The following is a 269,089-nucleotide window of genomic DNA, read 5'->3' as shown; positions in this document are numbered from 1 at the left end:
GACTAGCGCAGCTACCTCCACACACAGCGGTTAAGCTGCCCCCTTTCACGGGGTCAGGCCAAAGCACTACCACGAACACCACACTAGCTCCACGCTTCCCTTTGCAAGCAAGGGGCGAACAGCGTCTCCTGCTCTGTGCCCCCGGGAGCACAGCCGGGCCTGAGGGGTAGGGAACAGCCCTCAGCCTGGCCTTGTTCCATGCTCCCTGTCCCTGGCAGAGCAAACATCTCAGCAACTCCCACTTGTGGCACCCTCTCCGCTGCATGGCCGCAAGCTCCTTCCCGCCGCATCCCTGGGAGAAGGGCTGGGCCTGGCCCAATGGCCGCTGGGCGAGCAGAGCTCTCCAGTCATGTCATGGCTTCCCGCAGGCCTGGCTCTTCTGCCACTGGAAACAGCCAGTTCTAGCCTCTTGTCCACAGGATGCATCCAGGCTCCTGGAAGTGGGGCACCCTAATTTCCCAGCCTTCTACCTCCCAACTTGCAGTAGCAGGGGGCAGGAGCAGCTACAAAGGAAGGAAATTGCAGCACTGGTGCTAGGCTGTCGCTTAGCTGCTGGAGCTCTGGCGCACTTGGCTGAACGTGCTCAGGGCTGGCTTCCCCGGGGAGCAGCATCCTGCCATCTGCCAAGGAGCTTCAGGTTGGGGCAGGTGTCCTGGAGGGAGCTGTTGTACCTGTGTGAATGTCTGGGCCTCCTTTGACAGGGAGCTCATCCAAATAAAGGGAGGCAGGGGAGATCCCCTCCCTGAGCTCTCTGACCCTGGCTGCTCTTAATCCTCTGGGGTGTCGGGGAGGGGAGGGGGGGCGAGAGGTACTGAGGGGTAATGGGCGTTGCTTAAGGTTGCTTCGCTACGCTGCTGAAAGGCAGCCGGAGGAGGAAGAGACGCCACGGGGGCTGGCAGGGAAGGGCTCTGTGCAGAGCCTCAGTGCTGTTCTGCTTTGCAAACCACCTGCTACTGGGGAAAAATGCCCCTGGTAGCCAGCCCAGCCTTGCACCAAGAGGGCCAGCCTAGGGCCATGTGGAGATGGGGCTGGGTTCTTAAGAGGAGAGTAGAAGTAACCACTGAGGGAGCTGGGCCTGGAGCATGCACAGGGGCAGCTGCAGCTGGGCTTTCCCCTGCTAGTGCCACTCCCTGGAGCAGCAAGGCTGGGCTGTGCACTGGCTGCTGCTGCCTTGCTGCTGTCAGCCACGCACAGCTGGATACCCCAGCATCAGGCTGCTCAGCCAGGGTGCAGACCAGAGCTTAGCAGGTAGCCCCGGGGGGGGGGGGGGGGGGGCGAGGTTCTTTCACAGTGCAATTACATCCTGTTTTCCCACAGCCTTTACACTGGAGGCCAGAGCGCAGGGCAGGGAGAGCCTGAGCAGGGCTGAGCCGCCGTTCCAGCCAGCCAGAGCCCTGCTGGGCTGGAGGGGCCCGCCTGCATGGGGACTGCAGCAGTAGAGCCCCCTGGGGAGTAGAGCCACAATGCGCTTGGGCTCCCTTTCCTCTTGTGGCCTGTGCCACTGGCCTGCCCCTGGGAAGGGAGCAACCCCTGAACTGACTTGCCCAAGTCAGGGAGCTGGTTCCCAAACTAGCTGCTGGAACTCTAGGGTGGGGATCCCCTTTGAGCCTGCTGTTCCCACCCCCCTTGGCACAGAGGTCGTGGTGGGGCTGCTTCGGGCTGCCTGCTGCTCTGGCCTCTGGGGCCACTTCTCTCGGAAATGAAATGAGGCAACTGAGCTGGAGGCAAAATAAAGACCCTACTTTATTCCAAGGGGACCGTCTCTACCATTATTTACAGTCATTGGACAGGCGGACGGGCAGCGCAGCCAAGAGCCCAAAGCCTGGCCAAGCTGCCCACAGGCGTCAGGCCACCTCACTGCTCAGTCACGCCCCCCCCCCCCCCGCGTGCCAGGGCAGATGGCAACCTGGCCTCCTGCTGGGGACACAGCCCCTTGCACAGGAGGCTTCCCCATCGCCACACCCATCAGCCCCTGCCCCACAGGCCCCTCGCAGCACCAGAGACGAGTCCCGGCCCTGGGTGCCACTTTGCTCGGCCCTGCAGGTGAGTGAGTGTGTTAGGGCCCGAGCCCACCATGGTTCTGCCCCTGTGCTGCCTGGGGAACCAGAGCGAGGCCCCGCTGGGCTGGGACTTGAGTTAAGCCACTGCTGGGTGGCCCTGCCTTGCGCCTGCCAAGGTTACTGCCCATGGGCGTCAGGCTGAGGAGAGCTGCGTTCCAGCTACACGCCAGGCCAAGCAGGCTCAGGAACAAGTCTCTGGCCCAACTCTCCCTGGACACCCGTGGGCTCCTAGCCAGACCCCACCAGGGTCCCAGCAGGGTGGGCTGGCTGGAGTCTCACACAGCGCCCAGGCTTGGCAGGCTCGTGGTCTGGTTGCAGGCCACCAGGACCGGACCTGCTTTGCCCAGGAGACCAGCCAGCAGCTCGTGCTGGAAGTCGCAAGAGGTAAGGGAGAGACCTGGGAGAACCCCAACACTCCTGCTGCCTGGCCAGGGAGAAAGGCCCAGTCTGTGATACGCTGCCCTCCCCAGCACTGGTAAAAGCCCCAATGCCTGCAGGGGCCAGGTCTGGAGCACAGCTTGGCTGGCAAGCAGAGGGGACAGACCCCCCCATTCACTGGCCTTGCATCAAGGCCTGGTCTCTTAGTTCCCAAGGTGAGCTCTCCCCGAGCCCCAGGGGATTCCAGCAGCCTCTGCCTCGGCATTGCAAGGCTCTCGTCAGCAGGGGTGGGGGGGGCACAGAGGGGCGATTACCAGGGAGGGGATCTAAGGGTTAGTTTAGTTTCAGTGGCACATTCTTGCAGTGGCTGGGGCACCTTCCTCTCGCCCGGCCGGAAGCCCGGCTTAGCTCCACACGTCCAAGGAGTAGCGGCCCTTGGTCATCAGTTTCTTTACATAGTCCACAGCCTGGGGCTGGGTCATGCTCCCGAACTCAGCCACGATCTCGTAGAAGGCGTTCTGCACGTCCCGCGCCATGTTGCGCGCGTCGCTGCAACGACAGGAGCGGAGTGCGGAGGTGAGCGAGGGCAGGGGTCTTGACAAAGGCTATTGGGCAAGCCTGTGGCAGAGCTCCGGGAATGGGGGCCAACAATGAGAACCCCAATTACCCGCAATGGCCACCTCTCCCTCCCCAGGGCACTCAGATTGCTTCAGTAAGAGCTAAGCTCTCCCCAGTAGAGTTCAGTGCTCCCCTCAGGCAAGTGTCTCCAGAACACTAGGCCTGATGGGGCACTGCCTGAGCCAGCAGCCCATTGCCTGGGGAGCTGCTGAAAGACCCCCCACCCTCCCCATTCCCAGCCCCCCTTAAGGCCCTTCCCCAGGGATGCTGCCATGCTCTCTCACCTGCCCAAGTCGTGGCTGTGTTGGGGGCTGTACATAGAGGTTTATAATCTACAGGCGGAGAGCAGGAAGGGAAGAGACTGGCCACAGTCACAGGCAGAGCCAGGGCCAGAACCCAGGGCTCCCATGTCCCAGCCCAGCACCCCAGCCTCTGGGCTGTGCCACCTGCCGGCCGGCCTCACGCCCGGACACCGTGCAGTGACGGTACTGGGGCTCCCAGCGTAGGCCAGGATAGGCACTGCTGGCTCCGCCCCCTCTGGAGCACCGGCCCCATGCATGGGCGAGTCAAGAGCTTGGCTCCTCCCGTTTCACACATGGAGCACCAATGAGTCCCCGGGGCTGTTTAAAAGCACGAGTCCAGATCGAGGTTCAAGGTTCCTGGAAAGGGGCCAACAAGAGCCCCAAGTGACCCCCCAGCCCAGCCTGCCCGGTGCCCTGCAGCCCGTGAAGCCGGGGCAGCTGGGCTGGCCTTACCCGCACACGTAGATGTGAGCGTTCCCCTCGTGGATCAGCCTCCAGACCCCCTCCTTGTTTCTCTTCAGCAGGTGCTGAACGTAGACCTGGCAGGACAGAGCCAGCTGGGTTCAGCACAGGGGGAAGGGAGCCGCATGGCCACCCTGCGCCCAGCTCTGCGAGCAGTGAGCCGGCTGCTTCCTCCAGAGCTCCCCGGGGCCCTCTGGCGGGGATGGGGGGGGGACTAACCCTGCAGAGGGGACAACAGGGGGGGGCCTTGGCCGCTCTGGCACCTGCCCGGTGCGGGGGGGGGGGGGGGGGGTAGGACAAGCTCTCAAGCCAAGCAGGAGAGCAGGCTGGTGCTCCCCATGGCTGACACCTCCCCCATCATGCCCAGCCAGGAGCATGATGATGGTGGGAGGCCGCCTGGCTCTGAAGCGAGGGCAGAGGCTGAAGCCGCTGGCAGGACCCGGCAGGAGCCGTAGCTGGGCTGGCACCTCCAGGGTCCTCTCCTCCTGCCGCTTCCCCCACCCAAGCACAGGAGTCCCGCCGCCTGCGAGCTCTTAGCAGGGCCTCACCTTCTGGGCTTGGTCCCTGGAGAAAGCAACGTTGAGCTGGGTCAGGGCTCCCTCCTTGTGGAACTGGGCCAGCTCCTCGCGGTACAGGTAGTCCTCATTTTCATGGCGACAGCCGTAGTACAGCACCGTCTCGCCCACCTCCTTGCCTGCGAGCCAACGGGGGAGCTGTCAGCCCGGCCCGGCCCCGGCGCTCGCGAACCAGCTACTGACGGGACGTCCCGGCTGCTCCCCCGTCTGGGTGCCCTGAGCCACGGCCGTAAGGCCGGGCAGACTGCTCCTCCCCAGGTGCCGCGCACACGCTCCTGGGAGAGCTACTTTCAAACCCCAACAGGCCACACCACAGGGGTTGGGGGGGGGGGGGATCCTCGCCTCTGGCAGCCAACATGGGCCTGTCCTAGCAGGCGCTGCAGCGATGAGGTGGACCAGCCACGTGCTGCTGCTCCAGGCACTGGCGAGGGCCCTGCTGCCCCGGCAACTCACCTTGCTGCTTCAGCCAAGCGCGCTCCTGAACGAAGCCCACGAAAGGGGCGATGCCGGTGCCGGGCCCAATCATGATGACCGGGGTGCTGGCTTTGAATGGCAGCCGGAACTGGGACTTCCGGACGTACATGGGCACCGTCAGCTTGTGCCCGTTCTCACTGGGCACCTTGTTCTTCAGCCAGGTGGTGGCCACCCCTCTGTTCAGGCGGCCCGTCTTGGTCTCGTATTCCACCACCACGGCGCAGATGTGGATGGAGTGGGGGTGAACCTGCAGCAAAAGCCAAGTGGCGCCAGCTGTAGAGAAAGGCAGCGATGGCTTCCAGGCAGCCCCTGGGGGTGAAGGAGTCCCACTGGGAGTCCGTGGGCAAGAACCAGCACCCGATGGGCAGGGTGTCTATGAGATCTGCTCTGCAATCTGCTCCGACCCGTGCCTCTCGGGACCGCCAACAACCTCCTGCTACAGGCACAGTTCATACCCCCTCCCCTTGCGCACTGTCCCACGCGACTGCTGCAGGAGCTTGGATCTAGCTCCAGGAACAGCAGCAGGCTATAAAGCCGGCTTGGGACCTTGGCGTCGAGCGGCTGCTGCCAACGCTGTGGCACCTTTGCTGCTGCTGCGCCTCGGTCAGGCTCCCGAGATCCATGCCACAGGTGCTGCTGCTACACCATGGAGAGCAGCCGTGGCGTCACACCCGGGACAAGAGGCCTTCCTTGTCGAGGGCCACGTTTCTGTGTCAAGGGACAGCCAAGGTCCCGACTCCAGAGAACACGGAGAAAAACCAAACAAGTAAATAAAAAGATTTTGGGGTCCGTGCCAAAGCTCCTGGCGGGCTGGATTTGGCAAGGTCTACCTATCGCCCAGCCCTGTGCTAGAGTTGCCTGGTAGTGCCCCCTGCTGGAGTAACGCCGGAGTCCTGGCAAGCTGATCACGGTCTCTCCCTTCCCCAGGGCAGGGTAGGGCAGGGAGCAGCGTGCTGGTGCACCAGGCTCTCTGACTGAATCCTGCGCCAGATCCCGCTTCCCCCCGCACTGCAGGAAGAGCGAGGAACTCGCTGAGCTGCGGAGTGATGCAGGCTTTGCTGCGCCCCACATTCTCTCTGTTGCAGCTGGCGACGTGACTAGACCTTTTTGCGGCTGGAGGCCGGGGGGGGAGCGGGGGGATGGGATCGCTGCGTGAGCCCGCAGGGCGTGCACCAGGAGTGGAAGCAGGCTGAGATTGGCACCGGGAGTTACAGATGTGCACCATTCACGTGATACCCTGCATCAGGGAGGGAGGCCAAATCCCACTAAAGCAGTTCACTGCTTAAACAGGGTCCCTCGGGCAAGCCCGGCTGGCTGGAGAGCCTCCTGCCCACGGCTTGGTGGGGCGGGCCCAGCTCCTAGCACTCTCCCCCGGCACGGATCCGGAATCCACCTCGCTGCAAAGCCACGGGCCCTACCACAGCGAGAGCAGAGCGAGGCAGCCCGGGGCACCGTGGCGATAGCTGTGATGGAGACTCCCTTTGCCACGGATTCCGCATTCCACGTGTGACAGACCAAATCCGGTTTAGCTGCTCGCAACAGCCAGCAGGGAGCCACCTGCGCACTGGACGGTTTCCTTCTAGGAAAATCCCCCCATTCCCTTCCCAGCCCTTCAGGCCAGGCCTAGAGGAGTCTCCAGACCCGTCCAGGGGTGTCTCAGGATGGCTGGGGGCTGGAATGCGGAGACAAATCTTCCTGGATTGCCCAGCGGCCTAGCTCACGCCGAGGAAGTAAGTGCCTCACCGGGGCCTGGCGCCCAGGGAAAGGACTCACCTTGGAAGAGGAGGCGATGGAGTAGTAACGGGCCTGCAGGCGGGGCAGCAGCTCGCAGAGGTGGTCGATGGGCGGTCGCAGAGATGGTACGTCCTGCAGGATGGCCAGTATGTTCCTCCGGGCCTCCACAACCCAGCTGAGGTACAGCGTCTAGGTGCAGAGGGTGTGGACAGAAGGACAAGGCGAAGGTGAGACACAGGTGGCTTCATAGTGCTGACTCTACCGCAGGGCGGTAACCAGGGTCCCTTGCCCCGGCCCTTCCTTTGGCACAAAGAGGGTGCGCAGGGGAGCCACAGAGCCAGCGGCCCACAGCAGGAGGCTAAGCAATGGCGGATACCTGGGGATTGCACCAAGAGGGACGGGGGGGGGAGGTAACTTCTGCAGGGCAGATGGGAGCAAAGCCGCTCCCTGGGGTACCTGCGCTCACAGCCTTTAACTCCTCCCCCGGAGCATGGCTCCGCCCACCCCATGCCGGCAGGTGCCGACCCCCTGCCCCGTCACTGCCACAGGGTGAGAGCTGCTGGCCCAGACCAAGCACAACGGGGCCCTGAGGTTCATCAGCCTCTCCCCTACTGACCAAGGAGAGCCACCGGTAAAGCCTCTGTTGGGCCTGTGCACCGTCAGCTGGCGCCACATGGCACCCACAAAGATTAGGGGCCAAGTTTTCAAAACCACCCATGACACGTAGGCTCCGAAGTCCCGAGTTCAGAAGTGACTTAGGCACTCGGGTGCCTGAACCTCATGGGAGGTCAATGAGATTCAGGCTCCTAATGCCAGTTTGGGAAAGAAAAATAAAACTGCCCATCCCCAAACCTTCCCTTTGTCCCTCCCGTCTACCCACTGCTGCCCGAGGCTCTGCCAGGGGTTTGAAGACACTTGGCTGCCGCTGGGGGACATTCAGGGATTTAACGACTCACCTAGTGGCAAAGCTAAGGACAAGGTTTGCGGGACACTTCCTACTGTACGGTTTTCTACCTCGCCCCCTTGCTTTGCCTTGACCCATCATTGGCCTTGGGCATGCAGACAGACAATTAGCACCGCCCCAGTTACGTTACGAAGAGCGTAAAATATTTTATATTCCCTCCTCCCCCCCCCCAAAAAAAGGATAAAACCCTCACAGCTCAAGACAGAAGCCAGCCTCTGGCAGGCTTCGGGAAGGAGCGTCCACAAAGAGGTTTCTCCCTACTTATCTACCCAGGGCCACCTCCTGAGACAGGTCTGGGAGCAGTCAGTGTCAGGAACAGGGTCCTGAGGGAGGCAGAGCTCTCCCAGACAGCTCGTTGGCGGCCCACGCAGAGAGAGAATCCCTGCTCAGCGGCCTCCTCGCCCGCCGGCGCAGCGCCGGGCTCACCTTCCCCTCGGCAGCGGAGGACGCCATCTTGCGCAGGTGCTCCTGCTCGCCGAGGTCTGTGGCGTACTGGGCTAGCTCGTACAGGACGTTGGTGCGCGGCGGGTTGGTGATGTCCAGGTAATAGGTCAGGGCTGTCCGGTACGTGGTGGGGCAGGGGAACGGATGCTTCTTGTTGGACTCCTCTGGGGAAGGGAGAAGAGGAGGGTGACGTTCAGAGGGCGTCAGAAGGGAAGGGCATGAGGACACTCACATTCGTGGGGGCACAGAGCTAACTTCCTGGGAGGCAGGGTCACCTAGTGGATAGAGCGCCCGCAGACTGACTCGGTGTCACGAGGCGTAGTTAACTCTACTCACCAGCACGAAAGCTCCCTGAAGAGCAGCCACCTAAGCTGGAGTTAAGTCAGTTTAGCGCCCCAGGCGTGCGGCCTGGAACTGTAACAGACAGAGGACGCGGCCGGCTGGGATCTTACAGTCACCGCCAGCATAGAAAGATGTGGGCGAGCGGCTTCGCTTTCGGGAAGTGGCTCTTGGACCAGCAGGAAGTGGCCTTCTAAGGCCTGGGTGTCCCTGCCCTGTGACGACCTGTTCGCGAGGAGTCCCGGCAGGCCTATGGCACAACACAGACCTGCCGGGGGGAAGGCCGCACGTGCCACGTGTCCTTTCACAGCCGTCACGTGCCACGCTGCCACAGAGCCATGCAGGAGGGCCAGCCGCCCTGTCTGACTCTGAACACACGGGGCCGGGGGAGTTCGCACTGCAGTGCCATGCACTGATCCTTTGACTAACAACGCCAGGGATCCCATCCAACCTACAGAGAGGGCACCGCCGACGTGCTCTGGTGTCCTGTAACCAGAACCACGGCAGTTGCGGCACTTGTGCACACAGCCACGTTAGGGATGGATGAGTGTAACCAAGCAACACTGATCAGTTACGAGCACCCGTTACACTCGTCAGAGCCGCGGCGGCCCTGAACCGTGGAACCCACAGAAATTCCATCAGGTGCAGGGCATCCCTGCTATAAGTCACCCCGTAAACATCCGTTCCGCTCTAAAGCCGTGGACGCTTGTAGGAACCGAGGCGTTTTAAATCCTCCCGTTCCCCACCCTTAAGCCTCACAAAAATTAAAAACCACTTTGCGCAAATAGAAGTCAGCCACTGGGAAAAAATTCCCCGCTTTAAGTCCTTTCGCTGTAAGGCCCCGTTTTTTGGAACATATCTCGGACTCATAGCAAGGACGGCCTGTACACGGTTAATCACGTTTTCAAATTTTTACACTTCAAATTTTTCATCTCACATGTTGCAGTCGATATCAACACACAGAGCTCAGCCAGGCCTGGGCTCTTGTAAAACTTCAAGCCGCCTAAGAGATTCACCTAACCAGCAGGGCTCGACAATCGCTGTATCTATTCGCCTGTGGTGAGTAGATTTCAGCCGGTCTGGCGCATGCGCGGTGTGGGGCTGGCGAGTAGATCTCGCCGCGGTTCGTCGAGCACTGCTAACCAGAATATCAAGAAAAACTGTTTGGCTAAAGGCACGTTGGCCAGAAATGCCAGACACCCTTACTCCTGCCCCGCATAGGGGTGGAACTGAGGGCCTCTTGAAGCCGCTTTGAGCCCGACAACGATGAATGACTTGTATTTTGGTGGAACGAAGAGCCACAGTCACAGACGAACATTCGGTGGTGCTGGATGCTGTACCAACAGCACAAAAAGCTGGTGTCTGTCCCAGTGAGGCAGCAGGATCCTAAGTTTACCCCAATCTGGATCCTGCTGGAAAGGCAGAAGGTGCAAACCCCCTGCCCTGATTCTGGGGGCCTCAGGCCAAGCCAAAAGAGCCTTCTCTGCAACGAGACTGTGATCAAAAGCAGTCGGGTAGGCGCTGCCCTGCTCTGGGCAAGTAACGTGCAGACACCCCATTCACCAAGGGAAAGGAGAGACTGTTTTGCCAGGTGGATAGGAACGGCTGCTCCTTTGGATTACTCACCATCCAGGTTGTTTAAGGACATGATGGTATCCAGGTCTGCCCCCAGAATCTCGCCGATCTGGTTCACCAGGGTCGTGTCGTTGGCTGGGTACACAGCAACATGGTCCCCAGACTCGTATCTAGGGAGAAGCCAGCATATCAACACGCAACCCGCCACCAGTGGAACGCGGCTGCGAACGGGCAGGCCCAGCGGGAAGCGGAGCATGCGAAAAGCATCACCTTTACGAGCTGCACTGATCGATTACCTGTATTGACTGGGAGGGGCCAGGGCTCGTTTAATGGAAAGGCCAAATACCAGGCATGATCCGGGTCCTGTCCAGCATGCAGGAAAGCAAAGAGCCAGCTGGGAAGATCAGAGCTAGTGCAGCTAGAAACAGATGCACGGGAGGCAACGTTCTGGTGTTCCCGATTCCATCAGTCTCCAGAATACGACACTGCAGGTTGGACCTCCCTGGTCCGGCACCCTCGGGACCTGACTGGTCCCGGATGAGGGATTTTGCCGGACCAGGGGAGGTCATTTTTGGACCCCTGCCACCGGCCTCCCAGACAGCTCCTCACCTCCAGCTGGCCCCACTGCCCTGCCGACCCGATGGGCAGCCATGGCTCCACCAGGCAGCCGCATGCACCATGTGCTGGGGCTCCGGGCAGCCACACACGTACTGCACACCGGGGCTCCCAGCCGCATGCCGGGTCTCCCAACCACGTTGAGTGGGCCCCGCCATCAGCTCCCTGTGGGCAGCCCTCAGCCTTTGCCCTGCTGGCCCCACAGGCATTCTTGCTGCTGGCCCTCCACCGGGACTCTGGTCCTGCAACATCCATGCTGGACGTTGGACGTTGCCAGAGAATCCCGGTTCAGAGCGTTTCAATCTGTCTTCCCTCAGAAGCATGAGCTTCCCATACACTTGGCTCAGCGCTCCATCCGCATTAAGAGACTGGAGGGGGAAACCTCTTTTAGCCCAGGTTAATTTCATCCAGACTCAGCTTCTCCCCTCCCCCAGCAATCACAAAAGCCTGGGGCCAAATTCTCTCCTTGGAGAGCCGCTGAGCAACAGTGGAGCCAAGGAGAGCAGAGTCTGGTCCTTCGTTAACGAGCCATCAGCGCTGGCAACAGGCCTAGAAACCAGGCTCCATGGTGCCAGGGTGATTGTCCTGCACTCCGGGATCCTTCCTAAACTTCAGTGCCGGGGTGAAGTCCTGGCCCTTTTGAAGTCAATGGAAGTTCTGTCATTGACTTTAATAGGGACAGGACTTCACCCCAGAACAGATGCCTTTTGCCGCTGAATTCAGAGGGCCTTAAGGCCTCTGTGAGATCTTCCTCTGCTTTCAGAGAACACCAGCTAAGTTTTGCACTCTCAGACCTAACCAAGCAATTTCCTACCATTACAGGGGTTTCAATATGAAGTTGCCTGTTCCAACCTCAGATGCTGTACAGCACCGTCCGAAGCGAGGCCAAAAGGCTGGCGTAAGGCTCCCATGAGGACGCTCTCTTCCTCTAGCCCCGTTACTGCCGAAGGAGCCCAAAGAATACTAGAGCGCGGTTACAGCCGTTACCGACACATGCGGCCACCTCTGGGGTGGAACACGGCAGCCGCTCTGGGGCGAAGCCACGCAATAATTAAGACAGGAGGAAATAACTCCAAAGAGAAAAATAAAAATTCACCTATCAAAGTTACCCTGCTCCAAACCCACACGGCACCTGCCTATGTCTGTGGGGCCAGTAAGCGCATCAGCGTGACTCCGTTCCAAGCTCCCCAGTCCCTCCCCAACAGAAGGGAGAGTTCCCGCGTGGGGTGGTACCTGATTTTGGAGCCAGAGATGTCCAACTCCAGGTGCATGAGGTGCCTCTCTCCGGCCTGGTTCAGCTTGCGGTTCAGGGTGACCGGGGCCAGGAACGGGTTCTTTGCATCAAACGGGCTGGAGGGAATAGCAAGGACTCTGTTGACAACCAGGCTTCACAGTATCTCAATAGTGCCGCTCAAAGGCCCTCTTCCTTCCACCCCACGGCGCTGGCCTTGCTTTTGGTTCAGATCTTTCCTTTTTTCTAATAGGGCTTTTCTCTTTTTGAGAGATGACGCCCCACACAGAGTAACAGCCAGCTGGCAGGGTGGCATGAAAACAGCAATGGCGAAAGACCTTCCCCGTCTAGGTCGGCCTGCGTGTGGCTTCCCCCTCCTCTGAAATCGGAATAGCCCTTCTTTCGTACAGGGCTCCGAGGGGCAATGCCTCCTCTAAGAGCTTGTTATTTCACTGGGCAGCACTTGGCTCTGGAAGACTGCCAGGTCACCCCACCCGTGCTGACCCATTGGGATGAATGCAGCACCGCCGGCATTAGGTCGACAAGCCTGGGAGATGAGCTTTAGAAAATGAGCCTCTTTCGCCTTGTGATGATCTATGTGGCAGCACGGCAGCTTCTGACAAACCTTAAAACCGTTCACACAAAACTAGTAAAACCAGGAGTGAATCCTCCCCCACCACGCTAAGCCAGCCCCGCCAAGGAGAGAGAGCCCGCCCTGACCACCCCTCGCTCATCTCCTACCTCTCCCAAAGTCCCAGGAACTCGTGGATTTTGCAGAAGGCCCACCCAACCCAGGTGGCTACAGATGCTGCTTTAAGCCAGGTTACAAAGAAAAGGCTTCCAATCCGGCCTCTAAACTTGTTCCTGCCCTGGGGTAGATGCCAGCACGTAAACTGCCCGGTGTGCAGATGCAGCAGGTACATGGGCACCAAACTGCTATCCTGGGAAGAGGATTATCACATGGGATTCTACCCCCTCTCCGACCGTGGGGGGAGCCTCCAAGGCCACCCGGCAAGTCAGGGCCCTGCAACGTGCAGGTCAGACTAGAGGACCATGAAGGTCTCTTCTGACCTTAAGAGTCTGCCAGTAGCAAAGCCAAGAACAGAAGCCTCCTCGCCTGGTTCCGAATCCAGCGTCTCCAAGACAAATCCATTCAGCCTCTCCAATCCGCGCCCCCATAAAGCCCTGGTTAAAACTGTGCCCCTCGAGTTTGGAGCAAGCAGGCGAGACTCCTGTTCCCTCCTGCCGGGGGGTTTTTTAGTCACGGCCTCTGCAAAGAGTTCTTGTTGCTCCCAGCAGAGAACACGTCTGTGGCAACCGGCCCCCCGCGCGCAGTTCTCCCACACGAGCTGGGCGCAGCCTTTCACACAGGCCAGTCACACTGCGCTGCCCACAAGTCCACCCAAAGGATCAGCGCCTCAGGGCAGGACCAGTGACCGTGCCCCAGAGGGTGACTGTGCACTGGGGATCAGTTGACTCTGCTGGACTGCAGCCCCACAGGCCAGCCCGATGAAAGATAACCGAGACCGCAGGGAAATCGCCCACGGGTTTCTTCCTCCCGGGCACTGTGCCAAGCCCGGGTTTCCATCCCCCGCCTGCAACTTACTGACGCTGTCTCCACCCTCGCCGGAGCGTATTTCCACACACATTGCAACACGGGCCTGGGCCTGCTGCTGAGAAGGTCACGTGGTTTTCCCTCACGGCCTTCGACACTTAAGGCAGCACCAGCCCTGCCACAAGCACAGCTATGAGAGAGCTTTGCCTTGGCAACTTCTCCCACCCCCACAATCCATGGGGGGACACATGTGCCCATCATGGGGACCATATCACCAGCATTCATGTAGTTACCCTCGCCAGGGCAGCACCTCCCCAATTTTACAGGGGGGAAACTGAGGCAGAGAAACTAGGCAACGTGTCCCGGGTCACACCGTGCACAGCCGAACCCACTGTACCACCCTTTTCCGCCACCCTCCCGAAAGGAGCTGAAAGTTGGCAGGATGCAATCGTGTAGGGTGGCCAAGGGTTAGAAGAGACACACGTCCTCTCTCTGGCCCCACGTGGCTCCTCTTGGCAGCAAGCGTCACAGACTCACTTGGGTCTGAAGCAGCCCTCCAACGAGACCTCTACCCCATGCATCACGCTGCAATGCCACAGGACTGATTTCAGTCACTAAGGAACGGGCGTCTAGCCTTGCCTCTCCGGGCAGAGCCTCCCAGGCCTGCATGAGCCTTGCGGTTAAGTCCTGATACTCAGCCTGCGTTTACCCTGCTGCAAGCGATCCCCGTTTCTCTCTCCTCCTGAAACTGTTCCCTCCCCCCTGCAGAACACAGCTGGCTCCCCCAGGACACCCTTCCTGCTCTCAGGCTTTCCTCACCATCACATCTGTTACTGTGCTCTGACCGGTGCCTCTTGGGAAAGTGGGAAATAAAGGTGAATAAAGCTGAAATACCTAAGCCCATGTCACGAGTACATTTAAACTAGGAGCTCCGGTCACTGCCTTGGGTCGTCTCTCGTCCCAGCACAGCAGGTACCAGGAGAGTGTAACCCACCCCGGCTCTATCTAGCACAACGGGAATCAAATGCAATGGTCGCCTCTTTGCCTACAGTGCACTTCTTCTTGGAAACGGGGTCCGGGCTCAGGAATGATGCAGGACAGAGCCGTGACCCAGAGGTGCCAGGGCAAGTTAGCGGTGGCCCTCACGTCAAGGCAGTGTGGGACCCCGCTTTTGTTTTCCAATCTGCGCTCCGGGGTTTTACAGCCAACACATTCAAATCTCGGGGTTTGATCTGCAAAATACACCCCGGTACGGCCCTAAGTAGCACGGGCTAAAATCCAAAGCAGACGCCTGCAGCAGCAAGTCTAATATAGGTGACTTGCCATTGCTATTGTATGATTAGTCCTGGTTATCGGGGTGGCACTCAGAGGTCCCGATCCGAGTCCCACTGTGCCCGGCACCGTACGCACACAATGCGAGACTGCCCCAGAGAGTGTGGGTCTAAACACCGTAACCATCTCTCCCCGCTGGCGGGCAGCTTCGGAAGCCATGTTCGGGAGATGACAACTTCCAGCAGAGTATTGACTAGCAGGTTTTGACACAGATGCTCCCTGACATTTCTGCACTGAGCTCTCTGTAGAAGCTACCCAGGGTAATCCAGTACTTACGGTTTCTGGCTTTCGTAGCTCTTCAGCCGGCCCATCTCGCCAGTGTAGACCTTGTTCATATTGATGTCCGTGTGGACCACCAGCTCATACTGACGGATGCTGGCGAAAGAGGGAAAGGAGGCAGCTGTGAACCACTGAACACGGCTCAGGCCACGGGTAACATCAACAGCCCTGGTTTCCCAATCCAAACGAGGTGTCCCCGGGCAGCCAATGCCCTTCGGGGAGCAGTGGGAAGTAGCGGCACGATGAGTCATTTCAGCATTTTCAATGCCGATCAGAGCTGCTTCGGTTACTGGTGACTCGAGTTTGGAGGTCTCAGGTGAACAGCCTCAAGCACAGGCCTCATCACAGTGCACACGCAGTCATTTGGCACGACCCGAGCGGACTCCCCAGAAGGGGTCAGGGCCAGCGCTCCCCGGGGAAGCGTCCAAAGAGGCACACAAGGTTCACCCAGGGCTGAACTTTGCTGAACCCTGGGTGACTGGCAAACGGTTTGCATGGGACCGTGCTCCTGGGCGGTTAATAGACACAAAGTTCACCCGCTTCGGGCCGCCAGACAAAGGCTCCCGGTTTCTGAGCGACTGGGAGCGTGGGGAGAAGGGAGAGCACAGGGAGCCACTGCCCTGTGTCCAAAGCAGGCGTGTCAGGAATTCCAACCCACGGCAAAGTCCCTCGGTGCTAAACCCTCAACTGCAAAGTGCCGGGGCAGCCCTGGGGCAGTGCGGGACGCGCGCACCGTACTGCAGTCAGGTCTACGCGCCCCAGGGCCTCAGCGCGATGGGGGCTGGGCAACGTAACAGAGAACGAGCTCAAAGTCGGCCTAGAAACACTGCTGCTCTGACCCCCGGCACGGCCCGGTCAGCCAGCGAGCACTTTGTCCGCCCCAGACACATCCGTTCTGGGCTGACAGGAAAGAGCCAGGCCGACCTCTCTGGAGACTGAGGGCCGCCATTTACACCACCGCAGAAGCGGCCTCCAGGGGACGGGATCACCACCACAAAGGGGAGGAGAGGTTGGCCCTGGCTTCTCGCTGGGCCTGCCAACAAGAGACAGGCACGAGTGCGAACGTGCAGAACAGGCTTCCCGCTAGGCCTGGCTGAGTCCGGGCCCTTGGCCTGCATGAGGGTTGGGCGAGGCGGGCTCCGACGCCCGGCAGGTCTGATGCGCTGTCTCTGCCAGGCTCCCTATAGATACAGGGCCAAGGACACTTGCTAGGCCAAGGATACCAGCGCCTGTACATCACTCGCTCTGAGTGGCCCGTGCAGCGTCACAGCTCGCACTGCTCTTCCAAACCAGCCACGTTATGCCACGGGGGCTAATGGCACACCATGGGGAGAGTGACATTTCCCAGGGCCTGCCCTGCTTGTAGTGGGAAGCAGCTACAGAGAAGGGAGGTTTTTAGCCGGCTTCCGTCCCCCCTCGCAAGCTGGCCTGACCATCACACCACATCGGCCAGGGCCAGTTGCATTCAATGCTTCTCCATCAGGCACAGCCAGTGTGAAGTACAGGGACGCCACGCAGGGAATCCGGGTCGCTCCGGCCATCCGGCGTGCGCACAGCCGCTGCCTCCTGGCTGCTGCGCTCTAGACGCCTGGGGTGGATGATTTGGGCTTTTAAAGCCCTTCATAGACACACCTCCTCTCTGTACAACCTCGCTGTCAGCAGGACACAGGGGTTTGAGACAGGCCAACTACCGCCCACGTTACTACCGCCAGCGGCTGGAGCGTGCCCCCTGCAGCTCTCCGGGTGTTTGTTTCACTAGGCCGGGGGTGGGCAATAATTTTTGAGCGGGGGCCACTTCCGAAATTTTTGAAGTGGCCCCGGGCCACCCTGGAAGGGGCGGTGCCAGGACACTTCCTGCTTCCCCCCACAAAGACCCTGATTGGTCTGGGGATTGGGGAGCACACAAAGTCTTTCCCCCCAGAGAGACCCACCGGCTGTTCTGAACATTGGTAGTTCCCTCTAGGTACCGGTACCCCTGGCGTGGGAGGAGACTTCGCGTTCTCCCCCTGCTGCCCCCAGATCAATCAGGGCCTGGGGAGGGAGAGCATGGGAAGTCTCTCGCCCCCTGGCCCCCTCCCCTGCAAGGGGGCACCACCCTTAGAGTCAGCCACCAGCTGAGCAGCAGCTGGAGGTTGACTTAGTGATGAGCCACTTTCTGGGAGGGAGGAGACTTCACATTCTCACCCCGCCCCCTAACCCTGACTGGCTGGGGGGGGGCCAAGTCTCCTCCCACCCTGCCCCTGTCCTGCAAGGAGCTTAGAAGCGCTACACCCCTCAGAGGTGGGAGGAGACTTTGCATGCTCCCCCATCCCCAGGCCAATCAGGGCTTGGGGGGGGGCATGTAAAGTCTCCTCCCACTCTGCCAGGAGTGCGCGGCACTTCTCAGCACCGCGCTCTCCTTGCAGGGTGGGGGCAGGGCACGAGGACACTTCGCACGCTCCCCCCGCCCCCAGTCTCTGATTGGCCCGGGAGTGGCAGGGCCTCCGCAGGCTGGATCAACTCACTTGGCAGGCCGGATCCAGCCCCGGGAGCCCTTTTGCCCACCCCTGCACTAGGCCTTCAAGCACGGGGCACTGGGGCTTCCGATTTCATTGAGCGGCTGTAGGCCTAGGCGGCCGTCGGTCCGTATTCAGCGGGACGTGATCTACGGGCCTTATCAGACCACGATAAATTGTTCGGGGTAGGGTAGCACCGGGGAAATGACCCAGAGAGTGAGGCAGGAGGGAGACCAGAGAGACAGCGCATCGCTGGCCTCAACGCCAGGTTATTTACAAGACAGGGATTTATAAAGGGGATTGGGCCATGGAGTAGTGAACTCAACAAATGGAGCCAAAAAGGCCTGGAGTCACATTTTCCCCCGGACACAGGGACACGTGGACCGGTCCCACCTCTTGTTTACAAGGGGGAATCTACGTCACACGTTTCTGGTTTTAAGTCTTAACGGGGAGGGTCTTTGCTCTTTGAAAAGCGAACGCCAGCTCCGGCCTGGCTGGGGATCGGGCGGCAAAACGCCGCTGTTCACTTGGGATTCCTGCACAAAGCCGGGCTGGCATCTGCTCTGTCCCCGTCCGTACCTGGACTCGTCGCCGGTGGCTTCCACGCCGAAGTGCTCGCACACAGCCGGCCAGAACTGCTCACGCCATGTGATGAAGTCCTCTTCCAGGCTGCTCAGGGCAGGAGAAGAGAAGCAAGAGCAGCGTCAATGCCATGGCCTAGACTGGGGGCCAGGTACTCTGGAAACAAACTGCAGTAAGGCCCCCGGGCAAAGTCTCCTCCCTGCACTCACCCCCCACCCACCTCGCTGCCCTCCTCTAGACCCCAAGCCAGAGGACTGTGTGCTGAATGCCAGGGAGCCTGGATGGCCAATTCACAGTCAGACCCAGGCCTGCAATATCCTCAATGCTGCTGCCACGTTCCCTGGTGAACCCCAGTTCACACCCCCTGACTCAGAAGAACAGGCAGCAAGCGTTCTGCGCTCCTGGGCTATCCTAGCCACTCCTGACACCACTAAGAGCAGAGCCTTCTGGGGGTGAACCTGCCAGCAGCATTACCTAGAAAGATCCACTGACCGGGTGTAACTTCCAACACGAATACAAAAGGCAGAATCTGAGCTAACGCACCTTTCCCCGAGCTGCGATAATGATCTGGAGTGTCGCCTCCAGTTCTGGGCCCCCCATCACAGAAAGGATGTGGACGCATTGGAGAGGGTCCAGCAGAGGCAACCAAAATGATTGGGGGGCTGGAGCACAGGAGCTTTGAGGAACGGCTGAGGGATTTGGGCTTGTTTAGTCTGCAGAGTGAGGGGGGATTTGAGAGCAGCCTTCAGCTGCCTGAATGGAGGTTCCAAAGAGGCTGCAGAGAGGCTGTTCTCAGTGGTGGCAGAGGGCAGAACAAGGAGCAATGGTCTCAAGTTACTGTGGGGGACATCTGGGTTGGATAGTAGGAAGAACTATTTCCTTGGGAGGCTGGGGCAACACTGGAATGGGGTCCCTAGGGAGGGGGTGGAATCTCCATCCCTAGAGATGTTTAAGTCCCGGCTTGACACAGCCCTGGCTGGGATGATTGAGTTGGGGTTGGTCCTGCTCTGGGCCAGCTCCATGACTCCTGAGGTCTCTTCCCACCGTAGGGTTCTAATCACAGCAGTGGCTGCCTCTCTGCCCGTAAAAGCAAATCCAAAGTGTGCAGGGCCAACTGTGTGTCAGAGACAGACGGAGGCGTCCAGCTGGTTCACGCCCTTGCAAGTTAACACGTTTTAGCAACACCCCGCTGGCTCTGTGAAGCAAACTCCAGATGCACAAGGGATCAGGCGATCTCAGTGTCTCCTCACAGACTAGCACCCCCCGGGGGGACGTAAAGCCCGCTCTCCGGTTCCGCAGACATCCTGCCCCAGAAAGCGAGTCCCACTGCACACGGCTGTATACACACACACACACGTGGGACGGTTCACTCTGCTGGGCTTGTGCCGAGCCAGCGACTGCCCCAGCCATATGGCCAAGCCTACTCACTTCCCATCGTCGTCTCCCATCCCGACCTCGAAGATCCGCTGGGCTCCGAGCTGCTCCAGCCTCTTGTCCACGTACTTCCCCATCGCATTGAAGTGCTCATAAGTCTTGTTGCCCAGCCCAAACACCTGGGAGAGGACGACAGTCAATGGAGCAGCAACACCAATGGGCTAATTCAACCCCTCCTCCCCCCGCAGAGGACCGGCTCTCAACACAGCAAGTCTCTAGCCACAGGTCCGGGGAGCCCATCGGAGGGAGGGGGAGGGGTGGCAGGTTTCCGGCTGGCTAAGAGGGTAGGTTTTCTGTGGCTATAACCATACACCGCTTTGTGGTCACCGGCTCCAATTCAGCCCAGCTCCACAGTGGCCAGACGTTGCCTCTGTCGGCCCGTGACCTGGTGTTCTATCAAGCGAGCTGGGGGTTCAGTCTCTGGTGGACAGAACCACGCTGAAAAGGACCATCACCACCGGCTGCTTTTTAGAAGCCTCAAGGAAGAGGCCCAGCCCTGAAAGAGCAGTATCCTCCTTCCCTGTTGTCAATAACATTCATACAACCCGCCTTGCTCGTTCACAGCACTTCTCACCAGCAGCTTTCACAGGTGTTTTGCAATGGTGGCACTTTGAAGGGTGGGGAGGCTGAGGCATGTTGCCGGGAAGTGACTCACCACAGGGCTGGTGGTCGAGACTGAGACGGAACCAGTTCTCCTGAGTCACAGCCCTGTGCACTACCCACTAGGCCAACTAGTTCAGGTGCATTAGCGGGACAGAATGAGGGAAGCAGCGCCTATTCTGGGGCTGAACAGAGCCCTTGGACTCTGCATCTCTCTCCCTCCCCATCAACACTCAGCTCTCTAATCTACCATCCCTTCCGCTCCATTGCCAGCCTCAGACACGTTTGCACCATGGAGACCCCCACTTGGGGGGAAACTGCCCAATTTGGAAGTAGGCAAAGAACTCTCTCATGCTTAGCAATTCTGGGTACCACCCAGCCCAGGAAACCTGCAGAGGAGTTAGGCAAAGCAGTTCCGTCTCTGGTATTACGCAGAGAAGAAATGAGGCATTTCTTGGAATGATCTAATATGCAACAGACTATCTAGCCTAGGACTGTCTGCTACACAACAACAGTCCAGTTAGCCAGTCTGTCCAGTCAGTCTGCTACACAACAGTGGCCTGTAACTCACTTACCACCTTCTCAGTCAAGTGCATGCTAGCGCCGGCTGCAGCAGCAAGTACCTGATGATCCACGTGATGCAGAGGGAAGGAAGGAGCCATGGCAGCCATTTTGAAAGCACACAGACCCATGTTTGCACACATGTGCAGTACGCAGGTGTGTGCTCCTGACACAAGTGTGCAAGGCACGGGAACTGAGACTGCACATTCACTTGCGGGGTCGGGTCTGATCTGCGCCTACACTGTGGGGACTTTCCTGCCTACGTGGGGCATAAGCAGTAATGCAGGTTGGCTTACCGCAAATTTGAGACCAGTCAGGTCAACATCCGTCTCCTGCAGCCAGTCATAGAAATCCTGGGCATTGTCCGTGGGATCGCCCTCTCCGTACGTGGCCATGCAGAACACAGCCAAGGAATTGTCGATCTCAGAGAGGCGGCTCAGGTCAGACTAGAAACAAGGCCAGAGAGACTAAGTTCCTTTCTGGATGTAGCACTTTTCATCCTCAAGGATCCCAAAGCAATCACGGTAGGGGAGGGTCACATCGTCACCACTGAAATGCAGCTGCCTCTGGTGTGTACCAAGGCCGTAGTTTGGTGTCACTTTGCAGTGTTAACCAACGGCTTGGAACACAAGTGGGGAATACCATATCGTGAGGGGGAGGGTAGAAGGTGCCAAAGTCCATCACCAACCCTGGATTGTGGCCAGGCCACTGTGATTAACGCTCTTACTCTTGAGAAAAGCACCACGGGACAGTCAGACTAAGTGCTTACTGTAAGACAGGGCACCTCAGAACCCCTCGGGTTGCCTAGTGACAGACTCCCACGGTAAACGTGAGCTATCGAACTGCCAGAACCGAGGGGTTCTCTGTGCGGTAGAGGGGGTGGAGGATCTGCAAGGACATCTGAGCACCAGGTCTGGTCCCAACTGAGAACTTCTCCCACCCACAGGATCTCGGCATAGGGAGGCCATGTCGGACTCCTACCCCAGAGCAAGGGGGCCTCCCTACCAGCCAGGCCTCAGACACGGGCCTTCTGCCTCACCTCGCCGTATGCAGCAACTGGTTTCTCTGCGCTTCAGTAGCACGTCAAACTTCCCTGCCGAGGCCTCAGGGGCTCCGTTCAGGGGCTGAGGTTGCTAACAGAGGAACTCGGGGCAGAGCACGGCTGGCTCGTTCTTTCTGGGCTGCCCGCTAGCCTCCCGCTTGTTCCCACCTTTCTTCCTGCCCTGTTCCACACCTGCCTTCGGCACAGCCAAGCCAAGCAGCTGCTTAAGACCCAAAGCCCACCCATGCTCTGCGGCTCCCAGCCATCGATCCAGAGTCCCCTCAGGGCAGTGAAGGGCTGATACTGTGGGGGACCCTAAAATGGCCGGCTCATTTCCCAATTACTCCTCTTTCTGGAACAACCCTGGAAGACAGGCAGCAACCACTCCTCCCTGCCACAAGCAGCAGCCCGTGGCAGGGCCAAAGGCCTTCGGTTTTGCAAGCACTAAATGGTTTAAGGACTCATTCCTCATCTCTCTGTGCTGTATCTTACCGGGCCCACGGTGAGTTAGCAATTGCTGCCAGCAGCAATGCTAACAGTTCCATCACTTCCCTTTTAATTCACAACAATTCCCTTTAATTAACTACAAATCCCTTCAGCATGCCCCACCTCAGAGCTGGCCAAGGCCCCGCTCCTGCGTGCGTAGGAGGCATGGGATTCGAGACAGGAGTAAAGATGCCGTGCGGGGCGAAGTTTAACTTACCAAGTCGTACTCCTCTGGGTCGGCTGCCATGCCCCGCATCCCGTAACGATGGGCATCTTTAGAGAGGCGGTTGGCAAACTCCTCTGCTGTCCCAGTCTGGGAGCCATAAAACACCACGATGTTTCGGCTCTGGAAAGACAGGCACCATTACGCACAAATTGCTAATTTGGGTGGGACGAGGGGGGTTGTCGTGGTTCTATCAAGGGCCAGGAACCAGGATTGCAGAGTTCTGTCCTCGTCTCTGACACCAACTTGAGCAAAGTGCCTCTTTGGGCTTGAATGCAATGCCAGGGCCTGGGCAGCTCGCACGGTGCTTTCAGATCCCTCCAGGACACCTGCTTCTGCACGTGATTATTATGCGGAGGGGGGCAATGGGTTTGGTGGTTGGAGCGGCACAGATGGGTCATTCTGACGCATTTAGCACGTAGCGGGTGCTACCAACTAACGATCAGCCACGGCTGTCCCCCCCCAACTCCCACCTCACATTACACAGCCGCTTCTTGCCAAGCCCTCACTAGAGATGTTAAATATCAGTTAATTGAATAGTCAAGTAACCTCATGAATTCTTATTGGCTAGTCGACTAATCTATAGTCCCTGGGGGCGGGGCCAGCAGCAGCATACAGTGCCAGGTCCACGAGGGGAGCCAGTATAAAACCAGCTCCTCTTGAGGACCAGCTGCTTGTTGCCCTGTGCTGCTACCTCTGATAAAGAGGCAGCAGCGCGGGGTGGTGGCAGCCCCTGACTCGGGGTGAGGGTCTGAGCTCCCGGATCCAGCACGAACCAAAACTGAGCCGGGCTGCCTGGCTCCTAATACACTTTAAATGCAGAGCCTCAGCAGGGGCAGGTCCCAGACCCAGCGTGAGCCAGAAGTGAGCCGGCTCCTGCTAAGTGGCGGCTGCTCCTTTTGCGCTGGAGTGGTCCATGAGCTCACACAAGAAGCTGCCGTGCTCTCCGGAGCGCCAGGAACAGTGTGGCAGGAATTGGAGAGGCAGTTCTGGACGCCCTCCCCCCACCCGCTAAACAGGAAGACCCGGCTCCTTCCACAGCCTCAGAAAGCAGAAAGACTCTCACCGTTTTCTTCATCTTCTCGACAAAGCTGCTCTCCCTCGCCGAGGTTGTTCTGAAAGGGAGCAAAGGGGACGTCCTTAGGGTTTACGGAGCCCAGGGCAGTGCGAATGCCCCATCCCCGGAGGCAGCCTGGGGGTGAGTGACTCTGAGAGATGTGACTTCATAACCTTCAGCACCACACTGATATCTGCTTTAAAGCTATTTCATTGATCTAAAGTCCCGTCGCCTCCCCCAAGACATTCAGCTGCTGACGGCAGAGACCTGGGGTGGGCAAATGCCGGTTAAATGGCTTCTTTACCCCTCACATGGCTTTCCCGGGTTGTGCTCTGCTCACCGCCTGGCTGGTTTTGTCACGGGTGACTAGATTCTCTCCGGAGGAAGCAGAGCCACAGAACAAGGACAGGTGGGGGGGGGGGACATTCAGACCAAGGGGTCCCCACATTTTCAGGTGCCCCACGCAGCTGTGTATTCCACAGGTCCTGATAGCAAAGGCCTCCCTTTCGCTGGCCCGGCAAGAGAGGCAGGATGGGGCAGTCAGAGGGGCAGAGAGCCCAGAGGGGATCGCTCCTCATGGCTGGGGAAGGGAGCCGCTTCACAGAGGCGGGATAAGGCTACAGAGGAGAGCATCCTGCTGCCATATCAAGGGCCCCAGTGTGTTAACTGCGAGACCCTACCAGGACGAGAGCGACGGGGCAGCGAGGCCTTCCCCTCGCCATGCCGGGAGGAGATCAGCCCTGTCCACGGGCACTTGGAGTTGGATAATCCAAGGAGCGACATGTGCAGGGGAGACCAATGGGAGGGGAAAGTCAGGCCCAGAAGGATATGGGCACTCACTTCCACAAGCCACTTTCACTAGAAACAGGGCCGGCCCAAGCCATATTGGCGCCCCGGGCCCCAGGTGTGCGGCGCTGCCCCCAGGGCGCACGGCCCCACCTACCGGCGCACGACGCATGCACGGGCCCGGCCCCGGAGCGCACAGGCAGACACAGGGTGCATGCGCTGCCCAGGCGACCCAGCCACCGCCGATGGCGTGCAGCCTGGGGCGGGCTGTTCCTGGCCATGCAGGACTCTGCAGCCGTGGGGGGAAGGGCGCTGCTGGCCGGTGCTGCGGGGGTTAACACGGCCCCTGGCCCGGGAGGCTGCTGTAGCCCGCCAGGAGCTGGTGCCCCCCATAGGTTGGTGCCCTGGGCAGCTGCCCGGCTAGCCCACCCCTTAGTCCAGCCCTGACTGGAAACCAAGCACTCACGGTGACCAGCGACACTCCCTCTCCCACGCCCTGTTCCCTAGCTCGGCTGTTTCCTTGAGATAACTGCTCCAGCCACTGAGATTATATTACAGTCCTGCTTTATGAATCCATGGGCACCGCTCACCTAGACCGGCCCAGAATGTGAGCTCTTCCCTCCCCACGGGCAATCCGCTTTGGCCAGGAGGGACAGCCCGACGTGCACAATCGGAGTCACTGGGATTGCGACGTCCATGGGAGTCAGGCCCCTAACTCACTCAGGTGCTTTTTAAAACCCCTCTGGGCACCCATCTCAACCTCAAGTGCCAAACTCCCTTTGTAAATCTAGCCCGGGGACTGTTTAGTCTAGAAAGCAGACCTCTGCTCATCGCCTGTGCACATGGCAAGCGGCATGGAGCTGTGCAGTCGAATGCTTTTATTAAACCTGTCCCAGAAGGCGCCCAGTGAAGTCACACAAAGGAAACGATCGAAATGCTTTTATGCAGCATGAAACACTGAACTCTCTGCCGCAGGAACAGCCAGCTCAAGTGGAGGAAGAATTAAAATAAACAAAACAAGCTGTCGTCTAAAAGAACAAAAACAGCATCTGCATTCAAGCCAGCGAGGATACGATCTAGGAACGTAACATCCTAGTTAAGCCGTGAACTGGTTAAACGTCAGGTCGGTCTAATATTTAACCGGATAACCAACTAAGCAGGATCTGGGCCGGGGACTGCTCCAGACCAGATGGAGCGGAACCAAGCCCCAAGTTGGGGCTGGTTCCTGGCTTTCACCCCACCCCCTACCAGCTCCCAGCTCCCAGCTCCCAGCCCCCCACATGGGAGCTGGAGCTACTGCCAGCTCTCTGCCCCCACCAGAGCAGCCCGTGTCTGCTGGGTGCCCAGGGCCCACCACAGACAGGTGGGGAGCTACTCCAGCCTGCACTGATTACCAGTTAACCGGCACCGGTAAGCATCGCGCGGTTAGGATGATGCTTACTGGTAAACCAGTTAACCTTTCGCGTCCCTAATGCAAAATGCAAGGGGGTCTGCCCCTCGTGCGTCTACGCTCACACCCACACTGCCAAGATTGGACGTCCTAGCTGGAGCAGTCAGAGAGGTGCCAGGGAGCTATCCCTGACTGCAGGACACATGCAGCTTGCTCTATCTCGGCTCAGCGAGAATGGGGGCCTGAGGGGAGCGCCGATTGGCAGGGGACGCTGCATCCACACGAGGAGCGGCGTGCCGGTGTCGCTGAAGTGGCAAAGCACTCCTGGTACAGATCCCCATCTGGGATCCGGAATAAATCCTTCCCCCGCAGCACTGCCGTGGCGGGAGGCAGGCTGGGGACGTGCTGCCTGCCTGGAGGCGCGATCGTTCTCTTCTGGTCTGGCAGCCTCCCAAGTTCAGGAAGCCTCAAGGACCCCAGCTGGACAGCCCACGAGCTGCTCGCTCTTGCGAACAGATGGTTCAGTTTGTCCAGCTCCCCCTGGCAAACCTCAAGGTGATGAACGCTCCGGACCCTGCTGCTTGACACGAGCACGTCTTGACCCCCTTGGTTGTTACGGAGACCCCCAATTCAGGTGGATTGCAACACAAAGTCCCCTCAAATGTCCTTTCCCATCCTCCTTCCCCGCCGCTGGGCTGACGTGATCCACTCAGAGATTCCTTAGCCGCCTGGCTCTCAGGCCTGCCCCGTCCCAGTGTCCCCTTCCAGGCACGTTGGGGCAGGAGGGGGCCATGCGCTTTCCAAGAGCGGCACTGGTCGTAGTGCAGGGCTGAGGGAAACGCAGGCTAAGAGGAGGGAAGGAGGAACTTGCTACCTCCCTCCGGGAGAGGAGAGTACTTTTGAATCACATCATCTGCTGCAGAAGCCAGGCACAGGGGCCCCCGGGAGCAGTTGCCTCCTTCCACAGCTCCTAGGATGAGCCTGTGTCCTTCCACAGCTGCCGCATGAGCCAGGGCACAGGGTGGGCAGAACACAGCAGCTCTGCTCCCAGAACGGACCAGCGAGCGCCACCAGCCACTGGGGTGTGGCCACGCTGTGATAGCCCCCTCCCCCCCCGCACTGGGTGTCAAAGCCTGGGGCAGCTGATTTCAGCCCAGAATGAGAGATCTTCCCTCCTCGTGGGGCTTCGGCCCCAACAGCTCCTGTCCCACGGCAGAGCACTGGTCAGCTGGCCCGAGCCAGCCGTGGCTCTTTCCGTGGCACCCTAAGAGCCTGGGGACCTGCCTAGAACGGAGCTGTGCTTCTGGGGAGACCGATTCCTGATCAAAGCTCCCACAAGCCCCTGGCAAGGAGGCAGCAGCCATCTGCAGACTGCCTCGTCTACAAGGGGATTTCAGCCACTGATCCAGATGCCTGACACAGACCAATTTACACTGGCATAGCGCAATCTGGCTCAGTGCCGCCTGCTTGACTTCGAGACGGGACAAGCCGCTCCAGTTCAAATAGTGTCCACATTCAGGGTTGTGCACTGGTGCAGCCACATTAGTGGCTAGAAAGGCAGCCACTCAACTGCACAAGTGCAACTACCACAGCCTCACGAGGGGGTCAGTGGCGCGAGTGACCCAGATGACTCTGGAAGTGAATAGAAATCAAGGTCCCAGGAATCCCAGGAGAGGTGGTAGCTTCCTAGCAACGCTGCCATTAGACAGCGGGGTCTTTTTCTAGGCAGCAGGACGAGTGCCAGTCCTTGGCTCGCTCTCATTCACCGCATGGGGCTTTCGCAGCGGGCCGGGGGCGAGGCACATGGGCCGCGTTCCCATTTCCCTTTCACAGAGGAAGAATGAGAGGCTGGGTCTCCCGTGGGAAGAGCGGAGCCTCTGGGCAAACACAAACAGCTCTGGCTTCTGACCGTGTGAGAACGGTGCAGCATTTCCTAACCCACGCGGCACTGAGGCAGGGATCCCCGGGGGCTTCAAATCAATCTCTCCAGGCCACCTCTGAGCCATGACAGAGCCCGGTGCTAGGCTTGGACTGCTCTAGGTGGACCCTGACAGACGACAGGAAACAGAAAGCCAGGCAAGGAGCTCTCAGATAGCAGACGAAACCCATTTGGACCCTGCCCTGGCCGCTGAGCAACCACTGTGAATTTTCAGCCACTACTGTCACAGGAAATTGAGGGAACATTTTACAGGCTTCAACCCAATCCTGCAAACACTCCTGGGAGTAGAGCTGGCTGGAGAGAACAAGCCACTCCGTTTCAAAGGAGCTACTTACAACATGTTAGTTGGGAGCTGAATCCCTTCATTCTTTTGTCACCGTAAAGTAAAAAGCTCTGGCCAGCATCAGCCAACGATTAGACCCGCTCAGACAGTGTAACGTATACCGCCGCTGTACTAAACCCACGTGAAGGGAAAGCCATTGTGTGATTAGGTTGTCAGGAGCCATTACACAACTTAAGACCAAAACAAAATGTATTTCCCATACACAGCGGCTGCATCTAGACTGGCATGATTTTGCGGAAATACTTTTAAGGGAAAAAGTTTTTCCGTTAAAAGTATTTCCGCAAAAGCGCATCTAGATTTTGCGCAAAAGCTTCCGTGGCCAGTCTAGACACAATTTTGCGCAAGAAAGCCCCAATCGCCATTTTAGCCATCGGGGCTTTTTTGTGCAAAACAGTTCTTCCCTATCTACACTAGTATTCTTGTGCAAGAGGGCTTTTTCCTCAAGCGGGAACGTGAAAGTATTTGCGCAAGAAGCACTGATTTTGTACATTAAAAGTCAATGCTCTTGCGCAAATTCAAGCAGCCAGTGAAGACAGCTGGCAAGTTTTTGCGCAAACGCAGATGCTTTTGCGCAAAATCTTGCCAGTCTAGACACACCCAGTGTGTAGACTGTGCATCTTATGCATACACACACACTCATTAGCGATGGTGGGGACGGGCGCTCCGTAAACACCAACCAAGCTACAGACAACGGGTTTGGGGTTTTACAATCGGCACAGCCCTGCGGGACCATGAGAACCTGAAGGTGAAAGGGAACGGCAATCGACGGTCACAGCCACACCTGGCGTCTATTTTCACTGCCCCAAAAGGAGAGACTCCAACCAGGGAACCCAGGGGGTGAAAAGCGCTGTCCATATGCACAGCTCTCTCGGCACACTAGCAGTCTAAGGCAGGGTTTGTACCGCAAGCAAGGAGCAAGCCAGGGGGAGGGGTTCACCTACATCTTTAAAACACAACAGTGTCCTCTTGGCTTCTCTGGCTCGGCCTGCCAAGCCCCGAACACGCAGAGATGCACCCTGGGCTCTGCCTCCGGCAGGGGTTTAAAGCTCACGGTTCAGAAGAGAGAAACGTCAAGGCAGCCGGAGGCGGGTCTGGAAGTCTCCAGCGTAACTATCCACATCCCGTCAGAAAGCCCCTCAGGCAGCAGCCTCCCAGCACAACAGGTCACCAACATGCGGAGCCGGGCGCTGGGCATTGCAGATTGAGCAAGCGCTTAGGGCCTGAAGCACCAAGGCATGTGCGGATGTGCACCACCAGTAGAAACAAATGCCATGCTTGTGGGTGTTCTCCTAATCAGCGGGGCAGCACCTTTGAATCTCTTCTGGGTGGCCGTCCAAGCACTCAGCTTACAGGGAACACTGTGGCCCTGCAGACCTGCCCCGCTGGACAAAGCAGTCTCCTCTACTTCGCTGCCCAAGTAACACACCTAAGACAGAACCTCTTTTCCTCTCCTCTTCCTGCCCTCAGAGCCAGCAGGGAGAGCACTGAACAATTACGTGTAGCTCTAAAGAGAGACGGAGGCCTGGGAGTAAGATCTACAGTCTGCTGATTGGGAAGATTGACTCACCTCCCCAGAGTCTGGTCCTCCGGCGGTACCGAGTACAGACACCCCATGGTGGGTGGAGAAAACACAAACAAAATGAATCCCCCGGCTTTTGTATCCGACAGAGAGAGGAGGGAGAGTGTAACTTAGCTGCTGAAAAACGTGCACCCAGGCCAGCCCATGCTGCCCCTTTCGGAGCTTAGAGCCAAATCTCCGGGTTCCTTTTGTGATGGAGAGCGGTGCCTGGACTCCACGTCCCTGCGCGGGTCATAGCCGGAGCAGTTCAGCCTGCTAGGGACGCTTGGAAAGTTCCCAGGCCGATCCACACAGCCCTGAGAAACGGCAACATCTGGCAGCAGTGGCAGAAAGGAATTAGGAGTCAAGAATGAAATCTCCCATGATTCTCTACAGCACACTCCTCCCCCCCCCCCCCAGCTTCCCTTCTTCTGTATGGAAGGGAGGGGGGGGGAGAATAAAATACCCACCCCATATCCTTGTTACCTCAGCAACAGTTTATATCATAGCCACTTTTTTCTTTTCTTTTCTTTTTTTTTTTTTTTTTTAAAGGAAGCCATGTAGGTCGAGGGAAGCGATTCCAGACACCAGAGAGGCAGCGCTGAATGTTACTATGGTAGTGCCATCCATTAGGAAGAAAGGCTGTATTGATCCTAGCAAGTTTGTTCTCTTTGGGGTCCTATTAAATCAAATTAGAGATGGTCTCATTCTCTCGTTCTCCTCCCCGCCAGCCCCCAATAAGTTAACTAACCAAGCTAAGAAACTGGAACTGTTCCTAAAACTAGGAAGCCCTTTAAACACCAGGAATGAATCTCTAATGTTTGAGGATTCAGATAAACCAGCTTCCGTGCCAAGTAATACTGCAGAACCGCTGGAAAATAACTGCATACCCTCTAATGCGTCTCAACGTATTCTCCTAGGGGAAGTGGCTAACTAATACCACTCTAGAGAAACAGGAATGAAACAGGGCATGGTAAGTAATCTGTAAGAGCATGAAAAATGCACATGCAGCCTTGCCCACAGCTAACCCCCCCCAATTAATCTGCCCAAGTGCAAGCGGCATACTCACTAGTCCATGAACCCATGTTGATCAAAGGGACATTCCTCTCTAATGACATCTGCAGAGCAGACGCTCTGTGAATCTTACCCTAATGGTTTCAATTAAGTCTTCGAATGGTGAAAATTCAAGCACGTTTCTGTAGGTTTCAATGTTCTAGCCAGCTAGCAATGGCCAGCGATACTATGCATTCGCACGGCCTTTATACCCAGGCACTTCACAAGCATGAAGCTTTACAACCCACCCTGCGAGGAAGTTCCCTCCATCCTGCAGAGAGAAAGCTGAGGTCTGCAGGAGTCAAGTGACGTGCCCACGTCAAAAGAGAAAGTCAGTGACTAAGCTATGGACTAAGCCCAAGGATTCTGGATTTCCACGTCTGGGCCCCTAGGCACCACAGAACGCTGCCGTTCCTGCTGCATGGATTGCGGGAATCGCTCCCGAAGGGTTCCACGTCAGACTGCCAAGACCAGGCTCTTTGGCCAGAGCACAGTGTCCCTAGAGACCATAATAAACCCAACAGCAGCATCTGACATCCAACACAGCAGCACAGGAAACTCCCGCCACGCATGGTCCAAGGCACTGTCACATCCTCTCCTGCATTCCCCAATCAAGATACCGTTTTCTGCTAGGCCCTGTCTACACCACCAGGTTATTTCGAAATTATTAACTCCCGAATCACTCTTTCGGAATAAGCTTATTCCTCTTCACAAGCAGGAGTTGTTAGTTTGAAATAACGGGCTTCGTAGTAGCGGCGAGGAGTCCTGTGGCACCTTATAGACTAACTGAAATGCAGGAGCATAAGCTTTCGTGGGCAAAGACCCACTTCGTCAAATGCATGTGATACTTGGCTTGGTAGTGCGGACGCTCGCCTTGGTGTTTCAAAATAACTCCCCAGTGCAGACAGGCCCTTCATGAAGAGCAGTCTAAACATCCCCAGGAGAAGTCTGCAGCAGCAGCTCACCCTGCATGAATCCTTCTGGGCAGTAACAGCACAGTCTCCCTCACAGCCCTGGGTCCGCAGCTCAGTTTGTTTTGCAAGGAGATCTCGGCAGGCTGGAACGTCTAATCCAAATTAGGAAAGAGTCTTGATTTGCAGCACTTTGTCCAGCAGGGCGTTGTGATGGGGTGTCTGCCCTGCACTGGCTACCAGGGTTAAAACCAGGCTAGGGAGGCGCAGGTGGGGCTGTATAAACAAGGGCTCCTGGAGGGGCAGAGACAGACTCATTCTTGCCCCAGCTGAAAAAACTTGCAAAACAGCGAATGGTCCCGCAGCACCTTAGAGATCAACAAGACATGCAGACTGGATCATAAGCTTTTGTGGGCACGACCCACTTCTTCGGGTGAATGGCAGTAAGGGTCCTGGGTACCAATAAATAGTGGGGGGAGAGGAAACTCTTGCTCCAGCTGGGGAGCAGGCAGGACCTGGTTGCCAGGGAAGCTACGGAAGCTTCCTGACACAGAGCAGAGCTGGGAAGCTCTGGCCAGGCAAACTCCCTGGCCGAGGCCTCTCTCGCAAGGCCTGAGGGTACTAGGGCTGCAGGGAGGCAGCAGGGGCAGGAGAAGGCAGCAGGTCCACCCCCCTCCCCAGTAACAAGTGGCCATGTCAGACGGTGGTTTGCCTGAGATAAGGAGCAAGATGACAACCGGCAGTGGGTCACTGAGGCAAAGTGGGTGTAGGGGGCTGGGAGGGGAGAACCCCGCGGCAGGGGGCACCGTGGGCTGGAAGGGACACGGGATCGGAACCAGTGCAAGAGACAGGTGACGGAGGCCGAGACACCGGCCAGAAGGCCCACCAAGGCGGACGAGTTGACTTCCCAAGTGACCAGCAGGAGGCGCCAGGCTGGCGAGGCTCTCAACCTGTCTCGGACCTCTTGGTTATCCCCTTTGGCATCCAGACAAGACAAGAGCCTTCAATACTGGGACAGTGCCTATGAAAAGGGGGACATCTGGTCCCCCTACACACACATCATTCACAAACAAGCCCGCTGGGGGAGGGGGGCGAGGGGGAGGCGGTGTTGAACGATCCAAGGAAACTCGCAGGTTAGGAGCGAAGTCGGAACGGACGATTCACAGCAACGCATGGGAGCAGCTTCTCCCACACACGCAGCAATGCCCCAGGCGCCGGTTTCATTGCAAGATGCTTCCGGCCAGGTGGGCTCCTCCCTTTCAACTCCCAGCCAGCGAGTGAACTTCCCCCCTTCTCCGCACGATCTATTTCTCAGTGGTTTACGTGAGGGCGTTTCGGTGCTCCCTCTGCGAGCACGTGGCATTCCCCCACCCCAGGGATTTCACAACACTGAGGACTCTCTCCTGAGCAAACTCAGGGCTTGGCTACCCTGCTGCAAGAAACTGCTGTGCTGTCACTCCCCGGTCCCATGCTGCCAACACCAACTAACAGACTGAGGGGGGATATGATAGAGGTATATAAAATCATGACTGGTGTGGAGAGGGTGAATAAAGAAAAGTTATTTATTAGTTCCCATAATAGAAGAACTAGAGGACACCAAATGAAATTAATGGGTAGCAGGTTTAAAACTAATAAAAGAAAGTTCTTCTTCACACAGTGTGTAGTCAACCTGTGGAACTCCTTGCCAGAGGAGGCTGTGAAGGCTAGGACTATAATAGAGTTTAAAGAGAAGCTAGATAATTTCATGGAGGTTAGGTCCATAAAAGGCTATTAGCCAGGGGATAAAATGGTGTCCTTGGCCTCTGTTTGTCACAGACTGGAGAGAGATGGCAGGAGACAAATCGCTTGATCATTGTCTTCGGTCCACCCCTCTGGGGCACCTGGTGCTGCCCAGTGTCGGCAGACAGGATACTGGGCTATATGGACCTTTGGTCTGGCCCAGTACGGCCATTCTTATGTTCTTATGTTTCTATATGGATGTAAAATCCTGTTTCATTGGTTAACCGGTTAAACATAACGTTTAATTGGTTAACCAGTTAATAGGGTGGGGTGCTGGGGCCAGGCTGGAGCAGTCCCCTCGCCATGAACAGGGGCTGCCCCCCGGTAAGCATCACTCGTGAAGGCCGATGCTTACCTGTTAACCTTTCCCACCCCTACTTTCTAATGTACACGAAGGAGAACGAGGAACCTGCCCTGGGACTGCTGCTTTGGGCTAGCAAGGTTGGCTAACCCAGAGATTGCAGCGCTGGAGAAAGCGCCAGCCAGCTGGAGGCATTATTGTCTCATAGAGCCAACTCGCTAGCCCGAGGCACATCCGTAGCTGGGGCCCGAGGATGCATCATCCCTGAGGGACCTGCCGCCTGTACCACCGGGGAGTCAGGCACCCAAAGGTGGACTAAGCCTCATGCCGCCACCCGTGGCTCTGGCGCCTGCTGCCACACGTGGCTCTGGCGCCATGGCTACAGAGATACCTTCCTGCTGCTGCTGCTGCTGCCCAGAAGTATTCGGTACCTGGGAGGGGACAGGAGGCGGGAATCAGCCTAGGACCGTGCATAGGCCGGTATGGGGAGTGTCTCTCACTAGAGGGCCCCTTCCCCATCCTCCTGAGCACTTACTGGTGGACAGTACAGGGGACCCTTATCTTTAAGCTGCGCAAGTCCCAGCTCCCTGGACAAATCAGAGCTCTGCACAGGCCTTGGCACAGGGAAGGGGGCAGCTGCCAGCGTTTGGAGGCAGCGTTGGGGGAGGCATCCCACACCCTGCCGAAGCTCTGTGCAGCGTGCCGCAAGCCGTAAGGGGATGCAGGCAGCCTCCATCTCCATCTTTCTTCAGGTGAGGCTCAACGTCCCTGCAAGTTTGGCAGCTGTCCCCAATGCGACCCTGACTTAGACACGGCAGGCAGGTGGAATTTACCAGCACGGATCTTGTGCAGCCCGCACCAGGCTTACACACTGGAAGCCAAGGCATCCTCCACTATCAGGGGTCCGCACCCTGTAAACAAGGGGAACCGATGTGCCCAGAAAACAACGAACGAAACTGACATTCATCTACACAATGAACAAACGCCAACTATACGCAGTCAAGCTGAGAGAGGTTCCCCGTGAGGGAGACACTCGTAGAAACAAGCCAACACACTCCAACTGCCAATCGGAGTCAGCAAGAACCAGCGGGGTGCGGAGCAGCTCTGCCCTTTATACCCTCATGCAGCAGTGTGAGGCAAAGGTCACACAAGCTCCCACATGAGTCACATTATGGGAAAATCTTCACATGCCGGGGCACTGGGCTCGCACCTGAAGGGGAATGGACATGTGCATTCACTCAAAGAGCTCCAGATTTCTGAGCTACTGTGGGGTTTAAATCTTGATCTGAATGCTGCATTGATGAAGCTGGGCGCTGGCTATAAATGAGAAAATGAAAGGCCAGTGACTCAAAATACCGATGGGGTGAGCTAAGGAACTGGCCGGAGAGGTGTGAATCCTACTGAGGAAAGGCAGTTTAATCCCCAACTCACACTGGGAAATACTTTGCCCAGGACTAGCACTCCTCATATGTTCCCGGGTCTATAAGAATTATAACTTTATAGGCCCAAGCAAGTCTGGCACAGAGAAGTCACAGATAAATCCCTGCAGACTTAGAGTTCTTTTCTGGCTCAGGCACGAACGAAGGAGCTCCCCAGATGCGCTGCTCGCATTGCCAGAGAAGAGTTACCAATTCTCTTTGGTACCTGCTATTAAAAGCCACGTTGGCTTACGAGAGACAGAAGCGACAGCTAAGCAAGGGACAGCCTGATGCTTTCAGACAGGCTGCCCCTGCCTTCCTGGAGGCTGGCACTTGCAAGAGGAGCAGCAGTCCAGAAACAGGCCATCGGCTGGCACCTTAATCTTGCTTTTATGAGGCCCTTCGGACGGACAAGTGCAATGCGAAACGGGCCCATAAATAAACCCAGGAGACAATCATTAACTCTTCACCCGTCCTCTAAGCTCGGTCAAGAGCCAAGAGACATAAGGCTGAATGCAGCCCTCTAAGTGCGCACAACTCAGCCGACTTCAGCCAAGTCACAAGCTCTTGCAAAAGGCACAAATTCGGCTCTGTGGGTTTCAAAAGCTTTCAGTTAACTCAGCACTGCATTCTGGTCACAGGCTGGTGGGTCATCTGACCAGTCTGTTAATGATCCCCCGATGCAAGAAACTCTGAAGAAAGGTCTCCTGGTGTAACCCAACAAGGCCACTTTTGTGAGGTGTTGTTTAAGAGAGCATTGCTTCTCCAACCCTTCCCCTGCTGTCAGGGAGACTCCATCCACCCTTGCAGCCCCACAGGACAGCGCTTCTAGGGGACGATCCAGCCCCACACCTTTGCATGGGGTCTCCAACCTCTCTAAGCACAAGATCACTTTTTGAATTTAAGTGCAATCCAGAATCTACCTCAAACCCAAACACCCTGGCTCCGCCTCCTTCCCGCCCCTTCTCTGAGGCCCCGCCCCTGCTCATCCACCCTCCCTCCCCCAGCCTCACTTTTATCAGGCTGGGGGCAGTGGTTTGGGATGCAGGAGGGGTTCAGGACTGAGGCGGGGTTTGGAATGTGGGCTCCAGCTGGGCACCACTTACCGCAGGTGGATTCTGGATGGTGATGCAGGGAGCTAAGGCAGGCTCACCCCTACCCTGGCTTGCACCACTCCCAAAAGCAGCCAGCAAACTCCTTCCATCCCTGCCTCCCTCCGCTCTGTGGAGATGGGGTACAGCCTGGAGAGAGGGGCACCCTGACATCAGCACCCTCCCCCTCCTCTTCTTCCTGCACCCTGCACAGCAAACAGGAGGCTCCCAGGAGCGAGCGGCACTCCAAGGCAGGAGCAGCACGGCAGTGCTGAGAGGGGTAGATGAAGTGCAGCACTTGATAGCCCCCTGGCCAAACCTCTCAGGATCACCTGCCAAAGGTTCCAAGATCTACCAGCAGACCCCGGTCTACTGGTTGGTGACTTCTGCCTTAGCGAATGGAGCCCTGGGAAGAAGTCTGCTGAATCTACACTGCTGCCAGGAAACTCACATGATTGGCAGAAAGCAAATCAGCGGATGGCAGTGAAGAGAATTACCAACGGGGCGACGTTTTTTCTCCTGCCCCCTGAAAGCAGGTTGAGCACAGAGGCCAGGTACAATGGCTGGCCCAAGGCTGCTGTACAACCCCTGGGTTCTGCACGGGACAGTTATGAGAAGCAAACTCCTCCCACCCTGCAACTCAGTGGGCCAAAGTGAAGACAAGCACTGATGGTGCCACCAAACTGCTGTGAGCAGCAGGGAAAGTCAGCTCCCCCTCTGAGGGGTGGGCAATAATTTCTGATGGGGGGAGCCCACTCCAAGATTTTGGGAAGTGGTCAAAGGCTGCACTTTTGACGGAGGTGAGATGCAGAAGGGAGCTCGGGGTGGGGGACTGGAGTGCAGGAGAGGGTGTGGGGTCTGCGAGGGAGTTTGAGTGAAGGAGGATGCTGTGACCTGGGGCAGGGGAATGGGCTGCAGGGTCCAGGAGGGGTTATGGGTGCAGGAGAGGATTCTGGCCTGGGGGAAGGATGTAGGAGAGGGCGCAGGGTCTGAGAGTGAGTTGTGACCTGGAGGGTTTGGGTAGTGACCTGGGGAAGGGAGTTCAGATGCAAGAGGGGGTGGGGTGCCAGAGGCAGGCTCCGGCTGGGAAGCACTTACCTAGGTGGCTCCCAGCCAGCATCCCAGCAGGACCCTCAGACAGGCTCCCTGCCTGCCGAAGCTCCAGACCACTCAAAGCAGCTGGCTGCTCCACGTAGCTCTCTCAAACTCACATCGGGGAAGGGGTCAGGCTTTGCGTGTTGCCCCCATCCCCCAGCACAATCTCTCAGCTCCCATTGGCTGCTTTCCGGACAACAGGAGCTGAGAGACTGTGCTGTGGGTGGGGCAAGTACACAAAGCCTCCCCCCCACAAGCGGCACATGGAGCAGCTAGCAGCTTGGGGCTGCTCTGTGCCTAAGGGTCCCGGCAGGGCAGGGGGCAGGCTGCAGGCCAGATCTTGCCTTCCTCTGCCTTATGGCATCCCGAAGGAGCAAGGCCAGCCAAGGCGAGCACCTTGCCCGGTCGGAACAGGATTCCCACGCTAGTCTCACTTAGTGGAGAACTTACAGAGGGGTGGGAGGAGGGGCAGGAAGAAAGGAGAAGCCTGTGTAATGCCCCACACTAGAGCAGAAAGGACTAAGGAGCTGATGTGCAAAGCCTGCACCCGCCAGTAAAAAGGGAAGCCGCGTAACTCGACAGCAGAGGAGAGCTGACCTGAGCTCCCGGAAAGGAGCACCTCAGGAGCAATGCTCACTTGACCCAGGCTGCAAAGCAGGGACCAGTGACTTTCTGAAGGTCAGAAACTTTATCCAGGAGGTCAGTCAGGGTGGGTCTACACAGCACCATTATTCCGGAATAGCAAAATGTGCATCTACACCACAAGCTGTTATTTCGAAATAATGCCGAGCTGGAGGACTGCTTCCTCCGACCCTTGTAACCCTCATTTCACCAGGAGTTAGGGAAGGCGGAGGAAGAGCGCTCTTCCTGCTGGGCAGACCACGCCGAAAGCCGAATGAAGCTATTTCGACTTAAGTTACGCAATGGACGTAGCTGAAGGTGTGTAGCTTAATTCGACTTTAGCCCTGCTGTGGAGACGCGCCCTTATTTACCTCTCCCTTGGAAAGAGAGGGAACTGGCAGGAAACGAGGCAGGAAGCCAATGTACAGGACTTAGCTGCCCACCACTGGGCCCCACATCAGAGCCCAGTGAAGAGGCTGAACCCAAGTTCCCTACCAGCCCCTAAAAAGGAGACCCAGACAGACGTCCGTCCCTCACCCAGGAACCAACGTGGGGAAGACCCTGAAGGTTCAAGGTCCATACCCAAGACCTTGATGAAAGGGGAGAAGACCCAGAAGCCCTTGTTGACTTTGAAGACTTCTCCATCACTGGACTCTGCGTACCCAGAACAAAATCAGACGAACATGGACCCTAGCCAGAGTGCCGAGACACAACAAGGACAGATCACCACAGGGCAGCTCCATAACGAGAAAGGGATCACCCGGGACCAAGTCAACCTGCCAGGCCCCTGCCGGCCCACTCGGCACAAGGGGGAGCGAGAATCCCCCTTCGCAACCCAACGATGCACTTTTGAGGAACATTCATCCCACATTCACCCAGACGGGCACTTACATTGGCTGGATTTTGGTAAATTCAGGGATTTCCTCCTTTTTCTTGCGGAAGAGGAACCAGTAAGAAAGCAGGCCAATGATGAGCGAGAAGAGAAACACATCCGTCATGCTGAAGAGTGCGCCCTCTGGACCAGCGCTCTCAGGAGTCGAGTCCATGGCAGAATCCTCCATGGCAACTGGGAACACTAGAAAAGGGCAAGAAAAAAGCCAATTACATGTAATCCAAGAGCAAACGGCGCTTCGCTGGCGTGAGCCGGGCAAGACTAGAAGACGGCCTCTCAGGACACGCTCTGACCGCCCTGAGAGTGAGCCCTCTTTCAGGGGATCATTCCACAGCTCCATGCATCTCACTGCTCAGAAGCTTTTACTCTCGTCAGCCAAAATTCCTGCTTTCCCGGTGGTTCAACCCTCGCCAGCCCGTGCTCCATCCTTGGCGTAAGCACATTTCAGACCGCTGCCACCTTGAGCCCAGAGTAGGGTTGCCAGATGGTTTAACAAAAAATACCAAACACCCCCTCCCCCCCCAAAAAAAAACACTGGGAAAAAATTCTGTTGAACAACAACAACAAAAACGGGGGGGGGGAGGGAGAAGAGTCCAAAGTTATTGAGGGGAAAAAAAAGGGGTGCTGCGCCTTTAAATGGCCCCATGCTCCACACTCCCCAACTCGACGCAGCAGGGGAAACTGTCTCCACCGGGCTTCCGTCCGAGGGAAACAGGAAATACCGGACATTTCACATGTCCAGTATTTTCTAGGGTTTTTGTTTTTTTTTTTTTACTGGATGGGAGTCCCAAATAACAGACAGTCAGGGCAAAAACCAGACACCTGGCAACCCTGGCCCAGAGCAGACCTTGCGGTCAGCGGCAAAGTTTGGGCCGGAGCCAGATCCAACTCGGAGCGGGCCCTTGCCCCAGCAATACTCCAGATTTAACCAGCTGAATGTGAAGTCAATTCCTCCCCACCTCAAATAATTTCTGTTGCTCTTCTCTTGTGTCTTTCTGTCCCAGAATGCACTGCCCCAGGACCCAGCCACACTAGGGCCAGAGAGAACTGCTACCTTCCTGCACAGTGGCGTGATGCCCCATTGGATGCTGTGGTCAATTTTGTTTTGCTTCAAACTCATGGTTCGTTTGCTGTCCACTAGGACCTCGGGGTCCCTGTTGGCATGACAGCATGCAAGTCCCCAGGATGAATCCCTGGTTGGTCATTTATGTTCACAGTTCTATACTAATAAATCCCAGATGCATTTGTATCACTGTCTTTGCACCACCCTTTACAATTAGCATCTGTCAGCTCTGATTAATATACTGCTTTTTCTTCTTCTGGATCATTAACGCGGCGAGATGAAGAGAAAGAGCAATGCAACAGTTCAGGGAACACCCCTATGCTGATTTGCATGCAATTAACCATGTGCTATTGATCTTTAAACAATTATTCTTACTTCCCACCCATCCTTGAACAGCATCAAAAAAGAGCTGATGGCTCTGAGCACAGATGGACCAGCAATTGCCCTGATCTACCTAGTTCAGGTACTTATTTGGCCCTTATTGCTGCATTAGCTCAGTGCCTCACAATCTTTAACGTATCTATCCTCATGAAACCCCTGGGAGACAGGGCAGCATTATTATCCTCTTTGTACAGGTGAGGCACTGAGGCTCCCAAAGGTTAAGTGACTTGCCCAAGATCACACGGAGTCAGTGGCAGAGCAGACATTTGAACCCAGGCCCCGCAAATCCTAGGCTGCTGCCTGAACCACTGCCATCCTGCCTATACAGAATAAACTCCTCCTCCTCCTCCACTTCTTCCCAAGCCTATTAATCACGCTCTACACTGAAAGATAAGCTTCATGATGAACAGAGCGGAGACTGGAGTGGGCAAGCAGATGATTAACTTGAACCATGATCCCTGGGACAGAGTGGCTCTTTCCCTTATGATCAGGCATTCTGCCAATCCAAAACTCGGTGGACACCTGAGCCTACGGTGCACAAAGTAGCAACAAAGTTGATTAGAAGGGGGAGTAGTCAGGTCTTTGCAATGGTGGCGTGTTCAAGAGACACTAAATTAGCCAGACCTGCTGTATGACACGGGCAAAATAAGAATGTCCCCAAAATAATTCCCAGAGCAGATCTTCTGAAAAAGCCTTCCACCGGGATTTAAAAATGGTCAGTAGCAGAGACTCCACCATGGCCCTTAGTAAATGGCACCAATGGTTAATAATTCCCACTGTTACAAAGTTACCCTTTATTTTCAGTCTGAATTTGTCTACTGTCAGCTTCCAGCCTGAAAGCCCATCATTCGGTATTTGTTATCAATGCAGAGACTTAAAGACTGTAATCATGTCACCCCCCTCTTCTTTGTTAAGCTAAATAGTCTAAGCTCTTTGAGTCTATCACGGGAAGCCAGGTTTTCTAACTGTTCAGCGTTCTTGTGGCTCTGCCTTGGTCCCTCTCCTAATTATGAGCATCCTTCTTGAGCTGGGAGCCCGGACCAGGACACAGGCTTCCAACGCCGGTCACACCAGTGCCCAATACAGAAGTCAAATAACCTTGAGATGCCTACGCTTATGTATCTCAGGATCCCACAAACCCACCACAGCCCCCAACCAGTTTCAGAGTTACAGCTTCCCAGGATCGAGTCCCCCATCATGTAAGCAGGGCCGACATGCTTTGCTCTTCCATGTACCAATTAAGTGATTGCGTCCTCCCCTGCCGCCGGCAACGTGCCAGCGAATTGGCCACATCTACCTTGCAATCAAACACTCACGACTGGCCCAGGTCAGCTAACATGGGCTTGGCCTATAGGGCTGTTTAACTGAGGTTTAGATGGCCAAACGCCAGTGGGAGCCTGGGTCCTGGGACCCTCCCGCCTCACGTGTGGGCGCTGAAGCTTAAGCAGAGGTGGGCTTCACCGCAACTTCAAAGCACTGTCTGTACAGGTATTGGCGAGCCACTAACCCAAATCCGTCTGCCCAGGCTGGTGGCTTGCTCCAAAACACTGTGTGGACACACTCCTGGAAGTAGAGCGCTGGGGGATCCCTCTAGTGCGTTCATTATAAAAAACACGGGATAAAACGTTACTGAGAGCAACAGTTTTTGCTCCCGCTGAAAGCTCTGCCCATTATGCCGCTTCCACGTTGCACACACTCATTCAAAAGGGAGATAGAGCCAATCCAGCTAGTCCGGATGCTCACTCCACTCCAGCGCTGGGCAACTCGTGGCCCATCGGAGACATTCTGCTTCCTCTTGCCACGCACAGGATTGCCGGATTCTGCTGGTCTCCAGCCACATAGTTTTTTTCCCCCCTACCAGAATTACTGAAGTGACACCCACATACGAGGTGAGTGTTGATTGCACACAACATTGGCGGAGAGCTGTGCGCTCCCTCTGCATCCAATCACAGCGCTGCACGTTTCAATCCGCACCTCCCGCAAATTTTAGATAGGCAAGTGCAGTTAGCAAAACTACCCCCTCCCGGAAGACCTTGGTTACAACCATCCTGCGACCTGTTGAGATAAAGGAGGGCCACTCACTAACCTACGTTACCCATCACTGCTCTACTCCTTCCCAAGCAATGAAGTTGAGGCAAAGGCACCACCTTGTGTTAAAATGATGGATGCCATGCAACAGCACAACCCAGAGCAATCACACCCCATAGCCCTGCCTAGGATCAAGAAGCCAAGTTCCATTCCAGCTCTTCTAGCTCCAGCTGGCTTCTGTCCAGGCATTTATCAGAAGCATCCATCACAGTCAGATCTGTGCTTCAAGGGCAAACAGGCCTTGCAATTTAGAAGGAAAATGATCTCGTGATTTTCAAAAGCCTCTGTCCCAAAGGGGGAGAAAGCAGTTGCTGGACACAAGCTTCAACAACACTGTTCCTGCCATTTTGCACCATCTCCGCCTTAGAGAGAGGGGAGAGATGTATTCTGCATCTTTGCAGCATATGGTACCATTCATCCTGATGGATTTCAAAACGGTTTAGTCACTGAGACAGGCCCTCTCACCAGCCCATGCGCTCCCTTGCCTCCCACTGGACGTCGTGGCCAGCTGTGCACGGACACACAGCAGGGCAATCAGGAATGTGTGACCTGTAGTTACAGCCACCAGGCAAATTCAGGTAGACAGAGGTTAATCGCCCAAGCTGAAATCCGGCCAGGGCAGAGGTTAACAAATCTGCAAGTGTTATTGGAAGTGTAACAGTCAAAAGAAACCAAAGGCTTGATTTTACATTAGGGATGTAAAATGGTTAACTGGCAAGTCACCCTGAACAATTCCATTTGACCAGTAGGGGATAAAGCAGCTCCCCATTTGCCCCAGGCAGGGGGGTTCTGTACCCCGCAGGCCCCATCAGAACAGCCTGGTCCGTGGCATGGCTGGCCCTCTGCCACAGATTACAGGCTGTCTCCCCAGGAGCAGGGCCGGAGGGCTGTAGGGCCTGCAGTGTGTAACCGCCAAGGTTTTTAGTGGTGTCACAGTTACATTTTCAACAATCTTACACATCCCTATTTTACATCTTGTCTGAAAGATGAAGCCGCCACAAGAACGAGTCTCTGAACAGCTCATGGGGAAGTTGGCCCACACCAAGTCCCAGGGTAGTGCGCCATGTATCCTCAATCAATACCCCTCCTGGCAGCCTCTGGACTGGCCTCCTGCTACAAACACAGGACAGCTCAAGCGGGGGGCAAGCACAGCTCACAAGATCAGAGCCTGATGCACTACTATAGTCTTTGCATGACACCCCCTAGAAAAAATATCAGATTGGACGTGTATGTTAGTGTAAAATTCACACGCTCAGAGCCTCGGTCTAGTGCCACAAACGACAGCCCAACCACCCATTGATCCACGTCCTGACACAGACTGGGTATTCACACGCAGCTCTCGTGTCCTGGGTGCATGAAAGCAATCTCTCACGCACAAGTGGTTCTCGCTCACAGAGGCGGGGCAGCCATAGGCAGACAGCTGAGGGGAAATGCACCTATTGGTACAGGTTGAACCTCTCTAGTGTGTCACCTTGGGGGCCTGATCAGTGCTGAACCAGAGAATTTGCCGAACCAGGCAAGGTCAATATCATCTAGCACAGTGTTTCCCAATTTTATTTGGCCACGGAACCAAGGAACCCATGGGTTCCAAGCAAAAACAAACCACACCCACACCACCACACACTGCAATTTGTTGAGCGAAAAAAAGCTTACAAAAAAGCATTACTCTCTGTTTGGATAAGCCACATTTTCATTCACACGTCTGGTTCTTTAAAACTTCTTCCTGCCTTAAGCCCTGGTTTATTCTCAACTTCTCTTTAAGGTCTCAGCAAAAAATACATGTAGAAGTTGCTGACTAACTCCCACATGGGCAGCTGATTTGTATAGCCCCAATCTGCCCAAGGAAAGAGGCAATGGAAGGCTTACTAAGAAATAGACAGCTGCTGTAGCTGCAAGTTGTATTTTTGCCAGCCCATGCAAGTCCAACCCCCATGTGAGTAGCTTCACGGGTATCAGTCGGGTTACACATGATGAAGGACTACAGGACCAAACACTAGATCTCAGCCACCATTCTTCACATCCCCTTTCCTTTGACACAAGCCAAACCAGCATTTCTACTTCAGAGGTAGTGTACACGGTTGTCTTTCAGACACGGGGCTTTCAAATAAGTGCAACCTGACACAACATAAAAGGGCCTGGTTAACAGAGGGCGGGCACTTAAAACCCTGAGCCCATGTGAGCTCGGGATAGGCAAAGACTGACACTCCCAAAATAACCCCTCACTGCTGAAAACCTGGGCACATCTCTGGGAATCTCAGCTGTGACCTTTAGGCAGTAATGCAATACAAATGAAGTAGTAAGGTGGGAGGAGGGATTTTAGGCAAGGTTATATTTTAGCCCGTTCAGCTTTGAAATGGTCCCTTTTCAGGCTGGTACGGTGTTAGATTTAGAAGGTCCGATCTCCAAACACTACGTCCAGTTCAGGCCACTCTGAAGTCCTGCAGAGATGTTCTACAGCAGGACACATTTTGTTGGTCTTTAAGTCATCTTTCTAACGCCAGCACCAGGCATTTCATGGAGCCAGGAGCACCCAAGGGCGCAATTCTGAAAAGTGCAGCATGCCCTCCACCGATGAGTTCAGAGTAACGGGCAGTATGAGTTCAGAGTAACCAGGCTTTCGTGAATTACTGCCAATTAAGTCATTAGTATAAACCGCCTTTGGCAGGAAGTGTCCTGAAAAGTTGCCAACAGCCTAAAACTCTCCCTGTGACTCCGGCCGTGAAGGTTAACCAATGAGCCCAAGCCCACACGATTACACTTTCACATCCCTACCGGAGACTCTGGGGTAATGACATCTCTCAGGGCAGCTTCACTCTGAGGTTATACAATCATACGACTGCAGGGCCAGGAGGGACCTGGAGAGGTCCTCTAATCTCCATCCATCTGTGCAGAGACAGGACCAAGAAAACCTAGACCATCCCCCATAGGGGTTGGTCCACCTCGTTCTTAAAACTCTCCAGTGCGCGGGGATCCCACAACCTGCCTTGGAAACCCCCACCAGAGCCTCACTATCTCTGTAGTAGGAAAAATTCCCCAATATCTAACCCAAATTTCCCTGACTGCAGATGAAGCCCTGCCTTCAGCAGCCCTGGAGAACATTGGTTAACCTTCAGCAGCCCTGATCCCTGTTGTCTTTGTGACAGACCAGGAATATTGTTCTCTCTCTTCCAGACTGAACATATCCAGGTTTTTAAGCCTTTCCTCGTGGGCCAGGCTTTCTGAACTTTTATCAGTTTTGTTGTTCTCCTCTCAATTCTCTTCAGTTTGTCTACATCCTTCTTGAAAGACGGCATTCAAAACTGGCAGCCGGGCAGCATGGCAGGGGCCAGAGACGTTTTTTGCATCCCTAATATCTGCAACTGTGACCAGCCCATATACAGGCCTTGCAAGGTAGAAAGGGTGAGGAAGGGGGTGTCCTAGCTCCCTCCACCACTGCTCTGCACCCGCTCAACGGAGATTCAGAATTTAGCGCTATTCAATCATTGACTTTGGCACCTCTGATCCAGGACTTTGCAAGGCAGAAAAGAAGAAGCCTCGAGCGACGTTTTCTACACCATAACTCTTCTCTCTTCCTGCACCTTGAGCCTTTATTCGAAGTGTGAAAGCCAAGCTACTCATTGTTTTCAAACACGTAACATCAGCGGCGGCGGCAGGTTCGGCCACACCTACGCGAAGGCCTGCACTGAGGGACTTCGGGAGAACAGTTGGAGTTACTCAAGCTGCACAAACACATGAGAGCTGAGAATATGCTGATACAAGTAACCAGAGAAAGGGGAAGGTGGAGATTGTGTCTTGATGATACAGAGAATCACGGCTACAGATCTATGGCAATCAAGGGGATGACTTGGCAGATCAGCATGTTGTGCCATATTTCTGCAGCCACATGACACCCCTGACTCAGCAGGACTCCACACACAGAGGCCATTAACAAAAAGGATGTTGAAACACAAAACAATGATTTTCCAGTCCAGGAACCTGGGCATGCATGGGATTACCCCAGCAATTAGGAGGAGATAACTGAATTTCTTCCCTAGGTACAGCTGAGGTGCACAAATAACCACAAAGATGAGGGACAGAAGCACCATTAATATATGGGGGGGGGAAGGAAGAGTAAAGTGCTTGGTCAAATGCATCAGCCAAGACACAAACAGCTTCAGGGAGCCAGAGTGACCTGGACTGGGCTCACTGGTCTGGGACTCGAGTGACCTGGGTTCTATTCCAGGCTCTGCCACTGGCTTGTGGGTGGATCCTGTTCTGTGCCTCAGTTTCCCAGGATGATCTCCTTTGTGAAACTTCCTGAGATTTAATGATGACCAGTGCTCTAAAAGCTGATTATTAACAATGCACTGTGCCTTAAACATCGGTGCCTTCTGCTGCAGGTCACTCAGCACAGAAACCCCTCTCAGTTTTTGAGGGACGTGGCATCGATAACATTACAATATGCAGCATTCGACTGAAAGCAGCCTGGGTCTTCCTCCATGTCTGTTCTGCGCCTTTTTCCTTGCCAAACACAATTCACTAGACAAAAGCTCCGATGGGGACCCATCACTATTCCTCACCTCTGGAACTCACTTCAGCAGAATTTCTGTTTTCGGGCATTCTGCTTCGCAGCTTCTCCTAAGGGACTCCTTTGCAGCCCCATGCTCACAGCTTTCCCCGACAATACGCCTACACTTGGCCAGATAAATCAGGGATGTTAAAAAGCATTTAACTAGTTAACCAGTTAAACGTCTTTTAGAAAGGTATCATTTAATTGGTTAACCCTCAGCCGCTCCTACACGGCTGGTGGGCGGGAAGGCTGTTAGTCTGCCTGGCTAAGTCGGACCAGCAGGAGTGGGGGGGCAGGGCCACCTGCCTGACCCCCGTGGCCAGAGTTGCTCTGGGCCACTCCTGCACAGCTGGGACCGGAGTCCCTCCAGGCTGCTCCTGCGCAGTCAGGAGCTCCTCCAGTCCAGCCAGAGCAGCCCCTGCCCATGCCCCCCCCAGTCCACCGCCGCAGGCAGGGTCACCAGCCCGGATGATATCTTAGCTAACTCCTCGGTCGTGCTTGGCCCAGGTCCACCTCTTCATCAGTAACAGAACAAAACCCATCCTGTCCCGCCTGGGTCATTCTCTGAGCATGTTGCTTAGTCTGCTGAGGTAGAGAAATTGAAAGCTTAGAACGTTCAAAAGCAAGAGCTGGCTGTTAGGCAGGGCAGACTAGAGCCATTGCTTCATTTTTATGAGATTGTAAGTGTGTGTGTGTGGGCGCGCACATGCACACGCGGGGCAGGTCTGTAATGAGATGCAGTTGGAACTGTTATTTTTAAATGAGAAATTTAGTATTTTATTGATGATTTTTTAAAAAATCCAATTTAAATAAAAAATTCTGATTTTTTATTCGTTTTTTAAATCACTGATTTTTATCCACCCTGGGTCGAGTACAAGACCTCACCCACCTTCTCTCCCAGATCCAATGGCACTTCTTTGAGCATGGCATTCCCTCAGCCAGCTCGAGTCAAAGGGCCTGGTGTTCTATTCCTTATGCCGACAACTGAGCGGGAATACAGGACAGCGATCCAACATATACCGTCCAGTGGGAAAAATGTGATTTCTCCAATAGGAAGACAGAAACAAGTCCAGAAAGATGCTGTCAAGATCCTGTCAGTAACATGAAACCCTGGTGGGAACCACAGAGGGGATGCTCAAAGACAGCAGTGTAACTTTGCATGCAGCTCTGATTCAATGCTGGAAGACAATACCCAGTTACAGAAGAAAAACTACTAGGCCAAAACCCCTTTGAACCAGCCTTGCACAATTCTCATGAAGCTGCAGCAGCCCTGCCACAGGGTCTATCTGCCTTCCATCGCCCCAAGTGGCTACTGGTTCCTCCTCATTATCACAGACATTTTCCCCATTTGCTCTTAGCCCCTGCCTCTCTACAGACAAAAGCTCTATTCACCATGGGTGAAAGGAATTTTCCCTACCTCCGCATGAGAAAAGGAATCCTCTCTTCTCTCACATACCCCACAGAATACACAAAGTACATTCCTAGGCTGATTCCTACCCTAACTGCAAACCTTTCACTGCACTCAGGCCCGGCCCTGATCTGGCATCTATTCCACAGTTTTAATGGGAGCTGGTTGGGTTTTTTTACTCTTCTGTTCCTCATGTAAAAGTTTAGAGGAAAATCCCAAATACACATCCTGCTGCTTTGCATTCAGGTTTACTATACCACTGCTTGGTACTTCCACGACAGCTTCCAACCAAGAACAAAAGCAGCACCTACAGAGCCTCACGACTAGGATGAGGTACTCTTCTGCTGATAACCCACGGCACGGAGCAATGAGGTACAGCCTCACCGTGCAACAGTAAAAAGGCATTTTTGTTGTTTTCCCACATTGGTTTCTCAACAATTTTCAGCTGCTCGGAACTCCCAATTAGCAGATGGCTTGGCTCGAAGAGCAAGTAAAGCAGGAGTAAAAAATAAGTTATATAACACACTACGCTGAATGGTATTTTTTCATTTACACAGAGTAAACAAAAAATCCACCCAACAATGTAGTTCCCTCTAATCAAAGTTTGTTGCTATAACTCGTCAGATGGAGACGGCCACAGATTCCATTCAAAGTACAATGTAGAAACCAGGCATGTTTCTTCCTCTCAAACTTTTTAAACCCTCTCTCATCTTCAAGCATTGTACATTTGAGTTTTCATTACCAACCACAAAAAAGTGGCAGCAGCCCTCACTTGAGAGCAGAATGGTTGTAAAAGCAAGAAGACAGCATCCGAAAGAAGAAAATGGTTTCAAAGGGACAGGGAGAGAATTCCTGTCCTCTGGGCTGACACAGATGTATGCCAGATGCCCATTCTGGTTAACTTATTTTTGTAGTTTGATGCCTCTTGTATTTAATGTGGTGTTATTCATTACTGTGAGCCTCCAGAACAGCTGTTTTCAACAACCCTGAATTATATCACTTGCAAACTTCCAACCTTGGCAAGCCTGTCTTTGTTTTGGATTGTAAGCACCACCCATTGTGGAGTATTTGCCTCCATGTCAAACAAAGAACTCCCCAGTTGCTCATGCCCTGATTAACATGGGACAGCATGAAAGTTTTTTGATCCACAGATTAACTTCATATCCTCATGGTTTCAGTTTAAGGACACCTTCTTCTGACCAAAATCACTGACCAGTTTGATTTCCCACTGGAAAACAAGCTCAGATTGTAAACAGCAGAGAGGTGAAGAGTAAAACCTGCCCTGTTAAAAAAAATCCACGTCTCACAGGGCAGGAAATGGTTAACTTCAAACTTCCTGCGCACTGGACTGTAGGGTGCTGTGTACACAGGCAACATCTCAGCACGGGTGTAAGCAGCAGAATTTTAAAAGCCCCCTGTGAATCTGAACATTGTAGCTTGGATATGATTAAAAGGAGACACAGCAGACGCCTGTCTGGTAATATTACAAGTAGCACCTACAATCCCTGTATCGTCTTCTTCTATCGGTTTCTTTACTCTGCCCATCGGAGACTTTGTGCCTAGTCATCCTCACCAAGCCCACTTGTACTCCCAGCTAAGCCATCCAAATGGGAAACAGGTCTTTCACCCAGCAAGGGAAGAGGGGGGAAAGATACACTAGTGAGCATGTGTTTGTAAAGCCACCTGAATCAGCCAGGGGATTCATCAGGTGCCTGATAAAGATGATGTCCCCATCAGCCCGCATCCTCCGCTTCTCTCTCAGCATGCTGTTTCCTGGCTGCAGCAAGAATAGCTTCCCACTTCCAAATCCTGCTCGCCATTGAATAACTTCGGTGCCCACCTAAGTTTCCCCGAAGCCGCACAGCCCTGCCCGGGGCTCAGCCCTGTAGCAGGGAGAGGTATCTCTCCCCAAGCCCTGAAGCTGCCAGGGCTGGCGGTGAGGCACCTCTCCTCTATGGCCTCAGCACGAGGCTGCCATGGCCAGGGAAAAGGAGCCCCTCCCTTGCCATCCCCAGCAGGAAGCCACCCATGTAAGCATAAGCCCCAACCCCTTGCCCCACCTTGAGCACCTGCCTGCACCCCAAAAGCACCTCATCCCCAACCCCACCTAAAAGCCTGCACCCCTTGCCCTGAGCCCCTCTCCAAACCAGGAGCCTCCCCCCCTGCATGCCATAGCCCTCATCCCCAGCCTCACCCCAAAGCCTGCACCCCCAACCAGAGCACTTGCACCTCAACCCTCTGCCCCAGCCCTAAGCCCCTCAATCCCAGCCCTAACCTAGAGCCTGCATCCCCAGCCAGAGCCCTTACCTTCCTGCACCATCCCCACTCTCAGAACCCTTTGGCCCTACTCCTGCAAATGTATTTTGTTACGTGCACCAATATGAAGAGGAAGTGTCCCACATCACCCCTGCACTGGTACAGATGAGAAAATTCATTCTGCTCAGGGATGGGAAAAATTAAAGGGAACAATGGTCTCTACCTCTGCTGTTTACTGCTCTCAGCTTTCCCAACCGGCAGAAGGAAACTGACCTTTTTCCCCCCCCCCCCCCCCCGTTTCACTGGTGCCCAGTAATTCTGGCAACAAACCTGAAAGAGTCCAAGACTGAGTTTTCACTCTGCTGTCCCTTGGCAAAGCACTGAGCAGCACCAAAGGCACTAGAACAGTCTGCCTGCAGACTCAGGCAGATAACCTGCAGAGATTTCTCCAGTCTTATTTTGACAGTTGCCTGTGAAGTGATGTGTGCTTAAAAAAAAAAGTGTGGTGGAGAGGGAGCTAAAAGCTTAGAGCCTGCAAAAGTTTAAAAATTCAAAATATCTTAGAATTAACCCAAAGTAGCAAATATGCTTTTTTTTAAACAAACGCAGGATTTCAGCCTTAGTGCAATCATGCACTACTTCTTCAAAGCACTTTGCATGTTTTACACGTTTGTCTCTCAATCCCCCTGTCAGAGTGGGAGATATTATTGCCTCCAAGTTATATATGCCCCTTGCATTCTGAATTTGCCTGCTGACAAGCTGAGGAGAAAAGGCTCACGGGGAAGGAGAGACTGGCTTCTAGTCACTCTCAACAGCCCCCTGCTGTATCTGCAAACATCTGTCCTCACTGTGATAGAACTCGTGGTTCAAGGATTGACCTTATCAGCTGCCCAAGAATCCACAACACCCATGGAAGATGATCAAAGTTGGCACCGAGTGATTGCCCATCATCACCACTACGACATAGGAGAGACCACAGATGCTGTGTCTTGCCTGTGTCACTCATGTCAGTGCACAAAACAGAACCCAGATCTCTGGACTCCCTGTCCTGTGTTTTAAATACAACCAGCCTGTGCAAAACGTGCAAGACCATGACACCTGCTGACGGTTACGTAGTCTGAATTAAAGAACTTTATTTTATTAAGCAGTAATTTTGGGGGGGCGGGGGGGGGGAGTTTAATTCAGTGCTCTCTGCCTCAGTCTTCACATCTGGTTTTTAAATCAGCATGAAATATGTATTCTATGTGTATTTGCTTTTTCTTTAGATACTTAATTACTGGAATATTTTTCCTTGTCTTGTTGTGAAGGCCTTATCATCTGCCTCGCATCTTTATGAATAGCCCATGCCAACATTACATGCTCATGACTTGTGCAATAATTCTACTCTGTACTTTTCCAGACTGATCCCTCAGTGGAATGGCTGACCAGAAACTGGAATAAATCCTAGACGTGGTCCATGGTGACCAATAGTTGCATTTTAGAAGGGACTTGTATGGTATCTGGATAATATACTAAGTGATAGTGCAGATGTGAGTGCAGAAAAGTGAGAACCGGGACTACTGGTTTCTATTTCTAAGTCTGCTACCAACTTACAGTAAGTTAAGCATGGCACATAAGGCAGGTTTGTTAAAAAAGTTCCACACCTCCAATTAAGGCTCGATTTTCAGAACAGAAAAGATGATCCCCGTCCCTACACAATTCCAATGCATCTCCTCTCCTGATCTGTAAAACAGAAACATATTTACCTGCCTCACAAGAGGTGGTGAAGTTGACCTGCTAGCGAAGTGCTTCAAATTTTTCAGATGGAAGGCACTACAAAAATGTAAAAGAACAATTAGGCTCTCATGTTTCTGAGAACATTCCAAAGAAATTACATAAATATCATTTGAAAAATAATTAGTAAAACACCCTTAGTTGCTATCTATGCATGAACACTAAAATAATATATAGCTAAAAGTCAAACCAGCTGTCTCTACATGTCACTTTGGCCTATTTCTACATGTCACTTTGGACTGTCATGGTTATTACAAAGACATCTTGCTCAATGTTGTTTTTTTTTGTAGATTCTATGACACAGAAGCACCACACAAATGGATTTGGGGATTTAACTGAATAAGAGAAAACCACAGGTGATTAAATTTCCATGTTACATATAATAGAGTAGGTAATTAAGCTTATTCAAAACTCTTTAAATATTGATCTTTTGAATAGGTGCACCAATACAGTAGAACATGTGACACACCTTTTACAATACCCTGAGAAGAGTAATCCTAGCACTAGATCAAGTGATACTGGGAAAGCAACTTACGTAAGATTCATTAACTATGTTTTTACAGCAACTAAGCTAAGAAAGCAGAACAAAGTTCACCCAAAGCACATAATATCCTTTTGGTAGTTTTCATCTGACACAGAGAACAATACGGGCCTGACGCTAACAAGGTAACAGATTACTCCGGTCCTTTGTAGTCCCAGGGAGCACAGGGTGGTGGGTTCAAGTCCCATCTCACCTCCGTCCCCTCTCCTGGGAGTGACCAGACAGCCAACACAGCATAAGGGACCATCTGAAGGTTGGGAGGCGGTGTGGGTACTTGAGTGGACTAGGGGATACAGCATTTGCATGGGGAGCACAGGGTTGGGGGCTCACGTTGCATCCATCCTGGGAGCAGCTGGACAGCTAACACAGGATAAGGTGAGCTCAGGGTGGTAGGCTCGAGTCCTGCCCCGCTTGGGAGCAGCATAACCCTTGGTGTGTGGCTACTGGCAGAGGAGTGACCACAAATGATATTCGGGAACACCATCGTTACTCTTTATCTGTACGTTCTGTATGAAATTTGCTTCATTCACACCTGAGGTTTAAAGGGTCCCGTTAATCTGAACTCCAGTGAGTTTTAAAAAACAGATGTTAAAAAGTCAGTTCGGTCTTGCGCCTGCCTCAGAGGCTCCCAATCATTTTGCAGTATTCACAATCAAGTGCGTCTCAATTTTCTCCTCACCCCTGCAGCTGTATACAAGATCCCCACAAACAGGGAAAAGGATCACCACAGAAGAAAAGTGAAAAGCTGACCGCTGATTTAGAGAGCAGTCCATTACTGTAAGTATAGGGTAATTGCTCAAAGAGACTCAAACATACACTGCCCAATTAGTCTCAAACTTTTTCCACTATTGTTCAAATTTTGTACTTCAAGATAGATAAAATTAGCATGACTGGAAGACTCTACTCTCTATTGACTCAGTTTACTTGCTTTTGTTACAGCTCCAGGGTGTTTTCATCTACCAATGAGAAATTACACAAATAATGAGTTTTGGAAGATCCTCTCCTTCAAGATACATAGACTTTTTAATAGTTGCTTAGTTGACAACTTCTGAAAGCACATTTGAGGTTACAAAGGGTACCGCACAAATGTTATGCAATACAAAGAGAGATTGTGTCCGGGCCATCCCGATGCATACGTGGCTGCGGAGGGCACCTGAAAATTTGGGGCACCACTGGGACTACAGGTAAGAGTGGGGCAGCTCACACATGTGCAGGAGCTGACCCACTCCTGCCGTCCTAGTGGCGAGTCTTGTCAACGTGTGCAGGGGCGGTTATCTGACGGCCGCCACAGGCTGGCTGAGCCCAAGGCCGCAGATGGAATTGCTGAGCCCCTGGACAAATGGAGAGAGGGCAGCTCCAGGATGTGGAAGGGCAGGGGGCTAGTCCAACCGCCCCTTCAGCACCACCTGGCTCACACTGTCCAGAGCTCCAGTCACAATTTAAAGGGCCCGGGTCCCTGGGCCCATTTAAATTGCTAGGCCTTGGGGCAGCAGCCTCTTCCCCGCTCCCTGCATTCCCATCAGCAACGCTGCCTGAATCCAGATCTCCTCTCGCTGGAGCTCTCTGGCTTACACTGAACCTGGAAGCCCAGCCGAGTGGTAACCTCTGCAGCACCCAGATGAGGCATTAACCCCTTCCCTGCCGAACTCTCCCAAGTAACATCCCACGGGAAATCAAGATGGGAGAGGGAAAACGCAGGAGGCCCTGAGCTGAGAGTGAGAAAAGTCATGTGGAGGCATGGAGGGGCGGGGGGGGCGGGGATAGGGCCACATAAATTCTGAGGACAATCCTGTGCTATGTTTGTTGCTTTTTAACACTTTCAAGAGGACTTGAATGTTCAAAACACACACTTGAGGGCCTGAAGGAAAAATGACAGACCTTTTCAGACAGCCTTGCTGCTGCTCTCACAGCTAGATAAACACAGCCTCACAGAAGAGAGCTGTCAAAAAATGCAGTCACATTCCACACCCATGCTACCCTCATCTGAAGAAGTGGGCAATGCCCACAAAAGCTCATGATACCAGCTACATGTTTTGTTAGTCTTTACAGTGCTACCAGACTATTTGTTGTTGTTTTAAGTTTATGCTAATGAAAAGAATGAAAAAGTGGCACTGGTAATCCAGTAGGTGGTGCTCTTCCTTCTGAATTAACGCCCCAGCCTGGTGCTAACAGGGCATTCCAACAGGGTCAAGATACAGCCAAATGCCAAGTCTGACCTGTTGCAATGGCAGTCAGTATGCGTTCCTGAAAGCTGAAAGCTGTTACCCTGTTTTGCTCCAGAGGTGCCTACATTTCAGCAGTGGATGAAGTGACCACTACGCAGAGTCTTGAAACATTTTGAAATTAAAGGCTCCATAAGCAAACCCATTCAGAACTGGGGAATATATTAAGTAGCAGCACTGAATGGGGGTCTTGGTTCTTTTTGGCTTCTGGCCTGTGAGTTAGCAATGGAACAAATTCTGATTTACAAAAAATAAAACCCCAGAAAGGTGAAAGTGCAAGAGAACTTCACTGGTACAACTCATCCCGTTTGACAAACTGACAAATGAGTCCTTTTCTCTCGATCAGGTCCACTCTTCCAATGGCTTATTTTAGCTACGGTAGCCCCTTTCAACCAAGGTTGCATAAAATGTCTGGCTACAACCCAGTCAAAATGCCCAAGATGGGTCACTTACTCTTATGAGTGAAAAAAGCTGACAGAATCCACTCCTTTGAGTAATCTTGGCCATTATATCACTGCAGCTTACCCCATCTATATTTAAATCTCTCACCACTTCCTTCAGGGAGACTGTTCTTCAGTCTATTCAGCCTACATTTCTTTAAACTTCATCCCACTACTCCTAGTGATGTTCCTGTGTCTAGGGATAGATGAAAGGTGGAAAGAGATATCCATGACCAAGCTGCCTACATGGTGAGAAAATGCAGAGATAATACAAGAGTTTGCATTTCAAGAGCCAAAATAGAGCTCTGCCACAGCACAGGTGCTAGGTGGGTACAGACATCACTGGACTGCAGAGCTACCAGGATACAGGCTACTCTGAGGGAGGTCTCCCTCCATATCTCCTGTAGAGGCTACTCCATTTTGTATTAAAAACACTTGAACAGTCATTGGGCCAGAAAAAGAGCATGAGGACTTGATAGGAAGCGATGTATATGAAGTGGAACAGCTCCGACAAGTGAGACTGAGAAAGGTGCAGCCTGTAGCTTTGTAATTAGGGCACTCACCTAGGGAAAGAAGAGATCGCAATTCAAACCCCTTCTCCAGAACAGGGATCTGAACCTGGGTCCCCACATGCCAGTTGAGGGCCCTGCCTACGCAAGAAGAGAGGGGCAAGGCACAGGTTTGCCTTTTTACTTCTGAGACACTGCATTTTTGACAGCCTGTCATCTAATTTGCCAACAGTGTCAGGTCAATTAAACCTGCATTTTGCCACAAACCTCTCATTTGAAAAATTTCACCCAGCTCTCCTAAAGAGTCCTAGTTAGCTACAGGGCGCATGACAGCCCCAGAGGCACACAGCTCTAAGAGAATGCTGTCAGCACTCAGACAGGGATAAGGGCAGAATCCAGAGCCCCAAGTCCCCCCGCTCAAATCCACCAGAGCCAGAAACAGAACCTAGGTGGCCTGCCCCTCAACTTACCTCTCTAACCTCTAGACCCTGCTCTCCTCCCAATGCCAGGGAGAGGAGTCAGGCGCCATGCTTCCCCCCAGCTCTAACCACTAGACCCTGCTCTCCTCCCAATGCCGGGGAGAGGAGCCAGGTCTCATGCCTCCCAGCCCCCCTGCTCTAACAACTAGACCTCACTCCCCCCAGTCCCCCTGCTCTAACAACTAGACCTCACTCCCCCCCAGTCCCCCTGCTCTAACAACTAGACCCCGCTCCCCCCAGCCCCATGGGGAGGCCCCAGGCGCCCTGCCTCCCAGCCGCTCTAACCACTGGATTCAGCTCCCCTCCCAGCATTAGGGGGGGACTTAGGCGTCTTGCCTCCCCCTCCAGCTCTAACCACTAGACCCTGCTCCCCTCCCAGCGCCGGGGATAGGAGCCAGACATCACGTCTCCCTGCTCTACCTACTAGACCCCGCTCCCCTCCCAGCGCTGCGGGGGGCGAGGGACCCAGCGCGGCGGACCCACCTTGCGGCTCTTCCGTGGCGGCTGCAGCTGGGCCCAGCGCTACCGGCCCGGCACGTACGGCGGCACCTACCACCCCGGAGCGGGGCGGGGCGAGCCTGGCCCCGCTGCCACCGCCGCCTCCTGCGCCGCCGCCGGAGCAGCCGCGCTCCTGCGCCCCCTTCCGCGCCCGCACTGAGGGGATCCCCGACCCTACCCCCGGGAGCGAACAAAGGCGCTGACCCCCCCCCCCCGCGGGCGCCACTTGGTACGGTCCGCCGGGGGGGGGGGTGTTAAAGGGACCGCGCCTTCCAGAAACCAGCTAGGACCCGGTTGTAAGGAGAGGCAGGAGAGATGGGGCGTGAGACCAGTTGGGGGGGTAGGAGGAAGATGGGGGGTTGGGGTATGAGTCCAGTGGGGGGCAGAGGGAAGATGGGGGGGTTGGGGTGTGAGGCCAGTGGAGGGAAGATGGGGGGGTTGGGGTGTGAGGCCAGTGGGGGGGCAGGAGGAAGATGGGGGGGTCGGGGTGTGAGACCAGTTGGGGGGCAGGGGAGGTTGGGGAGTCAGGCCATTTGCAGGGTTGGGGAAAGATGAAGGGGTGCTGGGGGCTCAGGATGCAAGGCCCAGTAGGATTCAGAGGAAGATGGTTGATTACTGGAAGCCCTGGGACAAAGGCCCAGTTGAGGGGTGGGGAGTGATTGGGGGGTACTTGGGCTTCATTGTACTAGAATCTGTACATATGCATAGCAAGAGACAGTCACTGTCCCATTGCATTTACAGTCTATCTAAACAAGACAGAGAAGGTATTATCCTCATTTTACTACTGGACACCCCAGTCCTCAAATATCTTTCAGTGCCAAGCTCCCACTGAAATCAATAGGAGTTGGCATTGGAAAAAGTTTAGAAAAGGGCAATGAAAATGATGAGGGGTTTGGAAAGGCTGCCATATGCGGAGAGATTAATAAGACTGGGACATTTCATCTTAGAAAAGAGGAGACTAAGGGAGGAGACAATAGAGATCTATAAAATCATGATTGGTGTGGAGAAAGTAGATTAAAAAAAAATGATGTACTTGCTTCCATAACACAAGAACTAGGGGTCACCAAATGAAATGAATAGGTAGCAAATTTAAAACAAACAGAAGGAAGTATTTCTTCACACAATGCACAGTCAACCTGTGGAACTCCTTGCCAGAGGATGTTGTGAAGACCAGGGTTCAAAAAAGAACTAGATAAATTCATGGAGGCTAAGTCCATCAGTGGCTATTAGCCAGGATGTGTAGGAATGGTGTCCCTAGCCTCTGTTTGTCAGAGACTGGGAAAGGGTCACAGGAGAGGGATCACTTGATGACTCCCTGTTCTGTTCATTCCCTCTGGGACACGTGGCATTGGTTATGGTCAGAAGACAGGACACTGAACTAGACAGACCTTTGGTCCTGACCCAGTATGGCTGTTCTTATGTTCACCTGACTATCTTTGAAGACAGGAGCCTAACGTCTGGTCAACACTAGATCCACCTAGCTATGTCACTCAGAGTTATAAAAAATTTGGACCCTCAACAACATAGGTCGACTAATTCCTGATACTAATGCAACATAGGTCAACCTAGCTATCGCGTCTCAGAGAAGTAGACTAGCTACATTGATGGAAAAACCTCTACTGTCGATCTAGGAAGCATCTGTACTACAGCTGCAGCACTGCAGTTGTGCTGTGTAGCCGCTACAGTATATACCTGTCCTAAATGACTTGCCCAACATCTTGCAGGGAAGCTGTGGCATAGTTGGTAACTAAACAAAGATTTTCTGTGAGAGCATCTTTTCGAAGAAAAAGCCATGGGTGAGCCACTTAATATCCATGTTACATTGTCTTAGATTTAGTAACAAAACTATTGTCCCTGCAAAGATAAGTCACTAACTCTAAAGGATAACCTATTTTAATACTGTCAGATGTTGGTCTGGGGGCTTATGTACAAAGTAACTAGAACCAAAATAACTAAATGGGCGTAATTTACACTTTTAGTTACAGGACACCCCCGAGTTATGACCCCCCCCCCCCCACTTACAACTTTTTTTTAAAGTGCAGAAGGGGCCAAAAACCCCTGTCTTACGTCCTCAGCCCGCATTTTACGATGGTGCACAGTGCCTGTTGTCAATGAGGATTCGAGTTACAACACCCCCAACTTCCATGGGAACCAATCGCGTCGCAAGTTGTGGTTCGCCTGTATTTCAGGTGCAAGTGTGGGGGACACATTTCAAAATAAGAAAGTCTGATTTATGTATAATCTACTTTTAATTTCAATTTGCAATTCATTTGCAAAATTTAACATGATTGGTCTAGGACTAAATAAGGATTTAGATTGGTTATCTCACTAAGGAGGCATTTTCCCTATAGTCACACATCTGCATCAACTTCTGGGAGTGAGCCACATTGCTCTTGTTAACACAGGTCCTACACCTACAAAAGCAACTCCCCTCACTCCCCTCGTTTGAGATATATATATATATATATATATATATACTCCCAGCCTCTGTGATTTCCACTCCATGCATCCGAATAAATGGTTTTTATCCACGAAAGTTTATCCCCAATTAAATCTATTAGTCTTTATGGTACCATAGGACTCCTTGTTGTTTTTATATCATTTAAGATTATTTTTAATTATTTAAGTTATATCAAACTAGAACTCTCTTATTTTGAGTACAGTTACAGTTCAGACGCTGTCTTGGATTTCCAGGCTCACTGCATTCCTCCACTTTTTCATTGGTCAGTGAGTTCAACATTTACTTCAGCATAAAAGCCCCTTGCCTCTGTTGCACAATCAATATTCATTCAAGAGCAAACTGGTGACTGAAAAAGCAGAAGCCTGGCCAGTCAAACATGCAATAAAGATTTCCTGAGCTTGTCTATAGGCGAAAGTTGTACTGCTTTACGTGGCATAGTTAAAAGAGTACAAGCCCCCTAGTGTGAACCAAATCAGATTGGAATAAAAATGTTTATACAAGCAGAGCTTATTCAGATATAGGAAGGGGAATGAGCTAAACAGATACTTAGCTGTACACAGAAGTTTTCTTCCATAGATCTCAAAGCACTTTACAAAGAAAATGGTGTCTTTATCGCCATTTTAAAGATGGGGAAACTGAGGCATGAGAATGCTGGGATTTTTCTCAAGGTCACCAAGCAGTGCAAGCCCGGGAATAAAAGCTATCTCTCCCGAGTCCCAATCTAGTGCTCCATCCACCAACACTTTTACACCCACATAATCAGGTCCCTAGTAAAAAACACCCCTTCACTGCGAATTATACAAGCACAAAACCTGTGCATACTGGTCAAAGTGAATGCAGCAAAGAGGAACTCAGACCACCAACCTTCTCGAGGGTGGACCTGCCCAATGTCACCAGCTTTGGCTTTTTTCTTGTCCCTTGATTACTTTGAATTTTGATTGATTTTTACCATTCCCTTGGTATCATAGGATGTTGAGTGAAGCGATGAAGCCGGCTGCATTCACCCGTCCACAGGCAAGGTCCTTCTCCCGGGTCCGTATTCCATATCAGGCTGAGTAACAAGGTCTGTGTCCCTGTAGTGCAGCCGGGGGGTGGAATGTCCAGTATCTGCAAACGGAAGAGCTGCCTGCACAGACTTGCTCTCCGATTTCCCTTTTATCTCCAGGGCCAGGGCTGACCCCGTGTGGTGTAAGCTGAGGGGAAGGTCAGATGTGGAAGGGCGGAGGAAGCCGGGAGGAGGAGTTATGTTAAACCTGCTTGCAGGGCTCTGCCTTTGTGCTGCATCCCAGCCCTTTACATTCAGAAATGTGATCATTCATATTTAGTGGAAAATGTCCGAGGGACGCTCTGTCCTCTCCCCTCCATACGCGCTAGTCAGGTTGGAATCTGCACGTTTCTGTGGAAGAGGCCTGTGTTTCCCTCTAAATGGCAGCTGGCCACACAATTAACCCTTTCCCTGCCAGCCCTTTCCCACATCTGCCGAGTTGCCCTCATGCCTCAGGAATTTGCTGAAATTCACGGGGCATTAGGGTGCACGTGGAGCGATCCAGCTCCCCAACGGAGGCTTCTGTCCCTCTGGAACCCTGCAGGGGTAGCCAGACGGGATGTAACTAGGGCGCTGAGTGACATGACAGGCTCAGTCAGCCTGGACCTAACTAGATATATATGGTTGTGCCAATTTTCTTCCACATATTGATCTGAGGGACTGGGTCTGGCTCACGAAAGCTCATCACCTTGTTAGTTAGTTTTTAACTAACTAGTTTTTAAAGTGCTACATAGTTCTGTCATTTGTTTCAGCTAGGCCAGACTAACACGGCTGCATCTCTATCACTGGACCTAACTAGGATGTAGATTCCCAGTCTGGAAGGGACCACTGTGATCATCTAGTCTGGCCTCCTGAGAACTTCCTGTTAACAGTGAGCCCGTTGCTCCTGGGGGCTGTCATCTCAGGGTGCTGATCTCCCATCAGCCCTTTCTCTTCCTTTTGGTACTGGGACTAGCCAGCCAAAACACCCCACTGAGTTTTAGTGAGGGGCTAGCAGCTCCCTTGCAATTACGCCAAAAGGGGTTGTGTGGTGACGCTGTGATTGCCAGGGGTGTTCTGTGAGAAATAGCAGATAACGTGTGTAAACTGGTAGCCTATGAGATTGTAAAACTATAGAAATAAAACTTGTCACTTGAGGTGAGGGGTAATTTCAGGGCTACCTCAGCCAGTGTTGGTGGCGACAGACCCTTGTTTACTGCCTGGGACCAACGGAGACTTGAGCTTCCATAAAGACAAACCAAAGCCCAGCAGGGTTCTCTGAAGAGGGAAGTCTCCTGGGCTAAGAAACAGTGGCCTGTAACTGCAGGAGAGATGGTGAAATGGCCCAGGTTGTGATCGGTCACAGCAGAGGTGGAGAGTCCTTTTGGGTTGGGGGCCCACTGACCCACAGAACAATCAATCGGGGGCCACACACATGTGAGAAGCAAAAAATAAAATAAAAAACCAACCCACCCCTCGCTCAGACAGCCATCTCAGACAATTTGGGTAATCCAGAAATGAGTCACACATTTGCTATGTGGCAGTGCTGATCTGTCAGCTCAGGTGGGCAGGGTAAGCCAGACCCTTGCTTGGTTTAAAGCAGAAGCTTAAATTCTGCAGAAACTGTGGGGTCCAGCTGGAAAGTGCTGGTTCTGCTGCTATCTGCTCAGTGTGATTGCAAAGAGAGGTCAACTGACTTGACAAAGGCCACAGAGGGAGTCAGTAGCAGGCCCAAAACTAGAAATCAGAATCTCCTGACTTCCAGTCCCTTGTTTAGTGCACTGGACTAGTGTTTCTCAACCCACGGGATGTAATGCTGGGACAGAGGGCCACAAAAGACAATCAGGACAAGAGATTGTGACGCACTGAAAACTGATTTAAAGGAAACTCCATTCCCCACACAGCCTGACCCTTCAGGATCAAGTATTCTGTCAGTCGCTCAGAACACACACACAAATAAGTGAAAGTGGCCTAAGGGTATTACCAGTGATGCTTTTTCTTTTTTTATTATTATTATTACTCTCATAGCAAATGTCGGGGGAGGCAAATAAACAATTTTGATTTCAAATAAGGGCTCACCAACTTGAGAAACACTTCCTGCTCTGCTGGCTCTCTTGCACCATAAGAAAGGCCTGAGGACAAAAGATGTCCTCACTGTTTGAAAATGTTTTCGGTGAACGTGCCCCTCCGCATTCCTCGAGTGGGCCAGCTAGCTCATCAGGGCCCGCCCACAACATTTTGGCACCCGGGGGTGGGGAGCTCAAATGACACTCCCATGCCCCCTCACTTGGGCCAAAACTTTGAAAGGTTTCAATTCTACCGTCTTCCTGTTCTACTCCTCTCATGGTGCTGCTCTGCTACCTACCCCAGTAACAGAGAACTAACAACTTAAAATGCCTTGTTCAAAAAGTGTGAACTAGTGCCTCCCCCTCCCCCCTATCTGGCACCTGAGACGGTCGCCTCAGTGTGCCTCATGGTAAGGCCAGCCCTGTAGCCAATCACAGAGGAGAAATAAAAAGCCGAGCGACACAGTGCTCCCTAGAAGTTGGCATCCAGGGAAGCAGCCCGGCTCACCCACCTGAGAACTAGCCCTACCTGTCAGTTAATGACACTGCATGACAGAGCCTAACTCACTTTGGCTGCTTGGGATTTGGCCTTCCCCTGTATTTGATGGGGCTGGGTCTGGAGGGCTGGGTCGGGCCCATCTCCAGTGTCAATAATTGCATGTTGCCTGGTGCATTGTAAGCCAGCCTGCACCTGCAGGGCTGTCCATGCTAGCACCCGTGATGCCATCTCCAGAGGGTGGAAGGGTTCTCCAGTGACAGGGTTACAGCCATCCCTGGCCATTGTTCTGGGAAGCAGGCTAAACATCCCCACCAGTCAGCCAAGGAAAACAAAGTTGCAGAAGCTGAAATCCCTTCAGTCTGCCTCCAGGAGGACTGCCGGTTGCCAGCCCACCCACAGCACCGTCTGAGAGGTAACAGCAAGGGGGAGGAAAAAAGGAGAGAACTGATGTAGCCAAGGTGGATGGGGGCCATAGAACCAGCAGTTTTTAAACTAAGGAAGAAGGCTGACAGGTGCAGAGAAGCACATGGGTCGGACCGAGACATCCCATAGGAGAAGGTCTGTTAATAGAGATTCTCTGTGTCCTAATAAAGAGGAGAGGATGGAAGATGATGATATGAGTAAGATCACATAAGAAACAGTCAAATGATAAAGACTCCCATTCAATCACATCAGGGGATTGCTATGCTGGAAGATGTTGTTAGGTGCTGTAGCTGTGTTCAATAAATGGAAGAGGATTCATGTCCCATTCCCCCCCACACTCTGTGTGCTCAGTTTCCACCCCTTTAATTTTCCAGTTTCTCCCCAGATCAATAGAGTTCTGTCCATCGATGCCTAGAATATTCCCAGAAAGTTTAGAATTGATCAGAAGTGGCAAAGTTACTGTATTACAGTCAGACCGGGCATGCCATCAGGTCAGGGAGCAAAGCCCTGCAAACGTCGTCCCAAAGCCCACGCTTCCTACAGCGGCCGCTCATGCTGAACACCTCCGTCTCACTGCCAGTTGTAGACACCACGGTCCTGATTTTCCCACATGCTGAGCTCCCCAAACTCCAGGCTTCTGAAACTCACTGTGAATCAGCAGCAGGGTTGAAGATAGAACCCCAGAGTCCTGGCAGCATATGTATGAGACAATGAGCCTATAATAGGACTATATTATTAGTACTTATTTATGCAGCACTGATTTCCGGTATAGTCAGGCCAGGACCTGCTGTGGCCCTTATTCAAGTTCTTGAATAGCAAGGTGAGAGGCACCTTCTAGAAATTCCCTAGTAGACAGACTCCAACAGGAGTTCACCTTCAGGATGCAGGCCGTGGAAACTGTTCTTGGTGTATTATGTGACTATTGTGTATGCGCTATAATTGAAACTGCATATCAGTGGGTGTAAAGATCAAGAGCACATTCTGATCTGAAATGAAGCCTGCACCAGCTTCTCCGTGGCATGACAAGGAGATCCACTGGTGGAACCGTTTGACTTTCAGCAGCCCCTGTTTCACAGAGCTGGTTGCTTGAACCCAAAGCTCCACCAAATGGGACGCGCTAGTGGCAGATGATGATGAGAAATAAATAGCAGATAGGCACAATCAATAGGTCACCTTACACAAACAAATGAGACAATGAACTAGCCAGGGGAGACAGCTGAAGCCACCAATGGCTGGGATAGAAAGAAAGGAGTGAATGATACATCTAAAATTAGACATGACAAATCTACCCTGCTATCCAGCTGTTTGGCTGCATCTACACTGGCAGCTTCTTGCGCAAGAACTCTTTTGTAGAAGAGTTCTTGTGCAAAAACTCATCCACAAGAGAGCGTCTACACTGACATATGCTTTTGAACAAGAGATGTGCTTTTGCACAAGAGCATCCACGGCAGTGCAGACGCTCTCTAGCGCAAGAAAGCTCTGGTGGCCATTTTAACCATAGGGGCTTCTTGCGCAAGAAATTCATGTTGCCTGTCTACACGGGCCTCTTCTGGAAGAGCTCTTGCATAAGAGGGCTTATTCCTCATGGGGAGAGGAATAACGCTTCCGGAAGAAGCCCTGTTTTACAACGCTATACTGTAAATTTACTTCTGGAAGAACACTCGTGCAGTGTAGACAGCCGGCAAGTTTTTGCAGAAAAACGGCTGTTCTTGCGTAAGAAGCTGCCATTGTAGACATAGCCTTTATGTACCCATTGAAGTGAAAGACAGCACTTCCACTGCTTTGAATGATAAAGGGCAGGCTTGTCACAGAGATATCTAGTGTATGTCTATAGTGCAATGTAAGCCTAGGGTAGTAGGTCTCCCGGTAGCAGACCCTGGGTTTGTCTACACTCGGTTATAACCCCAGGTCAGGAATGGTTGAACCCTGGGTTCCAGCCCAGGGTGCCAAAGTGTGCCCTGATTATGTGGACCTGGGTGCAGCTATGCATATCCCAGAATTCCCAGTGGCCTCCCCAAAGATGGCTACTCTTGCCCTTTGCTCAGGGTGCAATGTGGGAAAACTTGACTAACCAGTGGGCAAAAAAAGTCATCCTGTGGGATTGTGATATACTTCTGGAGGACTCCCATAACATGATTCTATTCTGCAAATCAATAGGGCTTAAACCCTATTGGGTCTAGGGTTGACTCAGGTGCAGACCCTCCACGCATCCCCCATAGGGTCCTGGGACCTGGGGTTTAAGCCCCGCGTTAGTGTGGACAGAAAGGGCGGTTAGGCTTGAGCCTGCATTCAAACCCTGGGCTTATGTTGCTGTGTCGCCGAGTGCCTCAGGACAACGGTCTGGAGAAAAAACTCCACAGGTCTCCAAGGGATGGTCTAGAAGATGGAGCCTAACATAGGACACCTCATGTGGTCATGCATCTGTGCAGTGAGCTTGCTTTGCCACCATTGCTAACTCTTTGCAGGCTGTTTGCTGGGGCTAATTCCCAGTTCAGTGCATTGGCTGGGGATACAAAGGTCACACTGGACTCAGGAGAATGTGGCACTGCATAGCAGTCCAGGAGACAAGGGAGCTGATAGAGGGCAGGGTTTCAGGAGCGGGGGGGGGGGGGGGGGGGGGGGAGAGGCAGGTCCATGCTCCCAGAAGGGGCAGGGCCTTGGGCAGAGGACTGCAGCTGCCCCTCCTTCTGCCAGCTCTTACTTAGACCATCCGCCTCTCCCTTGTCACAGCCAGGTGCAAATTGGGCTGCAGCTGAGCAAGTTTTGCCTGTGGCATTTCCTCCTGATATGCATCAGCCACAGAGCCCTTTCAGTGCTTAGCCTAACTTACCCGGCTGGATGGTATTACATGCTCCAGCAAGCATCTGCTCCCTGAGAACAGGCGTAGGGGCCCTGCGCCCCATGCACAGGGGTGCGGAGCCATGGCTAGATGGGAGACCCCCTGGCCATGCTGTGTTGGAGTATTGAACGGAGTTTTCACCGCCTGGCTCCCTGGGCCCGCTTGAGCTGAGCTTCCTTGGTGTTCTGAGCAGTACCCATGCCAAGGCACAAACAAGGAATTCCTCGGGCTCTTATGTAAGGTGCTGGCTGGGAGTCTGGTCAGGAGAGGTCTGGCAAGGCAGGCAGAGGGTAAAGTGCCATGGGAACGGGGAAGAGGCAGAGCAAGCAGCCTAGAAGCACAAAGCTGTAGAGGTGGATGGCAAAGCTTGCGTAACAGAGCTGTGTGGCTCCATGCTTCCCTGCTATGGAGTCCAGAGCTCCCAGTCCTGCTGCCCACCCCCGGGGAGCCCAGGAGATCCTAAGTCCACGGCAAAACTCCAGTTGGCTTCAGTAGGCCCTGGATTTCACCCCCCTGTTCCCCTCCTTCACGCTGAGGCTTGGGCTCAGAGCTGTGTGATCTGCCCGCCCTATGAAGAAGAGCACCATGGCTCCTCTGGTCAAGGGCAGATTTGGGGGCTTGGTAGGGTTGCCAAGTGTCCGGTATCCTACCGGACAGTCCGGTATTTGAGCCCTCTGCCCAGTAAAAAAAATCAGACAATACCAGACAGGTGCAGTGTCCGGTATTCTATGATTTTTCTGGCTGGGCATCGGACGGTTCCGCCTGACATGGGCAGCCCCGCCTCCGCCAGGCTTCTGCGCAATCACATGCTCCCAGTGGTGTTCGTGGCTCTGCCTCCCAGTTGGGAGTCCCGGCTGGGAGGCAGGGTTGTGCTCAACCAAAAAATATCGGGTGGCTGGTATTTTTTGGGAGACCATCTGGCAACCGTATTTCCACGTATTTCCCCACCATTCATCAGGCCTCTGGTTGACATTTTTCAGCTGAAACCTTCTCCACTGAACAATGCAGACTGGACTCAATCTGAATGGTGAATTTGGGTCGAATCTGCCAAATTGTTTTGGTCAGAAAGAAACCCGCCCAAAACCCAAACAAAGGCTGACAAAATGGAGATGCTTTGTTTTGACAGTTCCTAAATGCAACATTTTGAATTTTTTTATTGGCAACAGCTTTCCATTGCATATTTGACTTCAGTTTCATTAAAGCAAACAAAAAAGTGAAAAAAAAATAACCCTCGGAAATGAAATGAAACGTTGTTTTGGTTCATGCAAACCAGATTTTTTTTTTCATTTTGAGTCCAAAACTTTTTTTTAAGTGGCTCTGAAGTCACATGGGAATAAGTAACAGCAGCCAGATGAAGACAGAGATGTCTGAGACATGCCAAATCAAGACACATGAGTCAGGTAGGAGTATATACCCCTCCAGCTGTTGGAATACAAATGTGGGAGACATGCAAAGTTAAGAGCAGGAAGCCAGGGCTGTCTACAATGTCTCTGGTTTCAGCTTTGTGACTCAGAATTCCAAATTCAAATAGCTTATTGTAATAAGAGAGAATGAATGAGTCCTTTGTGTGGGGTGCGGGCCAAGTAAAATCAGCAGTAATGATGGAGCTGGCTATGGTGTATATTCCAAATTAAAAGGGTGATGAAGAGGCCTGCCTGCATTCCTGATATCAAAGGGGAAGTATGATAAGTAGGGGCTATGCCATTCTTCCAAACACCTACCTTATCACCGTGCCAACGTTAGGGAGTTATCTGCTTCCCAGACATGGCAAGAAAGCAACTCCTCTGTTTTAGCAGGGCTGGATTACCCAATAGACAGACTAAGCACGTGCTTAGGGCACCAGCAAAGCAGGGGCACCAAAAAAAAAAAGAAAGAGATTTTACGGTATAGTATTGTTTTTACTTTGAATTACATATGGGGGGCACCATAATATTTTCAGTGCTTAGGGCCTCTAAAGGTCTTAATCTGGCCCTGGTTGTAAGATCCCAGTTTAGCAGCTGGAACCACACAGTGCCAGAATCAATGCATGCAGGTCTGGCAACAGGATTGAATTTGGGTGAATTTGCAGTTTTACCTGTCTGTAGGCCACTCACAGCTTCAGACTGCAGAAGCCCCATGTTCCTGGGGAAACAGCCAATTCTAGAAGGATTGTGTAAGGCCAGGGAAGTTACACTCATAATCTGATTCCCTTAAACCTACTTCCACCTACTTACTGATGAGTAAGAGTGTAATATACCTGCTAAGGAGCCAGAAGGGGTGTAGGTTTCAGTAGGAGGAGAGCTACTTTATCTTACACCTGGTCACACCCTTTTGTGGCTGCTTTCTTACATCTACTTCACTTTCTTTATATTCAGATAGACTGGGGGCCACACTCCCAGCTCTGTCTCCCTGCTCTCAGGGCCGGCCTTACCATGAGGTGAACTGAGGTGGCCTCCTCAGGTGCCAGACTGTGGGGCAGGGGAGGCGCCACTAGGATCCAGAGTGTAGAAAATTGTGTCTGCTGCTGGTGCATCTGTATTCTCTCTGCTCTAGATGCACAGAGATGGTGGAGTGCTGTGCTGGAGAAAGGAGGGCACAAGAGACATATAACAGGCAGGCAGGAGAAAAGGTGGCATGGGGCATCATTTGAGCTCCTTGCCTCAGATGCCAAAATGTTGTGGGCCAGCCCTGCCTCCCCTTTTTGTTTTCTTTTCTCTTGAGGACGTGAGTTGAGGTTAAAAAAGCTTATGCCCTAATGCCCAAATAAATGTGTTAGTCTTCAAAGTGCCACCGGACTGCTGGTTGTTTTTGTTAGAGAGAAAGCAAATCTAAGTCCCTGTAACGTACATGGGACCGGACTGTGCTCCTTGCAATCCATCCCTACCTTTGTGGGATCTTATACCCTTCAGCTAATTTGTCTTTTGGGTAGAGCTTTTGGGACTCCCTGGGCAACTGGGCAAGTCACTAAGGGTTTGTCTGCGCTCTGCACTGCTTTGTAAACGCAGGTCCAGGGGAACCAGGCTTGCAGACATGGTGTTTCCAAGCCTGCACAATCCTTCATTGTGAGCCTGAATTTACCATAGTTGGACCTGGTCTCCCAACCTTGCAGACCTTCTGACAGGGGTCTGCGGCTTGATCTGCATCAACACTGCAAAATGACAGGCCTCAGACCAAAGACCAAATGAGACTTAGGCTCTGACCCACCCCCCAGTGGGTCCTAGGACTCAGTTTCTGAGTGCTTGCTGACCCAAGGCAGACTGATTTTTGTGTGGATAGAAGAGGGGCTTAGGAGTCAGACTTGGGGCTTAGTATAGAGTGTAGGCACATACCCTCAGTCCCTCTGGGCCTCAGTTCCCCAGCTGTAAAATGGGTCCAATACCTCCTTTGCCTGTCTTGTCCATTTAGACTGTAAGCAGTTTGGGACAGTGCCTGTCTCTCGCTGTGGTCTGCACAAATTGGAGGGTATGGCCATGGCTTTCATCCCAATTGCAGACACATGCCCGTTGTACGTTAGTGTTGTGATTCATGATAACAGGAATGATTAATATTTTATTGAACATCCAGTAACTTCAATGATTAATGTAGCCCTTAGGCAAAACACTTTGCCATGTTGCCATTCAAAAAGACCTTCAGCGCTTGAAAGGCAAGGCAGAGGTGGGCAATAATTTTTAACCTCTCATGGTGATGTTCTACCATGAAAATAAAGATGGGGTTCGAATGAGGATATTGTGGTTGTTGTGGAGGTTGGCTGTTCCTGGGGAGGAAGGAGTCAGAAAGGTGTGCGGCATGGCTGCTGCAAACTGCATAGGAACACTTCAAACCTTTCCCTAGCTGAGTCCTGGATGGCTTCCCTGGAGAGTCCAGAAAACACCAGCAGGCAACGGTTCCTCTACAGAAAGGTAAAGTTCCCCAAAAGTGAATGGTGACCTAGAAGTTCCCCAAAATAGGTCCTATGTAACTAACCCCCCAGCTTCCTCTCCTGTGCCGTCCAGGAAAGATCCCGTGTTCCTGCCATCATTCATTATTTCTATTGCAAAAGCACCCAGAGAGCTTAGGCAGGCGGGAGACCCCCATGTGCATGGTGCTGTAAAACACACAGAATGTTGCCGCCCCAAAGAGTTAACACTTTAAAGGAGTGGGCCAATTTGGGACACTGAGGAACAGAGCAAGAGGGAACGAGACTCAGGCTTGATTGCCTGTGTCTCGGTCCTAGCTCACCCGGCCTTGCGCCCAGGGAGTGCATGGAGCTCAGTGCCTTGCTCAGACCCTTAGCTGGAAGAGGGTGGACGTCCAGCCTGGCTGTGGTGTTGCCTCCATCAGGGCCTGGGGCAAAGTTGTTATCTGCAGCGTGAACAAACCAGACCGTTTGGTGGCTGTTTCCATAGCCCAAGAAGAGGTGCCCACGTTGCTGCTCCTGCTGCATTGAGCTGCTCAGTGGATTGATCCTGCTCGCGCTGATAGCATCAGTCTTCACAGTGCTGCAGTATTTTCTAGGTAAGGGCCTCTGGGCCCAGAACAGCCAGGGAATCGGGCATTTTGAAATGGCCAAGATTTCCAAAAGTGACCAGCAATTTGAAGGCCTCCATTTTTGGGGTACCCACTTTCAGGCTACCGATCTGCTTGGGCCTGATTTATAGACCCAAACCAGATCCAAGCCCACCCCACTTGAGTGGGTTGAACTGTTTGGCCACCCAGCCTGAGGCTGCGCCTGGAACCTAAGTGACACTGCCCCTGCCACCTCCCACCTGTGGTGATAGTGCGACCGTAGCTGCGTGCCCCCACCTGCCCCCCATGGCTGCGTGCCCCTCTTCTGCCCATGCTGGCCCACGTGTGCTGCACAGCAAGAGGCACCGTGGCTCCTAAGAGCTCTCCCTCCTCTGCACAAGTGAACCACACTAGGTGCGTGGGTGGGTGCCACACACACAGTGCAGCAAGATGGCTGTGGCCGGCAAGAGTGGGGCACGCGGCCACTGGAGGACAGAGGGCCGACCCGACCCACACCAGACAGGGTTGGGGGTTTCCCGCCCAACGCCTGCCGTGGAGTCCTGTCGGGTTCAGGTCAGGTGGCCAGGGTGTGCCTCAGCAAAGGGGATTTTTCAGAAAATCAGGCCCCTGCGAGACGTCTCATTTTGGCCACCTGAAAACGAGGCCTCCCCAGAGCACAAGTCATGTTTGGAAGCTGGAGTCCTGATTACAGGCTCAGACCTGTGCGTTGAGTAACCATAGCTTCACGAGGGTGGCACCGCAGAGTCCTGCTGGCCATTTAGGGTAACCAGAAGGTTTAAAAAAAATACCAGACACACTTGATCTCAGATAGGGTGTGGGAGACCGGCCGGGAGGGGAGCGGGGCTGATCGCAGGGGAACTGGCTGGCGGGGAGCCGGGCTAGCCGGGAGAGATCGGGAGGGGAGGGGGGACCAGCTGGCAGGAAGCAGGGCTGGCCAGGAGGGGGTCGAGGGGAGTGGGGCTGGCCCGGGGGGGGGGAAGTAGGGAGGGGGACGAACTGACCGGCGGAGTGCAGGGCTGGCCTGGGCGCACGCAGATCCCAGGCTGCTGCCTGTCCTGCACATGGTCCTAGTGGGGCGCACGGTCAAGTCCAGCCCCGGGGATTTCATCCTGCCCCACCACCGCCAGCGTGAGCCTGTCTACCAGCCAGGCAGTATGCAACTATGAACTGATACTCATGATAATAATAAAACTTTCTTAATTAGAAAATATTGGACATTTATATGTCCAGTATTTTCTCAATTTGTTTCCTGGACCGAAAGCTCAAATACTGGACTGTCCAGTTCAAAACCGGACACCTGGCAACCCTATTGCCATTCCCTCCACTCCACAGTCATATCCCGTTTAAACTGGGCCATGCCGCCACTGATTTCAGTGAGGCTCCTCCAGTTTACCTCAGCCCCACATATTTGCCCTCACAGTGCTGCCTGTCTTTGTCCCAGCCTTTCTTTCTCCCACCATGTATCTATTTACGTAGAGGCAGGCACTATCCCTAACTAAGTGTTTATACAGCACCTACCGTAAGGGGCCCTGATCTTGGTTGAGGCATCTAGGTGATCTGTAAAACCAAAGTCATTACCAATAACTACATCACAATGCAGATAATCATCCTGTGGAACTCACTGCTGCAAAAAGGTGGATGCAAGCACTATATAGCGCACGCACTATAGCTGCGTCTAGATTGGCATGATTTTCCAGAAATGCTTTTAACGGAAAAGTTTTCAGTTAAAAGCATTTTCAGAACAGAGCCTCTAGATTGGCACGGACGCTTTCCCGCAAAAGCACTTTTTGCGGAAAAGTGTCCGTGCCAATCTAGACGCGCTTTTCTGCAAAAAAGCCCCGATCACCATTTTCACAATCGGGGCTTTTTTGCAGAAAACAAAACTGAGCTGTCTACACTGGCTCTTTTGCTCAAAAGCTTTGCGCAAAAGGGACTTTTGCCTGAATGGGAGCAGAATAGTATTTCCTCAAGAAGCACTGATTTCTTACAGTAGGAAGTCAGTGCTTTTGTGGAAATTCAAGCGGCCAGTGTAGACAGCTGGCAAGTTTTTCCGGAAAAGTGGCTGATTTTCTGGAAAAACTGGCCAGTCTAGACACAGCCTATGAGGATTAACTGGAGCCCATGAGCTCAATTAAAGCACCTGACTGCATCAGGAGCATGGGCCAGGCCCAAGTGAAGATGAAACCAGCTGGATGGTGAGCATAAAGTGAGGAAGCCCAGATAAGAAAGAGGGTGAAGGGAAAGAATTATGAGAGTCCTGCCTGATTAGTAAAGAGTGATGGAAGGGTCTAGGGAGGGGCAAGGTACAGTAAGCCCAAGAAGGAGCTAAGGGAAAAGGCCTGAGGGAAGGCCAAGGTAGTAGAAGTCTAAGAAAGCAGTGAGGAATCTGAAAGCAACCCTTAGCTCTGTGGTCCCCAACACGGTGCCCGCGGGCGCCATGGCGCCCGCGGGGGCATTTCAATGCGCCCACCAGGTGCTCGGGGCTGGCCTGGCCCCGGGCACATGGCGCACGGGCGCTTGCGGGGGGGAGCGCGCTTGGCAGGGAGAGCGCCGGGCGCTCGGCACTTGGTGGGAGGGGGGGGAGCGCCGGCTCCGGGCGCGCGGCACTCAGTGGGGGGGGGGAGCGCCGGCTCCGGGCGCGCGGCACTTGGTGGGAGGGGGGGGGAGCGCCGGCCCCGGGCGCGCGGCCCTTGGAGGGGACCCTGCCCCCAGGCGTGCAGCTATGGGGGGGGGGCGGGTGGGGGGCCCCGCCCCCGGTTCCCGCCCCCTGGTGCCCGGCGGGCAAACGGCCACGCCCCCTGGCGCCTGACAACCTAAAAAGGTTGGGGACCACTGCCTTAGCTGCTCATTACAGGGTCCCTGGAGTAGGGAGGGACTGAGTTCCCCTCCCAGCCACTGGAAAAGGTAGTACAAAAAACGTCCTGAGGGAAAGGAGAGAGGGACTGTTGAAATTTGGTCGTGGGCCTCCAGGGAGAAAGTGTGAGGACTCCCTGGCGGAGCCAAAGGGCTGGAGTGTCTGGAGGAGTGAGTCCAGGAAAGGGGCGCATCTGAGTTCAATTTATTGGCCTCTCTGTTCTCTTTGGAAGGGACATGGAACTAAACTTGATGGGTGTGTCTAGATTGGCAAAAACTTGCCAGCTGTCTACACTGGCTGCTTGAATTTGCGCAAGAGCACTGACTTTGTAATGTACAAAATCAGTGCTTCTTGCGCAAATACTTTCACGCTCCTGCTCGGGAAAAAGCCCTCTTGCGCAAGAATACTTGCGCAAGAGGGCCAGTGTAGACAGGGAAGAACTGTTTTGTGCAAAAAAGCCCCGATGGCTAAAATGGCGATCGGGGATTCTTGCGCAAAATCACGTCAAGATGGGCCATGGATGCTTTTGCGCAAAAGCATTTTTTGCACAAAAGCATCCGTGCCAATCTAGACGCACTTTTGCGGAAATACTTTTAACTGAAACACTTTTCCGTTAAAAGTATTTCTGCAAAATCATGCCAGTCTAGACGCAGCCGATGTGTCCGGAGAGCTGGACAACAGCTGTGGGGCTGGAAGGGCTGTTGGCAGAGGGCTCCAGGCAAGCAGAGTCTGTCATAGCATCCTCTGCCATGTTAAGGGTGAGTCTTCTCTGTCGCACACTGCAGGGCTTAAGAGAGGCAGGATATAGTGATGACTGGCGGTCGCAGCAATTGTTACTAACCACTATCACAAGAGGGTGCCAACTGCCTGTACGTAGGCCTTTTCCTCCTCCCCACCTCTTCAGCCCCGGCCCCTCCACAGACCTTCCTGGGCCTTGTCTCCTCCCCCCCACTGACCTCCTCACACTACCCGCTAAGCAGATTTTCTTCTTCTCTCCCACCTTGAGAGCTCACCCGGGGTCTTGCAAGATTTCTTTTCAGCACCCTTTTCAGATGGCCCCTGTCCACAGGCCTCCTGGACTCCCCCAAAATCCCTGCACTCCCATTTAGGGTTGCTACCTATTCAGGTTTTCCCAGGATCATCCTTCTTTGAGTCCTGGGGAAATCTGTCAGGAGGGGCTCAGCAAATGCTGCCAGCTGTCCAGCGTATGGGCTCAGAATCATCCCAGATGTCCCATGTTTCTGTCTCTTACAAGGGGCAACCCTCCTGCTGCCCAGTCCTGCCTTCCACCCCTCTGCAGGCCTCTCACTGAGAACCTGGCAGCTCTGCTGTGTTATTGACACAGCGTTTATCTAAATCACTGCTGTTCCTAATCCTCTCTCCCTGTAGACTTCCTGCTCTGATGCCCAGGCTGACACATGGCATGTTGAGAATTGCACCTGCAGTAATGACAGGTTACATCTGTGGGGGTGGGGGGTAACTCTACCACTCAACAGAGTGCCTGGGAGATCGGAGCTCTGCCAGAGGAGGAACCCAACCAACTGGCCTGATGCTGGAATGAAGCCGGGTGCCTCGGCCAGTCCCCGGCCTGTGCAGACAAAGGAAGGATTGAGCATGCAAAGGGGTATCGGGTTTCCTACCCAGCTGTCAGGAGGGCTGGGAAACGGAATACTCTGAGAGAAATCTACCCTCCATGCTGCAGGAGTTATGTCACCATGGCTTTGTCTCCTTGTGCACCTCCGACCAGCCCTGGAAAGCACATGGGGGAAGGTGTGAGGGGCTGAGGACACTGGCGGGACGGGCATAGCTGAGACCCTCCTTCCCGATCGTGAGATCGTGAGCTCCTTGCTGTTCTTCCTTCCCCGAGTTGGGGAGAGAGGATCCCACCGCACCCTCCTCAGTGCCTTGGTGGCTTCCTCTTGCCCCGGCACGCCTCCCCAGTGGCTGAAGGTCCCTTCCACCCCTCAACTGGTCCTTGTTGCGGAACATGAGGCTTCTCCTCCCAGGGCTCAGTGCTGTCCCCAGCCTTGGCGCTCACAGCGCCTGTGTGCTTTGGGTGGGAGAACGGGGTGAGGGTTCACACCTGGGTCTCATACACGCCCTGGCTTTAGCCACATGACTATCCAAGTGGCTCTTTCCTTCCTACTTTTAACTCGCTGTGCAGTTGGCACGTTTCCCGCACATACCTCCCTCGGCGGCTCCCTCCATGGGCCCACAGGGAGTGTCTTGCAGAGGGGTAGCCCCGAGGCGCAGCTGCATCTTGCAGCGCCTTGGCAATGTGTCTGGTCATTACCAGGCAGGGACTGGCTCCCAGTCCCTTCTTCACTGGAGCCTGTCACAGGGCTGAGCTTCGCCCTAGTGCCGTGGAGCTGCGCGCTGCTTGGGAGGGGACCGCCGCAGCTCCTTAAACAGCCCTCTCCCCTAAACACCTCAGGCATGGGGAAGGCCTCAGCCAGAACCCCCCGTATGGCTCCTGGACCAAAGAGGATGTTTCCCACAATGCACTGGGGTAAACAGAGCCCCAGCCCCAAAGCTTAGGGATACATTTCCTGTAGAGTATTGGGGACCAGTCAGGGACCCACTGAGGCTGGGGGAGTGTTTCCCATAATGCACTGGGGGGACAGAGAGCCTCTGAGGAAACATTTTGCATAATGCATGGAGGGAAATACTTTTTATAATGTATGTGAGGGGGCAGAGGCCCTAGGAGACCTGGGGAGTGCTTCCCATGTAGAGAGCAGAGATTCCTGCAGAAACGTGGCCCAGCAAACAGAGGGAAGGGGCAGACCTGGGTTAACTGGCTGAAGAACCATCTTGTTTCCAGCTCACAAGGTGTAGCCCGGGCTGCTCTGGCTGCTGATTCCCTGCCAGTGGGTGGGGGTCAAGGTGAAGGGCACAGGAGCTACCAGGCAGATAAATCTAGCTGGGAGCAGGATCCTTGGGGAGTGAAGGCCTCTGCACATAAACAGCCTTCTCAGCCTGTGCCCCAGGCACGCACGCAATGGCTGTGACATCAGCAAGGACCAGGCACGGTCAGCCACCCCCCTTCTCCATTGTCAGCCCACCGAGCTACTTCCAAGGTTGGGTGGCACCAGATTCCTGCCCTGGGCCGGCTCAGTTCAGCTTGGCTACCTCCAGCACCAGCATGTAGGGTTACCAGGTAGAACCTGCCAAAAAAACGGACACACTTGAGCGGGGAGGGACTGGCCAGGAGGGGGGCGGGGCTGGCCAGGAAGGGGGCAGGGCGGGAAGCAGGAAGGAGGGGGGGCGAGAAGCAGAGTTGGGGGGGTCAGGGACTGCGGGGCTGGCTGGGGGGGGGGGCAGGAAGCAGAGCTTGGGGGAGTTGAGGGCCGCAGCGCTGGCCAGGAGGGAGGAGGACTGGGGGGGGTGGGAAACAGAACTGGCGGGGGGGGGGGGGGTTGCAGCCACTGGCTGCAGCCGGAGTCCAAGGGGCTGCTCCCCCGGCAGGTGCTCCGTTTAGTTGTGAGCTGAAGCCAGGCGGGGGGCAGGGCTGGGAGTCCCAGTCCCTGCCCCACCCGGCTTTTGCACGTGACCACAGGCTCCCAGCACCAATCGCGCCCCCCCTCCCAGTCGCTCCTCCACCCCCGCCCGGCTTCCGTCCGGCGCCCAGCCAGAAATTCAGAAAATACCGGACATTGCACGTGTCCGGTATTTTCTGAATTTTTCTACCAGACAGACAGTGCAAATACCGGACTGTCCGGTAGAAAACCGGACACCTGGCAACCCTACCAGCACGAGGTCTCCCGCTGGACCCAGGCAGGGCTCAGCAGCAGAATCCCGTTCCTCAGAGTCCCTCTAACGCTGCCTCCCTCTTTATGTGCACCACAGGGGGCTGGCCCTGGGATAAGCCCCTGTCTGCTGGGCCCTCTGTGTCAGCTGCCTGCTGCCCCCGCCAACGCGGCACCTCACAGCTGCCGCCTGAGGAGGCCTTTGGAGTAGCTAGTGTCTGTCACTTCACCTCCCCTTCCAGCAGGCCTGACTGGCCCGAGCTGGCAATCTGGGCAAGGGCTGAGGTCACATGTACCATCTGGGCCTGGCAAAGCCTGGCAGCGATCCCCCAGCAACACGCCCAGGCCATCGGCTCGGCAGCCATTTCTTGAACCCAGCACCGGCAGCGGAGTCCAAGCTTCTTGCCCAAAGTCTCCCCTGCCTCCCAGACAGCCCCCACCTCTCCTTCTCCCCTGGCCATATTGGCTTGCTGCTGCCGGCCTGCCCGGCTGGGTTCCACTGTGCCGAGCTGCCTTCACTCCCCAGGATCTGCCATGCAAGCTGGGAGTCCTGCCCCGGCTGCATGTGCACGACTGAACACTCTGGCCCTGGGGCAGGCTCCATGCTCCCCTCTGGGCCGGCCACAGCGCTGGCTGGCTCGGCACGGCCTACCATTCTAGCGCAGGTGTGCGTGGAGGGGGAGCAAACTGGGATCCCAGTTGTTGGCAAAGCGTTCGCTATTTTGGGGCGGGAACAGGGTGCAGGGAGTGGTGGGGGGGAGGAGCTGGGAGCGAGGAAGAGGAATGGGGCCTTTCGTCTGGTGACCTCAAAGCACTTCGCTAGCTAATTGGGATAAGGGATGTTAATGGTTAACCAGCTAGCTGGTAAGCCTCATCCTTAATGGGCGAGGCTTGCCGGTTACGGTTACCCAGTAGCGGCTGGAGCAGCCCACTGTGGGGCCTGCTGTGGATAGGGGCGCTGCAGCCCTCGTTTAACTGGTTAACCAATTAAGTGGGATCTTACATCCCAAACTGTGACACGGGAGCCATCACGTGAGGCGTTGATGGAGTCAGGGCGAGAAGCCCCTACTCCTGTTCTACCACTAGCCAGCTTCCCACCCCCAGGGGCAAGGGGAGACCAAGCAATTGCTCCTCCAAACCCCAGGTTGGCTTATGAGCTGACATCGACATTAGGCAATGCACTCTGGGGCTCTGCCCCCCGCCTCCCGACAGAGTCCTCTGTGTGTTTGCCTGGTGTTCCTCTGCTCCATGAGGCCAGCAACTCACCCTCCCTGTTCCGTGAATGGAGCGTGCTTATCTCACGCGTGGGAGAGGTTTTAATTTCCCCATTCAGCGCTGTCCTCGATACTCGCTGTCCTAGGCACCAGCCCTCTGGGCACCACAGGCAGCCTGTGATGTTCCTGGAAAGGGACAGGAGCTCAGGTGACCATCCGGGGTCAGACTAGAACCCCTGCCATGAGTCCATTAGTGCCAATGAGGCCAGAACGTGGGGCGATTTGATAGCACACGAGCAGGTGTCATTATCAATCCCACCATGTCATTTCATCCTCATGTCACCCCGGCAGTCCTGTGGGCATCAGGCTTGTGCTGGGCTGATTGCTGGTACCTGCTGACACACCCAACGTGGCTTGGTTTTCTTGCTGCTAGCAGAGCTCGGGGGCCTGACTTTCCGCACCTGCTCGTGCACATGCAGGAGGCTTCTCCCTGTGCACTCACCCAGGTGCTCCAGGGACAGCCTTGGAGAGTGGCTCAGAAAACTTTGGGGGGAACACAGGAATTGCCAGACTGGCTCAGAACCCAAAGGCTATCTTCTCCAGTGGCCTGTCTCTCACAGTGGGCACACCAGATGCCTCAGAAGATGGTGTAAAAACCCCTCCTGCCTGCCAGATGGGAGATAGTGTGCTCAGCACATTAGTTCTCATCCTGCTCTCTAACAGCCAAAGATTAATTCAAGGGAAGGCAGTGCAGCCTAGGGCAGTGTTTCTCAATCAGCGGTACAAGTACCCTTAGGGGTACTCGAGAGAAGTCTGGGGGGTACATCAACACCACTGAAAATTGGAGAAAACTGAATTTTTGTTGTAAGTTTTACAGCCCTTTATTATTTTTGTACTTTTTATACCCAAAAATGTCATCGCCTGCCTGGCTACGATTAAGTTGTTTAAACAAATGTGTTGCAATGGCAGAAAAAACTTGTGTGTGTGTCTGAAAACTGTAGGCACTAGGGCCGTGGTCCCCAACACGGTGCCCGCGGGCGCCATGGCGCCCGCGGGGGCATTTCAATGCGCCCGCCAGGTGCTCGGGGCTGGCCTGGCCCCGGGCACATGGCGCACGGGCGCTTGCGGGGAGAGCGTGCTTGGCGGGGGGAGCGCTGGTCCCGGGCGCGCGGCACTCGGCGGGGGGGAGCGCCGGCCCCGGGCGCGTGGCACTCGGCGGGAGGGGGGGAGCGCCGGCTCCGGGCACTCAGCACTCGGCACTTGGCGGGGGGGAGGGGGAGCGCCAGTTCCGGGCGCTCGGCACTCGGCGGGGGGGGGGAGGGAGCGCTGGCTCCGGGCGCGCGGCCTTTGGAGGGGGCCCTGCCCCCGGGCGCGCAGCTATGGGGGGGCCCCGCCCCCGGGCGCGCGGCTAGGTGGGGCCCGGCCCCCGGGCGCATGGATGGGGGGGGCGCCCCCGGGCCCCGCCCCCTGGCGCCCGGCGGGCAAACGGCCACGCCCCCTGGCGCCCGACAACCTAAAAAGGTTGGGGACCACTGCACTAGGGGTACTTCGAATTTTATTTTTTTTAAAGGGGGTACTTTATAAAAAACGGTTGAGAAACACTGGCCTAGGGTACTGGACTGGGGCTCAGCAGAATTGGGTTGCATTCCCAGCTCTGACACTGCTTGGCTGGGTGACCCTGGGCAAGTTGCTTTCAACCTTATATCTAATTAGTTTCAGCACCTGTGAAATGGGGGTAATGATATCAACTTCCTTTGAGATCTAGAGACACCACAGGTGGCACTAAGCTTTGATATCCCTGACAAAGTTTTTGTAATAACTAATTGTGATAACAGAGGACAGTCTTGGTAAGTGTTAAGGACGTGAATGGATCACCAGTTAACCTTAATGGGTTATGCTTACTGGGTAATGGTTAGCCACTACCCATGAGCAGCTACCCATCCGTGGCCTGCCGCAGGCAGAGGGCTGCCACTGCCCCACAGGACTACCAGTTCCCAGCCTGTGTGGGCTAGGAATCGGCATCCCAGCCCATGTGGGCTGGGAGCCAACAGCCCCCACCCTGCTGCTCCTTCTGGCCCCACGCATGGTTGCTCTAGCCCAGTTGTGGGGGGATGGGGGTGGGGGTGGGCACACTCCCCCACCTATCCCCATTTAATCAGTTAGCCAGTTAAACTTAAACATTTAACGGGTTAACTAATTAAACAGGATTTTACATCTCTCGTAAGCATTAGTTTGTGTTTATTGCTTGGTTTTGTATTGTTTGTGAGAGGGGAGATGGTTGAGAGCAGGCTGTGTGGAGGGATGTTGGAAGAACAATGAGGGATGTTGGGAAGATGCATGTCGGGGTGGGGGGCCTGGAGCTGGGATTTGAGGGGTACCACGTGTGAGGCTTAGTGCAACATGCACTCAGACAGCTTCACGCGCAGATAGCAACTTATGTGTCTAAATGGCAAGTGGCAGCAGGATTTGCATACGCAACTGTGGCAAATGCATGTGCAAATCTCATGCACTGTTGCACATGCAAAGGGCAGAAAAGCCCCTTTTACAGTCATTAAATCTGCATCACAGGAGCTCGGGAATTCTCCTCCCGCCTCGTCTGCCACGATACAGTCAAGACAGGCACCAGCAGCACAGAAACGTCAGCTGTCCTCTCCTAAATCAATGGGAGCGCCAGCGATGCAGCCCATGAAGAGAAGGGGGTGCAGACACAGAAGACCCCTTGGGACTGTTCCCCGGTGCGCTGATCATGTCACTGACACCCACTTTCTTGATCTCTGGGCCAGATTCTCTGGTCTCCCCCCCGACAAGGTGCAGAGTTGGGGTTACCTCCCCCGCCACGAAGAGCAATATGGACACTGAACCACTTCAGTTCTGGGAGGATGCGGTCTCTTAATTCCAGCAGCTGAGTGGCAGGGGTTAGATAAAACCCCCGAATATAGCAAGATCAAACTGCTAGAGTTGGCAACACTGGGTTTATCTGTGCACTCCTCTGAGCTCTGAATGCAGAGGGAAGTACGCCGCTCTCTCCATTGACAGAAAAGAGGAACATAACAAATGGGCATTGACATATGAATGTCAAGGCAAATCCACCAGCTACAGTAATCCCCGTGACAGCAATTACGGTACAAGGCCATGTGCTATGGAGGAAGAATCTGCCAAGGGAAGGCAAAACAGTAGTTCTAGGAACCAGTCATTTCGCTGTTCCTGATTCTTCGAATAACTTCTCAGAGATCATCTCTGAGCAAGAACATGCCTCTGAGCAAAGGTGACAGTTAGCTAGCACCATGTAGCCATTGGAAGAAGTAATTATTGTTTACTTGTATGCTTGTACGATAAATAGAGGGTCAAGGAGCCTCTGAGGAGCCCAGGGGGCTGGGGGCTGTCCAAACAGAGAGCCAAAAGACCGCCCTGCCCCAAAGAGCTGACAATCTAAGTAGAAGAGACAACAAATTCATATAGACTGCATAGCTACGTCTACACTGGCATGATTTTCTGGAAATGCTTAAAACGGAACAGTTTTCTGTTATAAGTATTTCCGGAAAAAGCACGTCTACATTGGCAGGATGCTTTTCCGGAAAAGCACTTTTTCTGGAAAAGCGTCCGGGCCAATGTAGATGCGCTTTTCCGCACAAAAGCCCCGATCGTCATTTTCACGATCGGGGCTTTTTTGCGGAAAAGAAATCTGTGCTGTCTACACTGGCCCTTTTCCGGAACAGTTTTCCGGAAAAGGACTTTTGCCCGAACGGGAGCAGCATAGTTTTTCCGGAAAAGCACTGATGATTTTACAGTAGATTGTCAGTGCTTTTCCGGAAATTCAAGGGGCCAGTGTAGACAGATGGCAAGTTATTCTGGAAAAGCGGCTGATTTTCCGGAAAAAGTAGCCAGTGTAGACACAGCCCATGGGTATAAAGGCACTCTCCATGGTCGCCAAGTAAGCGGGGAAATCAGCCCCAGCCTTCCTCCAGCTGGCTACAGCATGCTTACTTGGGGGACCATGGGGGTACTTTCACACACTTCGTGCACGCGCGCTCACACACACACACGTACCGTACATGTACACGTACACATACAGGCCTGGTCCTACAGGAGAAAGAAACGCCAAACCCTCATTGCCTTGGGCATCTCTGGCGTCTGCTTTCTTTCCTGGCCTTTGCACTTCTATCCTGCAGTAAAACTCTCTGCACAGGAAGAAGAACCTCGTGTCACTCTTCAGACCCTTTGTGTCTAAGCAAGCAGCAAGAGAGGCCTAGGGGTGCCCTGGTGCTCTAGGCTGACCTAAGTCTTAGGTGTAGGGCAGGACTTAGGAAAGCTGGGGTGGATGGGTTTGATTGCCGGGGGGGTTAGCAGAGCAGCCCTACGCCACCCTGGCAGTCAAACCAGGGGGGCCCCATTCACTCCAGCTTTACTCCCTGGCGTTCCTCCCCACACTGAACTCTCTACCTTTTTAAAGCCCAGATGTGTACGAGGCTGTCACCTGACCCTCTTAGTCATAAGAACATAAGAACGGCTGTACTAGGTCAGACCAAAGGTCCATCCAGCCCAGTACCCTGTCCGCCAACAGTGGCCGATGCCAGGTGCCCCAGAGGGAGTGAATCTAACAGGTAATGATCAAGCGATCTCTCTCCTGCCATCCATCTCCACCCTCTGACAAAGGCTAGGGACACCATTCCTCACCCATCCTGGCTAATAGCCATTAATGGACTTAACCTCCATGCATATATCTAGTTCTGTTTTAAACCCTGTTATAGTCCTAGCCTTCACAACCTCCTCTGGCAAGGAGTTCCACAGATTAACTATGCGCTGTGTGAAGAAGCACTTCCTTGTATTTGTTTTAAACCTGCCGCCCATTAGTTTAATTTGGTGGCCCCTAGTTCTTATATTATGGGAACAAGTAAATAACTTTTCCTTATTCGCTGTCCTCACTGTGATGGGCGGTGTGTGAGCAGCCCGGGTGGGCACGCCCATGCTAGCTAGGTTCATGCCAGCATGGCTAAAATTAGCAGGGACCACAGCCGTGGGATGCCTGCCCAGGTCCAAGCCTATCTGGAACATGGAGTATGCACTGTGTTTCTGGCCCACGCCTCTGAGTCTTCACAGCTATTTTTAGTTGCACTAGCTGGCTTAAAGCTAGCATGGGTCTGCCTACCCACGCTGCCCTCACACCTCTGGTGGCAACGTAGCCCCTCCCAAAACTCCACTGCCTACTGGAACGTACTGCTAAGGAGGCGAGTGAAGCGGCCCAGGAATAGGACATCCATGAACTGAGAACACAGGCCGGGGGTCCCATGGGTCCATAAACCGGGGCTGAGTGTTGGTGCAAGTCTGGGCTGCCTCTTCCCCACCCAAACGAGGTGGTTTTGCATTGGGACAGCACAGAGAGTTGGATTCAGTTGAGGTCAACACTAAAGTGACCAGGTTTGGGAGAGAGGGGCCTTACAGGGCTGACCTCAGCTACTTTCATGAAAGAGTCCACAGGCTTTTGCACTATTGCGCAGTTTCTAAACTCAGTTGACATTCGTTGGAGAGTCAATAAAGTTCTTGCGGAGAGTCCAAAGTGTGTCAGATTCCAACCAGGAGTCGGGCTAGACCAGAGTGGCATTCTGGGTCAAAGGCTCCTGCTCTCTAAGTTCAGCAGCTGTTCTGGGTTAGTCCAGGGAGGCCAGATATCCAGGTTACACATCATAGGAGCTTGGGACTATGCAGGACATCCTGGGGATGTGCTCAGAGTGGCGCCCAGGGTAATGTCCGAACACAACAGCCATGATAAGGAGCTAGCTAAAGAGCTCAGTTGCTGGGTGGGAGCAGGCAGGCACAGCCCAAGGGCCCTCAGGGGCAGCCCTAGACTAGCTGCCAGCAACTGGTGCCCTAGGCAAACCATGCAATTGGCGCCCCCACCTCCAAACCCCTCAATGATATTGCGCCACCCTTTGGTGCCCTATTTAACTTGGTGCCCTAGGCGACAGTCTCGTTCGCCTATATGGACGGGCCGCCCCCGAGGGCCATAGACAGGGAGAGGAAAAGTCACAAAGGGCTGGGGTCAGACGGAGAGCTGGCTGGAAAGACCAGTTGGTGGAGATCTGCTTTCAGATGTGCTCAGGTGCCCAGTTCCTAAAAGGCCTGCATGTTCACATCATGGAACCCAGCCTCACCGTGGGCTCTCACTGGGATCTCTGCGGGTGGCTCAACAGAGAGGTCACGGATGGATGGGCCGTGGTGCATGACCTCTTACCACATGCCACCGCATAGTCCTGGCCCATCACCAGGGGACAGCATGGAGAAAGGTAGCCTGGCTGCTGCCCAAGCAGGGGAGAAATCCAAGGTTCTGGCTCCAAGGCTGTTGAGGGAGCATCCAAGTACATTTTATTCCAAAGACCAATCCTGACTGTGTTCTGAGCCCAAAGGAAATCCTTCCCCATCCCACCAGAGAGGAGCCCGTCTGGAACTCACTCTCCTCCCTCTGTTGCAGGTGGCTGGGGCGTTTGGCAGGAGTGCACTGAACAAAAGCCACCAGGGCTTGGCTGTGCTGGGCACTGAGGTAGGTGCAGTAGCCTGGCGTACTTCACACAGGCCCGCCAACGAGAGGGGGGAGAGGCAAAGGGGGCAATGACCCTGGAATGGCAGCTGAGAGCCTGGAGCCCTTTAAATCACCATGCGGCGCAGTCTGGGTGACTGCTCTGGCCCCGCCCCTTCTACGCAAGGCCCCGCCCACCTTGCCCAGGGGCCGGGCAAGGCTGTCAGCTCCCCTGATGTCACAATGCTGGTTCATCACACAGCTATAGTTCTGCACTGTGTTGACAATAGTGGTGGGCAGACTTACAAAGCCTCGACACAGCCTCCCCGGCTTAATCCATCTGGCTGCAAATCTCCTGAGAGCCCCTGGACTTTGGGATCTGTGTGGCTCTGAAGTGCTGCAGGTGAGAATCGCAGAGCTTCTGCTTTGTGCGGTGCGGAAGGGCCTGAAAATGACCTGAACCAAACCCAAAGCTCAAATGAGCTTCTTTGATCCAGTGTTGGGTCAGATCCTTCTTTGACCAGAACCAGTGCCTTAATGAAAACAGCCACCTTTCCCGAACCCACAATGCACAGACATTTGTCGCCACAAGAAGTCATCATTGCTCAAGTCTGCAGGCGTGTTCTGCTCACTGCGCACCAGCTCGCTCTCTCTTGTGATCCGTGCTAATAACGTGCAAGGTGCTGTACAATGCACACAGGTCAACTAGCCTGCTCTGGTGGCCTTATATTCTAGCACACTGGCAAACTGAGGATAGGATACACTGGGAAAATTAGAGGTGGGAATAACATGGTGCATGTTTCTTTCTCTCCTTTCCTACTCCCCTTCCTCTTATCCACTGCATGGATCTGAGATGTAGCCAGGCAGCTTAACTGGACTTAAAGTGTAGTATTGCTGTGTCACAAAGATCACATCTGGACTTTCCCAGAGTTTGGCCCAGGGCTCTGGTTTGGCTGATTATACATGAAATAGCTAGTTGGGAAGGCTGAGGCCTGATCTCAACTCTCCCAGGGTCATAGTATGAAACCTGGCTCTAGGGCTTTGGTTTGTGCCCTTCGCTGGAAAATCTCCCCACCCATCAGAAACCTCATGCACGAAGAGTTAAGGAATCACAAGTCTTTTACCACAGAACCCTGCAGAAATGAAAGAGGAAGGAAATCCTAGAGCATCTCTCACCCAGCACAATCCTAGATCTAGAGTGTCTGCCCACTACCCTCTGACACACTTGACACGGCTTGCAAACACTCTGTCACTGCCTTCACCCTCAGCGCACCGGGCAAAGAAGCACCAAACCATGTAGAAAGAAGCAATCAGACTTCCTAGGAATGATTACAATGCATAGCCTTCTTACAATGGATTATGATTAAAACCACTAATGAAAACAAAATGAACACACATTAATTTAACACCTGAGATTTTGCTACCGGGTAAAACTTTCAGAAGTAAATGACAGGAGAATTTTACCCAGACTTAGGGTATATGTCTACACTGCATGGCTATTTTATCCCGAAATAGCTACCCCACATCTGCACAAGCCTCCCATTATTTCAAAATATTTTTCGAAATAACAGGCGTGCTATTTTGCCATCCCAGTAAATCTTGTTGCACGAAGGATAAGGAATGGCTCGAAATAGCACGTGATTTCAAAATTTGGCACTGTGTAGATGCACAGCTATTTCAAAATAGATTGGAAATAATATGCAATTTGCAAAGTGCAAATTGTGCATCTTATTTGAGTTTAAGGTGCTGTGTAGATGCACCCTTAGACTCCTATGTGCAAAGAGCCATAGACATGAGAGACCAGATTTATAAAGGTATTTAAGCACCTACAGATGGAGATTGGCACTAGCAGGATGTTCAAAAGCACTAGGTGCCTAGTTCCCATTGATTTCAAGTGCAGGTGTTCAGGAATTTCTGCAAATTCTACTGGGTGTCTATTTGCGTAGGTAGGTGCCTAAATGCCTTTGTGAATAGCTAAGAATCTGACGTTTCAGTAAAAGTCAATGGGATGTGGGTTCCTAAGTCACTTAGGTACTGTTGAAAATGTCACTCTCATGCAAGGCATATATTGTAAGGAATATATTTGCCAGAGGGACTGGAATGGAAGGCCAGAGCTGTACAGTACATTACAGGAGAAGGCGATGAAAGGAATTATTAGACTGGCTCTTGCAAACTGGCCCAGAGAGACCCCGCGGGTGCCATTCGGAGAACCTGGCTCTCTGTCCGCCATCGGGGCCCGGGTTGGAGAGGTGCCATGTGCAGCCAGCGCTGTGGCCGCTCTGCACCTGCAGCGGCTCGTGGCATGGTTGTTGTTTCATGGCACTGTCTGGGGAACATGCGGATTGTCTCAACCAAGTCCTGAGACCGGAACATCTGGCACCGTACAGGTCGATCCCCCTTGACATTTGGGCTGCAGTGTGCCAGGTGCCTCAGCAGGGAGGAAGTCCGCAGCCCGGTCTAGCAGGTACCACCCACAGCCAGAGTCACACCTCTGACGCAGGCAGAGTGGATTATGCGTAACGGGGGCATCTGTTCCCAAAGGGGAATGGGTCAGAGCTGAGCAGCGGCCATTTTCCTGCCGTTGCCACCTCTGCTTCTGCTGCAGCCCGAGGCCCTTCACGGCGCACTTCCGGCTGTGGTTCAGCAGTGGCATGGAAACGGCAGCGAGGCTCAGCCAGGCCACGGTGGCGCATGAATTGGCCCAAAGCTAACAGGCCACCTGGGACAAAGCAGAAATGTCCCTGGACATCGGCAGCGTGCTGGCGAGAGGTGAGCGTGTTTCCCTAGCCCTGCCCCTCTGCCGTCCTTAGGCTGGCGGTAGGTAGCCGGGCCTGGAATGCAGCCTGCAGTTTCCACCTGGGTTAGACCAGAAACAAGCCCTCAGTACCACAGCAGGCACCATGCTCTCCCCGCTGCCTTGTCCCTTTAGCACACAGAGCGGCAGAGTGAACAGCGAGGCCTGGCCCATGCTGAGGTGCTGTGGAATGTGCCTCTGGCTGAGGAATGCACCAGGACCTGCTCCTGCTCCCATTAAAGTCCATGTGAAAAATGCCCTTTGACGGCTGAAGTACAGAAAAAGAGAGACACCCCCTGCCCAGGAGGCAGAGACTGTCTGGCTATGAAGCTAAGGAGAGCAGACATCACCAGCCCGCCCTGGGAAGACGAGGTAAGGGAGCCCTGGCAGGGTAAAAAAATAGCTGAGGAGCCCACAGATTCTCCCCCAGTGAGAAGAGCACATCTGGCCTTGGATGGCTCCATCACCATCACCTCACTGTCTTTAACGGGCTTTTCCTCACAGCCGGTATCCCATTCTCCAGGAGGGGAACTGAGGCCCCAAGACAGACTGACTTGCTCAAAGTCACACAGGAGTGTGTGGTAAGGCAGGGATTTGAACCTGGCTCCCCCAAGTCCCAGGCTAGGGCTGTACCCACTATCCCACAAGTAGTCCCCCCCAAACCACCCACCCAAGCTTGCACCCCACCCAGGGGCTACGTCTAACCCCATTGTTTTTGCAGAAGCCATGCCCTCCCCCCCATGGCAAACTCTCCGGCTGTGTCTAGACTGGTAAGTTTTTCCGCAAAATCAACTGATTTTGTGGAAAAACTTGCCGGCTGTCTACACTGGCCATTTGAATTTCCGCAAGAACACTGACGATCTCATGTAAGATTGTCAGGGTTCTTGCAGAAATACTGAGCTGCTCCCGTTCGGGCAAAAGCCCTCTTGTGCAAATCATTTGAGCAAAAGGGCCAGTGTAGACAGCACAGTGCTGTTTTCCTCAAAAAAGCCCCGATCAGGAAAATGGCAATCGGGGCTTTTTTGTGGAAAACTGCGTCTAGATTGGCCATGGACGCTTTTCCGCAAAAAGTGCTTTTGTGGAAAAGCATCCTGCCAATCTAGACGTGCTTTTCCGAAAATGCTTTTAACAGAAAACTTTTCTGTTAAAAGCATTTTCGGAAGATCACGCCAGTGTAGACGTAGCCCCCATGTTACTCACCCTGACCCAGGCGCAGTGGGTGAAGGCCCAGCTGGGGAAGGCAAGGCCCAATCGGCCCCTTCCACTTGAGTTCCTAGCACATTCCAATGAGTCCACATTCCAGGATCTAAAACCCCATTTACCATCTTGATGACCAAAGGGGCTCTATTGCCCTACAGCGGCAGCCACTGCACAGAGCGCACCAGGAAGATTTGGCCTCTTCTGAAATTTCCCCAGGCTCCTTTCGGCCAGTCCCAGCGAAGCAGAATCAGACCAACCCTCCGTAGTTCTTTGGGGGTTCAAAAAAGAGATAGTTGAATGAATGAAGGACAGGTCCATCTCTAGCGATTAGCCAGGATGGGCAGGGAGGGCTTTCCCTAGCCTCTGTGAGTCAGAGGCTGGAAATGGGTGACAAAGGAGGGATCACTTGATAATTCCCTGTTCTGTTCATTCCCTCTGGGGGACCGGGCATTGGCCACTTGTCAGAAGACAGACCATTGAGCTAGATGGACCTTTGATCTGACCCAGTGTGGCCATTGTTATGGTGTCTTGTTTGTGTCCATTTTTCTCTCTCTGCTCCTTTGTCTGGAAGATCATTCAGGCAGGGATGGTCTCCAGGCCTGACCTGCACACAAGCTTGCACTAGTTTAAGTGAAGCAGGGCTCTCCCAGCTGTAATGCATGATATGATTTTATACCCTTTCCATTACACTAGGGCTACGTCTACATTGGCATGATCTTGTGCAAATACTTGTTAACGCAAGAGTTCTTGCATTAAAGTATTTGCGCAAGAGAGCGTCTACACTGGCATGTGCCTTTGCACAAGAGATGTGCTTTTGCGCAAGAGCATCCGTGCCAGTGTAGACGCTCTCTTGCGCAATAAAACTCCAATGGCCATTTTAACCATCAGGTTTTCTTGAGCAAGGAATTCATGTTGCCTGCCTACACTGGCCTCTTGCACAAGAACAGTTGCGCAAGAGGGCTTATTTCTGAGCGGGAGCATCATAGTTCTTGTGCAAGAAGCACTGATTTCACACATTAGAACGTCAGTGTTCTTGCGCAAGAACTCCCCGCCAGTGTAGACAGGCAGCATGTTTTTGCACAAAAGCGGCCACTTTGGCACAAGATTGTGCCAATGTAGACACAGGCTAGGGCAAAAAGCTACACAGACATTCATTGTTCAGTTCAAACCAGCCGTAGAAGAGCTTACTTGATCCTGGGATTGGCCCAGTGCTGCAGCGTGGCCGCGAGACCCGCATTAGAAAAATCCCAGACATTTTTAGATATTGAAAAACCTGGCCAGAGTAGGGTTACCAGATGGTTTCAACAAATATACCGGACAGACTTGACATTACATCACAATCAACATTACATCTATTTAGAAAATATCAGACATTTATATTTTCTCAATTTGTTTCCTGAACAGAAAGCTCAAATACTGGACTGTCCGGTTCAAAACCAGACACCTGGCAACCCTACCAGATGGAGATTTAAGAAGTGAAAAGGAGGACATGTCCGAGAAAAGAACGGATTTCTGGTAACCCTAACGGGACACATGCTTTGGGAGAAGAGCTAATGTTGGTTAGGGAGGTGTGTGGCTATGATGAGAGAACTACTTTTGCAGGCGTATCTCCAGGAGGGGGCCTCACGAGCATGTCTATCCCAGCAAAGGCTCTGCCATATAGACAAGTCCCTAAATGGATTGAAGAACTGATTTAAGATGCACTGAAATAGGCCACACTTAAACTGAAATAAGTAGCAGCACAGGGAGTTGCTCTAATTGGATCTAAATTAGTATGTAGAGCAGGCCTACATTTCAGTTTGATAGCGTCTCATTCTGATTTGACTTCATTCAGGAAAAAAAAATATTGCATGAAGTTAAATGAAAATATGTCCACACGGGGCTGTGAGCCAGTTTAACTAAACTACTTTAACAACCTGGCAACCCTGTGCCATCTGAGTGTGTAGACAAGGGCTCATTCTGTCTGTGTGGCTGTGTCTAGACTGGCAAGTTTTTCTGCAAAAGCATGTGCTTTTGGGGAAAAACTTGCCAGCTGTCTACACTGGCTACTTGAATTTCCACAAGAACACTGACGATCTCATGCAAGATTGTCAGTGTTCTTGCGGAAATACTGTGCTGCTTCCGTTCAGGCAAAAGCCCTCTTGCGCAAATCATTTGCGCAAGAGGGCCAGTGTAGACAGCACAGTACTTTTCACGCAAAAAAGCCCCGATGGCTAAAATGGCGATCAGGGCTTTTTTGCGCAAAACTGTGTCTAGATTGGCACGGACGATTTTCCGCAAAAAGTGCTTTTCTGGAAAAAAAAGCATTTCCGGAAAATCATGCCAGTCTAGACGTAGCCTGTGTGTATAGCATCTGGCATCGCCAGGTTGCACCTGATTCCCATTAGATTATGGTAATTGCTCATTGGAACTCACGCATGGGTGACACCAGTGCACAGTAGCCGTGGCAAGCCACAGTGTGGGAGCATGGAAACCCAGCATGTGCAGGAAGCCTCATCTCCGAGCACTGGGTGCAGAGCATGGCGAGTTGTGTCCCCACCAAGTGCATGGCAGGGAAATCCATCAGCCTGTCTCTTCCTTGCTCCTTTTAATTGAGGGGAGGAAGTTCTATACCTGATACCTGGACCCAGCTGTGGAGATCAGTCAGGGAGCATTAAGGTGTTGGATGTGCAAATAAGCCACATGAATTGCTCTGGGCCACATTGGTAATAGATCTCACACCCTGATGCAGCCATTTGTCTTGAAGGATCTCACACCACTACCAGTCCTGCAATGGAAGGCAGCAGCTGTCTATCCGCACGTAGGCCAGGAAGCAAAGCAAGGAATGTCATTCCCTACTGATATTGCAAAGGCATTACAGGGCGGGAAGGGGGTAATTAATTACCCAGAGAGGAATAACTAGGACACTCCATGTACCATCCCAGCCTGTTTCAAGTGAGCACAGGTGATCATTGGCTTTGTTTCATCTGCCAGTCTTAGGTCTTTACTAAGAATGACCTGCTTGGGTAAGTCAGGCCTTGGTTATATGGAGCACAAAGATCCTTGTGGCTTGCTTGGGACCTAGAGGCTTGAGCAGAGATGGAGGGGTCATTGCCCTGGGCACGGTACACCCAGTGACAGCAGTGTCTTCCTTGGGGTATTTAGTGACAAAATAGAGAGGCTGAAACACAAAATTTCATCAACAGAGAGAAACTGAAGCACAGAGGAGCCATCCCTGGAAAAGGTTCTTCCTTTCAATTTCAGTGCCAGTTAGGAGCCAAAATACCATCGAGGCTCTGGGCCAGAGAGTCTAAAGGCCAGATTTTCCAAGGGGTTGTCTAAAGACGCAGATAGACACCTCACGGTCTTTCCAAAGCATCTCCATGAATGAAGTGTCCAGTTCTGATTAACTGATGGGCACGAGGCTCCTCAACCTCTTTGGAAATCTGACCCTAAGTGACTTGCCCAGGGAGAGACAGAGTGTCTGTGGCAGAGCCAGAAATCCAACACAGATCTCCAGCGTCTCAGTCCAGTGTCTTCACAGCAAGTCCATCTCTTCTTGTCTTACCTGCCTTTGGCCCATGGAAGCTGAGAGACGCGGCCAAACCTAGACATCAGCTGTCCTCTGTGATGCATTTGCCCTGTATAACCCTCCCTCTCTTTTCTTTTGTCAGCGCACCCTCAGCATATTCCGTACAGCTGGGAACACACCCCAGGGGTGGGACCAGCGGTTGGTGGCTAGGGTCATCCATCACCTTGGCTACACTTGCTTTCCCAGTACCCTCAACATTGCCTTGATCCAGCTGGCAGAATCAGTGCCATTCACCTTCACCATTCAACCCATCCGTCTTACCAAGCCTCGTCACCATGTGCCATCACAGACCACGTGCTGGTTCCAAACCAATAGTGGTAAGGGAGGAGCGCCTGGTACTAGGCCTTTAAATAAGTGTGGGTACAGATTTCACGCTGGGTGGAAATAAAGGGGAAATCCTTTGGGACGTCACTCCTCCAGCTGAGGAAAGGGGGTGCAGAAGGAGCAGTGAGGATAGGGGCACTGCTGTCACTTCTGATAGTTGGGAAGCACTACATGCCTTTGGGGCTCAGCTTCCAGAGAGACAAGGGTCAGGCATGTACCAGAGGTGGCATGTGGGGGTTAGGGCCCTGGTGATGCAACCGATCACCTGCCTCCAGCAGCAATTGCACAACTGCAGCCCTGATCTGCTTGGCATGCCTGTAAATGTTATCTAGCCTGCTGACCCAGCGTGCAGTGCTGGCAGGTGAGACGTTTGGGCTGGGCTCCAGCTCCACTCGTTTGCCCCGAGAAGTGTTGCACGCGAGGGGAGGAAGTGCGGCTCAAGTGACCTTGGGGGCTCAGCAAGAGACACTGAGGCCAGCTGTCCTCAGCCAGCGAAGGGGATGCTGACAAAGGGGACACGCACACAGGAGTTGGTCCAAGTTACGTTTATTGTCCAGGCACCTGTGCTGGAAGGCTTCCCCTTTGGAAGAGTGGAAAATCCGCCAGGAATGCTTCCAAGGGACAAAACTCCCTTGAGAGAAAGCAAGAGCAGAGGCTATGTATTTACGCACAAGCACTGAGCTACCACAGATTTCAGAGAGATTTTTTTAAAAAGTAATTCCTCTTTTAATTCTCTGGCTCCCCTGTGAGGAAAAATGGTAGAGTGCAGCTTGCAACCAGCAACTCTGCTGTGAGGGGAGAAAATACACTTCAGCACTAGGTATGTAAAATCCCATTTAACTAGCTAACCAGTTAAACATTAAGTTTAACTGGGGAGTGGTTAGGGGGCCAAGCTGAAGTGGCAGCCCCATGTAGGGGCCTGGCAGGGCTGGAGCAGCCCTTCACCTCAGCCAAACACAGCCAGGGCTGCTCCCTGGGTACTAGTTAACCATTGCTTGGTAAGCATCACCCATTAACATCCCTATGCAGCACATGATCCTTTATACCCATTTCCTTGTGCCTGCAGTGCAGTAGATTCCTCGTTCACTCCTCCCTTATACTCTTCCCTTTGTGTGACCCTATTCTCTGTCCCTTACCCCTTTGCTATGAGGAGTTTAGAAAGAGCTGAACTGAATTTCAACATTGTGAATTTCCCTTTATAGTGAGGTAGGAAGAAAGGCCAGAACTGCAAAGGCATTTAGGCACCTCTCTTCCAGACCTGTGAGGATTAGCAAAGGTTTGCAGCAAACCAACATCTCACCAGGAGGTCCCACTGAGATTTGAACAGATTGCAGGGCTCAAAGCCCTGCATGCTGATGCTGACCCTTACCCCAGAGCACCTACAGGAGCTGAATCAAAGTCCTCCATGAAGGCAGTGAATCCAAATGGGGAGACTAATTCCAGTGCTGGTGACATTGCCATTTAGAGAAAAGCTGTTCTGTAGAAACAATGACTTGGCTAATGCAGGTCACCCATTTTATATAGCTGAATATATCGTAGTGACTGGGATGCTGAAGGGGGAGGAAACAGGATCTGTCCAAATCATGGAAAAATAGGAGACAATTTGCCAGGGTAAGAAACACGAGTTTTTGAAAAAAATAGAAGTTAGTGATATTGCAAATTCCTATAAGAGGGATCATCTCCAGGGAGCTTGAGGCAAACACGGATATGCAGCCATCACTAACGAGATTCCCGTGAGAACTCTTCTGCTCGATCGCTGAGCAGGTAGCCCTGTGATGTTTTATTTGGGAGGGAACGGTCTTAGAGTGTTTTTCCAGCAGGTGCAGTAATGCAGCTGGAAAAAGAGAACTGCTTGGATTAGCATAAATGAAAATGCTTAGCTAGAGATCAGACACCACAAGTTTAAGTTTGACAAACTACTGTAGGTCCTAAGAGGGCTGGTTCTGCTCTGGGGCTAGGCGAATGGTCAGCCATAACTTCAAAGCTTGCTTGGTTTTCTTCCCAGCAGCTGCCCCCCATGCACTTGAATGGACTGTAGCATCTGCTGAGAGCTGTCCTCACCTGACCAACGACGGAGCAACATGTACCCAGAATTCTCTGCCCATGCAGCCAGTGCCCCAGGTACTGTCTTCTGCCTCTGGTGTTACCCTCCATCACTGCAAGTCCTGTCAGCCACCATCCTCTGCCCTCCCATGTGATTGTACTACCAGGATGCTCATGATAGGACCAGCCCTTGCTGCCAACAGATTTGGATGGTGATTAGCTCCCTGGACGCCATCACTATGGTTGGCATCGTCATGGCCCACTTGCCTGCTGTTGATCCTGACAGCAACTGGACTGCAGCCCAGGGACCACTACACTGCCTCCCTCTCCTGTCTACCCTGTTTTGAGGGGTGATAATCATCTTTCTGGCCCTGTCTCCACAGATAGCGGCAGGAGGCGTCCTGGTGTGCCCAGGAAAGAATGAGATAGTTTACATTGAAGGAATCATTCCATCCATGATAAAAACCACGCCTGGCACCCCTACACTGCATTCACTAGGGTCGCACCTTTTGTGCCGTGGATGCAACCCTACCTTCTCACTTGACAATGGGGCTTCCCAGTCCCTGCTGCTCTGCTCTTCAGCTAACCGATGGAGCTACATTGCCCGCACGGGTTTTATAGGTATGTGAGTATTTTCAGACGAGATTGCACACGCCGTGTCCTCCTTTGAAAATGCAACATGTACCAGAGAGCCTGCAGGCCCATTCATAAGACGACTTCATTTCCTAGCTACTGGTAGAAAGGGTCTAGTGATCTAGTAAAGATGCAGTTTATGTGTTTGTGCTTGTTTCTGCCATGAAAAGACTGACCTGGGTGCCGTATATCTTAAAACTGATCCTTCATGGCTTGCAACTCTGAAAATGAGGTAGATCAGTCAGATTGCTTTAGCCCAGTGGGACCAAATTCATTGCCGAAGGAACTCCTTTGAATCCAGCGGCGTCACAGCAGGAAGGAGTTAGGCTCATGACGTACCATTCCAATTGTCCATCAACAGAGTTGTTTTTGTAGCGCATGTATTGTGTCTGTGCTGCTGAAGTCAACTGCCTTGCACACTGAGTGGTCTAGGCATGTACAGAGCTTACACTTTGCACGTTATCTGGTAAAGATTCCCTGAGTGAACATTTTACTGCCTGACTATAAAAATGAGGCCAGAAAAATCAGCAGGCACAAGGGTAACATTGTGACATTAAGCTTCCTCTGTTAACATGCTGCCAGCAGCATTAACATACTCATTACTGCGTGATGGAACAGCAGAGGATTTCCAGCAAGGCTTCATCAATACTAGAGTCAAAGGAAAATCAATAAAAAACACTGAGGAAGAACTGAGGAGAGAGAGGGGCAATCACTGGACACATGAACCAATTTTATATAGAAACATTTTACCCTGCTGCAGTAGCCTCCTATAGCCCTGATCTCAAATTGCTTTAGTGCATTTAGCCACACACCACATAGGTGGATAGATACAGGTTGGATCTCCCTAGTCCCTCACCAATCCCAAACGCAGGAGTTTGCCAAACCAAAGGAGGTGAATTCCAGCCCCTCTGCTAACAGACTAGGGGCTCTCCCAAGGTCCATCAGCAAACCCAGCTGGGCTCCCCGGATCCGTGCCCCCACCCACCTCCACCGTCAGCCCCAGCCACCAGCCCGGGTTCGCCACCGGGCTCCCTGCCGACCAGTTCTGCCACCAGCCTCAGCCGTCCAGCTCTGCCATCAGTCCCAGCCATTGGGCTCCCAGGGCTCTGATCCAGGGACTGGCAGTGGAGCCGGGCATGGTCCTGCCGGATGTTGCCAAACCATAGAGCAACATCTAGGAGGGTTTATGTTCCCTATGATCTCTGCAGTAACAACTTTCACCAGTGGTGTGTGGCTTCACCAACTAGCATGTTGTAGCTTGCCAGCCTTCACCTGGTTAGCAGTGGAGCTACACCAGGAATGAATGGGATCCCCAGACACTACACAAGACACCAGGTTTTGATTCTGGCCAGGAAATCAGATAAGGCTACGGAGTCATTTGCTTTTCAAATTATATTAAAAGGTAACATTTCACAGGGAAAGGCACAGAAAACAGCCAGTACCAAGGCTCATCTCCATGCTACACTCTCAGCAGTGTTCTTCCATGATTTGGAAATAGTTTTTGTAGAGCTTATTGGCAAAAGGCCTCACACTTATCAGTGACCCCCAGTAGGGTAGAAATAAGCATGTGTTTGACTGATTAACCACTCACCCTCCTAACTTTTTCCCTATCTTTAATGTTTCTTCCAGACTGTTAAACAAAATCAGAACAAACACTCTAGAAAAGCACTTCCTTTGTCCTTCTGCATTCAATACAGTCACAGTACGAATGCTCCCTGCTCCGAGGGAATGGGCACGCCCTCACATGAGTTGCCTTTTAAAATTTGGTAGTACACAAGGAATTGTAGTGTTCACCAAGGAGATTGGAACACCAGCCATCTCCAGCAGTAGCGCACACACAGGGGCAGCCCGTCCACATAGGCGAACTAGGTGGTCGCCTAGGGCGCCAAGTTAAATGGGGGCGACAAATGGTGGAGCAATATCATTGAGGGGCTTGCACACTGAGTGGGGGGGCCGATTGCACGGTTCGTCTAGGGCACCAGTTGCTGGCAGCGAGCCTAGGGCTGCCCCTGCGCACACATATTGTGAGATCAGTCATATCATCTTCACCTGTCCAGGAACATCCATTTTCACATGTGGGGCAGGGCTGGATTAGCAAGGAGTGGCACAAGGTTCCAATTTTGTACCTCAATCCTCTCTGAATGGCAATAACCTTAAGACGATGAGTAGTCCTGTGGCTTAGGGTATGTCTACGCTGCACTCCTCTTTCGAGAGAGAAATGCAGCTGAGCGAAATTGCAAATGAAGCACGAATTTACAAATCTCACGCTCCATTTGCATAATGGCATCCGGGCGCTTTTTTGAAATACCCTATTTCGAAAAAAACCCGTCTTTCAAAATAACTTTTAAACCTCATTTTTTAAGGAGTAAGGCGTAAGCAATGTCAGGCACTCTGAATTATGATGACAGTTTGCATTTCATAAAACACCTTTTCTAAGTACTTCAACACACCTTAAAACATGAAGCAAATTTCATCTCCCGCTAGGAGCCAGAAATTATCCCTATTTTAGAGATGGGGAAACAAACAGATGAATGGACTTTTCATCCAGAGTCATACAGTGAGAAGTGACAGAGCTAGGAACCAGAACACAGATCTTTTGAGTCCCAGCACCCTGATGTAACTAGCAGATACTATCCACAAACTCCACTTATGTTAGCTGTCTCTGATGCTAACTCTGGCACCAAAGACCATTGTAAAAGCTCATCAAATACTGCTCAGAATGGTTAGAGTTAAATTCCATTTGATTCAGACCATTTTTAAAAGTCCCTCTGAAGGCTTAGAAAGTATTATTTTATACACCAGTTTAAGACTACCCCCATGCTCCCTTTGAAAATCCTAAATCCCTTAAATAAGATTCACCCACCCTTTCTGGAAATATTTAGGACAGCCTCATGAATCAAAGCTGGCATTGTGGGCAGTATGAAAAATTACTGTAGGTGCCTGCTCTGGAGACCATGTGATGGGAACATGACTGGGAAAAGGAGCCCATGTGGCTGATGCTAACTAGAGACTCTAGCAGATGGAGCAGCTGCTATTCTGCGTGGCCACCATATTGTTCACTTCATCCCGCCCCCGCCATCTCAACTTGGATTCCGAAGACAAAAAGGACCACTGTGATCATCTTATCTGTGCTCCTCTATAACACAGGCCCCAGAACTTTCCCATGGATGCACAAAGAACCACAAACTGTCCCAACACACAGCTTGCTGTCCCAACACACGGCTTGCAACAATGCCCTTATCAGTCCAGTCCAAGCAAAACAGTAAAAACACATCTGTCTCTTCCCCATCACCATTTAAACACTGCTCTTTAACTTGTGCCAGTTACAGAACAAGCAGGCCCCCACAAACCCAGCATTTGGGTCCTGGTCATACTGCAACTGTAAACTTCAGTCTCTGTTGTCAGGTTAAAACCCAACTAGTTCAGTGTTTTGACCATGAATGCCCATCTACACTACACTGAGTCAAGACTGTTGTAACCATGACTCTAGCTGTAGTATAAAGAGATAAGTCTGTAGCCACAAATCCACATAAGAATAAAGGACAACCAGGTAATGGTCACAGCCCCCAGCCAAGATAAAAAAGTATCAAAATTAAAAAGGAGTATAAATAAAAAAAGCCCGAGCATTGGAAAAAATGTCTATGAGCAGTCTGCACCACAGGCTGCCATCGACCGTGCAAGTGGATTCCAGTCATCCAAAACACCCTCAGTTAAAATCGGATGAATCCTTTTGAGGCAGTCTTCTTTCTCAGCAGCTCTCCACTGCAAGCTGCTCACACAATGGCCTGGGAGGGGAGAAGGGTTCTGCTCCTCTTTGGATGATCAGTCTATCTGGACTCCTGAAAGCTCTGTTGGCATTTTTGCTGCCAGGGAACCTGAAGCATGCTGAAACTTGGCCTCCAAATTCTCCATCCCTGTGAGTACCCGAGAATCAGGCAGAAACGCACCTTGGGTCAAATGGGGATCAGCTGGTTGGCAGCAGTGTCCAGGGGAGGCACCACACTGGCCCTGCACATTGAATTTTCCAAAAGCAGGGCTGGTTTGGTAAGGGGGGGAGCCGTGGATGTGCCCTGGTGTGTAGCTGTGCCAGGATCCCAGGCTCTGGGCACTGAGGTGCTGCAGTTGAACCACAGGAAGGGCTGGAGGCGAGTGATAGGAGCTCTGGGTGGGGTATGACCCTGGCACTGGATTAAACCTGAAGAGAAGAGGGGAGAGAAAAAGGACAGCATGTTCACATCTAGCATTTCCAAACTTCTACAAGCGCTCCCCTGACTACACTACTCAGTCCAAACAGGGATTAGGGTCAACCCACTCATGACAAGCTGAGATCAGCTGCCACTTCTTAGCAGCTGAATAAAAGCAGGTTGGTCAGCCACCCAATACAGGCATTTCCATGTCCCTCAATGGAGAAAATACACAGACAAAGTCTTGTGGAACAAGCATGCATGGAGCCAGTGGAAGGTAAAAATTCTGTATGCATCCTGGTGTCTCAATTTAAGGTGCGTCTCCTTTAGCTATTCACCTGCTGAGTGCTAGTTACTAGGGTTGCAGATGGTTATCCAATAAACATCACCCTCTATCGGGTGATGCTTACCGGTTACGGTTAACCGGTGGCACCAGAGGAAGCCCTGCCCGCAGGCCTGGCCCAGTGGGGTGGGGGAGGGCTCCAGCCCAGGTGAGCTAGAGCAGCTCCCCCACTCACTCCCACTGAATTGGTCAAATAGTTAAACATAACATTTAACTGGTTAACTAATTAAATGGGATTTTACAACACATCTTGGAGGTCTAAAGAAAAGAATAGGCAGTTCTGATCTGGGGGGGGGGGGGGGGAAGGGGCAGTTACTAACATACTTAATTTAAGAGTGAGAGGATCCAGAAACAGCAGCTGTTAACAGGAGGCGTGACTCAGGAGGGGAGGCATACAGGGAGATGTTCTGCACAACAGACAAAGGCTCCAGGCTGAGTACTGATCAACCTGCACGTGCAACTCACCTAAGAATGGGGAGTCACAAAGCCTACAAGTGCCAAATACTCAGAAGGACTGTTAAGCAGGGAGCTTACCAAAGGATCCCGATGCGGTAGGTCACTGGTTGTATCTTGCTCACCTCTGCCCTAGCTTGTCACATATCAACTTTTCACGTAGACAACCCCTTTGTCTCCCTTGCAAGTGTTGCCGGGGAATGTTTCAGTTTAGGGTATCTAGCAACAGTCCGAGGTATTACTATTCCAGGTATATTTGTATACCTGTAAACATGGGGAAATACTTCTGTGTTGGAGAACTCATTACAGTTATTCAACTACATAGAAGTTTAACCTATTTAAAAAAAATCCTCCTCTGTCCACTGAGATTGGAATGTTGGGAGCAAAAATGCTTTACAATGGCCTGTCATTTAGCACCACCACTTATTGTAAGGGCACCCTCCTTCTGTGATTAAGAGGAGTGTTATTGGTGTTCATGCACTTACTTCCTATTCTGGGAGGCTCTTCTCTCTGCTAAAGACCCTGGAATATACTTCAGCCCTGGTAGTCTCTTCAGCAAGCTGAACGGGAACTTCTGATCCAGTCTAGATACCAATGACTCTGGGAGATCCAAACAGAAGCAGTAACCAAGACCATCTGAGTTTAGCAGCATGTTAAGGAAAGCTGTGGAAAGTTTCCAATGCAAGGGCAGAACAGAACTAACTTTCCACATGCAACTAAATGCTGCATTTTAAAACCAAATCAAGGTTCTTCTTTATAGAATGCACAAGGCAGAAAGGCTAGAAAAAAAATCTGTTATCCCATCCTCAGTTTTCAGACCCAGTGAGTCCTGCGTTCCTTGTACACACTGAATGCAGGATGGGGTCCCTCTGAGCCAAAGCAAATCAGGTAAGAATCATTAAGCAGCATACAGAAAGCCATGAACCGGCACAGCAAAAAGCCAGTGGGTTTAAGCAATCAGAATTTAGCATTTCCCCTCCCCGCCCACTCCTTCCCCATCCCAAGCCAGGCTCCACACATGCTCTTTGCAGTTGTGAACAGATCTCTCTTGGAAAGGATACAGACTTTCCCGATGATGAGGCCACATACATTACTCAGGAAAGAGGAGTGGGGAATAAACCATGCCAAGCAGAGCACTAACCATGGCACCAGCACCATGGGAATATTAATCCCAAAGAGTGGTGCCCTTTTCATCCGTGAACGTGTAGTGGATACTGCCAACATGGCAAAAGCAACTGGTATAAATCCTTTGGCATCTTCCACCTCTGACACTCCAGAGACGACAGCCTCCAACAACAGATACAAAAAGGCTGAAGAAATGGCAAATGCACAGGTGAAAAAGAAATGCTTTACTGTGCCTACATTCTTCTCAAAGCTGCCAGCAAAGTACCAGATGATAACAGCACTGCATACCAGGGATGTCAGATCTTCATAGACAAAGATGTAGGTCACCAATCTGTGAACTGAGCAGACAGCCCATTTAGAGAGGTACAGACAGCAGTGAGTTTGCTTTAGTTCACTATTTTAAGTTTGATCAAAGGGGGAGAAAATAAACTAGGAAACCACCGGATGTTTTTGGTCCTTGGCCCAGTAACAGCATTAGGGAAAGTGTAATGGCCTGGAAATACCTTAATTGGTCTTGCCAAAGAGCTTTTAGCCTTGTCAGGATAGGAGGCACCATACCTTAATATCACATCAAGCTAATTATGATCTTAGTTCTTTCACTTCAACTATGAGACATAAGTACTGATAGTTCTTTTTTGGACCAGCAAAAGAATTTCCTGCTTGCTGACAGCACACATTTGTAAGCTATCATACATTAGAATTGCCAAGGGACCCTGGGTTTATCAGTTCTTTCTTTAGCACTAGTCTGCAACTTAACTCAGTAGGTTACAGACATACAATTTTCAAACCATGGAAAGGATTTGGTGCCTCAGCACGTCCTATTGTATGATACAACTAGTTAGGACCAAAGAAAAGGTAACAGGAATACATTTCAGAGTCAGTTAAAGAGAGCAGAAGCACAACATAAATAATTCAGTACTAGGGGGTGCAGACCATGAGGATTAAGGACATGAGTAAAAGGGGCAGAATACAAAGAACAGAAGAGCAGATCCTTGAAACTTCTGAGATCTTAGCCTCACCCTTCTACCAGAACAATTCTGGAGCTCAGGAACTTGCCTTTCACAGTACATCACATAATTACAGCTTCTAAGGTGTTAATGTTGCAACCTAGGATAGGTCCCTAGATTAGGAAAGTTCCGCATGGAGGCTACTGCGTCCCAGCATGAGAAGGGATCTTGGGGAGGGGTGTGTGACAGAGAAGGTACACAGATAGGGAGCAGGGCAGGAACTACCTAAAGTATTACACCAACCGTACAGTAACTTTGGCTGGAGAGAGACATCCCAGCTAGAAATGTAAACAAAGTTTTAAAGCAGAAACGGTGTAACTATTAAAAACCCTAGTGGTTACACGGTTAATCATTTTGGTTGGACAGGACTAAGGAGGAAAGGATTGGGGGGGGGGGGAGCCCACAGCTCCTGAGGAGCTGCCTGCTGCAGGATAAGGCTTACATTTAAGGGTCCACAGCATGGGGATGGCAGCCAGCATGCACTTCCAGGGAAGAAGAGTTTAACGGTAACAGAAACCGGCAAGCGGATGCGCATCGGTTAACCGGTTAAACGCCCAGCTCCCGGGGAGAGGTATCACTTGGCCACTGGGAGGCTCTTCCACGCAGCTGCCCAGTGGGCGGATTTCCACAGCAATGAGCCCCAGGGCGAGGAGGGACGGCCGTGTCCAGCACGTGATCAGGAGGGAGTGGAGTGGATGGTGCACTGAAGGAGCAGGGACCACGCCTATGGGGGGGGGGTCCCAAGCCAAGAGCGGGCGAGGAGCCGAAGGATTGGGGGGGGGGGGGGCCGCAGCAGAGGCGGGCACAGATGGGGAGCGGGCTCTGGGGATCGGGGGCGGGGAGGGCAGTTCCCGGGGGGCGGGGCAGGGATCCCGGCGCACCCGGGGAGGTCTCCTGGCCTCACCTTCCCCGGCCCGCACCGGCCCAGGCCGCAACGAGCAGGCGGAGGGGGCGGGCGGCTCGGCGGCCAGAGCCCTGTGCAGCAGGCCGGGCGCGGACACCAGCAGGGACAGCAGCCCGGTGAGGCAGGCGGCGGTGGGGAGGCAGGGCCAGGCCCCCGCCCAGCGGCCCGTGGCCGGCATCTTCCCCTTCGCCTCAGAGGCCCGCTTCCGGGTGAGCGGGCAGGCCCGTTCGGTTACCTTAGCAACGGGGCCCCGCCCGCAAGGCTCCGCTGCCTGCCTTAGGCCCCGCCCTCTCCTGCAGCGTGTCTCCTGCCCTGGATCGCTCAGGGTCTTGGCCCCGCGCTGGGCCAAGGGATCCCCCTGCCTGGGGTGCGAGTGACAGACACCCCCCTTCCGACTGTACCACCCCTAGGTGGTGTGTACACACACCCTCCCTCTCTGACTGTGTCTCCCCCAGGTGGTGTGTACACACACCCACGCTCTGACTGTGTCTCCCCCAGGTGGTGTGTACACACACCCTCGCTCTGACTGTGTCTCCCCCAGGTGGTGTGTACACACCCTCCCTCTCTGACTGTGTCCCCCCCAGGTGACGAGGAGTCCTGTGGCACCTTATAGACTAACAGATGTATTGGAGCATAAGCTTTTGTGGGCAAAGACCCACTTCATCAGATGCATGCGTGGTCTTTGCCCACGAAAGCTTGTGCTCCAATACATCTGTTAGTCTATAAGGTGCCACAAGACTCCTCGTCGCTTTTGCAGAACCAGACTAACAGGGCTACCCCTCTGATACTTCACCCCCAGATGGTGTGTGGACACTCTCACCCTCTGTGCTACCCCCAGGTGCTGTGTACACACAGCCACTCTCTGTGCCACCGCTACAGGGTGGAAGAGTGGAAACTGGTTTTTTTCCCACGTTAGCTTCTAGTTACCAAAGATTGTCCACCAAAACCATCTTCTGTGTGTGACACCCTATCTGACCATGTCACCTCCAGGTGGTGTGTGGACACACTCTCCCTCTCTGACTGTGCCAACCCCAGGTGGTGTGTACACACACTCTTGCTTTGTGCCACCCCCAGATGGTGTGTGGACACACCCACTCTCTGACCATGCTACCCCCAGGTGATGTGTGAGCACACCCTCCCTCTCTGACTGCCACCCCCAGGTGGTTCAAAACCAACAGCCAGTCTGTAGGCACTCACAAGGCTTCCCCACTAGAGGCCAGGCTCTGTTCCCCAGCCCAGATCTCTGAAAGCAGAGACTCTCATGCTGTCCTGTAGCTCCCCTCTTTGCCCCGAATGCAAGGAATGTCACCAAGGAGCTTGCAGGTTGCTTGTAGTTGACAAGAGAAAAGCACCTTTTCCTGCAGTAAGGAAGCAGTTCGCATTAACAAGAATTTGCAGAAACAACATGTCCCTCCCTCACCCACTTCCCCTTGTGTGTCTTCTTCCTCATCAACCCCCCTCTTGTGCCCCACTCACATCTAGGCTCTTCCTCTCCAATCCCAAACCCCAGAACCTGTACTCTACTATCTACCTTATATGCCCCTCCCCCATAACTGTAGTGTCTGAACACCTCACAATCTGTCAGGAATTCATCCTCACCACACAGTCTTGTGCGACAGGCTAGTGCTACTATCCCTGTTGTACACATTAGGAACTGGGCACTGTCAGCCGATGGTCAGGGCAGTGTGTGTGTGTGTGTGTGTGTGTGTGTGTTATACACCCGAGTTTTCAACTGCTGGGACACAAGGTCCCGTCGCAGCAGGCGGCCTTAGGGATGACCGACGGGCGCCCTGAGGCTACGTCTACACTGGCCCCTTTTCCGGAAGGGGCATGTTAATTTCAGCGATCGCAATAGGGAAATCCGCGGGGGATTTAAATATCCCCCGCGGCATTTAAATAAAAATGTCCGCCGCTTTTTTCCGGCTTTTAGAAAAGCCGGAAAAGAGCGTCTACGCTGGCCCCGATCCTCTGGGAAAAGCGCCCTTTTCCGGAGGATCTTATTCCTACTTTGAAGGGCGCTTTTTCCGGAGGATCGGGGCCAGTGTAGACGCTCTTTTCCGGCTTTTCTAAAAGCCGGAAAAAAGCGGCGGACATTTTTATTTAAATGCCGTGTGGGATATTTAAATCCCCCGCGGATTTCCCTATTGCGATCGCTGAAATTAACATGCCCCTTCCGGAAAAGGGGCCAGTGTAGACGTAGCCTGAAAGTTTAACATCCGTGTCTTTGACCGCTAGGACCGGGTCCCTTCACGGCAGGTAGCCAATAGGCTGACAGATGCCCCAGAGTTTACAGGGAGAGCTTATTACACCTCAGATTTTGACTGCTGGGATACATGATCCCTTCGCAGCGGGCAGCCCTAAGGCTGAGAGATGCCCCTACAGATCTGTCCCCTGGAAGCGACACGATCCAAAAGCCCAGCTCTGCCTGTATCTGTCCCTTATGACAGGCTGGAGTTCTTTTAAATAGTGCTTGGTTCTGTTACAGCAACTGAAGGAGTCAGGTTAAAACTTAACCAGTTACAGGTTTATTAAAAAGGCTTATAAAGCATGTGGTTACAATGGCTATTGCTCTACTTCTTAACTGCTAGCAAATACAGATCTTAAAATGGTTACAAAGGAAAAGAAAGATAGGAAATAATGGTGCCAAGTGACAGCTTAATCTTTAAAGAGATCTAATACTATGTATATACTTAAACAAAGGACACATACAGGTACAATTTTTACCCCCTTCTGTGCCTCTCGACTCCAGCGGGTCAGGCCAGGGTTGGTCCCTCAATTCCTCGGAAAGACAAATATGAGGTGGGCATCCCCGTGGAACCTCAGGAGGTCAAACACCTAACCCGGCCAGCAGGTAGATGGCAGATCGACGCTCAGAGTGGGTGTGCTGCTGGACCCATCTGTATACCCATAGGGGCCCGTATCCTCTTTCTTATCTAAGATGCCAAATTGTACTGGTCCGTCGTTGTGGCGCCAGTTCTTACAAGGGAGTTTCAAATAATTTACACTTGTAAGAGAGAGATAACTAAATTAGGAGTACCGGACATTCTTTGCTGGGCGGGAGATTCCTCCCCCACCGGACGAGTGTGTGATCGTATCAATATGGGTTTCAGTCAAGGACACTCCTCGGCAGCCTCTTGGTCAGCGATTAGTTCGACCACCCTCTTATCTCTGCTTACAGTTGTCCAGGGACACTTGTGAGCTAGCATATCCGGGCCTCCTGTCAAGGCTTCAAAGACTATGCTGATTTTACTGCTCTGTGTGCCCTGTATGCTTCCAAGCAAGCAAAGATGGATGTTACAGGGGGGTTCATGTCTGGCTACAGGCACCAAGATACTAAGGATTAGACTTTTAAAGCTCTTTAGCCACCTAAAGAAATAAAAGAGAGTGGCTGAGAGGGTGGTGGGGAATTATGCTGGGGGAGGAAGATGTTGAGGATGGGAACTGGGAAGCTTCTAGGGGCTGATCTCAAACCTAGCAAAATCAATGGCTTTTTCATAGAGGTGTGAAGGAATCTTGAAAATCAACACTCCCATTGGGTCTTATGGGCCTAGGCATTTTTGAGACTCACACCAGGCACCTATTAAGTATCTGTAGGTGCCTATAAACCTATACAAATCTGGCCCTAAGTCATTTGCCCAGGATCACACAGGAAGTCTATGGCAGAGTGGGAATTGTAATTGGATCTCCCAGACTAACATGTTAACCACTGCACCATCCTCCATGTCTCCTGGTCTACACTAGGGAGTTATTTCGAAATAACAAGCAGAGCATCCACACTGCCAAGCCTATTATTTTGAAATAATGGGCTGGTTATTTTAAAATTATAACTCCTGCCTTCCACGAGGAATAATACTAATTTTGAAATAGCTATTTTGAAATAGCAGTAGTGTGGACGCTCCTGTGCCGCTATTTCAAAATAACTACTCCCCAGAGTCATTCAAACTAATTACTCCCTGGGGCTTCGTGTGGCTCTAAGTTGAGGTAGCACAGCCACATTAACAGAGCCTGCCTCGGACTCATTTCGAGGCTTCCCCGTAGTGTGGACATGCTAGCTCAAAATTATTATTTCTGGAGTTATTTCAAAATAATTTCCTAGTGTAAACATGCCCTCTTTCTAATTCCCATTCAAGATCCTGCCACTTCTCTTTTTCAGGGCCTGTTGGGGGCGGGGAGCAGGAGGGCCAGTTGGCCTGGGCCTCAAGCTCAGAGGGGGCCTCAAATTTAGGCACTTATTAATTTTTTGGCATTTGATTAGTTTTGCAGCTTGTTTTTATGTGCATCCCTATCGGACCAAAATGTGACCCACTTTCTCAGCTTAGAACTGCAAATTTAAGCAAATAAGATGTGAAAAAGGCTAAAAAAGGCACTTGCTAAATAAAAATATTCAAATTACGTTTCTCTCTTTTTTGTTGCCTTATTTTGTTTTCATGTGTCATTTTTTATTTTTATTATGGCTAGGGGCCTCAAAAGCTGGAAGTGATCTGAGCCTCTCTGATCTCTGAACCCGTGAGAAGGCCTGCTCTTTCTCGCTATGGGGCAGATCTAAAGTCCATTGACCTCACTGAGTTTGGGATCAGACCCTATAACCATCTTGCTTCCCATTCTCAACAATCCTCTTCCCCCACTCTAATCTCCCCGCTTCCCTCTTTCAGCTGCTCCCCTGCATTTCCATAATGGTGCAATGCTTTGGAAATGTTAAGGGCTATACAATTGCTAAGCATCATTATTCCTTTCTTCATCTCCTTGCTGCTCTCCAGAACCACTACCAAACCCATAAGAGAGCAGTGCCCCCTTGTTGTAGAGGGCTCCAGCACCTTACGTCACGAAATAATTTGCTTAGGCTACAGTATGAATGAAGCTTTAGCAATAGAAGAGGCAACAGCACCCCAAAATATTAGGAATAAGCTCCTTCCCCCACTTTCTCATTCCTACCAGTTCAGAGTCCCTGCAAAATGCACCGCCTGATTATTCTGATCACAAGAGATTACTATATATTTCCAGGCGGTCTTTTCTGCCATGTACTCACAGCCATTAGGATATTCCCCAGAGAGTCTGCAATTAGTGACCCTGAATTTACTGATACTTTTTTTATACGCTTGGCCCTTTAGGGTATGCACTTTCCCCATGGTGCATGTGGCATCGATAATCTCCTCAGGAGCATGAATGAATGTGTTAAGTTTTTTACAGCCATTTCTAGTCATTGCGATCCATTTGTTTCTCATTTCACTATTACATCTGTTGTGGTCGATGGTGTCCAATAGGGTCAAATGCTTCCGTCTGAAGGCCGGTGGGTTCTGAGCATGAGAGATGCTGATGACAGATGTAGCAATGAACAGCAGACACATAAAAGACACTCTCTTCAAAGCCATGTTGCTTAGCTGGACCTATGTTAAAAACAAAGACACAAAGGGATGGAGATCCGAGGAAGGACTTCATAGTTGTATAGATATTAAGGCCAGAAGGGACTCTGTTTCATCTAGTTTGACCTCCTGCATCACAGAGACTATAGAATTTCACACACTCATTCTTGTATCAATAGAGTTGCCAGATACCTTCACAAAACATCCCAAATATGGCAGGGAAAAAAATTGGTTGAACAAAAAACAACAAAACCACAACGCACTGGAGACCAAAGTTCTTAAGCAAAAAAAAAAAAGGTCGCTGCGCCTTTAAATTCCCCCGCTCCCCCGCCCCCACCAGATGCAGCAGGGGGAAAAATATCCCTGTCAGACTTCCATCCAAGAAAAACAGAAAATACTGGACATTTTACATGTCCGGTATTTTCTGTTTGTTTTTTTTTTTTTACCAGACAGAAGATGTAATTACTGGACTGTCCGGGCGAAAACTGGACACCTGGCAACCCTATGTATCAAGTGTTTAATTTGGGATTAAACTAAGAGCATATGTTTTGGACATCCCATCTTGATTTCAAGATCTTAAGTGATGCAGAGTCTACCAGGCCTCTTGATAAATTGCCCCAAAAGTTAATTACTGTCTGATAAATTGTCCACCTTTGACTTCCCACTAGCCTTAAAATGTCTCACTGCTGCTACAGCAGTGCAGCTTCCCTGGCAAAAGCAAGGACAATAGATAAGGCCTTGGACGCCACAGGCAATATTATCATGGTGTTAGCTCGTGTTGCTCTCAGCAAAGATCAGGTAGAAAAACTGCCAGCACCTTGTTCACCTGAAATAGTCAGAAATGATATGGATAAAAAGCCAAGTGTTGACACAGCTACATAATATAATTTGCTGCACACCTGTGTTTGGTGCTGTCCAAACAGGAGACAGTCTGTGCTCCAAGATGCTTAGAAGTCTAAGCAGCTAATACAGTATTGCTGGCCATGTCAGTGCCTAAATAGACAGACATAATATAGAACAAAACAGTGATAGAGGCTGGGGATTTCTAACACATGGGGAATAATATCTGTTTTATATTTGGAATGGCTATGTCTTTCTATGCAGATCAGCTTTCCAAACTGCGAGAATCATACGTAGCTAGAAAGATTCAGGAAGGCGTTATCCACATTGTTACTGTTTTTATGCCCACATGGGTGTTTGCTGTGGAATGACTTTGTTTTTCAACTACAAAGGTTTGTGTTTAAAAAGCTCTCTGCCGAACATCTACAGGTGTACGCTTAAGATTGCTTCCTGAAGTTGTATTAAATCATCATCATCCCAAACTACCCAGAATGATTTCTGGCAAAGTGCTCGAGGTGGTCTGATTGCATTTGCAATGTATATCCCTCACTGGCAATCTTCTCGCACCCCTAGAGCTTGGATAAGTGTTAACCCCAGAACTACTTGCATCCTAAGCAAGGGAACATTACTAGGGCTTCTCATTTTCAGAAATAACCAATAAACACCCCCGTTCTCTATCAATATGAAATGGAAGTTTATCTAATATACACCAGAAATGGTTACTCAGTATGTGTTGACTCCACTCCTTTCCCTGTGCAGTTTGTTTATAAGGTGATATCTCTGCTCCCTGGCTTGTAGCTAATGGCTTGTCTAGACAGAGCAGTAATGTCGACTACAGGCGTGTGATTTCTAAAGTGCACTAATATGTTATGTATTAATTGGTCCATTTAGACCCTGCTTGTGTGCTAAGGATTCTCTAGTGTGCTTTAACATTGTGCTATTTGAAACAGTACTGTGCATATATGCAAAGAGACAACCCTTAACACCACTTTCCCTGATATTTTGACATCATAGAGCTCACAAACTGCTAAAAATAAAATGAATAAAACCAAAAAAATCCACAGGCCCCCTCTATAACATGCCCCCAACTTCAGGAAGCTGACATAAGGCAAATAACCTACATTCTGGGTATGTAGCCAGGGAATCTTAGACAATCTAGACCTCTTTGCAGTTGATCAGCACTGACTTGACATACTAGAGATGTCTAGAAGACTGGACCAGCGTCAAACTGGTTGATTTCCGTGCACTACTATGTGTTCTGGAATTGAGTTTTACAAGGCTTGCTAGTTTTGCAGATATTTAATTTGGCAGATGGTGGTACAGTTAATGATAGGAGTGGCAAAGCTGTATTTTATAGACATATCCAAATGGATACAAATGATAATTTTAGAGCTGGGGGGAGGGGGGGGGACGGGACACCAGAAGTTTCAAATTACTTTTTTTTCTTCAAAATTAGCTTTAAAAGGTAATTTTAGCTTTGGCACCAAGGGACCAGAGAGCATCAATAAAGCAGATCCTGAGTCTGTTCTATTGGCTAGAAGCACCTGGGGTTATTTTATGGGCAAAGACATATCTCACAGGTGGGGAACCTCATGTCCAGTTGCCCCCAGCTTGCCTGTATTCGGTCCCCGAGGCTCAGGGCTGGAGCACACAAAATCTACTAGCCGGGGCCCCTCTAGGCTCTGGTGTGTGAGGGGAATGTGAGGAGATTCTTTCTCCTTTTCAGCCAGGGGTCATGTTGTCAGTGAGAGATTTTTCTGTTTGTTTTGGTTTGGTTTTTGGGGTTTTTTTTTTTTTTTTTGCTTCTCACTTGCGTGCGGTCCTTAACTGATTTTTTCTGTGGGTCAGCGGTGCCTGACACAAGAAAGATTCCCCACTCCTGACACATCTGATTGTGTGTCTGTATCCAAATGAGAACTCTTTTGCCTTTGTAAGGCTGCAGCATTGTCTGAGTGGTGCAGGGATGCTAAGTGCAGCAAGAGAGAGCTGTAAAATCTCTGTAAGATGCTGATTTTGAACTCTGTCACCCTGCTGCCAAGGCTCCTGAGTGCTGTTTAAAATCTGGCCCATAAGTGCTTAAACGGTAGTTGAACTGTTTGCAAAATCTGTTCCAATCCTAAGTGCATGTCACATGCAGAACTCTCAATGGACAAGCAAAATTCTTTGTACAGAGCACTGAGGTCCTAGGTTTACATAGCAGGGCTGGGAGCCCAGAAGAAAATGCAGAAGTTTACTGAGGGGAGAGGAAGCTCTTCAAAGAGAGACAACACAAACCCCACTTGAATTAAACATTCTAGTCACAACTTGTTCTGCAAGTTGCAGAAGCATTTTCTCTTCCTTCTCATGGACTGCAGCCATGGGATCTGCCTCCTGCTTTTATGCCCTGGAGGAAAGAAAAACAGCCCAACTTGTTTACCCACTCTCCTCATCAGATCTGGTGCAATCAAAAACTCTCTTCTTTCCCCATTAAAAAAAACCCAACAAAACTCAAATTACTTACCAAGTTATATTGCTCTTCTTCAACTGCTGATGTATGTCCTGCTACTCTGCGGGCCTTCCACTAACTATTAAGCATTTGATTACTTCTGAGGTGACCTCTCCAATGGTTCATGCCTATCAGTTGGCAGAGAAAAACCAGATGATCTGAAATAGCAAATACCTAAAAGTTTAAAAGAGAATTGTGCATGGCTTATTCTCCCTCCAACTCATTAGTTTTCAACATACTTGCATTTTGCTCTAGGTGTACATAATCTTTGTGTCTAAACTTAATTTCTGAAGTATTTCGAAGATATCTAATCCTTAGGTTAATATATCCATAATGGCTGAAAAGAAAATCAGAACCCCTTATTCAGAGTTGAGTTTGCACTCTGAATCAATACAATATTGTCCCAACCTTGAATTGATTAAAATACACTCAGTACAGACTAAACTTCATTGCTCAGATTTTCTTTTTAAGTTCTCTTACCAGTTTTGAAATGGATTGATGGACTTTGTCTTTGTTTCAGTTTCTGCAGCTTCTGCTTGAAATGCTGTTTTGTAACTTCTGTGAGGAATGTGAGTCAGTTAATTGGCACAGATATCCCTGCGCCTTTTGCTACAGCAGTATACTAAAAGGACTATAATTTTTCTTTCTCCAGCAGCGGAAGACCACTACTGTTCCAAAACTGTCCTAAACAGATCCTTGATCTTCTTTATAATTCACTTACATCAACAGGATTCTCCATATAAAATGCAGACTTTTCAAGGGAGAAGAAGGGAATATAAAGTAAAATCTACAAAGACAAATACAGGGCCAAGAATCCAGATCCAATTTATAATATACAATTGAGTAACGATCACATTTCTAACCAGCCTTAACTGGCCTTTCATTTTTTTGCCCACAAGTTTAGAGATTGAAACTACTCAAAAAGAAGTTAGCAATGGTTTGCTGCCAAACTCGGGAATGTATTGAATAGGGTCATGCAGGGACCTGTACTGGGTCTGGACTAAGGATGTTAAGGACTAGTCGACTAGTTGACTATCCGATAAGCAAATGCTTATTGGATAGTGGAGTTGACTAGTCAATATCCCCCCCTCCGCTTGCTACCTCTATCAGATGGAGGAAGCAAAGAGGGGGTGGGGAAGTGGGTACTTTAAAGAAGCAGCGCTGCACAGCTGATCCAGGGCTCTGTGTGGTGCTGCCCCTTTGAAATGCTGCTGTGGCGTTTGCATGGAGCCCAGGGTTAGCTGGGGAGTCCCCAGCTGATCCCGGGTTCCAGGGAAATGCCGCACTTTGCGTGGCATTTCAAAGTAGCAGCGCAGCATGGAGCCTGAGGTTAGCGGGGGACTTGGAGTCCCCCTCTGACCCGGGGCTCCATGAGGGCACTTCCACTTTGAAATGCACAAGAGCCCCTGCTGGGGACTCTTATACATTTCAAAGCTGGCACCCCTGTGGAGCCTAGAGTCAGTGGGACTTCCTGCTGGCCCTGGGCTGCACCTGAGTTCTGCATTCCTCCTTTGAAATGTACAAGAGCCCCAGCAAGGCTCTTGTACATTTCAAAGAGGGAATGCGGAAGTGCCTATCCACTAATCGAGTACTCAGTGGAAATTCCATCGACTACTTGACCAGTAAATTACTCAATATTTAACGTCCTTAGTCTAGACTATTCAATATTTTCATTTATGACTTGGATAATGGATTGGAGAGTATGTTTATAACAGTTGCAGGTGAAACCAAGCTGGGAGAGGTTCAAAGCACTTTGGAAGATAAGATTAGAATTCAAAACAACTTTGACAAAACTGAACAATTGGACCAAAATGAAGAAGGTGAAATTCAGTAAAGATAATTGCAAAAAAATACACTTTGAAGACAAAGAGCAAATGCATACCTACTAAATGGGGAATAACTGGTTTTGCGGTAGTATGCTGAAAAGACTCTGGAGGTGATAGTGGGTCACAAATTGTGCTTGAGTCAAGTGTGATGCAATTGCCAAAAAGCCTAGTATGATTCCACGGTGTATTAATAGGAGTGTCATTTAAGACATGGGAGGTAATGTTCCTGCTCTACTCAACACGGGTGAAGCCTCAGATAGAGTACTCTACAGATTGCACCTCCCAAAAGAGGAACTCTTTGGTTCCCGGATCAGAGACCCTCCCCCAATAGACTAGTGGCAGTAGGGCAATCTAGGAGCGGGGCAGGTTGAAGCAGTGGGATGGGGCAGGGGCTGGCAGCAGCCCTCTGCAGTCCACAGCAGTGTGGCTGGAGCCAGCAACTGCCCCTAGCAGCCTGTGGCTCTGGGACCAGGGCTGGGGCAGCCCCAGGCAGCACAGAACCGGGCTGACAATAGCCCATGGCAGTGTGGGGCCAGGGCCAGAGCCCTGGGCAGCCCACGGAGACAGTGCCAGAGCCTGCAAACTACCACGGGGCAGAAGCCAGAGCCCTTGGCAGATCACGGTAGTGGGCCTGGGGCTGACAGAAGCCCTCAGTAGCTCCCAGCAGCATGAGGCTGGAGTCCAGGGCAGCCCACACAAGTGAGGCCATAGCCCAGGGGCTACCCTGAGGCTGTGACTGGAGCCCGAGCCCTTGACAGCCTGACCAGGGCCAGCCCTCGGCTGCCCATGGCAGCACAGGGCTGGAGCCTGTGGCAGCCCGTGGCAGTGCAGGCTACTAGAGCCCAGCAGGCAGCCCAGCAGGAGCAGCAACCCAGCAGGCAGCCTGGAGCTGGAGGCAGTGGGTATTGCCCCAGAGCTGGCAGTGCTGAGAGTAGTCAGCTGCTGGGGCCTGTAGCAGGAAACCTTCCCTAGTATAGAAAATTCCCTGGTTTGGGACCGGTTAGGTCCCAAGGGTGCCAGGCCAGGGAGATCCAACCTGTATCAAGTACTGGTGTCACTTTAAGAAAAGATGTGAACAAATTGGAGAATCCAGAGGAGAACAACACAAATGAATAAAAAGTTTAGAAAACCTGCCTGATTGGCCTTGAGAAACAAAGGCTGGCGGGGCAAGGATATGAAAACAGTCTTCAAATCCAGGAATGTTAGAAGGATGGTGACCAATAGTGCTTCTCCACCATGGTCACACGAGGGAAGTGGTTTTGGGCTTATCCCGCAGCAAGGGAGATTTAGGCAGCTATCTCCCACCCCCTAGATTGGGGTGTGGTGGGGGAGAGCTGTAAGGGTAGCTTGGCTCAGAAAGAGGCTCCTAGGGTAGCATCCAGGCTAGACAGGTAGGTGTCAGGGATAGTCTGGGGTTAATTGGTCCTGCCCCAGGGCCACAAGGGGCTGCCCTATGGGAGCTTTTGAGGCCCCTTGGAGCTGCTCCCTGCTGTGAGCTAGGGATATGAACAACTAGTTGACTATCCGATAAGCAGGGACACACTAGCTGAGTAGTCGCTTCCCCCGCTATCAGAAAGAGGCAGCAAGTAGGGGGGAAAGCTGAGTACTTCAGTGTAGAGACCCGGGTTCCCAGGCTCCATAGGCGCTGCCACTTTGAAATGCTGCGTGCAGCCCTACGTCAGGCTCCCCACAGCTGACCCTGGGCTCCATGCAGCACTGCTGCTTTGAAATGCTGTGGGGAGCACAGGACTGCCCCACTGGCCCCTTGCTGCCTGCCGCGCTTTTGCCTTTGAAAGGTAGCAACAGTCCTGGGCCCTTATCGACTAATCAAATAGTCAGTGCAAATTGCATTGACTATTCCATTAGCCAATTAGTCAAAATTTAACATCCCTGCTGTGGGCCAACACATGGCTGGCTGAAGCGCCTGGGTAGGGCTGGCCTGGATTAGCACAGCCAGCTGCAACACACCATGCACGCTCCTCCCTGCAGAGCGCTCCCTCCACCCCAGCTCAGAGTCACAGTGGTGCAATCCAACTCCCGCCCTCCCCCTTTGGCACATTGGTATAGCCCCGGCAGAACCGCGCACGCTCCAACGCCACCACAAAGTAGCACATCTCGGCTTCCCCCCTCTGAATAGCAGGTAATTGGTACCGTCCAATCCGCCTCTCTGGGCCAACCTCTCCTCCCCCTCCTGCGTGCAGCCGGGTGGTACGCGCCGCGCTCGCGGATTGGCGGCGCGGGCCCGCAGTCGGAGCGCGTGAGGTCGGCTCGGCGCTCGGGCCTGTTCGCTCTCGGCCAGGATGGCTTCGGGTGAGTCCCTGCGGCTGGGCCTGGCCGCCGCCATGTTGGACTCGCCCCCCCGGCATTGTTGGGGCAGCCCCGCCCGCCTCTCCTCAGCCTGTATCTCTGTCTCGGCCCCGGGGGACGGAGAGCGTTGGGGAAGCCCCGCCCCCTCGGGGGGTGCGCGTGTTCCTCCCCCACCCCTGTTCCCTCCTTCGGGGGGGGGGATTCTGTGTGTCCTCCCCCAGCCCCGCCCCCTCCCGGGGGGTGCGTGTGTTCCTCTCTCCCCTCAGCCCCGCCCCCTCCTTCGGGGGGGGGATTCTGTGTGTCCTCCCCCAGCCCCGCCCCCTCCCCCTTCCGGGGTGTGTGTGTGTTCCTCTCTCCCCCCAGCCCCGCCCCCTCCTTCGGGGGGGGATTCTGTGTGTCCTCCCCCAGCCCCGCCCCCTCCCCCTTCCGGGGTGTGTGTGTTCCTCTCTCCCCCCAGCCCCGCCCCCTCCTTCGGGGGGGGATTCTGTGTGTCCTCCCCCAGCCCCGCCCCCTCCCCCTTTGGGGGGTGCGTGTGTTCCTCTCTCCCCCCCAGCCCCGCCCCCTCCTTCGGGGGGGGATTCTGTGTGTCCTCCCCCAGCCCCATCCCCTCCTTCTGGGGGCGGGCTTTGTGTGTTCCTCTTCCCCCTCCAGCCCCACCCCGTGCTGGGGGTGGTACGTGTCTCTTCCTCCTGGCTCCATTGGTGACTCCTTTCTGCTGTGGGCTCCCGTGGTGTTGAGCAGGGGCCCCCTTTAAGAGCCGGATTAGGTCCCATCAGTGGCAGCGAGGCCAGCATGGGGCTGAATGGATCCTGGCAACCACTGCACCAGGGTGGAAACGGTTCCCTCTTGTGGCTCAGATTGAATGGGGTGACCCTGGTGTCTCCCACAAGCATATCCACATAGCTCGAGGGTCAGTTTACTTTTCCTCAGCCCCCGCAGAAAGTATGGAGTCTTCACGCACTCTATAGCAGCTGTGGGGAACCTTTTTTGGATTGGGGGGGCCACTGACCTGTAGAAGAATCAGTCAGAGGTTGCACACAAGTGAGACACAAAATAAACTTGCCCTTCACCAGCATGGGTTCCCCAGTGCTGGGGGGAGCCCTGAGCCTCAGGGGGCTGGATCCAAGGAAGCTGGGGTCTGTATCTGGCCCTGGGGCCTTAGGTTCCCTACCTGTGCTCTACAGCATGATTAAAAGAGTACTGTACTAGGGATGTTAAATATCAGTTAATTGAGTAGTTGAGCAGCCTCATGAATTCTTATTGGTCAGTCGACTATTCTGTAGTCCCTAGGGGCGGGATTGACAGCCAGTGCACTCTGGCTCCACTCTCAAGGAGCCCCCTGCCACTGTATCAGAGGCAGCATGGCAGGGTGCCAGGCAAAATCTGGTCCATGAGGGGACCCAGTTTAAAAAACAGCTCCTCTTGTGAACCAGCTGCCCTGTCACCCTGTGCAACTGCATCTGAATATTTTAAGCTTTGCAGCAATGGCAGTTGAGGGAGAAGAGAAGTCCTGTGGTCACAGGTGCTTCCGAGGGTCAGACTTATGTTGTCAGGGCTGAGCTATTACAGTGCTGTCTTAAGCTGTGACACGTTGCGTAACAGAAATGGATAGGAAAGGCGTAAGATGTTAAGTGTCTCTTGGAAATGCAGAGAGCAGGCTTTCCACATAAAGAGAAAATTGCTTTAAAAATTGCTTAAAAATTAATTCAGAATGAAATGAGTCTCCTTCCACCTGGGTGAGTGAGACTTGGCAGCAAAGTTGTGGAAGTTTTCTCCCCACACCTGAAAAAGATTAGCAGTTTGGAATTTCCATTTTGTTCCCACTATATGCTTAAACTGACAGCTCTTATAAAAAGAGAACATTTAGAAGCAAAGATGTCTCAGTGGTTAATAATTCAGAAAACTTTAATCCAGGAAAGAATTGAAATATACATTACAAATTCTGTATCCTATTAAGAAAAAAGATGCTTTAAAAACTGACTTAAAATGTGGAATAGCAAGTCTGCTTGCATTGTCTGGGTCTAAGCCAAAGTTCCAGAGAACTTCTTACAAGGTTGGTTTGTAAGAAATGTGCGGTAACTCTCAAAACAACCCTCCAAACTCTCCAAAAATAGCTTAGAACCTCTTAGCCTATCAAAATAAACCATATGTGAAATGTATAGACTATCAGTTAAGTTTATGGAGGCTAAGTCCATTGGTGGGCCAAGACCGGATGCATTCCTGTGTTTCAAGTGTCCCCAATATCTCACCCTAATGTTGCTCTCTGATGGCTTTTAAAATCTAGATTTGTAAAGATCCAGCTTTAGGTGCCAAGTTTGCTGCTCAGACCCTTATTTAAAAAGTATGCCTTACAAAGTATAATTACATGCCAGTTAAACTTAGCATAGTGCAAATATTTTTCTCTCAAAATCCACATTCTTTTAATGTTCTTGTGTACTCTGAATCTGTCTGCCAGCAATCCGAAAGATTCTGTGTGGATGTAGACTAGTAAAGGCTTGACTTTTGCTCAACTTGCATTCTTCCATAAATGAAAAACTGGGGTTTCTTTCTGGCATGTGCTGGTGATTATAATTTTCCTGATACTCTGGCTGGTCAAACTGTGCAGCCAAGTGCTGTGCCTCGGTGTTTAGCCCTGAACATCAGTGTTCCCCCTTTGCAAAATTTTTGTGATCTAAGTGCAACACACAGCAATAACTGTGGGAGTAATGTCCTCAATGAGATCTAGCCTGCCATAGACCCCTCCATCTTGCTTTCAATCTCCAAAAGGCTCAGCCTGTTAAAATACTCCTTACTGCAGTCCAGGTGCCCCATATATGGTTTCATGAGCCAGGGCTGCAAGGTCTAAGCCAGGTGGTCTATGATCACAATGGGCATTTCCACATCCCCCATTTGGGAAAATCCCATGTCCGCAAAGCCAGCCACTATGTCATACACATTTTCCAGAGTGCGCTTTATTGCCCTGCACTCTCGCAGCAATACAAGGCCAACTGTATCCTTCCCCACTCCAAATTGATTTGCAGCTGACTGGTAGCAATCCTGAGTCACCAGCTTCCACACAGCCGTTGTCACACACTTCTCAACTGAGAGGACAGCTCTCATTCAGCTACCCTTGCGCCGCAGGTTGGGGGCCAGCTCAGCAGACAGCTTTAGGAAGATTGCTTTATGCATCCTAAGGTTCTGTAGCCACTGGTCTTCGTCCAAACACCTGCATGCTGATGTGATCCTACCCATTACTGCTGGTTTCCCTAGTCCAGAAGGGCCTCTCTACCCTGTACAGCTGCTCTGTGGCTACCAGACACAATGACAGGATGCTGCTGGCAGTATCAATCACACTTTCAGGCTCCTCAGAGTCTTCTTTATCAGTACTTTCAAGATGCTCTCCTCTGCCTTGTGCAATACTCTAACTGTTATGAGGATATGTGGGAGAAATGTGGGATCCGTTTTTTCGTGCTGCCGATGCTGGAGTGCACAGTAAAGAATGGCAGTTGGGGGAAAAAAGGCATGAAAGTATCCTGGAAGCCCGTGAACAAAGCAGTGTCTGTGGCACGTTTTGCATGGTCCCAAGATGTCCTGCGCTCTGTTCCACGGTCCCTCATGACTAGTGACAGATGGTGTCATCAGGCACTGTGGGATGCATACCTATGGTGCATTGCTCCCGCTGTCAGTGTTGAAGCTCCCAGTGTGAACACACATTGGTGACTATGCTGTTGTCGATTTCTGCATGTCCACATAACTTTCCTTGATGAAACTTGATAGTGTAGACGTACCCTTATGTGCTCTAGAGTCAGTAAATCAGAAGTGCTCAGTGCTGCTTGCTAAAAATATCTTTTCTTTTTTTGATAGATTCTGGAAGTTACAGCCAATCTGGGGAACAGAAGCAGAGGTATGTATGTCTTTAATATTGCCAGTTGTTTTGAGAATCTACAAAAAACAGTGGATGAATTCAGGATTTCTCACATGAGATTTGATGCCTGTGGCTTGATGTGGTGGTATTTTTTCAGTGTCTCAGGTGCAGAATTTGGCATGCAAGCACTTTTATTATGATGATGATTTACAAGAATTTTACAAGAATATACATTGTTACAAAAGTTCATGAGGGAAAGAAAGTAAACAGGCTTAAATCAAAGTGGCAGTGGCTAACATAAATTGTTTTTGAAAGTGTGTATGGCTGATGGCTTAAATATACAGAATTCTTTTTCCTTTTGTATTTCTTAAGTAGTTTGTGGGACAGTCAGATATGATGGTAACCGATTAGACTTTGGGCAAAATAGGTAGTCAGAAGTGTAAAGTGAGGTAAATTTTCTTCACAGAACTTTAAAACCTACCTTTGTGCTCCTTGAAATTGATAAATTCATAGCTAAGAACAATTAAAATCTGATTCAGAAAATAGCCACTGGTGTGTTCTGTGTCACAATATATACCATGCTTTTTAAATTTACAGGACTGCTTCAAAGTCACTTGTATGTATTCATTATTGGACAAGGGGGGTATCTCAAGCTTTTTCATTCCCAGACTGTCTCTACTTGCAGGATTGAGTCTCTGCTACACGTAAAATGCAAATACATTATCTGGTGCTTTGTTTTATAAGAGTAAAACCCCCCTTCTACAATTGGATCTACACCGGCAGACTTATGTCCATATGGTTTTGGTGACTTTGCTGGGGCTCTCCCCATGTAGATCACTTACCAACAAGGACTTAACAAGTCTTTGAACTTTCTCACCCATTACCAAGACAGTTTCCCCAATTATCACCTGTAATACCATTAACTCACAAACATCCCACTCTCCCTACCTTTAATATCAGCAATTCACAGACACTTACCTTCCTTCCTCCCCCTTCCCACCCCCCCGCATCCCCCTTCTGTTCTGCAATGTGATTTGTCCTTTTCATATTTGTTCATTTTTTTTAAATTGTATCCTTTGGTATATATGGTTGTGACTACTTTCTTCCACTATTTGATCTGAGGAAGTGGGTCTGGCCCACGAAAGCTCATCATCTAATAAACCATCTTGTTAGTCTTTAAAGTGCTACATTGTCCTGCATTTTAGATCAAATTGTGATCTATGCCATCAAGTGCCAGAAGCGCCTCTTTGCCATGTATATTGGCCAAACCAGAGAGTGTCTATTACAAAAGATAAATGGACACAAATCAGACCTCAGAAATGGTAACACACACAAACCTGTAGGGGAACATTTTAACCTGCCTGATTGCTCAATAATGAATTTTAAAGTAGCTATTCTACAAAGGAATTTCACCACCCAATTACAGAGAGAAAGTCTGCGGAACTGGAATTCCTCTACAAATTTCACACTGTTACCCTGAGCTTGAATAAAGGCATTAACTGGTTAACATATAACAAAGCCAATTTCCCCTGCCTCTCACATTCAAAGCTACAAATGGGACATATCCAGCCCACTTAATTAGCTTCATTAACACAGGTCCTGCAATTGACAAGTGGTACTTTTGCTGTTATGTATATCTTGGTTTCTGTTATTTACACCCCAACTCCTCTGATAAACACCTACATGGCAAATAGTTAAATTAGAAATATTCACAGATTTATAGTAAGTCCAAGAAATTTGCAGCTTATGTAGCATAGTTTACTATCTAATTTTGTTTATACTATGTATTGATACAAGTTTTTTAAAAAAGTTCTATATTTTACAGCTATTCATCATACGGCAGTCAAAATTATGGACAAGGACCACAGGTAGGTTGAAATACTTATTGTACTTATCAAATACTAGAAGGCTTGCTCAGCCCAGAGGTCAGATGGGCAGCTAGGGGGAGGGTTGGGCCACTCTTGGGGGCAGATGGGGTGGCACTCCCGGGCCTCTCACTGGCACTCCGAGGGCCTGTCCTGGTGGCAGTAAGGGCCGTGCAGTGGCCGGCAGCTACTCCCCAGGACAGGCCAAGGTGTTCACTCCACTAGCCAGCAGCTTCTGGCAGGAATGCTTGCTGCCCTCCTGTGTCATTTCACAGTATAATTCTACCTCCTACCAGACCCCTCTTTTTCCATTTCATAAGAAACAATCGAATTCCAGGCACATCCCATTGTCCTGGCACAACCAAGCCTTGGCCTTGCTCTAAGTTAGGATAAGAGGAAATTACATACCAAATGTGGTGGGCCTTGCTCTTATCATTTAGGAGGCATTCTTGAACAAATGGGCTGATGGATGGACAGAGAGATGCATGTTTCTAAAGTGAATAGCTAAAAGAAGATAGTACCTTTTCTGAATAAGAGATTATTCTTGGATCGCCTTGTCTGCATTAGGGAAAATACCCTAATTTCAGTCATCAGTGGAATAGAAACAATGAGGACTCCTGTGACACCTTAAAGACTCCCAGATTTATTTGAGCATAAGCTTTCATGGGCTGGAATCCACTTCAGGTTGACAGGGGTGTATATATACACACTCATGTGCAAAGATGGCTGTTACATTGCTGTGAGGCAGACCAGTGCTAAGGAGGTCAATTCATCAAGGTGGTTGCATCCCATTCCCAACAGTTGATGAGAAGATGTGAATACCAAAAGAGGGAAATTTACTTTTTGTAACAAGTTAGCCACCCCCACTCTCTGTCCACACAACAGAAACGCTCACAAATGAATCCCTGCAACAAACCCCGTCGTCAGCTCTGCCTGCATATCTACTCAAGTGACACCATTGCAGGACCTAACCATGTCAGCCAATCCATCATGTTAACCTACACATCTACCAATGAGCTAATTTGTCATCATGTGCTAGCAGTGGTCCTCTGCTCTGTACATTGGCCAAACAGGACTGTGTCTACGCAAAAGAATAAATGGAGAAATTCGATATCAAGAATGGTAACATTCAGAATCCTGTAAGCGTGCACTTCAGTTTCCTTAGAAAGTCAGTGACAGACTTGAAACTTGCCATACTTCAACAAAAAAAACCTTCAAAAACTGGCTTCAGCGTGAAATTTCAGAGCTGGAATTGATGGTTAAACTTGACGCTATTAGACTGTGTGTGAATAGAGACTGGGAGTGGCTAGCTCGTGACAAAAATAATTTTCCGTCTTTTGGTGTTTGCACCTTCTTATCAGTTTTTGGGATTGGGTCATGTTCACTCTGAATGACTCGACCTCATTAGCACTTATCCTCCGCAGAGTACTGTAACACACTCATCTTTGCATGTGTTATACATCCCTACCAAACTGAAGTTTCCAATTCTTGCATTTGACAAAGTGGGCTCCAGCCCACGAAAGCTTATACCCAAATAAATGTATTAGCCTTTAGGGTGCCACAGGACTCCTCATCATTTTTGCTGAAATACACTAACACGGCTATCCCTAGGGATGTGACTAGCTAACCCAGTAAGTAACAACCTTACCAGTGGTTAACTCTAATCAGTAAGTATTAACCCAGTAAGTAACAACCTTATTGGGTGATACTTACTGATAACCACTGGGCTGGAGCACCCCCCATGTGGAAACCAGCATGGCGAGGGGTGGGGCACTCCAACCTGGCCATGGTAGATGGTGAGGGCTGGAATGCATCCCCCCCCATTTAATCGGTTAACTGGTGAAACATAACATTTACCTGGATAACTGATTAAACGGGATTTTACATCCTTGCTCTGAAACAGTGGAAAAGAGCTGCACTGATGTAAACCCCCCAGTCTAGACAAGGAAAAGTACCATTTCCTCTGGTGAATCTTATTTTGAAACCTTTGTCTAAATTACAGGGTTATTCTGGCTATGGGCAAAGTGGAGAGAGTTCCTCTTATGGACAGAACTGTACAAGTTATCCAGGAACCTATGGACAAAGTCAAACAGGTTGGCTAGTTTTTTGGCTTTTTTTTAATTTACTATCTAGTAAATATTCATGGTTTGATTACCCTAAAGGATTCTTCCATTCGTTTTCAGCTTATGGACACACTTCACAACAGGGATATGGTGGTGGTTCTGGTTATGAAAATCAGAGCTCCTATGGTCAACAATCTTACGGCAACCAGGAACAACAAAAAGAATCATCAGGAGGGTAAGAAAACAAAGTTAACTCTGTCCGTTTCAAGCATAATCTGCCAGAGATACTTTGTTAGCTAAATATTATCTAAGCTGTGTGGCTGCACCAAGTTAGTGCTTCACAGGCATTCAAGAAATCTGCTCAAGGTGGGGACCTATCAGCCAAAGAAGGGATGTTCCAGCCGGGCTGTCCTGGCACCTCTCCCTCAGCCCAAATGCTGCCAAGACGGCCCAACCCCACAGCAACATTGCTGTAGTGCTGGGATTTGCCACTACTGGAGTGGCCTTCCCCAACCCAGCTCCGAAGCAGCTTGGGTGGGAAGAGGTTCCTTCCCTCCACAGCCCAGGTGCTGCTGTGAGGAGATGGGGGGAGTTCTCTCTCCTCACAGTAGCCCTGGAGGACCCTCCACCGTAAGTCCCTTATCCGAGCTCCTAGGTGGAGCACTCACACTTCTACACCCCAACCCTCTACCCCAGGCTTGAGCCTCCTACCACACTTGGTACCACCCTCACCGCTTGACTTTTGCTTTGTGCACCTATATGAATGTGATGTGGGAACACTGTCTGCTTGGTAGCTATATTAGGAAACTTCTTAAAACAACCTTTAACAACAGCTTCCAGCTTTTAGTGTGGGGTAAACACTCATACTAACCTTTTTTCTTCTAACAATTTTCTGGCCTGATTTCTCTAGCTACTTTTGTGCTTACATTGTTGACACCATAATATTGCTTTAAAGTTAAGGTTATTTAAAAAGCCATAATGCATTATGATCTAAATAGTCTGTATAGTCATGTAGTTAGAACATACATAGACATCTGAGGTATTTGATTTTTGTAAAGGCTTCTTACTTTCATTATAAGGTGGTTTGCATGAAAAGGAGGCAATTCCAGGACACTGCAAGACAACCTACTGCAGACTTTAAACACTAATTACCTGCTGTTTTTTCCTGTTTAGGCAAACTTGCTTTAGGAATAAGATTGGGCAAGCAAATAGAAAGGGTCTGATGTTTTTCTCAACAACATAAAGTTTTAGCAATCAGGAAGTGGCTAAAGACCATCTCTTATTGTTTAACTGCTATTTATTCAGGAAGTTTTAGCAGTTTACAAATCTTTCACATGTAAATAATAATTATTATTCCTCTTTATTTTAAGTGGAAGATCCTCTTCATATGAACCCAAGTCAAGCTATGGTCAGCCGTCAAACTATGGTCAGCAGCAAGGCTCATATGACCAGCAGTCAAACTATGGCCAGCAGCAGGGCTCATATGACCAACAGTCAAACTATGACCAGCAACAAGGTTCATACGGTCAGCATGAGAAGTCCTATCAATCGCAGCAAAAGGAAAGCTACAGTCACAACACACAAGGTAGAGCACGCAGGATGAGTTTAGCAGTCTTTAGCCAAGTTAAATTGAAGAGCTTGGTTCTGCTTTGTGATATGAACTGTTCTGGGTTTCTACCTACAGATGATTATTGTGGGGGAGGTGGAAAGCAGAGAGAGCCTTTTTCTCAAATTTGGGGAGTGGTTTTTGCAAAATGATGGAGATGCAGAACTTACGTACACATGACATTTTGGGGGAGGGAGGGTTAACAATTGTGTCCATATGTGAGTTTCTACACCTTTTGAGAGTAATTTTCTGATCCTTGAAACATTTTTCATTTTTCTGTTGGGGAAGAGTGGTTTCCACCTCAGATTAGAGGGTGGCATTTGCTGATGGATACTGCTATTCTAAGAATCTTCACCCTAAGCCTGCAGCTTCCTTAATTAAATTAAACAGTATCAAGTGGTTGGCATGCCCTTTTTCAGCCTTCCAATTGTTTCTTTCATTTGGAGTGTTTGTTTTTAAGAGGAGGGAAGGAAGTTAATGTCTGCAAAGGGTGAATCCCACCAGACGTGCTTTCCAGAAAGTCCTTAGTGCCTAGAAGCACATTTTCCTTTTGAGAGGGGAGAAAAGGTGAAGATATTTAGAGAGATTGTAAATTTACTTCCCTTGTATCATTTCCTTGTTAAGACTGGATGTGGGGCTGGTTGTGTGGTGTGCAAAGGAGATCTAAGCTCTGTACGGAGAGTTGATAGCCAGAGGAAATAACTGTCCCTGTATGCAAGCAATATTTCGTCTCTCCCCTCTTCATAAAGTATGTTTGAAAAGAAGAGAAGGGCTCTGAATGGGAGCCAAGTCCTATGGGCAGAATTCAGGAAAGGGAAGCTGCTCCTGTTCTAAATTCAGCCACTTCGTCAAAGTGGCTAAGGCATAGGAGCCTGTATTTTCCTGAGGCTTCTGCTCCCTCTGTTTACTCTGTCCCATTGGCTTGCAGCACTTTAGTTGCATCCTTCTGCCCTGATGGCTCTCACTTCAGGGTCTCTTCTTTAGTCCACTGTTTTCTAGACTAGACACGTGGGGAGTGAAACGATATGTTGAGTCTGGAGCAGCATGGGTGGAGGAAGAGGATCAGAGAGATTGCAGCTGCAGGTAGAAGAGAGACAGAAAGAGTGGGAGTTTTGCGGTGTGAGGAAGGGTTTCTTGCTCCTTCCTTGATATTATGGAAGCTGCAGAATCAGTGCTGGCTATTACTGGTCCCATCTTCCAGAGCTTTGTACTCTTATTTGCCTGCCCATATTGGAAGGTTACTGGGAGGTGGAGGGAAGAAATATCTCCATGCAGCTAGGCACTAGGTACCTTGGAATCTGTCTTTTCTGCCCTGGGCAGTGGTCTGGTCTGCTTTCCTTATCACAGCATCAACATCTCAGCTTCTGTCTTGACAAACAAGTGATGTGGAGATTAAAATTTTGTCTTACCCTGAAAAAGGGACATAAGTAATTTTGTAAGAGAAACTCAGCTGGGATTTTAGGCACTATGGATTTATTTTCTACAAAATGTGAAGTACCCAGAATATAGTGGTATCCATATTCTAAGGAATATCCCATCCCATAGTAATCTAGGAAGACAAATGGGAACTTGGTTTAGACCTTGTGATTGAATGGAATAGCTTAAAAGAGCTTAAAACATCTATTTTTCACTGTCAAATTTAAGCAATGGGTATAAACTTGCAATGCCATTTACGCATACTTTGTGGTTCTTTAGATGGTCGCCGTGAAAAGAGTAGGTATGGAGAAGATAATAGAGGATATGGCGGCTCACAGGGAGGCGGTAGAGGGGGATATGACGTGGATGGAAGAGGTCACATGTCAGGATTAACGTAAGTGATCTAATCCCAATACCTACCAATGTATTTCTAATATCTTGCTCTTTAGCTTCAGTGTTTAAGATAACACAATTCAATCTTTGAGCACAGAAACAGAAGGTAGTTGCTTTCTTAAACTATTGATCAGCCTGCACTGAAATACCAAGGATTTAGACCAGGGAATATTACTTACATTGAACTAGAACAAGACTTAGTGATGATCATAAAGTCTCTTGACTACATTCTGTATCTGTACAAGGCCTCTCAGAGACCATTCCTGAAGCAAAATATTTTACATCCCATAAACAAAGCTTCTTTCTAGATAGAATTTAGAGCTGAGGTTTTGTAGCCTAATGACTGATAACCCTCTGAAAGGAAAGCATGTTTGGTGTATGGTGATTTACGGTAGTGTCATCTGGGTTTTATATAGTGCTTTTCATTAGTAGATTTCAGCGTGCTTTACAAAGAAGGCCAGTATTATAACATTCAAGGTTTGGTTAATAGTCTTCCTGCTTGTTAAAAGAGGTTAATTAACTATACAGGATTATTTGACCTTGACTACTTTGTTTTTCAATATTTCCTTTAAAGTAGTGACTGAATAACTAAACATAAACCTGAAGAAATGGAGCAATATATATAAATAGCTATATATTTGTCACTATTTGAGCTGTAAAACTAAACTGAATCAGAAGGCTATTGTCATTTTATTTGCCTTTAATAGCCATTAAATTTGTATACTTACCGTAAATGTTTCTGCAGCTGACTTAGGCCCTGATATGACAAAGACAGATTTGAGCATGCTTAATTGTACGTATAGTATTCATGCCCAAATTACGTACAGAGTTAACAAAGATAAAAAGACTGTTAATTTGTACCCCTACATACATTTCAGAGATGCAGTTCTGTGGTTGTAAAGCAAGGCCATATCAACTAGAAAATAAAGCTATCAGTAATTCATGAACTATTGCTCATTAACACCATTATTCCTGCTTTGGGATAGTGCTAGATCCTCTGATGTGAAATGAGAAGTATATAATAACACTGCGAAACAGTCAAGGTTTAAGTAAAATAACAGTGACTCGTAATATTGTAAGCCTGTCTTTTATGTAATAGCATGTAACATGATACTTGTCTGGATATTTTTTGAATTTTTTCCATAGCTGCTCTTGTAATATTAGAATGTTAGGGTTCATTTACACTATGAAAGTGATTGTCAATGTTTCTGATAGTGAAATAAACAGAGGTCATAGTCTTTACCTGGTTATAACTATGGATGTTAAATTTCGATTAATTGGCTAATCGAGTAGTCGATGGAATTTCCATTGACTAGTTGATAAGGGGGGCATGCGCTCTCCCACTGTGCCTCTCCCTTTGAAATGTACAAGAGCCGCAACAGCTCCTGTGCATTTCAATGGGAGAGAGGCAGCTGGAACCCACACCAGTAGGGAGCAAAGCATTCCCAACTGGCATGGGTTCCCCTCTAACTTTGAAATGTACAAGAGCCACAGGTGGCTCTTGTACATTCCAAAGGGAGAGGAACAGCAGTGGGACAGGCGTGAGCGGGACTGTTTCAATCCCCACTAATGCTGCTGCCCCCTGCCTTCCCTGCCCCCAATGGAGGCGGTACTGGTGGGGGTGAGGCACCAGCTTTTAAGCCAGCTCCCCCCAGCACTGGCTCGTGCTTCCCTTCCCTCATTTCCCCCCCCCCCACCTCTCTGATAGAGGCAGCAAGGTGGTGGGGGAATCGAGTTCCTACTTGAGTACCTGCTTACATCCCTAGTTATAACATGGTTTAATCTGATCCCATACATATTGGAATGTCCAAATCATGTTAGAACTAGGTTGTTCCCAAATTCTTCTTAATTGTAACTGATTTCATAGTGTATATGGATCCTGAATGTTCTGACTTTGGATTATGCTATCAAAGTTAATAGAAGCTCATTTTAGATGGGTCTTAGAGTGAGGAAACTCTGTGCTCCTTTATAATTGGCTACTTTTGTATAGTGTAAGCTTCACTGGCAGCAAAACCTGTTCAGATGGTCAATTTCTGTTAGAATTGAGGTTTCTAAGACTATTGTAGGTGTTTCATTGTGAATAAGGGTATCTTCTAACATAACTATGATATAGTTTTTTTGACTTTGTAGTTGAGCCTCTTTTAATGAAGAAATTGTAAAATAAACTTTAATACAATTGGTAGACAGTGTCCATACAAAACAGACTGGTGGAACAGATGCCAGTAAAACAAATAAATAGTCCCTCCATCCAATAATATTATTTCAAGAGACATGTAAATATCCGTTGGTGTGTAAATAATTCGTTCGTATGTAAATATGGTTGATCCCATTGCTTGACATACTTTTTCTCTCCTCAAAGTTCGTGGATGGGCATTGACAAATGTGAAGGAATGTTTTCAAGTGGGAAGGGAATGGAGTCAGTTTTAATAACCGTTTCCTCTGTTCAGCCCTGCACAGTGATGATGGTGATTATGCTTAATGATTCAAACTGCAATGTCAGAATTGTTTAGCCTAGATACAGTTGTCTTCTATTTTGATTTAAGGTTTCTGCTCCTAAAAGGTCAACATTCACTCCATATTCAAATGGTTCTTGACCAGGTTCAAGTTGTTTGCAATCATAAAATGCGGTAGAGGGAAAACAACTTCAGAGAGGTAACACATCCCAGCTTTTTGTCCTGAGAACAATATTTGCCCTCCCCACCACCACCACCATCAACCAAAACAAAACCCCACCCTGAGTCTAAAACCAGCTCTGAAAAGCTATTTGTGCAGGTACACAGAGGCTACTTCTGTTAACTATTTGGTACATAGTGTTTGACTGCAATAGGTTTTTGCATGGTATCACTTACATTTGTTATTGCCAGTGAAATCAGGATGTATTTAACACTGAGGGCTTGTGTAAACACTGTTTTTGTACTGCTATCAATACATAGGTTTAAAAATTTGCCGTCAGTGATTTAAAAAGAAAATTAGACCAGCCCCTGAGGTGATACTAAACATTTACAACTTAAAAATAATTTGTGTTTCTTTAATGATAGGTAACATTTCTCTGAAGTGCTTACTTTGCACTTCCCTTGGATGTTGCATTAGCTAATCTGAGACTAATGGATGTCCTTTACATATCAGCTCTTTATGAAGGCATTCTAGCTCCCCTGATTGTAACAGTGAGCAAGAGGGTAGTCCAGCTACGGGTGGTCTTTCCTCTTAGTTTGAGTCCAGATTTCTCAGTCAGGGCATAATCAAGGTCCAGACTTCAAAGAAAATAATTTTTAAAAGATAAACAGATTGTAGGGGTCCATTCAAAATGTTAGATGGTCTGGATTTGTTCCATAGTCCACCTGTTGACTTCCCTGACTTAGTCTAACCCTACTGTGAGCCACAATGAGCAACGTAGTTGTTAAAATTCCAGCAACACTTATTGCTCCACCTGTGCTGGCAATGCCTTGACTTTCTTTGCTAGCATCTTTTTTTAACAGAGGAGGATTGCTAGGTATGGAGTCTGTAAGTTGGTGAAATTTCAGGCTTTTTTGAGTACTATCACAAATGTAAAATACCTTGATAGAAGGAAAATCCAGTTAGCAGAATATGTGGTTTTATTGCTATCTTAAATAGTTTTAATTTATGTTCTATTTAGAAAGGTAAGTCCTTGCATGTAACTCCTATTGTACTCCATGATAAGTCTATGTGCACATTAGATATCAGAATTTGATCCCTGACTTTTTATGTCACTTGTTTTAGTAACTGCCGCTTTTTTTTCTCATTGAAAACATGTATGTCTTGAAGCCCTGTAAAGTTAGTACACGTTTGCATCAGTGGCAAAAAGAAGCCATAATGCTGTTGGAAGGGTTTTAGCTGAAAGACCATGATTACTGCTCAGTTGATGCATCCCTTTTCTTCTGTAAACTTAAACACTGGTGGTAACCTGTACGCCTTGGGTTCTAGCGGTTATTCAGATCATGCCAATGAGTTTGAAAATGGGTGGATGCCAGCTTACAAGAAAAATCTTTTGGATGACAGCCTTTTTGTGGTATTATGGTTAATTATTGTCAGTGATGATTCTGATTCACTTTGGCTGCCTGGAATTTAAGTTTTGTATTGGTGGGATGGCTAAATTTTTTGCTAGTTGCTCTTGACTGATCAATGAATATTTTGAAAACTAGAACTCTGGTTGGTTATCTGCCATTTTCAGTCTGTCTATAAAGCTGATAACGGCAGTATAGAGTGTGATGCTAATTAGGTTACACATGCTCTAGGGCAATTATATTGCATTATATTGCATCTGTATTAAATTCATTATTGCCAAACAATCCAGTTGCTGAGACAGTTGTCTTAATTAGGTCTCCATGATAAGCCTGAGGCTGTCCAGCCTCAGCTGTTTAAAGCAAACATGTCTGTGCTTTTCCCCTCATTTAGTGTAGTATTTAAACCTAAACGCATGTTGGGAAGGTGAGAGTTATGTCCCTGGGTCCCCAGCAGCTATTCCCAATGATCTCTGGAACAGAAAAATACTACTCTGAAGTGCATGTGAAAGAGCAAAATTGTCACATTCATCCAAGAGGTCTGCCATCTGAATCAGAGACATTCGTTCCGTTGGTTACACAAGACATAAAGGAGACTAGCCAACTCTGAAGCACAGTAGGCAAAAAACACAACTTTCCAGAATATTGTTAACAACCCCAAACCATTTATAATCGAAAGTGGAGAGTTACTTCACACCAAGTTGCAGGAAGTGATCTCTGTTGGGCAGTAATGCTTTCAGCCCCTGGTTTCAGGCATTACTTATTCAGTTCTGTCATTCTTGAACCCTGGGGCATATGTTTTCTAGTCATTCCTTTTGCTGTAAACAAGTGTGTTTTATTTCCTGATCTACATCTTTCATGTTGTATGTTTGCAAACCACAAAAAAATGCACATTCTGAACATGCAGTTTTGTGGGACAGGGGAAGGAATCCAGACTTTGAAATCTTCAGTGCAAAATCTGCATGACTCACTCATTCACTATAAATCAGTGTACCTAGTTCTGTGCCAGTGGGGCAGAATTAACAATTGGCATTCATTAATAAAGTTATGGGGAAAACTCTTGGTCCATTCTCAGGGAATTGAAGTGCATTATGGGTGGCAGCCTGTCTTTGCAATAGAATTTTTGTGATTACCTTTCTTGTTTTATCAGTCTTTACAGTTATCCATCCTTTAATAGAAACCTCTCTAAATAGTGTTATGCAGCTGAATATAACTACATAAATAAGTCTTAGTGTATCCAAAACATTTGAAAATCCACAGCAAGCTCATTAAAATAGAGCCTAGCAGAAGGTAGCATTCCATGAATGTAAATAGTTTTGTAATGATAATATCAGTTGTGTTCCTTGTATGGTACTAAGACTTTAAAGCTAGCTTACATAATTATTAATGAACTCCTGCCCCTTGTTTGACACAAACTTGTTTGACTTTTAAAAATTGTAAATTATATCTTACATTCATGACTTCATGTTTGCTGTAATGGAAAATGTATATACAGTATCCTAAAGACATGAATTAATGGCCTATTTTACTAATGTCCCTTATTTTGAGTTCTTGTCCTACACTTGGACTGTGACAAGTTGTGCGATTGGAGTTCATTAAAACCAGAAAGGATCCTAATTATAAGCAATCTACTGCAGTGGCTGTTGCATTAGCTGTAAGGCAGAATCTCCAAGGGTTGGACATGGAGCGCTAGGTGAGAAATTTTATGGAAATAGTGTACCAGTTAGAGTTCCCATGATAAGAAATAAATGAACTTGCCACGTTTACTGCAGGTAACTGTTGAAGAAAAACCTGCCTTCCTGCACACACTTCTGGTGTATGCAGTCAGGCAGTCTTATAATCTTTGCAAGGCTTGCTGTTAACTTAAATGCCATTGATTCTTTTTCCTACTGACCTTGAATATAGAGTGTTTTAATCTTCACAAATGGATTAAGTTAAAAATGCTAACTAAGAAATATTAATACCATGATCATCACGTTAATTAAATAGAATAAACATGAGAGAAATCAAGATTTTACTCCATTGAATTTGGAATGGGAATTGCAACAATTAAACTCTCTTCATTCCTGGAGATCTGTGTGTGTAATCTATTAATTTGGTTTGTTTTGTGCCACAGGTTTCAGAATGAAATTGTTAAAAGTTCACAGCCTCTGCTATTGAAGATTATTTTTATATACATGCTTTATTTTAATACCAAGTGCTAGTAGTACACTGTACAGATTCACAGATCTTATTGAATGTGCTTAGTAATGCTAATTTATCCAAATTCATTTGAATGCATAAGAATAGAGGTTAACTAGTTTCAGTTCACAAGTGGTAACAACTCCAATCTAACATCTGCATCAGTAGTTAAAGCCCATAGCCTTTATAAAAACCATGTCTCTGTTTTAAATCCCAGTTTTAAATAGTATTCATTTGGCTTGTGGGCTAGGGAAAAGTGGTTTTAAAATAGTGTGTGTGTGTGTGTGTGTGTGTGTGTGTGTGTGTGTGTGTGTGTGTGATGTATATAAACACACACATGCTCCTTTGTTTCAACAATTCTTTTGGAGGTTAGTTTCAGGGATTAGTGCCATGGGAGGTTAGCAATCTGAAAGAATAATCTTTGAAAGAAAATAAGTAGTGTGCAAAAACAGAGGTGATACGTTAAGCCACTAGACAGTAACTTTTGATCAGTTAAGTGTAGATTGAGCCTTGGGCTCAACACATAGAGATTTAAGGAAGAAATCATTTCTTCAATTTTTCCTCTGCAGTGGTGGTGACCGTGGTGGCTTCAAAAATTTTGGTGGTAAGTGCTGAGTATCAAAAATGTTTCAGTGGAAATTCTGTATAAATCTAAAAGCCACCAATATCTTATTACTATCCAGTAGAAGCATTCTAGCGTTTCTATTTTGCTGGGGCTGGTGTGTTTGTGTGCTTTAAAAGTCAATCTTTTAACAATAAACTGGATATCTGCTTTGTCAAATTGCATGAAAGAAATGGTGGAGATCTAAGAACTTCACTGGATTTTGGGTTTTTTTGTTACAAATGCTGCTTTGAATGGTACTAGTGACAAAATAATTGTGGTTAAACTGCTTGGTCATCTGACAACCAGCATTTGCAAGATAAACACCAGCTTAATGCTAGTGTGGCTGAAGCCACATACCGTAAGTTCAAGAACATATTAACGTTCTACAGATGCCTGCTAGTGAACATTTTATTCTAAATATTCTCCAGATTTCTGGTTAACAGCTTAGATTTTCAGATACATTGAGTATGTAGCTTGACTATTTTCTTGTCTTATTTAACAAGCTTTTAAACAGCTTTCCTTTCTAAAGTAGCCTTTTTTCATTTTTTTAACCATTCTCCAGGTCAGAGGGATTATGGACAGAAATCAGATGCTGGTAAGAAAACAAGCAGTGTGTGGATTGCAACTCTTTGTACTTCATAGCATTTGTAACACATGCACGCACTTTGGAGGACCATGACCAGTTAAAGGCTGATCTGAAATTAACATGACAGTCAATAAAGACAAGTGCAAAGTACTTCTCTTATGAAGGAAAAATAAAACAAATGCACAAATACAACTGGCTATGTGGTAGTACTGCTAAAAAGGGTCAGGGATTGAACATGAGTCAACAATCCTATGCAGTTGTATGTGAGACTAATATTCTGGGGACTAATATTTTGGGGTATGTTAAACACATTAATACATGAGAGTGTAGAGAAGAGCAACAAATATGATCAAAAGTTTAGGAAATCTGATCAGCCTGTGGGAGACTTTCTAAGACTTTGAATATGTTAAGGGATGTTATAAAGAGGATGGCAATCAATTTGTGCAGGACAGGATGTAATGGGTGTAATTTGCAGCAAGGGAGATTTTGGTTAGATATTAAGAGAAACTTAAATTACAAGAGCAGTTGAGATCTGGAGCAGGTTTCCAAGGGAAGTTGTGAAATCCCCATCATTGGAGAGTTTTAAACACCTGTCGGGAGGATCTAGTTTTACTTGGTCCTGCTTCAGTACAAAGGGCTATACAAATAAGCCTACAGGCAGTCCCCGAGTTACGCAGATCCGACTTATGTCGGATCCGCAGTTACGAACGGGGCCGTTCCTCTCCCTGGTCTCCAGCAGACCAGGGAGAGGAAGCAAAGCGGCGGAACACGTGGGCAGCGGACAGGGCTGACCGCTGCCCACGCGCTCCGAGGCTTGGCTCTGCTTTGCCCCTCACCCCCCCCCCCCCCCCCGGTCTGCAGACCAGGGGGACGGGGGACGGGGGGGGGCAAAGCAGAGCCAAGCCACGGAGCACGCAATCAGCTGACAGCCCAGACGCGTCTGGGCTGTCAGCTGGCCGGGCGCTCTGCGGCTTGGCTCTGCTTTGCCCCCCCCCCCCCCCCCCATCCTCCTGGTCTGCAGACCAGGGGGACGGGGGGGCAAAGCAGAGCAAAGCCGCGGAGCACGCGGGCAGCGGACAGCCCAGACGCGTCTGGGCTGTCCGCTGCTCGCGTGTTCCGCGGCTTTGCTCCCCGTCCCCCTGGTCTGTCCCGAGGGCAGCAGGACAGCCACGGCGCGTCTGGGCTGTCCCGCTGCCCCCGTGCTCCATGGCTTTGCTCCAGACACCTGTGGTACAGCAGCTGGGGCGCTGCCAGTTGGACCAACCCAGCAGCACCCCAGCTGCTCTGCCCCAGGCGTCCACAAGTCAGCCGCTGCTGAAACTGACCAGTGGCTGACTACAGGAAGCCCCTGCCCTGGGCTTCCTGGAATCAGCCGCTGATCAGTTTCAGCAGCAGCTGACTTGGGGATGCCTGGGGTTCTTAAGTTGAATCTGTATGTAAGTCAGAACTGGCGTCCAGATTCAGCCGCTGTTGAAACTGATCAGTTTCAGCAGCGACTGAATCTGGACGCCAGTTCCGACTTACATACAGATTCAACTTAAGAACAAACCTACAGTCCCTATCTTGTACGTAACCCGGGGACTGCCTGTATATTTTTATGAGTCTCTGTATTTTAACATCAAATACAGTTTAGCAAATTCTGGATCAGCTTGAGTCAAGTAAATGATAATGTTCTTGTTTTCTTTGTAGATGCTGGATATGGTTGGTTTTCTGACTTAAAAGAACATTGCCAAAATCTAATATTTATATTTGTTTTACTATAGATTCTAAAACATGAGGGACTTTTCAAAAAAGGAATTTTTACTAGTACTTTTGATTTTTTTGCACTCTGTCTTGGATTTTTCTGATTCTTTTATGCTGAAACAGTGCTTTTGGGTCTTATGTGGTGTTTCAGTTAAATTGTATAGGTCCTTTTTTATTTAAATTATACACATTTTGGGCCTACTTGAATGCCCTACTTACAGAGATAAGTTGTGACTGGCTGCCATGCAATCAGATGTGCAAGGCGATCATTCTGCAGTATCGTAAGGCTGTCTTCCTCTACTTTGGAAGTTCTTGCTGTTAGAGTTTACAGCACAAACTCAGACTTTTCTCACTTCATTAATATGAGAGCTCCCAAGCTACCAGGTATCCAAGGAGATGTTGAAGGACCTTCGATGTCTGAGCCAAAAATGATGGAGATTTTCACTGACCTCAGACAAAGTGGCATTTTTAATTTCTGCAGCATATAACTGTTCTGGCTAATATATGCAAAGGCATTTGGTAAAAATGACTTACCAGTACTTTTATTTAATAGATACAGAATCTGACAACTCTGATAACAACACCATCTTTGTGCAAGGACTTGGAGAAGGTGTTTCAGCAGATGAAGTGGCTGAATATTTCAAGCAAATAGGTATTATAAAGGTGTGTGTGGTGACAAATCATTGTCACTCAAAGCTTTGGAAGGCTATAGATCAAATATGTTGGAAATATCTTAAAAAGCAGCACATTCCCTGCCTTTTATTTTCGAGCGACTATATGTCTGTCTTTTCTCCTGCTGATTCACAGATGGCAGCTTACAGAAAAGAAGTTGCTGGTATTACCAACTTACTAGCACAGAAGTCAGCTGCCATTTCTCTTTTCTACTCCTAGTTCTCTAAGAATTTCCTTATTATGTGTCCCTATCAGGAGTGAATATTTAATGCTTCAATAAGTAATTATGTCTCTCTTACCCGCTCACTCAGGGCTTTTCTTACCTGCTTGCTCAGGGCTTTTCTTCCTATCCTCAGAAATCCAAATCAAGGGCGCTCCTTCATTATACTTGACCTCAACTAAAGTTCTAACTAGTCGAGGCCATTTCATTTTAAAGTTCATGCTGTGAGCTGGAGAGCAGTCAGTATTCTTCCATCAACCAAATTTTTTTTCATGTAAACTAGCCCCCACGAATCTCTTCTGCTACCACTCATTAATAAAAATTGCTTATACTGTTAACTGGTTTGAGTAGTTTCCTCCATTAACTGAATGTTGAGGAAATACCTTTTTTTTCCAGACTAACAAAAAGACTGGCAAGCTTATGATAAATCTATATACAGATAAGGATACAGGCAAACCAAAAGGAGAAGCAACAGTGTCTTTTGATGACCCTCCTTCTGCAAAAGCAGCCATTGACTGGTTTGATGGTAAGATTGCCTTTTTTCCTTTTGTGCATGACACTTAGCAGTCAGTAGAGACTGCATATTCATAATTACCTTTGGACTGAGTGTCATTTCTTTTTAAATCCATTTCAAACAGACCCCTGTTTTTTCCCCCCTCTGATGTGCTGGTTCAGAAGAAAGCCATTATTTCTGTCGCTGCGTGTCACTTGTCTCTGAATACAATTTAGTCAGTGTGAGTGAGTTTTTCTGATGTAATTCAACACCATGCAACTTGTTATGGTGTCATTTAGCTTATTGAAACTAGAACATCACAGTAAGCGGACTACAAACGGAGGTGTGGTAGGTGAGGTACCATGGAGTTGGTAGCAGGCCCTCAAAACTCTAGCCAAGGTTGAAAACTCATTGTGGAAGGCACTCTAGGGCACTGGATTACTTTTGTTGTGTTTGTAAAGGACTGACAATCTAATGGACTGTATGAACAAAGAGCAGGAGGGGAAACAGGCACAGAAAAGTCATCTGTCAAAGGCCACACAGATAGTAACAGAACTAGAAATGAGCAATGTGAATGGTTAGATGGTAAGCCTTACCCTTAAAAATCAATCCACTTGAAACATATTTGCAAAAAATAAGGCATAAAAAATAAATTTGCTAGTCAATTTCTTCTTGCGGATCGTTACATCAACTCCAAACCCAAGCACATCCCTCCATCTTTGCTGCTTAGGTCTACGTATTCCAAGAGTCAGCGGGGAAACAACGCCATTAGAACTGGTGTTAATATTGTTTAACATTCTGTTGTTAGAAAGCAATATAACGGTCCTTTTTAAACTTTTCAGTGTGTTTCCAGAACCTGCTCCCCCTCTCCGCTACAGAGTTTCCTGAGGTTTGGGGCACACTGATTGATTTTTAAGGCCATTGCAGTGGTTGCTGTGCGATGCACCCAAACGATAATAGGCCCCAGAGTGCCCTGTGATAAGATTTTAATTGTATAATACATTCTAGTTGCAATCCTGTAATATGGAAGTGCACATCCTTGTGCAGGGAAGAGCGATATTGATTCTCTACTATCTGTTGGTATGAAAACATACTGTCTGATTAGTGGGATCAAGGTTCATAGATATTTAAACTGCCCTCTAATAAACTATACTGATGACAAGCATAGCAGGTAAATCCATGGTTGCATCTTGTGTCCTTAATCTAAATTTCAACTTATAGATTGTGCTTTGATTTAAATGTGCATCTTTTTGAAAGCCTATTGTATCAAGAATAGATATACAAGCAGTCCCCGGGTTACATGGATCCGACTTACTTCGGATCCCTACTTACAAACGGGGTGAGGCAACCCCGCACTAGCTGCTTCCCCCCAGCAGACAAGGGAGACGCGAAGCTAGCGCCTGCCCCCTCAGCAGACCAGGGAGACGCGGAGCGGCTTTTCTCAGCAGACACCTCAGCTTGAGAATAAAGGACTGAGGGAAGTGAGGTGTGGGAGAATAAAACTGAGCTCTGGAGAAATGTTTGGCTAGCGTTTCCCCTACAATATGTACCAGTTCCGACTTACATACAAATTCAACTTAAGAACAAACCTACAGTCCCTATCTTGTACGTAACCCGGGGACTGCCTGTAAATACATATTTGTGTCTCCTTACTGTTTGCCATCTGTGCAGTGATGCTAGAATCCAATTTTCAACAGCATTTTGATTGAACATAATACTTTTTCTGGTACTGCTGGTGTTGAATTTAACAATGCAAGTTATGATCACTTTGGATGTTGCTGTCCATTATTGAGCTCTAGTGAATTGTTTCTCTTTCTCTTTTCCCTTTAGGAAAAGAATTCCAGGGCAATGTTATCAAAGTTTCTTTTGCAACCAGAAGGCCTGAATTTCAGAGAGGTGGTGGCAGTGGTCGTCGAGGTAACAATAGAAGTTATAGGGTATCTTTTCTTTTGTATGTTAAATGCAGTCACTTGTGATCTTTTTAAAGAGGGCTAACCCCTTGGCAGTAATGTATGTGGGTTTTGGGAAGGCATAGTGAAAGATTTCTGGCATTTAAGGCGTTAGTAAATATGGCAGTAGCATGTGCAAGTTAAGTAAATTCTGTAGTCCACTCTTTTGGACTAGAGTACGTCTAGTTCTGTACATTCCCAATGTGGAGATGTTGCCTACTTCAACATTCATCCTGGCTTATAAAGAAAATGTAAAATATGTGGCCAGTCTTAAAGTCATTAATTACATAGCACAGCTTTCTGAGCTGTTGTCTTGGGATGCGTTGCTGGGAATTTGCAATGGGAGTTCAGGGGGGTTGGGTACCCAATTCCTGCTCAGAAGTCCATAGAAGCTGGGTACCCAACCCCCATTGTCCTCTTTAAAAATCCCAGACGCTTTGTGGAGTTCAGCCCTATCAAACGAGTCTGCTGGGTATTGATCTTACTGCACTTCCTTTAACAGGCGGGCTTTATATGCTGTGATGTTACGAACAAACACTGGTTTTTAGGGCAAAGCAATTTGAGGAGGTTGATAAAGGGGTCATTTTTTAAAACCTAGTTCTATGTGATAGGTGGGGCTCTTCCATGCTAAAAACAAGAATCCTGGAGCCTGTATTGGAAGAATCCTGCCATATGTGGCAGGGTGGAGCATATATTTGGTTACTTCTGTGATTTGATCTGTCTGTAGTTGGAATTGGGTGTGTAGGTAGAATCTCAATGAAACTTCACTAATACATAAAACAGATTTGTAATTGATCAGCTGGTAAAGTACTTACAGTGCTGAAAGGGAATAAAATAGAAAACACATGGCACAGACTTATATGGCCACCAGGTGCTGCTCCTGCACAATATTCCCTCTTTTGTATGAGTTGAAATAAAAACATTCATACTCTAAGCTTTACAGCTGCCCACAGACCTCCACTGGGGGAGATTTGAGTCCTGCAGTTCAGAGGTTTGACAAATGTTTGAGCATTTGCGCTACCTTTTAAATGTAAAACATGACATGGTTTTTCTCTTTGGGCTAGTTAAATTTTAGCATTTCATAAGTAATTCTAAAAGAATCAATTTGCAAATTGCACATTGGTGTGCTTGCCAGGCTGCCATCCATTTCCAGATTTCCTAATTCATGGAAACTATTATCTTAGAAGGTGGCTGATTAAATCACCCAGTGGCTCATTCCTCCACCAAGGAATTATGCCTGTCACTTGCCAAAGCCAGTGAGAGCCTGCAGATAAACTTCTTGTGTATGGGTTAAAGGAACACCTCCCCCGCTTTATTCTGATTATCATTCTGTCCACAGGATCACGAGGTGGCTTTGGAAGAGGTGGGGGCTTTGGAAGAGGTGGAGGCTTCCAGGGTAGAGGTGGGGATCCCAAAAATGGTGATTGGATTTGTCCTAACCCGTAAGTGTTGTTTTAATTGGGTTAGGAGTGTTTTATATGTGTTCATTCAGTTCCTGACAAAACTCAGTATGAGGAATCTCTCTCTCTTTCAGGAGCTGTGGTAATATGAACTTTGCTCGCAGGAATTCCTGCAATCAGTGTAATGAGCCCAGACCAGAAGAGTCACGTCCATCAGGTGGAGGTGTGTAAGAGATCAGTGCAAGTGTAACAACTTACTTCTGACTGTGTTCGGTGCGATTGTGGTGTTGTAGCAACACATTCGTCAGTGTTTGATCTTGCCTGTCTCCCTTACAGATTTCCACGGGAGAGGTGGTTTTGGAGGTGAAAGAGGATACAGAGGGCGTGGTAGCAGAGGGGGCGACCGAGGTGGTGGCTATGGTGGTAAAATGGGAGGAAGGTAAGCATTATCTTTGCTGCTTTGACGACTTGTGGAATGTAGATTTTAAGAGGGTGGGCTCTTCCTTGATAAATACAACTTGTGGCTGGATTAGGGTGACCAGATGCCTTCATTTTATAGGGACAATCCTAATATTCAAGGTTTTTTTCTTAGATCGATGCTTATTCTCCCCTCCCCCCTACTCCTTATCCTGATTTTTCACACTTGGTATCTGGTCACCCTAGGTGGTATCAAGGAGTAACTGTTATTAAAGCACAGATATTTTACATAGCATAATAGTGTGTACAGTTCACAAGTTAGATTCCTTTTGCTGAAAGGACATACAAACACAGGCCACTAAGAACAGTTTCAGGCAGGTAGATGCCTAGCTATTAGCAGTGGCCAATGCCCACAGCAGAAGGGGAGCCAAAAGAAGAGATTTGCACAGGTAGGTGTTTGGGGTGGTCTCCAGCTGCTGGAGTTGCAATGGGACTCAATAGACTTGAATTTGTTTTTCAGAAACGACTTCAGAAATGACCAGCGCAACAGGCCATACTAGAGACCGCTGGGAATGTTCTGTTTGTCTCTGACACAGTCAGTAGAGCTTTGCCTGCTGCTTTACCCATGGCCTCTTTTGGATGGCAAATTACGCGGAATTGGATTTATATTTTAGTGGGAGGGACTGGGACAGTTTCTTTTAGTTTTTCTTTCCAGCAAGTCCATTGAAATTTCATCTTTAATTTCCAACGTTTTCCTGATTTCACTCTTTCAGCTCTTCAGCAGCCTATAAGAAAGAACAGAATGAATTGTAAAATATTGCCAGAATCGAATGTTTTGTAATACAACAATAAAAACTGATTGTTTTATTTGTGAAATATTACATTGTTCTCCCAGTTACTTCATCGCTTTAAGCCCCATCCTTTTCCTCCACATTCCCAGTCTTCTGTGGAGCAGCCTGGGTTACAAGTCAGGGTCTTGCTCACAAATGACATTATTCTGTAAGTCCCTACCATTATGAAATGCCCTTAGAACCTTTTTAGTTTAGTCCCTGGAGAAGCTATTTCCAGTCCATGTCTTTGGGCCCAGAACTAGCAGCACATTTCCCTATATTGCACTTCCCTTCTCACCTTGCTGAGCAGAAGCTCGAGTCAGCCTGCACCGGGGATGTCTGTCTCACTTGGGTAGTCACTGGAGTCGTTCCGGGGAACCCAAAGGTGGCAGGCAGTGTGTTCCCATTGTGTCTGGGACTTAACTCGCTCTTCGTTTGATCAAGTCAGAAGATGGGACAGTCGGCTCAAAACAGAAGTACCTCGCTATGAACCACTTCACCTCTGAGCCGCAGTTGTGGAAATTAACATGGTGGCAAGCAACAGTAAAGAGGTAGAGGTGAGTTGGGCTGCCAGCCCTGCTCCTAGTGGAGAGTACACACAATACTAGCCGCAGCTGGCACTCAGTAGGGAAGCCATAGCTTGAAGAAACAAGGGAGACCAAACCTTCCACATCAAGGCTGAAATGGGTTGGTGGGATGCCATGAGAGTCTTGGCACTGTGCCGCCTGCTTCGTGGATAACATCCTTTGTCTTCAGTGCTGTCAATCTTACACCAGCATTACTTTTGCTTTCCTAAAAGATCGGTAGGACAGCTGATGACCTCTGCCTTCCTGCATAGCAAAATCATATCACTGTGGGTTTGAGGGTCTGGTTTGAACCTGATCACTAGAAGGGTGGCTGGTCAGTGCCTGTAATCGGTCTGCTTTGTTCAATTCTGCATGGACTTGGGGGGGAAAAACGCTGACATGGGCATGCCCTGCATTCTGTTTGTAATATCTGACAACCTTCCAGCAATGAGTAGAATATTAACAGCATCAACCTCTTGGTCTTGTAGATCCATTGGTTTTATACAGTTCACCGTGTAAGGGTCTGAGGCATCATCTCAAAAACAGACCTCTTGTCAATTCTGTGTGGGTGCCAAAGATACCACGACTCTTAGATGCATTTGCATGAGGATCTTTGGCCAAAAAGTGGTCGCCCTTCTCTGTTTAGTGCAGGCTGCTGGCACCTGATGTCCAAAATGTGGCTGCATATCAATGCTGCTGGATATGTGAGGTTATAAATAGCTTTGGGATGACAGGAGTTATGGAAAGGTAAGGAGCAGATGAAATTAAAAGGTTGAATAACTACAATCTAGGACTTGATCTTAAACAAGAAGTAGGACCTGCTTCTCCTATGCCTTCTACCCAATGTGTTCATTTCCACCTGTGCAAAGTGGATGTAAAAATGAAAGCTATCATTCTGACGTGCATTGTTAGCTTCTCTTTGTCGGGTACGAATAGCCACACATGGTGGAAGGAGCAGGAGTTTGGCCAGTGTAGCTGTCAGAGATCACATCCTTGATGGATATAACTCTGCTGGCACAAGTTTGTACACTTGGCCTTAGCGTGTCTTGCTCTCAAATGAAAATTCAGCATCATGCTGGGAGACTGTTGATGATCATTAGTCTCCACAGCTTCCCTAGGGAAAGTAGCTTAATGTGAGCAAAGCAAAGATCTTGTAGAAATCAAACCAACATAAAGTGAAATTCTTGCTGGTCAGTTCTCAATGCTGGGGTGGGAGGGGAGAAGTGCTATCTATATACTGGAATATCTATCTACTTTCCAAATCCCTGAAAATTTGCATTAAATAAGATACAATAAACAACCGTGAGGGCTAAGGGAAGGGAAATCAAGGAATCGTTATTCTAACCAATACCTGTGTGTCCGTTTTTAGAGTAGGATGGTTGCTGGGCATTTTCTATGTCCACTAGGGACGGTGTCTCTACCCTCTCCCTGTTGCCAGAAACTGGGAACGGGTGATGGGATGGACTATTGGATAGTTGCCTGTTCTGTTCATTCCCTCTGGAGCACCTGGCATTGGTCCCTGTCAGAAGACCAGCTCTTGGGCTAGACTGACCTTTGATCTGACCCAGTGTGGCTGTTCTTACGGGTGACTGAAGTTCATCTGTTTTACTAAGCAGGTTAGTGACCAATTAAACTAGCCAGGCCAACTGCAGACCTACTGAAGTGGAGCCCAATTTTGTTTTTTCCAATCTTGCAATGAAAAATCTCAGTTGGGTTGGGTATAGAACTGTTTGCTGTACCGCTAGTTTTGCGACCAATGTTTTTTGTGCCTCATGAAATGGACAGTTTTTGCTAAATGCTTTTTCAGGTGAGAAATTTGCTGGCCAGCTAGGGAAGGAAGGGGTAGCATTAGCCTGGTGGTAAATCCATTCTCTTAGCTGGTCTTTCTTAGATACAGCATTAAATATAGAATACTTGTATTCTGTTGTGAGGTTTTTTTCAGGTCTCATAACCAGTGCAAGCCTAGATGAAACTTTGTCAGCCCCCTACTCTGCTACCAGATTCCTCAGCAGATACTGGCTGAAGATCAGTGGCACAAGATTTAATAAGGGAGGAGTTAGCATCTGGTTGTCTAGCTACAAAGAAAATGGAACAGCTGCTACCTGCCTAGGAACTCTGTCCAGACTTGTGCTTTCTACACAAAGTCATCACTTCAGCTGTTTGCATTCCAGTTAAGCAGGTTGCTGCTCTTTTAAACTATTGTGCATTGGACCCAGGCTAGGAAGCTGCCTGCATTTACTCCCAGAGTTGCTAAGCAGCTAAAAATCTAAGGGGTTGTCTACACTGCCACTTTACTGCACTGCAGCTTTCTTGCTCAGGGGTGTAAAAAAACCTCAACCCAGTGCAGCAAGTTACAGTGCTCTAAAGTGCCAGTGTAAACAGGCTCCCAGTGCTGTAACTACTCCTTGTGGAGATGATTTATCTACAGCGCTGGCACTGTGATCACACTGCTGTGTTAAACCATTGCCAATGTACAAGTGTAGACAAAGCCTAAGTCAGTGCAACTTCCAAAGGGCCGCCGGAGAGTTTCTTATTTTTTATGGACTTACATAATTAAAAAGATGCTTTTTCTAATACCCTGTCCTCTGATAGCAACTTTCATAAGTCGACCCCCAAGCAAGTTAACAACAAAGCGGAGCAAATTGTTGCCATTTTACAGATGAGTGAACTGATGCACGGAGCAGAGATGTGGCATGGCCAAAGTTACCCAGCAAGCCAATGGCCTAGCCAGGACTAGCACCCAGATCTCTCGAGTTAGTCCAGGGTGCTATCTGTCAGGCCATGCTTCAGTACAATAGAAAGCTGTTATGATGAGTTATAATTAATGCAGCAAAAGTTAACACAGGCCAACTGTCCCTACACAGGTGACTAAGCCATCTAGGGCAGCGGTTCTCAAACTTTTTGGGCTCCGGAGCCCTTTACATGTGTAAAAATTTATGCAGTGCCCCAGTAGTCCACTGATTGTATGTGTTGTGCTTATTGATGTTTCCAGTTTGTCAACCTCACGGAGCCCCTGGAGATGTCTCGTGGAGCCCTGGGGCTCTGCAGAGCACAGTTTGGGAAACACTGATCTAGGGAAAGAATAAAGAATGTCTGAATAAATGGATGAGAGGGCTGTGTGCCAAGGGCTGCTTGTCCTTCCCCATCAGGTGTCTGTTCCCCCCAGTAGGTGGCGTCTAGACACGGGTGTCTGTTCCCCCCAGTAGGTGGCGTCTGCTCCTGTCCTAATTTTGGCTGCCTTCTGCTGCCTTACATAAGTGGGCATGTTCACTCTAGGTTGCAAGAGAGCTTTAAAAAGAATCCATCTTTAGATCTGAGACTCTTCTGTAACTCAAATAAGGCCCTGGTCCTGCAAAGAGGTTGTGTGCAGGCTTAACAATGGGCACAGTGAAAAGTTCCTTTGGCTCTAAGGAAGCTATTTCCAGCACAATGTAAACACATAAATCCTTGCAGGATTGGGGACCTAAGTACATCACCACTTATCTTTGTGTACACATCACTCAAATAGCTCGAGTTTAGAGGGTCTGGGAGCAGGGGGGGGCCTGGGGAGGAGAGTTACCCGGCCTCCCCCATTCAGCACGATGGTGCGAATGGAGCCTTGTGCATACTAATGTTGTTACTGTGGGTTTGGGGAAGGCCTCTCATTTTTGTTGTATCGATTTTTACCAAAAATGTCTTGAGTTCTACAAAACCTGCTCTTCTGTTGTGCTGATTTTCACTTGGACTCTGGCTACTCAAGCCCGTGAAAACACATAACATTAAGGAAATCCAACTCCTATTAGGTAGGCGTGTTCCATAATAAATTAGATGAAGTGCAGGGGTGAGGTGGTCTGTCAAGTGAGGCGTGGCAGTGGAAGAGAAGCACGTGTGGAGGTGGCTATTTGATTCTTGAAAACAGAACCCCGGACCTGGATCCCTGCTGCAGAAGCAGAGATAGGAGCTCGGTAACTGGGTTACCAAACAGCCATCTCCCGGAGTGGCCCAGAAACCCAAGAGTGGAGGAGGCAGCATGAGGAGGTGACACCCTCGCTGCCTCCACCTTTCCTGCTTCTGGGCCCACTTTTCTCTTGGTAGGGTTTCTATCCCCTGGTGGTGAGGAGTCCTGTGGCACCTTATAGACTAACTGAAGTGTAGGAGCATAAGCTTTCATGGGCAAAGACCCACTTCGTCAGATGCATGCATCTGATGAAGTGGGTCTTTGCCCACGAAAGCTTATGCTCCTACACTTCAGTTAGTCTATAAGGTGCCACAGGACTCCTCGCCACTTTTGCAGATTCAGACTAACACGGCAACCCCTCTGATACTATCTCCTGGTGTTAATCCTGATATTTCCTCAGAGAACTGCACAGTTAATATTTGCCTTTTAAACAAAATTCATAGCAAACACTTCTACATTCCTGAGAAATTTTAAGCAAAATAAAACCTGAAAATCAAAGGGATTTGCCTCTGGGAAATGAGCTGGGGGGTTTCTCAGTCCAGTTCCTAGCAGGGAGACAGTGTTGCCTAGTGGATAGAGCATTGGACTGGGACTTGGGAGCAGGGCTGTATTATGACTTCCATGGGCCCTAGGCACTTTTGCCTTCGTGGGCCCCTCCCACCATAATATCAATATTAACAATTATCTTTTATATAAATTTAACTACTTCAACATTTTTTTTCTGTTTTAGGCAAAATTTAATAGATTTTTGTGGGCCCTAAAAGTTTTTTTTTTTCTGATGTGAGAAAAAAATTAAAACATTTTCTTTGACCCTAAAAGTTCATTTTTTTTTCCTTCTGATTTTAAAAGAAATTAAAACATTTTCGTGGGCCCTCAGCACTGTGCCTTCTGTGCCTAATGGATAAGGCGACCCTGCTTGGGGGTCTTGTTTTCTAGTCTACTCCTGGCTCTGCCACTGATCTGCTGGGCAGCCTTGGGCAAGTGCCATCTTGCTGTGCCTCTCTTTCCTCCTTTGTAAAATGGAGATGATCAGTCTGACCTCTCCTTAGGAAAGGGCTTTGAGCTCTGCTGATGAAAAGCTCTAGATAAGAGTGAGGTGGGGGTGGTATTAAACCCAATCCCTCATCACCTCTCACCCTAACATGGTAGCCTCAGCCCAGAGATCAAGGAGCATATTCTATTCTATACAGGTTCTTACACCATCTCTGCCACCTTTGAGGCATCTCCTGGGCAGCTATTAAGTGACATGACAAATCCCTACCATTGAGGGGGGGTCTGTTCTCTCCCAGGGCCTCCCCCCATGGGAGGAATTGTGTGCGCGTGTGGTGGAGGATTTTGGGCTCGTTTTAAACATGCACGTGGCTCAGTGTAATGTCTGAGAAGGCATCTCCGGAAAGCCTGCCTGGCCCTTGGAGAGGCTGGTCTGTATTTCGACAGTAGGCCTCCTGCAGAGCCAGACTGAGGCGTGCTGATGGGCGGCAGGGGAGCTATAACATTTCTGCTGCTTTGGTATTAGGAGCAGTAGGTTCCAGTCTGTCAAAGCTGCACCTTCCGCTAAATTTGTCATGCGGGTGGTGACTCCCAGGGCCGGCCTGAGCCCTTTTGGTGCCCTGGGCCCGGGTGGCTGGTGCTGGTGCAGGGCGCATGCGCAGGCCTGCCTGTGGGGCACGGGCCCGTTTGCCCGCGGGGCGTACGGCACATGTGCTGCCTGGCCCAGCCAGCGCTGCTAGCGCATGTGCCGGGCCGTGCATGGCCCCGCAGCCGTAGGGGCAAGGGTACTTCTGTCTGGCATTGTGGGAGCCGGGCACGCGGCTCCTGATGGCAGCTGCAAGGGATGCTGCGCACCCCTTACTGCTGCCATGAGGCGGCCCCCGTGGGTTGGTGCTCTGGGCAGCTGCCCGGCTCGCCCATGCCTCCTTCCGGCCCTGGTGACTCCTGGTGCTAAGCGGCGGCTAGCAGCTCTGTGGCGGGCTGGGAGGAAGGTTACCTTTGAAAAGCTGCTGGCTATGCAGGAGCTCAGGCCTGGCCTTGGCCACATGAGGCTGACAGAAGGGTTCTCACCAGCTGATGGGTGTCCCTCTGATCCCAAGCCTCAAGTCCCTGTGCTGGCAGGCACCGCAGAGCAATTATTGCTGCTGTTTTGTGCCCAACATCATACACAGAGGCAGGTCAGGGAGACTGGAAGGCTTGGCCAATAGTGGCTCATTATGCAAACATCCTCGACTTGCCTCCGCTGGAAACAGACAGTGATTCATTCACAAATGGCAGCTCCAGGGCACGTCCTCTAGCGTCATCCACCTTAGCGGCTCCAGAGGTGGTGCTGCAGCAAGGTATTTTGCCCTCTTACATCGTGTAGGCTACAATTAACAGTGCTAGCGGCCACAGCGAGAGTTAAGCTTTGGGCTGCAACTGCGCACCACCGAGAATCGCAGGTTCAGATCCTGGAAGTCTTACTTCCTGTTGGGAGGAGAGAAAGAGAATGGGAATTCCCTGCAATTCATCTCTTATGGAAACAAGGCCCTGTAGGGATGGTCAAGAAGCCTGGCACTGTTGTCTGCCCAAACGTCCCCTACCGGCTGCTGTTCTCCCCAGACGTGGCTGCTTTTCCAGCTAGGATTAATGATCCCTAGTGGCCGTAGGTCAGTTACAATATTCCTTGGGATCTTTGAGGATGAAAACTGAAGCCTTGAACCCGAGTCTCTTTCAGTTTGGGGGAGAAAGTGGCAGGGTTCAAATTCCTCTATCCAGGCTTCTCCCTGTGTTGGAAGTTGGAGTTGGATCCTGAACTTGAAAAGGTCTTTAGGGCTGGGTCCATTTTCTGGTGAGAACAATCGCGCTTACCGGAGCAGCTCAACTCACATGTCTGTTCTTCGGGGCCAAAATCTTTTGAGACGGGGCTTTCCAGGCTCCAGACTTGAACCTGGGCCCTGGTGCAGCCTTGACCTGAAGGCTGGCTCCTGACCCAGCTTTTTAGGTCAGACCCACGCCTAAAAAATCACAGAAAATAAACCAGGAAATTCAATTAGACGGTTCAAACCTTCCTCTTGAGTCATCATGGGGCCCAGTGTCGGTGCTTTTCAGACACCTCTGCGTGTTGGGGAACAAGAGGATGGAGTTTCCTGCTTTGTTTGGCTCTAAGCCGTGACTTTCCTGGAGTTGTATTCTCAAGTGAAGCAGCAGATGGGCAGTTACTTCCTCACACGTGCAGGCAAACCCCTTTCTTTGCTGCTAAGGCGACTGTTGCTTAGAACTGCCCTGAGGCACATGTTGATCTTGTTTCTGCTGGGCTGTGCCCGGCACCAGAGGGTGAACAGCCGCCAAATACCCACAAAACTTCCCATTCTCGGCCTGTTCCCCTTATGCCATCCCACCTTGCCCTCTTGCTCTGCCAGCCGTCAGTCTGGCCAGGCATTCAGTCCAACTGCGACGGCCACAGTTCCAGCCTCACCCTGCCCAGTTCCTGTCTTTGTGCCGCCTGTTGAACAGCTGGAAAAACTTCCCTTGATTCCCCCAGCTCCAGGGGCTCCCCAGCTTGTCATGTTCATGGCCTGCAATCTGCACGGCAGACGAGGCACACTGGGAGAACCAGCGACGGTGTTCAGCTGGGAGGCTCAGTGCTGCCTGTGGCTGTTTTAAACAGGGGCTGTGCTGGCTTGAGGAGAGGCTGAGGATTTGGGCTTGCTTAGTCTGCAGAAGAGAAGGGTGAGGGGGGATTTGAGAGCAGCCTTCAAATCCCTGAAGGGAGGTTCCAGAGAGGCTGGAGGAGGCTGTTCTCACTGGTGACTGATGGCAGAACTAGGAGCAATGGTGGTCTCAAGTTGCAGGGGGGGAGGTCTGGGTTGGATCTTAGGAAGAACTATTTCCCTGGGAGGGCGAGGAAGCACGGGGATGGATTCCCTATGGAAGGGGTGGAGTCTCCATCCTAGAGGTGTTTAAGTTAGAGAGGTAATAGTGCAGTCAATTAACCAATAAGCAAAAGCATATAGGTTAATGCTATAAACTACCTGCATTTCCCCCCCTCCTCTTGCCAGTAAATTTTTTAGAAGGGTGGCCAGCAGCCTGGCTCAGTCCTGGCTTGCACTGGGTCCGGGACCTCTCCCCACTGCAGTTTTGCATTTGACATGTATTAGGAGCTGGGCAGGCAGGCAGGCAGGCAGATGGGCTCAATTCTGGCTCACGCCTGGTCCAGGAGCTCAGACACCCCCTGCTCCCAGACAGCAGCTGCTGCCACCCTGCACTGCTGCCTCTGTATCACCTGGCACCCCATGGTGCTGCCTCTGATAGACACACAGCAGCGTGGGGTGGCACGGGGCTCCTCGGGAGAGGGGCTGGAGCGCATAGGCCCCAGGGACTATAGACTAGTCGACTAACCGATAAGAATTCATGAAGTTAATCGATTATTCAATTAACCGATATTTAACATCCCTCATTTAAGTCCTGGCTTGACACACCCCGGGCTGGGAGGATTGAGTGGGGGCGGGTCCCACTTTGGGCAGGGGGCCAGACGCGATGACTCCTGAGGGCTCTGCACCGCTCGAGGTTGCCCCCTTGCTGAGTCCGTCTGGGAGAGAATGACAGGCCTTGGCAGCCCGCAGAACTGAGTTGCCCACCCTGCATTTGCCATCCCTATGAGCTCTCCAGCAGCTCCAGGGAAGCAGAAGGCCTGGGAAGTCTGTCTGCAGGCAGGGATGGGGGCATGGGAGCAAGACAGGCTCCAAGGGATCCTGGAGGAAAGGGGAGGACTAGAAAAGAGGAAGAAGGAAGAAAATCTTGGGGGTCAGTTGCAATGATCCTGGGGGTACATGGACATTGCAGCAGTCAACTGGGGGTTAGCTGCTCCAGAACAGACCTAGGGTCTCAGGTGTGTCCCTGGTGTGCCTAGCTCCGACACCGGTTTGATCACATTAGCGTGATCAGACCTAACACAGGTGAGTCTCCGCAAGGGGGAATGAAACTCGCTGTGATGGGCCTGGAGCTGCAAATAGACCCACCACGTTATACTTTGGAGCAGAGTTTCTGAACCCCATGCCCGGCTGGTTTTGGGCTACCAGCTCACGATGGAATAAACTCGGAACAAAGGGCTGCAAAGAAAGTCAAGGTGACCGCAGCTTGCTTGCTTGCTTTCCCATGAAAGCATGCTTGAATTTCCTGGATGGTCTCATGGGCCAGGGACTCAATGGATGGTATTTATAGCTCCCATGCCTCAGTTTTTCCATCTGTAAAAGGGGCTGATAACTTTCTCTTTACAGTAAGCTCTCCAGGTGTGCAGTTAGGTCTCAAACGCAGTCCTCCAGTGATACAAATATCTAATGCATGTCTTGAGCGTAGTGTGAATTCAGGTAGCTTGCTACTGAAGCTATGAAGTGCTGGGGGTGGGGTGGGACTGAGAGGAGTAGGGATTGGCTCTGCTCTTGTTTAGTATCTTCTTTCAGGAGCTGGAAAAGATTGGAGCAATACCTGGCTAAACGGAACACGTCCGCAAGGGGGATACGAAGCAGGAGGTGCTGGGAACTCCAGCAGGGACAGAGGAACAACTATAAATCTTATTGCCCTTCAACTCAAGTCCCTGTGGCAAGAAGCAGCCATGCCTGCTTAGAGAGGGAACATCTGCCACCTTGTTCTGGTGAGGATGTGGGGGGTAAGATGGAACATGCACAGTGTTGCCTCCCCACAAAGCCCACGGCTATCAGGGAGCCCCAGCAGAACCCCAAGAGTAGAACTAGCCAAAGTTTTAGTCAATGTTTTTAATAGATTCACCGATCCCCAAATGTGTTGTGAATTTGTGTGCATGGTGCCCAACTGCTTTGCACCCCGTCCGCACCCCTTCCGCTCCAAGAAACCCCTCAGTCAAAATAACCTGCCATTTTAAAATTCAGTTTTGTTAGAGGCTCCTACTGGAAAGTCAACATCAAACGTTCTGTTGGGCCTCCAATAAAATGTTTCAATTCTTGGATTAAAATATATCTCCCCTGCTTTGAGCCAAAACAATTTTTTTTAAATTTCAAAACAGCCAGTAACCCCAAACACCTCTCCTTTGCACTGCTCTCTGCCCCATCCCCCATTTTCCAGAACCCCAGAGACCAGGTGCTCTTTGATTGGACCAAGACCTGCTGGGGAGAGAGCCAGGCCCGGGAGCCCCACAGAAAGCTCTCCTGGGGGCCTGGAAAGGGGCCTTCAAAGTGCTTGTCAGAACAAAACGGGACTGAAGTAGAGGCTGGAACACTGTGTAGGGTGAGGCTGCAGAGAACCACTGAGCCAAAACCTGGATAGCATGGAAACCCCTTGGGGGGGGGGGGAGGCAGAGGCAGATTTTTGGGGGGAGGAGGTTTCAGAGGGTGCAGGTGGGGGAGAGACAGGTTTTGGGATTGCAGGGGGGAATAGCAGGGATGCAAGGGGCAGGTTATGGGGGTGCAAGTAGGAGAGCGGCAGGTTTTGGGGGTGAAGGTGGGGGGAATAGCGGAGGCTCAAGGGGGCAGGTTTCAGAGGTGCAGGCAGGGGAGAGGCAGGTTTTGGGGGTGAAGGTGGGGGGAATAGCGGGGGCTCAAGGGGGCAGGTTTCGGAGGTGCAGGCGGGGGATAGGTAAGTTTTGGGGGTGCAGGAGGGGAATAGCGGGGGTTCAGAAGGGGGCAGGTTTCGGAGGTGCAGGCGGGGGAGAGGCAGGTTTCGGGGGTGCAGGCGGGGGGAATAGCGGCGGTTCAAAAGGGGGCAGGTTTCGGGGGTGCAGGCGGGGGAGGGGAAGGTTTAGGGAGGGGGGTCCCGGACCCCGCAATTTGCTGCCAGCGGGGCGCGGTGGCTCCCGGCGCTGCAGGTCCTGTCCCGGCTCCGGAGCAGCCCGGAGGCGGGGGACCGGCTCCGCCCCGCCCCGCCCCGCCTGCCCGGCCGGCGAGCGGGATGGCGGCGGCGGCTCTGGCGAGCTTGGCCCTGCGGCTCCTGCTGCCCGGACTCGGGGCCGGCCTGGAGCGGGGCGCCGCGGAGGTGAGGGGCGGCGGGGAGGGGCCCTGGTCGGGGGGGGGGGGTGTATGGATCCCGGGGGTCGTGGGGAGGGATGTGGGTCCAGGGGGGGCGTGGGGAGGCGGCTTGCAGCGAGGCGGGGGCACAGGTGCTGGAAGTAGGGGTGCTGGGGGCTACTGCACCCCCTGGTCGGAAGGGGTGTCCGTCCTGCGCAGGGTTCCGCCTCTCGCACCCCAGTGTGCCCAGTGTCCCGGCCCCTTCCAGTTGGGAGTTCCCCGGGGGGTGAGTTTGGGGGGATGTAGCACTGGGGGGGGTGGTGTGTGGGAGTGGGGGTGTAGCACTCGGGGTTTCAGGGGAAGGTGAGTTTGGGGGATGTAGCACTGGGGGAGGGGGTGCCCTGGGAGGTGAGTTTGGGGGATATAGCACTGGGGGGGTGCCCTGGGAGGTGAGTTTGGGGGGATGTAGCACTGGGGGGGGGTGTGTGGGAGTGGGGGTGTAGCACTCGGGGTTTCAGGGGAAGGTGAGTTTGGGGGAATGTAGCACTGGGGGGGCGCCCTGGGAGGTGAGTTTGGGGGATGTAGCACTGGGGGGGGGGGTGCCCTGGGAGGTGAGACTGGGGGAATGTAGCACTGGGGGGGTGCCCTGGGAGGTGAGTTTGGGGGGATGTAGCACTGGGGGGTGCCCTGGGAGGTGAATTTGGGGGATGTAGCACTGGGGGGGCGCCCTGGGAGGTGAGACTGGGGGGTGAGTTTGGGGGGATGTAGCACCGGGGAGGCCCTGTGGGGGGTGAGTTTGAGGGGGGATGTAGCACTTGGGGACTCCCTGGGGGGTTGACTTTGGGGGATGTAGCACTCAGAGGCTCCCTGGGGGGGACCCCACAGCAGCCTGGGCAGAGCTAAGGCAGTTGCTGTGCCCCCAGCGATCGTGTCTGACCCCCGTTCTGCCCTGCCCTTCCCAGTTTCACCCCGGCGGCAGGGAGCTTGTGTCTTCCTCTGGCCTTCCCTGGGTAGTGGCTCTGTCTCCAGGAGGTGCCATTTCTTGGAGGGCTGGGCCCTTAGCTCCGCTGCCGGCTGGACCTCTGGCCTTAGCCCTGGGGGACACAGAGTTTTTGGAAGGTGCCCCCCGACTTTCCCCTCTGCAGCCTGCTGGCAGGACTGGGGGCTCTGGGATTTTCCTGTGTGCACTTTCGGAAGCTAACCTCTTTCATAACAAGATCCAGGTTTTGCTACCACTCACCCTAAAAAAACAGGGGCTCCTTGAGTGACAAGCTGAGGTTGGCTGTAAAGGAATTCGGGGCATTCCTTAGTCTGGCTCAGTTTGCATTTTTCCTTATTTGGCTTTAATGTTCTTTTTGGTCTCGATGGCAGTGGATTTCTGCATCCTCTCCTGTGTGTTGGGGAGAGTTTCCATATCAGATTTTGGCAGGGAACATAGGTAGCCACCAGGGAGTGGAGGTTCTTATTTGGGCTGTGATCCAGCAACACACAGATGCTTCTTCTTAAAACCAGGGCCAGTCCCATTGGATGAAATGGGGCTGCTTGCAGGTTTCAGAGTAAGCATCTGCTTTAAGTTAAGCATATGCATAAAATCATGCAGGATCCTGGTTTAAATGTCAACCTACACGACTGGGGAGAAGCTCTTTCCTTTCCTCCCCCCAAAGGTGATTAACAGTACTGCCAACCCCAGCTGCTCCAGTCCAGCTCCTCAGATTGTGAGGTTGGCATCAAGCCATTAGATGTAAAAAGAAAACGAATAGTGAATTCTTTTCATTCCATCTGGGTTTTGAGCCTTAACGGGGGCGTGCCACATTTTGAAGTGTCTGCCCTCAATGCTGAGGGTTAGAAAAGAGGAAGGGTGGATCAATGGGTAGGGTCAGGGACTTGGGAATCCCACATTCAAATCCCTGCTCTGCCATCAACTTCCTTTGTGGCCTTGGGCATGTAATCTTTCTCCGTGCCTCAGTTTTGCATCTGTAAAATGGGAATAATACTGCATTCCAGCAGAGTTGGAAGGGTTAACACATTAAAGTGGCACATGCTGCTCAGATACTGCTGTCCCAGCAGCAACATAGGTATTTTAGATGTTTATTTTTTGTTTTTAAACGAAAGCTGAGATGAGTGCTTTGAGATCTGCTGACGAAATGTGTTACCTACCAGCCAGGTGGCCGTGTTAATCAGAATAATAACGATCCTCAATCCCATGACTCCAGAAGCTGAGCCTTTAAGAAAAACATCCAGTTTGGCCAGACTTGTGGTTAAAAGCACAGGAATTAGTAATGCGCACCTGTATAAAGTAGGCACACAGATTTGAGTGCAAATTGCTAATCACTTTCCTTCCCGCCTTGGGTTTTGTTTTTCTTTGTGTTAGTCACGACTGTAGTGGCAAGAAAAAAAAGTGGAGAAGCTGCATGTGAAATATCTGAATGTTGGCCCCTTCTTGCCCGCCTATGCACACGGAGAAAGGGAGGCTGTGGATTCAGCTCGGATTAGAATTTGGGAGAATCGGCTTCCAGTCCCATGCAGAGTGAACTGGCCAGAGTTTAGCTCATTCAGGAAAGCACTTAAGCATCTGCTTAACTTTGCCAGTTCTCTTTGGGGACTTTTTAAAAACAGTGGAGTATGCGGTTTGGTCCTATTTGCGTCAACTAAAGTGAAACGCGTGTAAAGTTAAGCGTGTGGGGAAGTGTTTTCCCGAACCTGGCTCTCTGTGTACAATGCAAGACATGACAAAATTCCTATGGCTTGATGAAGGAAACGTGAGTCCACTAGAAAAAGGCAGACCTGGTTTAGAAAAGAAAAACAGTGAAAAGCTTGACAGAGGGACTGTAAGGCCTGGTTAAAACTTTCTTACTTAGGAATTTTTTTTATCCCTCCTCCCCTAATACCATCGTGGGGTCTGGCTTTCATTCCTCTCCCCCGCACAGTCAGCCTTAAAATAAATTGAATGTACTCTCTTGGCGTGCACATAGGTGCTAAGAAATCCTCCATGTTATTCTTAAATTTGCCCTCATGTGGCACAGTAGCCCCTGCAATGTAGCCACTCAGTCCCTGTGTATAAAACTGGTCTTGCCAGCATGGGCTTGGAGTGGGTTTCGCATTGTTGATTACAGAGCACAGCAATTAAGCCAGTTGTGCTAAGAGTGGCAAAGTCCCTCTGCGGTGTGGTATCATGTGGCTTCCATGGATTTGCTGCAAGGCAAACAGCCTTTAAAGGGAATTAAAAACTCGGGCTGTCAATTAGTCTCAGTTAAGGCGTGCAAAACAAATTAACTAGATGTTAAAAGTTGTGATTAATCCAACAGTAATAAAATACCAATTAAAATGTAGTCTATTGTTCAATGTTTCTAATCTGTTGATTTCAATTATAGCACAGAACTCCAAGTGTAAGTGCTGACTTTATATTATTTTTTATGACAAGTATTTGAACTGTAAGAAAGCTAACAATGCAAAGCTGTGTAGGCCGACGCACCTTCATTGTCCTGAGCTGACTCAGATGCTATCAGCAGAAATTAACTTTTTTTTTTATGAGAGTCATCGGCATGGAAGTGAGTCATCTGGATGCTGGTCCAGGTGTGAAGGGGCATATCCCTGTCAGTGTATCTTGCACCTTAAACACCTTGAAGTTCTGGCTACAACAGTGCCATGTGAGTGTCTGTTCTAACTTTCAGGTGATGTTGTAAGACAGTAGAAGCGCCAAGCATTATCTCCTGTAAATGTAAACAAACTTGTTTGTCTTAGTGCAGGGGTGGGGAACCTTTTTTTTGGGGGGGGAGGGTACTGACCCCTAGAAAAATCAGTTGGGGGCCACACACGAGAAGCAAAAAAACGAAAACAAAAAACCAAACCCTCGCTGACATGGCCCCTGACTGAAAAGGAGAAAGACATTCCCCTCCCACAGCAGAGCTTGGGGGGCCCAGCCTAGTAGGTTTTGTGGGCTCCAGCCTTGCGGTGGGTCAGTGGGGGACTGGAGCACCAGCCACGGGCTGCATCTGACCCCCAACCCTGAGGTTCCCCACCCCAGTTTTAGCGACTAGCTGAACAAGAAGTAGGATGCAGTGGATTTATATGCTCCAACGTCCTACATTGTCTTGTTTTTGAGTGCAGTTATGTAAAAAAAAAATTCTGCCTTTGAAAGTTGCACTATCCCGATGAAGAGATTGCGTTACAGTATGTGTGCGAGGGGTATTGAAAAATGCTATTTCTTTAGTTTATCGTTCTTACAGTGCAAATATTTGTAATCAATAATAATATAAAGTGAGCCCTGTACACTTTGGCTTTGTCTACACTGGCGCGATCTTGCGCCAGAAGTATGCAAATGAGGCTAAGCGTGGAATATTGCCGAGCATCATTTGTATATCTGAGCCACCATTTTTGCGGAAGAGGCTCTTGTGCAAGAAGGAGCATCTACACTGCCCCTTCTTGTGCAAGAAAAAGCCTCTTGCGCAGTGCCGTTATTCCTGAAAATAATCAGCGTAACAGCATTGCGCAAGAGGGTTTTTCTTGCGCAAGAAGGGGCAGTGTAGATGCTCCTTCTTGCGCAAGAGCCTCTTCTGAAAAAATGGTGGCTCAGATATACAAATGAGGCTCGGCGATATTCCACGCTTAGCCTCATTTGCATATTTCTGGCATATTTTCTTTGTGTTCTCTGTTGTAATTAAAATCAGCATATTAGAAAACATAGACAAAATCCAAATAGCGATAATACATTTAAATTGGTATCCTATTAATGTTTAAACCTGTGATTAATCATGAATATTTCTTTAATCTTATAATGAATTGCAATTGTTTTTTAATCATTTAAACTCCACTCTAGTGGGGAGGGGTAACTACATACTCCTACTACAGCAAGAAGCAGAGGATATTGCAGTCACCGAAATTAAATATGTTCTACTTTATTGAACCATGCATCTCCTTGGCTACATCATTGGCTTTTCATCAGAGCCAGGATTAGGTTTTATTGGCACATGTCAATAAATATCAGTTTCAGCATACACACATATGGAGGAAAAATGTTTGGATAATAAAACATTTCCAGTTAGGCAAACAAAGAAAAAATGCTGCTTGAAAACTAATTTGATCTTAATTTACGACTATTTTGCTTTCTCCCTTTGGACAGGTGATGTTGACAGTTTGTGATTTGAGAGCTACAATGCTTTAATATTTAGAATCTCAGCCTCTTCTGTCCTTAAATAACTATTGTCAGACCTGCTCTGTTGTCAGTTCCCCCCCATAATTTCCTGCAACTGTGAATGTTTGTTTTGATAAAACGGAGGGAGGAGTGCGTCATTTTGCACAGCAGCGATCATTTAAATTGAGAAAAAATGCTTGCAATAAACATTGATTGCATCTGTTGAAATAATGAGGAAGTGAAACTCGAATTCTGCCAACCCTAATGTTCAGACGATGAGTGTGATAGAGGAACCTAGCTAGACTAGAATAAATGGGGAAAGCACTGGTCTTGGATTGATTTGTTTACACTCTCAGCTTGGCCACGGACTTTCCATGCTCAATTTACTTATGCCTGCTCTCCATTTAAAAATTAAATTTCTCACCTGGACTCCTGTGGCTAGGTCAGCCTAACTCATGGGGTGGACACAACTAGGCTGGTGAAAGAATAAACTAGCGACCGCTTCTGAGTATGGATTAACTATACTAATGGAAAAACCCCTTTGGTCACTGTCGGAAGTGTCTGCGCCATGGCAGTCTGGCTGTAGTGCCGTAGCTGTCCTCTTGTAGCTGCTGTCGTGTAGACGTGCTGATAGACATAGGCTGAAATCTTTGGGATAGGGACAATCTCTCCCTCTGTGTATGCAGAGCCTCATTCAGTAGGACCCAGCTCTGTAGGGGTTACCGTATTTCTATTAAGAGTGACCCCCCAACTTTGTGAGAGATTTAAATTAAAATGTTGGAAACGATTCCACTGCTGGAATAATTTTCAATTTGGCACGAGTCTATTTCCTGCCTTAACGAGAGGAAAAGTAGCACAGGGGTGGAGACAGTGGTAATTAGTCAATTTCCTGTAAGGCGTACTGGTCATCATTTTATTGATCCTTTAATCTAAGGAGGAATAAAAGGCACAGTAGATTGGAGCTGCGAAACACAGCTAGCGATAGCACCCCCGTGTCACACAGTTCAAAGATTTCAACACCTACCTCCTTGTGAATCATTGCGATGAAGTTCCTGGAGTCACAGATGTGAGCAATCAAGACTTTCTTGACAGCGGGTTCATGAAACAGCCATTGCTTGTTCCAGAGAGTAACACCCTGGAGTCAGATGTTTGGAAGCTTCTGGGACCAGTCGGATTTCTCTTTACTGACTTTTCTATTGATAAGTGGTGATGGCCTCAGCTTTTTCCCCTCTCTTGAGATCCCTTTAAAACAGGGGCGGGGAACATTGTTTGGCTTGTGGGACACTGACCCACAGAAACATCAGTCAGGGGCCGAACGCAAGTGAGAAGCAAAGAAAAAACAAAAAACAACAACCTCCCCTCACTGACTGAGAAGGAGAAAGACTGTCCCCACATTCCCCTTGCACTCCAGAGCTTAGGGGAACCCAGGCTAGTAGACTGTGTGTGCTCCAGTCCCCTGGGGGGATGGCAGGGGAACTGGAGCACCAGTGCAGGCTCCCCAATGCTGGGGGGAGCCCTGAGCCTGGGGGCCCGGATCTAGTCCCCAGGCCTGAGGTTCCTCACCCTGTCCTTAAAACACCTCCCGCTCCCTAAAACATTGGTGTTTTTTAAAGGAGCAGCAAGTGCAAACTGGTTTGTCAGGTATTTGGGTGTTTGTAGGGTCAGAGCCTCGTTCTCCTTGCAGGCAAAGTTCCTCGGATCTTCTGATTTCACCTGCATCGCAGTAACGTCTGCCTCTCCTGGGTGTGAATGCGATGGGTCGCCATGTGGCGAATCCAGGCTCAGTCCCACGGCGGTTGTTGCAGGCAGCGCAAAGCTGAGATTGTCTCCAGTCACCGTGGCAGCTATCTTTCCAGGGTGCATGCTGAGTGGGGTGGAGTGTTCAGTAGCCCGAGTGTGGGGCCAGAAGATGAAAGGAAGTGGGAGTCCCCCGGTTCGCAATCACAGGGGAAATTCTAGTTCATGTTGATGTGCAATAGAACAGCGGAGAAGAATCCCATGGATTCCTCAGTGGAAAACAACCAAGGTCTGAAACTTTGCACATTTTAACCTCCTCGGGGTGGCTGCGTGTGTTAATGCTTTTAACGAGATGTTCTGGTTCGTGTTAGTGTCCCTGGACCACCTCTGCTCTGCTTGATGCTTTCCAAACAAGTGGGAAGCCAAGGGGCCAGGCTGGCGGGCTGCTGCCAAAGATCTGTTCCATTGAAATCGTTGCTCAGTTTACATCAGCTGACGATTGACCCTTCAGATCCTGCCCTGTAAAGGCAGATCAAGCACACAAAGTATGAAGGGCGGGGCGGGGAACCTTTTCTTGGGTCGGGGGCCGCTGACCCAGAAAAATCAGTGTGGGGGGGGACGCATACAAGTGAGAAGCAACCCCCCCCCACAAATCCACATTGACATGGCCCCCTGACTGAGAAGCGGAAAGACACTCCCCACATCCCCCTCGCACGCCACAGCCTGTGGGGGCCTGGGCCAGTAGATTTTGTGGTCTCCAGCCATGCGGGCAAACAGCAGTGGGGGAGCCCTGAGCCTCGGGGGCTGGATCTGCCTTAGGTTCCCCACCCCTGGCTTACTGCACGCAGCCAGATTGTACACGGCTTCCACTTTCTAGCTCTGTTCCGGCAGAGCCTTTGTCCTTCCGTGTCTATTGGCTCATTTCGAGTGAGAATAGGCTGCCAGGGACACGCAGGAAGGACTCAGCAAGGGGGTTTCCTAGGCGGGGTGGGATGGGGGGAAGAGGAAAGCAGGGCGTTGGTTTAGCCAATGTCTGTTGAACTTGGTGTGGGAGGTCCCTGCCCTGGGCCTTTTCAGGGATGGAGGAAATGAGGGCTACACTTGAAGTCTTGTTTCTCTGGGGGCGGTTTGGAGTCAGGGGGGAGGATAGGCTCACTCCAAGAGATCAAGCATGCAGCTTGGGAGAGTGGGAAACGGACAGACTTCTGTGAGATGTCTTTGCTTCTCCCTAAACCCCATTTTTAGACAGCCAGAGACCAGCCTCGGAGGGTGAGCGGCAGTCCCAGGAGTCAGGGGGAGCCGCACTGAAGGGGACTGGGGTGGAGTGTGGGCTGGACCCACTGGACAGTTTGGGAAGGCATTGCCTTCCCCTGCCTCTTACACCTGCCGCCCGGGCTTATCAGGCCTCCATTGTCGTACTGCCTAAGTCCCAGCTCCTCAAAGGTCTTAGGTACCAAGCTTCCATTGATCTCAATGGCCATTAGGTGCCTTTATACCTTTGTGGGTCTGGACCTCAGTGCCTCATGCTTTCTGGTGTATTTACCTTTGCAGCCCCCTTGTGGGGCCGGGCAGCATGGCACAGATAAAGAATAGAGGCATAGTGAGGCTGTGCCATTTTGGTTCCCTGCCTCAGTTTCCCTGCCTGCAAAATGCATAATACACATCACTTTCACCACTTGAATCCCCTCCCCCACAGCATCCTTAGCCCCATGCATAGTAAGTCCCTCCTGCCCTGTCCTGCCCTGCTGGGGGTGCTTGCTGCCTTCTGCCAGCAGCTCTGGCTTCCAAGCAGCCAGAAGAATTTCTCTCTTGTTTTGCTCCATTCCCCAGGGCAGAGGGAGTGCTGGGTCTATTGTCCTTTCATGCTCAGCTGTTCATTTCCTGCTGCTTTTTATATGGCATGGAAAATTGCATTTCCCCTTCAGCATGGGATGAGGGGTGGGTGGGCCTGGCCCTTTCCTAGCATTGCAAGTCTTTGAATGCTGGCTTCTAGCTTTGCAGAATAATGTTTAACGATGGTGCTAATGAGATGTAAGCCTCTTGGTTAGCTCATGTTACATGATAACCCCCCCCCCCCCATTAGTATGCTTGGGGGCAGGTTTACTTTTCAGAGCTGCCACAGATCAAGAGGCTGTGTTGCCTATTGGATAGTGCAGAGGCGGCAGAGAGTCAGGGCTCTTGGTTCCACTGTTCTAGTCAAAGGGCTCTGATGCAGGAATTTTGGCCCCGATCCTCAGTGATATTAAGGCACCTACTTCCATTGGTTTCAAGGGAATTAGGTGCCTAAATATCTTTGAAGGACCCAAGGTCCTTGTTTTCTTCAATGTCTGATCATCACCATGCAGAGCCATAGGGATTCCCCCCCCCCCCTCCGTGGAGGGCCAGCATGAGACCTGTACATCCACTTCCTACGAGAGCCCTGCACGGATACAACATTTGTCTCCCCATCCAATCTGCAAAAAGGGTCTGTGGGAATCTGCAGATTTGCCGGGCTCTATTCACTAGCTCTCTGTGCAGGGGTTAATGTTACCCCACCACAGTGAATAATCACTGTGTACCCAGGGCCCGTGCAACTGATCAGATCGCTACCCGGAACACTAATGGATCAGACATGCCCCTGCTGTGCCTGCAACCCGAATATGGCATCCCATGAGAGCTGGCAAGAGAAACTGGCCTGAAATGAAAGGGACTAGTTTCATTTTTAAAGCTGAATGAAGTCCAGAAAGTTTTAAGGGCTTGTCTATACTGGGCAGCTAATTCAGATTGGATGTGATGTCATATTAAAGCAGCATAGGTATTCCTGATTAACCCCACTTTGGGTGTGTCTATGCTGCACTGTAACTTGAAATAAGAAAAGCAATTTGAGCTATGCAAATTGTGTATCTTAGTTTGATGCTTTTTCCAAATAGCTTATCTCGCCATTATTTCGAAATAACCCACTATTCTGAAACGTCCCTTACTCCTAGTAGAATGAGATTTACAGGGACATTGGAATAGCGAGCCCAAAATAACGGGCTTGCTGTTAAGACACTGGATAGATATTTTGGGATACGCCGGTATCCCGAAATAGCGTTGCAGTGTAGATGTACCCTCTGTGAATTAAGCTGATTCAGAACAGGAAACTATTTCAAGGGAACTCAAATGGATTTAATAACTCCCAAAATAGCTATTTTGAAATGGTGTGTCCACACTACAGGGAAGCCTTGAAATGAGTCCAAGGCAGGCTACCTTAATGTGGACATGCTACCTTGACTGAGAGCCCCAGTCATCCCTGGGGAGTCATTAGTTTGAATGTCTCTGGGGAGTGGTTATTTGGAAATAGCGGCATTGGAGTGTCCACACTACCGTTATTTCGAAATTAGCTTTATTCCTTGAGGAAAACAGGAGTACAGATTTCAAAATAAGCAGCGTCATGTGGATGCTCAGCTTCTTAATTCGACCTAAGGGGGGTTATTTAGAAATAAAGTCCTAGTGTAGACCAGGACTTACTCTGGGTTAAGAGCATCCAGACAGCTAATCGGGAGTTGCAATTCCAGAATAACTCTTCCTACGGATGAGCCTTTCACAAACAGCATGAGACTTTGGTCTACACTGGTGCTGAACTGCACTGCAACTTTCTGGCTCAGGGGTGTGAAAAAACACCCCCCAAGCGCAGCAAGTGACAACTCTGTAAAGTAGCAGTGTGACCGTGGCAACAGTTAGCTACTCCCCTCAAGTAAGTGGTTTACCTACGTGGCCACGCTGCTGTGTTAAAGTGTTGTCACAGCTGTCCTTTATACTTTCTAGTGCAGACAAATCATAGAACCAAGAGCTGGAAGAGGCCTCAGAAGGTCATCAAGTCCAGTCCCCTGCTCTCCGCAGGACCAATCCCAACTAAATCAACCCGGCCAGGGCTTTGTCAAGCCGAGACTTAAACACCTCTAGGGATGGAGACTCCACTACTTCCCTAGGTAACCCATTCCAGTGCTTCACCACCCTCCTAGTGAAATAGTTTTTCCTAATATCCAACCTGGACCTCTCCCACCACAACTTGAGACCATTGCTCCTTGTTCTGCCATCTGTCACTACTGAGAACAGCCTCTCTCCATCCTCTTTGGAACCTCCCTTCAGGAAGTTGAAGGCTGCTATCAAATCCCCCCTCACTCTTCGCATCTGCAGACTTGGCTGACACGCACGGTTGGTTCAGAATAGCTTTACATTCCCAAAATCAGAGTGAACTTTCAACTAGAGATGAGCCCTTTGTATAGAAAAATAAATGAGATTTTGGCCTCTCATTTTAAGAATGTGAGGTCTTACTAAAACATGCCCATGGAAACGCACTTAAAGCATGAGGTGTTTTTAAAATCAAGTATTCCTTTTAACATTTCCCAAGGATTTGCTCCGATTAAAAAAGATGCTGTGACAAAGCAGCATTGTAATACAACTCAGCGTTTTGTATCAGGGAAGTCGGCTTCCCACGTGTGCTGGGTAGCACATTTTTGCACAGTGAAACACTCTGAAATGCGAATACCAGCAAGTGCCTTCTGAATCGCTGGTGATCTTCTAAATTCATCTCTACAGCAGCAAGTACAAAGGCATGGGAGTTAAAAGGTGGAGGGCGGGGTAGACGTATTTTTTGGCCTGCTGTGTTGTAGCTGGGTGTCCCTCCCAGGAAGCTAGAGAGACAGGGTGGGTGAGGAAATCGCCTTTATTGGACCAACTTCTGGTGCTGAGAGAGAAGTTTCCCAGCTACACACAGAGCTCCCTCTTCTCGGAGTTTGTCTCTCTCACCAAATTCTACTTAAGCTGGGCCAATAAAAGATATTACCTCCCCCACCTTGGGTCTCTTAACTTTTTTATGTGCTGGCTACAATGGGGTTGTATAGCACAATCAGAAAGGTGCTGGCTTTTCGGATCAGAGAGCAGTCTCTGGCAGGGCTCTGTGATGGAATCTGTCTGCTGGGGGGTGTTTATCCCAGGAATGCTGATAAGGCGCTGGGAGTGCCAGGGAGAGCAGCAATGGAACGGAACAGCCCCCAGGGGCTCTGCAGGTCTCTGCCGAGTCTTGGCTAGAGGCTGGCGTTGTCAGACGTGTGCTCTCCTTGTAGCAGGCTGCGCCTGTGTCAGGGAACGGGCTTGCCAAGACCGGTTCCCACAGCAGGGTTACCCGGTTCGATCAGCGAGGCGCAGATTCAGAGCTAGTGAATTGAGAGCCATTCACCTAAGAACAATAATTGGAAACTTTCTGTCTGCGCATGTGGCTCTCACCACCACAGCGCAGGGCGCTCCAGCTCCATTTACCTGAGGGCCAGTGGCAGGCCTTAAACCTCCGAGTGGGTCCACAAAATTCACACACTAATCAACACCGCCATGCTGCTAAAATGTGGGCTAAGTGACATGTCCAAGGTCACCCGGGGAGTCTGTGGCAGAGTTGGGAAAGGAACCCAGATCTAGTGGTGAAGGCTTGCACCTGTTAGACGTGACCACCCTCTGCTGGCTGGAATCAGAATTGGCCAATAATGTCATAAGGCTTATACTGCTGGCAGGGAAAGAAGAGTCCCTTTTAGCTCAAGCGGTAGTGCTTGATGCTTTTGGGGCAGGAAGAGCTCAGTTCTATCCCCACTAAGATTACAGTAAGCAGCCTCTAGGACCCTGTGTGCTCCCAACTGGGTCTGGTTTTTCTGCACTATTTCCAGACACAAAGGGTATGTCTAAACTACAAGGCTCCGTCGACGGAGCCATGTAGATTTGTTTGTTTGGCAAAGGGAAATGAAGCCACGATTTAAATAATCGCGGCTTCATTTAAATTTACATGGCTGCCACGCTGAGCCGACAAACAGCTGATCAGCTGTTTGTCAGCTCAGCGCGCTAGTCTGGACGCTCCCCTGCCGACATGAAAGCCCTTTATCGACCTCCCCGGTAAACCTCATCCTACGAGGCATAACGGGGAGGTCAGTAAAGGGCTTTCAGGTCGGCGCAGGAGCGTCCAGACTAGCGCGCTGAGCGGACAAACAGCTGATCAGCTGTTTGTCGGCTCAGCGCGGCAGCCATGTAAATTTAAATGAATCCGCAATTATTTAAATCGCGGCTTCATTTCCCTTTGCCTACAACCCTCATCTACATGGCTCCATCGATGGAGCCATGTAGTTTAGACACAGCCAAACAGTTCATCCCTAGTGCAGTTGAACAACTATGCATATTCCCAGGCTTTTCTTTTTTTCAGTTGTGCTTCTGCTACAACTTAGTTTTCTCTCTTCCGGGTTTCCCCTGGTGACAGACGTTCCTTGAGAAGTACGGCTACTTCGCCGAGCTGGCTGCTAGCGGCCCCAGGTCTGCACGGTTCAAGGAGGCAGTGAGGTAAGAACCAATCCAGATGGCTGTGTAGAAATGTCAAATGCAGCGAAGCAGGAATCCCATGGAACCCTGGCCTCTGGGTTGTGTGAGCTGCACCCGGCCTTAGAGTCCTGAACAGAAAAGGTCTTTTCCTGCGCTCTGGGCAGACACCAGGGCAGCCGGTTGCTTTAAATTACTCAGCCTCGTGCCCAGCTCCCAGCAGCGATGCACTAGTATTCAGCCCTGGATCTGTGCTGATTTGTTTGCCTTTTATGGCCTGGTGTCCTGGTTAGAATAAGAGCTGCAGTCATGCTGCAAGTTCCTGGCTGGCTGGAGGGTTTTCTGAGTGTCTGGGATGACAGCTGTGTTCCCTGTAAGCTGAGCGCTTGGGCAGCCACCCAGGAGAGAGTCAAACACCGCCTGGCTGATTAGCAGAGCACCCACAGCCGGCAGCATGTGTGTCTATTGATGCTGCACGTGCCTTGGTGCACATGACCAAATTTATGCCACACCTAGATGGAAAAAATTAGAGGTCACATTGGATGGCGGCCACAGTTACAATAACACTACCTGGTTCCCATCTGGCACTTTTCATGAGGAGACAGATCTCAAAGCATTTTACAAAGGAGGGCAGTTCTATCATCCCCATTTTGCAGGTGGGGAAACTGAGGCACAAGGACACCGTTGTAGAGCCAGGAATAGAACCAGGTTTCCTGAGGTCTCGTTAGGTGCTGTGTGCACTAGGCCACACTGTCTCCATTCTCTCCTGCGCTGGCACAGAGAATCCTTACAGTCCAAGGCCAGAAAGATCTATTGCGATGGAAGGAGAGGTGGCCACCTGCGCTCCCCTTGGGACTTCAGTTAACTGATTAATGCCCCAGGGCCTCACATGGCCACCAACAGCCAGTGCAAACGCTGTACTGACCTCTGGCTGCAGTCCTAGGAGCCAGTCTGGCAGCAATAAAGGTGTGGCACCCGGGAATGCCAGAGGAAGCTGGTTTTATTTGCCTGGGCCTGATCCCCCTATGTGGGACAGGGCTACACAATCCTTTGTCATATGGGAGGGGTCCGTGTGTGAAACGCCTCTTCCAGCCACCCTGATCTCAGAGACCCTGGTGCGTACCGAGGCTACTGCACTGACTGCAATGCCTGTCCCAGTCCAATCAAAGTCCCTTCAGGCCTGGGCCTCCCCGGCTAAGCCTGCCAGCCAGACCCAACCGAGTATCTCACCTCTCCACTAGGAGTTGGATGTGGCTACCTGCCTGTGGCAAACTGAACCAGGAAGCACCAGCTCACCTTAGCCGAGTTGTTGACTTGAGTCCCACGACTTGAACTCAAGTCCGACTTACGTCGCCCTGCTGACTCGACTTGAGACTTGACTCGGGTTCGTTGTGTGTGACTTGAGACTCGACTTGAAACTTGCTAATTTTGTTAAATTGACTTGGTGAAAAAATTGTCCGAAAATGCCGATATGGACGGCTTGTACAAAAGTGACTTGACATTTTTTAAATTAAGACTTGAGACTCAACTTAGGACTTGACAATGATGACTTGAAGACAACACTGCACGTTAACACAGCAGGCGGCGTGGTGCCATGGTTAGAGCCACAGGCCTGGGAGCCAGGGTGGCCTGGGTTCTACTGGAGACTCTGCTGCTGGGTGGCCGTAGATAAGTAATGGCCCTGCTTTGTGCCTCAGTTTCCCCATCTGTGCCGCAGAGGCAAACAGGACTAGAAACTGCTTTCAGACCTGAGGATGACAAGCGCTGTTGTCAGTACAATGCGAATGTTGCCATAGGACTCAGTGGGACTGCGATCTGACTCTATAGGTGTAGAGCCCTGGGGTGCATTGAAACGACATGCCTCTTTCAAAAGAGGAATGTAAATGAAGGAAATCGAAAATGCAAATGAAGTGCAGATTTACAAATCTCATGCTTCATTTGCGTGATTGCAACCGATCACTTTTTTGAGAGAGGTTTTTTTTTTAAAGCAGTATAGACGCGGTTCTTTCGAAAAAAGACCCTGTAAACCTAATTTTTTCAGGAATATGGGTTCTTTCGAAAAAGGTGTTTTTTTTCCGAAAGAACTGCGTCTAGACTGCTTTTTTTTCTAAAAAACCTTTTTTGAAAAAGCGATCGGATGTGATTATGTAAATGAAGCGGGAGATTTGTAAATCTGTGCTTCATTTGCATTTTCTATTTCCTTCATTTACATTCCTCTTTCGAAAGAGGAATGTAGTCTTGCCGCACCCTGGTGTCCAACCAGTCCTGGCCACATTATTCAAGCCAACTAGCCACACTCAAATAGCCACATGTGGCTAGTGGCCAGCATGTTGGACACCACGGGTGTAGAGCACCATCATTTCCCATAATGCACCAATGCCAGTGGCTCTTCTGTGGGATCCAGTGATCGAGGGCTGGGCGGCTCCCGGTCTTGTGACCACGTTGCTTGATCATTGCTTGCTCTGATGTGGCTCCTTGTTTCCCAGGGAGTTCCAGTGGGTGACCCACCTGCCACTCAGCGGGGTGCTGGATGCTTCCACGGCCCGCCAGATGAGCCTGCCGCGGTGCGGCGTGAGCGACGCAGACAGCCACACCGCCTGGGCTGAGCGGGTGCGGGCCCTGCTCTCCGGCCGGCGAGCCAAGGCGAGGCGCGGGAAGCGCTATGCTCAGCAAGGTAGGCGCTTTCACAGTTCACCGTGATTTTCATTGGCTGAGTGAAGTCATTCAGCTGCTGGCCAATAAAACCTGGGCTCTTGTGGCTTGATTCCCAGAGCCCCCAGCACTGAGTTGGAGAAGACCTGATAGGTTCCTTTGTCCTGCTGCTGCCTAGGATGGATTGTTCCTAGAAAATGCCTGAAGATTGGTCCTTTTGCTGGGTTTTAGCCATTCTTTTGCCCAAGGTCACCTCTGCAGCAATTAGAGCCGAGTGGATATTGCATTTTCTGTTCCATGAGAAATTGCGAAATTTACGTCCTTTTTATTTTCCTTGTCCTGGATCATAAAGAAAAGCCAGACTTCCTCATGGAACAAAAATTCCAAACAGTTTCTGTTTGGGAGCATTGAATTGTTCCGTTTTGCTGATGTTGAAGCACTTTGTGTTAGTAAGGACAAACCATTATCCTGTAATTAAAAGTATTACATGTAAAATATAATAAATAGTTTATATATTATAATAGTAAACGGCATATTTAGTGCAGTAAAAATGTCTGTGATGTGATAAATCTGAAATGAAACAGGCATTTTATCGAAATGCAACGTTCTGACTTTATCAAAATGAGAGACCGTACCGATTTGCTCTGACATTTTCCTTTTTGATATTGGCGTGGTCCCTTGAAACCTTTTCATTTTGACAAAAGCTGCATTTTCCAATAGAAAACTCTTCTCTCGGACATTTTGCGACCAGGTCTAGCAACCCCGAAATTATGTTGTTGATTCCAGAGCATCTCTGCATGTCCTGCTAAGTCTGTTTTAAACTACTCATCCATGCTCTAGCCTGGGCTGGAGGAGTTGGATGTATCTTCTATTTGGTTCTTTTGCTGGTTGCGCTGCAGTAGTTTTAGGCTTGGACAAGAGGGGGCATGAAAAAAGAATGATCTTTTCTCCCTGTGACGGACATTTGCCCATTTTCGAAGTATCATTGCACCCATTGTAACATAACATCTCTGATCAACATCAAGGAAAGAAACTGCCCCCAGTTAAAATTGTGTAACTGGGCTCCAGGCTTGTTAGTGAGAAGGAAGGTTTGGAAAACGCTCTCTGTCGGTTCCGGCCCTGGGGAGATTAATGGCTGAGCCAGCGTTGAGTTGAACCCGGCACAAGCATTGTTTAAAATAGGGATGTTAAATATCTGTTAATTGAATAGTCGAGAAACCTCATGAATTCTTACCGGTTAGTCGATTAGTCTATAGTTCCCGGGAACGGGGACGGCAGCCAGTGCACTCTAGCCCCACTCCCGAGGAGTCCCCTGCCACTCCGCTCTGCTACCACTGCTGCGCCTCTGCATTTAAAGTGTATTAGGAACCAGGTGGGCAGGCAGCCTGACTCAGGTCTGGCTCACGCCGGGTCCAGGAGCTCAGACCCGGCCCTAGACAGGGGCTGCTGCCTCTTTATCAGAGGCAGCAGTGCAGGGTGCCAGGTGGGAGCTGGTCTGCAAGGGGAACAAGTTTAAAAAACAGTTCCCCATATGGACCGGCCCCTGTGTGCTCGGTGCTGTACAGACAGTGTTGGGCAGGGGTCCCTCTAAATTGCGCAGCTACCAGCTGTCTAATAAGCGCGGGGCAAGGGCTCAGAGCTGCTGCGCATGGAGCTGTGAAGGCCGAGGGAGAGGCTCTTCTTCCCAGCTATGGCAACTCCCTGCTGGGCCCGGAGGAGTGTGCTGGTCCTTCTCCCCTGGTAGCTCTGTGCTGGGGCTGCAGAAGAGGAGGGCTCCTGTGGACTCAGCAGGAGCTGAGCTTCCTGGAGCTGCTACGTCTGGGGGGAAGCTGTTCTTCTCTGTCCCCAGGAGGGCCAGCAGGGAGTTGCTGTGCTGGGGGGGGGAAGATGCTCTTCCTCAGCCCCAGCTGAAGGGCTGGATTAAGAAAGGGGCGTTAGGGCTGGGGGGCTTTGGGCTACAGCCTGGAAGGCCCATATTCAGGGCCAGCCCTTCCTGGCGGATGAGGGAGGCAGCTCTCTGGCTGGAGCTGCATTGCTGCGAGCTCCAGGAAGCTCTGTCCCCACCCAGCCCTCACTTGGAGGCTCCGCCCCCATAACTCCCATTGGCCAGGAATTGCAGCCAATGGGAGCCGCAGGTGAGTGCGGGGCAGCGCAGGCTGCACAGAGCCACCTGTTCCCCACCACCAAACGGGAGCTGCCCCAGACCTCAATCTCCTGCTTCAGCCCCAAACCCCCTCCCAAGCTCTAAGTCCCGAACTCCCTCCCAGACCCCACACCCCAACCCAGAGCCCCATCCCTGAGCCTGCTCCAGCACCCTAACTCCCTCCTAGACCTCCCCACCCCAGCCCTGAGCCCCACCCCTTGTGGGCCAGCTCCCCTCGCAGACCAGCTCCCAGCTGGCACCCTGTGCTGCTGCCTCTGATACAGAGGCAGCAGCACTGAGTGGCAGGGGCCTCCTTGAGAGTGAAGCAGGAGACTATAGAATAGTGTGGCTGCTGGCACTGCCCCCCACAGACTATAGAATAGTCGAGTAGCTGATAACAATTCATGGGGTTAATTGATGATTCAGTTAACTGATATTTAACATCCCTAATTCACACCCTCTAGTTTTCAGCTGGCTCTTCCCAGACTCTAAACATACTCCACTGGAACTTACACACTTGGCTGGAGTTGCTCCTGATTCACACCAGCCCAGAGGAGATCCGAGTCCTGCCTGCAGCGTCTAGGAGCAAGTGGGGGCCTCAGCGCTGTGCCTGGAGTCTGCCCCATTCGAGGGGGCTGATGCTGAGAGAGGAGAGAGGCAATCCTCCACTGCAGCCTGAACTGGCTGCTTCCCCATTCAGTGATCAGCTGGACTCGGAATTCTAAAGAGAGACACTCTCCGGGTAAATGCCAGCGACCCGTTAGTCATTGCCCAGCACTGATCTGGGAGGGTAAAACGCCGCCCCTCTCTGCTGGGCTGCCCGCACCTCACGCTGCCTTTGGACGGGAGCCAAGGAAGATACGAGGTGCAGCCCCTGGCGAATGGAGCCCTAGCCCTGTAAAACGCAAATGCCCTTCCCTGCCTAAGTCCCAGCTTAGTCCCAGTGCACAAAGCTGGTTTTTAAACTGGCTCCCCTCGCAGCCCAACCCTGGGGCTAGTCCCAGCGCACACTTTGTCCCGCTCCGTCCCTTGGCATGGCGGATGCTCCTGGGGAAGGGAATCGGGGAGTTTTGGTGGTGTTGAGTCAGTTAGGTTTTCTGGTTCTCGCGTGTTGCAACGATGGCTCGTGAACACCGCAGGGCAAGGGTTAAGTCTGGATTTAAAATCTGAGGGGTTCAAGACCCAGCTCTGCAAAGGGAGCTTGGTGCCTGCATCCTCTGGGAATTAGGGGTCTAAAGTACCTCTGAGGCTCTGGGTCCCTATGTACCAGGATACATTATGAGCAGTTCCACCAAGGGAATTTCTGTGGCTGTGACTGAGGCAGAGACAGCCTAATGCTGCAAAGGTCTCTCATTTAGGTTTTTTGTGAGTTTCTTTCCCTGACCTTCCCCCTCCCCTCAGCCTGTAAATTCCCTGACCCTGTCTCTTGAAAGTTTCTCTGAAAAGGTTACCCAGAGGTGCGTGTTGGGCTCCCGTACCATCCGAGTCAGGCCTCGTGTCTGGTCTCAGCCAGAGTGGTGCCGGCCACAGAAGGCCCAGAAAAGGCCACTTTGGGGTTTAGAACATAAGAATGGCCATATTGAGTCAGACCAAAGGTCCGTCTAGCCCAGTATCCTGTCTGCTGACAGTGGCCAGTGCCAGGTGCCCCAGAGGGGGTGGACCGAAGACAATGATCAAGCAATTTGTCTCCTGCCATCCTTCTCCAACCTTTGACAAACAGAGGCCGGGGCACCATTCCTTACTACCCTTCTCCCCTCCCCCTCCCCCCCGGCTAATAGCCTTTTATGGACCTAACCCCTCCATGAATTTATCTAGCTCTTTTTAAAACTCTGTTATAGTCCTAGCCTTCACAGCCTCCTCTGGCAAGGAGTTCCACAGGTTGACTATGTGCAGTGTGAAGAAGAACTTTCTTTTATTAGTTTTAAACCTGCTACCCATTAATTTCATTTGGTGTCCTCTAGTTCTTCTATTATGGGAACTAATAAATAACTTTTCTTTATTCACCCTCTCCACACCACTCATGATTTTATAGACCTCTATCATATCCCCCCCTCAGTCTCTTCTTTTCTAAACTTTCTGAAAAGTCCCAATCTCTTTAGCCTCTCCTCATACGGGACCCGTTTGAAACCCCTCATCATTTTAGTTGCTCTTTTCTGAACCTTTTCTAATGCCAAAATATCTTTAAATTTTGCAATTTGAAAACTCTTTGCCCTCAGTGTTTGGCACTTCTTACCAGGTGTACAGTGCCTTGGGTCTGTCTCAGCTTTTCTGCCATTGCTCCCTGCGCCACAGAGCCGTGTGTCCTTATGGGGGGCTTTAGGAGAGGTGCAGAAATTCTCCGGGGTGGTGCCCCACCAGGCACAGTTATGTGGAGCATTTCCAAACGTGCAGTTCCCATGTACTGCATCCAGCTGGTGATTAATGCTGGCCCCTTGGTCCTTCCGCAAATCATGTGTGGAAGCAGGAATTTCGTTCTTTCTCTTCTTCGCAGCTGACAGAAAAGGCTTCTCCTCCTTTGCCTTTTGCAGGTATGAGTGTGGCCCTCCTCAGCTGTTTGGAAGTCATGAGCCCTGCTCTCAGCACAACGAGGGTTCGTGGACAAGGGCAGCCAATAACGTAGGCCGGGGAAGGCCCAGCTTCCCCAGCCACGAGGGAGAGCTGCGGCATTGCGGCTTCAGCCCCACATGTGGCCAGGAAGGATCAGATTAGGGGTGGGTGGGACTTGACTCCAGGGTCGGGGCCTCGGATGGAAGTGGAGGGGGTAGGCCTGGGGCTTGCCTTCCCCAGCTCGGCTTTCACCCATCGCCCATGTTCACTGGTGTTCACCAATCCATTTACTAAATGGTGCTACACTGATCCTCTGAGAGGGAAGATGGCCTAGTGGTTAGGGCACTAGCCTAGAATTTGGGAGACCTGGGTGGAATTCCCGACCCACCCACAGCCTGCCTGTGTGACCTTGGGCCAGTCACTTAGCCTCTCAGTGTCTCTTCCCTGTTGACAAAATGATGTTGATGGCACTGCTTTCCCTCATGGGGGCATTGTGGGTCAATATACTGTGAGGTGCTCGGGTACTACAGCAGTCGGGGCTGGAGAGAGGCGCGCCGGCAGCGGATGCCGCTAAATCGCTTGGAAACTGCATTGCAATGGGCGACATAAAGTGTTCTGTAATAGAACCGATTCGTGGGGCCGCATTTAGAACATGCGCATCGATTCTAAGGCCAGAAAGGACCCTTCTGGTTCCCTAGGCTGGCCACCTGCTCCAGAATCATTCCTAGCGCAGATCCCTGAGAAAAAAACACCCCATTTTACTTTCAAACTTGCCTTCGATGGAGAAATTCCCTGCGAACCTGGGTAAGATGTTCTAGGGGTTAATTCTCCTTACGGATGAAAATGGATGCTTAATTCTGGTCGGAATTTGTCTAGCTTTGCCTTCCGGCCTTTGGAGTGTTTTGTACCTTTATCTGCTAGGCCACCAAGCCCAGGACTTGCGGCTCCTGCTGGATTAATACAAAACTTCTGAAGTTCCTGGTCCTCTTGGTGCTGGCAAAATGCAAGTTTGAAGCTGCAGAATGTTTTAGCTCTTTCAACCCCCTCCACCCGAGGGCTGTACTAGGGCAAGGAGAACAGCGTTCACATAGGTCTCTTTGGACCCGATTCTCAGCTGCTGTAACTCAATGCAGCTCCAGTCTAGTTTACACCAGGGATCTGGTCCTAGTTGTGTTTACTTAGCACAGTTTCTACTTTATTAGAAAAAACCTCTAGAAAAACAAAGGTTGAAATTCCGCGTGGGGGCGGAGGAATGTTCACAGAAATGGACAAACATCAGGCACTTTGTCCTCATGGAAATCTGAACCCAGCAGGATCATCCTCCCCCCCCCCCCCCCCCCCCCCCGGCTGCAATGCAGTTCCCCCCTCCCCTGAGATTCTGGTTTGTGCAGCTGGCGGTGCTGATACAAAACAACTCTGGTTTTTCCTGTTTTAGATGTTTCCAGAGGCATCTTGGGTGGTAAGTGGGGGGGGTCTCCTGGCGTCTGGCAACTCTCACTATTGTTTGGTTCCCCCCTTTATAACCCTCTTGCCCAAGGCAGGAATTCTTTGTGTTCGGTTCAGACTTTTCTCATCTTGAGTGGAAAAGTACCAGATCCGAAATGGGTTCCTGGCCAGCTGTCCTTTCAGGACCAACTACAATTTGGGCTCACTGGAAAAACAAAACCATTCCCAGGTCATTGACTTGATCACCAAGCCATTAAGTTCCTAAATTCTCCCTTGTGGCTTTTGTTAGACTACCTGGACTAATAAAACAGGTTTCCACTTTGTATTTCTAACTTCACAGACAAGAAAGATATGTGCACAGCAAGCGAATATACAGATTCAGAAGATCACAGCATTTAAAATGACATGTTACATCATCCGTTTTGCATAAAGTGTCTTTGAGTTATGCATATTCATAAACCAATTTTCATTGAGCAAGGGAGAGTCCTTGACAGGCAGGTCTTGCTCTGGAATCAGGACCCCACATTGCAGGGTTCTGCGCAGGCATAAAATGAAAGGACGGTCTCTGCCACAAAGAGTTTATAATCCAAGCACCTATCAAGGGACAAAAGATCAACTCCACAGAGGCGAAGAAGTCCAGGTGACCGGGAGAGGACCCTATCTGGGGGTATGTCTACACTACAGCGCTAGTTCGAACTAACTTAGTTCGAATTAGTTAATTCGAACTAAGCTAGTTCGAACTAACGCATCTAGAACTAAAAACTAGTTCGAACTAGTGTTTTGCTAGTTCGAACTAGCAAGTCCACATTGAGTGGACTCTGAACAGGGCTTAAGGATGGCCGGAAGCAGTGCCGGCAGGGCATCACAGGAGGACTTAGAGCATGGAGATGCTGTCTCAGGCTAGCCAAGGGCTGCGCTTAAAGGGTCCCGACCCCCACCCCGGACACACAGTTCTAAGGGGTGCCCCGCTTGCAAAGAAGTTCTGGCTTGGAGTGCCCTGAGTGCCCACACTGGGCACATCACACCACTCGGCCATCAGCCCGGCTGCACTTGCCGCAGGCTGCCATCTGGGGAGAGGGAGTAATTGGGGGGCTGCAGGAGAGCTTCCACCCCCAGAAGCCCGCAGAGCCAGCCCAGTCCTCCCCATCGGGGGCTCGTACCCCATTCCTCCCTCACCTCCTTCCACTTACCCTTCCTTAGCCCCCCTTCTTATTGATGTACAAAATAAAGATAACGTTTCTTCCAACATTGACTCTGTCTTTATTGAAAAAAACTGGGGGAGACTGGGAAAAGGAGGTGGGAGAGGGGAAGAGAAAGGCTGGGAGAGGGGAGGGCAACTAACATGATCAGGGGTTGGGAACAGGTCCCAGATGAAGAAAGGCTACAGAGACTGGGACTGTTCAGCTTAGAAAAGAGGAGACGGAGGGGGGACAGGATAGAGGTCTCTAAAAGCAGGGGTTGGGTGGAGAGGGTGCATTCAGAAAAGTTCTTCCTGAGTTCCCATAAAGAAGGACTAGAGGACACCAAAGGAAAGGAATGGGTAGCAGGCTTGAAACTAGTAAGAGAAAGTTGTTGTTCTTGACAAAGCAAATAGTTAACCTGTGGAACTCCTTGCTGCAGGAGGCTGTGAAGGCTACAACTAGAACAGAGTTTAAAGGGAAGTGAGATCAAGTCATGGAGGTTGGGTCCATGGAGTCCTATTAGCCAGAGGGTAGGAGTGGTGTCCCTGCCCAAAGTTTGTGGAAGGCTGGAGAGGGATGGCACGAGACAAATGGCTTGGTCATTGTCTTCGGTCCATCCCCTCCAGGGTCCCTAGGGTTGGCCGCTGTTGGCAGACAGGCTACTGGGCTAGATGGACCTTTGGTCTGACCCAGTACGGCCATTGTAAGCTCAGGGCTCAGGGTCGGGGGTCTCAGTGGACCCCCTTGATTTTCATGCACACCTGGTCCTGGGTGGCCAGGCTGGCAGCTCTCCTGCCCTAGACGGCCACTTTCCTGTGCCTAGTGCGGAGATCGTGGACGAGGTCCACGATGTCCGCACTAGCCCAGGAAGGTGCCCGCCTCTTGCGGTCCAGGGCAAGCTCCCGGGAGCCGCCAGCCTGGTCCCGGCAAGAGGGGGTGGGCTGGGGGGCATCGGGTGGGTGGCTCTGTGCCGTGCCAGGTGCAGGGTCTGCTGGCTGGGTGCTGGCAGGCTTGCACCTGGCACGGGCACCGTAGCCAGCCCGTGCCCCTTTAAGGGGTCCGGGGCTGGGAGGGGGGCATAGAGTTTCCCTGGTGTTGGCCAGAGTGGCCACCAGGGAAACCTGGGGAGGGCTAGCCTCCCACTAGTTCGAACTAAAGGGCTACACAGCCCTTAGTTCGAACTAGCTAGTTCGAACTAGGCGTTAGTCCTCGTAAAATGAGGTTTACCTAGTTCGAACTAAGCGCTCCGCTAGTTCGATTCAAATTCGAACTAGCGGAGCGCTAGTGTAGCACCTATTAAAGTTAGTTCGAACTAACGTCCGTTAGTTCGAACTAACTTTGTAGTGTAGACATACCCTGATAGACTAGGGCAGAGGCGGGAACCACTCCTTGCCTCAGTTTCCCCATTTGTAAAGGGGCCAGGCAATGATCCTTGACTGCTTTGGAAAGCGCGGTTGGCTCTGTGGGTTAAAAGCATGTTACACAAGTGCCAGCGCACTGGCTGCCGTGACACATTTCAGACCCCCCCCCCATACGCTGCCCAAGAGTTGGATCTTTGCATTGTCCATGATTGTGCCTTTGTCCGAATCTTTGGGGGTGGGAGGCATGGAGATCCTTGCTGCTCAGTGGGCCAAATTGTGCTGTCAATTTTACTGGTGTAAATCCATTCAAGTCACTGGAATTAATCCAGATTCACCCTCTTGCTGCTGAGATCTGAATCTTGCCCAGTGTGTGAATGGGAGGAGGTGTGTTGACCTGGGTCATCGGGGCTGGATTCTGATTTCATTGGCACCAATGTGAAACCAGTCACTCCATTAAAGGGACCTACTCCAGATTAATTCTGTTGTACCTGAGATCAGGATCTGTAGGATTCCTCAGTGCCCTGTTTAGAGGAGGTAGTTCTTTGGATGGGAAGCTGGGTCAGGGGACAGGACACCTTGCTTCTGTGCCTGGCTGTAACTCGAGCAGATCACTTCACTTCTCTTCTCTGTGCCTCAGTTTTCCCATCTGTAAAGTGGGGATACTGATCCCAACCATCCTAAGGAAGGTGCAGAGAGGTCTGTGCATGGGAAGCCTGATGGAGGGAGTCATTAAAACCTCTCTTCTTCCAGGTGGAAAGTGGTACAAGCGGCACCTGACCTACCGGATCGTGAACTGGCCCTGGTACCTGCCCCGGCACCAGGTGCGGCTGGCAGTGAAGGCAGCTTTCGAGCTCTGGAGCAACGTCTCTGCCTTGGTGTTTGGGGAGGTGCTGGACGGCCCTGCCGACATCCGCCTGGCGTTCTTCCACGGCGACCACAATGATGGACTCAGCAATGCCTTCGACGGGCCAGGTGCTAATCACTCCCTCCTCGTAAGCTTCTCTTTTACACCCGGGGCTCTTACCGGGCCACCAGGGGGCAGGCGAGGTGGGAGGGGGAAGAGGTCTGTCACGCTCTGGTGTCACCCTCCTGAGGCTACGGCTCCACGGTGGGATTTTTGTGGAAGAGGATATGCAAATAGCGCTCTCGTTTGCATATCCTCTTCCGATCCTTTTTGCGGAAGACGTTTTTGCGATAAAGAGCCCCATGGAGACGGGGCCATTTGTCAGAAAAAACCCGTTTTTCGCAAGATCCTGTGAACCTCATTTTTGGAGGAATAAGGGATCTTGCGAAAAAGGGTTTTTCCCCGACAAGTGGCCCCATCTACACGGGGCTTTTTATCGCAAAAACGTCTTCTGCAAAAAGGATCGGAAGAAGATATGCAAATGAGAACGCGATTTGCATATCCTCATCCACAAAAAACCGGCCGTGTAGACATAGCCTGAGGGATCAGCTTAATGCTGCTGGCCAGGAGTAGCGCCCCCTGGCGGACAGAGAAGGATGGGCCTGGCAAATATCACTTCAGGCTGTAATGACAAGTGGAGCAGATGTGAGACATTGATGGTGTTTAGATGTAGATCAGCGGTTCCCAACAGATGGGGACGCATTTTGACAATTCAGGAAGACTTGGTGACCCACGGCAATTCCAAAACAGGGGGAGGAGGGAGGGCAGAGCCACCTGGGGAGATACTTGGCGACCCTTTTGAAATGTAATGGCGACCCGTATTTGGGTCCTGACCCATAGATTGAGAACCCTTGATGTAGATAGTGCTGGGTCCTGCCGGGAGGGCAGGGGACTGGACTCGATGGCCTCTCGAGACCCCTTCCTGTTCTAGTGCTCTAAAGGGAGGTCACTGTCCTCTGCTTGGCCCCGGGGAGGCCTCAGCTGGAGCACTGTGTCCAGTCCCGTGCTGCTCTTCGGGATGGATGGGGACAAACTGCAGCAAGTCCAGAGGAAACCTGACGTATGAGCCAAGGTTACACATACGGGTGATGCTGAGCCTTGAGAAGGGACGGACGGCATAACAGTCCTCAGATGTGTGAGGGGTGCAATGAACAGAACAGTGACCCCTTGCTCTCTGTGGGACCATAGATGACCTCACTGGATGTTTCCAAAGCAGGCAGGATGGGTGGCTAGCCATCTGTCCTGGGTGACTGGAACACAGGGGCTATGTCTACACTGGCGGCTTCTTGCGCAAGAACATCTTGCGCAAGTGTTCTTGTGCAAGAACATGTCCACACTGTCACGTGCGAGCTGTGCTTTTGCACAAGAGCGTCCATGGCAGTGTGGACACTTTCTTGCACAGGTAATCCCTGCCGAGCGTCCACACTGCCCTCTTGCACAAGAGCTCCTGTGCAAGAGGGCTTACACCTGTCAAAAAAGAGCGTAGCTCTTGCGCTCGGAGCCCCCTCTTACCACTCCGTACTGTGAATTTCCTCGCTCAAGAGCAGGTGGGCAGTGTGGACGCTCTGCAGATTCTTGCGCAAGAATGGCCGTACTTGCGCAAGAAGCCGCGAGTGTAGACATAGCCAAAGAGTCTTGCCTCTAGGTGGGGGCAGGCCAGAGGGCCTCGTGGTCCTTTCTAGCCCTCTGGCTCTGAGATTCAATCGTGGGAGGTAGGACAAGGAGGTACGGGCTGGGTCTGGAGACTGAGGTTAGCGACTAGGGAAAACCTCCCTCCAAGGGGAGTCTAGCTTGGAACACGCTTCCCTGGACGTGCTGGAATCCCCATCACTGGGGGGTTTCAGAGCAGGCTGCACAAGCATCTTCAGGACTCATTCAGGCTTGGGCTCGATGGCTCGTTGAGATGCCTTCCAGCCCTGCATTTCTGAGTCTCACTCTGGGGCATGGAGTTCCTCCTGGTTTATACGGAGTAAATGAGAGCAGACTCGGGGCCACGCTGTCCAATGGAGGTGGGAGCTTGGGGAGGCAGAATGTATTCCTGAGCAAGCTGCAGTTTGGCCAGGACACGGACCAACTACGCAAGCCCTTGTGTCTGTCTCCTAAGGACTGAACAACACGCCTCCTGCAGGGTGCCCTGAAATCTTCCATGGACAACGTAGCTGCATTGACTGTGACAGAGCTAGGTTAACGTACGCCAGGCCTGGATCAGTGCCCTGCTTTTTATATTTCCACCAATGGGGAGCTTGTGCCATCGTGGTGCACAGAACAAAATTCATTCCGCACATGGACATCAATAATTATAGGGAACGCTGCCTCAAGCAGGACTATTTTTCCCTTTCTTACTTGTCATCCACCCCCTAAAATACTAACTGCGTTATTTCCGCAAGCCAAAGAATTTCCCAGCATAGCCCATGCTGATACACATGTTAAATAGGCTGGTTGATAGTTTGAGGGTAGTGCGAAAATTGCTCAATCTGCTTGCGTCTCGTCCCACCACGGTCTCTGTCCTTTGCGCTTTTGTGCCCTGACATCCTGAACTAGCGGTAGAACAGGACTGGCACTTGGGGGTGAGCTTTGCGTGAATTGTAACGACTTCCCTTCCTCTCCTTCCGCCAGGGGGCGCCCTGGCGCACGCGTTCTTCCCCCGCCGGGGGGAGGCCCACTTCGACAGCGACGAGCGGTGGTCCCTGCACAGTGGCAAAGGTCGCAACCTCTTTGTGGTGGTAGCGCACGAGATCGGGCACACGCTGGGGCTGGAGCACTCGCCCGTCAGCAACGCCCTGATGTCTCCCTATTATAAGAAGCTGGGCAAGGACTTTGTGCTGAGCTGGGATGACATCCTCGCTGTCCAGAACCTGTACGGTGAGCACAGCCCTCTAGGATTCCCCCCACCCCATCGTCCCAGGCCGGGGTGGGGAACCTAAGGCCCAGGGGCCGGATGTGGCCTCCAGCTTGCCTGGATCTGGCCTCCAAGGCTCAGAGTTCCCCCCCCAGCATCATGGAGCTGGTACTGGTGCTCCAGCCTTGCAGCTCCACCCCCTCCCTCCAGGCCCCTTCACGGGTCTGGAGCACCAGCACAATGCTGGGTGGGGGGGAACCGAGTCTCACAGGCCAGAGTCAGGCAAGCTGGGTCCTGATCCAACCCACGGGCGGGGGGAGGAAGTTGCTCCCGTCCAAACCTGCACCCCCAGCCCACTCCTGCACCCTCCCACCCTTCCAGACCCACCAACCCCCTCCTCCTGCATACTCCCTCCTGCCCAGACCCCACACCCCAAGCCTGCTTCCCAGCAGCCCCTTCCCACACACTGGACCCCACGCAGAGCCTAAGGAAATGTCTTTCTGCTTCTCAGTTGGGGGCCATATCAGGGAGGAGTTCTGTTTCAGTGGGGTTTTTTTGCTTCCCAATTTGTGTGCCCCGACTGATTTTTCTTTGGGTCAGTGGCCCCTGACCTCAACAAAGTTCCTCACCTCTGGGTTAAGACAAGGTACCCATTTCTACATTGGGATAAACAACATGGCCGTGTCTAGACTGGCCAGTTTTTTCGGAAAATCAGCCGCTTTTCCGGAAAAACTTGCCAGCTGTCTACACTGGCCGCTTGAATTTCCACAAAAGCACTGACTTCCTACTGTAAGAAATCAGTGCTTTTTGCGGAAATACTATGCTGCTCCCGTTCGGGCAAAAGTCCCTTTTGCGCAAAAGTTTTGCGCAAAAGGGCCAGTGTAGACAGCTGAGATTTGTTTTCTGCAAAAAAGCCCTGATTGTTTAAATGGCGATTGGGGCATTTTTGTGCAAAAGCGCGTCTAGATTGGCCACGGATGCTTTTCCGCAAAAAGTGCTTTTGTGGAAAAGCATCCGTGCCAATCTAGACGCTTTGTTCCGAAAATGCTTTTAACGGAAAACTTTTCCGTTAAAAGCATTTCTGGGAAATCATGCCAGTCTAGACACAGCCCATGTGTGCCACCTTACATGTGCCATGACATCTGTTGGTTACCTTCCCTTGCTCCTAATATCTTGGACAAAACATCCCTCTTCATTGCTTTGTCAAACCATCTGTATTGGGATGTGTCTGTACTAGCTGGAATATATTTATGTAACTATCTAGGGCCTAGTATGCTAGCTTTGCCAAGCTCATGTACTGGAAAGGAACCCCCAAGCATCTGCTTTAATCAGGGCTTGGCTTTGGTTCACAGTCTATGGTTCGAGCCCCAGATCTTACCCCAGGCCGAATGCTCCAGGGTCTGTCTCTCTGACACCCTCTTGTTTTAGCTAGAGCTGGGTGGGTGACATTTCTTCTGGTTTTCGGGCAATTCCAGAAAGTAATAGGGAGGAGGGCAGGGAACCGTCGTCAGATCAAGCCCAAAAACTGTCAGAATGTCGTGTGAATTGAAAAGTAACCCCCCCAAAAATTGTTTCAGCAACATTGAAAAGTTTCATTTCGATTTTGACCACCTGAAAATGTTTCTGCCTGATTTTTTTTAAAACCAAGTTAAAGGAAATTTTAGAACAAAAAGTGGCTTCCAGCCGGGAAATTGAAATGTTTCAGGATTTGGGGGATTTTGTTTCTAAAGAATGCAGTGAAATTGACATGAATTTCCAAACTCTTTTGGGGTCGCCAAGTGGCATCTTTTGCCAGAAAAAATTGTTTTTGCTGAAAAGCTTCACAGAGCTCTAGTTCTGAGACCCTTCCCTCCGAGGAAGATCTGCGCCAGACCCCGGAAAGGCAGGGGAAGCAGCTGCAAGGCAGCCCTTTATTTGAGCCAAAGGGTCTCCTTTGCACATCGCACACCATGAAACTGGTGCAAAGCCTGTGAGCCAGGAACAGCCTTGGAGCTATTGGTCCGGCGCAAGCAGCTGGTGCTGCCGTTCAGGAGATGGATGTGGGGGAGCGAGATGCCTGCAGTTTGTGGTCAGAGGAGCGTGACCAGCAGGACAGGGTGTCTGCCCGTTGATTAGCAGCCCACGTTGCTCAAGTCAAAGCTTGGACGTGTTGCCCACTTCCTCCTGAGAGCAGGGGACGGTGGGACAGCTGATGCCCCAGCGCTGAGAGAGCTGATGAGGCCCCTCCAGATAAAAGCCTCCCGGGATATCTGAGTCAGGGGTGTTAAATTGCCTTTAATCAGCTAATCGAGTACTCAGTGGAATTTCCATGGACTGCTTGATTAGCTGATCAGCAGGGAAGCTGCTGAGCCTCAGCAGGGTTCACTCACAGCCCTAGGAGCTAACCCCACCAGGCTCTGCCTTTTAAATGTAATAAGAGCTGCCAGGCTCTTAATACATTTGGAAGGAAGAGACGCAGCAGGGGGGACCCGGCCTGAGCTGGGACAGCTGGTTCCCGGCTCGCGCTTGGCCCCTTGGCTGCGCCTCTACTTCCCTGCCTCCCCTGCAGAGCCGGTGCTGAGGGCAACCGGCTTTTAAGCCGGCTCCCCCCAGCACCAGCTCCTGCTCCCCCCCACCTTGCTGCCTCTCTCTGATAGGGGCAGCAAGGGAGGGAAGTGACTAGTCAGGAGACAACTCAACTAAGCATTGGCTTATTGGGTAGTCGGCTAGTGACTTACACCCCTAGTCTGAGTGCCTCCGAGGAGCACCCCTTTTCCTGTCCCCTGGGGGACTGACTCCTTTCTTGGGGTGTTGTGGAAGCCAAGACTATAACAGCCTTCCAAAAGAGCTAGAGAAATCCATGGAGGACAGGTCCCTCAATAGCTACTAACCAGGACGGGCAGAGAGGGTGTCCCTGGCCTCTGTGTGTCGGAGGCTCGGGAGGAATCACTTGAAGATTCCCGGTTCTGTTCGCTCCCTCTGGGGCACCTGGCGTTGGCCACTGTGGGCAGACAGGACTCTGGGCTGGTGGACCCACTGTGGCCGTTCTTAGGTGCAGCATCCCCAGTGCAGCTGCTGACTCTATTTCCCTTTCCGTGGCAGGGAAGCCTTCCAGGGGCTCGGCTGTGCGGCTCCCCGGGAAGTTATTTGCCCATTTCCAGGGCTGGAGCCCGGATTTTCCAGGCACCGATCCGCTGCAGGGGACGCTGGGCTCTTACTACTGCCAGTCCTTCTTCGACGCCATCGCCATTGGTGAGTCTCCCGGATGCCGGCCGCAGCTGGAGCCCTCTCCCTGCAGCTCCGTCCAGCCGCCCTCTCCTGCTGCTGGCCACTTGTGGATGTCCCAGGTGGAAAAGAGATTGATGAGATCCACTGACCCATCCCCCCTCCAGCTGCTGCTGTGTCCATAGGGGTAATAGCCAGCGGGGATCGAGTCTGGGCCACCATTGAAAGGGGCGAGGAGGATGCGCAGGTGTGTCGGCGGGGAGGGAAGGAGAAGCGCCTGTCATGTGGGAGAGCGGCCATCTTGGTTGCCACACCACGACGTGAACCGGGCACCTCAGAACGAAAAGCAGGAGCCAGGCGTCCCTTGGAAGGGCGGTGGCTGACTCCTGCCCTCTGCAGACCAGGCACAGAAGGGAGACGTGTAACCCAGTGCGCTACTTAAACGTTCGCGTGGTCTGCGGGGCCGACAGCCACTGTGGGCCCCGGGGCAAGGTGTGTGTGGGGGCCGGCTTTGCGCCCCTCGATGGGGCGGGCCTGAGGGCAGTCAGCCCGTAGCCCCACCCAGACTGCAGCACAGGCCCCCCCAGCCCACAGAACCACGTGGAGTGGCGCTCTGGTGGCAATTCAAAGGGGTGGTAGCTGGGAGTCCAGGCCCGGGACAGTTACCCCCTTTGCCCCCCCCATCCATCAGTGGGCCTGCATGTGGTAGTGCGAGGAGGCATGAGAGAGGACAAAGGGAAGACCTAGCGGGAGTTGAAGGGCAGGGCTGGCAGAATGAACTTGAGGCAGGAGGAGAGAGACGTGGTGGGTGCGGTGGTGTCGCAGTGGGCTGACTTGTGTGGGTGAAAGGCAGGCAGGAAAGGTGAGTGGCCTAGAAGGCGCGACAGGACGGGAAGACGCCGTCCACCCCAGCGGTCCCTGGATCGAGAGGCGGAGAAGCTGGAGGCCACAGGGGGGCAGGCGGCTGCAGGGGGCGGGGGAGAGGGCTGGCGCCATGGAGTGGGAAGGGGGCACAGAGAGGGCAGAGCAGAGGAGCTGGCAGGACGTGCACCGATCCTGATGTGGGGCCAGGGGAGGGGAGCTAGAGATGGGTCCGTGGTGAGGAGCTGGGTGGGGGGTTGTGAAGGGCCGGGGAGCAGAGGGCTCAGGAGGGAGCGGCAGGTTTGCCAGGGCATGTTCAGAGGAGGAGCCGACAGACGTGGGGCTGGGGCTGGGAAGACGACTCCCCCAGGGTGGGGGAAAAGGCAGATCCATCAGAGGGGCACCAAGGAGGCCTGGGCCGCGCTGCTATCCGAGGGGGCCCACTGGCTGGCAGGGACAGGGACAGGGCCCAGGGTGGCAAAGCCAAGCTCCCGCTAACTCGGTTCCCCTGCCTGCCCAGATGCAGATCACAAGCTCTACATCTTCAAAGGCCACCACTACTGGGTGGTGGTGCAGGGAGGCAATGCCACCGAGCCGCAGCTGCTGCAGAGCCGATGGGCCGAGCTCCCCGCTGGCATCGACGCGGCTGCAGTGTCGGAGGCAGACGGCAAATTCTACTTCTTCAAAGGTAGCAAGACCCGGGGGGCGGAGCAAAAATCAGCCCCATGTGGGTCTGTTGGCCCGGAGCATGGCCAGGTGCACTGGGATTCTAGGTTCTGTTCCTGGCTTTGCCGCTGACCTTAGGCAAACCCGCTTCGCTGCGGCGTGCCTCAGTTTCCCCCTTGCAAAATGGGGACACTCCTCCATGGTGCAACCCTTTGCGATGGAAGGGCGGGGAGCACTGGGCAAGTGCTAAGTGGTGTTGATTGTCAAGAGGCCAGCACAGAGCTGAACTCTGGGGCTGTGGGTCTGGAGTTAGAGGGGAGGAGGATGGGGTCCCCCATGTGACTGAACTGCTGCAGCGGGGTGGCTTCCTGGACATGTAGCGGGGCACGCTCAGGGTCGGCGGGGCACGCTCAGGGTCGGCGGGGCACGCTCAGGGTCGGGGGGGATGCTCAGGGTCGGCGGGGCACGCTCAGGGTCGGCGGGGCACGCTCAGGGTCGGGGGGATGCTCAGGGTCGGCGGGGCACGCTCAGGGTCGGGGGGGCACGCTCAGGGTCGGGGGGATGCTCAGGGTCGGGGGGCACGCTCAGGGTCGGGGGATGCTCAGGGTCGGCGGGGCACGCTCAGGGTCGGCGGGGCACGCTCAGGGTCGGGGGGGATGCTCAGGGTCGGGGGGCACGCTCAGGGTCGGGGGATGCTCAGGGTCGGCGGGGCACGCTCAGGGTCGGGGGGATGCTCAGGGTCGGGGGGGATGCTCAGGGTCGGCGGGGCACGCTCAGGGTCGGGGGGGCACGCTCAGGGTCGGCGGGGCACGCTCAGGGTCGGGGGGGATGCTCAGGGTCGGCGGGGCACGCTCAGGGTCGGCGGGGCACGCTCAGGGTCGGGGGGGATGCTCAGGGTCGGGGGGGATGCTCAGGGTCGGCGGGGCACGCTCAGGGTCGGCGGGGCACGCTCAGGGTCGGGGGGGATGCTCAGGGTCGGCGGGGCACGCTCAGGGTCGGCGGGGCACGCTCAGGGTCGGCGGGGCACGCTCAGGGTCGGGGGGGCACGCTCAGGGTCGGGGGGATGCTCAGGGTCGGTGGGGCACGCTCAGGGTCGGGGGATGCTCAGGGTCGGGGGGATGCTCAGGGTCGGTGGGGCACGCTCAGGGTCGGGGGGGCACGCTCAGGGTCGGGGGGATGCTCAGGGTCGGCGGGGCACGCTCAGGGTCGGGGGGGCACGCTCAGGGTCGGCGGGGCACGCTCAGGGTCGGGGGGGCACGCTCAGGGTCGGGGGGGCACGCTCAGGGTCGGGGGATGCTCAGGGTCGGGGGGATGCTCAGGGTCGGTGGGGCACGCTCAGGGTCGGGGGGATGCTCAGGGTCGGTGGGGCACGCTCAGGGTCGGCGGGGCACGCTCAGGGTCGGGGGGGATGCTCAGGGTCGGGGGGGCACGCTCAGGGTCGGGGGGGATGCTCAGGGTCGGGGGGGCACGCTCAGGGTCGGCGGGGCACGCTCAGGGTCGGGGGGGCACGCTCAGGGTCGGCGGGGCACGCTCAGGCGCTCGGCTGCAAAGGGGAATGGGCGCCCGTGTCGTCTGGGCTCGTAACCGGGGCATCTGGGAGGCCGTTCAGAATGGGGGCTTTGTTCCTGCTGCGGGATGGGAGCCGCCAGCGCCTCTCCCCTCCCTGCCCCCACTTCCTTGCAGGGCGAGGCTCAGACGTGCAGGCCGGCTCTTTGAAAAGCGTTTTTGTTTTCTTCCCCTGCCAGAGCCCGAGGGGGGAGCCCAGGGCCCAGCCCGACAGTGCGGAGGCTACTGTGGGGGAGGGGGAAGGGGAGGAAACCCGTCCCTGTGCTGAGGGGATGTGGTTGCAGGGGAAGGAGAAGCTGCTGCTGTTACTGTTTAGTTGAATGGCCGAGGGAGAGATCAGGGCCTGCCGATTCAGTTGTCCAGCACTGAACACTCAGGCCGTGTCCAGACTCGGGTTTTTTCGGGAAAAGTAGCCTTTTCCTGAAAAAACTTCCCCTGCGTCCAGACTCAAGCCGCGTTCTTTCAAAATAATTTTGAAAGAACGCGGCTTTTCTTTCGATGGCGGTAAACCTCGTTTCACGAGGAAGAACGCCTTCCTTCGAAAGTTCCTCTTTCGAAGGAAGGCGTTCTTCAATGTAAAGAGGCTGTCTTCGAAAGAGAGCATCCAGACTCGCTGGGTGCTCTCTTTCGAAAAAGCGGATTTTTCTTTCGAAAGATCCGCCTGCAGTCTAGACACGATCTTTCGAAAGATGCTCTTTCGAAAGATGCTTTCGAAAGAGCATCTTTCGAAAGAAGCCTGCAGTCTAGACATAGCCTCAGGGGCCCAGTCTTGCCTGGGACCTCCAGGCCCTGCTGTAATGCACATGAATAGCCAGAACCCGCCAGCGGATAGCGCTTGGCAGGCATTGCTGTGGAGAGGAAGGGGCTGCATTGGCCATGGCTAGAAGGATTATGTCCGGGAGGCTCTCCCTGCGCAGGCGTGCCCTTGAAAGTAAAGCTGGTCTAGTGGTTAGAGCGCTAGAAGAATTGGAGTTGATTCCTGCCCTGCCACCGACTTTCTGGGTGACCCGACGCAAATCACTTAGCCGGCCTGACCTCACTGGGGTGATGGGAGAATAAACGCAGCAGAGATAGTGGGGGCTCCAGGTAACGAGACCCTGGTAGAGAGAAGTGTCCCGCATTGTCAGCCAGTGACTGCAGAAATTTCCGTTTGCAGCCCAGAACACTGGCTGGGGATATTTCTCTGTGATCTGGGGGTGCCTGGATTTCACCTCACTGCCCCCGCCGGGGCTGGATAGCAGGAATTGCACTGCTCTTTCTTTGCCAAGGATCCCCGGTAGGGCCAGTCAGCATCCTTGCGGTTCGCTGCCTCTGCCGGGCCATCCCTGAGAGTCTGGGTTTTGCTCTGGAGCGACTTGCTTGGCAGTGAGGCTCTAGCAGCCGCTACAGGAAGTAGTGGGAACAGCAGCTGCTCAGCAGGCTGTGTGTTGTTCATAGCCTCCATCCTGCAGCCTGGGGTCAATTCTCTGCCACTGACTTCCTGAGAGACCGTGGGCAAGTCACTTAGCCTTGCTGTGACTGCACCTCAGTTCCCCAGCTGTACCATAGAGATAACAGCCCTCCCTGTCCTGCCCCTAGTGCATGAAAGATTATGAGCTGCTCAGGCGTTAGAGTGAGGGTCACCATGCAAGTTGCCTTAGGCAGGATATCCTGAGCAGGTGCCTGCTCTCTTGTGAGCACAGTCCTGCGTTTGATTCCTGAGGGCACCTAGGCCTCTCTGCATTCATCTTAGCCCCTGAGGCGCCTCTGTTGTTGCATGTCGATTCGTCTGCGCGGGGGACAGTAGTTGGGCTGTTTTCTTTTAATAATAAATCCCAAACCTGTAAATGTCCTTCTTCCCCCTGCAGATTGCTCAGGGGTTCTGACGTCAGGCCGGAGAGCCGGCTGTGAATTGCTCAGCACTGACGCCGGCTGGTTGAGTGGCATGAAGGCTATGCCCATCTCCCGCCTCCCTTTGGGTCCGCCTCTTGCCCCAGCCTTTGTCCTCGATTCCCCTCCCCCTTCCATTTACTTGACCACCACCAACGGGCACGTGTGGCCAGCCTGTGCAGATGGATGGGGGCAGCAACTGGGCATGGGAACTAACACTATCTCTGTGGCAGGCCTCTTCCCCCGCTCTGCCTGGGACCTCAGGGCAGCTGGGGGTGTCTGGGGAAACGGGCTGCTAAGGATTCGGGCTCCGTGCCCATGCAAGGCAAAGAGGGAGGGCAGGCCACGCCTTTGGTAGCTGCTGGCTGCAAACGGAGGTGGGCAGCGCTGGGTGTGGGCACAGGGCTTCACCCGTTCGAGGCAGATGGTCTGAGCTGTTATGCTTCTAAGAAGCACACGGGATCCTTCTAGGGAGAAAAGACACTGATGTTATGTTCACCAGTTCACGATTTGTGTCCAACCAAAGACTGATTACGGGCAGAGGAGCCGGGCTCTATCGGCCAGACCGATGCTCCAGTCTTCGGCAGGACGTCCCCCCAAATTATGGCAAATCAGCTTTTTTGAATAGCAGTTTTTAAAATTGGTATTAGTATGTTTTGCATTATTATGCTGTTTTTTGACAGATGTTTGTTATTTTTGGGTGGATTTTTTGTTTTGTTTTGCCATGCTAAGCTGGTTTGGATTACAAATATTTTGTCCCAGTTAGTAAATGCTTGCCTTTTCCCTTAGTGCCCGGGGTTGTCAATCTGCCCTCTTTTGATATGCAGTAATTTTTGGTGCCTTTTGTCAGTTGTTGGTTTTTTCCCTAGCATTTGGTGTGATTATGACCTTTACATCTATTTTTTTATACATTTTTTATTTTTATACATATAATGCAATAGCAAAAAAATTTTTCAAAACCAGTCCTTTTTGCTGTACTATATTACAATATTTACTTTAAAACTAAAAACAAAATAATAGCCGTACAAATCTAAATTTATTTTTACTTTAAAATAATGTAGCAAAATATACAACACAAAACATATTAAAACTTAAATACATAAAATATTTTCTATCTATCTATCTATTACTACAAATAATTTTTTTTCTACTACAGGGTGAGCCAGCCCCAGGGCCTGGGAACCCTCACAACAAGCTGTTTGGTCCCCATCAGTGCTGGCTGGGGGTCATTTAGCTCGGCAGAAGAGGCTCCTGATTTTAGATCCCCTCCTTTAGATCCGTGTTAACTTTGAACAAGGACACTGTCCGTCCCCCTGCCAGGGCCTGTTTGACCTGCCGTGTGGCCTAGGGGATAGAGCACAGGGCCAGGACAGAAGAGCCGGATTCTATTCTCACCTTTGCCACCGGCCAGCTGGGTGACCTTGAGCAAGTGGCATCCCCCTTCTCTGCCTCGGTTTCCCCATCTGTGCAGTGGTGGGAATGGTGCCGTGCCCCTTCGCAAAGCGCTTTGACAGCCGCTGATAAAAGGTGCCGCCTGTTGTATATTAACTACACACCTTTGGGAAACCAGCTCCCTGTCTCTTTTGGGTGTCAAAATGCTCTCGCTGGATTGTGTCCTGCCCCCTAGACAGCCTCCCTCCCCCCACGGCAACCCTAACCAGCTTTGTCTCTGGCTTTTCCCCAGGCGGCCGATGCTGGCGATACAACGGGTCCTCCCTGGAGGAGGGATTCCCCCAGAAGTGCAGCACCAGCAACCTCCCTCGCCACCCTGACGCGGCCCTCTACTTCCAGCAGCTCCGCCACCTGGTGCTCTTCAAGGGCCCCAAGTACTACGTGGTGCGCGAGGAGGCGCTGCAGGTGGAGCCCTACTACCCCAGGAGCCTGAGGGACTGGCACGGGGTCCCGGCCGGGGTGAACGGTGCCCTGACGCAGCAGGACGGCTTCGTGTACTTCTTCCGGGACGACCAGTATTGGAAGTTTGACCAGGCCAAGCTGCAGGTGGTGGCGACTGGGAAATGGGCCGCCCAGCTGCCGTGGATTGGCTGCTGGGGCAGGAATTCCAGTCAGACTTCTTTCTGATCTCCCCCAGGATGGACATAACCACGGGCCATGCCGTGCCTTCCCCCTCCCCTCACCGCTGCCACGGGGACGGACAAGGGCGCAGTCCGGCCCTGACCATGGCATCGAAAAGATGGGGTCTGCTCCTCATCTCCTGCCCTGCTCTTTAGGGGGAGGGGTTTTATTCCGATACACGGTTTGCTCCCCACATCAGTCCTTTGCCCACGTACCTCTTGTCTGTGACCTACTGGAACGCCCGTCCCTGGGTCCATGCTAATGACTGCCGCAAGCAAGCAGGGATAACCCCAGTCTTGAGGTAAACAGCGGGCAGAGCTCTCCGGCCTGGTGCCCGCATAAACGGGCTGACGTGGGCACCTCCCTGAGGAGAATGCTCTGGGGAAACCAGCTTTCTAATTCAATTCCATCTCCACTTGCAATCTGTCAAGGCTGGCTAATCCCAGAACTACCACCCCCATGTGACAAGGTTGAGATGGCTGGGATTTTAAAAATATTTGGAGGGTGTTTTTTTGGTCCAAAAATGCTAATATTGCCCCCCCACAAAAATAAAAACTTTTAGGAGGGAAAGACACACCCTGCAAAATCCAACCCTGTTGATTTTTTCTATGGATTTTTGGCGTGTGTTTTGGTCATGTTGTTTTTAATGGTATTGTTACTGGGTATTTTTTTGTATCAAAACTGACATTGACATTTTTTTAGCAAAATCTGGGTTGTTCACCAGACCATTTACTGGAAAGAAAGGAGAGATGGAAAATTTAACATTATCCGTTAAAACAAGCAAACCAAGGAGAAAAGGGCCCATGCGGGGCTTGTGGAACGTAATTGCCAAATGATTGGTGAATTCAGATTTATTTCAAAAATTTTCCAGGAGCTCTGAACTTGCTGTGTTCATTGGGTGTCAAGTGAGATCAGTTCTAATCATCCCCTGAGCCAGATCCCGAGCTTAGTGTAGGCAAAATGTAGCTGAGGGACGCTGAAGACGTTGTACATTACAGCGGGTTAGACTGGCCTCTGTTTGCAGGCAGCTACATCCCACTGATACATCAGCCCAGATGTGTGGACTAAGGGGAGGGTCAAGGGAAGGAAGCAGAGACCCCCACTGATGGGGGAGGGGCTTGATGTGGACTGTAGAGCCATGAGAGTATCCTGTACTGTAAGCAGAAAACACTGTACACGCCTATTAAAACCCTGTGAAATGGCCTCAATTTGTACTTCTGAATTAGCCGGGAGCATCTGAAAAGGAGCATGTCCCGGGGCAATGGGGGAAGTTTCATTCCTGGAAGCCAAAATCAAAACTGAGGAATAGACAAAAGGGGGTAAATCTGCACGAATTTGGGGGCAAGGAGGAGTTGGATTATACCAAGGTGGGAGGGGTTGTAAGTGCTTTGGAAGGTAGTCATAATACAAAACGATCTGGACAAACTAGAGAAATGATCTGAGGTAAATAGGATGACGTTTAATAAGGACGAATGCAAAGTGCTCCACTTAGGGAGGAACAATCAGTTTCACACAGACAGAATGAGAAGTGACTGTCTAGGAAGAGCTGATGAAAGGGATCTAGGGGTCGTAGTGGACCACAAGCTAAATATGAGTCGACAGCGTGACGCTGTTGCAAAAAAAGCAAACCTGATTCTGAGCTGCATGAACAGAAGTGTGGTGAGCAGGACATGAGAAGTCATTCTTCCGCTCTACTCTGCGCTGATTAGGCCTCAACTGGAGTCTTGTGTCCAGTTCTGGGTGCCACGTTTCAGGAAAGATGTGGAGAAACTGGACAGGGTCCAGAGACGAGCAAATGATTAGAGGTCTAGAAGTCATGAGCTCTGCGAGGAGGCTGAAGGGGGGTCATAATAGCAGCTTTCAAGTACCTAAAAGGGTGTTACAAGGAGGAGGGAGAAAAAATGTTCTCCTTGGCCTCTGAGGATAGGTCAAGAAGCAATGGGCTTAAATTGTAGCCAGGAAGGTTTAGGTTGGACGTTTGGAAAAAAATTCCTAATTTCAGGGTGGTTAAACGCTGGAATAAATTGCTGAGGAAGATTGTAGAATCTCCATCATGCCATCTCGGGGTCCGGTGGCCAACCTTGGCCTCCTGAGCCCAATCATGCCCCCTGGGGCTCTATCTGCCAACCTCGATCTCCAGAGACCGAACACACCCCCTGGGCTGGTAGAGTGCCCTCTGAGTTTGATTTAGTGGGTCTTTACTAAACCTGCTAAATCCAACTCTGGAAGATCAACCACATCAGTATCCATTTTCCACTTAGTGAAGACATGGCCTCAGGTAGGCTGCATGTTGCAAGCAGCCATGTCTAGACGATAGAGAAGCTCGATGGTGTGGCAGTTGTTCTGGCGTTTGATTTAGTGGGTCTAATAAAAACCTGCTAAATCAAACGGTGAGTTTGCCCCTGTCGACCCTGGAACTCCTACTCTTCGCGAGCAATAAGGGAAGTGGATGGGGGCGTTTCTTCTGTCAACCTCTCTCTGTGAGAATGGCGCTGAAGATGGGTTTGAAGTACGTCGACTCCAGCTACGTTTTGACATAGCTGGAATTGTGTACCTTAAACCGATCTTCGGCGGTAGTGTAGACTTCTAGGACAGACTAATCCCTCAATCAAATTAGTCGAGGTGGCTCTGGGGATCTTGCCCTTAGCTCTCAACATTGCCAACTCTCCCAACATGATGATTCTCCTTAAAGCCCCTGTTCCTGGAGTCCTGTGATTTTTGTGAAAAATTCAGCTTTCATTGAAAAACAAGTGCAAGTGCCCAGCCTTCCTCGCTGCAGGAGAACCGGACAGCAGGGAACTCTAAAAGCCCTACCCCTTCTGCACTTGGCCCCACCCTGTCTGCAGTTGGCTCTACCCCACCCAGAATGCAAATAGAAGGAATCCCATGATTTTCATGCCAGTCTCAAGATTTTTTTGGGGGGGATGGGGGTGGACAGGTGTGTGGGTTTCTTTTGAATGTTGGGGGTTGGCCTTGCTTAGCTGCCAGCCTGGGTGTGGAAAGGGCTGACTTTGGCACCAGCTACAGACATGCGGGTTTGGGCCAAAAGACGAGGAATCGCTGTGTTCACAATACAGTCACAAAGTGGGTTATGATCCGGGAAGGGGACAGCGTTTCCTTCTGAACTGATTGTTGCAGCTTCTCGTCTGCAGATGTCAACTTCAGCTTTGGTTTTTCTAATTGCAGTTGACACAGTGTCGTGTGTTCAGGATATTAGATATGGGAGGAGCCAGTAAACACCAAAGATCTCTAACTTTATTATACACAGAAAAGTAAAGGAAAGAAATGCAGAGTTACATAAATTCATTCCAATGAATGGGATAGGTAGCACAGACAATATAATAACACCTACAGCTAGGACAGTACAAAAGATATTTAACTTTATAGATATAAGCAGATATGTACTTATTGCTATAAATCACACAGTTCCACAATTAGCAACTTACAGTTGTCGGATGGAAGGTCGTGGCGTCTTTCTTTCCCCGCCCATAGAGGTGTCCACAATGCGTTTGCCAGTAGGAACAAGCACCAACTTCTTAATAGCAGTGAGTAAGGTAGTGGGGACCGCTTACCTCATCCCTTCCACCGATTATGTGTTCTACACCTATATTTATACTCGACTAATTATCTCTACCAATCGATTACGTATTGTTTAAGGCACCTATTATGCTCATATTTGGCGTACATTCTGCCACACAGGCTATTGCTAAAACTATATGCACAATTAACAGTTTCATGGCTGTACGCTGTAATTTTTGCTTATCAGAACAAAAGTACCAGTACAAGGCTGCTTGTCCTGTGTGGTTTTGACTGGTCTTGCTGTACCAAGCTTAATCTGCATTGTTATGCAAAACAATTCCTGACTTTCCCAGCTCCCTTATTAACCCCCGCCTTGCCTGTGTTCTTTGGGCGCCCCAGATGTGAACTAGGCCTGGGGTTTGCTTTTCAGGGGTCTGCACAGTAGTCGAGGCAGACATTAATGTTGAGGCAGGGCCGTCCAGGCTTCCCTGCACACGGCAACCAATCAGGCAGATTTTTCAAGGGCACTTTCCCCCATGTCTGCCCACCTGCTTAGCTGCCTCCCCCCAGGCCCTGCCATGAAGAGCTGGTTTAACGCTGCACAGCGGTCCAGACTGGTGTGCATCTGAGGAGCATTAGAGGCCATACGGGCCTGATCCTGCCTTGGCATGCAACCTTCAGGGGGATGCAAGGGCCTTACCTCACCAGAGCAGGCCCCTACTGAGCAAGGATTGAGTCCAGCATTGGGCCTTGTTCATTTCTTTTCCCTCCAGAGCTGAACTAGAGAGCGTGGGGGAAAGTGCCGTCCCTAGCTGCAGTGCACAGGGGACCCCCAGTTCTGTCTGGGGATGAGATGGCGAGACACAGGCCTTCCAAGAGCAGGAGGGGGCAAGAGGTCAATTGCCCCTGGGCCTGGCAATTCCTCTGTCTGCTGCTGCCACCATAGCAACAGATGTGGCCGGAGTGCAGGGCCCTTTACATTGCTATGGGAAGGCCATGCCACGCACTCTGGCCAGTGCTAAGAGCTTGCAGGGGGATGCTCCAGGCAGCGCTGAGGGCTGCCTTACCCCTTTGGCCCCACCCCTTCTGCATTTGGCTCCACCCCCTCTGCACTTGGCTCCACCCCTTCCAAGAGCATAGAGCTGCCTCCCCATCTTGCCAAGGGCCTGCAGAGACTGTTGGCTCCACTGGGGAGATGCAACAGGGCCGTCCTTATGCTTCAGCACCTGCACCCTCTATCCTGCAGCATTGGGGGGGGGGGGGGGTCGTTCCATGGGGAGGAGGTGCTCAGGGCTGTGAGGGGCAGGAGCAGGAGGCTGGCAGGGGAGCAGCGGACCAAGCAGCACAGCCAACCAGAGCTGCAGGCCGGGGGATTGGAGCCTCTGTGGTGGCCAGTGTAGCCCGTGGCTGGCGGTGGCCTGAGGCACATGCAGCATTGTGCACGATTACATTTGGGGCGCCTTAGAGGGTGATGCATCAAATTTAGTGGGTGCCCTACGGGGCTGTGCATGCTGCATATGCCTAGGGTCGGCCCTGAGACATGTTTTCAACCACTTCCTGGCCTGTGGCCACGCTGGCCTGGAGTCCCCCTTCCCCTTTTGGAAGTGGCGAAAGAAGGGTCGTTTGCTCATGTTCAATTTTCTTCCTGTGGGCTCACGCCGGGGGGGCTCTGTGCTCGCTGCCGATTGACACACAGGGATGTTGGGGGGGCACAGGTCACAAAGTGCAGCACCGTGGGGAAGGTGTCACGATCCCCACGGAGGGCAGGATTTTTGCTGGGGGGGGCCTGAGGTGGATGGGGTGGGACTGAGGCTAGCAAGAGTTTGGGTTGGGAGACAGCCTTTGTGAGACAGAGCGAAGGAGTGTGTGGCTCAGAGACAGGACCGTGTGTGTGGCCATGTGTCAGTGGCTGTGTGTGGCACAGAGATGGCGTGGCCCAGACTGGGTGTGTGTGGCAGTGACACAGAATGTGTGGGTTGGCTGCTGCTGGGTAAGTTTCTGAGAGAAGCCACGTGCTGTGTCTCTAAGACAGGGAACGCTGTCCTGCCCTATGTAAATATGCACACACTGCTAACCAGCTAGCTGGGCCGGAAAGAAATGCTTGTAGGGCTGGATCCAGCCACTGGGCTGGATTTTGCCAACCCCTGCCCTAGCCTCACCTCCAAGACCTCCACCAGCTGCCCAGGGATAGAGGGGAAATAGATAGGGGAAAATTCCAGGTTTATGAGCAGGTTGGGAAAGAATTTCTTCAGAGAAGAGAGGCGGGGGAAAACGCTGAGCATGTTAATCGTAAAGGAAGGTAGCTCCCCTGACATAGGGGAAATCAGACGTGGAACTGATAATGAGAGGGCATGTTCCTGGAGGCAGCCTGGGTTTGCCTCATTTGATGACGGACAAGCAGGATCCTAGGTGGGGTTGGAACTAGGCCAAAGTCAAGCTATAGTCAATGCTGATGCCTCATCTCCATCCAAGGATGGCAGAGTGCCGGATGCCTCCTCACATCTGAGCCCTACAATGTGCCCCAAGCCCATGAAGTAAGTAGGTATCACTAGGCATAGTCAGCAAATGGAGAAATGGTATGCAAAGGTAAGATGACATGACCAAGGTCATGCAGCTGCTCTGTGGCAGAACCCAAACCTTTGCACTAACCACTAAACAATACTTCCTCTTCCCTGGTCTCATGGCCAGAGGCAGGATGTATATGATGGGAAAGGGTGCTGATCCCAGCCCTGATTGGTGCCTGAGGGATTCTGATAATGGACCACACCCCTACTGTGTGAGGTGCTGTGCAAACGCAAGCCACTGCCAGACTCTGAAATGCTTCTAAGAGAGGAAGGATCCATGCTTGGAGGGGGTATCGTTCGGGAAGAGTCTTGCCCCCATCAGTGGCTCTGTGAGTGTATCTATGACCTCATGGGCAGGCTGTGCTGTTGACCTCCATGCATTTCCAGCGGTCTCGTGGTAAACATGCTGATCCTTTTTCAGAGATGAGCTGAGCTCCAATGGTGTTAACGGCGCCAACCCAATTAGTGGAACTTGCAGTTGCTCGCCAGTCACTTGCTTGTACAGTTGCCTATTCCTCTGCCCGGGAGTGTGGCTAGGGCGTTGTACTTAGAAAACAAGGGCTCTAGACTCGCGTCTCAGCTCAAGGCAGAATGGGGTCTTGCTAACTCAGAGCTGAAAGGCTGCTGGGTTATACAGGTGGCACCGCTATAAACCGGAGCTCTCTGGTCCAGCAACATCCATGGTCCACAAGGATGTTCCAGGATCAAAGAGTCCCATTGCGCTGTGGGGGTAGGGGGCCAGGAAGCCGGTGTGATGCAAGGGGGGGGTGCAGCTCAGCTGGGCTGTGGGGAGAAGGGGGCACAGGAGCTGGCATATGGCTCAGCTGGGCTGCGGGGGGGCAGCAGCTGACATGCGACTCAGCTGGACTTCAGGGGGTCTGGGAGCCAGCACATGGCTTAGCTGGACTGTGGGGGGAGCCAGGAACCTGGTGGGGGGCAGGACTGAGGAGATGCTGGCAACAGGAGAGCCAGAAATGACTTCCCCTGGTCCGGCAAAATCCCTCATCTGGGACCAGTCATGTTGGGAGGGTGCCGGACTAGGGAGATCCAACCTGTATAAGGTCTTCTCTACACGGAGAAAATATTTCAGAACATGACCTTCCACTACAACTAACGTGGAAATACCCCAGCGAAAGGTGCCTCCACAGGCTTTGTTTTTGCTGGCTCTTGGCACTTTCCTAAGACAGAACGCTGTGTGTTTTCCAAAGACCTCTGCTGCTTTTTGGGGAGGCACCCTCTGGACCGTGCAATGCTCTGCGCTTAGGCGTTGTGCGTTTGGGATGGTTTCTCACAGCTGTGCAGCATCTGCAGCTGTCCACATCTCCACGTGTAAAACCATCTCAAGACCAAACCGGGTGGAATGTTCCGTGCAGCTGCTGAGGACTATGAGGAAGATGGTTTGGACAAAATACCTCAGGTCACCCATCCATTGTAATGTCACATTCTGCTGGCTCTGTATCGCTTAGTTTGGTGGATGTATCATTTTTGTACATAAAGTTAGAAATGTTGGGGTAGGGAATGGGTTAAGCTTTTAAATGTGCAAATGCCAGCCATCAAGGGAGTGTCCAGTGTTCTGACAACCTTGATCTTTGGGTGATCAACTTAATTCCCTGTAAGCAGCCTGCTTTTGGCTCTTACGTTTGAGCAGGGATTGTGCCTGGAAAAACATGTGACCAAACCAATTGAAATCAAGAAAGATCCAGAGAAACTGGAGAAGGTCCAGAGAAGAGCAACAAAAATGATTAAAAGTCTAGAGAACATGAGCGATGAAGGAAGACAGAAAGAATTGGGCTTGTTTAGTTTGGAATAGAGAAGACTGAGAGGGGACATGATAGCAGTTTTCAAGTATCTAGAAGGATGTTACAAGGAAGAGGGAGAAAAATTGTTCTCGTTGGCCTCTGAGGACAGGACGAAGGCAAGGGGCTTAAATTGCAGCCAGGAAGGTTTAGGTTGGATGTTAGGAAAAACTTCTTACCTGTCAGGGTGGTTAAACACTGGAATAAGTTGCCTAGGGAGGTTATGGAATCTCCATCACTGGAGATATTTAAGAGCAGGTTGGACAGACACCTGTCAGGGATGGTCTAGATGGTGCTTGGTCCTGCCGTGAGGGCAGGGGACTGGACTCAATGACCTCTCGAGGTCCCTTCCAGTTCTATGATTCTACGACACTGGTATACTAGTTTAACCAGGTCATTTTTCATGAGGAGGGTGGGGATCCAGCAGACTGCGACACTAAATGTGGTAGGTGACATAAGCTATTTTGTCCAAAGCATTTTCAAGTTATGCATTTTGGTGTCCATAAGACAATTTCATACAGCATGGGGGGAGGGTCCAGCACAATGTTCAGTCCCTTTTTTCCCATCCAGTCATTCACAATAATGCCTTGGAGGCTAAAATGGACATCTCTTCCTGAGCTGAAATACCGTTTCCCTCTTGCATGTCCTGATTATGGTAGGGTCCTGCAAGAGCGCTGGGCGATGTGCACTGGCTTGTTATTATCGGGCTGCTCAGGGGCACTGGTTTGTTATTGTAGGGTCGATCCCCAGCAATAAGTGAATCATGGGAGCTGGCTCGAATGGAAAAGCAGAAATGTGGATTCTTTAATGAAGTCTAAGACGTAGCAGGGAAAATCAAAGGAACAGCTTCCCCTACCCTCCCTTCTGGGATAGGGCAGAACAAATACCCACAGGACACCTGCTATTAGCAACACCCTCGCTGACCATACTGAAATCCTTCCAACATAGCTCCTTTTTCTGGAGCTCCTTTTCACGCAATACAGAAAGCTGCAAACCACTAGGCCTCCCTGCCTCAGAGCCTGCCTTACAATGGGTCTTTTCTCCTCTATAGCCTTGCTTCTTGGGGTATGTCAGGCATGCAGCATTCCCGAGCCTGCAGGGATATTTGAGATTCTTGGGCCACTCAGACCTCCTTCTCCTGTGTGAGGTTGGCTGGCAGGGCACAATTTGGTGTCAAGTCACAAACTCCTTGCACGCTTGCTCTTGGGGGTTGGGAGTGGGATTACACTGACACAACCAAGGGATGTGAGCCTAAGCTGATGGCCCGATTTATAATATATGTAGGGTGTTTGAACAAACAATCCAAACTAGACATGCTAATATCCTGCAAGCCTTTGTTACAGGGCAGGAAAGTAAGTGTCTGAGGAAGTATTCATGTTCTCCGTGTTGCCAACATTCACAATTAATGATGTTTTTAACCCCCTCCCTCCTTCCCAGCTCCTGGACTCATGTCTTTGTAGAAGAAAGTCAGAAGAAATGAAAAGAAATTAAGGTTCTTGTCCTTGTGGTGATAAAGAAAATCTTTAAGCTGGGAAGCAAGTACATCCTAGAAGCTCAAACACCAAAAGGCAAACAAAAAGAACCCAATGGCTGTGTCTACATTGGCACGATCTTGCGCCAAAGCGGCCGCTTTTGTGCAAAAATATGCTGCCTGTCTACACTGGCGGGGAGTTCTTGCACAAGAACACTGACAGTCTAATGTGTGAAATCAGTGCTTCTTGCGCTAGAGCTACGATGCTCCCACTCCGGAATAAGCCCTCTTGAGCAACTGTTCTTGCGCAAGAGGCCAGTGTAGACAGGCAACATGAATTTCTTCCACAAGAAAGCCCGATGGTTCAAATGGCCATCAGAGCTTTCTTGTGCAAGAGAACACTGACATGGATGCTCTTGTGCAAAGGCACATGCTAGTGTAGACTCTCTCTTGTGCAAATACTTTAACGCAAGAACTCTTGTGTTAAAGAGTATTTGTGCAAGATCATGCTAATGTAGATGTAGCCGATATGTATTATTTTCAAAAATCTCTTGCCAGTTTTCATGCTGCCCCCATTGGCCAGGAACAGCAATCTGCAGCCAACAGTGAGTACTGGTACCTGCAGCTGTGTAGGTAAATATAGAGGCAGCGGCCCACAAGGGGCCAACCCTGGCAAATAGTCCTAGGGCTGAGTAAATGCAGCATGGTGGTAGAATGTGCCTCTGGCCGCTTAAAGGCACGTTTTTACAGTTTATTGGCTAGGTTAGACGTCAGTGAAAGCAATATTCCCATTGTTGTTGCTGCTTGCTGTGTGCTGCATAATATCTGTGAACATAAGTGGGGGGGGGGAAAGTTTCTAGTGGGGTGGGGAGTTGTGGGAGATCACCTAGCAGCCAGATACCAGGGCAAGAAGAACCACACATCCAGGTGCACTGCACAACAGAGAGGCTTTGAAAACTAGTGTCATGAACGACCAGACAATGATGTGACAGTTATGTATGTTGCTCTTACCAAGATTCCCCTTACTGCACATGTATTGGCCCGTCCCGATAAATGCATCCCGTTATTCTTAGTCACAGCCCTTTTTTACCATTCTGAATAATCCCTTTGCATCCTTGGCATTTTGTACACGCTACACTTACTGGGACGGTCTCTGCCTCCAGTTGCAAAGTGTCTGTCACATTTTGAGGCTGGTAGTGCCATGTGTAGAACAACCTCACTATCATGTGTAGTACTCAGATGCCAGCATGGAAGAGGAGGTGATGGTCATATTGGCCTGCGCAGAGGCGGCCTGTCCATATAGGAGAACTAGGCGGTTGCCTACAGCCCCAAGTTAAATGGGGCGCCAAATGGTGGCACAATATCATTGAGGGGTTTGGAGGTGGGGGCGCCGATTGCACGGTTTGTCTAGGGCGCCAGTTGCTAGCAGCTAGTCTAGGGCCACCCCTGTGCCTGTGGTGTGTAAGAAAGCCCCCTCGCTATTGCTTTTCTCTTCCTTTGTGGGGCCTGGCAAGAGGAGAACGGGTTGGAAAATATTTGGGTTTATTGGAGGGTTTTTGGATGGAATGTTTTGACTTCTTGTCAAAAAACCAAAAAGCCCCAACTGACATTTTTTTAAATGTTTGACAACAGAACTTGACTCATTTTTGGCTGAAAATGCTGCAAACCAACCCCCCCTTTTTTTCTCATCAAAGCCTGTTTGATGAAAAAAAAATTGTGGGCTTGGCTCAAAATGTTCCGATATTTTGCTTTCGCTACATCACATAGAATTGTTTGGAGTCACAACAGATGCGTTCTGTGGAAATGTGTGTTTAATTGAAAAAACGTCCTACTGAAAAATCACTACTGGCCACATGTGGGTTCTGGAAGAGCACATGGGACAGGTAGGTAAGTGGTAGACGCAGCCCTTCACCCTTTTTTAGGAGCAAGGACCAGTGAAAGCTGATGCCAAAGTAGTTTCTGCCTGTCTGCAGTCAGGTGATTTGTGGGGGAACAAAGACAAGTTTTTACCATTGCGACTTCATTCTCTCTTTATTTCTTCATCTTCTGCTCCCCCTGAAGCAACAGTCAGGTTGATGGAATCTGGAATAAGGGACAATTGCACATTATGAATGGGGGGTGGAGTATTTTGACAGCCTGTATGATAAATGCTATGGCTTTCAAACTCTTCTCAGAGGGGTAGCCGTGTTATTCTGTTACTTTAAAAAGAAAGAGCAGTCCAGTGGCACCTTAGAGACTAACACATTTATTAGGTCATGAGCTTTCATGGATAAAACCCACCTCATCAGATGAGTTGGAGTGGAAATACAGAATCCAGGGTATATCTAACAGCAAAAGTAGTTACCTGTCAATGGTAGGACCCGTGTTAATGGAGCTAAGTCAGGCTGGATGTGTCTCACTCGTCGTGTGTGATGTGGAAATGCGAATATCAAATTTACTGACTGCTATTCTTACCTACATACAGAACTCATCATGTGATCCATACAGTCGACTCTGAAGATACAACCAGATCTGCTTCAATCCCACAGATAGGGTATGTCTACACTACCCTCCTAGTTCGAACTAGGAGGGTAATGTATGCATACCGCACTTGCTAATGAAGCCTGGGATTTGAATTTCCCGGGCTTCATTAGCATAAGCGGGGAGCCGCCATTTTTAAATGCCCGCTGCTTCGAACCCCGTGCAGCGCAGCTACACGGGGCTCGAACTAGGTAGTTCGGACTAGGGTGCCTATTCCGAACTACCGGTACACCTCGTTTCACGAGGAGTAACGGTAGTTCGGAATAGGAACCTAGTCCGAACTACCTAGTTCGAGCCCCGTGTAGCCGCGCTGCACGGGGTTCGAAGCAGCGGGGATTTAAAAATGGCGGCTCCCCGCTTATGCTAATGAAGCCCGGGAAATTCAAATCCCGGGCTTCATTAGCAAGTGCGGTATGCATACATTACCCCGCTAGTTCGAACTAGCGGGGTAGTGTAGACATACCCATAGAGACAAACACCTATAAGCTCTGTATCAGGCTTCCCCACCTGGGGAAGTGAGGAAACAGATAGACAGAGCCAGACGGGTACCCAGAAGTCACCTACTTCAAGAAAAACCCAACAAAGTAAATAACAGATCACCACTGGTCATCACCCTCAACTTAAATCCCTCCAGTGCATCATTGACAATCTACAATCTCTCCTAGAAAATGGTCCCTCACTCTCACAAGACTTGGGGAATAGGCCAGTCCTCACCTACAGACAGCCCCCTAACTTGAAGCATATACTTACCAGCAGCCACACACCACACAACCTGGATAGTCTCTGGGCCAAAGGATAAATGGACACAAATCAGACATCAGGAATGGTAACACACATAAACTTGTAGGAGAACATTTTAACCTCCCTAAACATTCAATAATGGACTTGAAAGCAGCCATCCTTCTCCAAAAGAAATCTATCCCCAATTACAGAGGGAGACAGCTGAACTGGAGTCCATTTATAAGTTCACCACTATCAGCTTAGGCTTGAATAAAGATTTTAATGAGTTAACGCACTACAAAAGCAACTTTCCCGCGTTTGATATTCACATTTTCACATCACACACTATGGCTGTGTCTAGACAGCAACCCTTTTGCGGAAAAGGGATGCAGATTAGACACAGCGCAATTGCAAATGAAGCGGGGATTTAAATCTCCCCCACTTCATTTGCATGAACATGGCCGCTGCTTTTTTCCGGCTTGGGGCTTTGCTGGCAAAAAGCACCAGTCTAGACGGGGGTCTTTCGGAAAATAAAGCCTTTTCCGAAAGATCCCTTATTCCTGATTTTAAGAGCCTATGAGTGACACACATCCAGCCTGACTTAATTAGCTTCATTAACACTGGGCCTACCATTGATGGGTAACTTCTCTTGCTGCTAGATATCCCCTGGATTCTGTAATATCCAGTCCAACTCATCTGATGAAGTGAGTTTTACTCACAAAGCTCAATAAATGTGTTAGTCTCTACAGTGCTACAGGACTCCTAAGTATCAGAGGGGTAGCCGTGTTAGTCTGAATCTGCAAAAGCGACGAGGTGCCACAGGACTCCTCGTCATTGTTCTTAATCTCTTCTCAGTATTTGGTTGTCAATGCGCTTAACAATCTTTTTCTCATAATACCCCATCTCCTTTGGCCTCTGCCCTAGATGCTGCTCCCTGTCGCAATGCCGGTGCCAACAGCCAATCATCTTGGAAATCTCTTGTGTTCCTGTGCAACATAGGACCAACACCTCAGTATTGCTGGTACTTCGCATGCAGGCTGAGCACCCTACGGGCCCTGGAGAGATAGCTGGCTAAGGCTCTGCCATTTGAGAGATGCCAGGCTTCTGGGAAGGACTCAGCTGCAAGAGGAAACCAGGTGGCTGAAAGACCCCAGGGCTCTGGGGCTGTATGGAAGAGACAGGCTGGTTTTGAGGTAAGGAGGCCACGGGGAAGGGTGTGCAATTCACACTGAGTTTCACAGCCGTGGCACGTGGAAGCTGGTTTGGTTCCACTCGTTTGGGGGCAAAGGGAGGGGAAGCGTAGGGAAGGGTAAGAGATGGAGATCTACTTTGAGATAGGGGTAAAGGGGAAGCAGAGAGATCCCCTTTTGAAGGCCCTGACATATGTATGGCTAACGCTGGGGCCATGCCGGCAGTATAGGAAGTAGCTTGGAGCCCATGCACCTGGCTTGCCAAGCAGTGGTTCAACCTGTCGGTTCTTTGTTCAGCCCACCTGTACTCCGAATGGGGCTGGTGAGACCCGAGCCCCTGCCCTCTGGCTCCTCCTGGCCATGGCCCAGGATGCAGTGCTCTATGAAACCCTGGTTGTAGTGTAACACCTCACACTTCCTGCAGAACAGGATCTCGCACTCAGGACACATGTTGCCTGGAAGCCTCTTCCTGTCCAGGAGGCAACAAATAGGTTCCTGCTGAGATCTCTTCCTAGGAGGGAAACGGGAGATGAGACTTAGGCCGGGTCTACACTTGCCCTGAGATTGGTGCTCGAGGGATCGATCTTCCGGGGTTTGATTTAGCAGGTCTAGTAAAGACCTGCTAAATCAACTGCTGATGGTGCCCCCGTCGACCTCTGTACCCTACGGGGTCACGAGGAATAAGGGAAGTTGACGGGAGAGTTTCTCCTGTCACCATCCCACAGTGAGGAGGCCGCAGAAATCCAACTCAAGGCACATCGACTCGAGCTATGCTAGTCTTATAGCTGGAGTTGTGTATCTTAACTCAACTTACTCGCATAGCACAGACCTGGCCAATGCCATCATGGCTTCTGCTCTGCAGTGAGTCACTCTGCCCAGGGTGAAACTGATTCTAGCAGCTGACCAAGTGTGTCTCATGTGGCAAGTTTCAGTCCTCAATTTCAAGGTAACAAATGACACTTTTTTTTTAAGCCAAAACTGCTGGATTTTTTAATGCAAATTGACTGGCGAGTTTTCTGATTGCTAATAAAGTTCATGCTACAAGCTCACATTAAAACCTCCTATAGCTGCTGACCCACAAGGAAGAAATGTCTCCTTTGGCACAACCAGTCAGGTGCTTTATAGGCGTGACACCTTCCCTTGAAGCATCAGGTGGTAGACACTTGGGGCCAGGGTACTAGAGTAGGTAGGGACAGATCAATGGTCTAATCCAGGGGTGGGTGACTTAATTAATTTTGGTTCGGGCCAGCTCCACCACAGAAGGGGTGGGGCCTGTGGTGGAAGGGGCGGGGCTGAGGACTAGCCTCCCCCCAGAGTTGTCTGGGGCTGGAGGCTTTGAATTAAAAACACAGCAATGGGCTCGTGGCTCCCGTCCACACTGCTACTGCATGGCCAGGCAGCTGCCGGGGGTTGCTATGGCTATTTAAAGGGCTTGTGAGGCCGGCCCCTGCCAGAATAGTGTTGCAACTGGGACTCATTTAAATAGGATCCTGTTCCCTGAGTCAATGCCTGGAAATTTGGTGGAACGGGCAGCAGGATAGAAATAGTAAGCGACCAGATGCAATCCACAGGCTGGATCAAAGTGTTTGGCAGGCTGGATCGGGCCCCCGGGCCGCATCTTGCCCAGCCCTGGTCCTATCAATCCAGCAGGAAACTATCTGGGCCAGGGTCTGGCCACTCTGGCATGTCTCATGTTCCTCGGACAGGGCTTTGAGTTCACATTCTGATCTGCTTGCTAAAGTCTTACCACCTGACCCAGGCAAGATCTGATGGCAAGATGCCTGCTCTGATGTCTTCAGAATTTGTTTCACTGGGCTCTTTAGGAAGCAAGGGAGAGCCTGGCAGTGTCCAGCAGCAAAGCCGGTCTGCTGAGGAAGGGACACCACTGATGAGCTGGGAAGGGACCACTGCCCTGCGTTCCTCCTCAGGAAGAATAGAAGCCCAGGGGGCATGGGAGTGAAGTGGGAGAAGAACAAGGGGACTGGATGTGGACCATAGACTTAAAAGCTGGAAGGGGCCATTGTGCTGATCTTGTCTGACCTCCTGTTTGTTAAACGGTCCCAGTGGTTAATTGCCTGAGTTCGTCTGCCCTCTCACTTCAGCTTCCAGCCAGTGGATGCTGTTAGACCCCTCTCTGCTGCACTGAAGAGCCCGTTATTAAAGTTCTTTTTCCCATGCAATGGTCCCTGCAAGCTGAGTGCTTGGGTGGCCACCCAGGAGAAATTCAAATGCTGCCCTGCTGATTAGCAGAGCACCCACAACACCCACAGCTGGCAACAGGTGTTTCTATTGGTGGTGCACATCTGCACATGACTCAGTGCACAGAACAAAATTTATTCTGCATGTTGATGAAAAAAATTAGAGGGAGCATTGTTCCCATGTAGCTACTAAAAGACCAGTGAGCCTTTGACTTTCTCTTTGTTAAGCTACATGAATTGAGCCCTTGGAGCCTCTCCCTACTGGACATGGTTGCTAATCATTCTTGTGGCTCTTCTCTGACCCCTCTCCAAATTATCAACCACCTCCTTGAACTGTGGATGCCAGAACCGGACACAGTATTCCAGCAGCGAGTGCACCATTGCTGCTCTGGAATACAGCTAGGACTTGGATTTTGGTGGACTGATTCTTTCTGCTGACATTTTGGGAGGCCAAAATGAAGCAGTGGGTTCCAGAGGAGATCGCTTTCATGAGGACTTTTCTTTTGTTCTTTCTTGAGATGTTGTTTTCTATAAAATAACTAATATGGGCGGAAATTATAGTGTTGCTCTTTATATTTGTTACTCACATAACACCGGGAGGTTTTTGGGCTCAGATCTGCAGGTTGCCTGTTTCATCTCTAGGTCACCATTTTCAATCCTGTTCATGTTAGCAACGATTAAACATCATTCCTAAGTGACGAGTGTGAAATGGGCTACATGAAATGAGTTATTGCCAGCCTCAGGATGGCTGGTAGGATATAATTATCCATAGCATGAAAACTATCCACCATGGTATTCCAAAGGAATAAGAACTCAGCAACATTTTTTGGCCAACATTTTCTTTGCAGTTTTGGGACACTTGAAACACTATCAATCTGGGTCACATCTGTCACATAGTTTCAGTTAAAATACAGAAAAAAGGGGAAAACATTCCCTCCAAATGAAACCATTTCATTTTGACTGTTTTGAGCAAAAACAAGTTGATTTTTAATGCAAAAATGCCCTTTACATTTTTTTACTGAACTATACATTTTAACAACTTTTTTTTTTTAAATCCCTCAAATAAAATACAATTAATTTTTGGGGTTGCTCTGAAAAAACATGTTTTCCAATTATTCTGGTTCAGCTATTGTACTGAAAAAACAGTTATTTGCACAGTTCTAGTTCACCCAGAGAGAAACCCCCTAACATTTCAGAGACCTGGCATTGTTAGCGATTGGTCTGTGGAGAGGCCAAAAATGGCGGGGAGGTGAAGCAAACAGAATTACTCCCGTTCTCTCGTGAGGTAACTAATCACTGTAGCGCAGCCTAGGCAGGACTGATGGCCCAGGGGGTGGGACGCTTACACTGCTAGTGCATAGGAGATGGGGAAAGAGGGCTTCAGCCTCCAGGGAATTTAGGAAGGAAATGGTGGCAGGTGGGAGTGACCCTCCTGGTTCTCTTGAGGACTTGGCGGGACACTCCCCAAGCTGTCCGTGCCATCATCTCCCACACCACAGGCGTCGTGAACACGGGAGCACTGCTTCTCTCTCCCCGGGTCAGTCCCCCTCTGCGGAGCACAGCCTGGGAATCCCCTTGTGCGCGTACCTGTCTGCCTGCGTGTTCAGCCCCAAGAAGAGGGAGAAGGGGGAGAGCCAGTCCCAGAGCCAGGTCTCCTCTGTTTTGTTCTGCTCAGGGACCTGCTCGGAGCTTGACATCTGAGGAGACAAGGGCGAGTAGGAGACCGTGTTCTCTTCCTCCGTGTCCTCGTCCGCCCCTTCCAGCTGCTCAGCCTCCTCCCCTGCTGCCTCCGTCTTATCCTCCTCCTCCGCTTTTCTCCACCACGACATTGTACGCTGTGGAAATGGGGGGGGGGCAAAAGCTGCTCTACCTCAGCGATGGGCGACCAAGACTGTGAGTGAGCTGCAGGAGGGGCCCTCCCTCATCTCAGGGGGGCCACAAGATTCCAGTGGTGGGCAGCCTGCGGCCTACTGGGTTTCCACCTGCGGCCTGCGCATCCCCTCTCTGCCCCCTTTCCCACAGCTCTCGTGCACTGGGGCACTGGAGCCCCGTACTAACCCACCCACCGGGGTGGGGGAAGAGGCCTGACATTTCAAAGGCCACTAGAATCCAGCCACACGCCACCTCAGTCGCTCAAGCCAGGGGCGTCTGGACTTGGCATGGGCCTTATCTGGGCTCTGCCCAACATGTGCCAGGCTCTGAGCAGCATGCCAATGCTGGGAGCACTGTCTGGGGCTGGCCAAGCAAGGCAGGGAGCACTGAGTGATCAAACCGGTGTCCGGAGTCGCCCCAGGGCATGGGCAAGGGGACCTCAGGAATTGACCCTTCTCGCCAAGCACACGGCAATGCCGTACTCCAGAGGGGGCACTGAACGTCAGGAGGGTGCAACTTCATTTCTTGCAGCGTTTGCCTTGTGTCGTTGCAACGAGAGGGCCAGGAAGTAGGAAACACCCCAGAGAGAACCTGACACGGTTCATTGTTTGAAACCAAACTCCTTTCGGCACCACTGCTGAGCCCAGGGACAATGCCACCGAGTATTAGGGATATAAGTGACTAGTCGACTAGTCAACTATCCAATAAGCATATGTTTATCGGATAGGCGACTCGACTAGCCTCTTCCCCCACCTTGTTGGCTCTATCTGAGAGAGGTAACAAGAGAAGGAGCAGGAGCAAGTGCTGGGGGGAGCCAGCTTAAAAGCCGGGTCCCCCAGCGCTGTCTCTGGGGGAGGAGGGGAACAGGGATGCAGCGGAACGCTGCTTGAGTCCCCCGCCGGTCCCGTGCTCCCCATGGTGCTTCCGCCTTTGAAATGTAGCAAGCGCCGGCAGGGCTCCTGCGACATTTCAAAGGCGGAGGTGCCCTTAGCGACTAACCAAACGGTCAATGCAATTTGCATCAACTATTCAATTAGTTGATTAATCTAATTTAAATTTAACATCTTTGCTGAGTGTCCCTGCCTACCGAGATCACCACCAGGGGTTGGCTCCAAGAGGAATGGAGCGTGTGGCTGGGACTGTATGGTGGCATCGCCTGGGAAGCAGGGCACCCGTCGCAGTGATCCACGAGGGGCCTTCCAGGCCTGTGTTCCTGTGAACGCCATCATGGCTGAAGCAGAGGCTGCCTGTGCCCGTGAATCAAGCAGCCCCGGAGTCCTCTCTGAGGTAACACTCACAGGGAATGATACAGACTTTTGTCCAACTATTGGGCACAGGGCCAGCCCACAACATATTGGCACCTGAAGTGGGGAGCTCAAATGACGCCCCCCCCCCCCACACATACCCCCTCGCTTGGGCCAAAACTTTGAAAGGTCTCACTTCTGCCTTCTTCCGGTTCTACTCCTCTCATGGTACCGCTCTGCTACCTACCTATGCACCAGCAGCAGACACAATTTTCTACAGTCTGGGTCCTAGTAGTGTCCCCCTCCCCATCCCACACAGTCTGGCACCCAGGGGCGGCCCATGAGCCTAGGCAAACTAGGCAGTTGCCTAGGGCGCCACCGGCCTGAGCGCCCGATGATGACGTCACGGCCATTGATGGCCGTGCAGGCAGGGGTGCCGATCGCGCCTTCCGCCTGGCACTTGAGGCGGTCGCCTCAGTTTGCCTCATGGTAAGGCCAGCCCTGAATGGGCAGGACAAAAGGATATTAGACAGTCTGTCACCTGGGCCCGCCTCAGTTTACACCGTGGCGACGGAGGGGTGGAAGGGACTTCCAGAGGTCACCTAGTCCAGCCCCTCCATGTGAGGCAGAATTCAATATCACAAGCCCCCACTGGCTGCCTTCCTACTCACTCAGCTTTGATGGCTTTAATTCCACCCGGAGGTTACATTTCAAGGGATTTCAGGAGAAAGCCTCTTAGCTGAGTCTCACCACCTCTCACCTCAAAGCCACCGTCACCTCCCTGCCCACCAGCCGGCTGGGACACGGCTCATTGTGACACCTTTGGGATTCTCCAGGTAGGTTCTAGGCACATGCCAGGGAAGTGACCCGCCAGGGCTAATCTTATGTGGCAGGCCTTGCTGCTTTGGAAACCAGCCAGAGTGGATCTCAGCGGAAGCAGTAGGCCATGAATATGTGTCCACCCACTCAGGCTTATTCCCAGTGCTTGGGACCTCATCTGTCTTCGGTCAGGGAAAAGGGCCTTACATCAACACATCATCTTCTCGCAATGTCCTCTGACACAAGAGCCCCACAGGAGAGGGGTAGCCCTAGCCCAACCGGTTTTGTTGCTGCCCAAAATGCCCCAGTCACTCATGTAAACCTCTGCACATGGTGATGGATGACCCCATGGTTTGGGGAGGCAAACCTCACCCTCCATCCCTGTCCACAGGAGCCTACTGTCTTCTCCTCCCACTTGCTCCCTCCCTGCCCCAGGGTAGCACCACCAGCCTCCTCTGGCCCTAGAGTTGCTGAGAGCCAGCTAGCTGCAACCTCCCCTGACCCCAGAACTCGGGAAAGTCAGCAGGTGGCCGGCCCACAGCCTGTCCCAGCTCTGAAGAGCTGGCTAGCAGGCATGACACAGAGCTGAGTCACCCGCACCCCTGACCTGCAAGGCAGCCAAGCTGCCAGCCCTGGGCCAGATTGGCCCTAGTGCTGGGAAAGACAGGCAGCACAGCTCCCGACATGTCTGCCTCTGGCATCACAACAGCTGACAGGGGGAGTGGGTGTAAGGGACTCCAGAGGGGCATGGGTGGGGCTAGTTGTCAGTTTGGGAAGGCATTGCCCTCCCCTGCCTCTAATACCCACTGCCCTGGCCTCTCAAGAGGTGTCCAGTTTCATCCAGGCATGCAGGAGCCCATTGCTGCAACGACAGGCGTAATGCCAGCAGGCAGAACCGAACCTGGGCCCGCTGGAGTTTAGGGCATAAGCCTCTCCAGCCTGAGCTACAAGCTAGCTGATGCTCAGCAAAGGCTGCAGAGCAGACTCATTCTCTTTCTGAGCGTGGCAGGCCTGTAGGTTACACAGGCGGGGCCGGGAATGACGGGGCTGCCATGTTTGTAGCAGTGCTGTTCCGAGAGGCACGAGGCGTGGCAAAGATGTGGCTACTCTTGGGGTCTGATAGCAAAAGGGCTGCTCCTCCATAGAAGCTTTGCTGTGGGCACAGGGGATGGCCCGTCAGCTCCGGATGTGCAGCAGTGGTACTCTGGGGCCATGAGGCAGGTGTTGTGACCATGTGGCGTGGCCTCATAATGTGCATGTTTTGTCCTAGGAACAAAGGCATCGAAATGTGGCATCTCTCCTGCTTGTGCCCAGTCGGCTTCTGATGCTACAGACGGTTACCCAGCCCCGGATGAGGCCAGACCCTGCAGTGCCTGGTTTCTAAAGGCGCTGGGTCAGATCCTCAGCTGATGGGAATGGACACAGCTCTGTTGACTCTAGTGGAGCCATGTGGCTTACCGCTGCTGAGAATCTGGCGCTCTGGTTTTCAGATGTGGCCAAGGGCCAACTTTTAGCCTCAATGACAACTATCCACTTTGACAAACTTCAGCAGGTGTCATGTTACTGGATTTTGAGGGGAGCAGCCAGGTCGCTGCTGCACCCATAGGTGGGGGTGTTGGCCCCAGAAAATGGTATAAAAGGGGGCCATGTGGGATGTTGAATAGAAGCTTGCTGTCTGCTGATCCTGTGTACGCTATTTGTGTGATTGTGTGATGTCTGTGTGTGTAGTTAGGAATCTGTAATCTGTGTGGAGACTGAATATTTCTCTGCATGTGGTTGAGCATTGGGCAGAGCCCGGCCTATGGACATGCTAATCAGCAAGGCCCTGTGGGACAATGGCACTCAATGGGCCAAGGACACACCTAAAGAATGAGTGGTGACTCATACCTAAGGCCTACCAGCAGGAAACACAGGAATAAGGTGGACCAGGTGACCTGCTATAGCCAAGAAGAGACCAGGAAGGAGGAATAAATAGGCCTTGTGGTGGTCTCCATTTTGTTCTGAGCTCAGCACTTCATCCCAGAGGCAGCAATGCAGGGATCGAAAAGCCCGGAAGACCTGTGAACCCATCCTGATCCTAGGATGCTCAACAAGAACTTTTAAACCAGTAGCTGTAACATCTCTGCTAGAGCCTGCATCGAGGACTGGGAGATTCGGTGCATGTAACGTACTATCCTTTAACAACCTTACTCTCATGCTTTTCTTTCTTGTGATAATAAACCTTTAGATGTTAGATGCTAAAGGATTGGCCCAGCGTGATTCGTGGGTAAGGTCCAAAGGGTAAATTGACCAGGGATCTGTGGCTGGTTTCTTGGGACCGGACAGAACTTGTTCGGGGTAGGTGGGATTGGGTGCTAAGACCCCTCACCGGTGTATGAGGCCCGGGGCCATCTGGGGCACGGATATTGCTGGGGTGTCGGAGGGGTTTTGCTCGTGAGGCTTCAGGCAGGCTGCTGAAGCGCTCTGTGAGACTGGTTTGTGGCCTGTTTGGAGAGGTCACCAGTCTGGGGGCTGTAAGGAGCACCAGATTTGAGCAATTTGCCCTGAGCAGACACCCTTAGCTGTGTCCAGACACGGCCCGGTCTGTCACAGCAGGATTCCGGGAATTCGGCCTGGTGAGTTGAGCTTTCTGAGCAGGATACTGGGATGTCTGGGATTCGGTCACTGACTCACTGTATGACTGTGGCCCAGCCGCTTCCCCCTGCATGGTGCCTCAGTTTGCCAATCTGTAAAATGGGAATGATGCGACTGACTGACAGTTCTGCACAGAGGGGCATGGGATGGGAAGGGAGTGAGTGCTTTGCGATCTGTGGAGAAAGCCTGGTGCTGAGTCATGTCAGATTGCTAATCAGCTGGTCCCAAATGAATGCTCCAGACCCAAATGCTCCCAGACTTTGGGGAAATTCAGATTTGGATTATAAAGCCTTCTTGTTTGGGACAAGTGTTCAGAACATCAGAACGGCCATATTGGGTCAGACCAAAGGTCCATCTAGGTCAGTGTCCTGTCTGCCAACAGTGACCAATGCCAGGTACCCCGGAGGGAGTGAACAGATCAGGGAATCATCAAGTGATCCCTCTCCTGTCACCCATTTCCAGCCTCTGACAAACAGAGGCTGGGGAACCATTCCTACCCATCCTGGCTAATAAGTATTGATGGACCTAACCTCCATGAATTGATCTAGCTCTTTTTTGAACTCTGTGAAAGTCCTGGTTTTCACAACATCCTCTGGAAAGGAGTTCCACAGGTTTACTTTGCATTGCATGCAGAAAAGCTTTGTTTTGTTTGTTTAAAATCTGCTATCTATTAAGTTCATTTGGTGACCCCCTAGTTCTTATGTTATGGGAACAAGTGAATAACTTTTCCTTCTTCACTTTCTCCAAATCTGTCATGACTTTATAGACCTCTGTTATATCCCCACTTAGTCTCCTCTTTTCTCAGTATTTTTAATCTCTCTTTATACTGAGGCAATAAGCTATTCTTTGCCTTATTCTCTGTCCCTTTTTAAATGATTCCCACCATTCTGTTTGCTTGTTTGACTGCCGCTGCACACTGAGGGGATGTTTTTAGAGAACTCTCCACACTGAATCCAAGATCTCTCTCTGAGACTGGGTGTGTCTATACTACAGGATTTTTTTTTTCAAAATAATTGGCCTTTTTTCGAAAAAACTTCCCTTGTGTCTAGACTGCCGCCGAGTTCTTTCGAAATTAAATTGGAAGAACATGGCAGTTTTTTCGACCGCAGTAATCCTCGTTTTACAAGGAAGAACGTCTTTTTTTCGAAAGCGCTCTTTTAAAAAAAGGCGCTATGTAATGCCAACTGCTTTTTCGAAAGAACGCATCCAGACTGCCTGGGTGCTCTCTTTCAAAAAAGCGGCTTGCTTTTTCAAAAGTACTGGTTGTAGGCTAGATGCTCTTTTTTGATAGAGGCTTTTTTGAAAGTATCTTTCGAAAAAGCCTCTTTCGAAAGAGGCTTGCAGCCTAGACGTAACCACTCTCAGCTAACATCCTGCAAGCGCCTCTGTGCAGTGTAGGAGACAGACATCTTATCAGTCACTACAGATTAAAAAAAAAAAAAGGAGTCAGTTTTGCTGGGAAAGCAGAGAGAAAACAGCAGCCGAAAGGGTTAATGGGGAGTGTTTGTAGCAAGTCTCTGTCACCAAGGAGAAGAGAACAGCACTTAAGGAAGGAAACAAAACCCTAGGCTGTCCGGAGCGGTGATTTCCCTTTGACAGTGATCCAGGCTCCACGCAGCCACACTAGGAGAGGTAGAGGGGTTTCTGAGAGTCCCAAGGGGGTGGGAGCTCTGGGTGCAGGGGGACAGCCCCAGTTCTTTGCTGAAGAAAGAGGCAGAGTTCAGTTCCCAGCATAGGAATGTGGAGTGGGAGCTGCTGCAGGCGGGTTCCTCCAGGAGGCTGGGGCAGCGATGGCTCTGGCGCAGGAATGAGGCGTGAGGACAGCACCTTCCAGCCGAGGGACTGAGGGGGGGTCACACTTCGGAGGTGCTGAGTGTCTGCGTGTGGGATGGACGAAGGAACTTGCTGTCCCCTAAGGAATCTGTGGGATTGCAACGACTTTGCGATGACTAAGGGACCGAGTGGAGCTTTGTCACCGGTGAACTTGCCGCCACTCAGGAAGGGAGGGAAACTGTGACTTTTCCAGCCTAGCTCTGGAGCGTCCATTGCATGTTGCAATTTGGTGAGAGCCGTGGAGATGCAGGCCCCGAGGGCAGGCCCATGAGAACCTGCTCTGGTGGCGGAGAAGTGGAAACTCGCCACACCTGGTAAGTCTGGAACCGGACCAAGATTTGGACTGCACCTGCATGGAAGTCTTGGATGCCCCTTCTCTGTCTCCCATGAGCCCCACGTCTCATAGCAAGATGGCGGGGATTCAGGGGGCCACAGCGCAGAGCATCCGGCCCTACAAGTCCAGCGAGCAGTACCTCTATGCCATGAAGGAGGACCTGGCTGAGTGGCTCAAGGAACTTTATGACTTGGACATCCACGTGGGCTCCCTCCTGGAGGTGCTGGAGACGGGCTCCGTGCTGTGCTACCATGCCAACAATATCACCCACGTGGCCAGAGAGTTCGCTCAGGACTATCCAGGCCTGGCCCACAAGCTTCAGCTGCCCAGATACAGGGTGATCTGTAATGACTCTGCCCAACCAGGAACCTTCCAGGCCCGGGACAACGTGTCTAACTTCATCCAGTGGTGCAGGAAGGAGATGGATATTAAAGGTAAAGGGGGTTCTGACCCTTCTCTCCAGTTTCTTTCAATTCCTTTCATTTCTCTTTATTCCTAGTACCCTTTCCTGTCTCCTCTCCCAGGGCATTTCGTTTTCTTCTCATTTTTTATGTGTCTTGCTTTGGTGCCTAGGACCTTAGTCATGCGCCGGAACCTCTTTGTGCTCAGTGCCCTTGTTGGCACTAGCCCATTTCACGGGCCTGAGCTCTGGAATGCAATGCGTGCAAGGCATGTACCTTTCTAGCCTCCCCCCCCCCCCGAACAGTCCCACTGTGTCTAGTCCTTCGTACTCCCGCCTAAACTCCCAGAAGCAATCTGGATCTCTGGACTCCTGTCTGGACAGTCCGCTCTCCGCAGAACGGTGGTGGTCAGGCCAACTCACACTCACATTGTCTCACCTCATCAGGCCTTGCTTAGCTCTGCCTCCACCAGACAGTCTTTGGGACAAAGATCCATCACCAAGGGTACGTCTACACAGCACGCGTAATTCGAAATAAGCTATTCTGGAAGAAATACTCAGAAATAGCTTACATCGAAATAGCACGTCTACACGAGCCTCAAAATGAGTCCGAGGCAGGCTCCCCTAATGTGGACGTGCTACCTCGATGTGGAGCCCCAGGAGGCATTGGGGAGTAATTGAATAGCCCTGGGGAGGAGCTATTTTGAAATAGCATCAGTGGAGCGTCCACACTACCGCTATTCCAAAATAGCTATTTGGGAATAGGTGTTATTCCTTGTGGAATGAGGTTTACAGATTTTGAAATAAACCGCCCATTATTTGAAATAACGGAATTGCTGGGTAGACACTCGCATTGTTATTTTGAAATGACTGTGCTGTGTAGACGCACCCTAGTAATTAGACACACCTAACTGCATATGTGCTGCCTGGGTGGGAGAATCCCCACCCGCCCGAGACAGCAGCGGTGCTGCCTCCATTACCTCTGACTCCTTCTCTCCGTTCTGCCTCTCCTCCCGCCCACGTGCCGCTGGTGTGCTCGGCCTAAGAGGTGCTGATGTTTGAGACGGAGGACCTGGTGCTGAGGAAAAATGAGAAGAACTTTGTGCTGTGCCTGCTGGAGGTGGCCCGCCGGGCCTCTCGCTTCGGGATGAGCGCTCCCACCCTGATCCAAATGGAGGAGGAGATCGAGGAGGAGATCCGAGAGGAGATGGCCCTCCCCCCTGAGGATACCCCACTTCTGAAGCCCCAGAGGACGCCCTGTGACTTCAAGAACCTGGATCAGATGGTAAGGGGAGGTTGGGACACTGTAACCCATCGCCCTTGGGGGCGGGGGTCAGAATTCCTGGATGTTTGTCAGCCCAGGAATGAACTTCAGGAGGACCTGACCAGGGGGCCTGTCTCAAGGTGGGGGATGTTCTGCTATATACAGTCTATGTTGGGACCTTTCAGGCAGGAAGGTGCTACCTGTAGGTGAGAGACTCTTAAGTCTCCACACTGGATACGTGCGTATTTAAAACCCAACAGAGTTAACAGGAGTTGCGCGCCTGTCTCCAGCAGGCTAGACACTTGTGGTTTGTGGCAGTAACTGGGCTTTAAAGGTCAAATTCCTGAATGGAATAGTGCATAGGGAACCGATCTCTTCAGCCAGTAGTGGCCCCAGTTAGGACTGTGAAGGCCCAAACTAGCGTGGCTTAAACTTCCTGGCTCGTCACATCAAGCGCTCTGTGATCCTGAACTGAATCTTGTTAGCGGTACAAAAAATGTCCAGTTAATTCCACCCCCGTTGTTGGGTTTTTTCATGTTTGTGGAGGCTTCTGTAGTTCCAATTCCCAGATACAGCCAGAGCTAGGGGCAGATACAGCCAGAGCCAGTCATGTGACCGGCAGGAAGACAGCAACAGAAATTGTTTCTTGTGGGAGTGCCAGTGTGTGTTTACAGGGTTGCGGGGTGCTCATGGGATCTGGAGAACCCTTGACTGGGACTCCCTCTTTCGGACAGAGAATGGGCCCAAGCGGCTTAGCACCCCACTCCTCAAAGCTGCAGTGGTATCCAGGATGCACAGGGAGTCGCATTTTCCTCACGATGATCATGAATGGTTTACCTTGGATTCTGCAGGTCCATCACCTGGTGAGCCGGTGCACGTGCCCAGTCCAGTTCTCCATGATGAAGGTATCTGAAGGGAAATACCGCGTGGGCGATTCCAACGCCCTCATTTTTGTCAGGGTAAGTCCAGGCAGGTGTGCTCTCCAGATGCTGTTGTTATGCTGTGTGATGCCAGGAACTTCTAATCTACTCCAGAAGTAGGAGGGACATCTGTGCTGATGTTACCATCTGGTGCCAGGGTGTTGTGTCTTTGGGGTGGGGTTCTGCAGACGTGGGTCCGTCACCCCTCGTTGTGCCTGGTCCCATCCCAACAGACAGCATGAGCCGATATGGAGAGTCAGAGTGACTGAGCCGTGGACAGTTAGCAACACATTCAGGGTATGTCTACACTACCCTCCTAGTTCGAACTAGGAGGGTAATGTATGCATACCGCACTTGCTAATGAAGCCCGGGATTTGAATTTCCCGGGCTTCATTAGCATAAGCGGGGAGCCGCCATTTTTAAATCCCCGCTGCTTCGAACCCCGTGCAGCGCGGCTACACGGGGCTCGAACTAGGTAGTTCGGACTAGGGTGCCTATTCCGAACTACCGGTACACCTTGTTTCACGAGGAGTAACGGTAGTTCGGAATAGGACCCTAGTCCGAACTACCTAGTTCGAGCCCCGTGTAGCCGCGCTGCACGGGGTTCGAAGCAGCGGGGATTTAAAAATGGCGGCTCCCCGCTTATAATAATGAAGCCTGGGAAATTCAAATCCCGGGCTTCATTAGCAAGTGCGGTATGCATACATTACCCTCCTAGTTCGAACTAGCGGGGTAGTGTAGACATACCCTACGCGAGTAGGGGTGTTGGTGGAGAATGTCAGTGAGGGGTGGTAAGAGGCTCTGTCGTCACACTAATGAGGACAGAACAGGTCAATGGGGACGGCAGGCTGAGTTTTCTCCGATGTCACTTGGTGAAAAGAGTCAGTTCGCTCCCCGGGGCGATAGGGCTCGAACCCCCACCCCCTCCAGCTGGCCTGTTGGTTGGACTGGCTGGACCTTGGCGAGGGAGGTGCCTTTTCTCCCTAGACGTTCACTCTCCAGGTCAGAGCGGGATGGGGTTATGGGAGAGAAGCCAACCGTGGTGTTGCCAGCACTACCAGTCTGGTGCCTTTCACCCACGTGACGTTCACTGTGGGGAAAACATGAGCCCCACGTAGGGTCGTCCGTCCCTTTCTCCATACCCCGTTTTCTATTCAGGTCTCTTGGCCCCTTCGTTAACTGTCCTGGGAGAAGGTCCTCAGCTTTTCTTCCCTTTGCAATGGTGACCAACATTAGGTCCTCAAACCCCTCTCCTGCCATCCTGGCCTGACCTGCACAGACACCTTTCAATTAACTGAATAACCACTTGTCCCTGAGGCATCCTGCTGGAGTAAGACGGGGTGGTAGTAAGCTCTGTATTGTGTTGTGTGTGTGTGTTTTCCACAGCAGGAGTCACTTGCTACTGTGCTCTGGGCAGCAGGTCCTCCATCCCTTCCTATTCAGCTGTGTCCTCAAATCCCCTTTGGACTCCATGGGTTTTTTACACACCGTCCTCATGTAGCTGGGTAAGAGTGGTCCTGCACGTGTGTGCACACATGCAGGCAGACATAGGCATGGACAGGTGTGCACACATAGGCAGGCATGCCAACCAAATATGTGCACAGGTTTGCAGGCGTGGCTTGGAGCTGAGATGAGAAGAGCAATGACGTCAGTAGACGAGTAGGAGATCCTGCACCAATCAGGGTCAGTCTGTAGTGCTGGGTTTCCAGAAAAGCTCAACACACTGAGTGCGCACTGGCTGTGTTGTAGTAACGCAGTGGGCTTTTTGGAAAACCTGGGGCGCCAAGCTCTGGCCCTGGTCTCACTGGGAAACCTGGCCTTACGTCTGTTTGAGGATGTTCTCTGGTCGCTGGCACACAGGGAATAGGAGGTTCTCTTTCATTCAAGTGCTAAAGGCTGTTTTGGGGGCCAAAGATCCGGTTCTCTCCTCACCGATGACCATGAAAACCACAGTGTGCTGCTAGAGCACCTGGAATTATTCTAATAGGCATCACATATATGTGTGCATGTAAGTACGTGTGCATGCCCTCCTGTATGTGTGTGAAATACTGTATATGCCTCACTGGAAAATGTGCCATCTAGTGGTTGAGCTTTTGCTCATTTCTAGCCCAGGATGTGACATTCCCAGATGAGTCTCTTTGCTCATGTGGGTGTTCTGTTCATTTCAGATCCTCCGAAATCACGTGATGGTCCGGGTTGGAGGGGGCTGGGACACACTGGAGCATTATCTGGATAAGCATGATCCTTGCCGATGCACCTCGCTGTGTAAGTCTCCTCGGGCTGCGTCCGTCGGTGGGTTGCATGCGTGCAGCCGTGGGTGTCTGCATGATGTGGGAGAGTGACCCTTCTGCTTGGCTGAGGTTGGAATCTGGGGAGGGGTGTCTCCCATGCCACATCAGGCTCCGGGTCCTCAGCAGTAGAGTCTTGGTGGGAGGGGGGCGGCTTTGCAGGGAAGAACAGCAAAGAAGCATAGACAGGGAAGCCATTATTCTCACATAGCGCCACTAGAGGGCAGGTCAGCACTTCTGAAGAGAAAGAACCGCAGCCGTCCTGCCCAGGGCTGGGCATAGGAACTGCCCTTTGGGACGAGTGGATTTGTTTTATGTATTTCACAAGGTTTACAATGCCTCAGGAAACCACTTAGGGGGGAGAACAATGCGAGATCTGAGCTCCCTGCATTTCAGGACCTGGACGGTAGAAATGTCGTAGGCCAATGTGATCTCGGGTTATTCCACCTGAGTAAATTATTCCTAGAGGTAAAAGGCACATGTTCAATGCCTCTATGTACCCCAGTGCCAGATTTCCAGTCCCTCTTGAGTAGTCACAAGGGATTAGCTTGGTTCAAATACAACCTGGTCCAACCCAGTCTCCCTAGCTATGTCTACACTGGTGGGTTCTTGCACAAGAACAGCCGTTCTTCTGCAGAGCATCCACACTGCCCGCTTGCTCTTGTGCAAGAAGATTTACAGTAAAGTGTGGGAAGAGAGGGCTTCTTGCACAAGAGCTATGCTCTTTTCTAACAAGTGTAAGTTCTCTTGCACAAGAGGGCAGTGTGGACACATGGCAGGGGTTACTTGTGCAAGAAAGCCCTATGGCTAAAATGGCTATCAGAGATTTCTTGCACAAGATTGTGTCCACACTGCCATGGATGCTCTTGCGCAAAAGCACATGGCTGTATGGACGTTATCTCGTGCAAGAATTCTTGCACAAGAACTCTTGAGCAAGATGTTCTTGTGCAAGAAACTGCCAGTGTGGACATAGGTCTGATGAATTAGAACATTCACAGTTGACCAGAAAGTGGTTGGCACTAGTATCTGGCCCGGCTTAGGTCTGGCACACCAGTACAGCTGCTTCCAGAAATTAATCCAAGGGAATGTGGTCACCAGAGATCCTGAGTCCCTGAATCTCTTCACAGCCCACAAGCAGCTGGTAAAGCTGACGAGCCCGCAAAGACTCACGGCAATCCAGGTGCAGCACGAGATCAAGGTCTGCCCGACGCCCAGGACAGACAATCCAAAGAAGCCCCATCCCACCATGATTGTAAGCCGGTCTCAAAGCCCGCTGCCCCCGGTGGAGTGGAGGACCTACACACCACCAAGCCTCAATCCCAGCTGGAAGCTTCATTCGTCCTCATCGCCAGAGAGTGCCACCAGGAAGGATTCCGGGCTCAGGCTCCCTCGGGAGCAGTCAAAGCCCCGGAAGATCCCTTCAGGCAGGTAATGAAAAGAAGGTTGAGACAGGTTTGGGGCTTGGTTTCCCGGATGACTCCAAAGATGCTGTGCTGAGCAATCGGTATAGTCCCTGACGCAGAAGAGCAGCTGGCATTGGACACAGGGAACGGTGCATTTTAGTGCTAACCCGGCCTCTTTTGTGCCTTCCAGTCTCTGCATCATTTTTGTTTTGTTCCCACCTCAAAGGACCCATGTCAAGCTGGGCATGGAAAAGGTTCAGAAAAGAGCAACAAAAATGATGAGGGGTTTGGAACGAGTCCCATATGAAGAGATGAAAAAGACTGGGGCTTTTTAGCTTAGAAAAGAGGAGACTAAAGGGGGAATATAATAAAGGTCTACTGGTGTGGGAAGTGAATAAAGAAAAGTTATTTGCTTGTCCCCAAAACCTAAGAACTAGCAGTCCCCAAATGAACGGAATAGGCAGCAGGTTTAAAACAAACAAAAGGAAGCTTTTCTTCACGCAGTGCACAGTCAACCTGTGGAACTCCTTGCCAGAGGAGGTTGTGAAGGCCAGGACTTTAACAGGGTTCAAAAAAGAACTAGACAAATTCATGGAGGACAGGTCCATCAATACTTATGAGCACGAATGGGTAGGAATGGTGTCCCTGGCCTCTGTTTGTCAGAGGCTGGGAATGGATAAAGGGAGGGATCATGTGATGATTTCCTATTCCATTCACTCCCTCTGGGGCATCTGGCATCGGTCACCATTGGAAGACAGGACACTGGGCTAAATGGACCTTTAGTCTGATCAGTATGGCCCTTCTTATGTTCTTATGTAAGCTTGAGCATAGTTTGCCCTGGCCCTTTTCAGTGCTCATCAGGGTCATCTCAAGATCAGCCAAAGGGAGTCATTCAATGGCGAGAGTGTTTCTGCCCAAGTGAGGCCCCAGGACTGGAATATTGGGGGGGGAGGAAGCTACAGGTCAGGACTGAGGGGCACTGGCAGAGCCATAGGACAAGCGTCGGAACTGGAGGAGGTACATGAAAGGCTGTTTCCAGATGTAGGACAATTCTTGGCAGTCTGTGTGATCTCCCGGTGTTGAAAGGGGGGATAGAGAGGCCTGGGACGTCTGCCTGGGCTAGCTCTGATTTCAGGCTCTGCTCTTAGCCCCTTGCTCTCAGCAGTCACAAAATGTAATTAGTTCAACCCCCCAGGCCGGTGTATTGTTGTGCAGTTGATGACATGACGGGCTCCTGTGTTGCTGCGTGTCAGCACCTTCCAGAGTTAGCCTGCACTGGCCTTCGTGCCAGCTGTCAGCCCGTCACAGGGCACATGGCTGCAACCTGTGTTTGAAAGCTGCCCCTGAGGGTTGTACATGCCCTCATCCCTCTTGTTAGCGCTGTGCCTGCTTCCTGCCCAGAGCAGGGCAGACAGCCGCCTGCCCAGGCCGAGAGGTGACTGACACTCCGGGTGGGGGCTTTGTCTCATTACAGGGCAGCACAGCGGTCTGCCACTCCCGCACGGAGGCAGCTGCTTGCTGAGGAAAGACCCGCTTCTGAACAGAACTCTGCCCGCAGCGGGAGGGAGACGCTGCACGTGTCTGCGTCCTCCCGGACATTGCAGCTGACGGGAAGTGAAGAGGGTGGCTCCAGCGCCTCAGAAGCCCTTCTGGAGCCCCAGAGAGGGAGACAGACTAGTAGAGGCCCCGGGATCAATCAGAAGGATCCAGCCAGGCTTCTGCAAACCAAGTGTGCAGACTCCAGGCCTCAGATGACAGGGCCACAGGACAGCTCCGCTCTGCCACCCCGGAGTGCCCCGTATGGAGTCAAACCCTTTCCACAGGCCCACAGGTCACAGGAATCAGGGGTCAAACCCTTTCCTGGGATGGTCCGTCCTTCCAGCCCAATGAAATCCCCAGTGAAACACAAGGGCCCGGAAAGTAGCACTAAGATCCCAATCCGAGCCAGCCCCGCATTCCGCAAGTCCCCAACCCCTGCTCAGCGCTGCCAGGAGGAGCCCCAGCTCCGAAATGGGTGGGGAGCCGGCGCGACGGCAGAAGTTCCAGCTTTTCCAAAGAGCACAGCGACCTCCCAGGCCACGCGTGGCTCAGAGGGGCACATACAAGGCAGGGGGGCTGTCCAGCCAAAGACATTAACCCCCAACCTTCCCACTGGCCCAAAAGACAGACTCGAACAGCCAGATCCAGCCAGCAAGGACAAGGAGCCAAAGGCCACACTGGTGCCGGGGGAAGAGTCAGGGAACTCCAATAGCAGCAGGAGTGGTGGAGACCCAGCTGACTGCACAGAAGAGAGGGAACGTGTGTATACACCTCTGCCCATCAACCGGGCCCAGGAGCAGGCCCTGTACAAGAGCCTAGAAGATGAGATCTTATCCAACATAAAGGTTCTAGAGGCTGACTCGGATGAAAGCCACCAGCCTGGGGGAAACCAAATGGGTGACTGTGCCCTGGACTGCAGCACAGGGCGCATCACCGCAGCCAGGGACGTTAGTGAGCCGAGATCCTCCACGCCCGCCCTCTCTTCCCGAAGTGCCAGGCAGAGCGTGCCGTATGGCAAGGGCGTGCCTCGGAGCGGTGTCTATGTCCCTAGCGGAGAGGCACAATGGCCCCCCGCTGGATTCCGCTATGGCAACGTGATGGACAAACTCTCCCAGGGGCACAAGGCACTCCACCGGGTGGACGCGGAGGACTGGATCACCAAGATCCCTCCCACGCGGGTGGTGAGGGTTTCCTCTCAGTTAAGTTTGCCTCTGGTGAACGGAAACCAAGAGGAAAAGAAGCTTCTGGAGTCAGAAGGAATTTCGTTCAAGGAGAAGGTGTCCATAGAAACCAAAGGCAACAGGTCAAGGAAACAGCCATCTCCCACAAGCCGCGCAGGGTCAGCTGCGGTCAACAGAAATAGCAAAACGTCTCAGGCAGCCTCGGATGGCCCCAAGGCATCTATCAATTCTCCAGCCTCTGCAGGTGGCTTGGAGAAGTCCAGATTGCCTCAAGGTAAGCCCAAAAGGTCCCTGAAGAAGCCTGAACGGGTGCCATCCATCTTCAAGCTAAAGCTACGCCCCAAAATCCGCCCACGCAGGGACAACAGACCTGAAAAACGGCCATCCAGAATCCCCACTCCGGTGACCTATAGGCAGGCACGGAGAGCGGCCAGAGCCAAAGGCCAGGAGAAGGCCCACAGCACAAAGCGTAAGACCCAGCCAAGTCAGGACGGCCTGGCCAGCACGCGGCAGAACAGCACAGGACATGCAGCGCCTGAGGAAGAGGGTTGGCTTGTGGAGCACAGTGGCTCCCCCCAGGCAGAGGCCAAAGTGTGGCTTTCAGAGGAGGATGAAGAATCCTGGGTCTGAGGTCTTGCTGCTGGTGCCAATTGTGCCTTCCAGTGATCAGGGAGAAAAGACAGTGTCTACAGCTCTGTCTTTTCTACAGTAAACCAAGGTCTCCTCCAGCCCAACCAGAGAAACAGGGCTGGGACTCTAGTCCAAATGGTGAGAAGCCAGTGAACAGATAACGTTGGGGATGAAGCCATCTATGAGCTGAAGTTCGCCCAAGTTCTCAGTTGAGTGGCTCCAAGAAGTAACTTCCTCATTTGGGTCATAGAAATCAGACATTTCCTTTAAGAAGGAAAAGACTCTAAGAGGCAGATTTTCAAAGGGGCTTTGCTCTGACCCTCAAAAACTGCCGGTACAATTTTGGGCTCGCTCCTGGTTTTTGAACATGCACTAACGTTTTTAGGTGAAAAATTGAGCCTGCAATTTGGGATGAGGCGTCTTTTGAAAACTCGGTCCCAGGGCTGGAACTAAGAACAGAACTTAGAGCCAAGAGTGAAAAAGGCTAATCTAAGAAAAGATCTAATGGCGTGGTACAATGAAAGCCATGGTTTTTTTATCAGCAGATAGAATATCAGAAGATAGATATTTTAGTGCGCGAATACTATCAGCAGGGGGAGATGCAGATGATAGGTATAATCATTTTCTCCTTATCCCTTTGGTGTGGAGACTCATACCAAATCCATTGTCATCTTTTTCTTTGACAATGTACTTCCAAATTCCCTTCTCAGTTAATCTGGTGGATATCCAGGAATGCTGTACCTGTGGAATTGGGAGAAGAATTTGGCACATAAATTGCAACTACAGAGGCCAATTTACCCCATGCAGAGAGAGAAGAAAGAGCAGGCCTAACTGGGTTCAAATAATTAAAATTCCTCTCTGCCTCAGTTTCCCCAGCTGTAAAATGGGACTAATAAGGCTTGCCTCCTAATACACCAAGAAGCTTAATGAATATTTGTAAAGCACATTGAGTTCCTCAGGTGACATGCACAAGAGGAAGGCACATTGTCCTAAATCCCTGGGTCAATCCCAGTGGGAATTCCAAGTGCACTTGTGGGACAAGTATAGACCTTTAGAAAAAGTTCCTCAAAATTGCTCCATCTTTTATATGCAATGGGCTACATGCCATCCTCACTCTGTTCACAGAATTCTTGTTGAATCCAAAGGGAGTTTTCTAAAACACTAAAAATGGAGTATCATTGTGTGAATTGTGTCAAAGTCCCTAAGTGGTACTGCCCCCTTTTTCTAGAAGATACTAAAGCCAAATACTCAGCACATGTCAATTTTATTTACTTCAGCTTGTGATGTAGGCCACAATTGCCTGCATTTTATGGCAGGTATATTTTTAAGTTTGGCATGATTATTGTTAAACCAGGAGCCATCAATGCATTTGAAATAGGAAATTACTTGAAATGACAAGCACTGAAAGAACCATAACAATACGATCAGATGTGGGACTGGCTTTTAACCAGCAGGCCAGTTCTAGCGATGCCCTGTGAGATCACCAGAGACCTACAGGGACCATCCACAGTGTCTTGATACCTGTGAATGCCCTGTGTAATTTTTGTGTGCATTCTGCTGTAACGATTGGAAATAGGATTTGAGGTGATTATTAATAATGCTGCTTATTCCAGTTAGCCATTGCATTCCTAAACATGGTGGTGGCAGCAGGGGAAGTGAAGCGACACGGTGCCACTCCTTAGGTGCCAGCCACATCACTCCATCTCCCGTTGGTGAAGGCAGGGGGACACTCCCACCTCTCCCCTAGCAGCTGGGGGAGCAAAGTCATGTTGCTCAGCTTCCCTCTCACTGGTGCACGAGTGCAGGAGGGACAGACCCCTGTTGTGGGCACCAGGCTTCTCCCATTTCCCCCCTCACTAGTCCCCCAGGGCGCCAAGAGGCTCTGGCCCTTTGCCCCTCCCACCGGGGGCCTTTGGGCAGGCACGACACGGCCCCTCAGCTCCCCGTTACATGTCACCAGCGACGAACGCTCTGTTCAGTGTTAGAAGCATGTTACGGACTTTTGTCTTATTTGTAACCAGCAATGTTTCCATTTTTCATACTCTGTAATAACTTGAATCGGAGAATCTCTGGTTGTGGCTAATACTGTTTTTAGGGCAGTTTTTTTTAGGGTTGGGGTGCAGACTGTGGTCTTGGATTAAGGGATTTGGAGTCTGAGAGGGGCTCTGAGCTGAGCTTGGGGCAGGCAGCTGTGGTGCTGGAGTGGGTTCTAGGTGCAGGTTCCGGGAGGGTCTTTGGATGCATGGGGGCTCAGGGCTAGGACAGGGGCTTGGGATGTAGTAGGGGGCTCATGACTGAGGTAGAGGGGTTCAGGATGTGCACTACAGCTGGGCACCTAGATGATGCTGCACTGATGGTGCAGTGAGACTAAGGCAGGCTCACCCCTGCCCTGGCCCTGCACCACTCCCAAAAGCAGCTAACAAATTTGCTCTATCCCTAGTCCTGTTGTGCCCCCTCTCTGCTCTGTGGAGATAGGGTGGGTTAAGGGAGCACCTTGACATCAGCACCCATCCTCTCCCTTCCCTGCCCTGCACAGCAAACAGGAGGCTCCTGGGGAAACAGCTCCAAGGCAAAGGGCCAGAGATGCGCAGCAGTGGGAGGAGGAGCAGCTGAAGTGGTGGCACTTGATAGCCACCTGGCCAAACCAGTTAGGATCACCTGTCAGAGGTTCCAAGATCTACCAGGAGATCCCGATCGACTGGTTGGTGACCACTGCTAGAGAGGAATGCTTTTCCACATGGCCAGAGGACTAGACTGGACCTAGTTGAGTAAAGGCTGACAGTGCTTCTGGGGACATGGTTTGGGGTGGCTAACAGACTGGAGGGAGAGGGAACTGACATCCAGTTTATAACCAGCAATTCTTTCTCTTTCTGGGGCAAAGGGTGGAAAGGATACCAAGGTGATTTATAACCCTGTGTATTTATAAACATGGGATTATACTGAAAATGTCACAGTAGCACAGGCCAGCCAACAGGGAGAAGGGGATCATGGGGCTACTTATACTTAGTAGAGTATGGGCAACCTGGAGCTAGAAGATAGAAGGATGGGTGTGATTATTTTTGTCAGGTTCAAAGTCTAGAAATATGATGGATCACAAACATGGGGCTGGAAGAGACCTCAAAATTACAGGAAGTTAAATCCACTGCACTGAGGCAGGTCCACGTAAACCTAGACAAGTGTTTCTCAACCAGTGGTATGACTACTCTTAGGCTACATCTACACTGTTTCCCTCTTCCACAAAAGCCTATGCAAATGAAGTGTGGATTAGCATATTGCCACACTTCATTTGCATAATTAATTAGGAGCCATTTTTGTGCATTAAGGCACCATCTACACAGCTCCTTTTTGCGCAAAAGTCCTCTCTTGCACAAGAGTTATTCTTCCTCATTTTTTCAGGAAGAAGGGCTCTTGTGCAAGAGGGTTTTTTGTGCAAAAACCTCTTGTGCAAAACAGGTTCCTAATTAATTATGCAAATGAAGCATAACAATATGATAATCCGCGCTTCACGTGCATAGGCTTTGTGGAAGAAGGAAGCAGTGTAGATGTAGCCTTAGGGGAACTCAAGAGAAATCTGGAGGGTACGTCAACACAACTGAAATTTGGAGAAAACTGAATTTTTGTTTCACAAAGTTTTACAGCGCTTTAGTATTTTTGTACTTTTTACACCCAAAAATTTCATCACCTACCCGACTTCTTGTATGTTATCAATCGACAATCCTCGGTTGAATCCGTGAACTCCTTCAATCCCTTGGCTGTATTACATAGGGTATGTTTACACTGCCACCATAGTTCGAACTAGGATGGTTAATGTAGGCATTCGAAGTTGCAAATGAAGCCTGAGATTTAAATATCCCGGGCTTCATTTGCATCTTGCCGGGCGCCGCCATTTTTAAATCCCCTTTAGTGTGGACTCTGTGCCCGCGGCTACACGCGGCACAGAGTAGGTAGTTCGAAATAGGCTCTCTAATTCGAACTACCGTTACTCCTCGTGGAACGAGGTGGAACGAGGTGTACCGGTAGTTCGAATTAGAGAGCTTAATTTGAACTACCTACTCCGTGCTGCATGTAGCCGCGGGCACGGAGTCCGCACTAAGGGGGATTTAAAAATGGCGGCGCCTGGCAAGATGCAAATGAAGCCCGGGATATTTAAATCCCGGGTTTCATTTGTGACTTCGAATGCCTACATTAGCCACTCTAGTTCGAACTAGGGTGGCAGTGAAGACATACCCACAGAGTGATATGCGCCTCCGCCTTACAATTCTTTGCCTGAAGACCATTTTACTGTTGAGTTTGGGGCAACATAATCAAGTCTGTTTGTTTACTGTATGGCGATGTTTGAGAAGTGTTTGAATTTTGCGATGTTTAACTGTGGCTCCCTACACTGCCGTCGCCTTGGATAACGTTGAGATGTTACATGTTACACAAAATGTACATAGATGCAGCCATTTTGCTTCTAATAAACACAGGTTTCAAGTAGGTCAAGAAGTTCCGGTAACGGATTCATATGCAATACAAACGAGGTTAGGTGGAGGTACAGAATCGGCCGAGTGGTGACGAGTGGTATGTTATCGGCAAACTTTGTTCATCTTTGGCATGCCTCGCTACTTGGTAACGTCAGTAATTGCCAGCATTCATAGCGGACGGACATAAACAATCAAATATTACGCTTGTTGCTATCTGAAGTAAGTGATAAAATTGCTTAGTACAATTTTAGTTTACTTTTTTATAATTACAACTGAAAGGTTTAAAATGGACTAATTTCTTGTGAAAACAAAGAATAAAACTGCAGATTTGGAAGAAGGAAACCTGAGGCAGAAAAGCCTGTAGTGAAAAAACCATGCACTAGCGGTGGAAGTGGAGATTCTTCTGAGATAAGAAAAACATGCAGTTACAATTCCAAATATCTTAAATTCAGGGTTACTACAAATGGAAGTGTACCCCCTTTGCCACTTTCCATGAGTTGCTGTGAGACTTTATCTAACCACTGTATGAAACCGTCTCTGTTGTAACAACATCTTAATACAAAGCATCCTACATTAAAAAGATAAATCAACTGAATATTTTACAAGAAAATGTGAAGGTGTCAATATATCTAATGCTGCTATGAAAAAATCATGTTTACTGAAATAGAAGTTGTCAAAATTAAAAGTATCCTACATTTGAATGATACAATAAGAAGAAGAATTGATGAGATGGCAGAAGACATAATAAAACAAATTACTCAAAAATTATTCAGAAGAAACAGTTCGTTTTACTTCTTGATGAATCAACAGCTATTTCTAATTGCACACAATTAATGGTGTTTGTCAGATACATTGACAACAAAGATGAAAAAAGAATAAGCGAACAAATATACTGCTGTAAAGAATTCAATACTAAAACAACAGAGGAAGAAATTTTTAACTTGGTACATGAACTGCTTTTGAAACATGGATTATCATAAAAGTGGTGCATACCTGTGTGAACAGATGGATCAGTGGCAATGGTAGGTTAACAAAATAGTCTTATTGCTCAATTAAAAACTATAAACTCTTCAATAAAGTGGACTTGTATCATTCACAGAGAAGCATCGGCTTCAAAACAGCTGAATGAAGATTTAAACTCTGTGCTAGAGATTGCAGTGAAGACAGCTTCAGGGGATAGCTGAGTTAGTCTGTTACAGAAAAAAACAACAAATGTTCTGGTAGCACTTTATAGACTAACAAAACATGTAGATGGTGTCATGAGCTTTCGTTAGCACAGCTTCAGATGACCGGAGTCATGAGTAGGGGATATGAAAACTCTAAATAAATAGGAGCGGGGAAGGAGGGGGGGGGGGGGGGGGGAAGGAAAGGAAGGGGTGTGAAAGACAGAGCATCATTAATTATCTGGAGAATGGGTACTTAAATGTAAGTAGATCAAAATAAATAGATAGATGCTAAGACAGGAAGGATACCACTCACAGAGCTGCTAGCACCTTCAGTGGTTATGAAGTACGTAGTGTCCTAGCCAGCCCATATCACAATTGAGTCCATTAGCATGTGAATTGAATTTGTGGATAAAGTGAGATTCTAATCCTTCCCTATGTATTTGGCTTGTGGAGCTGGCCTGTGACAAGACAGCCACCTGCAGGTCTGTTAAAGTATGGTTAGGTAAACAGAAATGTTCACCAACTGGCTTTTGTGTGTTTCCTTTACATATATCCAATTTGTGTCCATTGATTCTTTCCCGCAGAGACTGTCCTGTTTGTCCAATATATATAACAGTGGGGCACTGCTGGCATTTGATGGCATAGATCAAATTACTAGATGTGCAGTCAAATGACCCTTTGATTTTGTGGCTTATATTGTTTGCATCAGTGATGAATTCGTCAGTGTAGATATGTGGGCAGAATTGGCATCTTTTTTGGTTGCAGGGCTGGGTTCCTGGAGGCTTAAGTTGCGGGCTCTAAATTCACATCTTTTTCAATCGCTATGCCGTGATATGGGATCTGAAAATATTACTGTATTGCTTCATTCCCATATTCGATGGTTGTCCCGAGGAAGATTGTTCAACCATCTATTTGAACTTAAGGCTGAAGTTGCAGATTTTCTCAGAAAAATCAAATCCGAGTTAGCACAATATTTTCAAGATGAATTATGGATTTGCAGATTAGTTTAACTTTGTGACATATTTGATAAAATCAATAACTAGAACCTACAGTTACAAGGTTTTAATACAAATATCTTACTCTTGTTCAATAAAGTACAAGCATTTAAGAAAAAATAGCATTCTGGAAAAATAATGCTTCATCTGGAAATTGTGTCATTTCAATATCTTTCGGAATTTTGTGTGGAAAATGAAATTATTTAAGATGAAGATGTCAAAACATCAATCAAGACACATTTGACAAATTTGGACTTAAATTTTGAATGATATTTTCTGAGATTTGATTAAGCTGAACAGAGGCAGAAGCTTTGGATTTTGAATCTGATGCCAATGCTATTGAGAAAGCAGGAATTTCAGAAGAAATGAAGGAGCAACTTCTGGCAGAAAATGAAGGTGGATATAAACAGCTGAGTAACATGGCTCTCACAAAACTCCCCCCATTCGCATCAACCTATTTATGTGAGGCAAGTTTTTTGGCTATGACTGAATTAAAAACTAAATTAAGAAATCGTAAGTCTCCAGAAAATGATTTAATTGCTGCCCTCAGCAGTTTGAAACCTAGGTTTGAAAATTTGGTTTCAGCCAAACAAGCTCAAATTTTGCATTAAATTAATTATATTTTTTCTTGTAATTTTATTGCTCACTGTTCATTGATGTTTGTATACAAATATATACATGTGTATAAATAAAAATATTGGACTAATTTTTTTATTTATCCTTTTTGCACAATCATAAGTACGATAGCAATAGGCACTTTCTTCCAACCAACCAGTTCCGATTAAGTTGTGTAAACAAATGTGTTGCAATGGTAGCAAAAAATTTGTGTCTGAAAATTGAGAGTACTGTGGGTACGTAATTTTTTTTTTTTTTTAAAAAGGGGTACTTTATAAAAAAAAAGGTTGAGAAACACTGACCTAGACCATATATGTCAGGCATATGTCCAACATGTCCTTAAAAACTCCATTGATGGAGATTCCACAACTTCCTTGGAAGTCTATTCCCGAGTTTAACAGCCTAGGTAGAGCCCTGCAAAGCTGCAGATATCCACAGATGTGGATACCCACAGTGTATTTTTGCAGATATGAATGTGGATGCAGATACAATTTTTTTTATCTAGAACCCTGCAAATGTGTGGATATCCGTGTTATAGCTACAGGTATCTGCATCCCCAGAGATCAATGTGGATATCCACAGCTCATTTTTGCAGATACAGATGTGGATGCAATTTTTATAGCCACCCAAGGGTCTACTTATAGGATGGACGTTTTCCCTGATCCCTATTCTAAATCTCCTTTGCTGCAGATTAAGCCCATCCTTTTTATAACATGTGTCAGGGCACACACCTCCTGCAATTCACAAGATGAATATTTGCATGATCTATCCTCTGGTGTCTCTCTCTTTTCTGTCAGATTCATAGAACCATGAATAAGCCAACTTCAGCCATACTGTATATGGCTCTGTGATGTAGTGGGTGTGCTGTCTACCTTGTAACCCGGTGTTCCCACCTGGATGTGCTGCAGTGTGTGATTCCCAATGACTCATTCCACATGTGTATTGGCCCCAGACACTGAAGTCTCAGCCTGAGCAGATAACAAGGCTGTTCCCAGAGGGAGAGACAATAGGTGGGGATGGCCACCAGGCTGGGGGGGTAGGGCCTGGGACTTGGGTCACTATCATCTGGGTAGGATGAGAAGAGGGGACTGAGAGCACAAAGGGGGGTTCAGAGCCCATGAGTCCTTTCCCCCAAGAGGAATAATGCTGTCTGCTCTCGGTGTCTGTGCTAACAGATTCTATGCCACGCTGTGTCACTGAGAACTAATAAAGCCCTCTATTCTATTGGCCAGATGAGAGTCACATCTGGCTGCAGATGGGGGTGCAGGTTCGGGGGCTCCCCAATGCGCCATCACAGGCTCTATATTGAGAACTGCACTGCCACTATCGAACACCCATTAAAAATAACAACTAAGTCACTATGACCCAGGCTGTACTCAAACCAGCAGAGAGGTGAAAGACTTTCTAAAGTCCCATAATGTATCCCAGGCATCGCATAATCACCTCTCTAAGGAACTGTCCCACTCAGTTTGCACCTACATGACATACAGAGGTTGAGATGAGCCTCTTACAGCCTTGGATAATTTTCTCCTCAGTGTTTATTAGGTAACATCAACATGAAGGGTATGTCTAGACTACAGGGTTTTGTTGACAAAAGTGGACTTTTGTCGACAGAACTATACCTGCGTCTACACTGCCGCTGAGTTCTGTCGACATAACATCGACAGAATTCAGCAGTTTTGTCGACGGCTGAAAACCTCATTCTACGAGGAATAACGCGTTCTGTCGACAGAAGGCATTATGGCATCTACACCGTCCTTTGCGTCTACACTGTCATGTTGACAAAGCGGCTTGCTTTTTGTCGACAGAACTGGATGTAGTCTAGACGCTCTTTGTCGACAGAAGCTTTGTTGACAGTATCTATCGACAAAACTTCTGTTGACAAAAGCCTGTAGTCTAGACGTACCCATACTGATCAGAGGCACCCTACAAGTTACTAGTGGGTGCTATTTTTCCATTGCAATCATTCAGTCTATGAACCAGACCCTAAGAGGGTATGATTTTTATTCACCCTTTTCTTAAACAACTTTTTTCTCACACATGCATCTCTGCTGATCTTTTGCAACTTTTATGGGCTGAAAATTTTGCAACCTTTATTGGCTAACCTACACTGAAAATTGACCTAACTTACACCGGCATACAATCACGAAGTTAATCACTTGTGTGTGTGTTTATGCTTTGGTCTTTGTATTGGCAGGACACAGCCTCTGCAGGAATTCTTGTTTTGATTGTACATTGCATGGAGCACTGTTGGATGGCTCTGAAAACCAGCAGCAATGTAAACAACAGTGTCTAGACTGATGGATGCTACATTAGACAATTATATAGACCTTGACTGTATGGCACTTCCATAGATGGAACTCTTAAGTCAAGGTAGCATGACAGTTATGTCAGTGGGAATGAAATGTAGGTGTAGACATTTCCAGTTAGGTTGACGTACACTGCCTTACATTAGTTTAACAGTAGTGTAGATAAGATCTAAATCTTCAGATTCTACTTTGTAGACATATAGGCCAGTGAGTATCTCTTTTTTAGAGACTGACAGTTCTCCATGGATATACCATTTCAGAACAGGAAAACAGTTTACATATCTTCGTAGGGACCACACTTACACAGGGAGGAACCTCACTCACCTACTTTCGTATCAACCCTTCAATTTTCATAAAATCATAGAACTGGAAGGAACCTCAAGAAGTTCTGGCAGCATAATTCCTTACAGTTACAGGGTCCCATCCCAGTTACAATACTGAAATTATGATGTAGTGCTAATAGAATTAACAGGGACAGTGGGATGCTTGTCTTCACTTAGACAGCGGTGGGTAAGATACGGCCCACCAAGCCTTTTATTGTGGCCCATGGCCCACCTTTAGGCAGGGAGCAACCCCACGCTCCCTACCCAAGGTCACAACCCACTTCTTCACCCATACTCCCTCGCAGACCCCCCCACGCCCTCTACCTTGAGTTCCCTTTTGCATCCAACCTCCATCCCATACCCACACCATCTCCATATAAAAGTGTAACTCTTGGCCATTTACCAAAATCTTGGCATGCCCCATCAAAAATTATTGCCCACCACTGAATTAGACTATGAAGCAGCTCTCCATGTTTTCATTTAGTACATGAAGGTATAGTGATTTGATTTAAAAGCACGCTGCTCCATCAGCCTTTGGATTTAAAGACAACTATAACATCAGGGTATCAGGTCATATCCTATTGATTTATTTATTGTGTCTCATGAGTGCGTATCTTGTGCTTATTTAGACTAGAATATAAAAGGTGCATTTTTAGTACACTAATATTTTAACATGAGCAGGGTTGAATTTTTTTCAGTGAAAATAATACTTTGTGGAAAAATTGAGAACATTTTTAATTCTCATATTTCAATGAATTTTCTACACAAAAATGACAAAAGTTGAATTTGTTTCAAAATGAAGGGAAAAACTTCACTCACATTTTTTTGTTTTAAAAACTTTAATCATCCCCCCCCCTTCTTCCTTTTTTCATGTTAATTCTCCTTCAGAGTCAAATTCTCCCTTCCTCTAGTCCCCCATTTTCTGTCACTATAATTCCCCACCATTTCCGGGAAATGAAAGTGGACTTTTTTTTACAAAGCAAAATGGAAAAAAAAAATTCAATTTTCAAAAACTAAATGAGTATTTTTCAACATTATTTTGCAAAAGTTTACTTTTTTCTGATCTACTTTTAACTAAGCGCTTGTTTACACAGGAAGATTGATTGAAATATCTATTGCAGAATAAAACTCTCAGCGGGGTAGCTGTGTTAAGTCTGTAACTAAAAAAAACTTAAAACAACGAATGGGTCTTGCATCAACTTAGAGACTAACAAAAATACTATTGAAAGCTCAGGATACCACGTACATTTTTTGTTAATCTTTAAGGTGCTGCAGGACCATTAAGTTATTGCAGAGTAAATTAATCCACAAAAAATATTCCAGAATAGTTCTTCAGAGGGACACCACTGGAATAAAAGTGAATTTATTCCAGAATAATTATCTCCCTCTGGATCCACACAAAATTATTTCAGTGTAAAGTGGCACTTTATTCCAGAACAGAGTCCACATGGAGAGCTATTCCATCACATTCCTGTGTAAAGAAGGCTTTAGGAAGTAGACCCTTTGAAGCACACTGCCTTTTTGTTACGTATTTATATAATGCAGAGGAAAATGAGATCCTCATGTGACGGAAGCTCCTACATGCCAGCACAACACAAACAGTAAGCATTTTAACAGACTTTAGCTGGTTGAAATGAACCTTAGGCTCCCCTCCTACTGTTGTTCACCATTGACCATCTACCACAACTTAGTATTATCAAACATTTATAGTATGAGTAGTGTCCTGAAAGCTATAATGAGTTTGGATCTTATTTCACTAGGCACTACATAAACATAACAGCTGCTGCCCTCTTACATACAGCACAAAAGAAAAAAAAAGCAGTAAGCTCTTTTCAGGAACCGATTTAATATGAAAACTGAATTTCATAAAACTAGACAGTAATGTAATTTCAAGCAGTTTTTATTTGGAAGAAAAGATGACTAAGCCAACAGACTTCAGCAATATCTGCTTAAATAAAGGTTTTAATATTTTCATATCATAGTTCTGGTCTTGAATTGAAAAAAAAAAATTATTTTGCTTCCCCTGATTCATTATAGGATTCACGTACCTGAAAGACAATCTTGGCTTTAAAGTCCTATGGTCTAATTCTGCCCGTGCAGATACCTTATAGAATTGAGACCTAAACATGCCACATGACCATTTCTTTTGAAAACCAGAACAAAAGTCACCTGAACCACTAAATTTTTTCTCCCTTAACCAAAAAGTGATCTAAAGAAGTGGTTCTCAAACATTTGTATTGGTGACCCCTTTCACACAGCAAGCCTCTGAGTGCAACCCCCCCTTACAAAATAAGAACACAATTTTTTATATTAAACAGTATTCCTCACAACCTCTTCATGGGTCATGATCCCTAGTTTGAGAACCCTGAGCTAAATTAATTCTTAAGGTATTTCTCTAACTATTCACTTAGAATTGAGGAATGCTCATTTCTCTTCCTTGGCACAGGTCCTATGGCAAAGGCAGAACATTCATTTCCATATCTGAAACTCTTTGAACAGACGACTTTTATTCTCATAGTCAAATTTCTCACATTCACTATCTGAACATTTATCATCAACGTTATTCACTTAAATATGCCCATTTTTCTTTCTTTTTTGGTCATGTGCTTTGTCAAACCTTCATCGTGTTGCAGAGAGACCCAAGGCTTTATTTTTCCTTGCTTTCCTTTCACATTTCTAATTTAATTTCTGTCTAGCACAGAAGACTCAATGACTTGTGAACTAGTGAAATGCCTACCACTTCAGAAACAAGAGAATGTAAAAAACTAAGCGAAATGAGGAAAAAAAAGACTCAATACCCATGTATAAATAAGATGACCCCCCCCAAAAAAACACCCCATATACCCCTTCTTAGATAACCGATAGGGTCATCTACTGAGTTGTGATATCGTAAAACACCTTTCAAACCCTCTTTATACTTCATTAAACAAAAATTGGGCACAAGATCAATTCTACATGTATCCTTTGTATGGTCCCTTTAACAACACACATTACATTCACAATTAGAGCTAGGGGACTCAGTCCTATAGACTTTAAATACACTGGACCCCTTATTTTGAAATGTGTGAAAGGCATAGCCACTTTTTGGCCGAGAAAAAAATACAGCAGCGTGCCCATCAGCACCATTAAAAGCAGGCTGAAGGTCCAGTTGCTCTACCTGGCAGAAACCTGCAAGGGTTCTGTCTACAGCTTGCATAATCTGGGGCCTATACTACCTCCACCTTCAGAAAGAATAAGTAACAATATTGGAGTCAACGCAGCAATATAACCCAAGTAATCTACTGGCAGAAACACCAGAGTTAAAGGAACTTTCATCAGGTTCTTATGTGTGTGTCAAACATTATTATATATGGTTCTATTTTAAAGCTTTATAAGGAGAAATATATTAATGAATGTACCCATCAAAATAACCTGTTACAGTGATCAGATATTGCAGTCATTTACTCATCATGAATAGTATTTTAGGCATCCAGGTTTACCAGACAATATTCAATATTAAATATATTAAAAAGATGTCACAAAAGCAAGGAAATAGTTAAGGTTAGAAGCTCAGTCAGCCCCCAGCTCACCCTGCTGTATTTAGTCAATGTAGCTTATTTTCCATTTCATACACTGCTATCTTATACACACTGACATGATAAAGGTGGTTAACTGCAGATTCCTTGCTTCTTCAAAGCCTCAATGTAGTATGGAAAAATTATAAAACAGAAGAAAACATGTTAAAAAGGAAGAAGGGGAAGGGACATACTGACATTTTGGGCTAACAGAACTTAGATATTAGATACACTGCACACAGACATGCAGGATGTCAAATCTTGACAGGTATTATTTTGTTGCATGCTCTATTTACCAGAATGTGATAAACATTATTCCATTTCCCAGAGCTATGGGCTATCAAAAAAAATTCCATAAATAAAAAAACCCAAACAGCTGGACATTCATTAACCTTTTTATCGACTAAAGAAGAGGACAGGGGTAAGAAAAGTGAATGTTACTAGGCAACCATATGCACATCCACATATACTATACAATTAGGACATTCAAAAATATTGACATGAAACACTTATCCTATATTTTTCCTTTTCTCTTTCAGTTATATTTTATATATATATGTATATATATATATAGTAAAACATCACGTATGAAAACACCACTATAAGCTTTCACTGTAGCCAACAGAATTTTCACACATATAAAAATGTTAAGCTTTTAAATTGTTAGATTTCTTCAAACATAATACAGCTATATTGAAATAATTTTTTACAATTGTTTCAACATTTAAACTAAAAAAAATCATCTCAGGAATTTGCACAATTCTGTCAACAAAGCCAACTCTGCAGTCTTGAACTTGTCAAACTTCACTTAAAACAAAAACTTCATCACCAAAATGAATAAAGCAAATCTTTTTTGAGACTAATAGAGTTGTGCTGCTCTGATATTATTTTGGAGCACTGCTGTACTAGGAGGTCTAGTTTAGATTTTACATTCAGTATTTTGGAGGAATGGGAGTCAGCTATCCCTTTTATAAGCTGGCTGCCCACCCAGGAAGCATCATTGTTATTACCCTATAAGAAGAATAAAGGTGCTGGTAACAACTATAAGGGGAAGGCAATAAGTGATCATTATGAAGTTCCCTGTTCTTTGGATGAACTGTGTAAAACGTTTTCTTAAAAGACTCCATGTTAAAAAGATTCAGAACAAAAAAGTCTTCTACAAAACCCAAGAGTAGCTCAGCCCCTTCTTTAAAGTTTGAAGATGGAGGGGGGAGGGTAAGTTTAGCAATAACTACTACAAGTTTGCTGTAATAAATGTTTATGATAATGCCCTATACAACACAGGGCCACACATAGTGAAAGACAAATGTAATTGCTTTAAATGTCAAGGGATGTACAGGTCTTTACTTCTGTGTAAACAGAACCGAGAAGGCTTCTGGAACCTCAATTAGAGTCCTGCCACGTCTCCATACTGTTCAGCTTTTGGGCAATGGAAATCTTGCCATGCTGCAGAGTCCACATCTGGAGGATCAGGGTCTAAAATCATCATGATTCAGTGTCTGACCCCGAGCTACTCTCCCGGCTAATTTCAATCTGTAGAGACGGCAAGTTATCTAATCGGCTTTTCTTCTGACGAGATTGTTCTTTTTCTTTTATTAAAGCACCCCATGCCCGCTGGAGCTCTGAATCGTCCTCCTCTGGAGAGGTTACTGAGTTTTCTGATTTATCTGGAGTCTTTTCTTGTGTCTTAGGTGCCGATCCTAAGCGGGTCCATAAATTACCTAAATGGATTAAAACCAACAAATTTGAAAACACAGAAATGGATAGTAATGAAAAACATTGAAAAAAAAACTAACATATGTTCAAAATGTCTTCATTTTTAACCATTGAATTTCCTAAAGACTGAACACTTGAGCTACGCAACTGTAATGTCCTCAACATTTTAAAAAAATAGAATACATTGTAAAGTGTGGATATATTCTTAAAAGTATGTGAAAATGCTGCTTTTATTCAATTCTACTATTTTATGTATCTGGATCAATCCTTGCTTATAGTAATGCTAGTACATTTTTACTAATTTTTTACATCTGTTAGAACAGTAGAATCACACATATTTGAGTAAGGCTTTGTCACTTTACCTACACCACAGTTTAACTGATTCAACACCACCCAGTGTCAGTTATTGAGATATAACTTATTCTCTTTCCAGTATGGGAATAGCAACAAGTATAAGGGCAGGTCTGCACTGCGGAGTTAAACTAACCAAGGTTACCAAACTCCATAGTTTAGGTTTATTTATCGTCCTGTTTACACAGCACTGGGTCGACAGAAGAAACTCTCCTGTCAATTTACCTTATGCTCCTAGTTCTGGCGCAGTACTGGAGTTGACAGGACAGTGATCTGTGGTCGATTTAGTGGCTCTTCACTAGACCAGCTAAATCGCCTCCTGGTGGATTTATCGCTACAGTGTCCTTCTCCCGGTAGTGGAAATAAACCCTAAGACACCTTTATATTGCATCCACACTAGGGGCTGTAGTGATATATTTATTTTGGTTTACAAATATTAATCTCTATAAATAACACAGTTATATTGATACAAAATCAGGGTGTAGCTCAGGTCAAAGAGAGCACGGTTCAAATGCATCATCAAAAGAAGTTGTAAGTCTTCCCCTAATACTTCTCTTACATCTATGCAGACTCTATGTGGCCTATAGAAACTTTATTATTGATAATTTACAAATATGAAAGAGGACAGTACAACTCCAAGGATATGTTTTCAGGAGCTGTCACCAAGAAAGGCTTTCTTTCTGGAAACTGAGAAAATGTGACCTAGCCTTGCTAAGAAAATTACAGAGCTGTAACAAATTATTTTCATAAAGTCTCTTCTGAAAATAGAGCCACACTTTAAAGAGAATGACAATGAACATAAATACTTGTATTACAATTCACAGTAAAAATGAGTAAAGGACAGGAACGTGAACAGTTTGAAATACAATTTATTTGGTTACTATAGTTTTGCACTTTTATTAGCACATTTTATTAACCCTTAGAGTTTGAGATATCTTTAACATCTGCTCTGTTCAGACAAGCTGAACACACACACACACACACACACACACACAATATCCATCAGGAAAAGTTCAACACAGAGCAGAGAATAGCATTCAGGGAAAATTTGTCTTAAAAGTTCCTTTATACTATATTTTGAGAGTAAAGTAGAAATTAAATGCAATACATTCTATAATAACCATCATTCCAAGACCAGATTTTGAAAGACACTTCAGTCAAATTCTGCCCTCAGAAATGTGCAAGTTCCATTATATTTTATTGAAATTGCACATATTATTCAAGGCAGATTTGGCACCTGTGATGTTCAATAACCTTTGATGTAGTGGTTTACAATTTCAAAATATTCCACAAACGGTCACAATGTCATTTCTAACTCCAGTTGACAATATTATTTCTCCTGTTTTTCATTAAGACAACATTTGTAATCTCTATTACAAAATCTGATGTAGCTATTACAAGTTATTCACATGAGAATTTTGTAATAAAGCTCATAAAATACAATATCTATGCAAGATTATAAAGTCTAGAATTTTACCCATGTGAATGGCAAAGCTTTAATGGTTAGGAATATTGTTTTTAACTTAATATCCTTCATTTTATTGCTAGTCAAATGCCACTAGCAGCATGAAGATATCATCATCTGCAGTTATAAGCTACACATGCACATCTCAAGTAAAGGTCACACTTTCTCTCTGTAAAACAAACCTGTTTTTTTCTCTCTGGTGTCAGAGTAGAGGCCTTTCACATCTTGTTTGGGTATCCCTAACCGGCTATGTACATCTGATACTGGTTCTCGGCGAGGGGTGGAGACGCTACTTGGGGGCTTGACTTCTGGAGAATGTGGTCTCTTTCCTAGTCTCTGCCGTACATCTGGAAATAACATGCCACAGTGAGTAAACTCAATTTACTGCTTTTATTTTAACTCTTTTGGCTATGTCCTTTGCAAAATTTGGAATTAGAGAGGTTATCTATGGTTGTTTTTTCTGAAGTCTTCCTGTTAAATCTTAATATAGCTCACTGTCTTTGAAATGCTCTGAATTCCTTTATTATTGTTTATCCATGCTTGAATTATTTCTATGACAGATGTCACATGGCATCTTTGCAAGGCATCTCTTTTGGAATAATGACTCTCAAAGCTGGGCTTTGTCCCAAAGATTTAAAAAGTAGTAGCTGTTCACAGATTGCCAAAAGCCATCTTTGTTTCGGATTACATTTCTATTTTAGGAATATAAACATCAACGCAGAGAAAATAGTTTCTGTCCAGTGAGAGACTATTTATATGAAAAGTATGACTCCTTCATTTATTAGATTTTAGAACACATTAAAAAAATCACTTTAAAATTAGAGTCCTGTGTCTTCACCTGAGGGCAGTGGTTCTCAACTCGTTTCAGTCCACGGACCACCAGGCCAATCAAAAAATGTTCGTGAATCACCTCCAGCACATGTAGCACAGGACGAACGACACAGTAACCATTAAGCATGACGGCGGCAGCTACATTGACATTCAGAGCCTCACACGGAAGTTACTGGCAACACAACGTGGTTGCAGCCTAGGTGACTCTATGGATGATGCGCTGCATGCTTGTGAACACAGCATAAAACAGCCTAACAGCAGCACCTGCTCACGCTGTGTGACTTTGGACAATGTTCCTTTGGACCACCGAAAAAGTCACCATGGACCACCAGTTGAGAACCACAGCCTTAGAGGAAAAATGAAAATCAGAGCAAAAGAATCTTATTGTAAAGATTTTTATCTTGTGACAAACCATGCCAGACAGAAAACTTTAAGATCTGAATCCTGCTTCTGCACTAGGACTTAGGCAAAGACACGAAAGCGCACAGAACAGGAAGAGAGATGTAGCTGTCAAACTGAAGGGCATGAAAGATTAGAGAAAGGTATTAAACTTAATACATTTTATACAGGTTGAACCTCTCTCAACCAGGACTCCCTGGTCCAGCAACATCCTACTGGATGCTGGGCCAGAGAGTCCTGGGGAAGGACCGAGGCAGGAGCCATGCGGGGGCTGCGAATCCAGCCAGGGTGGCTGCAGGGGGCCCAGCAGCCAGGAACCCTGCCACAGGAGTCCGGCTGAACCAGCGGCAGGGCTGCCGGAATGCCAGCAGGCTGGGTCTGCTGTGGCAGGGTTAGGAGCCCTGGTGGCAGGCGGTCAGGCAGGAGCCCCGGTGGTGGGATTGCAGGCTGCTGCAGCAGGGCTAGTGCGGCCAACAGCCCTGGTGGCAGGGCCGGTGCTGTTATGGTAGGGCTAGCAAAGCTGGAAGCATGGATGGCAGGGCAGTGGTCTGCTGTGGGACAGTTGGGAGCTCCAGAGGTGGGACCGTGGGCTGCTATGGCGTGTGGCGGGGCTGGTGGCAGATGGTGAGATGGCCGGGAGGCGAGCTGGGAGCAGAGCCAACCTGGGGGGCTGGCGGCAAGGGAGTCAGAAATGACCCTCCCTGCTCCAGCAACATCCCTTGTTCGGGACCACTCGGGAAGTACAACCTGTCTAAAGAAAGTATCCCTTCCAAGTGATGAAGAGCAGCTTCTAGGCACTACACACATAAGAGGAGAGTTGAACACTAAATTCATCTCTCCATCCAGTTATTCATTTTTCCCTATAGCAAGCCCCAGCTTTATCTCTAATTTTCTTATGCTCCTCACACTCAACATTAATCTGCCCTGTACATAAGGAAGCAGTTCATCCATCAGATTAAAAAAGGTAGGCATTATACATTTATCTCCATAAGCTCCTCATATCTGAATGCAAGCCACCTACAATTTAACTAATACATGAATTGCCAAAAGTCTGGTAACATAAGATTTTGTGTATTAGTTATGAGGTTTGAAAAACTTGAAAGAATATTGAACTGCATATATGCAGAAATAACATTTGAACATAATTCCTACAGGTTTATAAATTGCAGTACTGAACATGCCCATTTGAAACATCCACCGTATGTTACAAGAGTTTTGCATTACCTGATTTTGTAGTGCTGACTGGCTGACGTTGCCCTGTATTATTCTGACGTTTTTCCTCTAACAGCAGTCTTATATCAGCAACTTTTTCTGAAGATCCTTTGCTGCCAATTCGATTTTTGACATTACTGGATGCAACACTATCTGCTCTCATAGAGTTCCTAAATAAAGACACACACAATGTATTTTTAATTAGCAAATAAACTCCCATGAGTGAAGCCCAAGAGAATCCTCAGGAAGTCCTCTTGTGCATAAACACATTTTGAAAATTAGCAATATCAGGATTTCCCCTATTAAGAAAAGTGGGAGAAAACACAAAACTTATTACTTAAAAAAAAAAAATCTTCATTCCAGAATCAGTCTTAGTTCTTCTTCAAACAAATTATGAATATGTTCTGAACATTGTATGCTGCATTTCCTGTATCCAAGATGTCTTAGAAGCCCATAACAAATAGGAAGAAATGTTTTTCCCAGTTTTAAACCAAGATATGCTTATATCTTGTCAAAACAACAACATAGTGCTTTTCGAAGTTTAGGTTCAAGTTTAGGTTTGTTAGTCAAGACAATAAGCAATGTATACAGGGTTTGCTTACCTGTTAGGGACAGTGCAATTAAGGGATACATTTGTAAGTTATGATAGTACAGAACGTGCAACCCTTTTGCTAAAGAGCAAATGTCTTGTCTTTAAAGAGATTTGCTATAATTCTAGAAGTAAATGCCATCAGAACTATTCTGACAGTATTCTGACCACTATGAGGTACTCTGAAATCTAAAAATAGTGATGTGAACAAGCTTGATTAATATTTGTTTCAAACAGAACTGTCAACAAAGCAGTTCCACTGCGGTCGAAAGTAATTCAGAATCAATGAACAATCTCAGAACTACCACTACTATGATTTAATTCACATTATAATGGTTCCATCATTTTCTATCATATTACTGAGGAATAGGGATGTAAAATCCTGTTTAACTGGTTAACCGGTTAAACATAGTGTTTAATCAGTTAACCGATTAAAGGAAGGGCAATGGGGGGGCTTTCAGTGGGTGGAGGAAACAGTGCTCCAGCCTGGGGAATGATGGATGGGGGGGGGGGGAGGAAGGGGCTGTCAGCCCTGCACAGGCTGGAAGCTGGCAGCCCCACGCTGGAGCCTAGCAAAGCTGGAATAGCACTCCGCTTGAGGCAGGCTCCTGGGCATCAGTTAACCATTACCAAGTAAGGATCACCCAGTAAGGATGATGCTTACCTGATCACATCCCTACTGAGGAGGCATGCAGCTTTGTATTAGATTATTAATGCTGAAAATCTTAAAACCTATGTCATTTTTTACCATTAAAGATTTGCTGTTTGTGATTGATATAACTTTTTTGCAGATTTATCCTAGATTTAGCAATGAAAGTACACTAATCAGTTTGCTTTATTTTAATCAGGTTTTCATTAACACAAACCTGCAATGTTAGATTGCAAAGGAATATTTATGTAATAATTTTATGTTTGATGTAAGGGTCAATTTCAGTAAGTTTTCTGCATTTTCTTCTTTTAAATATCTTTCACTAAATCAGACCTAAAGAGGATACGATAATACTTGCCACTTCATTTAAGCCACTACAGTTCTGCCATTGAAATGACAAGTGATTTACTGTAACAAAAAAGTCAAATGGGATAAGATTTCAAGGACAGTAGTTTTTACTCGCTGCTAAGGATTTTCAGCTTTAACGATACTACATATGTCATGCTTTAGTGGCTGTTTCTGAAATGTTCCATATTATATCAAGCCAAAGCTACATATTGCAATGGTTAAGATTTTCATGTAAACTGTAGAGTCACTTCTCTTAAACACAAGGCGTTAATACTGTTAATAGCACAGAAAAGCATGCAGTTAAAATCATGCTTCTTACCTGCATGTGGCCCCTGACTTTCTCCTTTGGGTCAGTGACCCCCAACCCAAAAAGATTCCCTGCCGCTAATTTTAAAACATTGCTTTTGGATGGGGCTGGTGATGAGGGATTGCAGGCTGCTCTGGGGGGGGAGAGGAACACTGCAGCAGCTTGGGGCCAGGTGTGAAGCACCTCTTGGTGGCCACTGCAGTTCCAGTGGGCACAGCTAGGGGAGGGGTGCATGTCCCATGTCTGGGGCAGGTCCAGGTTTGTCTGCCCCCTGCACTCTCCAGCCAGAGTGGTGAATACAACGAACTGTGCACTTTCCTCTTGCTCCCTGATGAAGGGGAACAGCCAGCAATGATCATGTACAAATTGTTCAGGACCCTTCTCCAGCCCTCCCTAAAGATTGCCTGGGGTGGGTGGGAGGCTTGGGGGCTCCGGGGGCGGGGGGGGGGGGGGGAAGAGAGGGAAAGGGAAGAGAGGGAAAGGGAAGCCAGCCCCTTTCACCTGTCTGGTGATTTTGTCTTTTCTCTATGGATTTATGAGATGCAATCCCATTCCAGACACATCCCATTTCCCAGGCACAACCAAACCCTAAAGAAAAGGCATATACCAAATTTGGCGGTCTTAATTCTTACCGTTTAGGAGGAGTTCTTGGGTAGATGGACAAATTTTTGTCAAATATATAGTCGATGCAAGAAATATTTTTTGTTTGGGGATTTTAAATAATAAAATGCAAGAAATTACATCTTTACCTAATATTTTTCAATTGAGATTCCACCTCATCCGCATACATTGTCATTTTCATGCTCTTTTTGGGAGACGGCGTGGATATCATTTTCAGTTCAAGATCATAGTCCATTTCATCAGAATCAGATGCACTGGCACTTGATCGTCTTGCTGCACTGCGATCTCGAGACTGCTTGAAAGCTTGTAGTTCATCCCGATACTCCACCACAACCCTGTCATCCTCATCCATATCCTCATCTTCCTCTTCCTCCTCCTCCTCCTCCTCTTCCTCAATAGGCTCTTCAGGAACATTCACTAAGCCTGCAATAAAATAATGTTGATAGATTGTAGCTTATCTTTTTCATAAATGTTTGCAGAGTTTAGGTAGTTATGTTGGTTCCAGTATGTGTGACATAAGATGGGTAAGGCAATCTCTTTCACTGGATCAACTTTAAGTTCTGAAGAAGAGGTCTGCTGAGGTCAAAAGCTTGTCTTTTTCATCAGCAAAAGTTGGTTTATTAAAAGATATTACTGCACATATCTTGACTTGGGGGACTTGACCCAAAAGGGATGTGCAGGGGGTTCACAAGGTTATTTTAAAAGAGCTGTAGTACTGTTCATAACTCCTTTTTGTGTCAGGATTTCTAAAATTACAACACTGTGAATTTTCAGACTTAAAAAGCGGAAATAATGACATTTACCATTTTAAAAATCTCATGATTGTGAAATTGACCAAAAGGTACAGTAGGGCCATAGTCACATGCAACAGGAAGCAAACACAGCCCCAACAAATAATAGTGTTAATCACATATTGGTAAACTGAAGATGGTGCACTATTTTAGCACCCTTTTCCAATCTTTAGGTGACTCAGTACATATACAGAATAATTCCAGAAAAACTATTGAATGTATTTTTTTTTTACAATGCAATCAGTAGATACGCAGCCTCCTGTAGACCTTTTCCTTAGCCCTTAACATATTTCTTTCCATATTATTTCCCTAAAACCCATAAATCACATGACTACTCTAAAGACTAAAATACCAATTAGAAGATCAGTTGATAGGATTTTTCTGGAATATCTGTCCCTACTACCCAAATGCTTTGTTTATTTTTTGGCAAACATCACAGTTTAAGATGAAGTGTAAATTAGGAACGTGAAAGTGTAACTATGTACATAGTTAATCGATGAACTCATCGGTTAACCTTCAGTTACATGCAGGAACCTGATATGCTGGGGAGACAGCTTAAAAGCCAGCTCCCAGTGCGCACGGACTCATGGAGTGCGACCTCCCCTCCCCACATCAGCATTGCTACCTCTGTATCAGAGGGAGCAGCACAGGTGGCAGACAGGAGCCAGTGCCTGCAGGAAACCACCTGCCCCCCTCCCATGTGTAACCGCTGAAAATTTCAGCAGTTACACGTTTACTTGGTTAAACATATTTCAACATCCCTAGTGTAAACAGTTACAGATTTTTGTATTTCATGCTTTAGACCCTATTTCTTAAATCTTTAAAAGAAAACAATGAAGTACCTACTCAACTATGCTAAATGATTTGATGTTTTGTATCTGAATTGTTGCTTGCAAAAAATCACAGGAATTGTTTAAAAAAAATATCAAAGTGATGGGGGAAAAGCATAGCTATTTTTTGCTTATCTGATACTGTTCTGGTTATCAGATTAATTATGAAATCTAACTATTAAAAATGTCAGGTTACCAAATCCAAAGATAGGAACAATTATATTTTGGCAGGTATTAGTTAATATTTCCAATTACTGTTTTACTTGAGAGAATACTTTAATGAATTAAAATTTACATTCTGTATATTAATGCTTAGGTAGCACTTTGCATTTGCCTAGCACCTTTCATTAGAGGATCTTAAAAGGACTCTAGCTCTGTGATTTCTTACATCATCCTTGGGAAATAGGTATAAAGGTTTTAAAAAGCTGGGTTTCAGTCCTAATTCTGTCACAGATATCCCAAGTGGCCTTGGACAATTAATTTAATTTCTGTGTCTCAGTTCCTTTCCTGCAAAGTGGGAGTAATGCTGTCCTGTCACACAGAGGTATTGTAAGAGTAATTCATTCAGACACTATGAGTCATATCAAGTAGCTAGACAGACAGGCAAACAGGTAAAATTAGGTAACGTAACGAGTAAATCAGTGGCTAAGCAGGTCCATGAACCCTAGTATCTTGCCTCAGTTTCACATTTTAGCTATTGAAATGCCTCCACCCAAAATTAGCTTGTGGCAACTACTGTTTCTCCTGAATTAAACTCTGCAGGCTGGTGAAGCACAAAGATCTATATTTGATTTCAGCCTGCAGTTTCCTAAAAGCTTCAATTCATTTTATTTGAAGATGTAAAGCACTACATATGTTCCTAGTACTGTTATTAATTACCTGAATGCCGGTGTTTATAAGGAGGCGTCAATCCGACATCATCCCCAATGAGTGTCCTTTTCTTTATCACATCACGATGTATTCGACGTGAATGATATCTTCGTTTCCTGGAACGTCAACAAAAGCAAACATGTCTGCCATGGAAAGAAAAGTGAGCCAAATTCAGCCAGGGAGTAAACAGCTGTAATTTCCACTGACTTTAATGGCAGTTGAACAGATTTAATCTATGGCTATATTTCACCGAGTCTGAATATCTCAAGTATAAGCACTTATTAATTTTGAATTCAAATCTTAATTTTTATAAATGTAAAGTCAACAAATCAACATTGCTAACAACAAATCAATGCCCTCCACCCAAGTCTGAGAACTTTGAAGGATAACACTCACAAATTAAATAGTCTTCCAAGCATGGATAGACAAATGCAAGGTTCTACTCCCCTTCATATACTCACCAAGAGTTGCTAAGAATTCCTTTCATTCCACCATAATTAGGGTTGCCATATTTCATGTAGTACTGGCTTCTTCTTGCAGCTCCAAGCTCTTTTTTATCATCTGAAAATTAATAATTAAGTTAAAGGAATACCTTTCCCCTTTGCTGATACCTTAACCATACTGGAGCAAACATAAACGCTACGTCTACACTCGCAGCTTCTTGTGCAAGTATGGCCATTTTTCCCCAAGAATCCGCAGAGCATCCACACTACCCACTCGCTCTTGCGCAAGGAAATGTACAGTAGGGCGTGGTAAGAGAGGGCTTGCGCAAGAGCTACGCTTTTTTTTTTTAATAGGTGTAAGCCCTCTTGTGCAGGAGTTCTTGCACAAGAGGGCAGTGTGGACGCTCCGCAGGGATATCTTGCACAAGAAAGCCCTACGGCTAAAGTGGCCATCAGAGCTTTCTTGCGCATGAGAGCATCCACACTGCCATGGGCGCTCTTGCGCAAAAGGACAGCTCGCACATGGAAGTGTGGACATTTTCTTGCGCAAGACTTCTTGCACAAGAACCCTTGCGCAAGATGTTCTTGCACAAAAAGCCGCCAGTGTAGACATAGCCAACGAGTGCCCATTCAAAGATTTGAAGTATATATAGTAAAAAGCAGTCTCAAATATTTTTGAGCTATAAAATATCCAATCTCTTTCAACTGAATAAAACATCAGTGTACTTACTAGGAACAGAAATGATTACCAGGCTTGATAATTCCTTTGAAATAACAGTAAAAAACACGGGGTTTAATTAATTTCATTCTATGGAGATGGTAGTTTCCATTTATCATGTTCCTGTTGTACTTTGCATAACTTTAAGAACTGGAATATGGAGAAATGTCACTATCAGGATTTGGGATGTTAAAATTTGGATATATGCTGTGGGCTCCACTGTATAAAGCTTAAATGAGCTGTATGCTGCAGAGCCCGCAGCCAAGCCTCCCCAGAGGCCTTTGTCCATCCGGCTCCTGGGGAAGAGGCTTCACTGCCCTGCCACAGCAAAGCCACCTCTCCGGGAGCCAGCTGAGTATAACACACACTATTAACCGAAAAGCATCAGCTTATCAGTAAAATGGTTAGTCGACTAAACTAACATCCCTATTCAAGACTGCGTTTTACACAGTCAAATGGGGGGGGGGGTGAAGGACTTGTGTTTCTTTACCTTATATGCATTAATATTACCCATTCATATGACTGTAGCTGGTAACAGTGTGTATCTACCACTACAGTCACCTTTTGCTGAACCTTTGCATCAGGCTGAATTTCACCAAAAGTAAGTGTTATATACAGGGCTTGACGAATGGTGGCAAAAGCCGCTTGCCAGCCCTGCACTGCACATGCGCAAGACTTGTATTGTGCATGTGCGGGCCGGAAACAAACGGGGCACCCAGCTAAAATCTACTTGCCATGGGCGAGTAGATTCAATGCTTTGTCGAGCCCTGATTATATATACACACATCATTCTCACAGTAAAAATGCGCATTAATACTATGAGATCTTAACATAGAATTCTTGGCATGCAATCTAACACTTGAATAGTGATTCTATTGTTACCTGTCTTATAAAGACATCATTCAGTCATCAGTCAGCTTCAAACTTTGTATAATTCCTGTTCAGCGGGTTATTTACCTTTAGTAGCAAATCTCATGAACAGTTTGTTTCCTTTAGCCAACTTGTTGGCTGGGCGAAGATCATTACGGAGGAGAGAATCTTCCTCTACCTGGGACAGCGCATCCAGCTTTGGAAAGAAAATATTTTAGAAAATGTCTTTCAGCATAGATTATATTCAACATTAACGCTAACAAACATTACTAAGAAAGCGGCGAGGAGTCCTGTGGCATCTTATAGACTAACTGAAGTGTTGGAGCATAAGCTTTCGTGGGCAAAGACCCACTTCGTCAGATGCATGTAGTGGAAATTTCCAGAGGCAGGTATAAATATGCAGGCCAGAATCAGGCTGGAGGTGACGAGGTGGATCCAATCAGGGAGGGCGAGGCCCACTTCTAGTAGTTGATCTGGAGGTGTGAATTCCAAGAGAGGAGAAACTGCTTTTGTCGTTAGCGAGCCATTCACAGTCTTGTTAAAGTCTTGTTAAAGCAGTTTCTCCTCTCTTGGAATTCACACCTCCAGATCAGCTACTAGAAGTGGGCCTCACCCTCCCTGATTGGATCCACCTCGTCACCTCCAGCCTGATTCTGGCCTGCATATTTATACCTGCCTCTGGAAATTTCCACTACATGCATCTGACGAAGTGGGTCTTTGCCCACGAAAGCTTATGCTCCAACACTTCAGTTAGTCTATAAGGTGCCACAGGACCCCTCGCTGCTTTTGCAGATTCAGACTAACATGGCTACCCCTCTGATACATTACTAAGAAAGTTTATTTACATGTTAGGTGCTTTTAGCAGACTTGTGAACTCACCTGTTTTGCATTTTTTTAACAGACTGATTTATTAAAGGAATACTGGTGGGTTAAAATTATTGTCTTAAAAATAAAAGATTCTCTGCTCTGTTTTATTAATACCTAAATACTAAAACTTTTAAAAATCTAACTTTCCACTACTTCTGACAACTGACTATCTACATTTCATTCAAGCTGGACAATGAAAGGCAGCTAGTCAATTTTTGCTTAATCAATTTCTAGACTTATCAGGTTATCACATACAACAAAACACGAAAAAGGTTTAGGAAACGTAAAATAATTAAACTTATTTATTAATATTAAATTTGTTTTACACAAACTAAATTTTGGGCCTACATTGACTTGACAATGTTCTATTAAGCAGCTCATCTTAAACCAAACAGCTTTTTTAAAAAAAGTTTTACCTCTAACAATATTTCAGCATTTTTCTTTTGAAAAGTAGCATCATCACAGATGAGCTGTCCCTGCTGTTGTAAGAGTGAAAGAAATAAGAAGTGTGTGACTTAAATAAACATATTCCTTGATGTATAGCTTTGCATAGTTTGCCAAAACTGAATAGCTTGGCTCCCCTTCATCCCTGCTCCTAATTACTCTATCTCCTCTTTACAGTCTTTTCCATACCTGCTTTTGCACCGTCCTCACACGGGTGGAGCAGCTTCTGACTTCCCATCCTCAAAACCAAGTTTCGCAAAGCGTATTGATAAAGTCTTTGGACTTTCCCTAGCCTTAAATGTTTTCATAAGTACTCAATCTGATTTACTAATGTAATTTATGATTCTATATAATAGTCTAGATTCTGTATATTTGTGCATTAAGAAAATACAGGAAGATCTCAGTATCTGCACTGGCCAAGACTCAATCTCTTATATTAAGGGTTTTCTTTCTGTACTGACCTCCACATCACTTGGATTGTCATCCTCAACTTCTCCTTCCTCAGTCTCATCATCCGAGCTTTCCTCCTGTTTGTCTAAGAATAAAGAAATGTAAGAAATTCTTCCTGATTTTATGATGTCTCCAGTATTTGGTTTTCATTTCCTTATTTTTTCTGAAATCAAACTGAGTAAGTTATCAATTGTTCTGTGTAGCCTAGAGAATAATTAAGATAATAAATATCTGTAAAAATTGTAAACAGGGTGTGTATACAAGGTAACTAATCAAGAGAGCTTTCTTCACGCTGGCGCTCTCAATCCATGTAAGTGGTTGAAACAGTAAGGATGGATTATCAGTTTGATTCTCTGGTAATAAAAGAAGACACTGCATTTCAGCTTATTGATGGCAGAGAGGTAATTAAAAACCTTAATTCTGCTGCCACTTTAATAACAGATTACACTAATCTATTGATTGTATACACTGTACATTGCTAGTTGATGGAAGATATTTTCAGGGAGTTTTGGGGGATAAGAAAACTATTTTGTTTATATGGTCAGCAGAAACTTGTTTCAAATATTTCTGAAAGACAACTTAAAAGTCTTCTCTCGGCGCCTCTCACTCTATTATCTCAAAGCATTGTACAAAGGCTGGGCAAGCTTCCCAGCAACCCTGTTTAGTAAGGGAATTTGGCAATTATTTCACGTTGCAATTAAATGCATTGAACTTGAGGATGGAATACAACAGCATTTTGCAGCACAGAGCATCTACACAAACGTTAAAGGCAGGAACTAAGGAATAATGATCGCAAATAAAATGATGGAGAATAGACAGATAGGCAGAATGCAATTACTTCAGTGGAATTTGGCCACCTTCTAAGGGCTAGCATCTTCCTCTTACAAAAAGGGCCACAGGATCTTTACTTACTTTCAGTGTGAAAATATATGTCCTCAATTTAAATGAGAGCTTTCCCTTCCCTAGCCTCCAAAATAATACAGGACATATTTTAAAAATGTTAGATTTTGTGGCATCTTGGTATTTGCCTGAAACAAAAAATTATATTGTTTTAAAATTGTACAAAAAGGCTTTTCATGAAAAGAAACAGACATAGTATGGAAGAGGCTGGTAAAATGGTATAAAAAAGCAATTAAGTCTTCCTCACCATACCTATTTTTGTATAGACTTAGTTTTTCCAAGGCAAAAAGGGTTTTTTTAGAATGCCAGAGTATAAAGCTGTAAGGAGAAATCTGCTGTGAAGGCGCCTGGAAGCATAACTGAGTTATGAAAACAGACCACATACAATGGCTTCTGCTAGTGTTTAAAGTATATGAAGTGGAGTCTGGTAATCTGATTTTTTTTCATGCAACTCACACCTAAGTCACACATACGGTCACAGCTAAAACAAATGTTTTTATACATTGCATTGTCCCCATAAATTGGTAACATACAATTCAATATCTTGGTTTGAACCATATCACTAGAAGTTAAGCACATCACCTAGCAGCAAAACAGTTGGATATAGTCAAAGTGATATAAACCACAAACTGCTGCCTGTGGAAGCATAATGGCGTTATGATTACAAGGATGTTGTCAGCAAGTCAGTTCCAGGTTTAGCAAATTTTAAGGTGTACCTTTGCTGCTTCAATTTATACAACTTACCTTGCAGTATGCTCTGTCTGGAAAATGAGACTATGGGCACTGTGACAGAGTGGAATACGTCTGAGTCAAATTAGGAACATTATCTTGTTCTATATGTGGAAGCGTGGGACATGGTGACTGCACAAGTCTGGACACGCACAGTGGCTCTTTCAAAGACCTAACACTAAAAGCCATTGAGACTGCAATCTGGGGTCAACAACTTTGACTGTCTTTCAGCTACTGGCCCATCCCCATGGAACAATGGGTCTTCCACACAGGGTCCTGTAATGATGAAGCAGCAAGCATGACTGAGGGTCCTTAGGTCTCAATCTGAGCACATGGCTCAGAGAAATTACCTTGGTGGTCAAAGGCTACATATAAAGACTTGTGTTACTTGTTTTCCTACCATACTGTTTCCAAGGCTAAAGCTACAAGCTCAGAGTGTTCACAGTCTAGGTGGAACTTTGCAGAGTCTATGTGCCTGGGAAGAGAGGAGGGAATGTGCTCAGGAGATCTCAGACATTGATTTCAAAGTCCTAGATGGTGACATCCCAAAGAAAGGCATCAGACAAGAGGTCAGAGCCTGGGAACACATCCTAAGGTCCTGAAGCTAGAAACAGTGGCTAGATTCTAGTAAGACCCAGTTGGCTTGGAAGCACATGAGACCTAGTAATTGGATCCATGTGCAATAGGTTTACAAACATACAGTGGGATATTGGGCAGGTTTTAATAGGGTCAAATTCAGAGATAGCATAAATAGCAATGAAAGTTAAACATTGGTAAATCAATGCCATTTGCAGAAAGGACGGTGTAGTAACAAGAAAAAGGAACCAACAGGATGGTTTAAGAAGATAAAAAAACAAGTGGGTGTAAGAAGATGCTTTCTCATTGCTACCATCCCAACCCTTCCACCCACTCAGCTTGAGAATTACAAGGACTGTTCAATTTGCCCCACTACTTACATCACCTCTGAATTTGTCCTTGTGTTTAGAATGTTCAGGACAGACCATATTACTGATTTTTGTTTCTCTCCAACCCACCTTTTAGGAAGCAGCTCCTTCAAAAGGTTTCCAAGATGAAAGCCTTTTTTAAAGTGGCAGAATACCATTACCTGAAACTACATGACAGAACCTCCTTCAGTAACTCAAATTATGCAGCACCCAAGCCAAGAAAATATATTTTCAAGAATGTGGATTTTTAACTGAATGACCTATATCTTCTGTGCATCTACCTTTCTCGTTTTTTTCAGTTGTCTTCTCTTCGTTGTTTTCTCTGTTTTTGGGTTTATCCTGATCAGGCATACAGCTCATATTTATAAGAGCTCGTGTTGCTGTCACTTCGTCAAGCCAGACCACATTACCTAAAACAAATCCCCCCACAAAAATAGTGCTAATTAGCTGAAATTTTCTTCACGGGTTCTTAAGATTAAAGTCCTTTATATAGAAGAAAAATTACTAGAATAAAACTTTAGTCAAGTTATATGCACCGATAAGAAGGGAGATTATCAGATGTGTTTCATAAACGGAAAACAAATCCACAAATCCTTTAGTACTTTTGATCGGCAGGAGACACATGGCTCTTATCGCACATCGCTACAAAGACCATAAACCACATTATTTTTGCATAAAAACTAAAAGAACACAAACTATTAACATTTACACACATAATAGGGGCTCATTTATTTGCACTGACAACAAGAAAACATACTTGAGATTACCGTACTTTCTGAATACACTAATGAGCAATCATGATCAAATCAACGATACTGTCTTATAAAATAATTCATTCATTTAATTTGAAGAGGAATACTTAGTTTCAGTGTGTAAAACTGTTGACACTATTCTAGGAAACATGACTGAAGTGTATTTTGTAAAATAATTCAGTTTAAGTAAATTACAGAACTCCCCTGTTAATCTTGCTGAGAAGAAAGGAGAAATTGTTATGGGGGTTTTCTACAGATTATCAAGCATGTTGATTAGTGATTCAGAGATTAACATGGTTCTCATGCACTTCAGAAAGCACAATACAGGTTTGGTACATAAAAGAAAAATTCCCATAAGAAGAAATGGAATTAAACTTATATGCAATAAAAGTGACCAGCTGTCAGGCCCCCCTTCCTGTCCCACAGGGCCCACCTGAGCAGCGCTCAGCTGGGCCCCCGTGGGGGAGCAAGCAGCCCTTTGGGGTCCAACTGCAGCCAGTGGCTGCACCCCACCCCCACTAGGTCTGCTTCCCACCCCCCTCCTCCCGTCCAGCCCCATGGCCCCCTGATCCCCCCCCCCCCGCTCTGCTTCCTGATGGCCAGCCCTCTTCCTGATGGCCAGCCCCATGGCCCCCCGGACACCCTCCCACGCCACAGAGGGGGTGGAAAGCAGAGCTGGGGGGGGGGGATTGGGGGCTGTGGGGCTGGAGGGTAATATGAGGGGGGGACTGGAGGAAGGGGGGAGGGAAGCAGCGGGGAGTGTCCGAGGGGCCATGTGGCTGGCCGAACCGCCACGGAGGGAGGAGAAGGGGGGCAGGGTGCTGACGTACACGACTAGGGAGCGTGGCCATGTACATCAGTGTTACAGACGCACAGACACTGGGCTACTATATATAAATGATGCCTGAAAAAGATAAGATTCACTGAAAGACTATGTCTAGACTACACTCTGTTTTCAAAATTCGGTGAGAATTTGCATATCTGCTTGTGAAAGTGAAAGTAGTCTGGAAGAGTTTTTTTTTCCCCGGGGGGAAAAAAAACCCTTTTTTGAAAAAATGACGTAAACCTCATTTTTTAAGGAAGAGAGGTTTTTTTGAAAAAAGGGTTTTTCCCCTCCGAAAAAAAAACCCCGCGTTCATACTACTTTCACTTTCGAAAGTGAGATCGGAAGAAGATATGCAAAGTCCCGCGTACCCACTGGGAAAAACACCTATAGTCTTCAGGCAGGCTGAAGAAAGAAAAACTACATCTAAATACCTTTGGGTTTTTTAAGTCTATATCTTTTCTTTGTTTTTCACTCTGAAGAACAAGGAAGTTAACTCAGTATGCCTCAGACCTTTAAAAATGTTGCAGTACTGTTGCGCCAATTTAAAAACATACTGCTGCAGCTTGTCATTTTCACCAGCGTTCACATCTTTCACAACAAACGCAGGCTGTATAGCCAACCTAACCTGGGACAGCTGGGGTAATTTTCTCACTAAAGGTTGCACGTTTATAAATCAAGACACTGATTTGACAACATCCATGGTCCAGCAGGACCACGGATGTTACAGGATCAGAGAGTCCTGGCATGTTGCACAGCTCAACTGGCCTATAGGGAAAGAAGGGAACCAGGGAGCCTGTTGTGGGGCCCAGCTTGGGTGCCTAGGAGACCTGGGAGGCCCTGTGGGGCAGCAGAGAAGAGGGTAGGGTCAGAAATGACCTCCCCTGGTACAGCAAAGTGCCTCATCTGGGACCAGTTAGGTCCTGAGGGTGCTGGACCACGGAGGTCCACCCTGTAACCAATAACTTAGCTATATATTACTTTTGATATTCACAGTTCTTTATTAAATATTTCTTTCCAACATTTCCTTGAGGTAGTAAGTTTACAGATGTGGAAGCAAAAGGAGAGAAGGATCAGCAACTTGCCCAAAAGCCACAAAAGAAGTCAGTGGCAGAACTAGTAATAGAATCCAAGAGTTCTGGAATACCAAAAATATTAGGAAACATAGGTTAAAGACTTAGTTTACTTACATGATGTGTCATCAAGCCATTCAATATGAGCAGGAGGATACTCTTTAAAATAGGCAAAGATGTCCTGGGTACTCATTTCATCTACCCCACAAATGTAGATTGTATCCAGCCTTACTTTAGGGATTGCTGTAAACAAGAAACAAAACCAAGGCATATGTTTACAAAGTAAGTGTATGTGTTAGAAACATGTTGAACTAAAAATCAGAATCATTTTTAAAAGCAGAGAATAATTCATTAATGTCAGGTAAATCTTATATCAATTTCAAAGCATGGTCTTCTGGTCCAATAGCTGGTAACTTTAAGTTATAATTTCACAATGTTTATGAACACAAAATCATTAAGAATATAAAAATGTACTGCTATAGAAATTCTACTGCTGATCACTGACTATAATTTGATTTCAAAGGCAACATGCAAGTTGTTATTAACTTTTCAATAAAAACAAAACATCTTCAGCCCACTTTAAAGGTATATGATCAATTAAAAAAATCATGCCATTCTGATTTTTTTAACCTAGTATTGTTACAACAGTAGTAAGGTTACCATAACTGTAAATTAGTGATATTATTTTCCCTTGTTTTCAATGCTGTCATCATATATTTCATACAGTTTCAAGATTCCTTTGTGTAATCAATGGCCTAGGTCTTGATCCTGCAAAGGGATCTGCACAGAAGACCATTAGGGCGTAGGTCCTGCAACTGTATCTATATGAGTGGACCCCTGTGACTGCATTGCACCCCACTAACATCAACAGAATAACTTGCTCATGGACCCACTCGCACTAAAACAGTTGTATGATTGGGGCCTTAGATTCTTTTTGTTTATATGTTCTTCAAACAGCAACAAAGAGAAATATTTTAAATAATATGGGAAAATGTGGTTGCAAAACCACAAAAATTGGCAAAGGATTCAGAGGAAGGCACTTTTTTAACCTTTAAAAAAAAAAAGACTTTAAGTCACCAGTATCGCTTTAATTAAATACTGAACAGACAACACACTGGGGCCCTGTAATAATGCACGCGCCGACAGTTTCTGATGTGTTAACTGACAGAAAAGCCATGGACAGCCAATTTACACATGACGGTGGATACTGCTGCCTCACCAGTGAAGAAAGGTGTCTGCCCAATATGGCTGTTTCTTTTAACAGGAAAAAAAGAGAAGTGAAAAATACAAGATACTACTCCTACTAATGCTTGCTTTTTCAGGGAAAGGAATGAGATGGTATGGTCATCAAGACAGAAAACAGGAAGGAAGCAACCAACTTAGAGATTCCACCTTTCATTGAGTTTGATAAGCTCATGGTTCTTTCCCTACCTTTCTTCATCATGTCTCGCTCCAATGCCACATTTCTTTGGGAAAGATTCACTTCAGCTCGAAAATGAAAGCGTTTTGCTCTTTGCTCCTTTTTCTCAATTGCTTCCTGCAGAAGACAAGGTCCAATTAAAAGGATATTGGCGCTTAATTTCAAATAAACTTTATAGTAGGAAGAGACACTTATTAAAATACAAATAACCAGAAACTAATCATTACATGGCACGGCTGCATCAACAAAAAAGACAATTTATTAAAAAGGACAAAATTAAAATTGCTTTCACGGCTTGACCAAGAGTCAAAAGATTATTGCCTTGTGGCTCAAACATCTGAGCAGGTATCATGATGTGCTGGTTCCCGCTGACTCTGAATGATGTTGGACATGTGCTTAATCTTTCAATGGATAACTAAATTTATCCACCCTTAAAATGAGTCTACATAAAAGACAAAATTCAGAAAACTTTTTCTTGAAACATGGTTCCTCTACCAGACAGATTCATCTTGTTTTGAGACGACTAGTTCATTTACTTGGCGGAAAAGCGAAGATTCAGATCATGCAGAGTTTCTAGAAAGCTGCATGGTATCCTTTTGGACCATGTGTTTGCGTTTGCACCTCCCCAGCACTAATTGGAATGCTGACTACAGAAATCTTGCTGGGATTGGTAATCCAAATTATTTTCAAGAATCCCATCAACAGTATCTAAATCACAGCGATACAAAAAATTTAATGAAAGCCTTCCATAGATACATTAATGTTATTTTTTTCAAGAAAGAAAGATTTAAGAATGCCTACATCTAAAATATTAATAGAGCATTTTAAAAATTAATCAGCTAAAATTAAACTCACCTTATAAAAACATCCTTATACAAGAACTGCCCTTTGATATAACTACTAGATAAATTTGATGTTTTAATCACAATTTTATTAGATTTCCCCAACCAACTCATTTTCATTACTCAGCACTGTACATCTTCTTTATCCATAATTATGAATAAGAATGTAAAATATTGTCAGGCTCCTCGTGGCGTTTCAAAGTGGCAGTGCTGCGTGGAGCCCAGGATCAGCTGGGGAGTCCCAGCTGATCCCAGGTCCATGTGAAGATGCTGCTTTGAAATGCCAGGAGGAGCCGTGGTGTTTCAAAGCAACAGCGCTGCATGGAGCCCGGGGTCTGGCCCAAGTGGCGCGGCTGCTTTGAAGTACCCCTTCTTCTCCCCCCCTCACCCCGCTGCCTTTTTTTGATAGAGGCAGCTGGGGGGGGGGGGAGAGTGACTAGTCTGTCGACTGGTCCTTCACATCCTTAATTATGAATGCCATTTTGAAGGTATCATTAGGGAACGTAACACAGGTTCTGATGCTATAGCTTTCCTGAACTACAAGTCTCTGACATACAGAAACTACAGATTTATAGCCAGTAATGCTGATTTTCAATTTCTAACACCAGTTCTATTTGTACTCTTGAGCAAATAATCAGATCTCTGGCTGAGCACTCTCTAGGCCAAATGGGAACAAAACTCATGAGGTAGCGCTCACAGTGCTATTGTGAATATTTGTATTTTATCATGCACTGAAAATGTGAAGTCATAATATTATCATGGAGCACTTAACACAAAACACAGAACTTCCAGATAAGAGGTACAGTGATCAGTCACAGGGATGCCAATTATTTAAAAGTTGTATTGTGTGTCAGGGAGACCAGCTGCAAATTTAAGCATCCAAAGTAACACAAAATGATCAAACCTTGTTTTGAAGTGGCTGTTAATTTATACACCTATGCTTCATCTACACAGCAGGGTTTTTGTGCAAGAAGCCTTTTGTGGAAAAGTTCTTGCACAAAAGCACATCGAGACCTCAAAGCACATTGCAAAAGCGATGTGCTTTTGCGCAAGAGAGCGTCTACATTGCATGGATGCTCTTGCACAAGAAAGCTCTGTGCTTTTTCCTATAGGGGAGCGTCCACATCTACCTTTTTTGCACAAAAGCTGTAGCAGAAAAAGGAGTTATTTCTCATGGGGAGAGGAATAACTCTACTGGCAAAAGCCCTCTGTTCTGTCAATTTTCTTGCGCAAAAATGCACTTGAGGTGTGGACACTCTACCGTTTTTTGCGCAAAAACCTTGCAGTGTAGATGTAGCCTTAATGCGTAATGTGTGGAAACACACAATGATACTCTGAGAACTCAAGACAATAGAACTAGATTTTCCTGCCAAACACTTGCTTTCCCTTCTCTGTTACTCACAAATAAGAAAAATTCAGCTGACCTCACACAGGCTTTGCACTATGGAGTGATATCACTGCAATTCCAACAGAGTTTCCTTGTTTTTTTGGCAAATGCACTGAGCTTTTAGAAACGGTATTACAAATTCTTGGCAAGTATAAGAACTTTGTCTACAAATAAATCTTTCAATGTAAAATCACAGAAGTGTTTGGCTCAGCATTTTCATAAAGCTTATTTATTTTTGTAGATTTTATGACTTGCAAATTGGGGCTTCTCATAACTTACAAAAGACAGACATCACAGCGTAAGAAAAAATGTTACCAACCCACCACCAAAACAAGAATATTGTGTGTCAGGGATTATATGTCTACAATTATAGAAGAGTGTGTGAAGTCAGTAATAATCAGACTTCAGTGGTTTAGGAGCCAAATTAGCAAACAACATTGCCCAAAAGAGCCACAGTAGTGTGACATTGTTTCATTTTATATATGTTTCTCACAGCAAAATGATTAATCAAGTATTGATTTATCAACTACAATTGGTTAATAACAAAGTAAAAGCATTCTGGTGGGTTAATAATTAAATCACAGTGCTTTAATAACACTAGGGGGCTGCATCCACTGCTAGCTACACTAGCCAACCTCCCTCTTGCAGCGAGTAGGCAATCCTGGCTTTTTCCCCAGCTACTGGGGAGGGCTGGGGTGCAGCCATGCCGGGCTGGGCCCCTCCTCTGTTCCCCACTGCCATGCCAACCTCGGGCCCTTTCTCTCCCCCACCCTCGGTTGTGCCAGCTGCGCCAGGCCCAGACCTGCCCATGGCCCCTGGCAAAGGCTGGCCAGTGGCGCACCAGGCTAGACTTAGCCATACCCTCAGCCCCCAGGGAAGGCTGGGCCGTAGTGCCCTCTGCAAAGGCTGGGCTGCAGTGTGACAGCCCAGTCCCAGACCTGCTCTTGATCCCAGGTGAAGGCCAGGCCATGGCGTGCCAGGTCAGGCCCACACCAGTCCCTGGAGTCCAGGAAAGGCCAGGCTGCAGCACGCCAGGCCAACTCTCCATGTGGCCACTGGAGAGAGCTGGGCTGGCGGTGGGTGGAGCTTGACACCAGAGATGGGGCCCAGAGTGGAAGGGGTGGAGTGTGCCTACTCACCCTGTGGAAGCTGTGATGTGATGACATCAGTTTGTCATAAACTCACAGAATCATAGAGCTGGAAGAGACCTCAGGAGGTCATCAAGTCCAGCCCCCTGCCTAAGGCAGGACCAATCCCACAGGAATTTTATATATATATATATATATATATATATATATATATATATATAGAGAGAGAGAGAGAGAGAGAGAGAGAGAGAGAGAGAGAGAGAGAGAGAGAGAGAGAGAGAGAGAACTGCTGCAGAAGACACATTAAAAAGCTAATCACTGGTCTAAGTGAATCTAAAAATGACCATTTCTCCGAAATTCCTGAAGACTAACAGTGCTTCCCATCAGACAACAGTACTGAAGAAAACCCACAACACAATAATACCTTGGAGGTGACATCTATTCCTGTGATGAAACTTCCAGCTTTGTTTTCATACCTTCTACTAGTGTCCTGAAACAAAGCAGAATTGTGATGATGGCAAAATACAATAAATCAGTTAGACTGATAAAATCTCATCTGGCAAACAGTTCTAAAATAAAACCATTTCTTTCTACTTTCTCTGAACTCAGAGGCTTTGTCTGCACTTGTAAGTTTAAAGTGAAGCTGTGGCAATGGGGTTACAGCACCATCAATGGGAGAGCTCTCCTACCACTGTAAGTAAGCTATTCCCCTCATAGAGGTGGTTAACAGAATGTGGAGAGCATGGCTCCCTGCACTGGGAGTCTGTTTATAATGGCACTTTACAGCGCTGTTAATGGCTGCGCTTGGGGGTGTTTTTTCACATCCCTGCCTAAGAAAGTTAAAGTGCAGTAAAGTAACAGTATAGACAAGATCTAAGCTCCATTATCTTCTTGACCAAGATGTGTACAACACTGACTAAGCCTTTGTCTATAATACTGACCCCCTGAAATCAATCCACAAGCCATTGATTTAGTGTGTACAGTTTAGACCTGTCAAATAGACTGCAGTCTGCCATCGACTTCTCTACTCTAATGTGGACGAGAAAAGTAAGGAAAGTCAATGGAAGAGTTTCTTCATTGACCCCCAGCACTGCAGACTTGCTACACTTGTGAGAGAGGTGTGTTTTTTCACACCCCAGACAGAAAGTCTATACTGTGCCAATGCAGAATGAGCCTAACTTCCATGTCTTCCAATTGAAAAAAATCTTTTATCACCAAATTATTTTAAGATACCAGACTCTAAAAATGACAATGTACCAGGCTCTTATCAAGTCCCCTTTAGAACAAGAGACCATTCATCTGCACTTTTGTATTAAACAGAAAGTCACTTGTAAGCCTCTTCGCACCTTTGAGTCTAGTCCCATTTCCCCAAATAGCCCTGCCTTTGTTTCGTGAAATCGCCCGATTAATGTCACAAGAGCGACGTGCAGGGCGAAGGGGGGGGGGGGGGGAATAAAACAGGGTTTCCGCTGTCATCAGTTAGCGCTGGGGAGTTCACAAGCCCGCAGCAAAGCGGGTCCAGTCTCTGCCAGGCGATAACCCAGTGTCACCCCCCCGCCCCAGTGACCGTTTCCCTTAGCGCTGAGACTCAGCGTCCCCCCTGGAAGAAAACCCGGGGCTCCCCCCCCCCCGCTCAGCCTCAGACTGAGGGGTCGCTGTGGCTTCCCCTTTAGTACCTCGGTCCCGGGCTGCCTGCCCCGCCTCTCGCACCGACCCCCCCCCCCCGCCCGCTTCCCGCGCCCGGCCCCCTCCCCCATTGTCCCCGCACCGGGACGAGCTCCCGCAGCGAGCGCCGCACGGGGACGGTCTCCAGCTCGCCCTCCTCCACCTCCATGGGCTCGGGCTCGGGGCCGCGGGGCTGCTCCGCCTCCGCCTCCGCCTTCACCGAGATCCGCAGGCCCCGCACGGCCGCCATCGCTCCGCCAAGCCGGCCCACACGCCCTCAGGCCGCGACCAGAGAGAGGGGCCCGCCGGATGGACGGAGCGCCGCGCCTCCCAGCCGGCCTGCGTTACCACAGAGACGCGGGCTGGCGGACAGCGCGCCGCCGCCGCCACGACCATAGAGACGGCGGCAAGAGCGCTCTTCATGCCATAGAGACAGGGAGGGAGCGCGACCAGCTCGGTCCTCCAGTGGCATAGAGTACAGAGGAGAGGCTAGAGCGGCCAGTTGCCTGTGTGGAGTCTGGTTCTGCCTACAGTCGAAAATCCTACAGCCTTGAGCCTGAGCAGCCCTCCCGCCCCACAATTCCTCCGGGCAGGTCACCTGCAGCCCTGGGGGGAGGGGGAGCACAATACAGTGCAGCTCACAAGGGCATCACAACATTGTGTCATGGCAGCATTGTGCACATTTCACGAGAGATAGGGTTACCATATTCCAACTTTCCAAAAGGCGGCACTCTTGAGAGGGAGTGTATCTGTATCAGTATCTACCAACTCACGTTGTACACTGTATCGGTGTTTCTCAACCTTTTTTTTTTTATAAAGTACCCCTTTTCCAAAAACATAAATAAATAAATTTTAAGTACCCCCAGTACCTATAGTTTTCAGACACACACATTTTTTTCTACCATTTTGCAACACATTTGTTTAAACAACTTAATAGTAGCCAGGTGGGTGATGAAATTTTGGCGTGTAAAAAGTACAAAAATAATAAAACGCTGTAAAACTTAAAACAAAAATTCAGTTTTCTCCAATTTTAGTTGTGTTGATGTACCCTCCAGAGTTCTCTCAACCACTGGCTGAGAAACACTGTACTATATAACACATTAATATGTGAGTTGGTAGATACTGATCCAGATACACTCCGGCTACGTCTAGATTGCATCCCTTTTCCGTAAAAGGGATGCAAATTAGATGTATCGCAATTGCTAATGAAGCGGGGATTTAAATCTCACCTGCTTCATTAGCATAAAAATGGCTGCCCCTTTTCTTCGGCACGGAACTTTGCTGGAAAAAAGCACCAGTCTAGACGCAGATCTTTCGGAAAATAAAGCCTTTTCCGAAAGATCCTTTATCCCTTATTTTAAGAGGGATAAGGGATCTTTCGGAAAAGGCTTTATTTTCCGAAAGACCTGCGTCTAGACTGGCGCTTTTTTCCGGCAAAGCTCCGTGCCGAAAAAAAGCGGCAGCCATTTTTATGCTAATGAAGCAGGGGAGATTTAAATCCCCGCTTCATTAGTAATTGCGATATGTCGAATTTGCATCCCTTTTACGAAAAAGGGATGCAATCTAGACGTAGCCTCCCTCTCAGAAGTGTTCTCTTTTTTTGAAAGTTCAAGTATGGCAACCCTATGGAGAGCACCAGGTCATGTTGTGATATCACAGCACCAGGGGACCACAGAGGTGTAGGTTGGCAGAGCTGCAGTGCTCATGAGTGTCAATTTTTTAGCGCTATGGCTCTGTTGACCTAAACTTTAGCGTCGTCCTCAAAAGGCTAATAGTGGGTTTATTTGCGCAATCTGAAGCATTGGTATAAATCCATGTGTATATTCTTGGGGAAATAATAAATTCCCTGGGAAGACCCTGTGGGCCCTCTGAAAAAAACTAAAAAACCCCTAAAACGCTACAGTGTCCAGGGACTCAGTCACAGTATGGCAGTATGGTCATCTCCTCATGCAGATAATCTTAATTTAATATTACCACTAAGAGGGCTTCAGATCTTGGTATGCTTGCCAACCCCCAGCTGGATTGTGGTCTCTCTTCTTACCCATCCTGAAGTGGGGGGGGGGGGGGGGGGAGAGCTGCCACCAGCCCTTTCTGAGGCCAGTCGAGGCCTGTCCCAAGATGGAGGCCGGGGACAGAAAGCTGCAGCCAGATGGGGGCTGGGTCCCAATTGGAGCGTTATTGGCCAGGCTTCATTTTAAATTAAGTAAAATATTATGTCCAACACAAAAAAGTTTCAACATTGTCTTTATTTATGGAAGGGGTGGGGAGTCTTTTTTAGGGTAGGGGCCACTGACACACACAAAAATAAGTTGGGAACCACACAAGTGAGAAAGAAAAACCCCTCCAACCTACCTTCTCAGGTAGGA

The 269,089-nt window shown here is 49.6% G+C and overlaps 7 protein-coding genes and 2 long non-coding RNA genes across 20 annotated transcripts; 4 read left to right on the top strand and 5 right to left on the bottom strand.

The window, feature by feature from the left end:
• Positions 1-1,719: 1,719 nt before the first annotated feature.
• POR (cytochrome p450 oxidoreductase) lies at positions 1,720-60,517 on the bottom strand. Of its 7 annotated transcripts, none has more exons than XM_006113300.4 (17): positions 60,127-60,517; positions 52,089-52,151; positions 38,594-38,777; positions 23,427-23,475; positions 22,355-22,483; positions 20,906-21,055; positions 19,443-19,567; positions 18,012-18,101; positions 14,935-15,033; positions 11,774-11,890; positions 9,977-10,095; positions 7,994-8,175; positions 6,643-6,792; positions 4,849-5,116; positions 4,369-4,514; positions 3,812-3,897; positions 1,720-2,987 (listed from the first exon to the last, which is right to left on the bottom strand). In XM_006113300.4, the coding sequence occupies exons 3-17, from the start codon at positions 38,761-38,763 to the stop codon at positions 2,843-2,845; spliced, it is 2,025 nt and encodes a 674-aa protein (XP_006113362.2). In that variant the 5' UTR covers positions 38,764-38,777; positions 52,089-52,151; positions 60,127-60,517; the 3' UTR covers positions 1,720-2,842. The 7 variants fall into 7 exon arrangements, with proteins under 7 accessions (XP_006113362.2, XP_075761055.1, XP_006113360.2 ...); XM_075904940.1 differs by having other exon boundaries at positions 60,212-60,517; XM_006113298.4 differs by having other exon boundaries at positions 52,085-52,151; positions 60,127-60,515.
• A 24,694-nt stretch (positions 60,518-85,211) lies between these two features.
• LOC142819269 (uncharacterized) lies at positions 85,212-95,353 on the top strand. Of its 2 annotated transcripts, none has more exons than XR_012897096.1 (7): positions 85,212-85,326; positions 87,529-87,692; positions 87,853-88,089; positions 90,322-90,432; positions 92,571-92,805; positions 94,821-94,933; positions 95,239-95,353. It is a non-coding gene; the product is annotated as an uncharacterized LOC142819269 (long non-coding RNA). The 2 variants fall into 2 exon arrangements; XR_012897095.1 differs by having other exon boundaries at positions 94,818-94,933.
• On the bottom strand, positions 93,524-103,728 carry RHBDD2 (rhomboid domain containing 2). 2 transcript variants are annotated; one of them, XM_075904932.1, is made up of 4 exons: positions 103,505-103,728; positions 101,530-101,931; positions 100,954-101,104; positions 93,524-99,683 (listed from the first exon to the last, which is right to left on the bottom strand). In XM_075904932.1, exons 1-4 carry the CDS (start codon positions 103,680-103,682, stop codon positions 99,311-99,313), a joined length of 1,104 nt encoding a protein of 367 aa, XP_075761047.1. In that variant the 5' UTR covers positions 103,683-103,728; the 3' UTR covers positions 93,524-99,310. The 2 variants fall into 2 exon arrangements, with proteins under 2 accessions (XP_075761047.1, XP_006113358.2); XM_006113296.4 differs by lacking the exon at positions 103,505-103,728 and adding an exon at positions 103,043-103,319.
• A 2,278-nt stretch (positions 103,729-106,006) lies between these two features.
• On the bottom strand, positions 106,007-112,826 carry LOC102443456 (uncharacterized). Of its 2 annotated transcripts, none has more exons than XR_331349.4 (3): positions 112,670-112,826; positions 112,205-112,347; positions 106,007-108,888 (listed from the first exon to the last, which is right to left on the bottom strand). It is a non-coding gene; the product is annotated as an uncharacterized LOC102443456 (long non-coding RNA). The 2 variants fall into 2 exon arrangements; XR_331350.4 differs by having other exon boundaries at positions 112,205-112,363; positions 112,670-112,818.
• A 3,351-nt stretch (positions 112,827-116,177) lies between these two features.
• On the top strand, positions 116,178-142,669 carry TAF15 (TATA-box binding protein associated factor 15). The gene is made up of 16 exons (XM_075904930.1): positions 116,178-116,325; positions 120,166-120,205; positions 121,992-122,034; positions 124,034-124,124; positions 124,215-124,329; positions 125,465-125,679; positions 127,396-127,510; positions 134,279-134,313; positions 134,876-134,908; positions 137,196-137,305; positions 137,931-138,060; positions 139,858-139,944; positions 141,316-141,418; positions 141,511-141,599; positions 141,713-141,815; positions 142,314-142,669. The coding sequence occupies exons 1-16, from the start codon at positions 116,316-116,318 to the stop codon at positions 142,351-142,353; spliced, it is 1,359 nt and encodes a 452-aa protein (XP_075761045.1). The 5' UTR covers positions 116,178-116,315; the 3' UTR covers positions 142,354-142,669.
• An 11,317-nt stretch (positions 142,670-153,986) lies between these two features.
• Positions 153,987-193,768, top strand: MMP28 (matrix metallopeptidase 28). 2 transcript variants are annotated; one of them, XM_075904928.1, is made up of 8 exons: positions 153,987-154,101; positions 167,198-167,277; positions 169,740-169,927; positions 179,334-179,555; positions 182,104-182,349; positions 185,408-185,557; positions 186,912-187,079; positions 192,177-193,768. In XM_075904928.1, exons 1-8 carry the CDS (start codon positions 154,018-154,020, stop codon positions 192,569-192,571), a joined length of 1,533 nt encoding a protein of 510 aa, XP_075761043.1. In that variant the 5' UTR covers positions 153,987-154,017; the 3' UTR covers positions 192,572-193,768. The 2 variants fall into 2 exon arrangements, with proteins under 2 accessions (XP_075761043.1, XP_075761044.1); XM_075904929.1 differs by having other exon boundaries at positions 153,993-154,101; positions 167,144-167,277.
• Positions 193,769-203,860: 10,092 nt separating this feature from the next.
• Positions 203,861-212,477, bottom strand: C21H17orf50 (chromosome 21 C17orf50 homolog). The gene is made up of 4 exons (XM_075904927.1): positions 212,331-212,477; positions 210,131-210,378; positions 206,648-206,856; positions 203,861-203,997 (listed from the first exon to the last, which is right to left on the bottom strand). The coding sequence occupies exons 2-4, from the start codon at positions 210,370-210,372 to the stop codon at positions 203,936-203,938; spliced, it is 513 nt and encodes a 170-aa protein (XP_075761042.1). The 5' UTR covers positions 210,373-210,378; positions 212,331-212,477; the 3' UTR covers positions 203,861-203,935.
• A 3,863-nt stretch (positions 212,478-216,340) lies between these two features.
• On the top strand, positions 216,341-227,722 carry GAS2L2 (growth arrest specific 2 like 2). Its single transcript, XM_075904926.1, has 6 exons — positions 216,341-217,713; positions 218,726-218,964; positions 219,795-219,902; positions 222,032-222,128; positions 223,279-223,579; positions 225,029-227,722. The coding sequence occupies exons 1-6, from the start codon at positions 217,299-217,301 to the stop codon at positions 226,902-226,904; spliced, it is 3,036 nt and encodes a 1,011-aa protein (XP_075761041.1). The 5' UTR covers positions 216,341-217,298; the 3' UTR covers positions 226,905-227,722.
• A 12,988-nt stretch (positions 227,723-240,710) lies between these two features.
• Positions 240,711-267,105, bottom strand: NCBP3 (nuclear cap binding subunit 3). Of its 2 annotated transcripts, XM_075904925.1 has the most exons (14): positions 266,827-267,105; positions 265,483-265,548; positions 261,753-261,858; positions 260,439-260,564; positions 257,955-258,083; positions 255,112-255,185; positions 254,623-254,685; positions 253,427-253,535; positions 251,770-251,869; positions 251,318-251,424; positions 248,946-249,240; positions 246,316-246,473; positions 244,044-244,208; positions 240,711-242,050 (listed from the first exon to the last, which is right to left on the bottom strand). In XM_075904925.1, the coding sequence occupies exons 1-14, from the start codon at positions 266,971-266,973 to the stop codon at positions 241,815-241,817; spliced, it is 1,881 nt and encodes a 626-aa protein (XP_075761040.1). In that variant the 5' UTR covers positions 266,974-267,105; the 3' UTR covers positions 240,711-241,814. The 2 variants fall into 2 exon arrangements, with proteins under 2 accessions (XP_075761040.1, XP_075761039.1); XM_075904924.1 differs by lacking the exon at positions 254,623-254,685 and having other exon boundaries at positions 266,827-267,004.
• Between the last annotated feature and the right edge of the window lie 1,984 nt (positions 267,106-269,089).

The sequence above is a fragment of the Pelodiscus sinensis genome, chromosome 21 (genome assembly GCF_049634645.1).
Source record: "Pelodiscus sinensis isolate JC-2024 chromosome 21, ASM4963464v1, whole genome shotgun sequence".
Lineage (NCBI taxonomy): Eukaryota > Metazoa > Chordata > Testudines > Trionychidae > Pelodiscus > Pelodiscus sinensis.
This window is presented reverse-complemented; position numbering and strand designations above follow the sequence as displayed.

What these genes read in the sequence shown, in the direction of transcription:
- C21H17orf50 (XM_075904927.1), bottom strand. Translation starts at nt 210,372, where the DNA reads ATGTCGTGGTGGAGAAAAGCGGAGGAGGAGGATAAGACGGAGGCAGCA. An exon ending in CTGAACACGCAGGCAGACAG is followed by an intron (nt 206,857 to 210,130) that starts GTACGCGCACAA and finishes TTTCCCTCCTAG; the next exon opens with GAAGAGATCTCAGCAGGAAC. An exon ending in CAGCCCCATTCGGAGTACAG is followed by an intron (nt 203,998 to 206,647) that starts GTGGGCTGAACA and finishes CCCTTATTCCAG; the next exon opens with ATTCCATCAACCTGACTGTT.
- RHBDD2 (XM_075904932.1), bottom strand. Translation starts at nt 103,682, where the DNA reads ATGCCGGCCACGGGCCGCTGGGCGGGGGCCTGGCCCTGCCTCCCCACC. An exon ending in GCCGGTGCGGGCCGGGGAAG is followed by an intron (nt 101,932 to 103,504) that starts GTGAGGCCAGGA and finishes CTGTCTGCTCAG; the next exon opens with TTCACAGATTGGTGACCTAC. An exon ending in AGAGCCTCCCAGAATAGGAA is followed by an intron (nt 99,684 to 100,953) that starts GTAAGTGCATGA and finishes TCTTCTCTTCAG; the next exon opens with GTTTAATCCAGTGCCAGGGT.
- GAS2L2 (XM_075904926.1), top strand. Translation starts at nt 217,299, where the DNA reads ATGGAAGTCTTGGATGCCCCTTCTCTGTCTCCCATGAGCCCCACGTCT. An exon ending in TCAAGAACCTGGATCAGATG is followed by an intron (nt 218,965 to 219,794) that starts GTAAGGGGAGGT and finishes TGGATTCTGCAG; the next exon opens with GTCCATCACCTGGTGAGCCG. An exon ending in ACGCCCTCATTTTTGTCAGG is followed by an intron (nt 219,903 to 222,031) that starts GTAAGTCCAGGC and finishes TGTTCATTTCAG; the next exon opens with ATCCTCCGAAATCACGTGAT.
- POR (XM_006113300.4), bottom strand. Translation starts at nt 38,763, where the DNA reads ATGGAGGATTCTGCCATGGACTCGACTCCTGAGAGCGCTGGTCCAGAG. An exon ending in TGACTGGTCTCAAATTTGCG is followed by an intron (nt 19,568 to 20,905) that starts GTAAGCCAACCT and finishes GTCCTCTCCCAG; the next exon opens with GTGTTTGGGCTGGGCAACAA. An exon ending in GTCCTTAAACAACCTGGATG is followed by an intron (nt 8,176 to 9,976) that starts GTGAGTAATCCA and finishes TCCCTTCCCCAG; the next exon opens with AGGAGTCCAACAAGAAGCAT.
- NCBP3 (XM_075904925.1), bottom strand. Translation starts at nt 266,973, where the DNA reads ATGGCGGCCGTGCGGGGCCTGCGGATCTCGGTGAAGGCGGAGGCGGAG. An exon ending in GGAATTCTTAGCAACTCTTG is followed by an intron (nt 251,425 to 251,769) that starts GTGAGTATATGA and finishes TTGACGTTCCAG; the next exon opens with GAAACGAAGATATCATTCAC. An exon ending in CACCAGAGAGAAAAAAACAG is followed by an intron (nt 242,051 to 244,043) that starts GTTTGTTTTACA and finishes TAATCCATTTAG; the next exon opens with GTAATTTATGGACCCGCTTA.
- TAF15 (XM_075904930.1), top strand. An exon ending in CTACAGTCACAACACACAAG is followed by an intron (nt 125,680 to 127,395) that starts GTAGAGCACGCA and finishes GTGGTTCTTTAG; the next exon opens with ATGGTCGCCGTGAAAAGAGT. An exon ending in GATTGGATTTGTCCTAACCC is followed by an intron (nt 141,419 to 141,510) that starts GTAAGTGTTGTT and finishes TCTCTCTTTCAG; the next exon opens with GAGCTGTGGTAATATGAACT.
- MMP28 (XM_075904928.1), top strand. Translation starts at nt 154,018, where the DNA reads ATGGCGGCGGCGGCTCTGGCGAGCTTGGCCCTGCGGCTCCTGCTGCCC. An exon ending in GAAGCGCTATGCTCAGCAAG is followed by an intron (nt 169,928 to 179,333) that starts GTAGGCGCTTTC and finishes CTCTTCTTCCAG; the next exon opens with GTGGAAAGTGGTACAAGCGG. An exon ending in CAAATTCTACTTCTTCAAAG is followed by an intron (nt 187,080 to 192,176) that starts GTAGCAAGACCC and finishes GCTTTTCCCCAG; the next exon opens with GCGGCCGATGCTGGCGATAC.